At 44.1% G+C, this 288,358-nt stretch overlaps 3 protein-coding genes across 4 annotated transcripts in view; 1 reads left to right on the plus strand and 2 right to left on the minus strand.

Moving 5' to 3' along the window:
- Positions 1-345: 345 nt before the first annotated feature.
- On the minus strand, positions 346-128,429 carry LOC137521401 (ATPase family AAA domain-containing protein 3-A). 2 transcript variants are annotated; one of them, XM_068240586.1, is made up of 16 exons: positions 128,411-128,429; positions 120,870-120,946; positions 119,853-119,954; positions 117,903-117,962; positions 95,759-95,828; positions 92,336-92,501; positions 89,443-89,512; positions 61,789-61,944; positions 60,894-60,950; positions 59,655-59,780; positions 55,665-55,789; positions 53,887-53,938; positions 52,823-52,893; positions 49,599-49,766; positions 34,332-34,440; positions 346-939 (listed from the first exon to the last, which is right to left on the minus strand). In XM_068240586.1, exons 2-16 carry the CDS (start codon positions 120,912-120,914, stop codon positions 760-762), a joined length of 1,557 nt encoding a protein of 518 aa, XP_068096687.1. In that variant the 5' UTR covers positions 120,915-120,946; positions 128,411-128,429; the 3' UTR covers positions 346-759. The 2 variants fall into 2 exon arrangements, with proteins under 2 accessions (XP_068096687.1, XP_068096686.1); XM_068240585.1 differs by lacking the exon at positions 128,411-128,429 and adding an exon at positions 124,334-124,638.
- On the plus strand, positions 124,768-163,805 carry LOC137521402 (uncharacterized). Its single transcript, XM_068240588.1, has 5 exons — positions 124,768-124,877; positions 154,962-155,095; positions 156,383-157,217; positions 161,341-161,514; positions 163,309-163,805. Exons 1-5 carry the CDS (start codon positions 124,822-124,824, stop codon positions 163,475-163,477), a joined length of 1,368 nt encoding a protein of 455 aa, XP_068096689.1. The 5' UTR covers positions 124,768-124,821; the 3' UTR covers positions 163,478-163,805.
- A 13,426-nt stretch (positions 163,806-177,231) lies between these two features.
- VWA1 (von Willebrand factor A domain containing 1) overlaps positions 177,232-288,358 on the minus strand; it is a 137,619-nt gene continuing 26,492 nt past the window's right edge. Inside the window, exons 2-13 of the mRNA XM_068240589.1 lie at positions 235,645-236,211; positions 227,473-227,751; positions 225,662-225,937; positions 206,980-207,255; positions 204,395-204,670; positions 190,123-190,398; positions 187,050-187,325; positions 185,400-185,672; positions 183,824-184,099; positions 181,199-181,471; positions 180,066-180,335; positions 177,232-178,245 (exon numbers count right to left, since the gene is read on the minus strand). Coding sequence (XP_068096690.1) covers positions 178,193-178,245; positions 180,066-180,335; positions 181,199-181,471; positions 183,824-184,099; positions 185,400-185,672; positions 187,050-187,325; positions 190,123-190,398; positions 204,395-204,670; positions 206,980-207,255; positions 225,662-225,937; positions 227,473-227,751; positions 235,645-236,211 — 3,371 coding nt within the window. The 3' untranslated portion in view covers positions 177,232-178,192. The remainder of the gene's footprint in view (positions 178,246-180,065; positions 180,336-181,198; positions 181,472-183,823; positions 184,100-185,399; positions 185,673-187,049; positions 187,326-190,122; positions 190,399-204,394; positions 204,671-206,979; positions 207,256-225,661; positions 225,938-227,472; positions 227,752-235,644; positions 236,212-288,358) is intronic.

The raw sequence follows: 288,358 nt of genomic DNA on the forward strand, positions 1-288,358 counted from the left end.
ACATGCACCATTGGGGAGTTCACAAGGACAGGTTTGAGAAACACTGCTCTACAAGATCATGGCCAAGTTCCTCTTCAGGCACAAATGAACGGTCTCACCTGCGCAGTAAACTGGAACTGCTAGTACACGAGTGGCTCTGGCTTACTGCACAGGCGCAGTTGTACTTCTGCAGGACTCTGCAGGATCCAGAGGCTTTCCTCTTTTGAGGTAAATGTGTTTTTTGACCTGAGGTACACTTTAAGTTCCCCAATTTTACAAATGAGAGCAGTGTGTTTCCTGAGAGCGAGAGCAGTGCGTTTCCCAATTAGGGAAGGGAGGGTAAAATAAATCCATGTTAATAAGGACTGATACCACAAAACTGCATTTACTTCTTTCTTTATAGATGGACCTTAACAATCATGTCACTCTACTCATCTGATGAGAGACCTCCATTACAGCAGCATCATTCATATTTAAAACAATGCATTAAGATTTTGTAGCACATTTATCTGTCATGGGTACCTTAAAACAAAATATAAAAAGAGATGAGAGAGTTCATAAGGGAATGGATGGTGAAAAGGACACAGGGGTCTCCTGAGTCCAAGAGCTACATCAGTGTTTCATGCCGCCACCTGCTGCAGGGAGGCTGTCATTGCGTCACTCTGTCCTCACCAACAAAAAGGATGATGGTTGGTTTGTGTCGCCTGCAGCTATCGGCCAATCTCACTTGCTGACAAAATGTTGAGGCAGTTCAATGGTCACCAGTAATTTTCTGTGGCTTCAGACGGGGGTTCCCTCTAGTAGATGCTGTAGAGTGCTCTTGTTTGCTACTTTGTCCCCTTCCTTGCCCTCTGCCTTCAACCACTCCATCTTCTGGTTGTGCTGCCGGATGGCGTCTGCCACACGGGCATCGATCATAGCTTCTGTCAAAATGCCGTCTTCTGAGGCATAAGCTGCAGCCTGAGGCAGAAACAATAACAGTTGTAAGAAACGAAAGAAAACCACGCTAGATACAGCTCTAGTTTATTAAAGGTCACTGTATAGCAGTTGAAGGAAAGAAGAAAGTCAGGTGCCCATAGCAACAGAAAACTGGAAACAAAAAATTCTGTTCATCTGCACACCTTCCCTACACTAACATAACAACAAGATAGGGGAAAAAAAAAAAAGTTAATTTTTATATATACATACACATACATACATTTCTAAACATAAAGAAATAAAAGCAATAGGTTTTAATGTTTCCAGTGCCTTAATGCTCAACCTGAAATCATGGCAAAATAAAATTTACCTTTTTCCTTATCTGTAGCCCCCACCTACACAAACCATCCCTTCAGCTCAGTATCGACATGAAACCCCCATGAACCCTTTCCCCAAATATGCCTAGCCCTAATGCAACATGGGGGATTTTTCATATCCCAGATATTAAACACACCACCTCAGATGATAAGATATTCACACGCAACTGTGCATGATATTTGTACTATTCATTTTACACAGAGGTCAATAAATCAGTACCTCTATAAACACACACCGGAAAAAAACAAAAAAACTTCATTTGATGCCAAATCACGCAGAAATAGTGGAAATGTGGAATTAATGGCATATACCTTTCCTTTCTATAACCATGATTAATTGCATGAATTTTATGTGACATGAATAAACTGTGGCATTGCATAGATGAGGGAGAACATTTTTCAACAGTGTGACTAAAAGTCTTGCGTGGCAGCTCTCATTTACCTCATGTGACTGAGCAATGCGATCAATCTCTCAAGATATTAATCGCACGGTTGAGCTATTGCCCTTGTAGAATCATCAGACAGAAGCTAAGAGCTAACGTAAAGAGAAACCGTAACCAAGAAGTGAACTTCACCCCAATCAGTAGCCAATACTCCCTTTACCATGAGAAAGCTATTCCTTTTTTTCAAATGGATCAGGGGGCTCTGTATGGCTGATTTTATGGTGAAACCCCTCCCACAAATGATGTCAGCACCTCAACACTGTGGGAGCCTTGTTGCATTGTGGGAAATAACAGCTGTTAACAACTGACAAAAAAGCAAACAGCATCTCCTTTCAGTGACATCACCTGCCAGCAGTAAAACTGTCACCATGTAATAAATGTCATCAAATGTCAAAATGTAAATCAGGGAGAGGAAAGATTTTACAATGAGCAAACACTGACTAAATCATTTATACAGTGTTATTGTAAAAATTAAGCCTTTTTTTTTACTACATTATTTTAACTGGAGTTCCTCTTTAAAGGACAACTGAACTAAGAGAGATATGGAGGCTTCTATATTTATTTCCTTTTAAATAAGGCAAATTGCTTGATCCTCTGTGTCTAATACTTGCAGCCATAGACCCTGAACAAGCACGCAGATAAGATATTTTTTAAAGAAAATCTGACAAGGTAAGCTGCATGTTTGTTTCAGGCAACTGGTTTTGTTTAACCACTTCCCCACTTCGGGTTTTTTCTCTTTTGGACCAGAGCAATTTTCACCTTTTAGCGCTCCTCATTCATTCGTCAATAACTTTATTACTATTTTGCCACTAACTAGGCTTTCTTTGGGTAGTACATTTTACTAAGAATTATTTTATTCCAAATGTATTTTAACAGGAATAATAATAATAAAATTCTCAGTTTATGGCCATTATAGTTTCAAAATAAAATGTTACGGTTGATAAAACCCATACATTTGCCCATTTGTCCCGGTTATCACAATGTTTAAAATATGTCCCTAGTACAATATATAGCGACAATATTTTTTCTGGAAACAAAAGGTGCATTTTTTCAATTTTTGCGTCCTTTACTAATTACAAACCCTTACTTGCAAAAATAATAGTAATAAACCCTTATGACATACATATTAACCACTTCAGCCCACAGGTGTTTTCACCATCAGGACGAAGGCAATTTTCCCCTGTCAGCGCTCCTCCCATTCATCAGCCAATAACTTTATCACTACTCATCACACGTAAATGATCTCTACCTTGTTTTTTTGCCACCAATTAGGCTTTCTTTGGGTGGTACATTTTGCTAAGAATTATTTTATTCTAAATGCATTTTAACAGGAATAATAAGAAAAAAAATGGAAAAAAAATTTCTCAGTTTTCAGCCATTATAGTTTTAAAATAAAAACGTTCTACTGTGGATAAAATCCACACGTTTTATTTGCCCATTTGTCCCGGTTATTGCAACGTTTAAAATATTTCCCTAGTACAATGTATGGTGCAAATATTTTATTTAGAAATAAAGGTGCATTTTTTCAGTTTTGCGTCCCTCACTAATTACAAGCCCATGTAGGCTCAAGGTAATAAGGTGTATAGTAATATACCTTCATAACATACACATTTAAAAAGTTTAGTCCCTAAGGTAACTATGTTTTTTTTTAACATGTGTTTTTATGTTTTTAGTTAATGGGCAGGGTGGGAAGTAAATCAGCTTTTATTTAAAGGGGAACTGAAGTAAGAGGTATACTGGAGGCTGCCATATTTATTTCCTTTTAATCAATACCAGTTGCCTGGCAGCCCTGCTGATCCTCTGCCTCTAATACTATTAGCCATAGCCCCTGAACAATCATGCAGCAGATCAGGTGTTTCAGACTTTAAAGTCAGATCTGACAAGACTAGCTGCATGCTTGTTTCTGGTGTTATTCAGATACTACTGCAGAGAAATAGACCAGCAGGGCTGCCAGGTAACTGGAATTGATTAAAAGGAAATAAATATGGCAGCCTCCGTATACCTCTAACTTCAGTTCCCCTTTAATGTGAATTGTGTTTTTTTCCCCCCATTTGTACTTTTACTTTTTAGCCACTAAGTGGAGCTAAGCACTCTCCTGGAAGATACTAGGGAGTGGGAGATATTTTGTTTTACATTTTATGGTTCATGAATCAAATACCTCCTGATTGGAGCCATTTGATTCATTTGCAGGGAATCGTTTGCCTCGGGGAACACTGGTTCCTCTGCAGCAATCAATCCCCTGTAATAGAGGCAGGATAGGAGCCACCTACACGCAGATATGCATGCACAAGGGCAGCAACACTGCTGGACGGATATATTCGTCCACATTGCCTTTGAGTAGCGATTTTTGGACAAATATATCTGTCCAGATTGGCTTAAGTGGTTAATTTTGATCAAATTTTACTGCAGAAGAAAAGAAAACAAAAATGGAAAATTGATGCGTGTATGGCCAGTTTAACTACTGGTATTGATGTAGAATCTCTGGCCCTCTATCCACTCATACAGAGTAGTGATAAGTAGTGATAAAGTTATAGGCTAATGAATGGGAGGTGAAAATTGCTTGGATGCATAAAGTGAAAACGACTGAATGTGAAGTGGTTAATGGCCATAATTCCTTATCAGTGAACACTAAGCTATAGTCCAACCTGGTTCTAACCCAGACAGATGCTGTCAATTGCATACCTAAATATTAACTTTCAGACAGAAAGAAAAAAAATGAATGCAGCCTAGTTATTTGTATGCTTGGTACTGTACATTCACATGTCTATCTCATCACATTTTATGTCACCTTGTGTATACTTTAAGGCCTTACAGGGTCAAAATTATCTGCCTGTGATGGTAGGCTATGCTGGGTGATAACGGAGCTTAAAAATACAGTACTATAACTGCTTCTACCCAATCTTGCACACTAGGCAAAAAAGTGCCGTTATTTAGGTTCCAGGTACCTCTACTTAATTCTCCACAATATCCTGTTCCTGCGCTTTCTAAGCAGTGCTCCTCAGTCATTAGGAATTTCAGCACATTGCACAATAGGAAACCTTGTGGTATATAGTTTTTAAAGTACTCCTTTACACTGTGAAATCTCAAGCGTAAAACAGAACCCTCAGTGAAATGCAGGCGAGAGATTTATTACTACCTAATCAGTAACTCTTGGCACCACATTTGCAGAAATAACAATCGGAGCAAGCCGTAACTAAGAGGATCACTTCCACAAATTCCCCTTTACTTCATCATGTAAATTGCTGTGTCAGAAGCAGCTTCTGTGTCCGGACCTCACAGAATTCCCCGATAAATCCTCCTAGGTCATCCATCACTGTACAGCATAACACTGAGCCTGTTACAGGGACTGGGCCAAAGACTGCTCCTCTACATAGTCCATCGGCAAATATTTCCCCATTCAGTGTTATTAAAAAAGATCCTTTTTCATGTATCATTTAGCTATGAATTTGTAAAACTGAAGATATAGACTTTGCACTTCCTCACCATCATGGTAATCGCACACTGTTTGGTGTACACTACTGACGTCCCACAATTAATATCTTCCTCCAAAAACAAACATAGTAGAAATCCTCGTCACTCTTCTGATATAGCTGGATTAATCAAGTCAAGAAAAGTTTGGTTTGCACGCACACCTTCATTCCAGTGCAGGTATACGTTTATTGCATAAGTCCGCACATTTATTTGTCTGCACTTTCCTGAAGAATGGGACCCTCTGTGGCCCCGAAACAATTGTTAAGCTTGTGCTGACTTAGGCAATAAACGTATAACTGCACTGGAATGAAGGTATGCTTCAAACTTTGCTTGATATCGTTGTCAGTTGGGTGGTGTGGCTTAGCACCCAGGTTCAGCACCCGACACTTGGGTAAGGTGTGCCACTCCAGAACTCCCTGCGCATGGATTAATCAAGTGGTTGAAACAAGTTGTGGAAGTCCCAGCTAGCATTTTTATTTTTGGTAATCCTCTGGAATGGTTGTGTTTACACATGAACGTAGAAACAAATATGAGTCAGATATAAGGCTGCCAAAATCTTTGTAATCTACAGAGCTCACCTGCAGAGGATCGTTTCTTACGCCACATACACACATGCAATGATTGCTGGCTGAAATAGTCGGTAACGACCGTTTCAGCTGAAGATCGTTCAGTAAAAAAAAAAAAAAGTGTGTATACACAACTTGCCCCTTCCTGACTGAGGGAACCAGCTCTGCGGTGTGCCGATCATTGTCCCTCCGAGCCCCTCCACAGCGACAGAACATATCCCTAGCTTCAAGGCTAGGTATGCGCCTGTAAAGCATCATTCCCAAAATTGTCACCTGAGGGATCGTTTCCCAAAGGGTGACAATTATTGGATGTGTGTATGAAGCAATTCAAACATCAATAGGTGGCAGTCTGAAGGCTGACTCCACATTACAATGTGTATGTCATGGATGGTCAAATTGGATCTGATGGGACCATCCACATTATGACCCCCTTGCTCAAACCATTTTTTTCTACGGTGTCCATTGCAGCAAACATGTCATATATAGCATGCCATCTCTTACACGTCACAGTTATGTTCAAATCGTGCAGGACTAGACTGTGCCTTCTGTCACCTCAACTGAAACGATTGATGAACCAGACATGTCAGAACAGGTCCTATGCTTAACACAGGATTTGCAGACACGTCTGTTCTGTGAACTGAACAGATTTCAGCTCAAGTGTGAACCTAGCCTTAATCAGAAACCTGCAAAAGCCTAATTAGGTCAGTTCCCCAGATGCAGTTCCTCCTTCATATAAATGTAGGAATCCCAGCAGGAGCAACACAGACAGCTCAGCACAGCCAAAAGGACAGGAGAAAAAAACCCATGAGGCATACAGACTGCAATACAAATTAGCAAGACTTTGTTCTTTTTAAAGTGGTATATAGGGTTTTTAAACTACCGTATTTCAACGACTGCCCCAGCATACAATAATAGGAGTTACGTGAACTGTATTCGGTATTCTAAAGAGAAGAGTGACCCAAAGCCTCTCCCCACACATGTGGTTCTTCCTGGGCAGGTCTGAGGATGTGGCGGTAATTACATAAACTAATATGGCGATCTTAGGCAAAAACTATAGGGGCATTCCTCTGACCTGTTCAATTCAAAGAATATGTGAGCAGCAATCAGGGTCAGAGAACAAAAAAATTGACCGTTTGTACAGGTTTTTTTGTGGACAACAACTGCTGAATTTAACAAGAACAGCCTCCTTGTCACATTGAAAATAGTAATGCCCCATTTCTGTACTAGAAGGAGGACTTTTAGTTTTTGTTGGTGGTTAATGGAAAAAGATTTGTGCTCTCTAACAAAACCTATTATGTCCCAGTTTCTAGATCCTTGTGCCAGACTGCGTCTTTCTCCCTATACCCTCCTCCGAGTCCCCTGTGCAAGAGAGTGCAGCTGTCAGAGTGTGCGCGCATGCAGCTTCAGGACATAAATGATGGAGAAAAGAAGTGACGGGCCCTCCCAAGCTGAAAATAGGTGTTTGTATCTAATGCAGTGTATCAATGTGATGTGTGTCAATTTAGAGAGCAGTTCTCTCCTCACAACACTGCAGCAAGGCTGGAAGGGAGGGAAACTGCAATACAGAGAAGGTGTAAGCTTTCCTTTGTACAACACTGAGCAAACAAAAATGTGAGATAATGTACATCAATTAACTCAATGTTTATCAAAATTACTGACAAGTCGTTTCACTACAGTCATTACTGAATCCAGGTCCTTGGCAACAACTTACAGCTCACAAGGATTTCAAACCATCTCAAAGGGTCCTACCCAGTCAGAAGATAGTGGCATAGTTGGGCAGTGCAGAACAGGCTTCCAGCCTTCCATTGATTTGCACAGTTTTTTTTTTTAACTCCCAATGTGATGCACTTCCTATCTCTATATGTGCTCCTAGCAAGTGCGGAAATAGTTCTTCCTGTTCATGCAGATTAGATGATCACTTAGGAAGTACAGGAGCAGCTCAACCCTACCCCTTTGCAGGCTAGACATACCCCAATATTATTGAGCTGAACACTAAAGCTGGAAAAAAGATTTGTATTCTATACACTTGCACTAATGGTTAGCATGCATTGCATGGTTAGATCTATGTAGGTCTATGTGTACTCCATGATCCATCTTACAACACACACACACTATACCACACTTTTTTTTTTTTACGACATGCCCAATGGGCACCAATTCTAAGTACACTTGAATAGGACACATGCTCAAAGGAGCATGCCTATTCTTAGCACCCCCTCTCCCTTGGCGTTTACCAAAGCCACTCATTCCCTGCAATCACACTGCCGACAGAGTACACAGCAGGGCACCTTCTCCATGGATCAGTCCTAGCAGTAACCCACACCTCACCCAGTGTAGAGTACAACGGAGTGGGGTGGTGTGGAGAGTGTTCAGAATAGCTACTGCTCCTCATTCCACTTTGGGTCACCACTTTTTGGCTGCTGTCACATGTATGTTCTCCGTGTTCTGTCCTTATGTAATACTACAAGGGGGGTACCAGTGGTTACATGACAAGACCAAACTGGCAACAGGTTCAACCAGGACAAAAGGGGCAGTGAGGCCAACAGGAAATCTAGCTAGCTGGCAGAAAATGATGTGGGGAAGGAAAGGCCCCCCTCATATAAGAATTCTTTTGGGGCTTTGTTTATACTCCAATCAGTTTATATTCAAGTACTGTATATATGTTTTTTAAATACAGTCACATATTTTCTCAGGGTTTAAATAGTCTTAGAATCCAGGGTAAGAACTACAAAACAGAAAGCAAATACTTTAGAAACTGAAATGGATATAAACTTCAGATTTATAGGACTATATGCAAAGTCAAGTTAGTTAGTTTAAGTATGCCTATCAATTAAAATTTGAGGACAACTTATTTCCGTATCTGCTTCCTATCCCTTTGCAGAGTGCAAATACAGTGGTTCAAATTCTGTAAAATTCTATAAGCCCAAGTAATTTTCTTCACCACAGAACTGTGATCATGTGACCTGTGGTGGGCTTTTACTAAATGTGGCTAAACAGCTGTCAGTGGCATTTTGGCACACTGGGCAGTACTTTTGTGGTGGCGGCTCTGTGGATGATAATAGGCGAAGGTCTGATCTAATTCTGTGTGGAGGCAAAGTGGCAAATTATAGATGTGGTAAATCATCAGTATCTGAATAGTGTATGCCTACCTTTAGTGGTAGTATGGCCTAAAAGTGAGGACTCTGAAGGCAGATAAAAGTCATTTTTTGAATGATGCTTACAACCTCAGTTTAGTTCATTTTACTCAATCCCTAGAACTGTATCTCTGATCCCAAACACTTCCCTTGAATGCACACTGTTCGCTCCATTACCCAGATTAGGATATCGGTTTGGTGCCCTTTAATGCTGGAAGGGTTAATTGCTGTGGAGGGAATTGTGCAGCCGGTAAGAGTGAACACATGCCCCGGTTAATGAAGGTCCATTTCTATTCATGAACACCAGGCCAGTTGGAGTATTTACGTTCTGCAGCAATTTCAGTGTAAGCAGTTTTATCTGTGACTCTCGCAGCTGGCAGGTGAAAAGGCTCATCATCCCCTCAAACTGCTTTCTAGAGGGATTTTCCAGTGCAGCGGCTGTGTAATGTAGATTAACGGGAAAGTTCTCTCTCCTTTCATCCCCACTGAAGGTCATGAACAATGAGGAGATGTGGATGGAGGGCAGTCAGACACCTCATATGCCCATATACTGAGGCACATCTTAAAGGAAACTGCACAAAGTGTCACTGGGCAGGGCAACAAAAAGAGTATTCAAAATTTACAACTCTAAAATTTCAGACTGAAATTTTGATCCATCAAAAGTTAAATGCTACAAGAATTTTTTTTTTGATGCACCAGTACAGGCATTTTTTTTTTCACAAGACGCAGAGTAGGTGCGTTTTGTGAAAAACATGTAGGTGTATAGTGCTGCATGAGTCCAGTTACTAGTAACTTTAAGGCTAATTTTAGACCTGGTGCAGTGCGATTGTCCTGCCGAATGAGAGCCCAAGGCAGGACGATTGCACAGCAGCATTTCCCCTTGTGCCCATTACCCTGCAGCAGAGTGTGCTGACAGAGTAATATGCATAGTTAGACACCTCCCCCCCCCACCCCCAGTGACGTGCTCCTTGCTGGACAGGAAGTACGTCACGGATTTCGCTCCACTACTGCAACAACTGTTGCGGTGGCAGAGACACAAATGCAAATGCCTGCCCCACGGTACTGGTCAGCAACACTGCAGAGTCTGCCTCCCTCTGCATCAACAGGAGCACTTCCTACACATCACACCATGGGTAGTGTGGCCAGTCTTCCTGACAAACAGGGTTTTCAATCTGTACTACATTTAAAGCATACCTGAAATGAAACAAAAACACACTATAAATATGTAGCCTCAGTAGATGGAAGCCTCCGGATTCCCTGATAATTTTATACCCCTCTGTTCCTGCACTGTGACCCTTTGAAGATATTTGATAATATTGCCTGAAAATGGTGCTCACGCCCGCACTCCCCTTCATGCACAAGCGCGGCTGCACTGCACAGGTGCAAAGTATGGCCCGTGCAATAACCCTGAGATGCTTGTACATTGCTTTTTCCTCCATGCATGAGCGGCTTTGTTCTACTGCGTAGCTGCAAAGTGCAAACGCTACTGGAGCCTGAGCAGTGCGACTGTGTATAGAGTGGAATGTGGCAGCAAAGGAGAGGGTCTAGGAGGACCAGCCCCCAGGGGTGTCCCTCTACAGACGCATATAAATATATAGGATATTTAGCTTCGGATTCACTTTATATAAGCACCAGTGTTCTTTGAAAAGCATTGTTTTTCATAAATGCACTCTTAACCAGTTTTAATTACCACAATTCTAAGCTGCAAATTATTAGCCAATGCCTGCGTACACCAGGACAGGACAATCAGCAGGTCCTAGGTACATTATACACCTTAAAGCGGATCCGAGATGAAAAACTAACTATAAGGGCTCGTTTCCACTAGTGCGGTGCGGAATCGCCTGCATTCCACCGCGGACAAAATCGCATGCGGGTGCGATTCCGCATGCGTTTTTGCCGCGATTCCGCATAGGTAAGGCTGTATGCGATTTTAACCATGTCACTGCCTGAGTGGAATAACATTAATACCTATGCGAAATCGCATGCGATTTCGCGTCAAAAAACGCATGGTCACCCCGCATGCGATTTCCCTATTAGTTACATTAGCGGCGATTCGCGCACATTCCTTCTGCACGCGAAATCTGACGGCCCTGCCGTGCAGATTTCTGCCGCACCAAAAAACGCCGCCGCAGCCGCACAAGTGGAAACAGCCCCATCCACTTACATTACCTATGCGAATCCGCGTGCAGTGCCCGCATGCGGATTCGCTATAGTGGAAACAAGCCCTAACAAGTAACTTGTCTATATATCTTATCTAAAGTTTAGATGGTTTACACACCAAATCTAGCTGCATTCAGCTTCAATAGAATATGATTATTTCTTCCTGTGATACAATGACAGCAGCCATGTTGTTTGTAAACATTACACAGAGGCAGGCTTATCTGCATCTTGAGCACTCAGCCTGTGAAAAAAAAAAAAAAAAAAAAAAAAAAGAATCCCCTCCCCCCTCCGAAAACTCTGGCTAGTAATTCCTAACCCTCTTCCTGCCCAAACTGAGCTCCCGTGAGCCCTTGCTACAGTCTGAAAGTGCCTTGGCTCTCTGAAAACCTGTGGGCGTGGCTTGTTTAGTTTATAGGGAATTAGAGTACTAAAACAAAAGGAAAGGAACACAATTATGCAATGAGTAAAAGTTTATCTAGGATCCACTTTAAACTTTACATGTGGGGTCAAACTTTAAGACATGGTTCACATTTATCAAAAATCGCATGCGCATTGAGAAAACACATTTGCCACACACACAATGAAATTCAATGGAAATCCCCACTTCTATTTGAAAATTGCGTTCATTTTTCGGCTGTGTGAAAATAGTACTTCTTACAGCATAGATTCGCAAACTGCATGCAAATTCTCATTGACTTTCATTAGCTACTCTGAAAGAATGCACATGAAAAAATGCAAACTGTGTCCAGAAAATTTGCATGCAAAGAAATAAATAAAATGTATGCATTTCCACACTAATAAGTGTAAACCCTGTCCAAGAGTCTTTTCCACAGCTGCCAGTGAAATCCTATTCTCATTAACATCTATTTTCTACTGGCTTCTACAGTGGGCAAACTAAATGGCAAATGAATTTCTACAGATACGGTCATCTAACAACCAATTACATACGTGGGCAGATGATTAATTGGCAGCATAGCCTTACTCCTCATACAGACTGATTATAGCAACCAATTTCTAAAGCCCCAGTATACTATTGCCAGCCAAAACAATTGCTTGTAATGGTTTGAGACAACGGTTTGTCAGCAGCCTGTGGCAGTTCACGCACGGTCAGTTTAGCTGAGCTTTTATACAGTTCTATGGAGAGGGGGAGGCAGGAGAGAATTGCCCGAAATTAATGCCAACCTATCTATGCAATTATTTGTACAGTCATTTTTGCTTGCACTCCCACTTAGGCTTGGTTCACACATGAATCTGTATATTTCCATTCCAGTCCTGTCAGTTTTGCATCAGTTTTCTATCAGTTTCACCTGACAGGATTAGAACTGTAAGAGTGAACACAGTGTAGACTTTATTTGTGAACCTAGACCTACAAAAAATTGATAGGAATGGACAGCACAGGAATAGATGTACACCTTTTATGTGTAAACCAAACCATAGAAAACTCATACAAAACTGATGTATACTATCAAAATTGACAGGACTGGACTGGAATGAAACTGTACACATTTTATGTGTAAAGCCGAAAAACGTCTCACCCTGCTCCTGCAAAAGTTCCAGTGGCGTTAATATTCCCCCTCTAGGCTGCAGTGGACGCTGGGGGTAAGATGTAATTTGTCTGTCGGCTATCGCAGGAGGCAATATTACGCTGTTTTTATAGTAATTTGGGCTCAGTCTTTTGACAGCATCCAAATTACTGACTGAGCGCCGATGTTGCCGTAATTCACACTACGGCCTATAGCGGCAACTGGTGCACCCGAATCTCCTGCGCCATTTTTTGCCTGTCTCACCTCAAACTTCCTCCTACTTGAGAACTGCTCTACATGTTTAATTTGCGTATGCCTGTGACAAGGATTGAGAGTGTTCCGCCAAAAATACATTTGAACTGCCAACATCAAAGACATGACAAGCAGATCTCCCCAAGACAAGCAAATAACACCAATGGTAGGCAGATAATAATGACATGTACAGAACACCAAAGACAGGCAGAACCTCCAAATAACAATAAGGCAGCATGTTATCCACCAAATAAAGAGGTAGCATAAAGTCCCCCAAATAACAGGCATGGTCTCCAAAAAACAAATCATCCATATTCTTCAACATGACCTACTAGTCCCCGCCTCACCTGCTGTCCAATCACCGAGGGAGGACGTAGCATTATTAAAACAGGAGAGAAGGAGATGCGCTGGGTAACAAAGACTGGGGAACAGTGGCTAATTGATCTGCGCTGCAGCGCTGAATGTGTAAACAAATCCTCTGTATATTCCGTACCCTACTGATGGAAGCCCTGGCAGGAAAAGGGAGGGATCTTCAAGTAGGGGTTTCAGCACCACAGCTTGTCATTTTCACAGTGCTGTGTAATATGTTCTGCAGGATGTACAGATAAGTTAAAAATTCCAATCAGATAGGTAAGCGGTGCTGAGAAACAAAGTGGTGAGGAGGAGGGCGAGCAGGGCAGGCTGTCCGGAGTCGCAGCACTGCTGTATACAGATTGCTGGTATGGGGGAGGAGTGTAAACAACAAGTAGCCAGGGGTTTCTCAGATGTAATGGAAGCAAAACATGTTTGGCTCGTCTGACTGCGCTCTAATTCAATTATCGGAGTGCTTGCATTTTGCCAGTCTCAACGGCACGGCTATTAACAGGTTAATCACAATGTCCCTTTTTCACCAGTGCACTTCAGTTTCGGAACAATGGCAATGCTCTGCATGCTGCATTTTTTTGTCCAGTTGCGGTTGGCCTGTAATCATTTTTCAATATCAGATGAAAATTGCAGTTAAAAACCGTGCTGGTTTTAAATTGGCAAAATCGCGGTGGCATCACAGCGTGTTTCAGTGGAAACAGCCCTAATGCATTTACACTGGATCTTTGATCTGGATCAGGGCAGCGGTTTAGCATATTAATAAGTTCCCTTATCATATAGTACTCAACAAAAGTCTTTCAGATTAGTTCCGATTATTTGAATGACAATGTAAAAGCCTGGCTCTGCAGATTTACCAGCCCTTGTAAGTCAAAGCACAACAAACACTATACTGAAACTCATTAATTAAAAATTAGTTGCCAGTAAACATTTACAAACGATAGCAAGAAATGCTGAAGGCATCTATTAAATAGAGATAATTGCATGTTTTCATTTAACATTTAATGGAATCTGCAACACTGCTGGCAGCCATTAAAGCACTATTTCTGAATGTGTGAAAACATTTCTGTAGGTAGACCATGAACATGTATAGCAGACTCCAGTAACACACGCAAACAGTTCAAGCCAAGTTGAACGGATCAAACAGTCCTCAATACAAAGTTGTCTAGCCCCAGGCATGAAGCAATAAAAGTCAGACTCTAGCTTGGATTTCAGAGCTTCACCTACCCCATTCCCCACTTAATCTAATAAAAGGTATCTCAAATAGAAGCCTACTGTTTGGTGGGGCAATACAGCAGGGAAGGCAAAGTGCTATGCTGGATAAATTGCGTGCTTCCTTGAGGCTGGGTGCACACTTAGCAGAAACGCTAGTGTTGCGGAAAACGCTGCGTTTATGCCACTAATGGAAGTTATGAGCAGCAGGAAAAAAAGACTCCTATTAGACCTACTGGTAATGGAGTTTCTGATTGTCATCCGGGACAACCTGAGATCCGGTCCCGCCCCGGATCTGTGGAAACACGAATCCAAGAAGATTAAAAGCCCCCGCCCACCCTCCATCCTCAGTGCGTCTGAAAGTATATAAGACTAGAAACACCAAGATGAAGGAAGACATAAAACACCAAAAAAGGTGAATGTACTAGATCCCAGTGATCTTAACTGTAACAAGAAAGGTGCGCAGTCGAGATAGGGAAAGGGTTATAATGTTTGTCCCGGATGACAATCAGAAACTCCATTACCGGTAGGTCTAATAGGAGTCTTTCTCTAATTGTCATCCGGGACAACCTGAGAGATAAACAAGAAAGTCTTTATAGCAAAAAAAGACTAACCTAGGGAGGGACCACCGCCTGGAGCACCTTTCTGCCAAACGATTGATCTTGTTGAGACAGTACATCCACTCTGTAGTGCTTGATAAAAGTTGATGCACTTGCCCATGTTGCCGCTTGACAAATTTGTTGAATGGTGGCTCCTGCTCTTTCCGCCCAGGATGTAGATAGAGAACGGGTTGAATGAGCCTTAATATTAGGTGGTAAGGGACAATTACTACACTCATATGTTATAGATATGGTCTGTCTAATCCATCTAGCAATGGTCTGTCTGGATGCCTGCTGCCCCTTATTTTTCCAAACAGTGAAATTCTTCCTCCTTCTGTCCCGAAGGGTTGCCACAAAAGGAAGGAAGAATAATGTCCTGAGACCTATGAAACTCAGAGACTACCTTAGGTAGATAGGCCGGATCAGTCCTGAGCCTGACACTATCAGGGCAAATGATTAGAAAGGGATCTTTGATAGATAACGCCTGTAAATCACTTATACGTCTAGCCGATGTAATTGCGATCAAAAATGCTAATTTCAAGGTAAGGAATTTCATCTCAATCTCTTCAATGGGTTCAAAGGGTGCCTTTGTTAAACACTTGAGGACCAGGGATAAATCCCATTGTGGAAATACTTTCTGTCTTACTGGTGTAGACCTCTGTAGTGCTTTGAAGAAATTCTTTACCAACTCTTCCTGCGCTAGATGCCTATCTAATAGTATTGAAAGTGCTGAACATTGAACCTTAAGGGTACTAAGTGCCAACTTCATGTCTGCACCTTCCTGAAGAAACTCTAAAATTGAACTAGTCAAATTCTGATCTCTAGTTCTAGTTCCACACCAGGCTAGATAAACCTTCCAAACCTTTCGGTATATCTTCTGAGTTACTGGCTTTCTACATTTCATTACAGTATCAATTACCTTCTCCGAAAGGCCCTTATTCCTCAAGATTACCCTTTCTGGTTCCAGGCGGCCAGTCTGAATAACTGTGGCCTGAGGTGGATGAGAGGGCCCTGGATTAGCAGATCTGGCAGGAGAAAAGGCGGAGCCACTGCCCACCTCCGCAGGGTCGCATACCATGGTCGTTTCGGCCATAGTGGAGCTATCAGGATCATGTTCCCTCTCTCCCTTTGAAATTTCCCCAATACCTGAGGTAACAGTACTGTTGGAGGAAATGCATAGGAGAGGTTGAAGTCCCAAGGGAAGCTGAGGGCGTCCAACCCCAGAGATCTCTGGCACCTGTGCAGGGAGAAAAATTGGTCCGTCTTTGCATTCGTCGGGGATGCAAAGAGATCTACCTCTAGGATACCGAATTTGTTTATCACCATCTGAAAAACCTCCGGATGAAGTTCCCACTCTGACTGATTCACCTGATGACGACTTAAAAAATCTGCCTCTACATTGAGAGTCCCCTTTATGTGGATCGCCGACAAAGATAGAACCTGAGGTTCTATCCAGTCCAGAGTCTCTGAGCATAGGCGCCTGAGCTCGATTGATCTCGTGCCTCCTTGTTTTGCCAGATAAGCCACCGTCGTGATATTGTCGGAAAATACTAACACGTGCTTCCCTTCTATCAGGGATTGAAAAGATAGAAGTGCTTTCTGCACTGCCAGTAACTCTCTGAAGTTGGACGATTTCTTTGCAATTTGCTGCGTCCAATGCCCCTGAGCATGATGGCCCAACATCGTTGCGCCCCATCCCCAAGAGCTTGCATCTGTAAAGATCTTTATTGGTTCCTCCTGTCTCCAAAGACATCCTTTGGTTAGATTCTGAGAGTCCAACCACCAGACCAGACTGGACTTCACTACCTCTGGGATAGCTATCTGTGAGTCTAGGGAAAGTTTGGACCTGTCCCAATTTGCCAAAAGCAGAGACTGGAGATCTCTGCCGTGGTGTTGGGCCCAGGTGACCGCTGGAATGGATGCTGAGAACAATCCTAGAACTCGCATGATCTGGCGAAGAGAACTCTTTTGCTGTCTGCATAGCAGATCTACTTCCCCCTGGATCTTTGCAATCTTTTCGGGTGGTAAGTAGACCCTCCTTTCTATCGAATTTATCCTGTATCCTAAAAACACAATCTCCTGTGCTGGATTCAGGGCTGATTTCTTGTAATTTACTAACCATCCCACTTGGGATAGGAGGGAAATCACTGTATCTCTGTGAGCTCTGGCCAGAGCCTCTGTTTCTGCAAACAGGAGGAGATCGTCCAGGTATGGGACAATCGCTATTCCCTGTAGCCTGAAAATCTTCATAACCTCTGCTAATATTTTTGTAAATATTCGGGGTGCCGAGGCTATCCCAAAGGGAAGGGCCTGAAATTGGAAATGTCGAATCTGGTCCTGAGACCTGATTGCGAACCTCAAAAACCTCTGATGGCTGGAATAAATGGGAATGTGCAGATATGCGTCGGAAAGATCTATTGACACAAAATATTCCATGCCCTGTAATAGGGCCCTCACTGAATAAATGCTTTCCATCCTGAACTTCTTGTATGTCAGGAATGGGTTGAGAGATTTCAGATTCAGGATGAACCTGAATTCCCCATTTGCCTTCTTTACTAGAAAGACATGGGAGTAGTAACCCTGGAATAATCTCTCCTGGGGTACTGGAATTATAACTTTCTTCTCTAAAAGTTTCAAAATTTCCATCTCCAAACCCCTGGCCTTTTCTGGGTCCCTTGGAGTTGGATTCACAAATTTTCTTTGTGGAGGGGGGCTTGAAAACTGAAGACGATAACCCGTCTTGATTATCTGAAAAACAAAAGGATCGGGATTTAACTTTTCCCATTCGACTTGAAAATAAATTAGCCTCCCTCCAACTGGTAAATCGTCATTTACTCGGCTTGGGGGGCTCCGTCTTTCCGAGAGTGAACCCCCCTTTTCCTTTCCCTTTGGGAAAGGACCACTTCCTCTGCACATTCCTATTTTTTGGAAGTTTAGAGTCCTGTTTCTTGGGAACAAACGGTCTCTTTCCCTTGAAACTCTTCTTTTTGTTAGGAAACTGCTTCCCTTTTTCTGCTGAACGGGATAATACTTCTTCCAGACCAGATCCAAACAAGAGACTACCCTCAAATGGAATAGAACATAATCTGTTCTTTGAGGTCTGGTCCCCTTCCCAGGTCTTCAGCCACACTGCTCTCCTAGCCGAGTTAACGAGAGCCGTAGTGCGAGCTGATACCCGAATCAGTTCCGTAACCGCATCCGCTAAAAAAGCGACGGCTTTAAGGACGACCGGCAAGGACGCCGCATAATCCTTAATCGGAGCACCCTTAGAAATCTGATCAATAAGATTATCCATCCAAATTCTAAGGTTTCGGGAAATACAGGTGGCTGAAATACCTGGGATGAAACCAAAGGCAGCCGATTCCCAAGCTTTTTTGAGAAGCGCATCAATTTTCTTATCCATCACATCCTTGAGGACACCTGCGTCCTCAAAGGATAGATCCGAGTCCTTAGAATATTGGGACAGGGATGCGTCAAGTTTAGGACATTTAGTCCATCTGTCAATTTCTGACTGAGAAAAGGGATACTTTCTCTTTGCTGACTTGGGAACGAACAGCGGCCTCTCAGGATTTTGCCACTGGGAAGTAATAATATCCTGTAAAGTTTTGTGGATAGGAAAAACTCTGCCCGAGGACTGACCTAACCCAAGATACACCTGATCCTGGGGAGTAATTTCCGGAACTGATTCCTTTATCTGTTCCGTGGTATATACTGCCTTAAGTAACTCAGAAGATTCCTCGGGGGAAAACAAAAATCTAGGCGTTTTTACCCTATCATCCCCCTCTGAACCCCCCGACTGAGGCTGCTCTCCCTCCTCCTGGGATACTGACACCTCTTCCCCTTCTTCTTCTCCCTCCTCTTCCTCGTCAGCTCCAAAAATATCAGAAAAGGAGTGATGGGAAGGAGTGCCGGAAAAGGGTCCTGGCAGAGACTCCTTAATTGGCTGCACCAAGGACTCTTTAAATTTTTCTAATGTTTCCTGCATATTTTTGTTAACAGTATCCATAACTTCCTTTAGGATGTTGGGAGTCTGGGAGGCCACAATAGCATCTATGCAAGCCTGACATAAATTTCTTGGGGCTTCTAAGGCTATTTTACTATTACATAAGCTACATCTTTTCTATTTAGCTTGAGTGGATGTAGTAGTAGTAGTTTTAGGCTCAGATTTTGTCTGCAATAAAAACAACAAAGACAAAGTACTGAGATGCCATCCTATACATTACATTGTCAAATGTGGTAGTAGGAAAGATATCCTCCAACTGGAGGCTTACCCCACTGGACCCTGATGGCAGGACCTGCGAAGAGGATCTGGGAGCAGAACTCGCCGCTTCCGACTCACGCTGCTGCTGAGGCTGCTCTCCCCTCTGAGGCTGCGACATCTCACCGCTGCCGCCTGCAGGTCTGATCGGAGACGCCAGGACCACGCTGCCTCACTTCCTGGCTTTCTCCAATGTTCCTCCTCCACGCCCACGTCAGACGCCACGCGACGTCTGACCTCACTTCCGGCGTTCAATCAGCTCTCCGGATGCGCCTTGCAGAGCCGGCGTCTGATGGAGGAGGCACGGCGTAACGGCCATACACCACGCGGAAGCCGTACACCGCTCCAAGAGGTCTGTAGTCCGCGCTGCTGCTGAGGCCGCCTCTGCTCTGCCTGCTGCCGCTAAGGACCACACAAAAAAACCTCCAGCGTACTCAAGACTCACCCTCTGGTGAGTCCAGAAAACAAAAAAACGGGAGCTTTGCTTCTAAGGTGTTTCCGTGGCGGAAACACAGATGAACTGAGGATGGAGGGTGGGCGGGGGCTTTTAATCTTCTTGGATTCGTGTTTCCACAGATCCGGGGCGGGACCGGATCTCAGGTTGTCCCGGATGACAATTAGAGAAAAACGTGTTTTTGATGTGTGCGTTTTTAAAACGCTAGTTTTGTTGCATGATCTTCAAAAACGCAGTACAAATGCACATAATGAAAGTCAATGGAAATTCAGTGGTATGCGTTTTCCATGAGTTTTTGGTAAAAAAAAAATTGTTTCATGATATATTTCCGCTTCCTAGTCTACCTAGTGATTTGCATAAAATGCAAGAGTAAAATGCATGAAAAACGCATATGCATTTTGTATATGTGAACCGCAAACGCAGTAAAACTCACGCAAAACGCTTTAAAAATGCATCTGCAGTAAAACACGCAAACGCTGCAAAACCGCACAAAAACTAACAATGAAACATGACATAAAACGCAGCCTTTCATGTTATGTGTGCACCTACCTAAACGGAGAGGGATATGGATGTTTCCTTTTAAACAATTCCAGTTGTCTGGCTGTCCTGCTGATTTTTTTTTTTTGCTACATTAGTGACTGAATCACAGACCTGAAACAAGCATGCAGCTAATCCAGTCTGACTTCAGTCAGAGCACCTGATCTGCATGCTTGTTGAGGGTCTGTGGCTGAAAGTATTAGAGACAACGGAGCAGGAGGAGAGTCAGGCAACTGGTATTATTTTAAAAGGAAAAATCCATATCCTTCTCAGTTTAGGTTCCCTTTAAAGAGAGTCTGAAGCGAGAATAAATCTCGCTTCAGACCTCATATATAGCAGGGGCACGTGTGCCCCTGCTAAACCGCCGCTATCCCGCGGCTTAACGTGGGTCCCTGTCCCCCGAAATCCCCTCCGTAATGCGGGGGAGCGCTTCCTGGTTGGGGCAGGGCTAACCGCCGCAGACCTGCCCCACGCGCGTCTGTCAGCGCGCATCTCCGCCTCTCCCCCGCCCCTCTCAGTCTTCCTTCACTGAGAGGGGCGGGGGAGAGGCGGCGATGCGCGGCTGATAGACGCGAATGGAGGCAGGGCTGCAGCCGGTAGCCCTGCCTCCAGGCACGACCAAGCCTGCGACCAAGTGTCGCAGTGGGGGGTTTGGGGGTGAAGGGACCCCCGTTTAGCGGCGCGTATGCGGCGGTTTAGCAGGAGCACACGTGCCCCTGCTAACTATGAGCTCTGAAGCGAGATTTATTCGCGCTTCAGAGTCTCTTTAAGGCGCCCATACATTTAGCAATGTATGGGCAAATCGACCAAGAAACTCGATCGAATATGATCAGAGAGAGATCTGTTGGCTGCCCATACAATGCAGGCTAATTCCCGATCGATAACAGCATGAAATCTTCAGAGAATCAGGCTTGTGACACCACCTTGCCGCGTCCCACCAAACGTTACATGTGCCTACCAGTGATTGTGCATTAACATACTTTACCTGCCTGCTAAGTGCCTGCTCTACTTCTGCATTAGCAATTTGGCACCCCACGTGGATGCCAGTGTTACAGCATGTGGAGCACGCGTGTTATGTCACACACACGCAGTACGTGCTATACGTCGGTAGTCACGTGGGACCCTAATGTGGAAGTACAGCAGACACTCGACATACACAAGCAGGTGGCGTGACAGGAAAAGTATGTTAATACACAGGCACAGGGGGGCACAAAATATTTGGGAGGGACAGCGGGCAGGGGTTTCATCTCCTCTGTCGGGATATCGCACACCATTACAGCCATGCACCCAAATCACTTATGCACGAGAAGTGCGCCCTCTACATATCTCTCCAGCGGCTGCTGGAGAGATACACACAGAGTGCACTTCTCTTACGTCAGACAGGCTGCGACTGGCTGAAGTGACAGGACCCGGGACCGAAGAGGGAGAAGCCTGAGGACTGCGGGGTGGGAGCGATCCGTGCGCATGGGGCTGATGGAGGCCCCAGGTATGTATAAAACATTTAATTTAATCTAGCTCTGGTTTCCTTTAGGTCGGGTTTCCCCTGCTGCGAATCCCGGCCGATTCCCCGCCCACGAATTCGGATGGATTACAGCAGCCTACAGAAGTCTATGAGAGCCATCCGAATTCGTGGCCGAGAAAAAATCTGAGGCCCTGCAGCATAATTTCGTCCGTAGCTGTCCGAATCCCATAGCCGTGCATAGCGCGGCTAGACGGATCCGGCTGCGAGAGGCAGCAGTTGTGCCGGCATCGCGTCTCGCAAGACGCATGCCGCCACACAAATGGAAACGTAGCCTTAAGGTTGGATGCACATTTGTCTATCAGTTTTCTGCGTGTAGTTTTCAGCATGTTTTCTGACAGTGCTGCAGTGCTGTCAATTATTATTCTGCATGTGAAAAACGCATTCAAGTGTGTACTAGCCCATTGATTAACACCGCTGCCTAACCCTAAATGCCCCCTACCCCTCCCAATGCCTAGCCCCAACTGACCGCCCACCACAAAATCCACACCCAAGCCCTCCATCTACCAATGCCTGACACTAACCTATCCCCAGCCACAAAATCTACTGATAACACTAAACCCAACCTGTCCTCAACTCAAGCCCTCTCTCTACCGATGCCTAACTCTAACCGACCCCTGCCACAATTTCCCGCTTACCGATTTTACCAGGTGCCCAGATTACTTGCTTTGACAAACACCTATTAGGACAACCAGAATTCAGGCTATAAGCTGCCCTGACTCTACTAACCACAAGACAAGACAAATAACATTCACATCTCACTTTTCTCCTGGCAGACTCAAAAGCACCAGAGCTGCTGCCACTAGAGCATGCTCTATAGGCAGTAGCAGTGTTTGGGAGTATTGCCCAAGGTCTCCTCACTCAATAGTTGCTGGCTTACAGAACAGGGAGATTCAAACCCTGGTCTGCTGTGTCAGAGGCAGAGCCCTTAACCAGTACCCTAGCCAGCCACAGATTGAGAGTCCAAATAATTAGGACTGCTGCGGCAGAAAGATCACCTATTTTGTGTTTGATGACAAACTGACAGGTGCAGTGGTGGTTCTCAGTGGTGGGCACTAGAAGATAAATGCTGCTTCAGCCTGCAGAGTACTGCTAGAGTCTGCTGCTATAGACAGCTAGAGGCTATTTTGCAGGAGGCTTATTCATGAACTGGGAGAAACCAGAGTTCACACATGAGTTTCTGCAGTGACTTGCAAGGACAGGCAGTACAGCTAGAATAGCCTGGGTGACACAGGACTTCCAGCAGAGAGGCTGCACTCCTGATAACTGCAACTTACCTGGTTTTGGAAGGACACACTTAAACTATGCATACTTATGAATATCACTGGTGAAGGTTATTCACCACATTTGCTACATACATGTCAATGTCCTTGAGTTAAGTAGCATCAGCAGCGAAAGGGCAAAATCTAGGAACGTGGAAGTAAAACAAAAAAGAGCAGATGGAATACTGCTCACCCCCTGCCAGCAGCAAATGTGTTAACATTTACACTTGTGTATTTGTTTTAAGAGCTGCAGTGTCTGACAGCCTTACCACCAGAGCTTAATACCTATAAAGTGTTCATCCCTCACATGTCATCAGCAAACCCCTGCATCTTGCTGCTGAAGACTGCCATACTTTGCGCTTGGCTGCTTTTCTGAATGACTTTCTAAAAATAGCCAAGCTGCGGGGTCCCTGCCTGCCAGGGGAGGTAGTGGTGGTGGAAAGGAGGGGAGGGGATTGGAGGACAGGAAGGGGAATGAGGAATGAGAAAAAAAAAATAGATGACGGAGAAACAGAGAGAACGGCTGTCCCTGCTGAGAGCTGCTAGCGCACTAAAAACCAGCATCCCGCCTCATTCATATTCATGTTTCTTTACCTCCCCCTGCGGACACGTTAACCCATTTCCACAGACTTGGCTGACAAAGCAACTCTTTAGAGGAGCTAGAGGGCGAGATACCCTTTAACAAGGTTACCCTCCTGGTAGGGGCTGGGACAGGGCGGCTGGAGGTTATGGTGATGGAGTTCATGAATTTTACCAGGACAGGATTCAGTCCCTGTTGGGTACACAGGAAGCCGTGTTCCTCAATTTGTGATGTGCTACTAAATAATGCACCATTTAGTAGCAGAAATGGACAAACATTAATTCCAAAAGGCAACTCTGCTTCCCTGTACAATGTCTCAGAAGCCTGCCTTCCAGTCCTGTTTTAGGGTTCAAGGCTTCAGTTTTTAGCTTCACTAAATCCTAAGGACGTTGTTCATTTATTTTTCAAATGTGGGTGAGATGTGCATGATCAAAACAACATCTTTTAACCCTGGCATCACTGTAATGAAATTGGTGTCAGCACTCATTCAGAAAGACTGGAGACTGCTGTATTTATACTGGGCTGTTATGTGTGGTCAAGTCCCAGAAACACCCCTTGTGTGGTCAAGTAAAGTCCCAGACACACCCCTTGCAGTCTTTGTAAGCAGAAAATGAGTCTGATAATAGCACCATAACAACAACAAATACGGTAACATTTGTAAAGTGCTTTTCTCCTGCAGGACTCAAAGCACATAAGCATGGCTCAGACCAATAATTGGTTGATTGGTAAATTGTGGTACAGAGGAAAAAAATCTATAAGTCCAGAAATGCCAGGCTAAACAGTTGGCTTTTCAGTCTGCATCTGAATAACTCCAGGGAAGGGGCTGTCTTTACTGGGTGTGGTAGGGAGTTATAAAGGGTAGGCGCAGCATGACAGAAAGCTCTGGCCCCAAAGGTTTTGAGGTGCACTCTGGGAGTGACCAAATTTATGGAACCCGCTGATCTGAGGTTGTGAGATGTGTGGTGCAGCTTCAGCAAGTCCTTCATGTACCCAGGGCCCAAATTGTGTAGGGATTTGAATGTCAACAATCCAATCACTCCAATCCAATCTGCCTTAACATCCCTCACTAAACTACTGAGGGCACTGAAATGCAGATACACTCAATCATTTTTTTCCCCTTTATCTTAAAGGACAACTGACGTGAGAGGGATATTGAGGCTGCCATATTTATTTATTTTAAAACAATGCAAATTGCCTGGCTATCCTGCTGATCCTCTGCCTCTAATACCTCTATGCTAGGTACACACGATGCAATTTTCTGACAGATTTACCATCAGATTGATTGTTTCCAACATGTCTGATCTGATTTCCGTTCATAGAAGTGAACGGAAAATCGATTGAAAAATTGCGGAGAAGTCAGGTTGATACACAGCTGATAGTCCTACTGAATAGACTGCTAGAATTTGTAGTATGGCAAGAAAAAAGCAGTTAAGAAAAATGAGTGGCTATCATTACTTTAAGAAATGAAGGTCAGTCAGTCTGAAAAATTGGGAAAACTTTGAAAGTGTCCCCAAGTGCAGACTCAAAAACCATCAAACGCTACAAAGAAGCTGGCTCACATGCGGACCGCCCCAGGAAAGGAAGACCAAGAGTCACCTTTGCTGCGGAGGATAAGTTCATCAGAGTCACCAGCCTCAGAAATTGCAGGTTAACAGCAGCTCAGCTTAGAGACCAGGTCAATACCACTCAAGAGTTCTAGCAGCAGACACATCTCTAGAACAACTGTTAAGAGGAGACTGTGTGAATCAGGCCTTCATGGTAGAATATCTGCTAGGAAACCACTGCTAAGGACAGGCAACAAGCAGAAGAAACTTGTTTGGGCTAAAGAACACAAGGAATAGACATTAGACCAGTGGAAATATGTGCTTTGGTCTGATGAGTCCAAATTTGAGATTTTTGGTTCCAACCACCGTGTCTTTGTGCAACGCAGAAAAGGTGAACAGATGGTATCTACATGCCTGATTCCCACCGTGAAGCATGGAGGAGGTGTGATGATGTGGGGGTGCTTTGCTGGTGACACTGTTGACGATTTATTCGAAATTGAAGGCATACTGTTAACCAGCATGGCTACCACAGCATCTTGCAGCGGCATGCTATTCCATCCGGTTTGCGTTTAGTTGGACCATCATTTATTTTTCAACAGGACAATTACCCCAAACACACCTCCAGGCTGTGTAAGGGCTATTTGACCAGGAAGGAGAGTGATGGGGTTCTGCGCCAGATGACCTGGCCTCCACATTCACCAGACCTGAACCCAATCGAGATGGTTTGGGGTGAGCTGGACCGCAGAGTGAAGGCAAAAGGGCCAACAAGTGCTAAACATCTCTGGGAACTCCTTCAAGACTGTTGGAAGACCATTTCAGGTAACTACCTCTTGAAGCTCATCAAGAGAATGCGAAGAGTGTGCAAAGCAGTAATCAAAGCAAAAGGTGGCTACTTTGAAGAACCTAGAATATGACATATTTTCAGTTGTTGCACACTTTTTGGTTATGTACTACACTTCCACATGTGTTAATTCATAGTTTGGATGCCTTCAGTGTGAATCTACAATGTTCATAGTCATGAAAATAAAGAAAACTCTTTGAATGAGAAGGTTTCTCCAAACTTTTGGTCTGTACTGTATATATCACAATTTTGACAAACATAATTTTAGCCTTCTTATCTCGGTTTATGAGCAGAGATGAGGATAACCATCCTATGCAAGTTAATGACTAGCTGCTCCTAAACAGGCACTGCACTTACGACTTTAGAAAAAGACTGGGCTTAGTACTGATGCCAGATGGCGAGTAGTCATATGACCGCTACTTTAGGACCATGGAGATGTAGGCATGATTCCACAAGTCTGATGCCAGTTTTGGAATGGGTGATGGTATGCATGTAGAGTTATGGGGTTCTTCTGTCTAAAGTACTTCATTAAACTGAGACCATTCTGTTTTTGTGTGTGTGGCTAGACTAAAGTCCAACAGACTATAACAGATTGCTTTCAAAGTCCTGATAGAGGCTTTATCACTGTAGCTACATATGGTCCTATGAATACTGTCTGGATGAAAGAAGATGAGCTCCTCTCTGGCTAGTCATATTCTATTTGAATGTCGTATCACCTAGGAGTTTGCTTAAACCGTTATCTTATAAATAAGAATGCCTAAAAAAAAAAAGTAAATCATCACTATGGAATGGGACAGGAGACAGTGCAGCACCAAAAAGGTCTGACTCCCAGAACAAGGCTCAGCTGAAGTAGTGTTCGAGCAATTCTAAACAATAAATAAAAGGCATTTTTTCCTTTCCTTAGATACAGTGGAAAGCAGAAAACTCTAATCTTTGGTGCTCAATAAATGTGGGGAGTTACAAAATTTCTACAACCGATTTATGAAGAGAAACACTTACATAGCTAGATCTGAGGTTAAGCAGGTTATTAGAATACACAAGATACTGGGTGCATCAGGATGACTTATCTTTTCTTGCCTTTACAGGACCTCTCCTGTCCCTGCCCACTCTACCATTACAAACCTTATCCTGCTTATTTTCTGTTGCCCATTACTAACTGTGACTCTTTCCTTATTGTTACCTGCCCCACTGATACCATTTATTGGCTAACTTAGAGATAAATAAAAGGTGAGCGTTTGGCTAATAAGCCTTCGTCAGACTTGGTTCCTGCATATACTGACAATTTGTTTCCAAATGCCTAACCTTTCATCTCAGCCCAACACACATCCTTAAAACTAAACATAACCCATCTGCTGATGTATTAATAATCCTAGCACAACCCAACACATTATCCTACCCCAGCTGTAATTCTAACTAGAAATTTAAAGTGACCCCACAGCGAGTGGGATATGAAGGCAGCCATATTCATTTCCTTTTAATCCTTTAGCAGCTAATTTATTTAGTGGCTTGCAAGTGCCCCAGTCCAATTTCAGCACTTTTTTGTTTCTTATTTGTTACATTTCATTGCTACTAAATTAGTACAGCTATAATGTGTATTTATGGCTACTTCTCACTAAGGGGCAGTGTGAGACCACAACAGAGGACTTCTGCTTTCAGGTTCTATATTTTCTGCTAGCAGGGAGACATCATAGCATCCCAACAATTTACAGCACAACACATCAAAGGAGAGTATTCTTTTGAAGCTGCTAACAGGTTAAACAATGCCAACTTCCAGGCTGTCCTGCTGATCCTCTGCCTTCAATAAGTCAACCCACTGACCCAGAACAAGTATACAGGTCAGGTGCTCTGGCTAAAATTTGTTTCAAGTGTGTGATTCAAATGCTACTGAAGCTAAAAGAGAAATATGGAGGTTCCCATACCTTCCTCTAAGTGGTCACTTTAAATGACCCCCTCCCTCCATAACAGAGTGGGGTGGTCTAATAACTGCACTGGCAAAAAGCGCTTACCTTCATCCAAATCAATGAATAAGAATCTATTTTATATAGCAAGTGACACTTGATTGGCTATGCTGCACAACTTCTTCACCAGTGCAGTTAAGATGGTTCATGGGCATGTTTTTTAACTATGTATATAGCGGTCTGCCTACAGCTGGTCTTTAAAACCTTTTTAAAGCTTACTCTCCATAGCAACAGAAAACGTCAGAGCTTCCTCTCCCCTGACGTCCCATTACAAAGCCTTGTTCCGCTCTGCAGCTTCACCCCTGAACCGGACTGAGCACATCTGCTGCAGAGACCAAGATGGGATGAGAGAAAATGAAACATCTCCTCACATTCCAGCAAAGCCTGACAAGAGGAAAAGTAGCCTGTAGGGAAACAGTCAATGCAAACACATCCGTTCAATGCAGTAGCATGGAGGCCTCCTGCTCTCCGGCCCTCGCTAATGCAAATGGTTATCCACCCAGCAGAGATAATGGTTTTGAAACACTGCTCTGCAGTCATTTTCCCCAATTTGTCACACAAGCTGAGCCGCCTGAGCTCAATCGGGCGGCACGCGGTCGTTTTGCGCTCTCTCTCCCTTTTAATGCCATTATCCGGTTCGGTATTTTTCTACAAGGGACGGGTAAACATGCAGAAATAATGAGAAAAGCTGGGATGGATCCACAAATAGGTCCTAATTAGGGTGACATATGAGGAAATGGTACAGAATGTGGTGGTAAAGATAAACCTGAAAGCCAGATGCTCCTGCAGCATGCTGCTCTCCATTACTGGAATCAAGAGCTTAAAGCTTCCTTGCCTAAACATCCTTCACCAAATAGACAAAAGGTCTATTTTAAATAGTATTGGTACATACTAAAGATGTGATTCTTCTGTTAATGGCAAAACCAGTGCCCAGATAGCTGTAGGTGAATAATCTGTCATCATGTCATTCTGGGGATGCTGACCAATCAAATGCTGAACTACAGGTCCCATGCACACCCACTTAGTATTTGCATTATTACTAGACTGATCATATGACTTTCCTCAGACATGCATCAGGTACAGACACCCCCACACAGCAGGAGACTACTACCAGGTTTTCTTTAAAGGATATGTAAACTTATAAATGCTCAATCCTGACAAAATTAATTGTACTCCCAACCCAACCTGCAGCAGCAGTACCCCAATCAAACCTAAAATAACAGGGGCAGCTATAATGGCTTCCATATACTGTAGATGTCAACTTTATGCCCCCACCCACAAGTGCGACTATAATGTTCTTTCACCTCCTCTACAACAAGGTTTCTCAACTCAGTCCTCAAGTATCCCAGTAACAGTGCATGTTTTGTGGAAATCCACAGAGGTAGGTAATGATTTCTGCTCAGATACTAATTACCTCACCTGTGAACATTAGTGGTCTTCTCCAAATCAAGTACTGTTGGGGGGTACTTGAGGAGTGAGTTGAGAAACCCTGTTCTAGAACTGCTGCTGTTATAGTTCCTTTATAACATGTGCCACCCTTTAACTGGGTGCATTTATAATGTTCTACCTTTTACCTGAATCAGAATCAACTTCATGCACCAAGCATGGTTGGGTGATGCCCCAAATTGACACATCCAGGGAGCATACAGGTCACAAAAAGGTAAGACCGTACCAGGGCTGTGGAGTCAGAGTCTGAGGTTTCATAAACAGAGGAGTTGGGAGTCAGATGATTTTTGTACAGACGCCGCAGCCCTGGACAGTACACAAACAGCAAAAGTGGCAGTATAGGCAACTAGTCATTGTCTAAGCAGTATTATCAATAACCGCAGCCATGGATGCACACAGCAGCAGATTCAGCCTAAGGTGGAACAGGAGGGGAAGGGCGTGAAGATCGTTTATGCCCCCAGGAACAAGTGTCACCATTCTGCTCCAATACAATATGTACCACCATAATTTCCCACTAATGGAGTGGATAAAATTACTAACAAATGGCTCCATTACGCTCCTCACATAACAAAAATGTCACCATTATGTCCCCCACATAACAGGGGTCATGATGCCCCCATTGTGTGTCCCATATAACATCATAAGGGTACTTATAAACCCCCTATATAGCAAGAGCCACCATTATGGCTCCCACAAAACAAGGACCACAGTTTCCCCTACATAATAAGGGCCACCATTATGTTCCCACATAACAAGCGCCACCATAATTCACTCACATAAACAAAGGCCGGCATGATGTCTTTTCTGTGACAAAAAACGGTTATGTCCTCATGGCACAAATGTCATCAATAGGTTTCACATCTACCAAATTATACCTTATGTACCTAATATAAGTGTACAACCCTTCCAACATGTTAAAAGACCCCACTAGAAGAGGGACATTCATGACAGCCAAAATATTTGACTCCACCATGTAGAGTTGCAGCAGATAGTACTCTGGTCAACTGAGATCTGGTACATGAAAGTCAGCTCACATAGACGGAGCAGTGCTTTTCAGCACTGATAGATTTGGGCGCAGCCGGCGCCTCCATAGGCTACAATAGGAATCATTCCTATTGCAGCGCTCAGTGAGTAACATCGCCGAAGTTGCTTAAAAACATAATAATTCGGCCTCCAGCAATCGCTGGAAGCCGAATTATTTCATTCCCCCACTATCCATGTCGGCCTGGAGGGGGAATAGTAATTAAATCGGCCCGGACTTGTGCAGAAGCAGGATCAGCCATATACCGCTGTATCCTGCGCCCAAGTCTACCGGCGCCGATTTCAAATGTACTCCACATAGACCATGATGCTTTTGAGTTGCCCATCCGGCGTGGTTATGAATATCACAATTGCCAAGGCTCACTGGCTGATGCATGAAGACAGAGAGTTCACTTTACACTGCTTTCAGCTTTATTTAATATTTAGCACGGACTCACACGACCACAGATACAGAAAATGCATTGAGTATGTGCTAAATGGCTAACCAGAAATATACCAGAAGACCAGATGCAACCACGTGCTAAGGGGTGCAAAACCACTGTTTAAATGTAAGACAAGATATCCTCATTTTTAGACATTGACTGTTATTTGTGATTTATTTTGGATTTGTAGACATTTGCTAAAATAAAAAAAGTCAAGTTTGTGAAGATGCGCAGATATGGCACCTAAGAAATTCTGCAAACCCCCATTGGTGGGAAAGCTAATGCTTCTGCTGGTCTTTGATCCACATGCTATAATCCTACAGCCCTGGGTTAAAGGGAACCTGATGTAAGAGGGATACAGAGGCTGCCACCCTCATACCATTATAAACAATGGCAGTTGCCTGGTAACCATGCTGAGCTTTTTGCTTTAGTTGTTTTTGAGTCACACACCTGCAATAAGCATGTAGCCAGTGCAGTCACACCAAAGTTAAAGCATCTGAACTGTATGCTCATTCTGGGCCAGAGACAATGTATAAGAGGCAGAGTATCTTCACATAAATAAGGCAACTGAAATTATTTAATAAAGAATGAAGATGGCAGCCTCTATTTCTCACGTCAGCTTCCCTTTAAAGCAAACATGATGTGGGGAGGGGGAAGTTAGATATTTATCTTAGTAGTTGGAAGCCTCTGGATGGCCCAGATGGATCTTTCTGGATCTTTGCAGAGCCCACTGTTCCAGTGCTGGGTCCCCTTCAGCTTCTGACTGTGCTCCCAGCCATGTACGAGTGTATCTGGACTGGGCATGTGCGAGTAATGTCTACACATGCCCAGTAGAACAAAGCCACTCAAGCACAGCTTTTTTTTCTCTGTGCACAAGCTGCTTTGTTCTACTGGGCAAGTGTAGACATTATTCACACATGCCCTGCCCATGGTCGGGATAGTGTCCAGAGGAAGCCAAATCGACAAACTTTTAGCAAAAAAAGTATTTAATGGGAGCCTACACTGGAACTGTGGGCTGCAGGAGGATCCGGGAAGCCTTTGGACCATCTTTTGGACTTTTTTTTCTTATAACTCACTTCAGGTGTCCTTTTATTGCAAAATATAATTTAATAGTGACTAGTAAGCACATCCTGGCTTAATTTGCATGGAGCCATGAGGAAGAAAAGACCAGATTTGCTGAAGAAACAGTGTTTTCTCTTCCACGACAGCTTGTTGATGCTGATACGTTGCCAGCAGTGTCTGATGCTGCTGGGACTACACAGGAATCATCTTATATAAAACCCCTGCGTCCATGCGTCCCAGTGTGTGTGTGTGTGTGTGTGTGTGTGTGTGTGTGTGTGTGTGTGTGTGTGTGTGTGTGTGTGTGTGTGTGTGTGTGTGTGTGTGTGTGTGTGTGTATCCGTGCTTTGCGCAACTGTGCATGTGCAGGGACGCAGAGGGAGAGTGATCGTGGCTTGCAGGGGAGGACGGGGGCAGGCGCATGCGCCGCGACAGACCTAGAGCCCATTTTGAAACGGGCTTAGGTCAGCTAGTAACCTGGAGGGAAGGAAGAAGCCAGGAAGCAAGTGCAAGCACACAGACAACCTGCAGGCTTCCTTCTCTGGGTCACAGCGTGACTTTAGTTCAGAGTCTCCAGAACCAACTTTAATAGCGGCCAGCCCGGGAGCAGGATCGCTTACATAATGGGCCGGTGAGGGTCTCCTCTTTACCAAATAGCCGTGGGTATGCTTATATGTATACCCACAGCCTCTGCGCTCAGGGTCTCTAACTGCCAGAATAGTGTGCACAGGAGCAGGCAGCTTGCCTGTCATATTTGCATAGATCCTTTCCAGGGAGTGCTTTTAAAAACGTTGAGAATCCCCCACGAGGAGATGGACTAATTTAAAACATGACAGTAAGAGATTCCGATCTTTCAGACTATAATATCTATTGTAAACGATGGCTACACAGGTAAACACAGTAAAAAAACAAAACAAACAAACAAAAAAAAAAACAAGTATGTGTATGTGTACATATGGTTTTCAAAATTTACCATTTTCGCCATAGTACCCCTTTAAAACCTTACTTTGAGATAAAAAAAAACAAAACAAAAAAAGCATTCTACTTCATTATGGAATTTCTCCCAGACTGATCTGAAGAACGGTTTTGAGCGACTGGGGGTAAGTGGACAACCTGGCCTATGATATACAGCCCTGCTCACCCATTGCCTAATGCACCCTCTACAACAGGGTCAGGAACCTTTTTGGCAGAGAGAGCCAAAAACGCCACATATTTCAAAATGTAATTCCCTGAGAGCCATACATGTTTCAAACTAAATAAAAGTACAATTGGAGTGTCCGTTAGTTTTGGAGGGAGGGTGAGTAAGTTAGTAGTGCATGCTACAGCAGTAGCGTGCCTACTTTGAAAATTTTACTTGCGCTGCCACACTAAGCTGAGCTGCTTGATCAGTGTAGCTTAGTGAATCAACCTCTACTGATTTGTCAGAGAGGCAGATGCAGCCATCAAAACAGCTACATCAGGCTCCCGAGCCATAGGTTCCCTACCTCTGCTCTACAAGAACTCCAAACAGCATTTTGCCTTACATGAGTCCATGCCAATTATTGCCACTTTTGGAGTGCTGAAATAATTGTGGACGGCTCGCCTAGAATAATTTAAAATAGCTTCACCTTACTGTACCGAATTAACTATACAGTATATGTCTACTTCACCAATTACCCTGGACTTTTGTGCACACACAGTATCTGCCTTTGCATTTCCTTGAATGGTATAGTACAATCCCTGAATGGAAGGTGAAAGGCTATGCGACAACGCTGTGGCTGCTCATTACATTCTATTACAGAATTGGCTGACGTGTTGCTGCAACGTGATCTATATGTCTTCGGGTTTGGAAAGTTTTCATTGAGGCAAAATACCCAACAGAAATTAAATTTAAAAAACAAAACAAAAAAGAAAACATACAAATTTTCTGCAGGAGAAACCTAATTTCTTTTATGTTGTTTTTAATACATAGGAGGAGGAGGGGCATTCAGAACCATACATGCCCTTGTTTTTTAAACTTAACTATCATTCAATAGAGTAAACATATGTACCTATATGACTCTTCCTCACAGGGGAAAATACAAATCATTTTACTTAAAAATGAAGACATCCAGATTTCACATTTACTTCAAAACAGAAAGTTTGTTTCTGTACATTATGCTGGGGATACACGGTACGTTTCTGTACCGTGTATCGGCCAGCTGATAATATTCAGCTGGCCCGATCATGTCGCTCGACCCGCGCCCGCTCGATTACCGCCGGCGGACAATGGCAGGGAATCGAGCGGTGATAAGGAAGCGCGGCGGGGACGAGCGGCAATCGATCCGCGCGCACACAAGCGGGGATGCGCCGGCATCAAGCCGCTGGCTCGATCCGGCGCGCAAATGAGCCGTGTATGCACGGCATTACAGGCATAACAATCCATAAGATAACTTACCTGCCAGGCAACCCCTAGTTTGGAGATTTCTCTGCCCGACATGCCTTCGGTCAGTTTAGCCAACTCTGAGCATTTCTTTCCATAATCAAATTGGGCGACTTTCAATCTTCTAGAAAAAAAATAAATAAAAGACCAGATATTTACAATTCTCCAAAACATGTACACAAAGAACTGAGATTACTTAACTACCTGCGGACCGAGCGAGTACGAATCTACGTCGGGCAGGGGGCGCTGCGGTCCTGACCGGATGTAAACTCTACGTCCCATTGACCGCGCGCCCCAGCCCGTCCGCGTCGCTCGGTCCGCTCTGCCCCCGCCGCAATCAGCTGCCCTGCCGCCTCTATGACGACAGAGCACTGTGAGCCGGGCAGGAGCAGTTTTCATTGGCTCCTGGCCCTGTCATTCATGTAAGCCGTTCCCATTGGCTTACATGAAGTGACAGGGTCAGGAGCCAATGAAAGCGGCTCCTGACCGGCGCACAGTGCTCTGCTGTCATAGCGACGGCAGAGAGAGCAGCCTGCGGCGGGGACAGAGCAGCGTGTACGGCGGGAGCGACGGTAACTTGCGGCGGTTTGCTGGACCAGCACCCTCTGGTCCTTAAGGGGGCAGAGGGTGCTGGTCCAGAAAGGGTTAAAGGATACATCCAGGCTGAAAACAAAAAAAAACAAAATCCACTTATCTGGGGCTTCATCCACTCCCTGGTAGCCATCCTGTGCCCTCGCCGCAGCTCCGGTGGCTCCTGGTGTCCTGCGCTGCAGAAGCCGACCTCACTAGGTCGGCTTCTTGTGTGTTCCACCGCGTGGGTCACGTGGTCCGGCTGACATCAGGATTGTACTGAACATGCGCAGTAGTTCTGCGCAGTACAACGCTGATGACTTCGGCCGGACCACGTGACTTGCGCGGTGGAACGCAGAAGCCGACCAGGTCGGCTTCTGCAGCGCAGAACACCGGGAGCCACCGGAGCTGGGGCTAAGGCACAGGACGGCTGCCAGGTGCTGGAGGTTTTTTTTTTTTGAGCCTGGACCTTCCCTTTAACACAGGCCAAACATTGCATGAAGACTGCAGAACTAACATACAATGAAGAAACTCAAAGCTTTATTGATGCTACTTAATATACCACGGTTCTAAATATCATTGATGTTGACTTTTAGATATCTTGCAGAATGTCTAAAACCACCTAAGGCACACTTGTAGGGCAAAGCATGAGTGCCCTTTCCAGTCATGGTATTGGCACTAATGTCTTCCAGTCTCCCAAGCTTTGTGTGCCTTAGTGAGGTGCCAAGAGCAGAGCAGAAAGCAATAGGGTCAGTAGCTTTCTGCTTTAACATCTTGTGTCTGTGTAAATGTGACAACCTCTTCTCTTGTCCTACGGCTTTTGTAAACTCAGTTTGGAAAAAGTGGAAATTGTATTCTTTTTTCACCTAAATAAGAATAATCAAACAATTATCTATGCTAACAAATGAACTCTTTTTATGCATCTTCTCTTATCTTCAATAGAAAGATCTTTCTGGTTCTGCTCGTGTATGTAACTAAACTGCTTGTGAATATCTTCCCCATATGGGATTAGACTTCTGTATTGTAACGCGCTCCTCCAGGATCTACCACCAAGTTTGCTGACACCTCTCCAGAACTTTAACTCACATCTGCCTTCTTGTTCCTCAGATTCTGCTTCAGTGCATAAGCTGTCCTGGTGCCTTATTGAACTCGCGCCTGTGGCCTGACACATGCAAGGTATGCAACAAATTGTAACTGCACATGTGCAGAACGCTCCTGGCCAGGGGAGGAACATGGCCATGACAACACATGTGCCATAGCTGCGAACCAGCCAGGTCAGAGATTTTAATGAGTGGTCATCGCTGCACAGCACATGAGACCCAGGCCCATATGCAGTTTTCTCCTAGGTGATATTTTCACAACTTGCCATAAAATGCCTTTTAAGCCACCAGCAAGCAAGAAAATTCTCAAATTAAATGTGATAGTACTTATTCACCAACTTTGGGGTATTTTTTCTATTGTAAAATGCTAAAAAAGTTTGTTTAAAGAGAAGAGGAAAATTATCTCCTAGGAGAGAACTCAGGTGAAAAAAAAATGTATTGCATATGGGCCCCAGAAGACGAGGGCCCTCAAAAACTATGGGGGCTGGGAGAAGACCCAGGTAAGTAGAAATCAACTTTTTTTTTGTTTTTTAACTGGTTTAGGTATTCTTTAAGCTGTTTTGTAAACGCTGAGAATCTGAGACTCTAAATGACATTTTTTTTCTGCAGTCAAAACAGCATATGCATAACTCACTAATAACAGGTAATAAAACTTGTGTTTTCACCTAATTATGCTCTCAGATGGTAAATTCATAGTGACAAAGCTGTGATACCTGTCTTTATTGTATAACGGACATTTTGTTCTAAATTAGCTCCATTTGGTGATATATGAACAAAATGTGTTAGAAGAAGGCCACATGATGTGTACGTGTTCAGGGACACTTGTTACTCTTGAATATGTCATAATTGTAGATTTACCGTTATTTTGCAATGTCCTAGCTTCCTTGACTTTTAGTGGAAAAGGGGCCCCACAGACAGATTTAGACAAGTGATGTGTTGTCCAGACTGGACCACTTCCCCTTGTGACCTTAAACAGAAGGTTGAGTAAGAGAACAGTGGGTGGTGAAACTCATTATAATATGGGTGGAGAGTTCTAAGAATTAAATGTTAACTGCTTCATGTCTGCACTGATTATTGAACTGTGATTGGTTTTTGTAACACTGACAAATATCCTGGCCAGCCCCAGGGAGTGTATATTTTTGCATACTTGTAACCCTATAAAATCTGCTGTGTGCTAATGATCTGCAGCATTACTCTGATGATGCCTGTATCAACGGCCCTTGATGCATGAATAAATGTGTTGTCTATTTGACGAGGTGTGTCCGAGTCTTCCCTGTCCTTAAACATCTTGGACAGTTTTGGTGGAGAAACGCGGGCAATGAACGATTGACTTTGTGGCACACCTCTGGAGGGACCCTGGACATCTTGAGGAGCGGAACCTTGGAGAAACAGCCGTGGAGAGGTCCAGATATCAAATCCCTAAACAGCGCTGTACCAGGTGAGACTTGATCACCTACTTGATATTTGCACCTCCCTGCTGGTTGCAACCCTACTCCGCTCAGCAGGGTTTCCGTGAGGACCTCCCATGACAACGGTCTCCTGATATGTGGTATGTCATCTTCTATTTCTTACTCTGTACCCTGTATGCATACCGTCTTTTTCTTCTGATTAACTTGGTGCTTGAGATCTAACATATGTTATGTATGCCGTCTGTCTGCTGTGATTAACTTAGTGCATGGAATCTGACTTAGTTGCTATTGTATGGAGTATAGTGTTGTGTGAGTAACGAAAATTCATTTCAATAGTATATGATATGTGGATTCATGCTGAGTAATGTCATATTTCTGAAGAGAACATTCTATGTTGGTATCTTGAGTATTGGGGGTCGACAGAGGAGAGCCAATCTAGATTACAAACTCTGTGAGTCAGCATACTATTGTGTGCATAGCCCTGTGGTGCTGCAACATGCAGCTATTACACAGGATACACACTGTGGAGAAAGTTTTCAGAAGGAAACCACAGGTTGAAAAACTATAGACCGTGGTCATAAATCACAGACAGAGGGGAGATTCGCTTCCTTCAAAGCAGAGAACTTGTGGGCTGGCTCTCCCCTGAGACAACATAACTTTGGATGGGATACTTGTAGCAGGGAGATTGAACATGTGTTTAAACTGATGGTGATGTGTAATGGTGTTTTATTGGCTGCAAGGTACCTAATGTGTGCAGCTCAGAGATAACTGTATTTGACTAAGTGTTCTCTTATATGTGTAGGCAACTGTCTTCTCCTTCCCAACAAACACCAAGGTGGAATACACATTAAATTACATCACACTATGTAAGGTCTAGTGGGGCTCATCAGTGGGGCCTACTTAATTGGTGTGTGGAAAGGAGAAAACTAAACTTGCCTGAACTGTGCTGTTTTTGTACTAACCTCTACAGACACTTTAGAGTGTGCCCAGAGTGTCTCACGTCATTGGAAAAAGTACCCAGTATAGTTGAATATTTGATCAGGAGGAGAGTGACCTGCGGCATCCCCAATACCTCTCTAGACAGATGCAGGCCAATTGTAATAAGGCCCTATGTGCCACGCCTCCCAGGCAGCACTCAATTCCCCTTATAGTCAACACCCTGGGAGTGTGCAGAAGTGGGTCTTGAATACCAGCCAAAGCCTAAAATAGTCGCTCAGCATTATATTTTCTATCAAAAAATTAGTCGCCCCCTTAGGACCTCCCAATCCCTCAACTATTAGAGAGGGTGGGGCAGGGACTAGACAACTTAGATGACTCAGAAAATTCTGAGGATCTGGAATTAATTGTCCAATCCCTCAGAATTGTGGAGAGGTTGGATCCACTACCTGAGGGTTCTAAGTGTTCAGATAACTCTGATGGCTCACATATCTGAGACAGTATGGCCTGTGTACACCCCTGGATGAGTGAGAGAGTGACCGCATGCTCAAAAGGTCTTATCCTGATCAAATAAATATAAATTTCTCACAGTGTGCTGTTACTTGCCCTAAGAGGGATTGTGAGACACTGATTTATTGGCTCATTGCTACAGTTAGCAGTATAATCATTCTGATAGTCTAGTGGTGTTATATCTGGTGGAAGAATTTGTGTTGTCCTGATTTGGCTGATGAATATGAGACTCAAGCTGCCTTAAGAGGAGGTTTTGAGGTTTGGCTTTGAGGTTTGTCCACCTGGGGAGGAGCTTCCCGACCACGAGAGAGAAGTCTCCGCTCAGCCAGATCCAATTCATTGCCGATCAATAGATTACTGGATGTCACAGGGATTGTGATGCACACCAGACCATTGCCTGCTAGACACAACTGGGCGACCAGGTGAGCAGTACAGCCGAACTTAGGGTTTTGCTGTTCCCCAGGTCGCCCAAGCAGACAGGTGAGCCTTTGTGAAACCTCACTAGTACTGGTGTCTTGCGGGATAATCAGGCAGCAAGGTGGGAACTTTGTAAGCTCTCACTGGGGCTGGAGGGTCTAAGTGGGGCATTGCAGACTTTTGTGACTGTAGTCGGGACTTCACAGGGATTGTGATGCACACCGGACCACTGCCTGCTAGACATAATTGGGCGACCAGGTGAGCAGTATAGCCGAACTTAGGGTTTTGCTGTTCCCCAGGTCGCCCAAGCAGACAGGTGAGCCTTTGTGAAACCTCACTGGTACTGGTGTCTTGCAGGCTAACCAGGCAGCACAGTGAGAGCCTTATAAACTTCCACTGTGGCTGAAGGGGTCTAAGTGAGGCATCGCAAGCTATTGTGAAAGTCACTAGAAGATTGGCGGGATTGGCTGACCCTTGTGTCAATAAGTGTATTACACAGAAGCAACACAGAGAGTGTTGCTCGAGTTGCTCCCACTGGGAACCAGAGGATTGGCCACCTTTGGTGTGAGAATTGCGTGGAATTCAGGGTGAACACATGGTCTTTGTTCGGGACTTCACAGGGATTGTGATGCACACCGGACCACTGCCTGCTAGACATAATTGGGCGACCAGGTGAGCAGTACAGCCGAACTTGGGGTTTTGCTGTTCCCCGGGTCGCCCAAGCAGACAGGTGAGCCTTTGTGAAACCTCGCTGGTACTGGTGTCTTGCAGGCTAACCAGGCAGCACAGTGAGAGCTTTATAAGCTTCCACTGTGGCTGAAGGGGTCTAAGTGAGGCATCGCAGGCTATTGTGAAAGTCACTACTGGATGTCACAGGGATTGTGATGCACACCAGACCATTGCCTGCTAGACACAACTGGGCGACCAGGTGAGCAGTACAGCCGAACTTAGGGTTTTGCTGTTCCCCAGGTCACCCAAGCAGACAGGTGAGCCTTTGTGAAACCTCACTAGTACTGGTGTCTTGCAGGATAATCAGGCAGCAAGGTGGGAACTTTGTAAGCTCTCACTGGGGCTGGAGGGTCTAAGTGGGGCATTGCAGACTTTTGTGACTGTAGTACAAATATGGACTATGGGTTTCACGGTATTTGGAGGAGTGGGAGCGGTGGACGAACCATAAATTTGCTAAAAAGGGTACCTTTAAGCCAAAAATTTGGGAAAATCTGTGGGAAACACACAAAATGAGAATGAATCGTCCTAATGAAAGAAAGGCATGGAGTAGATGGATGAAGGAGTCCATCCAGAAATCAGAGGATGTGAACATATTGACAGTGACACAATCTGCAACTGTCACAGGTGAGATGAGACCTACAACTGCAAGCACTGAACAATTGTATGGGTCAGAGGATGAGCAAATAGAGGAGAAGGAGGTAATGGAGATGGGAGCATACCAAGCTTGGTCTGCAATCATGTCCAGGGAGCTGCATGAGTCATTTAATAGAACTGTGTCACAGGACGTGAGCAATAAAGCTGCTGCAGAACCTCTTACAAGAGGCAGTGCTGCAACACAGCCTCTCATTGACCTCACTGAAACAGAGGAAGTACAGTTTCACATAGATCAGAGGCAGAGACAGGATGTGCCAGAGTCAGCAAGCCTAGGAGCTCACAGGGGAAGAGGGGAGCTAGGGAAACTGCGTCATCCCACTATATATTCTCAGCTAACTACTGAAGTAAGGACGCCAACTACCCTAGCACAGTTAAGGGAAGAATCACCCCCTGCATACGGGACAGGGAGAGTGTCAGAATACACTCCCCTCAACTATGCTCTGAATACAAATGATGGGATGTACCCCCTCCAACCAATGATGACGGGCACACCTCACTGCTCCCCTTATGAAGTAATCCCTACTCATCTTAGTAATATAAGCAACTACGTAACACACTATATGCAGCCTTCCCCCTTCATGGATCACCCATTATTATCTCAAAGCTGAGTCAGAGAGAGCATTGAGGTTCGGTTTTGGTATCAGGGCATCAGGAGAGCAAACTCAGTGCCACTTCAGAGAAGAGCCCAATCAGTTAGACTCGGTCAGTTGCCATTCAATAGAGATTGTAGATGGTGGTGTCGAGGTTAGTCCATCGGGAGGGGACCCTCTATCAGACCAAGCCAGTGAAGGGTCCACTCAGCCAGATCTAAGTGTTTGTCACCCGCACAATTATTGCAGTTTGGATTTCACAGGGTTGGCAATGTTCACCAGACCAATGCCTACTGGGCAACAGTAAAGGATCGGGTGACCTGTTGGGCAGCAAGGACAAACATAACTGTTTGCCAGACCACGTGAGACAGTGTGATTATTGTGACTCCCTCTACTGTGTGCTGGAGTGAGCACAATATTGCTGAATAACAAACATAAAACCTTGCTGTTTGCCAGACCACGTGAGACAGTGTGACTATTGTGACTCCCTCTACTGTGTGCTGGAGTGAGCACAATGTTGCCAGACCACGTGAGACAGTGTGATTATTGTGACTCCCTCTACTGTGTGCTGGAGTGAGCACAATATTGCTGAATAACAAACATAAAACCTTGCTGTTTGCCAGACCACGTGAGACAGTGTGACTATTGTGACTCCCTCTACTGTGTGCTGGAGTGAGCACAATGTTGCCAGACCACGTGAGACAGTGTGATTATTGTGACTCCCTCTACTGTGTGCTGGAGTGAGCACAATATTGCTGAATAACAAACATAAAACCTTGCTGTTTGCCAGACCACGTGAGACAGTGTGACTATTGTGACTCCCTCTACTGTGTGCTGGAGTGAGCACAATGTTGCCAGACCACGTGAGACAGTGTGATTATTGTGACTCCCTCTACTGTGTGCTGGAGTGAGCACAATATTGCTGAATAACAAACATAAAACCTTGCTGTTTGCCAGACCACGTGAGACAGTGTGACTATTGTGACTCCCTCTACTATGTGCTGGAGTGAGCACAATATTGCCAGACCACGTGAGACAGTGTGATTATTGTGACTCCCTCTACTGTGTGCTGGAGTGAGCACAATATTGCTGAATAACAAACATAAAACCTTGCTGTTTGCCAGACCACGTGAGACAGTGTGACTATTGTGACTCCCTCTACTATGTGCTGGAGTGAGCACAATATTGCCAGACCACGTGAGACAGTATGATTATTGTGACTCCCTCTACTGTGTGCTGGAGTGAGCACAATATTGCTGAATAACAAACATAAAACCTTGCTGTTTGCCAGACCACGTGAGACAGTGTGACTATTGTGACTCCCTCTACTGTGTGCTGGAGTGAGCACAATGTTGCCAGACCACGTGAGACAGTGTGACTATTGTGACTCCCTCTACTATGTGCTGGAGTGAGCACAATAGTGCTGAATAACATCAGTAAAACCTTGCTGACCCTTGTGAAAATCAACAGAGGGGTGACGGGATTGGCTGACTCCAGTGTGCTTAGTGGTTCACACGGTAGCAACAGGGAGAGAACCTGTTGCTCAAGTTGCTCCCAGGCGAAACCAGAGATTGGCCATCTCTGGTGTGAGAATTGCTTGGAATTCAAGGGGAACACATAGTCCATATTATGGGGACAATTGCTCAGAAGCGAGCGTCAAATCGCGGTGAGCCGCAGCATTTGACGCCGCGAGAAGAGATGTGTAGCAGGTATGGACCGTGGGTCTCCCGATACTTGGAGGACTGGGAGCGATGGACTAACCAGAAATATGCCAGAAAGGGAACTTTTAAACCAAAGGTGTGGGAAAATTTGTGGGATGTCCACAGGGTAAGGATGACTCGCCCAAACGAGCGAGAAGCATGGAGTAGGTGGATGATGGAGGCGATTCGCCGATCCGAAGACGTCACCATCATGACAGTAAAACAATCAGGCACAGGAGGGTCACCACAGCTAGAAGATGAGGGGACTGAAGACACTGATGTGCTGGATATGGGAGCACACCAGGCTTGGACAGCACTTATGTCCGGGTCTTCTCGTAGGCAGACTGACAAGGCCGTGTCTCAGCATGTGAAACACAGAGCTGCTGCAGAAGCTCTTGATGACAGTGCTGACACATAGCCACCAGTTGATCTCACTAAGAAAGAGGAAGTACAGGCACACAGCGACAACAGACAGCTAACGCAGACCTCATTAGAGACAACACACAGTAGCAGTGACAGGCTGGCCCACATACAACCTGACAGGGAGAGAGATGACTCTACATCTGTATGCCAATCCTCGTTGTATTCAGGACTGACTAATGAGTTAAACAAACCCACAGCTCCTACACAGCTAAGGGAGGAAACACCAACAGCCAGCCATGCAGGGTAAGTGACACTAACCCTTTTAAAAATGACATAAGTCTCCTTAATCAACCACAGATACAGCAAACTTCAAGTAGGCCAAGGAGCAGTGTCAACCTGTCACGATCTCCTGCTGCTCCTAGTTGGGAAGAGGGTCCTCAGTCACCTGAGCTTTTATTCCCCGTTAGAGAGCAAGTGCTATCAGATAATCAGGGTAACCAGACAGGTACTGTTAGACACCATATACCCTGGACTCCCGCAGAAATGAAGGGACTCCTGAGTACCATACCCCATCCAAGAACTAACCCTGCCAAATTTGCAAAGGGAATAATAGATACACAGACGTGCTACAAGGCCACATGGGGAGACATGTTTCGACTTATCAAAAGGGTGTGTGGGGAGAGGGACCTGAAAGAAATAGTCAGCAAGACATTTATACCGAGGGATGTGTCACAGGACTCCAGTGAAAAGGGATATTTTTGGACAAACGCTTTGGCAAACCAACTCAAAATTGTCTATCCACCTAGACCTCGTAGGCGAGGTTTGAGGGTATGTTACAGATGTGGAAGCCCAGGGCATTTCATCAAACAGTGTAGCTACACACCTCAGTCTAACTATAAATCAACACAGACAGATAGGGACACGGAGGCTGAGTTATCTGACTCTTCATCTGACTCTCCAGCTGACTAATGTGATTAGCTTTCAAAGGCAGGGGTCCTCCCATGATGGAAGGGCCCTCAACAGGTGCTTGTCAGTTTCTATGTATGAACTTCCTAGACCTGAATTGAAGGGCTGGACCTCCAGCCTTTCACAGATATTTATACAGCTTCAGTTATGTCAGGAATAGAAAGGGTAAGGACAAACTATGCATTAAACATTAGAGATGTGTGTATAATCATTACATAACCCATGTATACAAATTGCATGGACAAGTTGTCTCCTCTATTTCAGGTTCTAAATTCGGTGACAACTGGAGGGGAAAGGTTCTCTGGATCCATGCATCTCATTGCAAAAGAATACAGGAAAATAATTAAGGCAACTATGCCAACAGGGGCATTTATGTTAGTCTGTATGTTATGTCGTTTGTCAAGTGAATCCACAGGGACTGATAGTTAGCATGTCCCAAATCACCATCAGGAACCTTGGGTTCCACCCAAATCTTATGAAATATGGGGAATAAAAACCAAAAGGATGGGATCCATCCCACCTTCACAGGATAGAGTATAAACATGGGAAATTAGTGCCAAGATACACTAAATGGCATATCCTAGATGAACTTTGTGGCATTGCAGAATGATTCCCCCTTTCCAGGAGTATCCAAAACAGAAGTTGCAGGGAAGACCTGAGATTATTTTCTTTTTGACATATGTCCACGACAAAAATATACTTGACTGTGAGGGACATGAGGACCCTGAAGTAGACATGTACCATGCTAGAAATTTTTTTTATTACAGACCCAAATGACATAGATGACGACTCGAGCCACTTGACAGTGAAGATCTGAGGGACTTATCCAATTTAAACAATAGAACCTCAGTTGACCCATTGCCAGTAAGAAGTGACAAAGGAAAATTATATCCTGAAGACCCGACAAGAGGAGGGTATGACGACTGGAACATTATGTACATGGTATATAATGTTGGAGAGACAGGACAGTATAGGAAAATATTCTATGACCAACCCAAACCGGTGCAAGGTACTTTGTTAAATAAGTGTCATAACCTAGCAGATGGGATTATGGAGTTCCGAGTACATTGGAACTGTAAACCCTCTGACATACTTGACTCAAGAAAGAATTATGGTTGGACTGAACTGAAGTGTAGTCAAACAAGTCGCCTAGTATGAAGACACTGAAAAAGTCAGACTTGGTGCCTATTTTAGCACCCTGGTATTGCATGTACAAACAGATGCGGAAAGTAAGTCATTTGAACACACCACACCTAAAGAAGGTATAACAGTACGTCAGTATATGGTCAGAATTATGAGAGAGGCCTGTACATCAGACATTGAAGGTCATTGTATTATTGACACAGCGTACTGGTCATCAAATCAGTATCTCTCCTTCAATGGACCAAACCCTTGGAGGTGGGATGTGCTGTGCAATGGGATAGATGCACCAAAGGTAAATGAATGGATGTATGGGATTCCCATGTCTGAGGGATTGAGGGGAGTGTATCATACCACGGACTGGAAAGATTCTCATGGATGGGGAGGGTCCAGTTCCTGGTATGAGCAACCTGTCGATAAATAAAAAGGGATGGTACACATGGGAAGGAAAAGATAAAGTATGTGTAACTGTAGTTCAAGTAGAATGGGAAAAGGATGTTGTGGTCCATGATAAGGTGAGTTCAGACACATGTGAGGTCCCAGCTGTTAAAGCGGCGGATCTAATTGTTCCCCAATTAGCCGCACCACGGGCAGTGTTGGTGGGTACTCAGTTTGTTCTGTACACATGGAGAGTAACCCTAACTGACTTTAGGGTGAGTGCATGAGACAGGAGGTGTGGTGGGTATGTCAAAAATCAGATATACATGCTGAAAGGGTGGTTGGAATCAGGATATAGCCACAATAAAGTAAAAAGGGATTTGATGGGTACAGCACTAGGGGCTGGGGGTCCCGGTTTGGGAGCTTTTTGAACACTATGGATTTAGAGGGGCTACAAAATAAACGTGGAGGGTTGGCTCAGCATGTAGGGGAGGGAGTGAAGACCCATTTTGATATAAATCATCTATTGGAGAATTTACAATATGACCACATTGATGCTACAGCATCACTGTCAGAAGTAATGAAGAAGAAGTTCAAGGGTTTAATTGCAGGTCTGTTTAAACATTCAGAAGACGTCCAGTTGGCATTATCATGTACGCAGGTTCAATCTGAACTTTCACAAGATTTAAAGCTAATGATAACCTCGCTGCACGCTGGCCATTTTCCTATAAATTTACGTAAACAGGCTGAAAGATCTGTCCTTGATTTTGCAAGACACATGAAAAATGGTGGCTTACTCAGTTCCATGGGTGTCAGAGCCTCACAGGCACTATTTCCTTCTTAGTGCCTGTTGCTGGCAAAGAATACCAAGCTTATGCAGTGGTAAATCTGGGTTCTATTCTATCTGAAGGTGCGGGTTTTGCACTCCTGGGTTAACCATGAAATTTAGTGCTGTATGAAGAAGGGAAGCCCAGATTAGTAGATACATATGGGCAGTGGAAAAAGGAAAATGTGCTCTTATGTCAAGGACAACAAAATAGGATTTTGAGACAGCAATGCTGGGACAAGGAAGGATAATGTTTGATGGACGCAACAAAAAAGGTGCCGAGCAGGATGAAATGTCTGGGACAGGGTTATTGGTGCTGGTATCAGATGGAGAATGTCACTTCTTATGCAGTGTACACATTGAATTGTACTCAAGGTAGAACACTGACCCGAGGGGTGTACTGCACCATTGGCCCAGTCCTAGGGATAGATCTGGCACAGCCAGAAGGGCGAACACCCATAACACCTGAAAAGAGACTCGACATCAAACCTGATACACCTGTCTATTTACAAAAAGATTCCTTTAGGGTGTGGAGCAGAATTGAAAGGGTGGTTATTGGATTTTGGGAAAAAGGATGAGATCATACAAACTCTCGGAGCTTCAGAAAGGCAAGCAACTGTGCTCCTGGAGCATAATCGTGAGAAACTGTTACAGGTCTCACATGCCCTTGAGCAAGATTCTAGTGTGTCCTGGTGGGAAAGCTTATTCGGGTATAGTCCAAAAGCAAGTGCCTTTCTGAATCTCATGCTCAACCCAGTAGTGGTACTAATAGCCCTTACCGTATTGTTTTACCCCACAGTTATTCATGTTTTGTAAAATGAAGAGGTTGAGCTCAAGGATAAATAAGAAACAAAAGAAAACTCGGGGATGTTTTAGTGGTGGTATCCCCGGATGACAAATATGGATAAGTGTTGTGTAATCATGGTAATTTTACCCCAATCCCTTGTAGTTAAATAGTGTGAATGGACACGAGTGACTGGAAATCGTAGGGTCCTCCAGCGATGGAGAAAACAAGTTAACATAGGTATGAATGAAACTGATAATTATACAGACTCTTCTTGAACCGGAAGCCAGCGGTCAGACTGCTGAGCTAGGGGCGGGAGGAGTCTGTTAGAAGTGAGAGGGTAGATTTATTAGGCATTGTAATCCCCTATGTGTTATTATTGAACAAATATGATATGGCTCTATTTAAAAAAAAAGAGTAAGGGGCCACAGACACCTGGGGCTTGGTACTGAGACTTTAAAAAAAAAAAAAAAAAAAACAAAAAAAAAAAAAACTTTTTCCTCTGTCCTGCAGACATGTTCTTGTGTTTTCCTTGTGCACCTGGGCAACAACCACATCAATCACCCTCTAGTTCTACCTTAAGATCTACCTCAGAAGACTTAAAGGGGTCCTGGCTTATCACCAAGAAGACACCTAAGAGACTTTTTGTCCATAAGTGTGGCACCTACCTCATGATTTCAACTCTACCTCATGTGTCATCATATAACCTGTTATTCTACAACCAGTGGCAAGAGGTCCCAAGGATGTGAGGAAAGAAACCCAGCTGGACAGGTGACAGCAGCTGAATCCTTGGTAAGACATCGCTCCACATCAAAAAGGAGCACTCTTCATCCTGGTATGACACTTTGCTTCAATGGAGAACCTCAAGGAACCTTTTCTGACTCACCTTGAGGAGAGACACAATAATGCTCTCCCAGGGTGCACCACCCAACTCAGAGTTTTGGCTAAGGGTGCGGCTCTGGGGAGGGAGAAGATACTACAATGCCATCCGGTGATATCAGCTGGGGCCCCCCACCAAAGGACCAAGGAAAAACTTTTGATATAAGTAGTTCACAGGGATGAACTAGAGGAGGGAGTGACAAAGCTGTGATACCTGTCTTTATTGTATAACGGACATTTTGTTCTAAATTAGCTCCATTTGGTGATATATGAACAAAATGTGTTAGAAGAAGGCCACATGATGTGTACGTGTTCAGGGACACTTGTTACTCTTGAATATGTCATAATTGTAGATTTACCGTTATTTTGCAATGTCCTAGCTTCCTTGACTTTTAGTGGAAAAGGGGCCCCACAGACAGATTTAGACAAGTGATGTGTTGTCCAGACTGGACCACTTCCCCTTGTGACCTTAAACAGAAGGTTGAGTAAGAGAACAGTGGGTGGTGAAACTCATTATAATATGGGTGGAGAGTTCTAAGAATTAAATGTTAACTGCTTCATGTCTGCACTGATTATTGAACTGTGATTGGTTTTTGTAACACTGACAAATATCCTGGCCAGCCCCAGGGAGTGTATATTTTTGCATACTTGTAACCCTATAAAATCTGCTGTGTGCTAATGATCTGCAGCATTACTCTGATGATGCCTGTATCAACGGCCCTTGATGCATGAATAAATGTGTTGTCTATTTGACGAGGTGTGTCCGAGTCTTCCCTGTCCTTAAACATCTTGGACAATATGAGCAGCCATTTTCTATTATTAGTAGCGGAAGTCTAAAATCTCAAGTTGTTGCAAGTTGTGTGTTAATTTTATGCCACTGTATGCAGAAAGGTGGACTAATTAAATGCATTAGGTGATGATTTTGATTTATCCAGTTCCATGCAGCCTATACTTGACTAGCATTCCTATTAAATTTGCATTATTTTGAAATCACTAACAACTCACTGGCCACTTTTAATATTAATAGTAAATGCAGTACTGTATTTGGGATGGCCATAGAGATGCAAATAACCCAGAGTTGATGCAGAATTATGCAAATTAATGCAGCATGAAAATGGACCAGAAGCATAAATGTGCACACACAATGTGCATAATCTGGCATCAACTCGTATTTGCCTCTTATTGATAATTTCTTTGTAGTATATTTATTTGCACAGTAGAAAATATTAATAGTGTAACTGTTTGCCTTGTGGTATGGTTCTGGCCTCTATATGGCTGCCTCCATTATTTGCATGCGAGCAATCAGTACAGTTACTGTGGTGAATACTTACTGCTTGCCTTCACTTGCTGGTTTCAGGACATACTTGTCGAAGTAAAGTCGGACCAGGCGCTCTCTCTCTTCCAGTCCAGGAAGGTCAAAGTTGACAATCTCATCTATCCGATCATTGATGGCCCAATCAAACTGTTCTGGCTGATTACTGGCCAACACCAACATAAACCTACAAGAGGGAACGCAGTCCTAGTTACAGATACACCTCAGTCCTCAGTTTGAAATGCAAGATACATTTCTAGATTTGTGTCTACGAAACAATAACAGTGCATTGTGTACAGGACTTTCTACAATTCTCATTTCTCTGCTTGTCCACTGAGCTCACTGCATTACCCAGAAGTCTGTAGGGTGCAGATGGTGCATTATCATGGTCTCCCCACTGTTCTGTGTTTTAATCCAGCAAGAATGGCAGCACTGATGACACCCCACATGCAGGCCTCCAACAGACATCGGACTAATCTGGCCAACTATCTGAAAACTATGGTGTCACTGGATGACCACCATGCTTCACTAAGGATGACTTGTTTTTTGCCCCAGTCTTAATGTCTGCTGAGACTTACACTTGGAAAAGAAAAATAAGGTCAAATTTGGACAGTTTACCTGGAGGATGCCAAGGGCCACAAAGGCAAACTACATTTCAAAAGAAAGCTCATACAGTTGTTTAAAATAAAAAGGAAAACACAAGCTGCTCAAATCAACTAATTAAGGGCTACAGGTTCTTGCTCCTGCTGTGATTGTGCTGGGGTATATTTCTACATTGGGTTTTTACATGACTAACCAGCTCCGCCCTGCAGCCAATCATTAGCTAGGTACCAGGTGGTCTCAGCAGCTGCTCGTTTCCTTATTCTAAAGGAGTTTCATATACAGTAGCTAAGAATGTAAGTGCTGTACACAAAATTATCACAAAACTAGAGTCCGTAAATTGCTATGACTTTTTAAGAGTGTTAAACAACTTCTTTAACTTCTTTAAGGGCCCGTTTCCACTAGCGCGGAAACCGGGCCGAATCCACAGAGTTTCCCCACAGGCAAAATCGCTTGGGGAAACTCTGCCATAGGAAACAATGGCGCCGCCGGCCGAATTGCTTGTCCTACCGATTTGGCCGACATTGCCATCAGTTTTCGCACGAAAGGCAGCGAATCCCATAGCTGTGCATGCCACGGCTTCTGGGATTCATCTGCATACCCGGACATGTCAGCGTGGCTAGTGGAAATGGGCCCTTAATGTTATTAAAGTAATGAAATCAATATTATTTTGGTGTGTGCAGTTAACCATGGACTGCTTGGTAACACAGCGACTCTCCTCCTCCATATGTCATCAGCTGTACAGAGCAGGAAGTAGTACAGCTCTTCCTACACACCTGGAGTAATCAGAAAACTGACCCATCCATCAGGTATATGCCGCCAACAATCCAGTAAAATATCTGTACTCATCTCTGAAGATAAACTCAAGGTAAAAAAATCTGAAGTTGGTAGCAAAAATATTTTGTGTATAGATCTGTACTAAGGGGATGTCGAAACAGTGGTTGTGAGCATCAGGTCTGTTCAGTGCAGGGCCAAGATTTATTATCAGAGATACTTACAGGCAAGTATTTCTACTATTGGAGGTTAGGAAGATTAGAGAAAAGAGAGGTGAATGTACTGGGTTATTGAATGTGTGCTGGGTAAAGACAGAGAGACTCATCAGGAAAGTAAACAAAGTAATAGTTATAGATTAGCTTTAAGGTTAGGATTTGGGTAAGGTGAAAGGTCAGAGTTTGGGTAAGGTGAAAGGTCAGAATTAGTGTTTCATCAGAGGATGTATTAAGCACAGGCAGGAGATTTAGTTTAGGGATATTATGGAAAGGGCAAGGGATCAGGTTATTGTTATGCTAATGCTGGGTTTGGGTTCAGAGAAGGTCAGGTGGAGGAATCTATAAAAACGTCCAGCATGTAAGTGATATAGCTTTGCTGTAAACTCTGGAGGCGGCACAGTTAATAACAATCAGCAATAGGTGGGGCCACTTAAGCAAAGCATGGAGAGTTCAGCTTTAAAGCACACAAACTTTAAATTTAGGCTCTCTAAGCCTTACAAATTAAAGTCTTAATACTAATAAATCAGGAAGGTGAAAGAAAAAGCCTCCATAGTAAGATTTTTTTTTTAATAGCTCTGACCTCCTGAGAAAAGAGTAACATTTTACAAGGACTATTTCAGATATGAAAACCAAAGAGAATTCATTCGATAATATTAAAAGCAAAAACCTCCTGCCGACTTCCACAGCCACTTTCCACTTATTGAATTACAGCGATATTGAATTATGACTGCCTGAATGGTAAATGAAGAGTAAAGTAAGGAGGGGCAGATTATTTCAAGCAACAAACTACATCCGATAGTCAACTTAAAACTTACTTAAGTAAAATTTTACTGAAGAACTTCTGTGGTCCTTTGCTTCTATGCAAATCGATCAGAAAAATGATTGGACATCAGATAGGACCTGTCGGAAATTATCTATTCGACCCATCTATCTGACGGGAAATTGCATGGTGTGTACCAGGCTTTAGATAGTGTCACCCCTCGCCCAAAAGCCATTTATTGTAAGACCAAGTGCTTAAAAAGTGAATAACTTACATTTTGCATTTGTAGCACAGCCACAAGACTGTCCCTGCAAAGTTATATAGTATGCCAGGCAAAGTTCCAAAACATGGCCAACCCCTTTCTCTGGCTCGCAGCCCTAGCTTAAGTGGCAGCTGGCCGCCAATTGGGAGGGCAGGAGGCAGCGTGGTGGCATCTCAGCCATGCCTCTCCTCCCCAGAATGCATCCCTCCCAGTAAAAATTAATCCATCAGTGTCGGTCAAGTAACTGCTGCAAATACATTAGTTCATGTATTTATTAACATTTAATCTTATGGTACTAAACAACTAGGAGATGAGGAGGGAGGCATATCTCTAATAATAATTCAGCATTAATCTGGAGCTTAAATATAACCTGCTGAAGAATTTGCATTCATTCATTTAAAATTAGCTATTTAAAATGTTCAGAATTGTAGTTGTAACCTCAGAATGACAATCAGTCTCAGACTGGAGCACAATGATTCAAACTACTCGATAACACAAAAATCACATGGCAATTCATAGCTGCTGGTGACGGTTTCTCCTATAAGGTAGCAGTGACTCAGGCATTGTCACCTCCATATTGCTCCACTGCCAAGCAGAGCTACAGACTGGCGCAGCACTATCTCATGACTCACTTGTGACTCTGCTCTCCGGTCCTGTATAGAAAGGCATTTAGCGTTGCTCTGAGATCTTCACTGATTTTCTCCTGGAAAGAAAGCAGAGGAGACAGCTGTCCAAACACATCCGTCTTTATTTAGTGGTGAATGTTGCAATTTGTTCATGTGAAAGGACCAGAGTACTGAGTAAAAACAGTAATAATTCTGTCCTGGGTGCCTAGTTTCATGATGGTGTCCTGCTGAGCTCTCTATTGTATGGGAGTTGGTCATTGATTTCTCAGTTTATTTTTACTTTGTGTGCGCTCATAGGGAACTTCACAGGGCAGATAGAATAGATCAAAGCACAAAGGCATTTAAAGCCCTACTCCAGGTACAATGGTTTTCCTACTGCTGTGTCAGCACTCCGTGGCAGAGCTGGTCTCTTTAGAAGATCTTGGATTATGTGATGACAAATAGTCATTTTTACAGAAGCCCAGATTTCCAGTGCTGTGCTCTGATTATGTTGGACAATTCTGTCTGTATTCTGTCTGCTTGCAGCCCAAACATCCATATAGTCTCCTACACATTTTTAATAAGCATTTTATCTGCAGAATCATCAATAATGAAGGTGTATGTGTGCATGTGAGGCACGCAAGCCTAGAGTGTGTGTGTGAGTGTACGGGAGGAGGGGAGTGTAACTGGATAATTAGGCCTCTGCTCGGAGTTGGTCTTTAAAGTTGCCCTGAGATATGCACTGAGGTGCAATTAATTCAGTCTTGAAGGCAAATTTGTTTTGCTGGAAAAAAATAAAATTGTATACTTCCTAAAGAGAGGCCAAACAAATGCATGTCCTGCTGCTTTTGATTGGCCTTATTGCGCACTGCATGCATGCCAGAATTATTTACATCTCACTGGGCATCTTTAATCAGCCACAATTAGTTGGCATTGTTTTCACCAAGTCAGGCCTGACCAACAGACTTGCATAAACACTGGGCAGCGCAGCAAAGCAGTTGTCAAAGGCTGCACAACGGAATGATCTGAAAACCTCACAGGACACCATCTACAGGGCAGAGACAGTCATACTAAATCATGTGACTACATACTGTTGCCCGTTTCCTTAGGAAAGCATCGGCTTCATCCACAAACAATAGAAGGCTGTGAAAAGAAACAACAGTCAGTCAGAGCAGCTTAACGGTTATGTTTCACAAAAGCAAAATTGAAAACTGCTAGAAACATGCACCAGTAATGCATTTATCTTTTATACAATGCAACATTATGACATTTAAATGTTTCATATCAATTTGCAGCATATGGACAAACTGTGCTTATTTTCCTAGCTTGGAATCTATTTAGTACAAAAAACAAAGGTATTTCCTTTGACCATATAGTCAGCTCTACCATTACACTGATAATGCTAAAAGGCTTCAATGACTTCATGCCATACTATGCCAGGATGCTTCCATGACAGCACATGGAGGACTGACTGCTGTCAAAGATGGCTCCTCCCAGACACTGCTGCTGTGATAGGTAAAAGGGTAAGAAATGTGAATGACAGGAGTACTATCCCCTCGTCCTTTTCTAGCTATAGAAACAAGGAAAAGTGAGTGAGTGATATATAAATTATATGCTGTTATGGCCCCTGCTGAGATTTGGAAACATCCTGGCAACCCCATTGTTCACTTATGGTTTCCCTTTACCAATGGCTTGTTACATTGTGTAAGTATGTATAATCAACGTTGGTACAATTATTTCTGACAGCTCCTTTTCTCCTCTCCAGTAGCTGCATCGCTGCCTATGCGTGGGTGTGACAGAAAATCTCACTTATTTGTGATCAGTTATCTTAGAATTATATTAGTTGTGGTAAATTATGTATTATTGTTTGGCCAAATCACCTTCCGCACCTCCATTTTACTTTACTGGAGGGCTGCAAAACGCAGGCTACTCACTCGAGTAATGGAAACCACATTGGTCAGGTTTAAATTAGTGGGCAGCAGCCGTGATTTTTTTTCAGCCCGATTGCAATAGTTGTGCATTTTTTGTGCACTCAGAGAGAACCTGAGGCGGAGGGGGGATTTAAAATAATTATACATACCTGGGGCTTCCTCCAGCCCCCCTCCAGGATGATCACTCCCTTGCCGTCCTCCTGTGCCACCTGGATCCTCCGCAATTCGCCCTACAAAGTCCTCTGCCCTGGGGCATACTGCGCATGCCACGCCCCCATCTCTCTCTCGTTGCCGGGAGCGTTCTGTGCCGGAAGACGGGAAAGCACGTGTGGCCAGACTGTGCCTGCGCCGACTAAAGGACTTTCAGGGCAGACTTATGGAGGATCCAGGCAGGAGGGATGCGAGGGAGCGATCGGCCTATAGGGGACTGAAGGAAGTCCCAGCCCCAGATAAGTATAACTTTTTTTTTATCTTAAATACCCCATCTCAGTTGCACTTTATTGCATAGCAACCAGGCAACTATACGATTTTTGCCGTGATTCGACAAGCCAAAACATTTTCTCTTTCCCAACGAAAATCACAAACGCACCGCAATACCATGCACTCACTGGATCACTGCAGAAAAGCAGTAGTGGAAATAAAGAAACGTGAACGCAGGGCAATTGCATTCCTTAGTGGAAAAGAGCCCTAAAAGTCCGCACTTGAAAAGATGAGCCTGGATTCTGTGTCTTACGTATGCATGTAATGTCACACACAGCCAAAGACAACAGTCAGTGGAAGGTGCGCATGGAGAGCTATGGGAATAATGACACGCTAGAATATTGGATTTAACATATCTATATAGTTCCACTTATACTTTAAAAAAGGTACAAAATACATAAAATAGGCAAGAACCAGAGCTGCATTTTAAATTCCAAACTGCTTTCTGTGTTACTTACCCACGCTTGCTGGTGTTTGCCCAGTCAAATACTTTATGCATCGCAGTAACTCCTTCTCGCCCCATGGGGGCAACATCACCACCAGTCATGATGGCGTAATCCATGCCAGAATGCATGGCTAATTTCTGCAAGAAAAAATAAATAAATAATACAGCTATAAATCTAAATGTAATTGCTCAAGTCACAGAAGGTAAAACCAACTTGTGACTTGTAATGCTCCATATACCGCGGACATCAGGCTTCTGATCTTCAAAGACATTCATTTCTCATTGGCGGCTCTATCAATGATCTTGTTAAACATACTCTAATGCCCACAAGGGAGCAGGGTAGTAAATCTCCCTTTTGGGAAGGGGGGCTCTCAATCCTATCAGGCGGAGTGCTGTGTGTGCACGTGTCACATAAATATAGTCCATCTCTCAATTAGAAAGACGACCACACTGGTTAGCAATATGGCTCAGCATTGTCAGCCCACAAATCAATAGGAGTGCTTTCTGCACTAGTCTGTAGAGTAAGCTGGTCAGTGCTCACATTACAGAGTGCATGAGCCCGACTGCCAAAACCCAGACAGCCAAATCAATCACCATTATTATTATTAAACTTCATTTAAATGCTAACATTTAATGCAGTGCTGTACAATATATAGGGGAGACATTCCAGCATTAAACAATGTTATACAGGAATATTATAGCATTCAACAATGGCACACTAAATAGTGATGTAACCATGTGGGGATAAGTATAGTAGATGGGCAAACTTCCATCAACAAATTTGTCTGGGATAAGCGCCCAGCCAGAATCAAGCATTCTCTACTTGCGCTAGACAAAACAGAAGGAGGCCTGGGTCTCCCAAACATCCACAAATACCACCAGGCGGCTGTTCTAAGTAGGCTACTAGATTGGTGCCACACTGAATCCCCTAAAAGATGGGTTCAGGCAGAACAGGCTTTCTCTGTTATTCCGCTAAACAAAATTCCTTGGCTCCCTCTAACATGCATGCCTGACCTTATAAAAGCAAACCCACTAATTCTAGCCACTCTAAAAACTTTTCATCAACTTACCATCAAAGGTAGCCTATCTACTGTCCCAGGACCCTTAACCCCAATAATTGATAATCCAGAATTCCCACCAGGTCTCGAGAAGTCCTTTTTGAAGGGACTGAAATCCAGTGATATTAGGCTCAGAGACGTGTCCAGGAGGGGCATTCCTACACCTATTCAGAACCTGACAATTTTTGAAGAAGGAAAGGCATGTCCCCAGTGGGCCTACCTACAACTTAAAAGCTTTATCAACTCTTCCTCAAAAAAATGCAACCTTTCGAGGAAACTGACCGATTTTGAAACTAAAGCTTCCTCTAACCTCCCTCATCGTCACTCTGTGTCATGGATGTACAAAGCGCTCCTATATTTAAAAACCCCTGATAGACTTCCTTACCAAGAAAAATGGGACCAAATTCTAGGGAAGAAACTCACAGAGGAACAGTGGGACCACATCCTGACAAACTCCCACAAAGGTTCAATCAATGTTAGTACCCAAGAACTAAATTACAAACTCATCTCCCACTAGTACAACACCCCTGCCAAACTCAAGAACATGGGCTTATCTGATAATGACAAGTGTTGGAGGTGTGGGAATGTGGGAGGGGACCTTATTCACATCTTCTGGACCTGCCCCAAACTTCGCAACTACTGGCAGCTGGTCCACTTATGGGCAAAGAAAATCTCCTCCATTGATATTCCTTTTACGCCTGAGACCTACCTACTTCATGAAATCCCCTTTTCCTTTAAATCCTACAAAAAATGTGTACTTATACATTTAATTAATGCAGCCAAAGCTACAATCCCTGGATTGTGGAAATCGGAGAATACCCCGTCCATCGCCCAATGGTGGGACAGAGTTAATCGTACAGCAGATATGGAGGAGATAGTTCTTACAGCCCAAGACAGAGTAGACACATACACTAGAACATGGGCATTGTGGTATGATTTTCGTGACTCGTCTGATTATAAGTCTGTGATGCAAAAGTCTTAAGCTAAACATGCTAATATTTGTCCATCAATACTCCTAAATAGGGGATAATACCCAGGACCTAAACATTTTAGCAAAAATTGTTAAAGCTTTGTCGTGTATTACCCTCCCTTTGACATCTTCTGACAAGTCTGTTATATTCTGAGTTGTAATAAGCCTCGGAACTATAGCTGAGTTATGTATAACTACATATATGCTCTGTTGGCTCTGTATGCTGCCTGTTTTACTTTTACTCAATAAAGCTTAAAAGTGAAAAAAGTATAGTAGATGGGTCACTGAGTCCATTTGGTGGCAGAGAAGAGCACACGGCGAGGACCAAACCAAGACACTCGGCCTCATTTGTAAACATGCTTTTGAAGTAGCCCTCTATGAGGTTTAGTTATACTTGGGAACTAAAATAAAATGAGATTTGTAATGTACAGCTTTTGAAAATGTGCAGCTCTTCAAATGTTATTACGGGTTTTTAAGGTTTTATTATATATTTACATATCACTGACATCTTTTACAGTGCTTTACAGAGTTCATTGCCCTGTCACTAACTGTCCCTCAGAGCAATTTGCAGCCTGATCCCTACCAGTCAGTCATTATCTTATGCGCCTCTTGAAGGTAGTTAAAGGCACATTTTTGGGGGGACTTCTTTAACCATGTGTGTGTTTTGGGGTTTGGGAGGCAACCCAGAGAAAACATACGCAAACACAGGGAAAACATACAAACAGCCGTTATTTCCCACAATGCAACAAAGTTCACAAAAAGGAAATCATCATGGCATCACACTGTGGGAGAAGTTTCTCCACAACAGCCACACAGACCCCCTGATGAGCTATTCGCTAAAAGGTAAAGATGTCTCATGAGAAAGGGGCATCAGGGCACGCTTTCACTACAAGCATGCAAACGTGCATGCTATTTTCTGGATGTGAATTTGCATGCGTAAGTGAATTCGCATGCATTCACATCTTTTTTTATCTCTATTGACATATGCAAAAATGCCCACATTACAGTGGAGACAGGCCCATTAAAATACATTACTAAATGTGCAGAATATGCCCATGGATTTGCATGTAGTGGAAACTGACCCTTACTGAGTGGGATGAAGTTCAATGCTTGGATAAAGTTCCTTCATAAGCACATCTAAACTGTAAATTCCAGCCTTGCTATGTTCTGCCTGCCCAACTGGAATTGCATGGGAATACAGCATACTCCCATTCAAATGATCAACACTGCTGAGAGAATTGGATGCTCATCTTTCCTTCTCCTCTTAAAGTGGACCCAAATTAAAAATACAAGATTTCAAAAATAAAATCTATTTTCTAAACTATAATAATAAATAGCAGCCTTTTTTTCAGCTGCATGATGATAAAATATTTTACATTTATTGGAGGATCCCCTCCCTTCCTTTCAAATTGCCGGGATTTTTCCGGCAAACTGGTGGAGTAGATGGTGTCTGGCAATGGGGGCTGCCCCCAGTATAATCCTAGCTATGAAAATAGAAGGGTGAAAAGCATGCACTGAAATGCTCATAGGCTTGAAGGGGTGTTTATTTATCTTTGTATGTGTCAGAGTGGTGCAACTAAATATTTTTAATTAAAAAAATGTTTGGTTTGGGTCCGCTTTAAGGGGAGGCAGAGCTTGATCAGCTTGATCTCACTACAGATTGCATCTGCTAAATGTCTGAATTTATGAGTGGACATGCACCTTACATGTAGTATTGTTACTACTTGGAACTAGGCTGCATTACTTTTCTTCCTTAATATGTGGGTTAAGTGTACGGGTCTTATGACGACAGTCTCTATGTAATGTGAAGGCAGCATAACTCTTGCCGCTACCCAGTTAGAGGCCCCAAAAGTGCCCAGGAAATGAAAAAGACCCCAAGCAGACAGAAGGAATTATATATAAAATACAAAATACATTTTTATTACAACATAGCTGCTACATGCTCACTGCACAGAACAGACAATAGATGTTGTACCTTGGCAAACAATGTCTTTCCAGTCCCAGGAGGACCATACATTAAAATATTCCTGTAGAGACCTTTGTTCTTCTTGGTATTTCTTGTGGCAATGGCAATATCTCGTACTCTTCCCTCCAGTTTTGGCTGAAACACATGGAGAGAACAGATCAGTTGGAACTTAAAGGGGATGAGGGCGCCCATCCAGATACAAGCCTCAAACTTTATTCCATCAAACCAGCAAATTACATACAAATTAAAATACTGCAAACCTATGGCACATAAGCTCACACAGATATGGATGAGGGAACAGCACAATGCAAAGAGGTCAACAACCCTTTCACATCATCTACTAACATTTCATCAGGTCTGCTTACACTAGAGAAGCATAGCAGGGTCAAACACAGACATAGCTGCTGATTTCAAGGAGACTGAGAAACTCAACAGCAAAATAAAATAACTTCTCTTGCAGTGCAAGAATGGCAGCAATTAAATACTCCGCTTGAAAATGGAATCTAAATATTAATCCCAGTCACCACTAACCGTGTCAGAATGGCTGCAGCTTACATTTTCGCAAGTGAAATTTGTATTTGTCTCCGCCCACTTTTTGGTTATGGGGATAAAACGTATCCTATATGTTATTCCAGGTAATGTACTGTGTGTGCCAAATTTCATTCAAACCCGCTGAGCCATTGTTGAGTGATTGAGTAACAGACATCCAAACGTTCACATTTATAATATTAGTAAGATGCCACCATTTTTTTTAGATCCTAAGACTTTATGTGAATTGTACACGAGCTCATGGATTAGGCATATAATAGCTCATATTTAGAAAGGTTTTATAACAGGCCCACGAAATATCGGTCATTGGTCCACAGCAGGGATGGTCAATGAGATTCACATCGTTCTGCGTTCAAACAGGATTATGAACATCCTGTATGCAAATTTATGCAGCTTGAAAAAAAATGGACCAATCAAAACCTGATAATATGAAATGTCATTGGTCCATTTCCAAACCATATAAATGCCCAGACAGAATGTGCATAATGCTGTATCAACTCAATTTGCCTCTCAATGACCACTCCTAGTCCTAAGCAATAATGTTTTATATAACCGGTATCTCAATAACATTGGAAAGGTGAGCTAAAAACTAATCTTTCACAAATAATCAGCGTTTCAGTAAGATGGGAGGTTGTTCTTTGGAAACTGCATAGTGATTACACAATGTGACCAGATTTGACACCTATGCTGGATACTTACACTTAGAACAACACCTTCTAAGGCATCCTGAACCTGGCTGAAAAGCCGCTTGCTGACCTAGTGAAGGAAATGAAGACAGTATTAGTATGTAAAGAATGTATACCTTATTTTTTTTTTTAGATCTACAATTCTGGATTATTTTAAATGAAATAACAATGGTATCAGTGTAGCTGGGGTTGAGACGATCCGCCCGGCAAATCTGTTGCGGTTTGAAGGTCGCCTGACTGTCGGCTGAGGCGGTCCTTATCGGCCGCCACAGCCAACAAAGCAGATCTCCATTAAATAGCCAGTCTGTAAAAAAAAGTTATAGTGACATGATCTACCTTGTCCCTCAAAGCCGTCCTGAGGACCCCAAATCACCCGTCTTTAGATGCACGGCCCTGCCTCCCCCTCTACCTAGAGAAAAAACGCCAAGATGTTTACTACAGTAAATATCTTGATGTTTTCCTTTGGTGAGGCAGAGCCACAGGCCAGAAGTTGGGCGATTCGGGGCGGGACAAGGCAGGGCAGGTGTGAGCCAAGCAGCATCTCTGTATGGGGCTCATTCATAACCTGTCACACAAAACTATCATTAAAGATCTCTTCAGGAGACAGAACCACAGCAGGTGTATTGCTATACACACAGATTTTCTGGCAGATTTACTGTCAGATTGATTATTTCCAACATGTTTGACCTGATTTTAGATCAATCTATTCACTTCTATGAAAAAGTCAATCAGAAAAGACGACAACAGGCTATCTAATGCTTCCAAAAAGGGATACATTGTGGTGTGGTTACTCCTTCAATGCATAACACTGTAAGACAAAGCTGTCAGTTATCCGCAGCAAGCTAGCTTGCAGAGGGATACTGTATTGCCGTGGGTAGCAGATGCAGTAAAACATATTTGTAAGGTACCTTAATGGGATGTTTAACGGCCTCCAGTGCTGTTATACGGGATGTGTCTCTGACCAAAGAGGGCTTTCCCAGACGAGCCTCGATATAGCGACCTGCCACACCAGTTGCATTCTTAGCGGAATAAACACCCACTGCAAGTAGGGTCAATCCTGAAGCCTGGAAAGAGAGAGTGCCATGTGTTGGGTTATACATATGATACATAAATATATCTAATTCAGATGAAAACAACAAGGTTGCCTACAGAAAATAATGAGAATGACATTACAGTAGAGTCTTGGTTATGCAGCACCGACGTGGTTTAGCCAATACCAGGTGTGTGCTTTCTGGTTGCTTGAGACTCGATGTTAAAAGTAGGTCTAGCTATATAGAGTACTATATCCCACTCTGTATACAGACCATGAACTCTGTATTAAATGTTAAAATACAGTAATTAAAAGTACCGTATATTAACCTTGGGGGAGCCATGGAACCCAGTCTTTAAAGAGACTCCGTAACAAAAAGTGCATCCTGTTTTTTATCATCCTACAAGTTCCAAAAGCTATTCTAATGTGTTCTGGCTTACTGCAGCACTTTCTACTATCACCATCTCTGTAATAAATCAATGTATCTTTCTCTTGTAAGACTTGTCAGCCTGTGTCTGGAAGGCTGCCAAGTTCTTCAGTGTTGTGGTTCTGCTATGAATTTCCCCGTCCAGGCCCCTCTATGCACACTGCCGGTGTATTGTTTAGATTAGAGCAGCTTCTCTCTTCTCTCTTATCTTTTACAAGCTGGATAAATCGTCCTCTGAGCTGGCTGGGCTTTCACATACTGAGGAATTAGAGACAAGGACAAAGCTGTTTGCAGGAGAAAAAAAGAGCAGCCTGAAACTTCAGTGCATGAGAACTGCAGGGAGAAAGAAACACACAAATGATCTCTTGAGATTCAAAAGGAAGGCTGTATACAGCCTGCTTGTGTATGGTTGTATTTTCTATGTGTGGACATACAGTACATCAACCTACTTCCTGTTTTGGTGGCCATTTTATTTGTTTATAAACAAACTTTTTAAAACTGTTTTTAACCACTTTTAATGCAGCGAGGAGCGGCGAAATTGTGACAGAGGGTAATAGGAGATGTCCCCTAACGCACTGGTATGTTTACTTTTGTGCGATTTTAACAATACAGATTCTCTTTAAGCACCGTATATCCTACAAACAGTGAATAAATTGGCCTTCCCCATTATGAGCACTGCCAGCGATTTGTGCTCTACTGTACCAACAAAAGATAACAGAAACAATGGTATAGCAATAAAGCAAGCAGAGTTTGTGACTTAAGGTAGCCATACACTGGTCGATTTGCCATCAGATTCGACCAACAGATAGATCCCTCTCTGATCGTCTGGCTACCTTTACTGCAAACAGATTGTGAACCGATTTCAGCCTGAAACCGTTTACAATCTGTGGTGGTGGTGCCGCCGCTCCCCGCATACATTACCTGCTCCGCCGGCGCGACTGTCCCCGGTCACCGCTGCTCCGTCTCCGCTCTGGTCTCCGTCATGCTTCACTTCTTCCTGCCCGGCAGGAAGTTTAAACAGTAGAGCGCCCTCTACTGTTCAAACTTCCTGCCGGGCAGAAGGAAGTGAAGCATGCCGGACCCGGAGACCAGAGCGGAGACGGAGCAGCGGTGACCGGGGGCAGTCGCGCCGGCGGAGCAGGTAATGTATTGCAGCTCTATTGCGTCGGTCGCCGGGCACTCGAACGCCGCTAGCGACGCGCTCCCTACCCGCGGGCGACCGACGGTAATTTTCCGCATGGAGCGATCGACGAGATCAGACGAAATAGATCGAAATTCAGCGTGTAGCGGGAACGATGTGACAGCAGATTCGATCCCAGTGATCGAATCTGCTGTCGATCAGCAGGGAATCGGCCTAGTGTATGGCCAGCTTTAACCACCCTGGCGTTCTGATTAAATCGCCAGGGTGGCTGCGGGAGGGTTTTTTTTAAATAAAAAAAAAACTATTTCATGCAGCCAACTGAAAGTTGGCTGCATGAAAGCCCACTAGAGGGCGCTCCGGAGGCGATCTTCCGATCGCCTCCGGCGCCCAGAATAAACAAGGAAGGCCGCAATGAGCGGCCTTCCTTGTTTCGCTTATATCGTCGCCATAGCGACGAGCGGAGTGACGTCATCGACGTCAGCCGACGTCCTGACGTCAGCCGCCTCCGATCCAGCCCTTAGCGCTGGCCGGAACTTTTTGTTCCGGCTACGCTGGGCTCAGGCGGCTAGGGGGGCCCTCTTTCGCCGCTGCTCGCGGCGAATCGCCGCAGAGCGGCGGCGATCAGGCAGCACACGCGGCTGGCAAAGTGCCGGCTGCGTGTGCTGCTTTTTATTTCGTTAAAATCGGCCCAGCAGGGCCTGAGCGGCAGCCGCTGGTGGTGTTGGACGAGCTGAGCTCGTCCAGACCGCTCAGCTGGTTAATTAATCTATGCCCCGGACTGGGACTCTCTGGCATTAGCTCTTTGTTGCCACAGTTGTAAAGAGAACCTACATATGCATTTTTTACAGCATTACTCATTACCAAAATGCTTCAGTCCTCCAGGTCACACCTCTGACAGTCCTCTGACAGCAAGTTTTGGTGCTTCGTATCTTGTAATTGTCCTATGTAATGCTAAGTACACATTATGAGATTTTCTGGCAGATTTACTGTCAGATTGATAATTTCCAACATGTCCAATCTGATTTCCGAAAAAAATGAACGGAAATGGATTGGAAAATGAATGGATATCGATTGGACATGTTAGAAACAATCGATCTGACAATCTGCCAGAAAAATCTCATAGTTTGTACCTAGCATAATCAATGCATGGCTCAGCGTAAAATTTACAATGAGGATTGTGGATTTTCAGCCAAGCCATTTAGAGGTCATGTACAATTTGATAAAAAAAAACTAACTAACAACATATGTACATTTGCATTGGGAATGTTCATTACATATTCATGAGAAGTGATCCTAGATTGCTTGCACACATAATGAAGTAAGATTAGATTTAAATAAATTCTTCTGCTATTCATCAGATACAAGTAGTTAAAGGTTAAGGTCATGGGCGTCTGCAGAAAATTTCCAGGGGGGGGGGGGGGGGGCAAAAAGTGGGGAGCAAAAAGCGGGGTGGCGCAAATCTGGGTTGGTGTAAATGGCTACGAAAAATGGGTGTAATCATGAACCAGAATGTGGGTGTGGTCATGGGTGGAGACAAGTTTACATGAACTAAGCAATGGTGGGACATTAGATTAGGACAGTGGTGGCGAACCTTTTGGAGGTCGAGTGTCCAAACTGCAAAGTCACTTTACTATCACAAAGTGCCAACAGCAATTTAAACTAAATACAAACGTTTTAACTCATACATGAACATTATGGAAAATTAAGTTGAAAATTAACTGTGAAGATAAACAATTTCATCCATCCTACTCCTGAAAAAATTATTCATTTTTTTTTAGAACCTCCCAGTTTCATTTTCGGTTTTGAAAAGCTGAAAAAGTAGGTTTAATGCTATTGTCTCATATGATGATGATTCAGCTTTTTCCATAGTCTCGCAGTTAGCAATCATGTGACCCCCAACAAGACAAATTCAGCAATCATGAGGCCCCCCCATCAAGACAAATTCAGCAATCATGAGGCCCCCAACATGACCAACTCAGCAATCATGAGGCCCCCAACAAGACAAATTCAGCAATCATGAGGCCCCCAACAAGACAAATTCAGCAATCATGAGGCCCCCAACAAGACAAATTCAGCAGTCATGAGGCACATAAATAGACAGCTTTTCACATAAATAGGCAGAATGCCCCCTTAATATGTAGACACCTTTCACCTGGCAGCAGTTCCCCAAAATACACTCAATCTGACAGCAGTGGTTCCCCAAAAATAGGTAGCCCCAGGTCTATAGGTGTTCCCAGAATAGGTGGCCAGCGGTATAGATGTCCCCAGAACTGGTAGCCAGGGGTAGAGATGTCCCCAGAACAGGTAGCCAGGGGTATATGTGCCCAGTATATGTAGTCAGGGGTATATGTGCCCAGTATATGTAGGCAGGGGTATATGTGCCCAGTATATGTAGGCAGGGGTATATGTGCCCAGTATATGTAGGCAGGGGTATATGTCCCCAGTATATGTAGGCAGGGGTATATGTCCCCAGTATATGTAGGCAGGGGTATATGTCCCAGTATATGTAGGCAGGGGGTATATGTCCCAGTATATGTAGCCAGGGGGTATATGTCCCAGTATATGTAGCCAGGGGTATATGTCCCCAGTATATGTAGGCAGGGGTATATGTCCCAGTATATGTAGGCAGGGGTATATGTCCCAGTATATGTAGGCAGGGTATATGTCCCAGTATATGTAGGCAGGGGGTATATGTCCCAGTATATGTAGCCAGGGGGATATGTCCCAGTATCTGTAGCCAGGGGTATATGTCCCAGTATATGTAGGCAGTGGGTATATGTCCCAGTATATGTAGGCAGGGGGTATATGTCCCAGTATATGTAGGCAGGGGGTATATGTCCCAGTATATGTAGGCAGGGGTAAATGTCCCAGTATATGTAGGCAGGGGGTATATGTCCCAGTATATGTAGGCAGGGGTATATGTCCCAGTATATGTAGGCAGGGGTATATTACCCAGTATATGTAGCCAGGGGTATATGTGCCCAGTATATGTAAGCAGGTGTATATGTCCCAGTATATGGGCAGCACGGTGGCGTAGTGGTTAGCTCTCTCGCCTTGCAGCACTGGTTCCCTGGTTCGAATCCCAGCCAGGGCACTATCTGCAAAGAGTTTGTATGTTCTCTCCGTGTCTGCGTGGGTTTCCTCCGGGCACTCCGGTTTCCTCCCACATTCCAAAAACATACGGACAAGTTAATTGGCTCCCCCTAAAATTGGCCCTAGACTACAGTACTTACACTACATAATATAGACATATGGCAATGGTAGGGATTAGATTGTGAGCTCCTTTGAGGGACAGTTAGTGACAAGATAGATATATATATATATATATATATATATATATATATATATATACATATACACTGTACAGCGCTGCGTAATATGTCGGCGCTATATAAATACTAAATAATAATAATAATAATATATGTAGGCAGGTGTATATGTCCCAGTATATGTAGCCAGGGGTATATGTCCCCAGTATATGTAGGCAGGGGTATATATGCCCAGTATATGTAGGCAGGGGTATATGTGCCCAGTATATGTAGCCAGGGGGATATGTCCCAGTATATGTAGGCAGGGGTATATGTCCCCAGAAAAAGTGGCCATGTGTGCCCCAGCAGGAGGGGAGCAGCGCAGAGAAGAGGGAGAGCTATGGGCACTCACCTTAGGCAGCTCTCCCTCCCTCTCTCGCTGTCCCCTCCGGAGTCCGGAATGAAGTGTGCAGCGGCTGGCAGCGGGCGGAACCTACCTCCTCTCGTCGCACGCGCCGGATGGATTAGCCGCTACTCTGGCCTGATCCAGACCAGAGTGCGGCACCAGAACTTCCGGCGCAGGAGCGAGACGAGTTAAGTTTCGCCCGCTGCACAGCACACTTCATTACGGAGGGGACAGTGAGGGAGAGAGAGCCCCCTAAGGTGAGGGAAGGGGGGGGGGGGGGGGAGACGTCCGCCCTTCCCCACTGTGCCCATAGCTCCCTCTCTTCTCTGCACTGCTTCCCTCCTTCTGGCTGCACGGGCACGCGGCCAGGGGGGGGGCAGCGGGCGGCCAGGCTCGGGCAGATGCCCGGTTTTGCCGTATGTGCGGACGCCCATGGTTAAGGTTTACAGCTGTGGTACTACATAAAACCTAATGCCCTCAGGCCTGACAGGACAAGGAGAGTAATGCTGGGAATACACCATACGTTTTTACCCTCGGTAGATAATTTCCATTTTTTGGCTTGATTTCTCATAGAAGGGAATGGAAAAAGATAAGAAAAACGAATCTAGCGCATAATCGAGAGGAAAAAATGATCGGGTGAAAAATTCACCGGAAAACCGTATTGTGTGTACCTAGCATGAAAAAAAGTCTACTCTCCACAATATCTTGTGCTCAATTTAACATGCGGCATTTTTAAATGTACGCTCATCAGCATATGTCTGCACCAGGATGATTATTTCGCTATTGGGTTTGAAGAAGAAACAGAGGATGGAAAGCAAACATTGGTTAGGGCTAGACACCGATTAGGAGTATTAGAGTTATGGAAAGTTGAGTTTCATTGCTTGGGTTAGAAGGTAAGGCCATCAGAATGGGGTAAGCAAAAAAGGGGAGGTTAAGATTTTTCATTAGGAAGGGGTGAGGGTTAAAAGCGAGTTTAGGAATAGGCATCAAGAAGGTGTTAACATTAAAGGGAACCCGACGTGAGTGCTATGGAGGTTTAAATATTTATTTCCTTTTAAACAATACCAGTTGCCTGGCAGTCTTGCTGATCCTTTGCCTTGAATACTTTTAGCCATAAACCTTGATCAAGCATGCAAACCAGATGTCTCTTGCAAAAATCTGACAAGATCAGCTGCATGCTTGTTTCAGGTCTCAAAAGCAGCTGAAGATCAAGTGAAAATACTTTCTGTGCTCCTGTCCCTATGGTTAGAAGATTACACAGTGAACAGAGGCGCCAGAAGGATAAATGCAAGCTTTCAAATTGTTAAAAAAAAATGCTTGGAAGGCAGTGGAGGACTTACCTCCTATAAGCAGACACTAGAAACTGTCAATTATTTGAACATGCAATTTATTGGCATACTTCCCTCCACCTATCGTGGTGTATGCCAGTAAATTGTATGTTCAAATAGCTGAAAGTTTCTAGTGTCTGCTTATACATAGGAGGTAAGTCCACCACTGCCTTCCAAGCATTTTTAAAGAATTTTAAAGATTGCTTTTACCCCTCGGACGCCTCGGTTCACTACGTAGTTCTGCATCCACCCGTGGTGGAGGGGGATTCCCCCCCTTTTTCCTCATCTACAGAGAGCGACTTCTTAATCCTGAGTGGGGACAGGACAATCTCCTCACCTGCCAACACAGTGGTTGCCAGGGTGGTTTGTGAGTATTAATACTTTTGTACTCTTCTACATTCCTGCTTTCCAGTACATACTACACTATACTGGGCTCTCGGTGTCTCTTTTTCTACTTGTTAGAAGATATTGCACTTGGCTTTATGTGCCGCACACGATACTATTCCAGCCAGGACAGAGAGCGGAAGATGTGACAAGATGGTTGCCAGACAGCATACTGTAAACCAGCATGACTGCACCAACCTAAATGAGCTTTAGGAAGTCTCAGTAGGAAGTGCAGGAACAAGATTGTTACAGGTTAAATTTAGACACCCATCATATCCGTAGCAAAGGAAGAGAGAAGCATTAGCCATTTCTCTCCTGGCAAGTAGCAATCATGCCATGCTCAAAGGAAAGTTCCCGTCAGCAGGGGAAATGACAGCTCCTATTAGGCAAGTGTCACTGCAGCCAAGTGAATGGATACATAACTTAGAAGATAAAAGCAGAGTTGTTCCCCGGGGAGGAAAGTAAATCACTTGCCATTGGCTTGATGTGAGGTCAGAATGGGCTGAAGACTACAGGGTGACAGGAGATCTGTACGAGTGACCTTTCCCAAGGCTGCTGTGATTCATTCACTAGAAGAGACTTTCATCTGTCAGAAGAAGTGGAGTCGCAAGCAATCCTGAAGATTGGGCTTTTACTATCAGCAAAGTCACACCAGAATCAATATGCATCGAGTGAGTCATTTTTACCACCCACTTGCGGTCCCTTGTTCGAGATGCGTCACTGACAGCGAGGTGACATCCCCAGATTACTGTAAATTTTTCTATGCATCCAGTGAAGAGCACAGTGGCCATAGGACCCTTACTGGCCGAAGCATTTTACAGAAAGGTTCTGGGGCTCATTCACACTATGTGCATTGATGTTAGTTATGAAAAGACAAATGTGTGATCCGTATAGTAACAGGAAAGTCCATTGTCTTTCAGGTTTTCGTTCACAGTACAGCTGTGCGTTCCTATGTGTTGCAATATAACGTGCCCAGGATCATTTTATTGCACTGCACATAGGATTTCCCATAGGATTATAACATGTTGTGGTTGCCAATATCAGTGTTATGACTTACCGCACCACACATGCTGTGCCTCAGAAATCACATTTGTGCACGTATTGAGTAGTGAGAATTGGCCCTTCGTGTATAATTAGGATAGCATTTTTATCATATTTGGCACAGTTTAAAAATGGTCTTACAGAAGAAAACTACAACTAGCAATTCCACTTCCACTCTTTTAACCATTTACCGCCATCCTAACGTATTAAAACGTCATGCTTACCGCTATTAACAGCAACATGACGTTTTAATACGTCGCGCATTCCCGCCGCTGCTACCGCCGTGTGTCCGCCGCTACCGCCGCCATTACCGTCGGGATCCCGTACTGGGCGATTGGGGAAGAGGACTGAACAGTCCTCTACCCAATCGCAGTGCCTGGAGTGAATGGACGTGACCGCGAACAGCGGCTACGTCCATTCACATAAACAGGAAATGTAACAGTTTAATAAAGTGTGTAAAAAAAAAAAAAAAAAAAAAAGTGAACACGTCCTATGAGTGTTCACCAGCGCCATCTTGTGGCCAAAAAGTATATTACACTTACAAAATACATACATTTTCAAGTATATACACATCATTAATAAAATTACACTTCCAACCCTCCCCCCCAAAAAAAAACACTTGTAAAAAAAAAAATCAGCTTAAAAAAAAAAAAATAAATAGTTGCCTTAGGGACTCAGCTTTTTTTATTCTATATTTTATGGGGGAAAATTAATTTTAATTTATTACATAGGGGCTTGTAATTATGGCCAGAACAAACAGAAAAATAACCACTTATATTTCAAAAGAATATACTGTCACCATACATTGTGGTAGGGACATAATCTAAACGGTTTAATTATCGGGACCACTGGGCAAATACAACGTGTTTGTTTTATCCACAGGAGAATGTTTAATTTTAAAACTATAAAGGCTGAACACTGAGAAATAATGATTTTTTTTCTTTTTTTTTCTGTTTTTCTCATTAAAATGCATTTAGAATAAAAAAATTCTTAGCAAAATGTACTATCCACAGAAAGCCTAATTGGTGGCGAAAAAAACGAGGTATAGATCATTTTCTTGTGATAAGTAGTAATAAAGTTATTAGGGAATAAAAGGGAGGAGCGCTGACAACTGAAAATTGCTCTGGTCCGTTAGGATAAAAACCCTTGGGGGTGAACTGGTTAAACCTCCTTTCCCCCCTTTGGAAGTGAAAAATGGCTTTAGGGATGGTCAATTACATGCCAATATAGAACTGCGGCAAATTTTATGCAGCGTGAAGAACAACCTACTGTGGTATTTCATGCCAGCACATAGCCATAGATTTTCCTCATCAGAGGGTCATGTGTTGGAGATGTGGACAGGAAAGTGGGGCAGTGTTGCATATGTGTTGGACCTGTCCCACAATTAAAGGTTCTGGATTTAAGTAATTACTTTTACCAAAAATTTGTTACAGGAAAACTTTGAGCTCACAGCACTATAAGCTACCTATATTTGCTGTGCAGATAAAGACAATTGCATAGGAAAAGCCGTAATTAAAGAAACAGTTAGCATTGTAGGGTTGCATTGTTATGAAATTCCACGGTATGATACCAGTCAAAAAAAACAACAACAAAAAAACATGGTATGACGGTATTATACAATTATTTGGACCTGCCCCCCCAAACCCCAGTAGTAGGTGGCCGCGGCATAGGTAGCCAGGGATAAGTGTAGCCAGTAGTAGGTGTCTGCAGCATAGGTAGGCAGGGATAGGTGTAGCCAGTAATAGGTGGCTGCAGCATAGGTAGCCAGGGATAGGTGTAGCCAGAATTAGGTGGCCACAGCATAGGTAGCCAGGGTAAGGTAAAGCCAGTATTAGGTGGCCGCAGCATAGGTAGCCATGGATAGGTGTAGCCAGAATTAGGTGGCCACAGCATAGGTAGCCAGGGTAAGGTAAAGCCAGTATTAGGTGGCCGCAGCATAGGTAGCCATGGATAGGTGTAGCCAGAATTAGGTGGCCGCAGCATAGGTAGCCACAATTAGGTGGCCGCAGCATAGGTAGCCAGGGACAGGTAAAGCCAGTATTAGGTGGCCACAGCATAGGTAGCCAGGGATAGGTATAGCCAGTATTAGGTGGCCGCAGCATAGGTAGTCAGGGATAGGTAAAGCCAGTATTAGGTGGCCGCAGCATAGGTAGCCAGGGATAGATATAGCCAGTATTAGGTGGCCGCAGCATAGGTAGCCATGGATAGGTGTAGCCAGAATTAGGTGGCCGCAGCATAGGTAGCCAGGGACAGGTAAAGCCAGTATTAGGTGGCCGCAGCATAGGTAGCCAGGGATAGGTATAGCCAGTATTAGGTGGCCGCAGAATAGGTAGCCAGGGTAAGGTAAAGCCAGTATTAGGTGGCCGCAGCATAGGTAGCCAGGGATAGGTGTAGCCAGAATTAGGTGGCCGCAGCATAGGTAGCCAGGGACAGGTAAAGCCAGTATTAGGTGGCCGCAGCATAGGTAGCCAGGGATAGGTATAGCCAGTATTAGGTGGCCGCAGCATAGGTAGCCAGGGATAGATATAGCCAGTATTAGGTGGCCGCAGCATAGGTAGCCATGGATAGGTGTAGCCAGAATTAGGTGGCCGCAGCATAGGTAGCCAGGGACAGGTAAAGCCAGTATTAGGTGGCCGCAGCATAGGTAGCCAGGGATAGGTATAGCCAGTATTAAGTGGTCGCAGAATAGGTAGCCAGGGTAAGGTAAAGCCAGTATTAGGTGGCCGCAGCATAGGTAGTCAGGGATACGTGTAGCCGGGGGGGGGGGGGGGGGAAATAAGTAAACACTCACTTGCCGGGCCCTGAATGCTGTACTGGCGTTATTCTACTTCCTGTTCTTGCATCATCTCCTTGTAATAGCGCTCAGGGGGTGCTGTTTCAAGGAAATGTAACGCAAGAACAGGAAGAACAATGAAGCCAGAACAGCATGCAGGACCCGGCAAGTGGGTATTTACTTATCCCTGCAGCTAAGTCGCCCCACCCCCTAAAAAACGGTAAACCGAGATTGTGCATGGTAGGATTACCATGCACAATGAAACCGCTGTATACCATCATAACGGTAGCCCGCGGCAACCCTAAATCATTGTAGCCAAAAGTATAATTAATAAGTGGAAAAATCTGAATCCTCCGGTTTTGAAATCATTTTTTAGTAGAATGGACTTGTTATGCGAAAGTGGAATGTATGAAAATGTTGAAATAAATGTGTTCACTGACCAGAGTAATGCCCAGTGTGGATACCCTAATTCTATCTATCGTTACCATTCTTTACTGTTTTACCTTGACAAAGGGGACCATACGGGGCCCCGAATCAAGTCGTCGGTATATGGAGTGGAATTGTGTCACATTGTTTGAATAAACCTGGACTTTGGTTCATTTGAGTGTGCGGACCTTCCCAATTTGTTTGCAGTATTCATTGGTCCAGCACCCCCACAGTGGTGTGAGATTCTCTTTTTTTTATTTTCTAATTCTATCTATAACATTTGGAAGCAGCTCACAAAAGACTGGCAGATGAGACATAAGTTGGATAGTATTGATAAGAAAACGGAATGGCTCTATCAGAGTGGGAGTAGGTTGCTGTGGGGATGTGCTTGAGGAGAGTTTGTGAGGTGACTGAGGGAAAGTTGTGGTTGGGCTGTAGTCAGTGAGATGTTGGTTAGATGGAGGTTGACTGGTTATGTTAATAGATAATATTGCAAAATAAATGTTCTAGATCTCTATGAGGAAGTGTGATTATTAAAGAGATTATCCAACAAACTAAATAGATTAAAAGATACCAGATGTCCAAAAAAACCTAATATGCAGTGGGTAGGGTAGTACAAGCTAATACTTACCACTCAGCCACTGTTCTGCTGTAATCCTTCCCGGTCTTCTTCACAAGTCAGACGACTCTCCAGACTTGTCTTCGCGACATACTGCGCCGCACATGCGCAGCATGTCCTTTCTGCTACCCTGTAGCCACGCTTGACAACGTAGCAAGCTGCTACGTCATTATACGTGGTCACGGGGAAGCAGAAAGGATATACACTACATGCACAACGCAGTATGTCCAGAAGACAAGTCAGGAGAGTCGTCTGCGGAGAAGACCGAGAAGGATTACAGGAGTATGGCGGCTGACTGAACGGAAGCTCCTACTACCCTACCCACTGTATATTAGGTATTTTGGACATCTGGTATCCTTTAACCACTTAAGCCAATCTGGACGGATATATTTGTCCAAAAATCGCAGCTCAAAGGCAATCTGGATGAATATATTCGCCCAGAAGTGTTGCTGCCCTTGTGCACACATATATGCGTGCAGGCGGCTCCTTCCCTGCCGCTATTACAGGGGATCAATTGCTGAGGAGGAACCAGTGTTCCCCAGAGGCAAACTACTCCCTGCAAATGAATCAAATGCCTCCAATCAGGAGGTATTTGATTCATGAAGATGAAATGTAAAACAAAAGATCTCCCACTCCCTGGTATCTCCCAGGAGAGTGCTTAGCGCCACCTACTTGGCCAAATAGTAAAATTAAAGTACAAATGGAAAAAAAACAAACAAAAAACACATTACCCCCTAAATAAAAACGGATCGACTCCCCACCCTGCCCATTAACTAAAAAAAATAAAAACATGTTAAAAAAAAAAAAATTGTTTAAAAAAAAAAATACATAAATAGTTACCTTCGGGACTAAACTTTTTAAATATGTATGTTGTGAAGGTATATTACTATACACCTTATTACCTTGAGCCTATATGTGCTTGTAATTCGTGATGGACGTAAAACTGAAAAAATGCACCTTTATTTCTAAATAAAATATTTGCGCCATACATAGTACTAGGGAAATATATTAAACGTTGCAATAACCGGGACAAATGGGCAAATAAAATGTGTGGATTTTATCCACAGTAGAACGTTTTATTTTAAAACTATACTGGCTGAAAACTGAGAAATAAAGATTTTTTTCCATTTTTTTCTTATTATTCCTGTTAAAATGCATTTCGAATAAAATAATTCTTAGCAAAATGTACCACCCAAAGAAAGCCTATATGGTGGCCAAAAAAACAAGGTAGAGATCATTTATGTGTGATGAGTAGTGATAAAGTTATTGGCAGATGAATGGGAGGAGCGCTGACAGGGGAAAATTGCCTTCGTCCTGAAGGTAAAAACACCTGCGGGCTGAAGTTGTTAAAGCGGATCCGAGATGAAAAACTAACTATAACAAGTAACTTGTCTATATATCTCATCTAAAGTTTAGATGGTTTACACAGCAAATCTATCTGCAAATAGTTTTAATAGAATATGATTATTTATTCCTGTGATACAATGACAGCAGCCATGTTGTTTGTAAACATTACACAGAGGCAGGCTTATCTGTATCTTGAGCCATCAGCCTAATCCCCTCTCCTCCTCCCTCCTCCCCTCTGCCTCTGAAATCAATGGCTAGTAACACCTCCCCCTCCTTCTGCCCAGAATGAGCTCCCATGAGCCCTTGCGACTGCCAAGGCTCTCTGAAAACCTGTGGGCGTGGCTTTTTTAGTTTATAGGAAGAGTATTAAAACAAAAACAAAAAAAGTATTTGGCTTGAGGGATGCCCTATAAACAATAGGAAAGGAACACATTTATGCAATGTGTAAAAGTTCACCTCGGATCCACTTTAAGTAATATGGATTTGTTATTTGATAAAAGTCGAAAAAACCTAAGGTGCTTCATGTGGTAATGATATACCTGAGTGAACAGATCAAGTGAAAGAGACAGATCCAAGAAAAGGCCAAATGGCTCCATAGCTCTTTTTTTCAAGATCTTTTCTCAAGTTGCACAGAATACAGGAGTTCACCTTTTTTGTAATCTTTTATAGGTTACTCAAAAACAACTATTCAAAGTGTCATCTAAATTAGAACTTTTAAAACCTGTGTGAGCAGTTCACCGAGATCACTGAAGTCAAAGAGCATTTTCATTTTTATTCTAATACAGTTCAAACATCAAATTGGACATGAACAATAGTTGCAATTCATGGGTTTGAGTTCCTTCCAGATTTATAAAACCCAAAAGTTTTAATATCCCTCAAATCCAGTCAGTAGCCAGATGTCCAACTCATACTATTTTGCATGTGTCTGAGGGTTTTTCGGGACCAGTTGCAGGTGAATGAGGAGGCGACTGAGGACGACGAGGGAACGATCAGGCTGGATGGGGCTGGAGGATGCCCCAAGTATGTATCATTTTTTTACTTCATCCCACCTCAGGTACACTTTAAAGACAAAGGAATAGCTGGATTGTTGTGTAATAAATTGCAGGACAATAAAATGGCCAACATACAAGAACTAGGGGACACCTTACTTAAACCATGCTGGATATCTCCTTAAAGATAGTTTCTGCTTTAACTGGTATGAAATAAAAAATAACACCAGATACAGTATATGCATCCCACTAAATAACAACAATTCCATACTATGCACATTGTGTTGCAATACCATTGCCGTTAAATTGCAGTGTGCGCTAGACATGCAGTGTGTGAATACAGTGTAGCATACGATACAATGGAAGTATGCTTCACTGCCACTGTAAACATGCATGTTGTTACTTAAATGTACCTGACGGGATCAGCTTCACTGCATGTGAGCGTATCATAGGAATCTCATTGTCTCGGGCTGTGATGCGATTATATGGTTTGTTGCAGATTCAATGTGAAAGGACCCTTAAAAAAAAATCCTACTGAAACTCCGTAAAAATACATGCAGAAATGGAGCAATTTATTAATATTGAGAACGAATTATCGACTAAAGATCAGCATGCACCACTCAGATCAGAAGAATAGCAATCATAAGGACTTAAGGTATGGAAGTTGAATACTATAATGAAGTCACAGTAACTGCAAATGTAGGCCATGCCACCTGCATCGTTTCCAAGGTTCAGGTTTGACTACAAAATACCTTTAAGTCTGGTCTGCATGGTTTCTCAGCTTGATTATTGCATCTTCTGTCACTTTGGAGGTTAAATAAATCCTCTTCTGTGCCTTTCTCAAAACGAAATGACTTTTCAGACCTTGTTAGAGTCTCATTAGCACGGTGATGAAAGACCACAGGTAGAGTAATTCTCCTCATTAGCCACAGCTCAGTAGCCCTGTGGTTTTGTCTACAGATTGCTCTGCTGGGGTACAGCACACAAGACAACCCAGAGGATCATACTCTCCAAGCATCAGTGTAGTCAAATGCCCAAAAATGTACACACAGCATCCTAAATAAAGGGGTGAAGATCCATCTGTATTTTTATTAGTGAATCCCAATATTCTGTGAAGGTGGCCACACTCTATCCACTGATTATCCGATAATCTCAGCTAACAGCAATCCTTTGCCCAAATTCAGTAAATACTGTGCCATTTTCAGGGTTAACTAGATTGGGACTGCAACTGAAAGCAAAAAGTTCTCAATCACAATAGCAGAATGCCAAGTGGGGATTTGAAAATTCCTGCCTTCTATACTTTGATTGGAGAGCATAGAACAGACTGATACACAGGTCTGGTCTGCATTGTGACATAATGAGATAAACATGGGTAGATATATAATACTAAAGGCCCGTACACACAGCTGATTGATGTCGTCCAATGGGGATCAAGACTCTATCCCTTGGGCGAGATCGCTGGGCAGAGGCTGCACAGCTGATGACGCGTTCTGTTGCTATGCAGGGAGCCGAGGGCTGATACATCATGTGATGGGCGGGGCGAGCGACACCAACAAAAAGGTATCAGCCATCGCCAGAGCAAGCTGACCTGCTTGGCAGACCGGCAATTGGGGGGGGGGGGGGGTTATGGCAGCTGAATAAAGTAGATTGTACATCACACCAGGGCTGTGGAGTCGGAGATGGAGTCGGAGGTTTCATAAACGGAGGAGTCGGAATCGGGAGTTGGATAATTTTTGTACTAAATCTACAGCCCTGGTAAGTAGTAGACTAAGGAGTTAGAGAGATTCGGGGTACCTGGAGTCGGAGGTTTCATAAACTGAGGAGTCAGAGCTGGATGATTTTTGTACCGACTCCACAGCCCTGCATCACACTGACATGACTACTAAGTACACATCTGAGTTAAAATTCAAATAACTAAAAGTTAAAAGAGGAATACGAAACTGCAGGGAGGTTCTCTTAAGCTATTGTAACACATAACTATCTCATACATCTATTTGCTCTAAAGAAGAACTACAGTAGAGTAATGTAAAGAAAGCAGCATGGCTATTTGAGTGCAGTCCTTCTCAGTGTATAATCACCATACAGCCAATCACCATGCTACTCCCATCCTTGCATGTCATGCGACATCCACAGTTGCTTAGTGATATGCTGCATGGCACTACACTAAAGAGGAATATTGAAAATCTGTCCCGTGGCCAAAAGTAAGTCATGTATAACACTCCTCTGCATCTTAAGTACAGGAGCAGGGCCCCCTAGTCCCCTGCACTATTGTTCCACATCTGCTTTACTGTTATAAAAAAGACTTTAAAGGAAATCAGAGACCTCCGTATAGAACTATTCAATCCTTCCCCGGGCTTCCGCCAGACCCATAAACACGTCTGAGTCTCTTGCCGTCCTCCCGCGGTCTGCTGTTCAGCCGCAATCAGTCCCAGTAACTGGCTCAGTTGGGGTCTTCTGAGTATGCGCGAACTCATGACTGACGCGACTGAGCCAGTTACCGGGGCTGATTGCGGCTTAACAGAGGCAAGCGGGAGGACGGCGAGGGACTCAGATTGATCCTTATGGGGCTGGAGGAACCCCCAGGTAAGCATCAAATCTTTGTATACAGAGTTCTCTGGTACACTTTAACATCACAAAAACCAAGTCTCTTTAAGGTGGCCACACAACATTTTTTTAATATCTTTATTTATACCATTACATTTTTTTTTTACAAAATCAGTCCTTAAAGGAATACTTGAGGGAAAAAAAAAAAATGACATTTACTCACCCGGGGCATCCCTCAGCCCCCTGAAGCTGGATGGTGCCCTCGCAGCCCCGCTCCGATCGTCCTGTCCCCGCCGGCGGCTACTTCCGGGTTCATCGACAGCCGCCGACAGGCTGGGAACACGGCTGATTTTCCGCGTTCCCACTCGCTATATGCCCCTAGTGGAGAGCCCACGCAGCACAGATCAGGCAAATCACCCCTGGTCGGCAAGTGGTTAAGAATCTTATATACCCTTGACAACATCCCCTTATTTTCTCCCACAACATACAATTTTGTATATATCTTTCCAATTCTAAATTGCAATCCATTTTTCTGATGGATTGTAACATTTCAAAAATCTAACCAGTGTACCACACATGTTAAATTTTTCCCCCAATTATGAAAGAAATGATTGAAAATGCACAAAAAAATTGCTTGGTTCTGTACATCGAGAAATTGTCAATTGACCCTACACCATTCCAATCTCATATAAATTGATCAGAAAACTGCAACAATCCCGATCCTCTTTTGTTGAATAAAAATGGGAAATTCGATCAGATTTCATCAAACTAATGAAAAAGAAGCTTTCAATTTTTCTGCACAACCGATCATTTTTACTGAACTGCCAAAAAAAATTGTATAGTGTGTGGCCACCTTTATATGGTGACAAATAAAATCTAACATCCCTGACCTGACCGTGAAATGGAGCATGGGCTTCCTACCATCTATGTTCAGCTCCCCAGCTGGGCACTGGTGCTGGTAGGAGGTAAAGTTTACACATACATGTTCCATCCTTGCTTGCCATAAACCTTTTTGTATTCGGACTGTGACCTTCACATAGCCTATCCCAATGACTGCTCATGCACAGATGCAGAAGGTGGGGTGGAAATAAACCAGCAGCCCAGCAATCATGGCCATCGCTCTGACAAGAAGCACAAAATTATGTCAAGATGTGTCAGGAATGAAAGTGCTATTACTGGTACCTCAGGGAGGGTACAGTGAAGCAGACAAACAATGAAAAGTATGCTTCGCTTTTACTGTTAAAGGGAACCTAAACTGGGAAGGATATGGATTTTTCCTTTTAAAATAATACCAGTTGCCTGGCAATCCTGCTGATCCTGTCACTCTAATACTTTTAGCCATAGCCCCTCAACACGCATGCAGATCAGGTGCTCTGACTGAAGTCAGACTGGTTTAGCTGCATGCTTGTTACAGGTGTATGATTCATCCACTACTGCAGACACAGAGATCAGCAGGACTGGCAGGCAACTGGTATTTTTTAAAAAGAAACATCCATATACCTCTCAGTTTAGGTTCCCTTTAACATGCAGGTTTACTGGTATGATGCCCCAATCCGTTATACCCTCACACACCCGGCCTGCGAATGTTGCATAGGTGGTGCATTGCAGAGTGGTAAGCCCCGTTACAAAGCTGTCATTACACCGCAATGCACCACTGTCAACATGGTCTCAGGGTTGACAGCTCAGAGTCTTCTGAAAACCCTAATCTCCTTGCAACATTGTACTAAATGTAGAGCAATGATGATTTATTGCAGGACTATATACCCCAGTATGCAGCTTAGCCTGCTGTGTGTGTGTGTGTGTGGGGGGGGGGGGGGGGTGGGGGGGGGGCGGGGACAGAAAACCTCTAACCTTTGACCTTCGACATGCTGAATAACCTTATGTGACAGGCTTGAAACACAAAGTGCCAAGTCAGTGCCAGAAACACAAAGGGGACATGTGTGCGCTGGCAAGACAAGAACCAATTTCCTCCCCTTTGCTTCAATGAAAAGAATTTCTACTTCGATCGCTGGCATTTTGCTTCGTCAAGCCATTTCTTTTTCAAGCTTGCGTGTTGAAGCCGGGGGAGGGGGGGGAGTGATGCTTTTATGCTGCATCTGACATCTGTGCATGCATTAGGAAACAGACAATTACTGGCTCATCAAATCGAAGTTTACGTCCTCGTAGCTTCAGAAGGTTCTCCATTAACGGAATGAGCTGCAGGAGAACTGCGGGGAATTAAAGTCACTTTTCAAATTCAAAGTCCGGACTTGATTCGTGACTGAGATCTATAGTGTTTTGTTGTAATTCAGAAGTGACAGGTGATAAGGATCAAAGCAAGCAGCAAAGTCCCTGCCACAGCAAAACTGGTCCCCTGAGCTTTATTAGTTACTGTTCATTAGGCCCAGCTACTTCTGCAGAGAATCCATTACATATGGCTGGCAGTTCCTGTAATGCTTTGATAAAAAGCAGAGAACTAAATTAAAAGTGCAACTGGAGTCAAAATGCTTTTTAGCTTGTGGCTCGAGTTTCAAAGGGTTAGACTCCCTTGTCAGGTCCTTACTGCCATCTGCGTATACGTTGGAAAGATTTGCTCTTACTTATTATGGAACAGAAAGGCAGAAGATATCTCCACAACCTGGAGTCCATTCTACAGGCAAAAATATTTTACCTCCTATTCTCTTCTCCATTTTGTCAGTAATCAAAGTGTTAGGATTTTAATACCTTTAATTATGTGACACATACTGTGGTTTATTCACATGGTAATGTGATTCACCATGTACTGTACAGCCAAGCTCCAAGCCCTAGGGTACACATCCCATCAAATGCATATCCTAGAGTAGACTGCTGGGGGAGGGAGAGGTTTGATGGGAGGGACCATAACAGCAATCCTGCCTCTTCCTGTTTGAAAGTTTCAATTTAGCCAAAAGTCATTTTCCAAGAAGTGATAACACACAGAAGTATGTGGATGCAGCATGAAGATACCTTGGTGCTTACCTTAGGTTACTTTGCCTCAGGTCAGGTATCCTATAAGAAAAGCAGTGGGGACAGAATCTAGACTGTAGCCTGATATACGATAGCAACTTAAATACAGGTACTTGACACCTTTTCAAAATTAATGTTAAATGACTGTATGGGGTGTGGGGAAAGAGGGCAGTAAAACATTTAGCCCGGTGATTTTTTCCTCCCCTTCTGTTGTAATAGGAAATACTAGAACATCTCCACAATAAAAACTTCTGCACCTGGATTGATCCCCATAATGCTACAGGGAAGGAGTACATCTTGGATAACTTGAATGTTAGAAATTGTTGGAAAATCCAGAAATTAAAAAAGGAGGAACAACCAGCAGTCATAATACAAAATAAAAAAGGTTGCAATTTTAATTTACTAAAGTATTTCCTACTACGGGACCATTTTACTCCGAATATGTTTAATAGCTTTGTATTACAATTTAAATATAAGATGTGTCAAAGGGTGTTTTAATCTGCTATCCTACATACAGCTTTACAGGAGATCCTGCTGTGAGGAAAACGTGTTGACTGCTGTACCTCTGAGGACAGTCACATTATTAGGAAGGGTGTGGAAACCTCAGGAAACACAACGGGATCCATTACTCATTTTCAGAAATGACATGGCAGACAGATTAGGAGAATGTACAAATTCCATGCATTGGCCTGCCTGGTCACCACTATTGTCAGGCTTACTGTGCGCAACTTTCCCCTCATCTGGTACCCTCTCCATGCTCTGGTGACTGAAAGATTCACACTGTTTTATAGGTTTTTAAAATTATATATTCAAATAGCTATGCTGCAGTAGAAAGAGCAACGGGAAGGTTAAGGTGATGAGAGTATGGTATTGCTAATGTTTTGCAGGTACACATAACCCCAAGCTGACACCATTTCTGCCCACTACATCATACCTCCCAACATTTTGAGATGAGAAAGAGGGGCACTTAGGCCACGCCCCTGCCACACCCCTGATCATGCTCCTGTCACAACCCTAGTCACGCATACCATAAAGATTTCATAAGCAAAATATGTTGTTTTATAATTCAAACCACACTGGTCCTTTCCATCCTGTTCATTTTCCATCATATTAACATTTTAAAATGAGTAATATATCAATTTAAAGGATGGGAATAAAAAACTTAGAGTCAAACACATTTTTTTGTAAATATATATATTTACATAGAAAGAGGGACACAGTCCTGAAAGAGGGACAAATGAGGAGGAAAGAGGGGCAGGGCTCCCAAAGTCACAATCTGGTCAGGACAGATCATTGTCAGGGAGCTATATATGGCTCATGATACAGCTGGGATAGGCAAGGAAACAAGGCTGTTAATAACCCTTTACCTCCATTTGCACTTGCTTTGCACTCTTGAGTAAGCTTTAATTTTCTATGCATGAAACTAACAGATTAGGAGCTTGTAAATACAATATTGTCAGTCCAGAAACAGAGTTTAGAACTGTTTAACTGGCAAGCATTATAAAAACACATTACACACTCAAAGGGTTCCATGACAAGTCCTGAATGTGGCACAATTTCACCCAAATTAGGAAAAGCCCATCGGACCAGATTCAGGTAGCAATTAAACCAGGATACATAAGACAGCTGCTCCACAATAAACTCAAATTGAACGTCATAGGCACCATGTTTACCAGCAGTCACTAGCTGCAGAGAAAATCCACCTGCAAAAACACCCCAAGCTTAACTCAGCAGCACCATCAAGTGCTGGATATACAAACCTAAAGCAGCATCAAATCTACTACAAACAGTACTCCTGGAAGCAGACTTATCACAACTGTAAACTGTGTCAGCTGGCTGCCTCGGAAGAGCAGCTAATTTGTTAACACAGGACGTTAACCCCCTGTCTGCTTCCAGGAGTAAGATTTGTATCAGCTGTAACAAAGAAATGTTTTTCTTTAAAGATGATTCTGCTATTGCTTATGGTTTAGTGCAGAGAGGAAGTTTCGGAGTTCAGTTCCACTTTAAAAGAGGATCCTGCATACTCCACAGATAAACAGTTTGCATTTTTTGGGGGTGTTTAAATCTAATAACCCTGTCACCAAAGGTTTGTCTGTTCTTCAGAGCAGAATGCCAGACTCTTTACTGCACTCTACAGTGGCCTGCTGTCTAGAGCACGTCCCACTCATTGGGCTACTCCCCCAGAAGTCAATACAGGAGGAAGGGTTAAGCTGGCCATACACTGGCCCGATTTGCCGCCGTTTCGACAGCAGATTCGATCACTGGGATCGAATCTGCTGCCAATCGTTCGCGCTACACGCGAATTTCGATCCATTTCGTCCGATCCCGTCGATCGCTCCGTGCGGAAAATTACCGTCGATCGCCCGCGGGTAGGGAGCGCGTCGCTAGCGGCGTTCGAGTGCCCGACGACCGACGCAAAAAAGCGGCAATACATTACCTGCTCCGCCGGTGTGACTACCCTGGTCACCGCTGCTCCGTCTCCGCGCTGGTCTCCGGCAAGCTTCAGTTCCTCCTGCCCGGCAGGAAGTTTAAACAGTAGAGGGCGCTCTACTGTTTAAACTTCCTGCCGGGCAGGAAGAAGTAAAGCATGCTGGACCTGGAGACCAGAGCGGAGACGGAGCAGCGGTGACCGGGGGCAGTCGCACCAGAGGAGCAGGTAATGTATGCGGGCGGGGGGAGCGGCGGCAGCACCACCACAACAGATTGTGAACGGTTTCAGGCTGAAATTGGTTCACAATCTGTTTGCAGTAAAGGTAGCCATACGATCCCTCTCTGATCAGATTCGATCCCTCTCTGATCAGGATCTATCTGTTGGTCGAATCTGATGGCAAATCGACCAGTGTATGGCTACCTTTATGTTACCAAACAATGCAGGCACTGATAAGACACCGCACTTAAGGTGGCCATACACTGGTCAATTTGCCATCAGATTCGACCAACAGATAGATCCCTCTCTGGTCGAATCTGATCAGAGAGGGATCATATGGCTGCCTTTACTGCAAACAGATTGTGAACTGATTTCAGCCTGTAACCGTTCACAATCTGTGGTGGTGCTGCCGCCGCTCCCCCTGTCCACATACATTACCTGCTCCGGCCGGCGCAACTCCAGTCCCCAGGTCTCCGCTGTCTTCTCCGCTCTGGTCTGGTCTCCGGGTCCGGCATGCTTCACTTCTTCCTGCCCGTCAGGAAGTTTAAACAGTAGAGCGCCCTCTACTGTTTAAACTTCCTGCCGGGCTAGAAGAAGTGAAGCATGCCGGACCCGGAGACCAGACCAGAGACGGAGCAGCGGTGACCGGGGTGAGTCGCGCTGGCGGAGCAGGTAATGTATTGCCACTCTATTGCGTCAGTCGTCGGGCACTCGAACGTCGCTACCCGCGGGCGATCGACGGTAATTTCCCGCACGGAGCGATCGACGGGATCGATCTATTTCGGGACGAAATAGATCGAAATTTAGCGTGAACGATGTGACAGCAGATTCGATCCCAGTGATCGAATCTGCTGTCGATCGGCGGGGAATCGGCCTAGTGTATGGCCAGCTTTAGCCTCGAAGCTATAAATGTAAAAATGGCAATTTCAAGATTTTTTGTTAATCTGCTTTGTGAACGTTAGGTGAAAAGGAAAAAGGAAACTTAAAGGGATAAAAAAAAGATTTATACTCCCACACCGCCGTCCTCCGCTGTCTGCAGCTTCAGGAACCGGGTCTCGTGCGTAGACTGGAGCCAACTGACGGCAGTGACGGGACCAGATTCCCGATGCTGCAGACAGCGGAGGACGGCGGCGTGGGAGCTATCCGAGCGGATGGAGCTGGAGGAAGCCCCAGGTATGTGCAAATCCTTTTTAATCGTTCAGCTCTCGTACACTTTAAAATTATGGATGGTGGCTTTAAAAACCTGAAATTAACAAACAAAAACCAACTACACAAAAGTGTACATGCTAATGTGTGCAAACCAGGTGGGTACACGCACTGGTCAAAAAACTAGAAACAAAAAACAAAGTCACTACCAGTGTATGCTGTTCAACCACCTGATATTTATTAAGGATCAAAAATTCTTTCACCTTGGTTAATCATAATAAGGTCTATAAGGAAGTATTACATATTGCACACAATTGTAATGCACAATTCTCATTATGCGGGGTGTTCCCCAAATATGTCTCAACAGAAAGTCTCAGACGACCGTACACAGACCAGATTGTAACAAAATTAACCACATCACTCCCACACATGGGGAGAGGCGGACACGGACACCTACAATGCCAAGAGATTAAAGCATCTAATATGCCAATTGCCTGTCCAAATTGTCCGCATCACCCCATGTGCCGACAGTACGGTGGTCAACAGCAGTACGTCCTGAGGAAGTCCCTGGGCGGGGCGAAACGCGTCGACGTAGGCCTGCGTCACGCGCTGAGATGTGCCTCTCCGCCCCCCTCTGCCCTCCCGCCGGATCGGAGCACGGTGCCCGAAGCTATGGCGCATACCTCCAAAGATTGGACTCCCGCTTGGATGTGATGACACAAGTCTAAGGCCCTGAGTTTGATACTCCCGCAGATACACATCACGGACACTGCGGTTAACTGGGCAGGCTGGAATAGTCTATGCGGACATTGCATTTCGTATCAATGGAGGAGGTGGTAACTATGAGAGATAGTGTATATGGCACTAATATCCACAGAGTTCATATGTACATTCATCTATGGTGGAGCACTGTATGCATTGAAACTTTGACGGTGTGATATATGGCTTGGCTGGAATAGTGAACTGTCTTGCCAGTATGGGCCTACAAATTTATATTGCAGCAAGTTGGCTAGGTGCACCAGCCTTACACGGTCCGAAGGACTCTTGAAAAAATACAGCGATCATTCATGATGATCTTTTTGATGTTGAACTCTGTTTCATACAATTGAATTTTGGATGCAGGACCTTCTATGGAATTTTTTTTCCTATATGCCATTATAGACTGTGTTCTCATCATTTTTCATGCCATTGTCTGAGGGTGACGACCCATTCAATTCAATTCAATTCAGTACTTCTATGAGATTACTCGTATGCAGGGCATGATGCTGTGATTGTGGGGGGGCATAAGGGGGCGTGGGGTGGCACATTTTTTATTGCTGTTGACCACCGTACTGTCGGCACATGGGGTGATGCGGACAATTTGGACAGGCAATTGGCATATTAGATGCTTTAATCTCTTGGCATTGTAGGTGTCCGTGTCCGCCTCTCCCCATGTGTGGGAGTGATGTGGTTAATTTTGTTACAATCTGGTCTGTGTACGGTCGTCTGAGACTTTCTGTTGAGACATACCGGTATTTGGGGAACACCCCGCATAATGAGAATTGTGCATTACAATTGTGTGCAATATGTAATACTTCCTTATAGACCTTATTATGATTAACCAAGGTGAAAGAATTTTTGATCCTTAATAAATATCAGGTGGTTGAACAGCATATACTGGTAGTGCCTTTGTTTTTTGTTTCTGAAATTAACAAATACTGTTTTGCGTGATAGAAAATTTTTTCTATCACACAAAACATTTCACAATCTCACACAAACTCAAAAGTAAACTTTCAGTAGGCGTGAATACAGCACTTTACATTTTTTTTTTTAATTTGATTAGTTTCAGTTTCAAGCTGCATACAATATACTGTATTTTTTGGACTATAAGGCCCGGTTTACATTAGCATTTGCCAACGGAACCAGCCGTACGGTTCCGTGGTCAGTTCCACTGAGCGGACTAAAAAATGCTGCAGGACCCAATTTTCCAGACTGTTTCACTCAGTGGAACGGAAAAGTAAGGTTTTGCAGCATATAGGAGCCAATGAAAATGGATGTTTTACAGCACACTGGCTGTAAAACGGACAGTTTTCAATGGATCCAGCTGGCCTGATCCATAAGTCCGGTTCCGTAAAAAAACGCTAATGTGAACTGGGCCTAAGACTCACTTTTTCTCGCCTAAAAGTGGGGAAAAAAAAGTAACTGCGTCTTATAGTACAAATGTAGGGAATTCCCGACTTGTGAATGCCTGCCAATATAAACCTCCAACCGCTGTTGGGGATTCTGTGTACTGTGCCCACGCAGAGGAGGACACAGGGGGACAAACGGAGGACACAAAAACGGCATAGAGGAGGACACAAGGGGACACAAAGGACGGCACAAGGAGGACAGAGGCGGATACAGGAGGGACACAAGAGGTACAAGGGGGGCATAATCCACAAGATGTCCCTTCACCATTGAGCCACCAGGTTTAATATATAAATATGATTTTCATCTAATTTGATTATGATAATCGAATCGGATGGTCGATCGGCTGCCAAGTCGCCTGATGCTATAATGATTCCTGAGCAAACCCAGACTGAATGCTCAGTTGGGGATTTTATCACGGCTCATAAGAAGCAGGTTGAACAGCGGAGAATGAAACAGAGAGCAGGGTAGGTGTTTTCTCTAATGTTCCCACTGATATATATGGTAAAATACTTTGTCTCTGGTTCACTTTAAGGGTTTGTCACAAATGGAAACAAATGCATGCCCTCCTATCAAGTAAATCATCTACCATTCCCCAAAATAAAAACATTTGTGTCCGGGTTGTCTAGTGCATACATGCAATGGAGAAACTCAGATAAATTAATATGGGATGTGTGGATAGAAAAGCATAGGCCTCAACACAGTGATGTCCAAAATTCGGCCCATGAGCCATCTGCGGCCCGCCGATCCCTTTCTTGTGGCCTGACATTTTTTTGATAGCATGTGGCCCCCTCGGCCGCCTGAAATAAATCCATCCCTTCCTGCAGTAGCCCTGCCCCCTCATGTTACCGCTGGGGTTGATGGATGAGGATCATAAGCCCAGCCAAGTGCAAGCCCAGACGTAAGGGCTAGGAGTGACTGATTGAGAAAAGTGACGGCACTGGAGTAGGTATGCTTGTATGTACTGGTGTGTGTGTTGTGTGTGTGTTGTGTGGTGTGTGTGTTGTGTGTGTTGTGTGTGTGTGTGTGTGGTGTGTGTGGTGTGTGTGGTGTGTGTGTGTGTGTGGTGTGTGTGTGTGTGTGTGTGTGTGTGTGTGTGTGTGTGTGTGTGTTGTGTGTGGTGTGTGTGTGTGGTGTGTGTGTGTGGTGTGTGTGTGTGTGTGTGTGTGGTGTGTGTGGTGTGTGTGTGTGTGTGTGTGTGTGTGTGGTGTGTGTGGTGTGTGTGTGTGGTGTGTGTGTGTGTGGTGTGTGTGTGTGTGTGTGTGTGTGTGTGTGTGGTTGTGTGTGGTGTGTGTGTGTGGTGTGTGTGTGTGGTGTGTGGTGTGTGGTGTGTGTTGTGTGTGTGTGTGTGTGGTGTGTGTGTGTGGTGTGTGTGTGGTGTGTGTGTGTGTGGTGTGTGTGTGTGTGGTGTGTGTGTGTGTGGTGTGTGTGTGTGGTGTGTGTGTGTGTGTGTGTGTGTGGTGTGTGTGGTGTGTGTGTGTGTGTGTGTGTGTGTGTGTGTGTGTGTGTGTGTGTGTGTGTGTGTGTGTGTGTGTGTGTGTGTGTGTGTGTGTGTGTGTGTGTGTGTGTGTGGTGTGTGTGTGTGTGTGTGTGTGTGGTGTGTGTGTGTGTGGTGTGTGTGTGTGTGTGTGTGTGGTGTGTGTGTACACTATTCAACATCCAAAAACAGCATGCAAGTCAGAATTCTTAACACCTCATAAACCATCACAAAATTTAGTGGTGTACTTATGAGGCTGGGCTGCTCTTGGCCTCATTACATCCAAGTGTAGGACTAAGTGCAAGGAGGTAGAGACCCACCAGATCCACGCTGCTTTGCACTCCCGCAATCACCAACGTCCATCCGATCCCCCCAAGCCAATCAGGCTACAGCCATTTCTCATGCTGTAATATACAAACATCAGGATCACTTCAATGTAACAGATAACCGAATACTTACAGTTGCTGTTACTTTGTCCCAATCTGATACGAAAGCCCTGAAACCCTCTCCAAACACAGTGCCTGCAGTCCTAGAACAGAAGAGAGAATACATCAGTATGACACACACTGGGGCACATTTATCAAAACCAGTGCAAGGATAATCGAAACAAATCTGGTGCAAAACAGGTGCAGAAATGAAGCAGTTGCTCAGAGTGACAAATCAGAATCCTCGATTTTGGCCTCTGCTCCATTTTGCACCAGTTCTGCTCCGGTTTTCCTTGCAACAGTTCCCAAAGGTTTCCCCACACCACTAAGTTCAGTCACGTCACTAACAGCAGTGCTGTCTTTTCCATTCCTGTGCCATCTATAGATATCTCTTCTGTGTCCATCTGACCCTGTACTTTGCTTTGCCCACTGCCACACCCACCCATTCCCTTCTTTCCCATCATTTCACTATCCAGCTTATAAGGTGCATGATCACGATGGAATGTCCTCTCACTGAACACAATTGGGGGAAGCCTCGGGACTCCTACGTCTCAGGAGGAACCTTCAGCCCACACTCTGTTCCCTTAGAACTCACTTGCTTTGAAAAGGAGGAGACACATGGAGACTGCTATATTTATTTCCTTTTAATAAATACCAGTTGGCTGGCAGTCCTGCTGATCTTTCTGGTCAGTAATGTCAAAATCACACATCTGAAACAAGCATGCAGCTTTTTTATTTATTATTATTATTATTATTATTATGTATTTATAGAGCGATGACATCTTCTGCAGCTCGGTACAGAGTAGGGTTGCAACGGTATGAAATTCCACGGTATGATAAACGTCAAAAAAATACCACGGTACAACGGTATTATACAATTAATTGGACCCCCCCAGTAGTAGGTGGCCGCAGCATAGGTAGCCAGGGATAGGTGTAGGCAGGATAGGTGGCCGCAGCATAGGCAGCCAGGGATAGGTGTAGGCAGGATAGGTGGCCGCAGCATAGGTAGCCAGGGATAGGTGTAGGCAGGATAGGTGGCCGCAGCATAGGGGTAGCCAGGGATAGGTGTAGGTAGGATAGACAAGACAAGACAAATAACATTTATATTGCGCTTTTCTCCTTGCGGACTCAAAGTGCCACCGCAGCATAAGTAGCCTGAACTAGGTGTAGGCAGGATAGGTGGCCGCAGCATAGGTAGCCAGGGATAGGTGTAGGCAGGATAGGTGGCCGCAAGCATAAATAGCCAGAGCTAGGTGTAGGCAGGATAAGTGGCCACAGCATAGGTAGCCAGGGATAGGTGTAGGCAGGATAGGTGGCCACAGCATAGGTAGCCAGGGATAGGTGTAGGCAGGATAGGTGGCCGCAAGCATAAATAGCCAAAGCTAGGTGTAGGCAGGATAGGTGGCCGCAGCATAGGTAGCCAGGGATAGGTGTAGGCAGGACAGGTGACCACAGCATAAGTAGCCAGAACTAGGTGTAGGCAGGATAAGTGGCCACAGCATAGGTAGCCAGGGATAGGTGTAGGCAGGATAGGTGGACGCAGCATAGGTAGCCAGGGATAGGTGTAGGCAGGATAGGTGGACGAAGCATAGGTAGACAGGAATAGGTGTGGGCAGGATAGGTGGCCGCAGCATAGGCAGCCAGGGATAGGTGGCTGCAGCACAGGTAGCCAGAGCTAGGTGTAGCCAGTATTAGGTGGCCACAGCATAGGTAGCCAGAGCTAGGTGTAGGCAGGATAGGTGGCCACAGCATAGGTAGCCAGGGATAGGCATAGGCAGGATAGGTGGCTGCAGCATAGGTAGCCAGGGATGGATGTAGGTGCCCGCAGTATGGGGGGGGGGGGGGGTGCAGCAGCAGGGGTTACAAATATTTGCCGGGCCAGTCCTCACGCGTGTTTTGGCTTCATTCTACTTCCTATTCTTACTTCCATCTCCTTGTAGTAGTGCCCAGGGGGCGCTGCTTCAGGAAAAATGTGAGGCAAGAACAGGAGGTAGAATGAAGCCAGTACAACACGAGGGCCCAGCAAGGGAATATTTCTTTCACCGCTGCAGTTAGTGCGTTCGCGGCTGCGTCGCATCCCCGCCACTACGTCGCCCCACCCCCGAAAATCTGTAAACCGTGATTGTGCATGGTAGGATTACCATGCACAATCAAACCACGGTATACAGTCATACCGCTATACCGCGGCAACCCTAGTACAGAGTATATGGTCTTTTCCCTCAGAGGGGCTCACAATCTAATCCCTACCATAGTCATATATCTATGTATGTATCGTACTTTAGGAGAAAAGCCAATAAAATTATCTGTATGCTTTTGGGATGTGGGAGGAAACCGGAGAGCCCGGAGGAAACCCACACAAAAAGAGGGAGAGCATACAAACTCTGTGCAGAGAGCCTGGAGGAAACCCACACAGACACGGGAGAGCATACAAACTGTGCAGAGAGTGCCCTGGCTGGGATTAGAACCTGGACCCAGTACTGCAAGGCGAGAGCGCTAACCACCATGCCACCTTGCTGCCAGAGTCAGCCAGGCAATGTGCATGGTTTAAAAGGAAATAAATATGTCAGGCTCCTTATGTCTCTCACCTTGGGTTCCCTTTAAAATCTGTCACTGAGAACACAGAAAAAATTGTGTGAAATGGTTGATACAACTTATCTTGCCACAGAATGTTCCATTCATGCACTCACATCATCATTCATACACTAGCAACAACACACTTCACATGCAATGTTGTAAGGCAATGGCACACTACTTCTTCTCATACAGCAGAACTTCACAGGCGAATTCCCTAATAATGTGAAACCCCATAATTCAGTATGTGGAAATGTGTGAAGGGACACCAGCATCAACCACTTATCTAGAATTCTTAATATCCCTAAAACTGAACATGGGTGATTAGTTCAGCCACTGAAGTGAGCTCAACATACTTAATGGATTCCAGAACGGTTTGGCGGTGTTCTGCAGCTTTTAGGCGAATCTGTTCCCGGATGATGTCAGCATTTTCACGTTCCACCTTGGCACGAGCTCGCGCTTCAGCCTCAATTCGAAGCATTTCATTCTTATGCCGCAACTCCATCTCATGCTCCACCGTCGCTGAATGGGAAGAGTACAAGAAGAATGAAGAGAAGGCAGCTATTTTACTGGCAGTCAGTGAGAATAGATAGTACAAAATTAGGCCTCTTACACATGTAAGACTGAACTACTCGTTTGTCGTGCAGCGCTTAACGCCCAGCCGATGCACGGCAGAAATTGACAGGTGGTGAATTCACCACATACAGCCTCCTGATGGGGATGAATGCCCCATCCAGGTTGAATGGGACACCCTGGAACCGATTTTCCAAGGTTCTCTTGGACTGGAGATCTTTGTAGAGTGCAATTTTCAAGTATAATGGTCAGGTCACACTAGGTCCGCTGCTAGACCATTCTCTTGAGCAGGCAGCAGAATGTAGAACAGACTCATGCTTATGTACGGGTCTTTTCATACCGAAACAGTGATAATGGGCTCATAGCATGCCTGTTAATTTAGGTGCTGCCATAGCCCACAATGTAATTACTTACTATGGCGGCACCAGAAGGGTAATTTGGGCTCCTAATTTTAGTTGGGTGGAGCAGAATGCAAACACAGACACAGCGGCTTGGGCACGGGAGTTTGACTATAAAGGCCAAACTGCAGTGGTTGGGACAGATGGCTCTGATGACAGCGGAAGCAGATATCAGCTGTCAGTGCAGAGGATGTTGTATGGAGAAGGAGAGCCAGGTTCCAGGAATTTGCCCTGAGCAGGATTGTGATTTATACGCCACTGGCAATCACCACAGCGGATTCTGTTTCTGTACATCTCTTCCCTCGCTACAGGGGACTCATTCGGTCTTATGTCTGTGCTTAGTGACATGGGCATTAAAGTTCGGCTATTATTGCTGAACTTGAGGGGGGAAGGGGGGGGGGTGCAGCAATGGACAGGGCAGCATCAATGGGAGCTGGGAGTGTTGGTGGGATTGTGCACTAGGTGTAGCGGTTATAGGTGATGGGGATCATAATTTGCTTTAAGATATTCAGCTGCAATAAAGTGGGAAGTAAGGAGTGTTACAGGGGGTGGGACTTTAGGCCCCGTTTTATCGTAGGTAAGGTGGGCTCATGCTAGGGCATAAATGGGGAGCTAGAAGAAGGTGGGGGAGGTTAGTGTCAGGTGTAGATATGGGAGGCTTAAGCCCTCTCCACGACTAACTTAGGGTACGTACAGACATACGATAACGATCGTTCGTTCTGAACGACGAACGATGTTTAAGGAGGTATCGGCCGATGATCGTTTGAAGAAAGGCTACTTTGAACATCGTTCGTGTACGAACGATCTTGGAACGAGCGTTGCGTGCGCAACATGATGTATAAACTGATTTCAAACACAAGTGTAAAAAAGAAGAACTGTTTGAGCATGTGCAAAGCTTTGAGAACGAACGATCAACGACCGATCGTTGTACAGACATTACTTTTTGAACGATGGTCGTTAGAAAAGATCTGGCAGAATGGATCGTTCTTTACCAACGACATCTCGTTGGTCGGTCGTTTTAATGATCGTTTGTGCACTTTTTACGAACGATCGTCGGGCAATGCCGTCGGTAACGATCGTTTCAAACGACTATAGTCGCATGTCTGTACGCACCCTTAGTGTGAAAATTAGGTTACAGTGAGGGATAATGGTAAAATTACCTATATTTGAATATGCCCATTTTAGACTGTCTGGAATTAACTATGTTATTTCATTTGCCTCTGAGGAAGTGGCTTTTTGCTACAAAACACTTGTCAGGCCATTATTTGGAGTGCTGCATGTGAAACTGCAAGTGGTTTCCTTCATCTATATGAACTTGAAGAATTTGTAAAGAATAAAAGTGATGCTTTTTGAACAAACTGCGCCATTTGAAACCCTAATTTGAAATCATGATATATTGCATATTGTAAATATGGCGAGGACCATATCCTATATTTTGTAATTTTATAGGAAAGGTCATGCTTCCACTCTGCAGACCGGAATGGGTACAGCACATCTAGTACATTATCCTCTTTGGCATAGTATTTGCAGCCTGCACCTTGGTCTTATTAGACCACTCAAACGTTTCTGTGAAATTAATGAGGATGCGGCTTGTAAAGCAGTGCCATGTCTGCACACAGTAAAATTTGTATTTTAAATTATTTCAGGTTAACAGATAAGTGACCCCACAAATTTAACTTCACCTAGCCTTCGGCTTCATTAAAGCAAAGGTATCAAGTAAAGTGTGATTCACTGACATATGAGGATTAGGCTTGAATTTATTAAAAGATGAGCCTTAAGCAGCAGAGACAGTTCCTGCTGTATTTGTACAGGGTGGGAGGAGGCCTAATATGTTGGTATACGTGTAAAAATGGTGAGAAACAGTCTAACTTTAGATTGGAGGTTTAAGAAAGGTTTATTTGACACCAAACAAGGACTATGCATTTCGCGGGATACATTCCTGCTTCTTCAGGTCAATAATAGACAGCGTCTGTTCTGTGATCAGCACGGTAATCTGAGTCTGAGGTAAAACGGTTCCTTACTGTTTGTACAATCACGTATACAAACATTTTGGGGAGCCTCCTCCCACCCAGTATAGTTTTCCCTCCACTTCTAGGGGTACTCCATGTGATATTGCACCCAGTGGTCCTTTTAGGTTTTGTTTGGATTGCGACTCACCAGACCTAGAAAAAGTCATCAAATCTGCATGGAAACATAATTCTCCACATGCCCAATATTGTGGTATAGCAACCTACACTTGTAGGTAGTAATTATTTCATATGCATATCCCACTACCTGGGGATAGTACACTATTGGTGCTCCTGGTGCTTTCTGTTTTTTCTTTTCTCCCTGGTTCCTGGAGTTCAACATCCGAAGTTCATCCACCGGACGCTCTACACTGCTGTATTTAGTAGCCAGATCACAGTAACTGGAGCCATGCCCTCTCCATTGCCATGCTACAGCTGCTGCCATCAGGCTTCTATAGGTGAAAGATTGGATGCAGCAGTACACATAAGGGCTACCTTACAGCTTCACTTTTCACAAGGCATGTACACCAACAGAGAATAGTAAGCCTCTACTAGTGGGCACAGATTCAGATTTGACACTACAGGTACAAGTGACCACAATAATTTTTTTGATGTTCATGTTTTTCTACATAAGTCCTGCCTCTAAATATTGTTAACTGCAGGAGGACAGTGCAAGCTTTCACTATAGCCAGGCTGCAGGAGGGATGAAGAACCCATTGGGGCGCATTTACTTATCCATAAAAATCCAAGTGCACTGTAACTGACAAGATAAAACAAAAACACAGACCACATTTCTAGTTACCTCGTCGCATTGACTCTTGCTTCTGAACAGACTCCTCTTGTTTCCGCAAATTTTCCTCATTTAGTTGTTGCTATGATTAGAAGAAAGACTACAGATTAAGTCAAGTCAGAAATTTGAAATTCCTGAACATGGCAAAGAGCTGCAGACAGAAATCATATATGCCAGGCAAAACGTCTTCACCTCCAATATCCAAAATGTTAACCTGATGACCAGGTAAACCTGCTGCATATTCATTAACAGAATGGTTCTTGCTTGTTTCTTTGTTTGCATTTCACAGGGCATTATTTTAAAGGATACATGAACTGACATGACAATGTAAAGATGGGCACACATAGTACTAGTACTACTAAAAGCTGTCTACATTCACTCCTTTTTTTCTATTGCAAAAACTTAAAAAAAAAAAAAAAAAAATAGACCGACATTAGCTGTGCAGCAGCCAATAACACTTGTATTGGACTGAAAAAACATTCCATGTAAAAAAGGATGAATCTGAAAAGTTCAAAAAGTAATTATTTCTCTGTGGGAGCTAAACAAACCATTTTTTTTGTCACACTGACATGGCTGCTATGTCTACTTCTGACTAGCTTCAGATTAGCTTTTCAGCATTAAGCAATTGAAAATAAAAAATACGAGACCCAATGATAGTTCTAATTATCATTACTATTTATATACACTACAACGGACCTCCACCGAGATTGACTGCTTTGACTAGTCTCTGTCAAGAATCTTGTGTATGTACATGTGCCCCATGTCCATGATCCAGGAGCTGAGTGCATGGTTTTCCTCCTTACACCAACCATCAAAAGCGGTTCCATTGTGTGTAGTACTGTCGCCCGTCTTCCCCTCCCCTAGCAACAGAACATATTCCGCTAGAGCTGAAACATGAGTCAGTATGTGCACGGTCCCCCGCAAGGTAGCCAACAGGATGAACCTTGACGGGTGGCACATACTGAAGGTGGTGCATACGCATCCTATAGCTGGACAGACATGTGACATGGAGAGAAACATGGGTAAATATTGTACTAGTCCTACTAATAATTTGATCTGAAGTGCCTTTTGATGTTTTATACATTCCAAGGGTTAAAAAATATTTCCAGTATCTATGCAAATAATGTAGTTAAAAGGCATTCAAGGCAAACTTTTTTAGCTGGTTATGCAAAGAATACTAATAGCAGCTGTGCTAGAAAAGTTGTAAGCTGATAATTTCTTTTTGATGGGAGTTGAATGAAGCAGGATTCTACTTCACACTGACATGGCTGCTGTTTAGAGATCAGTCTCAGAAACTAAGCCCTAAACCTGAAAATAAAAATATGAGATTTCAGTGAAGTCCTGTTTACCAAGATACTACACATACAATTATCTCAAAAGTTTAATTTCAGTTCATGTTAGCTTTAACCTCTTGAGCCCCAGAGGTTTACACCCTCTAATGACCAGGCCATTTTTTACAATGATAGAACTTCATAACTTTAACGGTTTATTGCTTTGTCTTACAATTTAGCACCCAAATGAATTTTACCTCATTTTCTTCTCACAAATAGAGCTTTCTTTTGGTGGTATTTGATCGATGCTGCCATTTTAAGTTTTTTTTTTTTTTTTTTTTTAATTTCCACCCCCCCAATTGGCCCTAGACTAAGAAACATACACAACACTATACATATAGACATATACCTATGGGGATTAGATTGTGAGCCGCTCCAAGGGACAGTTAAGTGACGAGACTATACTCTGTACAGTGCTGGCTAAGATGTCAGCGCTATATAAATACTTTTAATTATATAAATAAGATAAACAGCTTGCCAACACCGATCGCTAGAGCGAGCTCCCATCAAATCTCGTTCTTCGGGTGATGAGGCATAAATGCTTCGTGGAAGAAAGAGAGAGCCGCGGTCCCGCCTCCATTCTACGGGAAGTGGTTAAGACGAGAGGGTCACGGACAGGAAGAGAGGAAATGCTGCTCCCTTAAAGGGAACCTAAACTGAGAAGGATATGGATTTTTCCTTTTAAAATAATACATGTTGCCTGACTCTCCTTCTGATCCTGTGCCTCTTATAGTTTTAGCCACAGCCCCTGAACAAGCATGCAGATCAGGTGCTCTGACTGAAGTCTGACTGGATTAGCTGCATGCTTGTTCAGAGGGGTGATTCAGCCACTACTGCAGCAAAAGAGATCATCAGGACTGCCAAGCAACTGGTATTGTTTAAAAGGAAACATCCATATCCCTCTCAGTTTAGGTTCCCTTTAAGGTGGGCATATATCAGGCGTCAGATCGACCATCCGATTCAATTATTATAATCAGATGAAATTTGGTGCTGCCAAGTGCATGCCCGATCCACAATGCAACCAATTTCGGATCAAAATTGGTCACACTAATCGGTCGAAAATGCTGCAAGATGTCGAGCCGACTTGCTTGATCGGGCGGTGGTAACGGCAAGAAATATCGGGACAACTGACGAAACCACTGGCGCTGTGTGTGTGTGTGTGTATATGCACCCGTATATACTCAAATACAAGTCGACCCTGTGTATAAGTCAACTCCAATAGTCAACCCTATTAAGCTGGAATTTTTTATTGACTGAAGTCTACCCAGCAAAGTAAATAGTTGCACTTGGAGCCCAGGAGGGGTTAATGACTGCAGTGCATACAGTATTGCAGCCATTAACGTCTCCCGTCCCTTAAGTGCAGCCAATACCTCCAACAGGCCCCCAAGTGCTGCAATTATTCACTACCGTTTATGCAGCCCAGTATTTCCCCCCGCCCCCTTTCTTAAATTGTGGCCAGGACTTTCAGACCTGTGTTTTCTTGGCATTTCCTTTCCTCAAAGTGTCACTTACCACAGGGTATGGGAATGTTACTCAGTGTGCTCAGTGTTGCCCGTGACTCGTGTATAAGTCGATCCCTATACTTTTTTGAAGTGAATCAGACCTAAATCTCTAGACTTATACTCGAGTATGTATGTATGTATGTATGTATGTATGTATATCTATCCAGTGTTCTCCCCAGGGCTGTTTAAGTGGGCGGGCCGCCCGGCTGTTTTGAAGCACCGCCCAGGTGCTGGATCGCTTGTCCTGTGCTCATATTTGTACCAGGAAAACGTACAAATTAACATCCTGGCCGTGGGACTTATCACCGATGTAGTTCCCATTCCGCCCACTGGGTGGTGTGTTGTACAAGAGCCACCAATCCTGCCGCCCTATCTTTTGTATGCGCTGTTGGTGAGGGATCTCGGGAGTTGTAGACTCTTCTCTGTTCTCACTAATGCAGAGCTGAGTCTGGGAACTACATCTCCCGGCATACTCTGCGCTGTGAACTCTTTCTTCCCTAGGCGGCAGCTTCAAGTTTCTCTCTTCTCTCTCTCTCTGCACCTCCCCCCCCTCCTCCCGAGAAGTCCTGCATCTTCATAACAAACAACTATGGCTAGTTCTGGAGGAGGTGAGGAAGGGAGCACAGCAACAGGAGTCTTGCAGCTACATTTACTAACTCAGAGCTGGAAACTTTGCCGTGCGGCTTCTTGCTGGACCCCCGTTGCCCTGTCCAGCGAGGTGAGTGTCTGCATGTTGTATTACAGGAGAGTGATCAGTATAATCTGTAAACTGCAGCAGTTCAGTTTGCCTGTGCTGGGAACAGGCTGCAGGGAGGTAACAAAGTTGATTACTGCTGGTCATTATAGAAGCATATGTTGTGGGTGCTAGGTCACTTCTGCTGGTCATTATACAGGCATTTGTTAAGGGTGATATGTGTGAGTACTGCTGGTCATTTCACATGCATGTGCTGGGGCTTAGACAGTTGTTGGAGGTAACTGTTGCTGTATTTATCTGATAGTCATAATGGCTGCATTAGGTAATTGGGGGTGGTTGTTGCAGCATTTGGCATTGCAAAATGGTATGCTAATAAATAGAATCATGCAGTTTCTGCATATTTATCATTCTATCCACCCATGTGATGTTATGGCCACACTCATTTTTCACCACACAAAACTATTCCCTGCCCCCCCCCCCCCCCCTCCTTATGAAATCCAACCCCACACGGCTACTTTTTCATACTACCCGGCTGAGAAAAAATTCTGGGGAGAACACTGTCTATCGTATATGCGTAATGTATATGCGCATCTATACCTTACCTGTCCTGTGTCCCGGTATCTGTCCATCCACTGCCTCTCTTCTATTAGCCACATACACACTGGCGGCATATAAAACGCCGAAACACGCACCACGCCAGCAGAGTGTATGCGGCTAATTTAATAAGGCAGTACACGCACGGACACTGCGAAACAGGACAGGTAATGTATAAATACCCATTACAGCATATATACATTACATACATACACACAGAAGTGAGGCGGTGGACGCGGCAGGCTCGGACGATTCCCGAGAGATTTCATGCTGAAATTGATCAGGAATTGGCCTGCGGTTTATGGGCAACTGACCGATCTATATCTAATCTATATCTAATCAGATTAGACTTTCAAATCATCGCTAGATGTATGGACACCTTTACCGTGCAATCAGCAGGCTGGTGACCAGCCAAGGAAAAGTTGAAATAAAGTTCCATTTTGTTGAAGAAACAGTCCTCTCTATATGTACACATTCAAAAGGGTTAGGCAATTATTTCAGCTTCTATTATATTTGCATATACACATTTTAACGAGGGTTCTATACAGAAAGGGATGGGCTCTCTGTACTTCAGCAGTTCTAAGGCATGGTTCCGGTTTGCGCATGCCTTTCGCTTTAAAATTTGCATTCATATGTACATTTTTAAATGCTCTGGAAACACATGTAAAAATTCACACGGACACAAATTTTAATGTGAAAAAACGAATGCCAAAAACTGAACAGTGGAGATATTGTGGCCTAACAGAAAGGGAAAATTAAATTAACTTTTTTTTACATGATTTTGGGTTTCAAACTCTTATTATACTCAAAATGTTTACTAGACCCTTGCTTTACACGGTTTGGTAAGATACAGACAAAAATTTCATGAAAATTTCACCACTTTTAGAACAAACATTTCGAAGATTTTGAACGCCAGGGAGGTTAAATGCCTACTGTGGTCTGTTGCAAAAATATTTACAGAAGGTTTAGAAAGTCTACACTGGCAGAAAATTGAAAAGTTTGGGATGAATATAAAACATGTAAAAAAATGGTTGAAATATAGCACCAATATAGACTTTTTACAATTATTTCGGTAAGTTGAAAGTAAAATTAAAAAACAGGACAAACATCACTCAACTTTGCTATGCTGTCTAGTAGGGGTACCTGAATCTCAAAGCTTAATAGCAAATCTTATGGAGACAAGACAGTACATATAACTGTTCAGTAAAATAGCTTGAATTTTTTATTCAAATTTTAAAATTGCACTTCTGAGAAATCATTAGAAGAATGTTTACATATACACGTCTATAAATAATTAAAAAAAATCCATAAAAAGTAGCCACACTTTAACTATACTGCTTCATTAAAATGTGTGATCACTGGATTCCCAGAATTCCCATTATACAGTATATCTCAGTAACTTACTGTGACAGAAAAGCAGTTATGGTATGAGATAAAACTGGAAAAAACATGGCTTGAATGAAAGGGCTAGCCAGCAGAAAACACAAGTATGCGCTGTGCGTAGACAGTAGTAATGTCTGTATATGCAGTGCTGCTGTAATCTGCAAAAAGATGTATACTGCCCCTTAGTGGATGGTGAAAGAACAAACTCTAAAACGTTCCCATTCACCTATATCATTTTTACATCAACCAATGGATGCTCTGAATATCCCTGCAAACACATAAAAGGCGAAAAAGAGGAAAAAACAAATAGGTGTAGCAAATGAAGAACCAGAAAGCCCGTCATTTTAAACAGATCCGGGGTAAAAAAAACAAAACAAAAAAAACACTTAAAATGCTATTGGTGCCTGTGGCAATAACTCTAATTTTTCTTATTGATAGGTGTCAAATATAATACGTACATGAGAGAACTCAGATGGCGGGTGCTGTTCTCTAAATTCGAGGAACATGCTCCTGAAGCCCATGTGGGCAAATCCATACTTTATGGCATATGCCGATTTACTTTGGAAGTTATTACGGCATTTGCTGCCTAGGTGCCTCCTGAGTGGCTGAATAGTGTAATGGCTAAGGGCTCTAGCTGACACAGGAGACCTGGGTTCGAATCACTTCCTGTTCAGTAAGTCAGCACCTATTCAATAAGGAGTCCTTGGACTAGACTCCATAACACTGCCATTGCCTACTGAGCACACCCTTGTGGCTGCAACTCAAATGCAGACCAGCGAAACATGTAGATGCTGCCGTCCTCACATGAGATGCCAGCACGCCAACTGGCGCCCACAAAGCTTTTCCCAAGACCAGTTTTCACCACCAGTTGCGGTTACCATCCGACCCGTCCTGCCACCGGCCTGTCTCCTAGTGTCACCAGCACATGTTGGTATACAACGCGACACACTGATCTCCCTATGCTGGCTTCCGCAGTGTTCACTACCTGGTTGCAGTGCACCGCTGGTTTCATATCCATCTGCTGGGTTTACCCACTGTGTGCCTGCCAAATTGGCCATGATCATGGAGCTTGCTCACAGCTCTTCAGCCCTGTATGGACCTCTTGCTGCGGACCACACCAGAGTGGTTAGACTGTTATTGTGACTTCCACATGGTGTGCAGTGTCTTGACTGCTTTTTGGAACCACTTTCCTGTTGCTGGCTTGTCTGCACCTTTCATACTGCAGCTGTCCGAGACGGACTGCGCTCTGACTACATTGTCATAGGCATGAAGCATTATTATGTGCAGTTTGCCTCGGCCCTCATTTAACACCTACAGCTTTGTGGGCGGATGGTCATCTCATACCATTTTAACTAATATGGTTTTATTTAGACTTTAGATATAATAAAGCAACGTTTGTTACATTTGATACAGTAGCTAGAAAAGTATGTGAACCCTATGGAATTATAAGGATTTCTGCACAAATTGGTGATAAAATGTGATCTGATCTTCATCTAAGTCACAACAATAGACACTCACAGTCTGCTTAAAGGGAAGGTTCAGGGAGGCGTTTAAGAAAAATAAAAATACTAATCCACTTACCTGGGGCTTCCTCCAGCCCATGGCAGGCAGGACGTGCCCTCGACGCCACTCCAGAGGCTCCCACTCTTCTCCGGTGGCTCACCCGACCTGGACCGGCCGGCTTCCTGGTCGGGCTCTTGTGCGCTCCAATGTGCATCTCACGCGGGTGCGCTGAAGTCATTGGACGTCCTCCAGGCTGTACTGCGCAGGCACAGTAGTTCTGCGCCTGTGCAGTACAGTCCAAAGGACGTCCGATGAAGTCAGCACGGCCGCGTGAGACGCATGGTGGAGCGCAGAAGAGCCCGACCAGGAACCCGGCCTGGCCAGGTCGGGTGAGCCACCAGAGAAGACCCGGAGCGGCGTCAAGGGCACGTCCTGCCTGCCACGGGCTGGAGGAAGCCCCAGGTACGTGGATTAGTATTTTTTTTTTTTAAACACCTCCCTGAACCTTCCCTTTAAATACCACACAATTAAATGTTTCCATGTTTTCGTGAACAGACGATGTAAACATTCACAGTGCAGGTGAAAAAAGTATGTGAACCCTTGAATTTAATAAATGGTTGAACCTTCTTTGGCAGCAATAACTTCAAACGTTTCCTGTAGTCGCAGATCAGACGTGCACAACGGTCAGGAGTAATTCAGCAGTGGCTTCCTCTGTGGTATCCTGCCATGAACTCCATTCTTGTTTAGCGTTTTATGTATCATACATTTGCTAACATGGATGTTAGCATATGCCAGAGACTTTTGTAAGTATTTATCTGACAGTCTAGGATTCTTCTTTACCTCATTAAGCATTCTGCACTGTGCTCTTGCAGTCATCTTTGTAGGACGGCCACTCCTAGGGAGAGTAGCAGCAGTGCTGAACTTTCTCCATTTATAGACAATTTGTCTTACCATGGACTGATGAACTGCAAGGCTTTTGCATATACTTTTATAACCCTTTCCAGCTTTATGCTAGTCTACAATTCTTAATTGTAGGTCTTCTGAGAGCTCTTTTGTGCGAGGGATCATTGTGCGAGGCACATCAGGCAATGCTCCTTGGTAAAAGCAAACCCAAAACTGGTGTGTGTTTTGTATAGGGCAGTACTTACCTGGGGCTTCTTCCAGCTCACTGTAGGCGGCAAGGTCTTCCTGGCTCCTCTCCTTGTTCCTCCGCCGGGCTCTGTTACCGGCGACACCCGGGCCGGGTGTCGGGCTGGCTCTTCCTGGTTAATGACGCATGGCTTCATCACACCGGCCGCTTCGCGTCATCACGGCAGCCGGCGTGACAGGTCTGTGCATGCGCAGGTTTTCCGCGCATACGCAGACCTGTCACGCCGGTCGCTGTGATGACTCAAAGCGCCCGGTGTGATGACTCCATGTGTCATTAACCAGGAGGAGCCGGCCCGACACCCGGCCCGGGTGATGCCAGTAACGGGGGCCGGTGTAGGCACAAGGAGAGGACGCCAGGGGACCTTGCCGCCTGCAGTGAGCTGGAAGAAGCCCCAGGTAAGTACTTTTTTTTTATTTCAGGCACTGCTATGGGTCCCTTTAAACTAATTCCACACACATAATTAAATGTTTCCATGTTTTTATTGAACACACCATGTAAACATTCACAGTGCGGGTGGAAAAAGTATGTGAACCCCTGGAGTTATGTGTCAGCCAGCTGGAGTCCAATCATGGAGATGAGAATAGAGGTGTTGGTTACAGCTGCCCTATACAAAACACACACCAGTTTTGAGTTTGCTTTTACCAAGAAGCATTGCCTGATGTGCCTTGCACAATGATCCCTCGCACGAAAGAGCTCTCAGAAGACCTATGATTAAGAGTTGTAGACTAGCATAAAGCTGGAAAGTGTTATAAAAGTATATGCAAAAGCCTTGCAGTTCATCAGTCCACGGTAAGACAAATTGTCTATAAATAGAGAAAGTTTAGTGCTGCTGCTACTCTCCCTAGGAGTGGCCGTCCTACAAAGATGACTGCAAGAGTACAGTGCAAAATGCTTAATGAGGTAAAGAAGAGTCCTAGAGTGTCAGATAAATACTTACAAAAGTCTCTGGCATATGCTAAAATCCATGTTAGCAAATGTATGATACATAAAACACTAAACAAGAATGAAGTTCATGGCAGGATACCACAGAGGAAGCCACTGCTTAATTACTCCTGACCATTGTGCACGTCTGATCTGCAACTACAGGAAACGTTTGAAGTTATTGCTGCCAAAGAAGGTTAAACCATTTATTAAATTCAAGGGTTCACACACTTTTTCCACCTGCACTGTGAATGTTTACATCGTGTGTTCACGAAAACATGGAAACATTTAATTATTTGTGTGGTATTAGTTTAAAGGGAAGGTTCAAGGAGGTGTTTAAAAAAATAAAAATACTAATCCACTTACCTGGGGCTTCCTCCAGCCTGCGGCAGGCAAGATGTGCCCTCGACGCCGCTCCCGAGGCTCCCGGTCTTCTCCGGTGCTCCACCGTGCGTCTCACGCGGCCATGCTGACGTCATCGGACGTCCTACGGACTGTACTGCGCAGGCGCAGAACTACTGTGCCTGCGCAGTACAGCCTGGAGGACGTCCAATGACTTCAGCGCACCCGCGTGAGATGCACGTTGGAGCGCATAAGAGCCTGACTGTGATTGTCTATTATGTGATTTAGCTGAAGTTAAGATCACATTTTATCACCAATTTGTGCAGAAATTCATACAATTCCAAAGGGTTCACATACTTTTTCTTGCTACTGTTGAGTGGTAATCAGTTTCCATTATTAAGATGCTCCACGGTGGGTAATTGCACAGACTATAAATCTTTCATTAGGCCCACTCTTATAACTGACTACCAGTGGCAACATACACTACTCGCTTATCACATAGTGGAGGCGAACTTATTGTTAACCCAAACAGACCAAATTATAGGTCCATAAAAGTAGGAAAATGTCATTCACCCCCCCTCCCCCATGTACAGCATATACAACTATCCAGATCACATACTGTAGTGATGCTTTTTATTTGAACCACTTCAGTCTTAAAGGGAACCAGAGAGGATGCAATATACATACCTGGGGCTTCCTCCAGCCCCATACGCACGGATCGCTCCCACGCCGCAGTCCTCCTCTGCCTGGAACCGCCGCCACCGGGTCCCGTCATTGCCGCGAGTCGGCAAGTCGGCCGGCGGACGCGGCCAATTCTCCGCATCACCGGGTTCTCTCCCCATACTGATACGCATGTGGCCGCTAACTGCGCAGCCGCATGCGTACATGTATGGAGGGAGCCTCTGTGATGCGGACAATTGGCCGCGTCCGCCGGAAGTGACGGGCCCGGTACCGGCGGATCCAGGAAGCTGAGGACGGCGGCGTGGGAGCGATTCAGGCTTATGGGGCTGGAAGAAGCCCCAGGTATGTATAAAATCTTTTTCTTTTTCCACCCCCCGTTCCTCTCTGGTTCCCTTTAAGAGCTGTTGACACCTTATGCATCCAAACAATTGTCACATGTCAGTACTTCTCCCATTCATTCACTAATAACTGCTTATCAGACCTAAATGAGCTATATCTTGGGGTGAGAAATATTTTTCTATATGCATTTTAATGTGAAAAATTAGCAGGAAAACATTTTAAAAAAACCTCTCCATTTCCTTCCACTAGAGTTCTAAAATAAAAACCACACATTTTACTTGCCCATTTGTCCTGGTTATCCCAACATTTAAATTATGTCCCTAGCTCACTGTATAGGAATAACATTTGTAAAAAGGTATATTTTTCTATGTTGTGTTTTCTCACTGTACCCTAGCAATAATTGCAAGCCCTTATTTGCAAAAAATAACAGTAATATACCCCCATGGCAACCAGATTTAAAAAAAATCGCCCGATAAAATAAAAGGCATCGGGACCGCCCACTATAGAAAGTTCGGTAATAGTGGTATCTTTGGTGCAAGCTATTTTTAGATTTATAGCAGCAGTTTCTATAGTGAGCGGTCTCGTAGGGCACTATTTTATCGGGCAACTCCGGCACCCAAAATCACTGTTAATTTACATGACACCTCACAGCAGATCCTGCCCCTCAGAACACAGATCTAAAGTAACGCAGAACTGCTGTGACAGAGGCAAAGTTAGGGTGTAAAATACCTGTGTTTCCTGCAGACAATTTTTTGCATTAAGAAGAAAAAAGGTTCCGCATTTTGCATTCTTTGCACCATGTCTCAGGCACGTCATCCACCATAGACTGCCGTCACCTACTAGCAGTCTATGGAAATTTTACGCGCATTGCGATTTTATGCAGTGGGGAATCAGTTTTTGTTATGCGCGCAGATTGCGGACGGAAAACAAATGCATGCATTGCCATTGAAAAGCATTGTGAGCTTTCGCATGGCGTGAAATCATACACCCTTTTCAAAAAAGCTTTATGGGACTTCCGGTTCCGGCGCCCGCATGGTAACAGCGCGAGGCTAGAGCTCCGGCGAGCTGTTCCGCAGTTTGGCCCGATATATCAGCCACAGCCCGCCACTAGTCCCCGCAACATCGGCAGGACGTCGGGGAGACTCTCCGCAGCAGCCCGGCATAGCGCATGGAGCGCTACCTCACACGCCTGGAGCAGAGACAACGGAAGGAAACAGGAGGAGAGACCCCCAAGATGGCGGGCGGGAAATCAGCGCGCAAGGCTAGCAGACAGGCCATAGAGGAGGACACGCAGAGACATCAATCCAGCTCTGAAGGGGAATCGGACAAGGACTCACTCTGTGAAGGTACGCAGAAATCACACCTACGTATTAATTACAAGAGACTGGCAGAGGAGGTGGGGAAGGCCTTGGCTCCGGATTTGCAGACAATGATCCAAGAGACCATAAAAAAGTCTTTACAAGGGATCAAGCAAGACATACAAAGCCAGGCTAAGAGGGTAAAGGAGACGGAGACCAGAATTAGTAACTGCGAGGACGACCTGCGTGCTGCTAACACTAAGATAGAATCCCTGACTAAGGACAATGCAACTGCTCATGCCAGAATAGAAGATCTGGAAAACCGTTCCAGACGGAACAATATCAGGGTGGTCGGCCTCCCGGAAGAAATTTCCGCAGAGGAACTGTTCGACATATGCGCCAAGGAAATACCAGAGGCCTTAGGCCTCGAATCCCCTCTGAAGGTTGAACGAGCGCATAGGGTAGGCCCGGCAAACAGCAAACGGCAGCGAGATACCCCCCGCATGGTACTAGTCAGGTACCTAGACTTCGCAGACAAATCACGCCTAATGGCGACGTACCGAGGCCAACTGCACCAACTTGAGCTCCGCAATACCTCCATACGGCTCTTTAACGACTATTCAGCCGAGGTCTCCAAGAAGCGACAAGCCTTTGTGCCCACGTGCAATACTCTGGCCAGTAAAGGCATCAAGTTTATGCTACTTTATTTATCCAGCAACTCTGCGCCTCACCGATCACGATGGTAAACAACAAACCTTCACCTCACCAGAGGAAGTCAAGCAATTCTTGCAGGACTCCCAAGATTCTTCAAGATCGCCCAGATCCTCATACTCTTCACGGAATTCTCCACACAGAAATCCGTCCCTAAACGGAGAGCCCCCTTCATGAATAACTCACAAGATAATTGTTCTCTCTGTTTGTCTTTCTCTTGTCTGCTTTCAACGCTTTGCAACAGACAAGGGCTGAACTGTGGAAGGTGCTGATGCGGAGCGGTGTGGGAGAACACCATCGGGGAAGAAGTGAAGTGCTCTTACGGGAAAGGTTTCTTTTTCTCCACTAAATATATGGTAACACTTTTGTTTTGGGTTTTCCTCAACTTTGAGGAATATGTTTAGGGAGGCTGGGGGGGGGGGGGAGGGGTGGAGGGGAGGGAAGCGGGGAGGGGGGGTCACACTGTACCATTTAGCTTGGGTTCAATATGTTATGCCTGTACAAAAGATGACTACTGTTTCCCACTGCCACTTAGGTCGCCTCCTACTATGCACATAGTCTCCTGGAATGTTAAAGGCCTGCAATCTGCAGGCAAAAGATCACGAATTATAAGCCATTTAAAGAAATTGTCCCCCGATATATGTCTCCTCCAGGAGACGCATCTAGAATCACATCACTTTAATTACATGAAAAAGAAATGGATCGGTGAAGTATATGGGGCTTCGGCGGTTCATAAAAAGGCGGGTGTCCTAATTCTTATCAACAAAAACGCGCAACTTTCAGTACTCTCACATGAGGCAGACCCGAATGGCAGATGGTTACATATAACTGTAAAACAAGCCACAGAAACATTCAACATTTGGAATGTATATGGCCCTAATGAAAACAACCAATCCTTTTTTGACTCACTGCTTTCCAGACTCTCAAAAATAGCATCACCTAACCTAATAGTGGGGGGAGATATGAATTCGGTAGCTTCCCCACAGGAAGATAGATCTAAAATAGATACCCAAATACGATCTCATGATAGGAGACTTGTCGCACTCATGGAAGCCACCAACTTGATAGATCCCTGGCGCTTCCTAAATCCTGCTTCAAGGGAATACACCTACTATTCATATAGACATAAATCACACTCTCGTATAGATATGTTCCTCCTCCGAAATGCACTTATGGGGAGACTCCGAGAAGCTACAATTAATGACATGGTCATCTCTGATCATGCCCCAATCTCACTTAATTTACTAGATTCTATCCCCAGAGGAAATAAATTCATATGGCGTTTTCCATCGCAACTGTATGGAGATGAAAGCTTTGCTGGCAAACTACAGAACTGGTGGCTTGAGTATTCCTGCGACAATTCTTCTCATACCGAGAACCCTATCCTATTCTGGGAGGCTTCAAAAGCTGTCTTAAGGGGTAAAATTATGGGATTTTTTAAAAAAAAAAAAAGAAGATGCAAACAAACAATATGAAGCAGCAGTAAAAGCGGTCAGGGAAGCATACAATCGATATCGAGCTACCCCAACAGACTCAACTAGAAGAGATTGGATTAAAAGCAAATTAAACAGTGACACATGGTTCAGAGTAAGAGAAGAAGCCCATAGGCCGTACATTAAGCTTAAATACTACAAGCATGGGGAAAAAATTGGTAGGATGTTAGCCTCCATAGCCACACGAACACTCTCAAACAGAAAACCAATCCTAGTCAAAGATGAGAAGGGGGCTCTGGCACATCACCCTACTAACGTATGTGATATATTTGCAAATTATTACCAAACTCTATATTCCACTAAATCACCCTCTAAAGAGGATATAAAGGCCTGTTTAGAACAAATTAAACTTAAGTGTTTGACGGAGGAGGAGAGGTCAGATTTAAATGCGGAAATAACTCCGGCGGAGGTAAAGGCTGCAATCACGGGTCTGGGTCTGGATAAGGCTCTGGGCCCTGATGGACTTTCCTCGGAATATTACAAAATCCTTAGAGAAGAAATATCCACGATACTCGCCCAAATGTTCAATAAAATTATGCACACAGGCACTTACCCTACCACAGGACACTTAGCACATATTAAGTTGATCCCAAAAGAAGGGAGAGATTCTGAACATGTAAGCTCTTACAGACCTATTTCTCTCATCGATACAGACATGAAACTACTTTCTAAAATCCTGGCAAGCAGGCTGGCTCTTACTATGCCAAGACTGATTCATCCCAATCAAGTAGGCTTCACGAGACAGAGAGCAGCAGTCTCAAATATCCGCAAAGTGATTGCAGTCTTGGAACAGGTACGGGCATATCCAACAACCCATAAATCAGCGGCAGTGTTGAGTGTTGATGCTGAAAAAGCATTTGATCAGGTGGAGTGGGACTGGCTGTTTGAGGTGCTTGCTAAACAGGGGTTTGGTGGCCATTTCGTTAATGCCTTAAAAGCCATGTATTCTAACCCGAAAGCCCAAATAGCACTACCAGGATTTCTTTCCAAATACATCCCATTGAGGAGAGGTACGAGACAGGGCTGCCCCCTGTCCCCCCTCCTCTTTAACTTGGCACTAGAGCCACTAGCTCTATTATTAAGGAAAAATCTGGGAGGTATCGCAATAGGCAGTGAGCTTGTCCAGCAGGCACTCTTCGCAGACGACATTTTACTTTTTCTATCTGATCCTGTGACCCAAGTTCCGGTAGCTCTTCAGACAATCAGAGAAGTGGGTGCACTCTCCGGCTTTGTGATAAACCCAGACAAAAGCGAATTGATGCCCCTGTCGACAAAGGCAGACATCTCCTCTTGGTCATCACTGGGTGTTAAACTTAAAACAAATGCTATTAGATACTTGGGGGTTAACATATCTAGAGATCCTACACAAATCTACAACCTTAACTTTACCCCACTAATACGGAGCATAAAATCCCAGCTAGAATCCTGGCAGAATCTTCCCTTAGGTTTTGCAGGACGCATTGCTCTTGTCAAAATGATATCCATGGGCAGGCTATTATATCCTTTGCAGACGATCCCACTGCTCCTGAAGCACAAAGATGTATCGGCGCTCAACACTGCCTGGTCCAAATTTATATGGCGCTCAAAGAAACCAAGGATATCCAGACTCAAATTATCGTTACCAAAAAATTTAGGAGGTTTAAATCTTCCTTCCATTAGGGAATACAATCTGGCCTCTCTTCTCCGTCACTCACATGATTGGGTTACTGCTAACGAGCATTATTCAAATACTAAGCTAGAACAAGAACAAGTATCTCCATGGTCCCTCACGGGACTCCTCCATGCTCAGCTACGAAATATCCCACTTAGACTAAAACATAACATCCTTTATAGGGATACCATAGCAGCCTGGAAGGCAGTGAGGAAAAAATGTGATCTCCCGTGGCAATTTTCTAAATATCTACCTATTTGGGGAAACCCCAACTTTCCTTGTAGTATCCAACAGCAGGCTTTTGCCAATTGGGACCAAAAAGGGTTGAACTGTCTGGGTAACATGTTTGATCTACGAGAGGGTAGATGGCTAACATTTCGGGAGCTTAGGCAGAAATACAACCTCTCCCCAGGAGACTTCCTCTCTTACTCCCAAATGAACTCACTAGTTGATCAAAATCTACACCACCATAAAGCAATAATGACTCCAACAAAATTTGATAACATATTAAAACCCACATTGAGAGATAGGTCCCTATCAGATTTCTATCTAGCTATTCGAGGTCTGAGTGATCAAAAGATAGCGGATATGGCAATGATCAAATGGGAAAGTCTTCTGATGGAAGAAGGTGTGGGCAAAATGATCATAGAGGGTAATCTAGTGGTCAGACAGGTTATTAAAGATGAAAAATGGAGATCCTCCCATCTGCTAATGATACATAGAGGAAAATATGCCTTTAACATCAAATATAAGAAACCCCCTCCACACTACAATCCGTGGTGTCCTAAATGTAGGGCTAAAAATGCAGACCTCCTCCACTGTATGTGGGATTGTCATAAAATTCAGATCTTCTGGGACAAGGTTCTCAGATATGCCAATAAGCTTTGCAACAAAAAGGTGCCCAAATTGAAAATTCTTATGTTATTCAACTATTTTAAACGGTCTGATGATGACAACCGACAGGTTCCGTCATCTTTGTTCCATATAATTTTGATTGCAGCTAGGAGAGCTATCTTGTGCAAGTGGCTTGATGCTGCCACACCAGATATATCATTAGTGCGGCAGGAACTTTTATATATTTTCAACATGGAGAGACTGGACACCCTACAGGCCAAGGAACGGAAAGCTGGGTCTTTCTTTAAAGTATGGAGGAACTTTATTCTACACCAATTTACAGCTCAACAAGTGAAAGCATTGATGGGAGACTTTGTTCTTACTTCCTGGTACTGCCTGGAGGACATTGGAGATACACTTGGGAGACTCAAAGTCTAATAAATGGTGAATATCTATTTAATCAACATGGCACAGTGTGAACGGGTGGGGGGAGGAGGGGGGGGGTGCAAGGGATTTCACCGTAGGGGGGGGGGGGGGGGTTAGGTGGGGATATAACTTGTGTGTGACAATTATTTTTGACAGTCATTATTTTATATTTTGTTCCTTTTGCCTGATTGTCATACACTGAAAAATTTTTCAAATAAAAATTGTTTAAAAAAAAAAAAAAAAAAAGCTTTATTATTTACCTAACATTGTTACTTGCTACTGCCTGCAAAAGCCATCATTCAAGTATAAGCTAGGTACCCATGTGAAAATGGATTTGGGATCAGTGGCGACAAGCAATCGTTCCCTGATCCACGGTAGTGAAGATGGTAAAGAACAATCATATAAACGATCGCTGTAAAATTATTATGATGGGCAATGGGAATCTGAGTGATCAGTCGCTAACTAATTCTTGTTAAACTATATTACCGGGTACATGATAATCGCAAAAAAAAAAAATTAATTAAAAATTGCAAACATTGCATCGTGGGTACGGACCTTCTTGCACATGGATTGGTCCAGGGACCCCATTATCCCTTGCACCAATCATTGCTGCCGGGGACGACAAACCCTTTTATAAAAAAAATGTTTCACTTTTTTTTTTTTTACATAGTTACATAGTTATTTTGGCTGAAAAAAGACATACGTCCATCGAGTTCAACCAGTACAAAGTACAACTCCAGCCCGTCCCCCACATACCCCTGTTGATCCAGAGGAAGGCGAAAAAAAACCCTACCAGGCTTGGTCCAATTAGCCCCAAATGGGAAAAATTCCTTCCTGACTCCAGATGGCAATCAGATAAAATCCCTGGATCAACATCATTAGGCATAACCTAGTAATTGTAGCCATGGATGTCTTTCAACGCAAGGAAAGCATCTAAGCCCCCTTTAAATGCAGGTATAGAGTTTGCCATAACGACTTCCTGTGACAATGCATTCCACATCTTAACCACTCTTACTGTAAAGAACCCTTTCCTAAATAAATGGCTAAAACGTTTTTCCTCCATGCGCAGCTCATGTCCTCTAGTCCTTTGAGAAGGCCTAGGGACAAAAAGCTCATCCGCCAAGCTATTATATTGCCCTCTAATGTATTTATACATGTTAATTAGATCTCCTCTAAGGCGTCTTTTCTCTAGACTAAATAAACCGAGTTTATCTAACCTTTCTTGGTAAGCGAGACCTTCCATCCCACATATCAATTTTGTAGCTCGTCTCTGCACCTGCTCTAAAACTGCAATATCTTTTTTGTAATGTGGTGCCCAGAACTGAATTCCATATTCCAAATGTGGCCTTACTAGAGAGTTAAACAGGGGCAATATTATGCTAGCATCTCGAGTTTTTATTTCCCTTTTAATGCATCCCAAAATTTTGTTCGCTTTAGCTGCAGCGGCTTGGCATTGAGTACGATTATTTAACTTGTTGTCGATGAGTACTCCTAAGTCCTTCTCCAAGTTTGATGTTCCCAACTGTATCCCATTTATTTTATATGGTGCTAGACCATTGGTACGACCAAAATGCATGACTTTACATTTGTCAACATTGAATTTCATCTGCCATGTATGTGCCCATATAGCCATCCTATCCAGATCCTGTTGCAATATGACACTATCTTCCTGAGAGTTGATGATTCTGCACAATTTTGTATCATCTGCAAAAATAGCAACATTGCTCACTACTGCATCTACTAGGTCATTAATAAATAAATTGAAGAGCACTGGACCCAGTACAGACCCCTGTGGGACCCCACTGCTAACAGTCTCCCATTTTGAGTACGATCCATTGACCACAACTCTTTGTTTTCTTTCCATTAGCCAGTTCCCTATCCATGCACACAAACTCTTCCCCAGTCCTTGCATCCTCAACTTTTGCACCAGACTTCTGTGGGGAACAGTGTCGAAGGCCTTTGCAAAGTCCAAGTATATCACATCTACAGCATTCCCAATATCCATATTAGCATTCACTACCTCATAAAAGCTGAGCATGTTAGTCAAACAGGACCTGTCTTTAGTAAACCCATGTTGATGCTGAGAAATAAGATTATTTTCTACTATGAAGTCATGTATAGTATCTCTTAGTAACCCCTCAAATAGTTTGCATACAACTGATGTTAAGCTTACAGGTCTATAATTTCCTGGATCAGATTTTTTGCCCTTCTTAAATAATGGGAAAATAGTGGGCTGTACGCCAATCCACTGGGACTCTGCCAGTTGCAAGAGAGTCACAAAAAATAAGATAAAGGGGCTTAGCTATAACTGAACTTAATTCTCTTAGGACCCGAGGATGCATGCCATCCGGGCCAGGTGCCTTGTCTATTTTTAATTTATTTAGTCTTGCCTTTACTTCTTCCTGCGTTAAGTATTTAATATTACAGTTAGAAGATTGAGACTCTTCTGCCTCTGTAATTTGCAACAGTGCTGTTTCCTTTGTGAAGACAGAAGCAAAGAAAGCATTTAATAACTCTGCCTTACCTTGGTCGTCCACCATTGAGTTCCCACCCTCATCCTTTAGGATTCCTATACAGTCAACCTTTCTTTTTTTAGAGTTGATGTACTTGTAAAACTTTTTTGGGTTAGATTTGATATCCCTAGCGATTTGATTTTCAGCTTCGATCTTTGCCAGCCTAATTTCTTTTTTACAATTTTTATTGCACTCCTTATAATTGCTTAGTGCAGCCTCAGTCCCCTCCTGTTTTAGGACCTTATAGGCATTCTTTTTCCTCTTCATTTTATCCCTAACCTTTCTATTCATCCATAGAGGCCTTTTTTTATTCCTAGACATTTTGTTTCCATATGGGATATACATACTACAATATTGATTGAGAATACGTTTAAAAGCTTGCCATTTCCCTTCAGTGTCGTCCCCTTGTAGTACATTATCCCAGTTCACCAAACTTAGTGCCTGCCTAATTTGATTGAACTTTGCTTTTCTAAAATTCATAGTTTTAGTGGTCCCGCTGCCCCGTGGCCTATCAGTCACCAGATCAAACGTTATCATGTTGTGATCACTATTTCCCAAATGTTCTTGAACCTGAACATTTGATACATTATCTGGTCTATTAGAAATGATCAGATCCAGTAACGCATTCCCCCTAGTTGGTTCCGTTACCATTTGAGTCAAGTAATTGTCCTGTAGTGCTGCAAGAAATCTGCTGCTTTTACCAGAATGGGTAGCCTCAATACCCCAGTCAATGTCTGGAAAGTTGAAGTCGCCCATAATTATGACCTCGTTTTTACTTGCAGCTTTTTCAATCTGCTGTAGTAATCGCAGTTCTGCAGCTTCATTAATAAGAGGTGGTCTGTAGCATACCCCAATAAGCAATTGGCAACTTTTATTTCCACCATGAATATTTACCCAAACGGACTCCACATCTTCGCAATCTTCCTCCATCTCATCGTTGAGGACAGCTGTAAAAGAATTCTTAACAAAGAGACAAACCCCTTCACCTTTTTTCCCTGTTCTATCCCTCCTAAACACATTGTATCCTTTTAAATTAGCTATCCAGTCATGGCTTTCATCCATCCATGTCTCGGTTATTCCCACAATGTCATAGCCTTTGTCATTCAGAATTAACTCTAGTTCGTCTATTTTATTTGCAAGGCTCCGAGCATTGGTTACCATGCACTTTATATTTTTACCAACACATTTACCAATTTTGTTTACACGAAATGGGCTACTTGAAGTTTTACCAACCTCCTTAATCTTTACACTGTCTCCACCCCCCTCTCCACCCCCCATAATGTTAGGCTCCCACTGTCTTTTTACCTTATCTTGTCTACATATTGAGACTTTATCCTCCCGCCTCCCCCCAGATCCTAGATATATATTTTTTATTAATGCTCACTATTACTATGTGTAATAATGATCATTGAAGGACTGGGAGGACACTGATTGGGCAAAGGATTACATGATCCCTTGGGCAAATCAGTGGTGCAGTATGGGCTTTATGCGCAAACTTCCTGTGCACATTTAAGAATGATTGCTGTTACCAATCGTTAACCCGCAGACACAGAACATTTATTTTGTGCTTTTCTCCTGGTGGACTGCTGCAGCCACTAGTAGGCAGAAGCAATGTTGGGGAATCTTTCCCAAGGTCTTCTTGCTAAATAGGTGCTGGCTTACTGAACAGGATTCAAACTCTAGTCTCCTGTTTTAGAGAGAGGCAGAGCCCTAAGGGCCCGTTTCCACTATTGTGAATTTGCATGCATTTTTCGCATGCAAATTCGCATAGCAATACAAGTGAATGGGACCGTTTCCACTTGTCAAGATTCCTTTGCGTTTCTGTGCAGAAAAAATTAGCATGGCAGAGCCATCAGAATTCGCATATCGCATACCACTATGCGAATCGCATACAATGTATTTAATAGGAAATTCGCATGGGGTTTGGGTATGCGAATTCGCATAGAAACAATGGAAAAGCACACCAGCACTGCCATGGTTAAATTCGCATAAATCGTCATCCATGCGAATTCAAAATTCGCATAGACCCGCATGCGAAATTCGCATCTGCATGCGAATTTTTACCGCGGCGATTCGCACCGCACAAGTGGAAATGCAGCCTTAACCAGTACACTAATCAGCCACACGGACCCTTCCACTGATTGGTGCACAATAGTCAGCGGGGGTATGAGTGACCGCCTTTTTGTAGTAGGAGATACGTGCATTCAGCTTAAGTGGTTAACAGTGCCAAGAATTTTCAATAGTTTGCCAGTATTGTCCGAAAATCAAATCAAGCCGTGCAGGTCTAGAAGCAGCTAGAGGTAGACAGATGCTACTGGTGCCAAGATCTGTGGACAGTGTGGATGTAAAGAGAGAGGGTAAGTGGTGAAATATGCCATGCCCACTTCTTAGAAGACCCTGCAGGGGGTTGAAGCACTGCAATAATACAACATTCATCGGGGACCAGGCATGATTGTGCTTCTGCACTAGCAAATTCATTTCATTGTTCTCCCGATGAATATCATTGATATCGATTTATTTATTTTGTTATGTTGGGGGGAGTTTTTGTTGGCGTAGGGTATGAGGGTTCTGGCCATCTGCTTTACAGCAAACTTTGATAGCGGACTCATGAGAGAGAAACATGGTGCTGCTGCTGCAGGTAAGAGAACAATCACTTGAGAAGCCAATGGAAACACAGAGGGGAATGGATGTCTGTGTAATACAGATTCTCACAATACTTGAACCATGTGGAAATGATTTGTAAAGGAAAAGATAGGTTTTAAAGGAAAAAAAAACGAAACAAAAACTTACTTGTTGCCGTAACTGGTCCTCATACCGCTGCCTTGCCAGTTTATCTTGGTACTGTGCTCTCTAGAAAAGAGTAGAAACCATGAAAAAGGTGTGAAAGGAGATTTGGAAATATGGTCTTAATGGACAATGCGCTTCTCTAAAATATTGAAACCGATATGGATATTTCATGTAACATTACTTGCAGTTATGATAGAAGTAGCATTTAGCAATAGTTATGCATAATTTCTACCATATCTTGGATATTTTTGGTTAGCCATGTAACCTATTACCTTACTGTATGATATATAATACAGCACAAGCATCAATATCCATTTTATAATATGCCTTGCTGTTTCTCATTATTGTAATTTTTTTCATTGATAATCATTAGTATAGCACTGTTTATATGGTCTTCTAAAAAAAATTGAGTAAAAAAACAAAACAACAACATATTGAAACATAAAAATATTGAAATTCCAATTAATGTGAACCTGCAAGCATAAAGATAGACAACATTGCTTATTTTCAGCAGGCATCATAAGGCTGGGGTTAGGCTATGCCAAAGCAGTACTGTATCTGTATTGATCAGTTGTGTTGTACTGCCCCAGGGTCCATTACAGAGAACACTATGTTATTCATCAAATAAATGGCAACACAATCCAATGTCCAGGAATCTATGCAGTCAGAATTTTCCACAGTGGACAGTGTGAACTGGCCCACAGAATATCGCATTAGTCCTTGACCCATCTGTTTGAAGTCTGCCGTCTAATCCATCAAAAGCGGATAATGTTAGTTCAGATCACAGAGAAGGCGTTGGTACTACAGCTTGCCCCAGGAGCCGAGGGAAGTGGCTGTTTGGAGCGTACAAGCCCGTGGATCGCCGGCGATCAGCAAAGCGATGCTACAATGTATCCCTAAGGATACATTCATCACACTGCAGCGGTTGCAATTTCGATTAATCGCAAACGCGCTGCATGCAGCATTTCAGGAGCGATTCTCGTTCTATTGAACCGAAATCACAAGTGCAAATTGTGCTGAATCGCGAGATTTTGCCCACAAATCACGAAGCTGAACACGATTGCGGGAAAAGCGCCAAAAGTGAACCGGCCCAAATCGATTTATTAAAAGTTACGTTTTAAGACAGCTCTGTGGAAAGGGTATAAAACAGTTTTGTTTTTTTCTTCATACAAAACGACAGATAGGTCCTCTGGCTACTAATCTATCACATGTTAAAGAATTAGATTTATGCTCCAAGCACACCTGAACTGAGAAGGATACAAAGGCTGTCATATTTATTTCCTTTAGCATTATTATGTAGTATTTATATAGCGTCTAGATCTTCTGCAGCGCTGTACAGAGTATACTGTCTTATCACTAACTGTCCCTCAGAGGGGATCACATTCAAACCCCTACAACAGTCATTTGTCTATGTATGGTGTAGTGCATGTATCATAGTCTAGGGCCAATTTAGGGGTAAGCCAATTAATTTATCTGTATGTTTCTGGGATGTGGAAGGAAAGCCACGCAGACACGGGGAGCACATACAAGCTCTGTGCAGATAGTGCCCTGGCTGGGATACAAAGCAGGGACCCATCACTGCAAGGCCAGAGTGCTAACTGCTATACCACCGTGTTGCACAATTTCCTTTTAAACAATGCCATTTGCCTGGTTGTCCTGCAGATCCTCTGCCTGTAATACTTGTAGCCATAGACCCTGAACAAGCATGCAGCAGATCAGATATTTCTGACTCAAGTCAGTACTGAATTTGCCAGGTGTTTCAGACGTGCGATTTAGGCACTACTGCAGGCAAAGAGATCAGCAAGATTGCCCGTCAACTGGTATTATTTAAACCCCTTATAGGAAGATGTATTGCCTGAATAGGTGGTTACCTGCCAGGTATATACTATAGTCTCATCTTCCTATCAGAAGTGAGACTAATAATTAATGCATTCAGCTATGGAACCAACTTACAGCTTGATTCTGTTTAGTCTCCTCATTTAACGTTTTCCTCCGCTCATCTCCTTGTATTCGAATCTGTTCATTCTTCAGCTGTTCTACAGCAGCTTCATACTCCTAAATGTGCACATAAGGATTATGTAAGAGTTTTATAGTGCAGAACACAGACAAGACAAAACAACTAAAAATAAAACTCACTGAAATCAAAATGTGAACAGTGCAATACATCTGTTATGCAAGTAGAGCAAGTATTTATCTACTAATATGTGTTTTTTTTTCTAAGATAGTATGGCTAACAGCTCCTCTTTAAATCCTCTGCCATTAGGGAATAGTAATGTAACAAAGGGTTGTACAAGGTCTGAAATGAATCTTTAGGCAAGTGGTATCTAAGAGAAAAAAAACGTAATTCAACACAAAGCCCCCTGCTTCCATAGCTCCACAATCCAGTATTGATGCTCACATGTCCATTGCTGATGCTTTTAGAGCTGGGCTGGGGTCATCATGGACACTGTGATTGGCTTGCAGCTACACATACCAATATGCAACAGGCTGTGGTGTACTGCAGTCTCATACCTTTTACTCATGGGTATTTTGCAATTTATAATAGGGTGGCTCATCTGTAGGACAGGACCAGAAAAGCTAGCCTTATTCTCCACATGCATTAATGAGCCTTGGGAGCCCTTGGCCAGAAATGGTTATTTGGTTGTCTTTCCTTGGAACCCTTACGCAACATACTAACTACTGCCTGTCAGAAACAGGACGCATGCACTGACAGTTGTCTTGCCACAATTTGGCCCTTGTCAGATCCTAATGCTCATCTTTTCTTCCTCCAACGCATCACCTTCACCTGTTCACTTGCTGTATAAAACATCCACTCCTTCAACAGATACTAAAAGGCAATCAATGTTGTTCACCTGTCAGTTGTTTGAATGCTGTGACTAATCGTTGTACATTTTTGATGTTGAGCAATATCTTTCTAAAAATTGCAAAACCTGTACCTGCCTTCCCACCAACAACACTGCGCTAGTATACCTTGATTTTAGACTGCTGTTCCAGATGTAGTGTCTCTTCCTGCATTTTAGCGAGATTAAGCGCTTCTTTGGCATGGCCTAGAAAAAAAAAAAGAAATTTAAATTCCACAAGATAGGAAATCTCAATGCTTAATAATTAGGCTGAGCCTCATTTGATTCACAATATATCCACTAGCAGTGGTCTCTGTGCTGACAGCCAAGCACAGAAAATGTGACTGGACATTGAGGTTGGAGTTGGTGGCAGATATAGGGCAGTAAATATAACCAGGCGAGAGAGGAGGAAAAAGCTTAAATATAGAAAATGCACAATCAGTGCCATCAAAAAGTTGCCAACAAAAATATATGCAGTATTATAGTGAAGTATCTGCAGTTTGCCTTAAGCAATTGTAATACAGTACATTGCAGTCAGGAAAGATAAACCCAAATTACATCCATCATACCCAGCTACTTTAGAAGTGCTCTTACAGTTTAAAACTGGTACACAGGAAAATAATAAAAAATATAAGGAAACTGAGCATTTGTCTCCACAACCAATGACATTTTATTTTTGAAATAGGAGTATGGCATTGTTATATTTTGATACGTACAGCAGCTCCACTTTTGCTTGTGATTTCAAAACTCAGTCCTGACCTCACTAATTATGTGACCCATTGCTCGTACAAATAGATCCCAGACTGGAACGAATGATGCAACAGAGAGTAAACACACCTCAGAGAAATCTAAAGGACCATACAGGGGACAATTCCATCCAGAGGCATTTTAGAAAATGACATTGCACAAAACAGAACATCATCATTTATAAAGTCTGTATAAAATACCTAATAACTTAAGGGCATCTAAACTAAAAAGAAGAACGTTAGGAAACAAATATATGGACTATTTTTTTGTGTCCACAAACCTAACAAGGTGGCTAAATGTGCAACATGATTTGATCTCTGAGGACATCTATAGCTTCAGCAATACTACTAAACTGAATACTTGAGATAAAAGGAAGATCAGATACACAAAGATAGCGCTAATGCAAACTATATTTTGGAGAGGCAAATAATGGGTACTAATCTATTTTAGGGGACCTAGCAGAAAATCTCATAGGGATATTCCAATAACGTGATTGGGTGGACAGCACGCTCTCTAACCGCTAGGTTTCAGATAGGTTGTAGTAAACCAGGCCCACACTATTCAGCCAATCAACGCTTCATACAGTAGAGGATGCTGTGGATGGAGAACTATGAGGTTTCCTGCTGGGTCCCATAAACTATCTAGACTAGCACTAAATAATGATCCAGCACCTGATGTACATGGCCAACTATTTTCACACACATTTGCAAAAGGGTCTCAATCTAAATAAAGAAATTCAAATTGTTATCTCAAACCTGCAGGTAAAACACTGAAATGCTTAACGTAAAATGGCCAAATGTTGTTCGTTTACCAAAAGGTTAACTTTAAAGTGGCCTTGAACTAGAAAAATTAAACCAAGATGGCCCTAGGAAGACACCATTAGATGCTAACAGTCACATTATGTTACCTATTTTACTGAAAGACACCATCATATAAAGGGTATGTGCGCAAAACAACTACGGGGACATTAATACACATAATTGTTAGTGACAATACCTTATGTTTAAACTGGAAAAAGGTTAAGATAACTGCAGAAAGGTTAAAATCAAGGAAGGGTTAGCTTCCTTCCTAATAGAAGAGCGTTAATCACTTGTAAGTGATAAATTACACGAACAACATATTTTGTGCGTCACAGTCAGCTTCTTCAGGTATAGTAAGTTATCCAAGTGGTATTCCAAACCCCTGTAAAGGGGATCAGATCTAATATCTCACATACTATACAGTAAATTACAGAACTTCATTTGTTAGCATGACTGTTAACAGGGATGGAGGCGCTTGGCTTGTCCATAAACCTGATCTAGTTTTTTTATGCTCCTACTATTTTCCTGATAAAGAAAGACTGGACCTGCAAAATGCATTGCACTTCCAAATAAATTATTGTTGATCAAATAGAGAGTTTGTGTCTACTGAATGGGGAGGTAAGTCCAACACTATCTCCTCTTTTTAATCGGCTTTTAACGCATTTTATCCTGTTATTGGTGCCTTTGTTCCTGATTTCAGTCTATTGTCAAGTTCATCATTGGGGGAGGGGTGTAACCCCTTTCCTGTCTACAGAGAGCAACTTTTTAACCGGAGTCTGTTCAGGTTTGTTCTCCCCACCTGCCTATACAGTGGTTACTTTTCTGGTAACCAACGCTTGTGAGCATATATACAGACTGTTAATTATACTGTACCTTGTCTTAACATACTACACTATTGGGCTCTTAGTTTCTTTTTGTGTCTCCTTCTACAATATTGGCAGGGATGCCTTTGTTCTTTCTTTATCTGTTCCACCAGACAAGAATTCTAGCAACCATTATTTCTCTGAATACAGCTTCTGATCTGTCAGTTACTGCAGTGAAGCAAAGGGGGACCCAGCAGGAAACCTCATAAGGAACAGTTCTCTAATCACAGCACCCTCTACAGCAGTGTTTCTCAACATTTTATTGGTATGTACCCCTTTTAAAACCCTGTACTTACCAAGTACCCCCTAGCATAGTAAACATTATCGCAAGTACCCCTTGACAAATATATATTTAAGCATAGTACATTATAATTGGTTCTAAACAATTTCCAAGCATTTACTATTGCTTTTAATTAGCTACAATACTAATTTGGTGTTGTTTAAATAAGATTTATCATTTTCTAAGGCTCTAAATTTGTTATTCTTGGATAGGTATATCAAGCCCGAGTACCCCCTGGAACCATCAGAAGTACCCCCTGGGGTACGCGTACCACACGTTGAGAACCTATGCTCTACAGCAGGAAGCCTTGTGATTGGCCAAATAATGCGGGCATAGTGTACTACAACCCATCTGAAACCTAAAAGTTCAAGAGGGTGCCATACACCCAAACACGTTAGCAGAATTTACCTATGAGGTTTCCTGCTAGACCCCCTAAAGTAGATTAGCGCCACCTAAAATATCCATGCAAAGTATATTCACTCATTTTAGCCTTACACAACACATAGATTTATGAGATTGGACAATAAAAGATTGTATCCTTGGGGCACATCTTAACAGCAGAACGATATTGATCAAGTGGAAGAGATCCAGCTTAAAGTTGGATCTATCTACATCAGTAGCCCTGCTAACAGACGTGCTTCTTCCAGATACTGAAAAGTTGAATTTCTGTTCATTTTTTACGCAATGCATAAGCAATTACGCTGCTGTAACACTATTACCATTGTGTATGGATAAAATAATGTCACTATTTTTTAGAGTGGTCCTTTATGACTGAAGCACACAAAAGTAGCAGCAGCCCATGTATGTGGGTAACTGTGGAGGCGCAAGTGCCAGGTAGCTCTACTATACAGAAGATGCGACCACTGTGGGGTGCACATGAGCAGTGACCTCTGTGCACACTCACGTGATTGGTCCAGCTCTCTGGCAGCCTTAGCTGCTCTTTCCAGGCCGGTGGGGTCAAAGTTGCTCCATTTGTCCTTGGGTTTGTTCTTGTCTCCGTCCCCATCACCCCCGGGCGGCGGCGGTGGAACCGGTAGCCCGGGCACCTGTGGGGGCACTTGCTGCCCTTTATTGTAGCCGAATAACCAAGACATGACAGCAGGGAATGTGCCCAGCGCACTCCGCTCACTTCTCTCCTCTCACTGACACACGTGTCACACCGCACATGCGCACTGCCTGCCTGACAAGGTCACTTTCCGTACAAGCTGCAATACGGGTGACGTCACAGCCTCAGACTAAACGCGATTGGTCTACACTTAACCGGCTTTCTAGTTCCTGCGGACGGTGGCCTTAAAGGTACATACAGTCAGCGAGGCGACATTCTGACTTCCGTATAGTAACGTCTTGTTTGAGCCCTCCCCCTAGCAACAGGAGAGAGACAGATAAACCACCATGGCTGACAGAGCGGAGGAAGCGTTCGTCTTGCACGGGAGGAAGGCGGCGCTCAGGTGCGGTGTTCGGGGATGCATGCATGGGGGATTGATAGAGGAAGGCACATTGCAGAAGCTCTGAAAAAGCGATGCATCAGCCGCTTCCATTGTGAAAAATATTCTGATCATATAGTACACCTGAGAGCTGGAGCACTATATGCTTGCATCACATTACAAGTATCAGCTTGCCTGTCACAAGGAATAAGTGCCCTGTGTTCAAACATGTTGGCAATTGTAGTTTCTATCTGGCTGTTATGCTGACATTTGTGGTCTCTGATTGACAATTTGCTGTGACTTGCAGTCCCCGACTGACATATATGTTCACAGTAGCAGTCACTGGCTGGCTGACACGCCTGGACTGGTGGCCCTTGGCTTGCCGACACACCACGACAGTCCCCGACTGTCCGACACTCGGCGACTTGCAGTCCGTCGCTGTCCGACACGCCTGGACTGGTAACACTTGGCTGGCTGACACACTTGGCCCCTGGCTGCGTGACACGCCTGGGCTGGCGGCCGCTGGCTGCCTGACAAGCCTGGGCTGGCGGCCGCTGGCTGGCTGACGCGCCTGGGCTGGCGGCCGCTGGCTGGCTGACGCGCCTGGGCTGGCGGCCGCTGGCTGGCTGACGCGCCTGGGCTGGCGGCCGCTGGCTGGCTGACGCGCCTGGGCTGGCGGCCGCTGGCTGGCTGACGCGCCTGGGCTGGCGGCCGCTGGCTGGCTGACGCGCCTGGGCTGGCGGCCGCTGGCTGGCTGACGCGCCTGGGCTGGCGGCCGCTGGCTGACGCGCCTGGGCTGGCGGCCGCTGGCTGACGCGCCTGGGCTGGCTGGCTGACGCGCCTGGGCTGGCGGCCCCTGGCTGCTTGACGCTCCTGGGCTGGCGGCCCCTGGCTAGCCAAGTTACTGGTACTTGTGAAACCTGACTGGCCTCCACGCAGGAACTTGTGGTCCCTGGATGACTGACATGCTGGGAGCAGTCTGATTTGTTAACACAGGTACATAGAAGATTGACTGCAGGCAGCACACTTATTAGAATCCCTGTGTTCAAACATGTTGGCAATTGTAGTTTCTATCTGGCTGTTATGTTGGCATTTGTGGTCTCTGATTGACAATTTGCTGTGACTTACAGTCCCTGACTGTCCGACACTCGGCGACTTGCAGTCCGTCGCTGTCCGACACGCCTGGACTGGTCACACTTGGCTGGCTGACACACTTGGCCCCTGGCTGCGTGACACGCCTGGGCTGGCGACCGCTGGCTGGCTGACGCGCCTGGGCTGGCGACCGCTGGCTGGCTGACGCGCCTGGGCTGGCGACCGCTGGCTGGCTGACGCGCCTGGGCTGGCGGCCGCTGGCTGGCTGACGCGCCTGGGCTGGCGACCGCTGGCTGGCTGACGCGCCTGGGCTGGCGACCGCTGGCTGGCTGACGCGCCTGGGCTGGCGGCCGCTGGCTGGCTGACGCGCCTGGGCTGGCGGCCGCTGGCTGGCTGACGCGCCTGGGCTGGCGGCCGCTGGCTGGCTGACGCGCCTGGGCTGGCGGCCGCTGGCTGGCTGACGCGCCTGGGCTCGCGGCCGCTGGCTGGCGGCCGCTGGCTGGCTGACGCGCCTGGGCTGGCGGCCGCTGGCTGGCTGACGCGCCTGGGCTGGCGGCCGCTGGCTGGCTGACGCGCCTGGGCTGGCGGCCGCTGGCTGGCTGACGCGCCTGGGCTGGCGGCCGCTGGCTGGCTGACGCGCCTGGGCTGGCGGCCGCTGGCTGACGCGCCTGGGCTGGCGGCTGCGCCTGGGCTGGCGGCTGCGCCTGGGATGGCGGCCGCGCCTGGGCTGGCTGACGCGCCTGGGCTGGCGGCCGCTGGCTGACGCGCCTGGGCTGGCTGGCTGCCTGACGCGCCTGGGCTGGCGGCCCCTGGCTGCCTGACGCGCCTGGGCTGGCGGCCCCTGGCTGCCTGACGCGCCTGGGCTGGCGGCCCCTGGCTAGCCAAGTTACTGGTACTTGTGACACCTGACTGGCCTCCACGCAGGAACTTGTGGTCCCTGGATGACTGACATGCTGGGAGCAGTCTGATTTGTTAACACAGGTACATAGAAGATTGACTGCAGGCAGCACACTTATTAGAATCACGTTTTGCTGCATAGAGAAAAACACATGTAAAATCTCATATAATGTAAGTCTTTTTGCCGCACAAATTGTGCATTAGCAGTTTATCCTGAATAGTTAGTCTGGTCTATGCTCAAGTCTTTTACACTTGATAAATAAGCCCAACTGTGTTAATAAAGCTCAGTGTTCTCCCCAGGCTCTTTTAGCTGGGTGCTTCACCCGGCTAATTTTGGTGACCACCCGGCTATCGGCTTATCACCTCAATTGCCTCCTATGCTGTAGGGAGAGTTGCGCAGAGAAGCGCCGGCCCTGCATTCTGCTATCGTGCCCCACACAGCAACTTTTTCTTGCCTCCTGGCTGGAAGAAATTTCTGGGGAGAACACTGAAGCTACATACACACTTTGGATTTTCCTCAGCCAAAACAATTGTTTCAGGATGAAACGTAAAATGTCTATAGGGGTCCTCCAGTTTCTCCTGTGTATGTGTGTGTGTGTGTGTGTGTGTATATATATATGCGCAACAACCCAGTGAGTCAGCTTATATTACTGTATAACATTTCTTTTTTATGAGGTGCAGCCCTTATTCTCAGCAAATCATGTTCCATATTTTCTGCAACCTTCAGTGTCTAAATAATGTGCACTCTAGATTTGAAGCCACTGTCAGAATCAGATTTTTGTACTTCACTTTGTGAATCACCTTAAGTAGAAGTTTGTATGCCTATCATTCAGTGATATTGCTGTCCACCATATACACCTCTATTGTAAGGTACTGAAATAGTTCACACCCAAGTGCATGCATTGTACAGTGTCACGCTAAAGGTAAACAAAACACCCATTGGATCAACCCTTTTATTTCTGCCTATTCATAGGCAATCAGTAAACAGACAACACCCACTTGTCCCACATCTCTGAGCTGGAAACCGTGTTCTATTGAAAACTATTTAAAAGACTTCACTTGTAATGATATATCTTTTTAGATCTCTATAGCCCTGCACACACTTGGTGGTGCATCAAAATATACAACCTATCCTGAACTTGTAAATTTGCCCCTTTGTGTGGGGCATGTAGTGCATTGTAATACTTTGTTCCAGTTAACATTTTGCACTTCCCATTCCATGGACAGAACCTGCTAAGCATCAGTAGTTTTAGCAACAGCCAAAACATTTTCAGAAAATGTGTCCAGGGCCATGTCTGAATTAAAGTAAACCTGAAGTGACAATAAACTGAAGTAGATCATCAAATGTATGTATAGTCTTAATCCTATGGAGGACTTTCCTGGAATCTTGCAGTCTTATTCTGTGTTCAAAAGATAAAAATCTAAGTTCACAGTTTGATTGTCACAGCTGAATGACAACAGTTTCTTTTTAACCTGTTGCTTCATAGTGAACGCATTAAAACAATGTTTGCAGCTGTTAAAAGGACCACTACGGTGGAAAAAAAAAGTTAAAATCTCTCAGAATCTACATGTTTTGGACTAGTCCATCCCCTCATGGGGAATTATCTTGGTTTTCCAAAGCATTTCCTGAACGGCAGTTGCTAAGTCTAACTGCCAAAATAGTGAATAGGGAGGCTGGCTGGTATCTTACTATTTTGGCAGTCAGACTTAAGGGGCCCATACACTCAGCCGATTTTTGGCCGATCGGTCGATTGCAAATCGATTGACCAATCGACCGATTTGTGGCTGATTTTGATCGATTTCAATCGATCTGGCAGGCTGGAAAATCTAGGTCAAACTGTTGAGATTGCTTATCATTTTGCATTGGCCTTAATAGAAATCTGATGGCAAAAAAAATGCCATCAGATCGATTTTCAATAGATTTCAAACTGAAATCTGTTGGAAATCAGTTCCTAATAAAAAAAAATTCCTAAACACATCAGATCAGAAATCTATCTGATGATCTATCTGTTGCTAATGTAACGAGTGTATGGCCACCTTTAGCATCTACCGTTCAGGAAATGCTTTGGAGATCAAAGAAAACCCTGAGAAATCCCCCATGAACAGATGGACTAGTCGAAAACCTGTTGGTTCTGTCAGATTTTAACTGCTTACATATTTTGCTTTACTGCAAAGAGGGCATTTTAAATGTTGTGATCAGGGCTGTGGAGTCGGAGTCGTGGAGTCAGAGTCGTGGAGTCGGGCAATTTTGGGTGCCTGGAGTCGGAGTCGGGAAAAAATGCTCCGACTCCGACTCCTAATGAATTTGTAACTGTAATTAAAATAGAAAATATGATAAAATGTTCTATTTCTCAGATAATAGTCATTAAAAATAATGTATATATACAGTATATATACAGTAATAGCTGTGCTTAGTCCACAAAAATGAAATAAACCAATCAAAATTAGTTACTTGTGCTGCTTCAATAAAGCAGTCCCCGTATTTTTAAGGTCAGATATACATATCTGATTGTGACTGTATATATGATGTGTACACAGGAATCTCTTATATATACTAAATAACATCTATGCTGTAAGAATAAAACCTGATGTGTAGCTGTGTCACTAATAGAGATGGTCAACGAGATGGAAATAATTCTGCATTGATGCTGATTTATGCAAATGTATGCACTCCCTTTGCTGATGAAATCAAATAATTTGATATGTTGTTAAAATTTGGTGACTACAAATCAGTGGTGCTCAGCAGAGCTCGAATATTCGAGTAGCTCGAATATTCGAGCTCTTTTTCAGCTATTCGAGCTCGGTATTCGAGCTCCGAATAGCTGGAGCTATTCGAATGGGCTATCCGAGTACACTCGAATAGCCCATTCACTATTCGAGCTATTCGAGCAACCCGGCGCTATTCGAGCTCGGTACCGAGCTCGAATAGCGTCATAGCCCAGATTGATGTCCTTAGAGCCAATCAGAGGGCTCCCAGGCCCTCTGACGGCAGCCAATCACAGAGGGGGACCCTGGCCAGCCCCTACCCTATAAATAGCGGCCGCCATGTTCCGTTTCTCCATGCTTGCCTGAGACTTGTACAGAGAGAGAGTTGCTCCTTTGTGCTTTGGCTTAGCAAGTGCTCTATTGTGATCATTTACCTAGCGTTTTTGCTCACCTACACCTGCCATATACACCTATATTGTTGTTAGTTAGATAGACATTGTATTTTAGTTAGTAGCTTGTGTGTTACATTAGAGACAGGCAGCTGCTGCAAGCTTACAGGTTTAGGCCTCAGGGGGGCCTTGCCTCTGTGGGCAGCTGTCCTCTGTTTATTTCTCTCATCTATACCAGTATTTCTGCTGTCCTTTACTAATAGTATTGTAGTTATACTGTACTAGGAGTAGGACACTCACTGACTGTCACTGTTTATAGGCTACTAGCTAGCTCCTGCGTGTGTGCACTCACTCACTCACTGTCTGTGTGTACACACACTCTATTTCCTTCTGATTACTGATAGATTATTGTTAGTTAGTTGTACTTACTTACTACTTACTCTTACTGTACCCGTAGGGACACTCACTGTCACTGTTCATATAGGCTACTAGCTCCTGCGTGTGCGCACTGCACTCACTGTCTGAGTGTACACACACCCACACTCCATTTCCTTCTGATCGCTGATTGATTATTGTAATTAGTTAGTTGTACTTACTGTTACTACTTACTCTTACTGTACTAGGAGTCTAGGACACTCAGTCACTGTCCATAGGCTACTAGCTCCTGCGTGCGGTCACTCACTGTCTGAGTGTACACACACCACCCACACTCTATTTCCTTCTGATCGCTGATTGATTATTGTAATTAGTTAGTTCTACTTACTGTTACTACTTACTCTTACTGTACTAGGAGTCTAGGACACTCAGTCACTGTGTTCATAGGCTACTAGCTCCTGCGTGCGTGCACTCACTGTCTGAGTGTACACACACCCACACTCCATTTCCTTCTGATCGCTGATTGATTATTGTAATTAGTTAGTTCTACTTACTGTTACTACTTACTCTTACTGTACTAGGAGTCTAGGACACTCAGTCACTGTGTTCATAGGCTACTAGCTCCTGCGTGCGTGCACTCACTGTCTGAGTGTACACACACCCACACTCCATTTCCTTCTGATCGCTGATTGATTATTGTAATTAGTTAGTTCTACTTACTGTTACTACTTACTCTTACTGTACTAGGAGTCTAGGACACTCAGTCACTGTGTTCATAGGCTACTAGCTCCTGCGTGCGTGCACTCACTGTCTGAGTGTACACACACCCACACTCCATTTCCTTCTGATCGCTGATTGATTATTGTAATTAGTTAGTTCTACTTACTGTTACTACTTACTCTTACTGTACTAGGAGTCTAAGACACTCAGTCACTGTGTTCATAGGCTACTAGCTCCTGCGTGCGTGCACTCACTGTCTGAGTGTACACACACCCACACTCCATTTCCTTCTGATCGCTGATTGATTATCGTAATTAGTTAGTTCTACTTACTGTTACTACTTACTCTTACTGTACTAGGAGTCTAGGACACTCAGTCACTGTCCATAGGCTACTAGCTCCTGCGTGCGTGCACTCACTGTCTGAGTGTACACACACCCACACTCCATTTCCTTCTGATCGCTGATTGATTATTGTAATTAGTTAGTTCTACTTACTGTTACTACTTACTCTTACTGTACTAGGAGTCTAGGACACTCAGTCACTGTGTTCATAGGCTACTAGCTCCTGCGTGCGTGCACTCACTGTCTGAGTGTACACACACCCACACTCCATTTCCTTCTGATCGCTGATTGATTATTGTAATCAGGGCTGTGGAGTCGGAGTCGGAGTCGTGGAGTCGGAGTCGTGGAGTCGGGCAATTTTGGGTGCCTGGAGTCGGAGTCGGGGAAAGATGCACCGACTCCGACTCCGACTCCTAATGAATTTGTAACTGTAATTAAAATAGAAAATATGATAAAATGTTTTATTTCTCAGATAAAAGTCATTAAAAATAATGTATATATACAGTAATAGCTGTGCTTAGTCTACAAAAATGAAATAAACCAATCAAAATTAGTTACTTGTGCTGCTTCAATAAAGCAGTCCCCGTATTTTTAAAGTCAGATATACATATCTGATTGTGACTGTATATATGATGTGTACACAGGAATCTCTTATATATACTAAATAACATCTATGCTGTAAGAATAAAGCCTGATGTGTAGCTGTGTCACTAATAGAGATGGTCAACGAGATGGAAATAAATCTGCATTGATGCTGATTTATGCAAATGTATGCACTCCCTTTGCTGATGAAATCAAATAATTCGATATGTTATTAAAATTTGGTTTGGTGACTACAAATTAAAGGGAAACTGAGACGGATGAAAAGTAAAGTTTTATACATACCTGGGGCTTCCTCCAGCCCCCTTCAGGCTAATCAGTCCCTCACTGTCTTCCACCACCCGGATCTTCTGCTATGAGTCCTGGTAATTCAGCCAGTCAGCGCTGTCCGGCCGCATGCCGCTCCCACAGCCAGGAACATTCTGTACCTGCGCAATAGTGCTGCACAGGTGTAGTATGCTCCTGGCGGCGGAGTGTGTGCATGCGCACTACGCCTCACTGGCTCAAGTACCTGGACTCATAGCAGAAGATCCAGGTGGTGGAGGAGGACAACGAGGGACTGATTATCCTGAAGGCGGCTGGAGGAAGCCCCAGGTATGTATAAAACTTTAATTTCATCTGTCTCAGGTTTACTTTGTTACACAGTAGTACTATACTCTACATATGCACTCCCCACAGAGCTGCAGGGAATCCACTGAGAATGCTGTGCACATTGAACACAGAGGTGTTGTCTGTTTACAATCTCCTCATTCCCCTGCAGAGTACCTGCACATCATTCTTACATGTACCCACACTTACATTGCCTAGGACCTGATGGATGTTCTTTGTTCCGGTTTGTACCTTTTACAAGTACTCTTACCAAGGACTAGTTTTAGTCTAAAGGGAATAAATATAGTAGTCTACATATCCTTCTCACTTCAGTTGTCTTGTAAAATTCCTAAGCGTTGGCAGTTAAGAGACGAATTTCATGTTACATACTTTTAATCAACAAAATTGTAATATGCAAATTAGAGGAGTCGGAGTCGTGGAGTCGGAGTCGGAGTCGGAGGAATCCTAAACTGAGGAGTCGGAGTCGGAGTCGGTGGATTTTTGGACCGACTCCACAGCCCTGATTGTAATTAGTTAGTTCTACTTACTGTTACTACTTACTCTTACTGTACTAGGAGTCTAGGACACTCAGTCACTGTGTTCATAGGCTACTAGCTCCTGCGTGCGGTCACTCACTGTCTGAGTGTACACACACCCACACTCCATTTCCTTCTGATCGCTGATTGATTATTGTAATTAGTTAGTTCTACTTACTGTTACTACTTACTCTTACTGTACTAGGAGTCTAGGACACTCAGTCACTGTGTTCATAGGCTACTAGCTCCTGCGTGCGTGCACTCACTGTCTGAGTGTACACACACCCACACTCCATTTCCTTCTGATCGCTGATTGATTATTGTAATTAGTTAGTTCTACTTACTGTTACTACTTACTCTTACTGTACTAGGAGTCTAGGACACTCAGTCACTGTGTTCATAGGCTACTAGCTCCTGCGTGCGTGCACTCACTGTCTGAGTGTACACACACCCACACTCCATTTCCTTCTGATCGCTGATTGATTATTGTAATTAGTTAGTTCTACTTACTGTTACTACTTACTCTTACTGTACTAGGAGTCTAGGACACTCAGTCACTGTGTTCATAGGCTACTAGCTCCTGCGTGCGTGCACTCACTGTCTGAGTGTACACACACTAAATTTACTTGTGATTACTACTGATTATTGTAACTGCTAGTTGTACTTCCTGACTGTTACTACTTACTTACTGTACTAGGGGACACTCACTCAGTCACCTCACCAACCAACCCACTCCATTAAAGTACCCCACTTTTTACCCGCCCTTTTACAAAACTTTTGTCTATACGCCCAAAACATTTAAGATGTCTGGAAGTGGCAGCCAGCGCGGTTTGGGCAAGGGGAAGGGCAGCAAGGGAATCAGGAGGAGAGGGAGCAGCATTGTGGCAAGCCGCGGCCGCGGGCGCGCCACCATGCACAGTTCCGCAGCAGCAGCAGCAGCGTCAGTGGCTAACATTCCTCCCATAGCCACTGGCCGTGGACGCCTTGGGCGCCGCCCAGCAGGAGCATCTGCAACTCACGCTGCAGAGACACAGCAGCAGCAGCGTGTAGCACCTGCTCCCATTTTCCTCCAGCCGGGTCGGAAACGTCCCATTGAGGAAAAGGATGCAGACACTGTGGTGCAACTCATGACGGAGGATGAGCAGCCCGCCATCAGCTCTGCATCCGAGGCCTCCACCCTCACCACCACCACCACCCCTGTTCGCAGCAGCCGCCCAGCAGGGTCTGGGGAGGAGGCCAGTTCACCGTCAGTCGCCGACCTGTCATTCAGCAGTCTTTTGACCCCAGGCATCATGAGTAAATTGTCTGCTGTTGTTGGCGATCTTGAGGAGGAGATGCTGATGGGCACTTTGGGGGATGAGGGATTGGACAGCAAGACTGTGGCGACAGTCAAGCAGCCCATCCATGCATCAGGAGAGGAGTTTGGGGGGTCCTCATCCCAGCAGGACATGTTTCAGGAGGGGGAGGATGATGATGACCCGGTGACAGACAGAGACTGGGTGCCACCACCTCCAGGGGATGTCGTCCTCAGCAGCTCTGAGGAGGAGGAGGAGGATGCGCTTGTGGGCCTTGCAAGGAGGCGCATCATTGCAAGCATTGGCAGCGTCCCACAGCCTGCTGGTGTCTCAGGCTCAGCAGCAGCAGCAGCAGCATCAGCCAGTACCACCCCCAGCCGCACCCAAGCCCCCCCCCCAACCACCACAGGGAGACAGGCAGCAGCGCTTCCATGCCGTAGGGGGAAGTTTCTGTCACCAATCTGGCGGTTTTTCACCATGCCCACTGTGTACAGCAAGTACGCCACTTGCAACCACTGTCAGCGGAAGTTGAGCAGAGGTGCAGACCCCTTAAAGTTCAGCACCAGCTCGCTCATCAACCACCTTGCGGCTAAACATTTCCACCAGCATGAGGAGTTCCAGAGGCTGAAGGCATCTGCTGCTGGCAGTGGCACCACACCCATCACTGCACAGCCTTCAGCAGCAGCAGCAGCAGCAGCCACCCGCCCTCCTGCTCCTCCAGCAGCACCAGCAGGAGTGCGGAAACGCACTGCTCCTCCCCCCTCTGCAACTCCTGCCGCCGACACTGAGGCCTGTTCTGGCAGCCAGTCCTCAGTGGCCTCCTCTGCTGTGTCTGCTGATTCCCGTGTCAGCAAAAGGCCACGCCAGAGCCTTTTGAGCGAGTCCTTCCAGGGGGTGGTTAGGGCTCTGCCTCCCAGCAGCCGTCGCGTGCGGCAGCTGAACGGCTTGCTGGCACGGGCCATGTGCTCCCAACTCCTGCCGTACACGCTCGTGCAGGAGGGGAGCGACATTCGTGCGCTGCTTGCTTGCGCAGCCCCAGACTGGCAGCTCCCCAGCAGACACTTCTTTGCCCGCAAGGCCATTCCTGCACTGCACCGCTTTGTGATGGCCAATGTGGAGCGAGGGCTGGAGCACGCGGTTGGTGAAAGGGTCCACGTCACCATGGACTCCTGGAGCAGCCGCTTCGGGACAGGCCGCTACCTGTCCTTCACTGTCCACTGGGTCAGCTTGGTGGAAGGGGGTGAGGATGGGAGAGCAGCAGCGGGCACAGCAGCAGCAGCAACACAGTGGGTGGTGCCACCCCGCAGGCTCAGGGGAACTGCAGCAGGTTCCTCCGATCCTCTGCCATCCTCCGGCACACCTGGCCAAACCCCCCGCCTCAGCAGCAGCGTGAAGGCCCGCCACTGCCAAGCGCTGCTGCACTTGGTCAGCCTTGGGAAGACCAAGCTGACGGCAACCCATGTGTTGGCCAAACTCCAGGAGCAGGAGAGGATTTGGCTGACCCCCAGAGGCCTCAGAGTCGGAGAGGTGGTGGCCGACAATGGGGCCAATCTGGTTGCCGCAATAGACGGGAAACCTGACCCACATCCCCTGTCTTGCCCACGTGCTGAACCTGGTGGTGCAGAAGTTCCTGCGCACCTACCAGGGGATGGGCGAACTTCTGGAAACGGCAAGGAATGTTGTGCGTCACTTCCGGCGCTCGGCTGCAGCCTGTGCGAGCCTGGAAGACGTGCAAAAGGAGCTGGATCTGCCACGCCATCGGCTGATCCTTGACGTTCCGACTCGCTGGAACTCCACCCTGGCGATGTTGGAGCGTCTGGTTGAACAGAGGCGCGCTGTCAAACAGTACCTTGCCCTGGCCACTGTTTCCGCAGCTCAGAGAAGGGACAAGACCAGCAACATCCCGTCCATCGTCCCCGATGATGACTGGAGGCACATGCAGCAGGTGTGCTTAGTGCTGGCTCCCTTCCTGCAGGCCACAAACATGGTGAGCAGGGACCATGCTATGGTCTGCGAGTGGGTGCCCCTGGTTTCTCTGCTGAACAGGGCCCTCGATGCTTTGCTGGAACAGGGAGCGGCAGCCTTGGACCAGCAGGAGCGGCAACCAGCTGCGCAGTCCACCTCTGAGGGGGAGGAGGAGGAGGACTTGGTGGAGGTCCCTGACCTGGCTGCTGATGAGGGGGATCAGCACAGCGCAGCTGAGTTGGTGCGGGGGTGGAGAGAGGATGAGGCGGCAGAGGAGGAGGATGAGGACAGCACTGACGTCGATGTGCCAGCAGACGTGGCCCGCCTCTTCCCAATGGCAGCGCACATGCTGATGTGCCTGCGCAGGGACCCCAGGGTGATCCAGATGAAGCAGAGGGAGGACATCTGGATCAGCATGATGTTGGACCCACGCCTCAAGGGGAAGTTGAGCCAGTTCCTGCCGCCTGCAGGAGGAGACCCAGCGCAACAAATAAGGAGCTTGCAGCAGGCCCTTGTTGAGCGCTTGGAGGAAGCCTTCCCCCAGCCTTCCACCCCCACTGTCCAGCAGCCAGCACAGAGGCAGCAGCAGGTGCCTGCATCCAGCAGCAGCAAGCGCCCCACAGACCTGCTGTCTCTCAGCCACGAGCTCTACAGGACTGTAGAGGCTCCGGCAGCAGTGACTAGAGAGGAGATGCATGCAGCAGCATCCTCCTCCGGTCACAGCCAGCGCCTGACCCGCATGGTGGCTGACTACATGGGGTCGTACAGCGGGCTTGACAGCGATGCCCCTGTTGATCCCATGGAGTATTGGGTCAAGCGCATGGAGATCTGGAGCGAGCTGGCGCAGTACGCCCTGGAAGTGCTGTCCTGCCCCCCTTCCAGCGTGCTGTCCGAGCGCTGCTTCAGTGCAGCTGGTGGCGTGGTCACCGAGAAACGCTCACGTCTGTCTCACAAGTCTGTGGACAGACTGACGTTTCTCAAGATGAACCAGGCGTGGGTGGAAGGCGAGTTCCTGGCCCCTGTTGTCGGCGAGAGGGGGACATGAACTGGCTGCCGGAACCATCGTTAATGTGCCTTACCACCCTTTACCACCTCCTGGCTCCTGCTCACTAAGCCAGCCTGGTTCACTTTGACTATTACGTCGCCTGCAGCCACACATTTTACACCTACAGTGGGCTGCTGTGTACTGCCCTTCTGCTGTCTGTCTGTGTTTCCCACTGCCAGGGTACACAGAATTACCTTCTTCTGCTGCCACTCTGCCACCAGCTATTACGTCAAACAATAGCTATATTGGTTGCAAAACCAAAAACCAAAAAACCATAAAAAAAAAGGTTTAATTTTTCTGAGGTGCCCGGGTTGAAAACTGTGTTGTCCCAGTTGTGTATTGGACACAATGTGGGCTGCACGACCGCTGTCTGGGACCTCCTGTTGTGTTTATTTACAGCCCTGGTATCACCGCTAGGTACCAGGGCTATTATGTCACGGCGAGCTGCCTGCCTCATTGACTGCCTGCTGCCACACACTCATCCTCCTCCTCCTGCTGCTGAATTTACCTCCTGCTGTCTTTGTGTTTCCACTGCCAGGGAGCACATGGAGGAGGAGGAGGAGGAGGAGGAGGAGGAGGAGGAGGAGGAGGAGGAGGAGGAGGACTGAACAAAATTAAGGACACAACTTCTCTTTCCACATTTTTTTTTTTTAAAGGAACATCCCCACATAATCACTTGCTGTTGTTACTTGGAAAAAAAGAGGTTTCTTGCATCATTCACCCTCAAAACAAGTGTTGGAAGCTATTTAAGGCCAATTCGAATAGTCAGCTCGAATAGTTAGCTCGAATACCGACTCGAATAGTGAGCTCGAAGTCCGAGGTCGAATCGAATAGTAAAAATTATTCGACTCGAATATTCGACTGACCTCGAATAATTTACTATTCGAATTCGACCAAACTCGAATTTTAAAAAGGGGTATTTGAGCATCACTACTACAAATTAAAGGGTAACTGAGACGGATGAAAAGTAAAGTTTTATACATACCTGGGGCTTCCTCCAGCCCCCTTCAGGCTAATCAGTCCCTCGCTGTCCTCCACCACCCGGATCTTCTGCTATGAGTCCTGGTAATTCAGCCAGTCAGCGCTGTCCGGCCGCATGCCGCTCCCACAGCCAGGAACATTCTGCACCTGCGCAATAGTGCTGCACAGGTGTAGTATGCTCCTGGCGGCGGAGTGTGTGCATGCGCACTACGCCTGACTGGCTCAAGTACCTGGACTCATAGCAGAAGATCCAGGTGGCGGAGGAGGACAACGAGGGACTGATTATCCTGAAGGCGGCTGGAGGAAGCCCCAGGTATGTATAAAACTTTAATTTCATCTGTCTCAGGTTTACTTTGTTACACAGTAGTACTATACTCTACATATGCAATCCCCACAGAGCTGCAGGGAATCCACTGAAAATGCTGTGCACATTGAACACAGAGGTGTTGTCTGTTTACAATCTCCTCATTCCCCTGCAGAGTACCTGCACATCATTCTTACATGTACCCACACTTACATTGCCTAGGGCCTGATAGATGTTCTTTGTTCCGGTTTGTACCTTTTACAAGTACTCTTACCAAGGACTAGTTTTAGTCTAAAGGGAATAAATATAGTAGTCTCCATATCCTTCTCACTTCAGTTGTCTTGTAAAATTCCTAAGCGTTGGCAGTTAAGAGACGAATTTCATGTTACATACTTTTAATCAACAAAATTGTAATATGCAAATTAGAGGAGTCGGAGTCGTGGAGTCGGAGTCGGTGGAATCCTAAACTGAGGAGTCGGAGTCGGAGTTGGAGTCGGTGGATTTTTGGACCGACTCCACAGCCCTGGTTGTGATAGTCGTGACGAATGGATAAATAAATTGTGTGGATTTAATCTACAATAGAATTGTTTATTGTAAAACTATAGTGGATGGAAATTGAGAAATAGTGTATTTTTCATGTTGTCCTTGTTTTTCCCTGTAAAATGCATAGAAAATTAAGTAATTACTGAGAACAAATATCACCCCCCCCCCCCCAAAGCATAATTTGTGGTTAGTAAAACAAAACGAGAGAGAGATCATTTAGGTGAGATAAGCGCTGAAAGATGAAAATTGTTGTTGAAGGGAAGGGTAAACAGCTCGTGGAGTGCAGTGGTTAATGTTTCACAGCTCCTATTTTAAGCTATAGACCTTTTTAAAAAAATAAATAAAAAAATAGTTCCCTACTTTTCTTTGTCATGCAAGAGTTTTATGGTCTGTAATTATCAGTGAGGTTGCACTAAAAGTATATGTCAAATGCGACAGCAGGAAAAATGTTATTTACAGCCCTGGATTCTTAACAATGGGGAAAAAAATAACACAGCCCAGTGTTCTCCCCAGAATTTTTTTTCCAGCCGGGTGGCATGAAATAGTAGCTGGGTGGCATGAAAAGGTAGCCGGGTGGGGCAAGACGAGAGAATGCAGGGCCGGTGCTTCTGTGAGCAACTCTGCTTACAGCATAGGAGGAGGTGAGCCAATTACAGCCGGGTGCTCACCAAAACTAGCCGGGTGGAGCACCCGGCTAAAAGAGCCTGGGGAGAACACTGCAGCCTAGTGCTATGAAGGCTTAATGCCATGTCACTTCCCATACTTTTTCTTTTTTTTTTAAACAGATTCTGAAATATTATATTTTTTCTGATTTTCTCCTGTACAGGTGGATAATGCAATACCATTTGCTACTATACAAAGTTCAATCAGTGCAATATTGCTGGCTTATTGGTGGAAGGAAAGCCATCTCGCACAAAAAGTACACCATACATTTCTTTCCCTTAGAACAGTGTTTCTCAACCTGGGGTCCGCAGACCCCTTGGGATACATCAGCACCTGTCAGGGAGTCCCCCAAGGGCCGCAGAAAAAAATGGGGGATCTTGTTCCCAGGAGAGAAGTGGCAGGCTGTGCCCATTGAAAAGGGGTGCAGTGACTTACACAGCCCTGTTCCCGTGTGGACTCCTCTCGCCAGGCTCTCCTCCTCTCTCAGCGCTCTAGTCTTCTGGCCGCATCCTTTCTCCGTGGGTACCCGGCGGTGCCTCTCATGACGTCAGAGGTGCCGCCTGAAGTAACCACATCGGGAGGACGCGGCCAGGTGGTGAGAAGACTAGAGCGCTGCGAGAGGAGTCCATACAGGAACTGGGCTATGTAAGACTATACAGGTGCACCACCTGGCTATCTATACTGGAGTACCTATAGCTCGCTATCTACTCTGGGGCACCACCTGGCTATCTACACTGAAGCACATAGCGCTCGCTACCTACACTGGGGCACCCACCACCTCTACCTGGCTATTTATACTGGAGCACCTATAGCTCGCTACCTACACTGGGGCACCACCTAGCTATCTATACTGGAGAACCTATAGCTCACTGGGGAACCACCTAGCTCTCTATCCTGAGGACCTATAGCTTGCTAACTACACTGGGGAACCACCTGTACTTGGCTATCTATACTGCAGCACCTATAGGTCGCTACCCACACTGGGGGCACCTGTACCTCTTTAACCTATACTGGGGGCACCTATGGCTGGATACCTATACTGGGTTCACCTATGCCTTACTACCTATATTGGGGGACCTATACCTGGCCAGGACAGGGGGACAAGAGGTAACTTGGGGGACAAAAGACATGGGGAACAAAGGGGGAGAAAAGAGGCAGAAGGGAAACAGAGGTGACACATAGCGGGACAAAAGAGGCACAGAGAGAACAGAGGGGGACAAAAGAGAATGGATTCAGGTTAAGAATAGACACAGTCCCTATCTCATTTGTTAAAAGGGGACTAACTGTGTTTTGCTATTTTGCTCCACCCACATTATGTCATGGCCACGCCCAATTTTTCTTTTCTTTGGTAGGGGGGTACATTTGCGTAGGTAGAGGTGACCCACAAAGGGATACATGTGCTGAAAAGGTTGAGAACAACTGCCTTAGAAGGTTCTATGCTCCTAGAGAGATTTCCAAACTACTCTCTGTGGTTAGAGAATACAGTAAGTACTTTTAGGGAGACCAATTAACCCAGAGCCTCTGTGATTCTGCCCTTCTCCTCTTCCATCGGCTCTATAAACTGGCTTCTATCTTTAGTATTTAATGATATTTGGAATCTCGGTACATCTAATCTCCAGATTTAGAGGGGTGCATCCATCAATCTAGTGCCTGTGCTGTGGCATCCACCAGTGAGAGGGAAATGTTCAGAGAGTCCATCTTGCCAATATACTAGAGTGTCTAGTTGCTAATTACGACTACTGGCTCGTGCCTACCTGACTGACAGAATACAGGAGACAACACTGCCTAATGAAACTGAAAGGGATTTCTGGAATTTACTGTAATTACTATACTGTAGATTAAGCATTCCTGTTTCCTGGTTGGATGATTAGAGGACCAGGACACTGTGTCTAATCTGACCCTCCAAATTCCTTTTTTTGGTAAGTGATTAGATTGAGGTTTTTCATATTTATTCTACATCCCTAAAACTAAGTACACGCTTGAGATAAAAGTCTGTGGAAAAGGAAAGATCACAGACCAATTTTACCCCCTTCCATGTAGTATGAGAGCCATACCTACACAGTTTATTCTATTAAAGAGACTCTGAAGCGACTTTAAAAACAGATTTTTACCTTATATTCTACATGGGCATGTTTGCCCCAGCTAAAACGCCGCTCTCCCGCGGCAGAACGAGAGGTCTTTACCCCCCAAATCCCCCTTCTGTAAAATCTACGACCAGCTTGGTCGTAAATTTTACTCTTCCTGGAGGCGGAGCTTTCGGTTGTAGCTCTGCCTCCATGCACGTCTATCAGCGGCGGATCTCCACCTCTTCCCTGCCCCTCTCAGTGAAGGAAGACTGAAAGGGGCGGGGGAGAGGCGGCGATGTGCGCTGACAGACGCGTGTGAGGCAGGGCTGCAGCCATTAGCCCTGCCTCAACAGGAAGCGATCCCTGTACACCACGGAGGGGTTTAGGGGGGTAAACACCCCTCGTTCTGCCGCGGGGGTGCGGCGTTTTAGCAGGGGCAAACATGCCCATGTAGAATATAAGGTAAAAAGCTGTTTTTAAAGTCACTTCAGACTCTCTTTAAGCTGAACTCCCCATCAGATAAAATCTTTGCAAGATGCTGTACACAAAGATGCTGTACACATGCAAAAGATCAGTCTCTGCAAAATGCATTCATAGTCTATATCTGCAGATCTCATACAAACCTTGTTTAATGGACATTCATCTGCAGATCAGACAATCATCACGCAGATCTGAAAATCCATCCTGGTGGATCTGATCTGCAGATGAATGTCAATTAAACAAGGTGTGTACGAGATCTGCAGATATAGACTATGAATGCATTTTGCAGGAGTTGATCTTTTGCAGATACTGATCTTTTGCATGTGTACAGCATCTTTAGAAAGATCAGTCTTTCAAACTTCCATGACAAACCTATGCAACAGTTTGCAAATACAGTGGCTTGCAAAAGTATTCGGCCCCCTTGAAGTTTTCCACATTTTGTCACATTACTGCCACAAACATGAATCAATTTTATTGGAATTCCACGTGAAAGACCAATACAAAGTGGTGTACACTGGAGAAGTGGAACGAAAATCATACATGATTCCAAACATTTTTTACAAATAAGTAACTGCAAAGTGGGGTGTGCATAATTATTCAGCCCCCTTTGGTCTGGGTACAGTCATTTGCCCATAGACATTGCCTGATGAGTGCTAATGACTAAATAGAGTGCACCTGTGTGTAATCTAATGTCAGTACAAATACAGCTGCTCTGTGACTGCCTCAGAGGTTGTCTAAGAGAATATTGGGAGCAACAACACCATGACGTCCAAAGAATACACCAGGCAGGTCAGGGATAAAGTTATTGAGACATTTAAAGCAACCTTAGGCTACAAAAAGATTTCCAAAGCCTTGAACTTCCCACGAAGCACTGTTCAAGCGATCATTCAGAAATGGAAGGAGTATGGCACAACTGTAAACCTACCAAGACAAGGCCATCCACCTAAACTCACAGGCCGAACAAGGAGAACACTAATCAGAAATGCAGTCAAGAGGCCCATGGTGACTCTGGACGAGCTGCAGAGATCTACAGCTCAGGTGGGGGAATCTGTCCATAAGACAACTATTAGTCGTGTACTGCACAAAGTTGGCCTTTATGGAAGAGTGGCAAGAAGAAAGCCATTGTTAACAGAAAAGCATAAGAAGTCCCATTTGCAGTTTGCCACAAGCCTAGTTGTGGACACAGCAAACATGTAGAAGAAGGTGCTTTAGTCAGATGAGACCAAAATGGAACTTTTTGGCCAAAATGCAAAACGCTATGTGTAGCGGAAGACTAACACTGCACATCACTCTGAACACACCATCCCCACTGTCAAATATGGTGGTGGCAGCATCATGCTCTGGGGTTGCATCTCTTCAGCAGGGACAGGGAAGCTGGTCAAAGTTGATGGGAAGATGGATGGAGCCAAATACAGGGCAATCTTGGAAGAAAACCTCTTGGAGTCTGCAAAAGACTTGAGACTGGGGCGGAGGTTCTCCCTCCAGCAGGACAACAACCCTAAACCTAAAGCCAGGGCAACAATGGCATGGTTTAAAACAAAACATATCCATGTGTTAGAATGGCCCAGTCAAAGTCCAGATCTAAATCCAATCGAGAATCTGTGGCAAGATCTGAAAACTGCTGTTCACAAACGCTGTCCATCTAATTTGACTGAGTTGGAGCTGTTTTGCAAAGAAGAATGGGCAAGGATTTCAGTCTCTAGATGTGCAAAGCTGGTAGAGACATACCCTAAAGCCCCATCTACACAATACGATTCGATTACGATTCTATTTACGATCCGATTAATTCCAACATGTCCGATCAGGATTCTATTCGATTCAATTCGATTTGCCATTGCAAAACAATGGCAAATCGAATTGAATCGAATCGAATCCTGATCGGACATGTTGGATTTAATCGGATCGTAAATAGAATCGTAATCGAATCCCTAAAAGACTGGCAGCTGTAATTGCAGCAAAAGGTGGTTCTACAAAGTATTGACTCAGGGGGCTGAATAATTACGCACATCTCACTTTGCAGTTATTTGTCTTTCAGCACCACAGAACTACTACCTTGTTCCCGTTTAATCTGCTGCACACGCCTTTACATTGCCTAGTACCGCAACACATTCCCAATGTTCAACCAGCCTCTTGCAGACCCACCACTAACCACTACTACATCCCCAACACACTCCCAATGTTCGCCTCTTGTTGCAGCTCCTGTACTGGTCACCCTGGCACTCTCCCAACATCCACTGCTATATACCTGGCTCCCCGCTACAGCTGTGCCAACCTGCTAGGACTTTCAGTGCCACTCTTTGCTGCTACATATTGTATTGTAAAATAGAAGCCCTGGCAAAACAAAAGGCTTCCTTGTTAAAGCTCCTGCCAGGGCTCCTATTGGTCCACTAAATGAGAATCTATGCAGAATCGCTAAAGAGTATTCTCAATTGTCAGGGAGCCCCTGCAGCAGCTTTAATGAAAATATTTACAGCTTTACAGTGAAAATAACATAATGGAAAAAAAGTGCTTAATTTTTTTTAAAATATTTATAAATTATTTAGTCAGTGTTTGTCCATTGTAAAATCTTTCCTCTCCCTGATTTACATTCTGATATTTATCACATGGCGATATCTTTCCTGCTGGCACGTGATGTCTGTGGAAGGAGATGCTGCTTTTTTTGGCAGTTGGAAACGGCTGTTATTTCCCACAGTGCAACAGGGCTCCCACAGTTTGTCAGTACTTTGGTGCTGCTTAAAAGAGGCTCCCAGATGCCATTAGAAGCCAGCAGCAGATGGGCAATTAAGTACCTGCTCTGAGCTGGTCCTCTCCCTGTGCCCTTGGTCCAACTCTGACCCTGTTGAAATTCTTCACCTTTGGTAAACTTTGGAAGCAAGGAAATGAGCAGCGCTACTTAAAAACAGACTAGTGCCTACCTGCAAAAGAGTGCGAGCCCCACATGTGGGGTCGAATACACACCGAGCATACACATGACCTGTCTACCACTAGAGGAGGATGTTGGTTTCCATTAACAGCTTGCATGCAACCTATTAAGTACTCGTCCCTCCCACTGCGAAGAAGTCAATCCTCCATGGGAGGGGCCTAACACTAACTAAATCCTAACCTATGTATATGCATAGCCTGGGTGCGGCTAATCAATTAATTAGCCGCACCCAGGCTATGCATATACATAGGTTAGGATTTAGTTAGTGTTAGGCCCCTCCCATGGAGGATTGACTTCTTCGACAGGTCATATGTATGCTCGGTGTGTATTCGACCCCACAAGTGGGGCTTGCACTCTTTTGCAGGTAGGCACTAGTCTGTTTTTAAGTAGCGCTGCTCATTTCCTTGCTATGTACTAATGTAATTCGTTTTTGGTCAGCTGCTCCCACTTAACCACCCTGGCGTTCTGATTAAATCGCCAGGGTGGCTGCGGGAGGGTTTTTTTTAAATAAAAAAAAAACTATTTCATGCAGCCAACTGAAAGTTGGCTGCATGAAAGCCCACTAGAGGGCGCTCCGGAGGCGATCTTCCGATCGCCTCCGGCACCCAGAATAAACAAGGAAGGCCGCAATGAGCGGCCTTCCTTGTTTTGCTTATATCGTCGCCATAGCGACGAGCGGAGTGACGTCATCGACGTCAGCCGACGTCCTGACGTCAGCCGCCTCCGATCCAGCCCTTAGCGCTGGCCGGAACTTTTTGTTCCGGCTGCGCAGGGCTCAGGCGGCTAGGGGGGCCCTCTTTCGCCGCTGCTCGCGGCGAATCGCCGCAGAGCGGCGGCGATCAGGCAGCACACGCGGCTGGCAAAGTGCCGGCTGCGTGTGCTGCTTTTTATTTCATCAAAATCGGCCCAGCAGGGCCTGAGCGGCAGCCGCTGGCGGTGTTGGACGAGCTGAGCTCGTCCAGACCGCTCAGCTGGTTAACAGCCATGCTTTTGGTGTATATGCAGAGCTTCTGTTTGGGTTCAAGGTGCATTTGTAGTTCCTGGGGGGGCTCAGCGCATCTCTGATGGAGGCCATTCGGAGGCGGCCTGGTGTTGCGCTGATCCACCTTTTGCAAAACTTTGGAAGCACCTGTGTCCCCGAGTTTTGCCAAAGACTGGCAGCACCGTACCCTGCATGCACGGTACAGGGCTGCCCATCTTTGGAAGCACTCAGGGACATGAGTGTTTCCAAAGCATTCCAAAAACTTCTGAAGGCGTAATCAACCAGATGGTTGAATAATTTCAATGCGGGGGGGGGGGGGGGGGGGTGGGGGAGAAGGGAATACAGTGGTAGACCGAGGGCACAGAGAGTGGACTGGGAATGTTCTATAGGATCCAGAGCCTTCCCCTTCTATAGGCAAGTATCTAACTTTTCCCAGAACGTCATTTCGGACAGCACCCCTGGATGAGACTTGTCTCCCTCCCCACTGTGGACAGGAAACTGTTAAAAGAAGAATTTGCATAAGCAATAGGCAGCCACATATAAGATACTACACCTGCCACAGTACCTCAGTTTAGTTTCCTGTCCCGGACGGGATGCATGGGAGAGGTCTCCAGGAGTGCCATCCATGTCAGGCGGCAGGGGCAGCGTTTTCCAGGGCTCCAAGCAGCACTGTTCAGTGAACAGTCGGAGCCCTGCAGCGTGGAGGAGGCTTCTCCATTGGAGGCAGCAACTTTATGCGCGCAGGTGCGTGCATTGGAGAGAGTTCACTTCCGGTTGAACCGGAGGTAGTCACGCGCTGGCGTCCCGCGTGATCTGAAGTCTGAGCCGGGCGGCAGGGCCCGCGGCGGTGATTAGGAATCGGCATACAGCTGATTCCTTAAGGTAAGAAGCTGATTAAGCATATGCTTAGCCGGCAGGGGCCGCATGCATAATTGGATCAGCTGCATCAAATCAGCAGCACAGGTATAAGTTTGTAGAGTCCATGATGCACTCTGGTTTGTGGCTGAGATCATGGAGGACGCCTCTGGGTCAGCTCCTGCACAATCTGCTGAATCTGCCCAGGATCCCTCTCTGGCAAGTAGATGTGATTATGTTTCTTCTGCTTGGCTGGATGTATGTTATGTATAGAGGGATTTGTCTAATGGCTGGCTATCGTTTATTATGTTTTATACCCCAAAAGACATAAGACTGAGAAGGTTGAAAAGTCTGAAAAATCTTCTACTCAGTCCAGTCAGCATGGATTGGCAACTCTGAATGGAAATTGTGCCAGTATTGTACAGAGAAGGTCCACAGCAATAGGAAATTAAAGATTCTGCTATTGCTTCTACCGCCTCAGCTGCTTCAGATGGGCCTGGGACTAGTACTGCTATGGCTTATCTACCTGTTATAGCTAATCCATCATCTCCTATGTTGTCTGCACCTCTAACTATGCCTCCTGCTTCCAAGAGACATAGGCCTCTATTTATTGAGCATTCCTGCATGCGGTAATGCTCAAAACAGCTGACTTTACCCACCATTTAGTAAAGTGTGCATTCATAAAACCTGTGTCCGCATGAAAATTTATAATTCCTGAGCAGGTGCCAGAAATTAACACCTTGTGCGGAGATTATCACAACACAGGTCACTGAAGGTTAATTCATAAAAATTAAAGCAGGCAAATGTGAGCAGAGAAACCCTGGCTGTTTAGAGAAGGCGATAAGCCAGCCATAACAGGCAAGCTAATGGAGAGACAGACCTCCCAGGCAGCTGCAGTGAGAGCAGAACAAACTGCATCCTGGAATACCCAGGCTGTGTTTTTAACCCCTTGGGTACCTGTTTTCAGATAAATTTCACATCAGAAAGCCTGCATGTGTAACATTCTTGAAGTTCTTCTAAGCTGCAGCAATTAAATAGATTGTTTAAAAGAACTAGACAGATTCAGGGCAAGGAGAGGCAATTTAAACAAAAATGCACATGTAAAGGAATGCTGGGGCTGCCTCCTTTATAGTAACTCTCTCTGCACAGAGAAAATGTATCAAACTAGGAGGAAGATTTGAGTAAAACTGACTAAGGGCCTTTTTTTCATTACTCTGCGAGTTACGATTTGATTCTGATCACGAGGTACGTTAAACTAATGGAAACTGCAGCAGCAATTTCCATTAGTGCAATCTGATTGCGATGCGATTTGGACAAAGCACAATCGTCATCCTCCTGCATTGTATGCAATTGAGCTGTACTATAAGTATAGTAGCGCAATCGCATAGTGGAAATTGAAGTGCGATTGGGATCGCAAATGCGGTTGCGATCGCATTTCATAGTAGAAAAGAGCTCTAACCGCAATGTTTTTTTCCTGAATTAATGAAAGACTTACTAATAGGTATTAAGTCTGAGCAGAAATCTTTGACACCTTTGGATCAAATGTATGAGAGTTTGGCGGATCCTCATTCTCGGCTTATTCCAGTCCATTCTACTCTTAAGATTAGGATTAAGGAGTGGGATAATCTAGGAAAAGTTTTGGTTTTTTTTTTTTTGGCCCAGATCATTATCTAAATGTTGTTTTTCTCCTGAAGATCAGGGTTTTGGGGAACCCCGCCTAAATTAGATCCATATTTTTCAAGGGTATCAAACAAAACTGACCTACTTTTTTGAGGATTTCTGGGAAATTTTGAATGATTTCCCTAAAGTTTGGAATGCTTTCAATTATCTAGTGGACGCTTCAGATGATACGGTTAAACTTATGGCCAGAACTACGGCATTAGTTAATTCAGCCAGAAGAGGTGTATGGGTAAAAACTTGGAATGATGACAATTCTTCAAAATCAAGTTATGTGGTGTACCTTGTGAAGGGGGTCTGCTGTTTGAGTCAGTTAGACAACCCTCTAGACAGAACGGCAGACACACATTAAAAAGAAAAAAAAAAAAGTATTCCTGTTAAAGGAATTCTATCGATTCACATATTTTCAATTGACACAGGAATTGTTTGGGAAGTGTTGCTAAGTACTGGTGTATACATTTTAGTAGCAACCTCTTTGTTTACTGTTATCAAAATGCTTTCAAACTTTACTGACAAAACTGACTCTGAGCCATGAGGAGAGGGGAAATTCCCCTCACACTTGATCAGATAACTCTGTGTAACTGTGTGTGACAGAGAGAACAGCTGCAGCTTCTGTGTCCTGTTTCGGACTGAAGTGTCTGTAGAGAGCAGAGGAAATGTAACTAATTGTTACAGCTTTTCATACTGTTTTTTGCTTTCAGAGTTTGTTTGATATTTGCTTTCTGTAGTCCGATATGCAACTCTGGCTGTGCATTGAAGTAGACACCCCTTCTGCAATTGATTTGTCCCAATATAGCTAATCCTACCCTCAGTAAATTACAGCTTTTGCCTCTGATATTTAACATGAAAAGTAGGAAAATGTTTACACAGCAACTTAGACATTATTTGTACATTGTCATTTTAGAACACTTGGGTATCGATAGTATTCCTTTAAGAAAGGACCTTTTCAAAGTAAACGGTCCTTTCGTCCCTCCTTCTAAGAATAAGTCAGATCCCTAGTCCTCTAAGGGCAGGAGATGGGCTCTCTACAAGTCACAGAAGCCTAAGGGCCTGTTCAGACTGCACACGTTTCCAGCTGCGTTTTGGAAACGCGTGCAGAAGGCCAACACGCACGACATCAGACAGTGCATAGAGTGCACTGTCTGATGTTCACACTGCATGCGTTCCGAACGCATGCTGCACGCAGATTTAGCAAAACCGCGCGGCTGTCCCATTTACTTTTCAGTGATGGGATCAGCCACGCAACGCATGCAAACGCGGATGGCGTGCGTTCGTACGCGTTGCGTTCCGCATGCGTGGCCGTCCGCGTTTGTAATGTGAACCGGCCCTAAGTCCAACTTCACTTTTACCAAGAAGTCGGATAAGCAATGACTCTAGTATTCCAGTGAGATGGAGAATTGCAAATTTCAAAACATGGCAACTACAGTGCACAAAATATTGGTTATTTAGGCTTCTTTCACAGTGGGACGTTACAGGCGCAGGTTAGAGCAGCTTGTAACGCAGCCCAGCTCACAGTAATGAAAAATCAATGGGCTGTTCACAGTGCCCACGTTGTGTTACACTCTAACGCTGGACGTTTAAAGAAAGTGCATCATGCTGTGCGTTATACACGGTTTTAGCCGCATTAGACTGTTTGCATATGCTCAATAATGTGTGTTTTTTGTTTTTTCTTGCAGGAGAGGAGGGGAGAGTCCGCTGTTGTGGCCAGCCACATGACTAATTAATATGCACTGCAGTGTTAACTTCCTGGAGCGGCCGCTTATTGGCTGGCAGGACCACGTGATGCGGAGTTTTCCGATCACGTGCTCTCCACAGTCTTTTGCCGCATGCGCCGTTTTCGTCCGATAGTAAGCGTCAAAAAGTACGCCTCACAGACCCATCAGGAGACGCATAACGTGGCTCTAAATAGCATCCAACTTCAAAGCTCACATGCGTTGCCTTGGGGGCACGTTATGTGACCTTAGCGTCGCATCTAACGCAACGTCTTAGTGGGAAAGAGCCTTTAAGGTGTTTTTTGTTGGAGGGATACAGAATAGAGTTCAGCCAGCCTCCTTTTAAGAGCTTTTGCATTACTCCCCGTTTGCAGGACCAAATAAAGTTTTCAGCCCTACAATCGAAAGTCCTTTCCCTGTTTAGAAAAAAAGGGTAATTCGAGAAGTACCGAAATGTCAGAGGACAGGGATTCTATTGCCCTGTGTTTTGTCTAGTAAAGGAGCTACAGGGAAATTATCAGTTCATACTAAATTTAAAGAGTCTAAACCAGAAGGTAAAATACAGAAAATTCAGGATGGATTTGATCTATTATTCATCTCTTACAGAAGGACGATTTCCTAGCCTTTCTAGACTGAAAAGATGCGTATCTTCAATTACCGATACATCTGACTTCTCAATAATGCTTAAGGTTTGCCATCCAGATGGAGGAAGAGGTAAGAATGTATCAGTTTAATGCTTTGCCCTTCGGATTATCCTCAGCTCCAGGGTTGTTTATGAAGGTAATGTCTGGGGTTCTAGCTACACTTAGACAGAGAAAGGTTAACATTTTGGGTTACCTTGATTTTCTGTTTTGGGGGACATCTCCCAATTCGGTAAGAGATCAGATTGTTACGACAATAGTCTTACTACAAGATCTAGGTTGGATCATTAATTGGGAGAAATCTTCCTTAATTAAATCCTACACAGATTATACATTTGTTTGGGCTATTTCATTAGCATATCAGACACAGGGGGAGCAATTCAATTCTATCATGGCTCATTCCACAAGAGGAATTTCGACTTCTTGGGCAGAGAGGGCAGGGGCCTCTATAGATCAGATTTGCAGAGCTGCGACCTGGTCAAGTCACAATAAGTTTGTAAAGCACTATCGCCTTAATGTATCTGTCTCTGCAGGTTTATCCTTCAGAAGGAAAGTTTTGCAAGCTGTGGTCCCACCCTAAGGTTTTAACTCTTGTATATCGTCTCATCCAGGGGTGCTGTCCGAAATGACGTTCTGGGAAAGACCACTTTACTTACGGTAAAGTCTTTTCCAGTAGTCATGAGGACAGCACCCCTGCAACCCGCCCTTATTTGGGTAGGAAAGAGAAATAAGTTTGTGTAAGCATCATTAAATGTCCGTGTCATCTTTTTATTAACTGAGGTACTGTGGCAGGTGTAGTATCTTATATGTGGCTGCCTATTGCTTATGCAAATTCTTCTTTTAACAGTTTCCTGTCCACAGTGGGGAGGGAGACAAGTCTCATCCAGGGGTGCTGTCCTCATGACTACTGGAAAAGACTTTACCGTAAGTAAAGTGGTCTTTTTGCAGGGGGTGGCTACAGGGGTCGTAGGTGGAGTTCCTGTTTCAGCAGCCCCAATGTTTTTGCAACCTCTGTATCCCCTAATTCATAATATCTCACCCACAGTTGGTGATCACTTCCTGCATCTCTACTGGACACAGTCGGGTAGGAGGTTTAGGGATCAATCTGCCTAGCAATAGGAGCTGCATCTTGCATTGCATCAGTTTCACAATAGGTGCTGCACTGTGCACTAAGGTTGATGAAGCTCTGTAGCACATTTTTAGAAAAATCACAAAGGGATGTTAGTTTCCTTTAGAGGATTTTTTTTCTTAATATCTGTAAGCTGAGTACACCTCTCTTATCACTTTTGACAGCGACTCAAGCAACAAATCCTTCATTTCTGCTGGGAGAGAAATCTGCAGTAATCTTCAGCAGCTTGTCCAGTTAGGCCTCCCCCTTTATGTTTGGATATCCCACAGCTGCTCTCATTACCATGCTGACAGCGTATGCTGTGGAAAAGAGGATTTCACTGTAGGGCAACTTGCTGTCATGGCAACTGCTCCAACAGACCCACATACTCTTAATAACCATGCAAGAATCAGTAGACTGCAATTATTACAAGGACGAGTTTCGAAAGATGATTACACTGAAGTGTTTTCCAACCTGTGGGCTGAATTTTAAAACACAGATGCCCTGAGACTAAAGTGGAACTCTGAGGAAAATAGCCCAACGGATAGATGAAATACATACACAGCACTGGAAAAATGTTCTATGTGTCTCTGCATCAGTGCTCAGTGGTAGTGAGCCACAGCATCTGCTGAAATACCTAATTACCTACAGTAGTGTTTTTTGTGGACATGCTAACCCTAAGTCAGCCTTATTGGCATCAAAAAGCTGCTATACATATTGTGCATTGGTTCACAGCTTTTATAAGCACTTTCAGATCTCCAAACCTTTGCCAGCTTATCAAGTATTCGATTGTGGTCATTCTAGCTGCCCATTTCCTAAACCACTGCTCTGTCCAACCTGCTTTTGTGATCTCTGATTCACATTCCTGACCCAGTTTGTTGACTTGTTGTCGGAGTCTCTCTTCTATTCCATGCTATACAACCTGTTACCTCCTGACTGCATGCCTCTAGTTTCTTAGTATCTTGCTTAGACTGCTCTCCCCATGTTGCGGAGTGCTTGCTTTGTCCTGACTGCTCCTGCTAGTTTTGAATAAAAATGAAAACCTGAATCATATTACTGTTCATTTTTTTTTGGTGTATTCCAATTTCTTTTACAAAACTCACATTTAAAGCACAAATCAAAAACCTGTCATATTCCACCACCTGTACAACGGAGACACCTGTTCTCCAACCTACTCAAAGCTGCTACTAAACCGTAGGAACTCCTCTGCATAGTTCCTTCTCCAAACTTAGTTGCTACTGCGATGTCACCAACCCTACCATCTCTACTGCCAATAAGGATTCTCCACAGTGTCCTTTTAAGGACTATTCTTAATTGTAATTTATGGCTCCATGTGGTAGATCTAAGACAGTTATTTGTGATTGTATTGGAGGACAATCTAGCATCAGTTGTCCCACAACATCATTATTGCCTTGAGCTAGTTTGATTTGGTGTGCACTTAATCCACACATGTATGTTTGGTATCTCTCTTGTTATAGAGCTCCCTCACTGCCAGATTCTCACTGGAAAGTGGAAGACCCATTGTATAGGTCGCATTTTGATCTGATGTCCTACTAACTATAATATAATGCTTCCTGCGTTAGGATTGAATGAAGAAGAAGAATTTCTAGATCTTTTTATGTTTTCTTTTTGGGCTGTAATTTTGAGGACTGTATTGTCTGTCTTAAACTGAAGAAGTAAAACTACATTGTTTTATCACTTCAGCTCTTTCTGCTGCATTTTATATTTGATATTGACCCATCCTTGCCTGTTTGTCTTTTTGTGTATATGGAGAGAGGCTGTTGAAGCTGTTATTGTTTATGTATTACAATGCAGTGAGCTATCTGCTGCACTGGATCATGAACAACTTCCTTAAAGCGGATCCGAGATGAAAAACTAAATATAACAAGTGACTTGTCTATATATCTTATCTAAAGTTTAGATCGTTTACACAGCAAATCTATCTTCAAACAGCTTCAACAGTATATTAATATTTTTTCCTGTGATACAATGGGAGCAGACATGTTTTCTGCTTGTCACTATTACACAATTACACACACAGGCAAGCTTATCTGTATCTAGGCATGCTAATCTGCATATTCTGTGAAAACTCCACTCTTATCTCCTCCATTACACAGGCAACTGATCTGTATCTGCATTGCAGCTCTCAGATTGTGAAAACTCTGCCTCTGAAATCTATAGCTAGTAACACCTTTTTCACCTGCCCAGACTGAAATCCCACAATCCTTTGCAAGCGCCAAGGCACTCTGGAGAAGCTGTGGGTGTGGTTTGTTTAGTTTATAGGAAATTAGGGTATTAAAACAAAACAAGTATTTGGCTTGAGGAATGCCCTATAAACTATATGTAAGGAACACAATTATGCAAGGAGTAAAAGTTCATCTCAGATCCACTTTAACTCCCAGTGTGTCTGTACATCGATGCCTTTATACTGCCTTCAGGTAGTCCTGATAGTTGTTTTTTCCTGTGCTTTATGTAGAAGCGCTTCTTTGTGGCTCAGGACATAACCACATGCATTATACAAAAGCTTATGGTTGTGCTTGTAGCTGCTATAGCGCCCTTTTCTAAACAAGTTAAAAATAAAACCAAGTTGTTAACATGCAGTATTTTTTTTTTTTATTTCAGAGAGAAGCCGCACGATATCCTGACCAATACACAGAAGACCACAAGTAGCCATAATCTTAGTTTTCCAGGGACTTCAAGCCACCGTAGATTGCACTTTGACTATGGTGGAAAGTCTGTTCCAAATGAAGTGAATGGTAAGTGGTCTCCGATCACATCAGTACATTTATAAAGATGTGCACATTTATTAAAAACTATAGAATTTATGGTAGTGGAGGGGGGGGGGGGGGGGGGAAGCCTCTAGAGTGTAGAAGGTCCAAATGCTACCGTTAACCTCCCATTTCCCTCCTGTGCTGCATTGGGACCTTCTAAACAATCTTCAACATTCTTCCCTCCATGTATGAGCGGGCCACACTGCGCAGGAGCAAAGTACAGCCTACTCAGTAGCACGGGGCCGCTCTTGCATGGCTTCTTCCCTTCATGTATGAGCGGGCCACACTGCGCAGGAGCAAAGTACAGCCTACTCAGTAGCATGGGGCCGCTCTTGCATGGCTTCTTCCCTTCATGTATGAGCGGGCCACACTGCGCAGGAGCAAAGTACAGCCTACTCAGTAGCACGGGGCCGCTCTTGCATGGCTTCTTCCCTTCATGCATGAGCGGGGCCACACTGCGCAGGAGCAAAGTACAGCCTACTCAGTAGCACAGAGCCGCTCTTGCATGGCTTCTTCCCTTCATGTATGAGCGGGACCACACTGCGCAGGAGCAAAGTACAGCCTGCTCAGTAGCATGGAGCCACTTGTGCACGGCTTCTTCCCTCCATGTATGAGCGAGCGGGGCCACACTGCGCAGGAGCAAAGTACAGCCTGCTCAGCAGCATAGTGCCGCTCATGCACAGCTTTTCTTCTCATGAGTGGCTCGGTGTCGCTCACATTAGGACCACCAGATATTTGTACTTTCATGGGAAACTGTGAGTGTAGCACTCTGTGTCTCACACACTGATTTAACAGAATGGAGTCCTGGTAACTCTTTTTCAAGAAATGATCTTATTTGTCACTGGACCAGTTAGTAGAGGTACACAGTTTGGAAATATTTATTCAGGAGGTAGGTGATCAAACATATTTTTGCAGAATCTGCCTCTGTGAATATTGTATTTTGCCACTAGAATAATGGTAATTACAGTGGTGGTGGATAACCGACATCTCTGTGCCCATACATTGTCTGCTGTGTACCTTGTATACGTGCATGTGACTGTATATACCATTGTCTATTCCTGTGTGTGGGGGGAGGAGATAAGGGCTAGGGCATCTTCTACTATTCCTACTGCTGGGAGCCCCATCCATTTGCTTTGGGACCCATAATTTGTAGTTATGTTTGATTCTAAGTGACTCATAGCAGTCATTCAGGTTCTTAGTGTTTTTTTACTGTTAAAACAAATATAACTTTCCCTTCCTTGGCTCCAACTTTCTCATTGATTTGTGTTTTAGGTAATAAATTGTCGCAATATGGTGAGAATATTAGCATTGATGACCTTGAGAATAATTTGAGGAAACTCAAAGTTCAAGTGGATAGCCTAGCCTCAAGTCTAAACTTGGAAGCAAAGTCTGAATATACAAGCATGAGTGAATGGCCAAAATCAAATAGTAGTCCATTATTTGGAGCCTCTACCAAGCGAGACCAAGACTCCGCCCGAAGCTCTGATTGGTGTTTGAGGTCAAACCATGTAACCAAGCCAAATGGAAGTTTTAATGCAACAGAGAGCTCAGGATTACCAACCTTTTCAAAATCATCAGTTGTTCGTCCAAGCAGCACTACAGGCAGCATGTTTACAGAAATGGAATTTTCTTCCATGTCTCCATCATATATGGCTTATGGAGAACCCATCCCGGTGAAGCTTGGAGCACCTCATGTTGTTGGTGTAAGATCTCTGTTACCTCCTAAGATCCCTGTTCGCTCACGATCTCCTGACAGGAGCAGACCTTCAGTAGTCCGAGGAAGATCACAGTCACTTGATCGTTCCCACTCTTTTTCTCCTGCTGCCAAGAAAAGCAGACATCTTGGATCACGCTCTCAATCTCCAAAACCTGTCTGGAGACCAAACTCTGCAAAAGCCAATGCTTGCAGCCAGCCCGCACCAAGACTAAAACATAACGTAAAGACATCATCTTCCAACAGGCAATCACGCTCACGGTTTTATAGGCCAGGCTCTTTGGTGACAAGATCTTATACTCCTCCGAGGAAGACAAAAAGTTATTCATGGACCCCTTATAGCATCCCTTCACCTGCTATATCAGCACCCACCGCAGAAGAAATCAGTGAAAGGTAAACTACTACTTCAAGTGTAATTTTTCTGACAGCATGCACTATAAACATTTGTCGATTGTTTTATTGTTGTCACTTGCCCTCTTTTGCTTGAAAGAAATTCCTATTAGCTGGGAATCTATTAGGAATTTTGATGGAAGCCTTTACTAAATACAGTTTTACCTTCTTAAAACAGAAAGCAAATTGTACCATATTTTGAATAACCGTTTCAGTGGGAAGAAAATATAGAAAACCCTACATGCCTTGCACCAGTGTTTTTTTGCTTATGCTTTCCATCTTATACTATTACTCAGCTTACATCATTGCTGTCATTCCAGGCAAACTGTTATATATGCAGACAATATACATTCTGGATTTTAGTTTAAAGGTAAAGCTGTTGGCTAGTTATGTGTTAGCTAGCTCTTTGACGTTTACTGACAGATGATGGAATTTACTGGTATGTTTAGGTATCTTCATTATGCATGACAGATTCTTTAAAATATTATTGCTAGATGGTGGCAGGCATCCCTGTGGACGTTGTGCGCACCATCTCACCACACACATCTCGCTCAACCAACAAGCCCTTTGGTCAATTACAGTGAGGCTACAAAGGAGGAGGGGGATGTAGGACAGTCAGACACAGTGATGTGGCCAATCAGAGTGGGGCAGGGAAGGAGAGGCAATATGCGTGACGGAAGGACATGCATATAAAGAGCGAATGACTCGGAAATTATTATTATTATTATTGATTATTATTATGAATTTATATAAAGCTGGTATTTCTGCAGAACTTTATAGTGTCCATAGACATGTCACTAACTGTGCTCCAAAAGAGCACAGAATGGGCTTGACTCACAAAGCAGTGCTAACTGTTAGCATGCTTGTGAAAAGCCCCTTATCACGCCTAAACAAACTTTGCGCGCGCTAATTAGCGCTCGAGCGCAAAGTATCGTGCGCAAAGCCAGGTGCATGCGAAACGGCGCACCAAATGCACCCTAAACGTCGAATGGGTGCGACGTTTAGAGCGCATCCATTACACCCTTATAGGCGCATTGGGTGCGCCGTTTACGTCGCATCCGGGGCAACGTTTCAATATACTTGCGCAAGATCTGATTTTACTTGGTGCGTGCTAACTACTTGGCACCCTAGTTAGCACGCCCAAAGCCTTTAGGTGTGCTAAATAGGTTAGCACCAGTTAGTGAATCAGGCCCAATGTAATCCCTACTATAGTCACAGTATAATGTTTTCATCATAGTCTAAAGGTGGCCATACATCTAGTGATTTTGCGGCCAATTGACCATCCAATTTGATAATTATTTTCAAATCTGATATAAATCGGTGCCGCAACAAGCATGCCGGATTAACGTTTCGACCAAATTCAGATTATCAAATGTATTGCTCGAGTTAGCTGAAAAATGTCATGCCAATTTGGTCAAACAAGTGCGCAGCGTTAACAGAGTGTGATATTGGGACGAGCAAATGCTCAGCTGCTGTTAATTGTTAGTGTTCTCTAGTGGATGGTACTAGATGGTACTAAACCAGTTCATCAACCAGATTGTGGGGGAAACATGTCATCATCGACATGGGCGACACTACTGTAGTTGCTTATGTAAACTGCTAAGGAAGTACGAAATCTGAGTTTTCTACGAAAGTCCTGTCCTTTTCCTTTTTTGTTCCTCTGTTCATTCTTATTTTCAGAAGTTTCAGCAGGACAGAGTGAGGCTTATACCATTCTGGTCCAAAAGGTTGTGTTTTCCACTGTTGAGACTTGTGCCCTCTGCTTCAGAAGCAGGATCTACTGCTCAAAAACCAGTTCTGTATCGATACACATGTATTCTCTACGTATTGCCATGGGTGTTATATAGTACTCCTCAAACAAAAGAGATTTCTCAAACAACGTATCCAGATTTTTAATTGCCATCAGTAACTAGGAATAAATATGCAAAGATCTAGTGTAAAGCATAGCGGAGATGCCGCCGCAACAGGGAGCAGAATGGCGGCTATCTCCGCGTCTCAGCCGGCGGTTTCCGCCGCGCGGGTACATGATGGAGTTGTACCTGGGACTATGGTGAATGCGGGGGAGGCCGCCGCAGCGCCGAGTGGCATGGCGGCTGTCCCCGCGTCTCAGCCAGCGGCCTCCGCTGCGCTGTTACATGATGGAACTTTGCCTGGTCCCTCAGTCGCACATAGACTGAGGTCTACGCGCGCACGCGTGCGCGCACAGACAGGATCTTTATGCAAGCAGAAGGGGAGTCAGCTGATCAGCCGGTCAGCTGACTCCAACACTGATCCTGATTGGCTGAGTGACTGGGGCGGCGCTAAGGAGCGCTCCCAGTATATATAGGACATGCCTGTCAGTTGTTCCTTGTCTGCTGTTGCATATGCTACGTGTTAGCACTCAGACCCTTAGTCAGATCCGAAAGTGTGCTAGAACCAGCAGGAGCTGGGTATCCACACTTTTCTGTTAATAGCTTAAAGTACTAATCGAATTGTATTATTTGTTATGACCTTCTGCTAGCCTTGACTACTCTTCTGTCTTTTGATTCTGTGCCTTTGCCTATCTGATCTAGTTTCCGATTTAGCTTATACCTCACTCTGATTCAGTCTTCTGCCTTTGTACTGTATTTGTCCGTGTGTTGCCGAACCTGCTTGTCTGACTCTTCTGCCCTCACCAGTGAGCTTAGTTCGGGTGAGGGATTCTCAGTTTAGTATCACCTGCTCCTCAGGTTGATAGCTGCAGTATAGTCTTAATCACCTGCTCCTCAGGTTGATAGCTGCAGTATAGTCTGAATCACCTGCTCCTCAGGTAGATAGCTGCAATACAGTCTTAATCACCTGCTCCTCAGGTGACTAGCTACTACGGTACTGTCTGGATCTCCTGCCCCTCAGGTGATCACCTGCTGCAGTACAGTCTGAATCACTCCCTCCACGAGTGATCAGTATACATTGTCTTACTGTGCATCACCCGCCCCTCGGGTGAACTTATCACTAACTTATCTGTGTCTCCAACCTGCTGGAGTACTGATTACTGTGTTCTTTAGAGATACCTCCTTCTACCAGCTCCTCTGGGATAGTGGGTATCTCTATCTATATTTACTGTTGCACCAAACACTTATCTTTACACCTGGTTGTCCTGTGTCTTGCTATACTTGTATTATTGGTGATTCTGCAGATCACCACATAATCAGGTATAACATCTGTATTATTGGTGATACTGCACATCACCAATAATCAGAAAATCTGTTCTTGCTGACACCAATCGTTACATCTAGAAGTTTTTTTTTGCTTTTGGTGTTGCCTTGAGTCAAAAGATTTAAAGGGCTATATTTCTGGACTTTCTTCAGGCAGGCTTGGGCCCAAGAAAAATTATTTTAAATGTACACTTTATTTAACCTAAGCATTGTTGTAGACAAGAAATGGGCACAGAATTCTTTACAGTGGAAAGTTGCCTGAAATCTATAAAACAAAAAAAAAGTAATATCCCGCCATGGGATTTACATTTAGTTTTTAAAGCTTTAGAGGCCAAACCTTTGGAACTTCTATCAGAAGAGAGTAGGAAATGCAGGCTCTATTAATTCAAGATCACTGTCGACTGTCTGTCCTTCTATAGAACACAGAAAATGTATCTGCCCTCATTTTTTTTTTTTTTTACTTAAGAATCCCATAAATGAGAGTTCTACAATGTTTTTTTTTTTTTTTTACAACTTTTGGAAAAGTGTTCACAGACTATTGAATCAACGAGAAAGTCATTCTGGTTCTCTATTTGTTGCAACCTTGTAACAGGCATTGTTAGGTACCTCCGTGAAGCAGCACTAGCCTAAAGCTTCAAGGTCTACAGCCCCATCTGCTAGATGGCACTCTACTGGAGCAATGTCTTCATCCTGGACATAGTGGATGGTTGCCACCAAACGATTGAGCTTTTGGCCACAAGTTATTGCAAGCTGTAATTCTTCTGTTATGTATTCAAGTATCCTATTTATCCTCTCAGGTGTGCTGTACTGGAGATAATCTAGGAAAGTATTTTAGGACCAAATATTCTATATCCCACACTGTGTTTTATTTAGTGACCTCTTTTTATAGTTACAGAAGAGGCTAGTGGATGTCATCCTTATATTCCAAGTTTAACTTGGTCTTTTTGTGTTAGGTTCCTGAAGACCTTGGCTGGAAGAGATGCAGTTATATCTGTAGTAGAAGCATCCCCCTATCAACAAGAGTTGACTAGATTACGACTGGAGCGCCTTCGCGTTGAAGAGGAGTTACTAATGGAGATTAAAAGACAGCAAGAGCTGGAACGTACCCGAGGACCCAAGCCTAAATGGTGAGATTCCATACCTGTGATGTCTTTTATTCTTGTTATAATATGGACAAACCTCCACATAAAATACTGAAGCCCTCTGGTAAGTTTTCTCGGGAGGGAATGTGTGTTTTTGTATTTCTCAGGTGGAAGAATGAGGATGTGATACTCGCTGTCTTGGTGTTAGCTTTCCATCAAGCCTCACCCCCAGATTACACACAAAGCCTTTGTTTTACAATGCATCTTCTCCAGTGGATAGATATGAAGTCGATAGACTTTTGTAAGTAACCTATCGCATGTAAGCGCCCCACCACCAGCCTCAAAATTTTGTTCAAGTTCAGCCTCATGCAGCTGGTGTTCGTCCAGTTTTGTTCCTCCAGGCAGATGTTGATGAGTTCTTTAGACATTGCATAAAGGACAGATACAATTATGTATCCTCTGAATAGCAATTATAACCTACTATAACCAGGTTCTGTGTTACTCTTCCCACTGGTAAAACGTAAACCGCAAAGAGGTAGAGGTGACAAAACTGAACCTTGTGAATCTCCATAAGCTAGAGACTAGATTGGAAAGGTGGAACTTGACAGAGGAAGAATTAAGAACAAATGAGAGCAGTACCTGGGTGCACCACAGCAGTCTTGTAATCACTGAATTAATATTCCATGATCCACACATTGGAATTTACACGACACTCTAGTGGAATGAAGACTGAGCATTTGCGCTAATTGCTTGCTAATTAGTAGGTCATTCCCTACCTGAGTTTGTGCTGTGTCTTTTCTTGAATTATAGACTGAAAAGCATCATATAGGTTGTCATCTGTTAATCTGGCTTCAAGCTGGTTGGCAATTGCCCTTTCAGTAAAGTTTGACCAGATTGTGTGTTTGATTCTTTCCTTTGTATCTTTGTCGGTGTGCCAGAAAAAGTTGCCAGTAGTTGAATGGGTCAATTTTTAGCAGTTGCTGATTTTTGTGAGATGTAGTCTTATTCCCCCCCCCCCCCCCCCCCTTGCACTGGCATCCTGTTATTGCTTGAGATGCTCTTTCTAGCTTGTGTCCTTTTTCAATTCCTTTAAAATGTTGTTAAACATTACTGTGTTGGGAGTGTGGAAAACAGTTTTAACCTATCAGTATGTTTTGGGGTTATGGAGGAACCCATTGTATGGAGGAAACCCTTACAAATAGACTGAGAACATGCAGATAGTGTCCCGGCCAGGAATTGGTCTAGGAACTCTAGTTCTGCAAGCCGATTGCTAACCACTATGCTGTCCATTAAATGCAGTTGAAGGTGGGCTGCATTTACACTGTTGGTGCTGGTGGTTGGCATGAGAAAATTCTGTGCTATTCAAGCTTCTTACAAGTGCCACTCCCAAACTGCTCCATTTTCAGAGGAACAGGTTATAATCCCACCACTGTTGGCACCCAAAGCACCCTATTCTGTTCTGAGGGAAGAGGGGACATAGTGCTGGAAATTTAAAAGGCTCATTACTTCTGTTTGTTTTTCAACTCGGCAAGGCAGATTTGTCATGGCTGCTGTTTAGAATTCAGTCTTAAAATGAAGCCCTTAAACTGTATATAAAAATATAAGCTCAGTTATGCTCCATTTACTTTTAGTAAAACACATACAATTAATCATCACATAAGTTTTGTTTTCATTTTATTAAGATGTCTGGTTTGCCCCCTCGATATGAGCTATTTTCATTGTTACCTTACTGAATATTACATATAGAAAGCTGGATCTTTGTATACTTATTTTCCTTTTATCCATGCAAATTTATAAGTGGAACAAATAAAAGAAATTAATGTTCTGCACGTTGTGTAGGTATGAGATGAAGAACCCCCAGTTCCATTATGAAGCACGCAAGAACAATGAACTGCTGAAGAGCAGCAGCAAGGATTACCAGTCCATCTACAACTACCGTCAGGATCTCTCTGCTGCTTCCAGGGATTTTCCGGACCACTTAAAGATTACACATTTGGAGCCTGTGTAAATGGGTGAGACTTCATTTCTTCTGGTTTTGTAGAATGGAGAACAGTCAAAAAGGAATTGTACAACTTTTAAACGATTTAAAATGGAGATAGTTGTGTGATGTAAATGAGCTGAACGGATTGTTCTACTGAAGCTTCTACGTGAAGTGTCTGGAGATGTCTCCGATATACTGAAGATTCTGGGACAGAGTGGAAATTGCTGGGTAATGATTATCTCAGGGTTGCTTGCATGTAGACAATGTCTGGGGGTGGTAAGCACAAATCGCTTTTTCAGGAGTTATTACTTCGAGCTGCAGTTGGTGCAAACAAAATAAAAATAGACATCCCAGGTTTATGTATGTTGGACTACACTTCTATAACGTTATAGAGAACGCAAGCTTTGGCTTGGCAGAAACGCTTACCTAAGGAGAAGGAAGCTTCTGGATCCTAAGGAGGCTTTCCATGGCATCCTCTGGTACTCCGCCACTGCCTGGGACCGTCTAACTAATCTGGGCCATGGTCCTCTTCTATCACAAGCAAGGCCGTGGCTGGGCAATAGCATGGAGCCATCTTACTGCGCAGGTGCGGTCTTACTCGCGTAGGCGGCTATGCTTGAAGAGGACCATGGCCCCGATTAGATTACCAACAAGGCCTTGTCGGTAATCTTTGGAGGCACTGCAAGCGGCAATGGGGGACTGGAGGATGCAGTGGGAAGCCTCATTAGTATCCAGAAGATTCCCTCTTCTTGGGTAAGTTAGTGATTTTTGTACCCAAGCTTTGCCTCGGGTACACTTTTAAGTGCCGTATGTCAAGGCCATTCTCCACACATAGGGCAATATGCTAAGTTTAGTGGTAAAAGTCAAGCAATAGCTATCTATAAGTAAACTGTCTCTTCATTATAGACTATAGAACTATTCCATTTTGAAATTGGGATGTTCCTTTGAGAAGTAATAACCCATTTCTGACAAACTAAATACATGCCATGCTTGCTCTATAACTTTCATTTGCCAGTTATACACTAAAGGCAAACCAATCAAAATAATCAAAGCATAATGGGCAGGAATAAAGACTGCTACATGCTTTTAACAGGAGATAGTTTACATTACAACCAAATTCCCTGTAACTAACTTGCCAAAGGCAGCCAGGGATCCTTGTATGCAATCTGAATCAGAATAATCATTCTTCATTCAACCACAAATCTAAGCTGAATAGATGTACTAATTTATATACGTTGCAAATAAACATTTTAGGGATTTTAAACAAGTATTTAAAGAGACGCAGATCATGAATTGGAGACCAAGTCAGTCCATCCATCCACCTTCTGCCCACTCTATTTGCACACATAGGGCCTGATTGAATTCACTTTTTCTCTTAAGTTTTCTCCAAGATTATATTTTGACCTTATAAATAAAATGCCTAAGCCACCAGCAAGAAAATAATAATTTTGATTGTACTTTTTCACCTACTTTTTGGTACTTTTCAATTGCAGAGTACTGAAATGCTATCTTAAACAGAAGATAATAAAAAAATGATCTCGTAGAAGAGAAAAAGTGAATTGGATCAGATTGTGGGCAATTAATTAGTATAAATGTTAGTAATCAAAAAGAACAAGAGGTTGATGTTATAAATACAGTAGAACCTCTAGATTCAAGAGTACCTCCTTGAGTCCTAATCTAATGGGCCTCCCTTAAGGCTCCTTTCACAGTGAGACGTTACAGGCGCACGTTAGAGCCGCCTTGTAACGCAGCCCACCGCACAGCAATGAAAAATCAATGGGCTGTTCACAGTGCCCACGTTGCGTTACATTGTAACGCAGCACGTTTAAAGAAAGTGCTGCATGCTGTACATTCTAGCGGCTTTAGCCGCGTTAGGCTGTTTGCACATGCTCAGTGATGTGTATTTTTTTTTTAACTTTGGGTGTAGGAGTGGAGGTGGGGAGAGTCCGCTATTGCGGCCAGCCACATGGCTAATAAATATGCACTGCATGCAGTGTTTACTTCCTGGAGCGGGCGCTTATTGGCTGACGGGACCACGTGATGCGGAGTGTCCCGCTCACGTGGTCTCCGCCGGCGCATGCGTCAAAAAGTACGCATCATGGACACATCAAGAGCCGCTTAACGCGGCTCTATGTAGCGTCCTCCAAAACCATCACCAGGCGTTGCGTTAGTGGCACGTTATGCGACCTTAAAGGAGTTATTTCGCGAAAAAAGTAGGCAGTTAAAAAGATGGACTGGCCCAAAACCTGACTTCTGTCACATTTTTTAATGGGGATTCTCAGGGCTTTCTTTGTTTTCAACAGCATTTCCTGAACAACAGTTGCAAAATTTAACTGACATAATAGTGTGCAAGTGATTAGGGAGGCCAGCTGGTATCTTGCTATTTTGGCAGTTAAACTGTTGTTCAGGAAATGCTGTTGAAAACAAAGAAAGCCCTGAGAATCCCCCTTAAAAAGATGGACTGGCCCAAAACCTGTCGTCTGTCACATTTTTTAACTGCCTACTTTTTTCGCGAAAGAACCCCTTTAAGGTTGCATCTAACGCAATGTCTTGGTGTGAAAGTAGCCTAAAGGGTGAGAGGAATATGGAGGTATATTTATTTCCATTTAACGAGAACCTGTACTGAGTAAAAATATTTAAACTAAACACATGAGGTAACTTCAAATGAATATTACATAGTTACCTTGCCATCAGTTCCTCTCAGAAGCTCAACATTTTCTTCTGACAATAATCCCGTCCTGTTCTGACAATATTTTGTCAGATCTGAAATATATCAGTTGCTGTCAGTAAAATATCAGTTGCTGTCAGTTATAGCTGAGAGGAAAACTGCTGTACCAGGTAATGTCCATGTTTCCCTATGGCTCAAGTGGGCGATGTTACAGTTTAACTGTGTGCTGACCAGGAAGCTGTTATGGGTAATGGCCATTTTCAAAATGGAGGACAGAAAATTCCCTTGATCACAGTGAACAAACAGGACGTAGGACAGGAGAAAGACACTGAGGAGTAGACTACATGGAAGGTAAGTATGACTTGTGTATGGTTATTTTGACTTTTAATGTTCAGTTCAGGTTTTCTTTAAACAATGCACATTGCCTGGCTTTCCTGCTGATCCACTACCTCTAATACTTTTAGCCATAGAACAAGCTAGCAGATCGGGTGTTCCTGACAAAACTCTGACAAGATTAGCTGCATACTTGTTTCAGGTGTGTTATTCAGACACTACAGATGCCAGAAATATCGGCAGGATGCCAGGCAACTGGTATTGTTTAAAAGGAAATAAATATGTCAGCCTCTCTCACCTCGGGTTCCCTTTAAAAAAAAAAAAAAAAATTATGTGACCAATGTATTTACAGTTTGTCACAGGTGAATTATCACTGGATAAAGGAACATCTCTGTTCTGAAATGCTGTGGCTCTGTAATCCATCTATTAACCACCTTAGCGGTATGGACGAGCTCAGCTCGTCCATTACCGCCAGAGGGTGCCGCTCAGGCCCTGCTGGGCCGATTTACATGAAATAAAGAGCAGCACACGCAGCCGGCACTTTGCCAGCCGCGTGTGCTGCCCGATCGCCGCCGCTCTGCGGCGATCCGCCGCGAGCAGCGGCGAAAGAGGGTCCCCCCAGCCGCCTGAGCCCTGCGCAGCCGGAACAAATAGTTCCGGCCAGCGCTAAGGGCTGGATCGGAGGCGGCAGACGTCAGGACGTCGGCTGACGTCCATGACGTCACTCCGCTCGTCGCTATGGCGACGATCTAAGCAAAACAAGGAAGGCCGCTCATTGCGGCCTTCCTTGTTTATTCTGGGCGCCGGAGGCGATCAGAAGAACGCCTCCGGAGCGCCATCTAGTGGGCTTTCATGCAGCCAACTTTCAGTTGGCTGCATGAAATATTTTTTTTTTTATTTAAAAAAAACCCTCATGCAGCTGCCCTGGCGATCTTAATAGAACGTGCCATAGTAAAAGAACATTTTTTTACTAGCAGAAGATGCTGGTCTTCTACTATGAAACCGATTAGAACAAGTAAGGGAGCACAACGGGTTGCTAGGTGACAGATATAGAAACACTTCTACAGTCATATATTCAGATATTACCAAGAGTTAGAGGCACAATCAAAATACTCATACTCAGTCCCTGTCCATTTTATTTCCACCCAGAAATTGTGTTGAATGCAGAACCTTAAATGGCCTTTTGATGGAAGAGACTCGCCCCCTAGGCCTCCAGCATAGCCTGTTGAGAAATGTAGTTGATAGGGTAGGTCAGGAGTTGTTCACACCAAGCAAACTCGCTGTGGACAGACAGCATTTGAACCATCCCTCTGCATATGCCATAATGTTTATTTTGATAAAGGGGGGAAAAAAATTGTCATACTGACCAATTTCAGCTATTACTATTTTTTTTTCTTCTTTACTTACTTTTAAACCCAGGAACTGGCAGTAGTAATATTTTGCATAAACTTGCCACTTCAAGTTAGCAATGCCTGTTACAATGTCCTTCAGAGTTAGCAGCCTGAGGATGATAATGTTATCTCCTGTAAGCACCTGACTAGGCTGTCAGTGGCCAGGCTTGCTGAGGTAGAGCTGAGGGATTCTCAAGGCTTTTTGCTTCTGAGTGGGGGAGGGACAAAAGTAAACTGGTTGTTATTCTGGCCCAGTTACATGTGTTCTCACGAGGTACCTGCTCTCCTATTCACATGTGGCAGAGCAGGATGTGGACTGGCATCACAATGCTGGGCACAGGAAATCTCAACTTTTCGCTTCTATAAAAATCGGGTTATTTAGGGCACTGTCTTTTAATTAAAGTACATTTTCACATTCAACTTACTGAAACCTGGGATACCCTAACACAGGCTTTCTCAACTAGCGTTCCCTGGAACCCCAGGGTTCCTTGAGGACTCTGCAGGGGTTCTTTGGCTTTTTCCCCCATCGTGTAAGAAGTATAGTAGAGCACATTTTAATAGGGGGGTACGGTAAAAAGAAGCACTAAATTAGGGTAAGAATAATAATGAGCACAGTATAATGAGTGTCAGTATAATAGGAGGTAGTGAGATTAACAGCCTCACCTACTTTGAAAGACCATGCCTCCTGCTAAATAAATGCAGGGGTTCCTCGCGATCAAAAAATTATTTGCAAGGGTTCCATGAGATCCAAAAGTTATTTGCAGGGTTCCTCCAGGGTAAAAAGGTTGAGAAAGGCTGCCCTAACAAGTCAGTTGCATATTTATAGGACAGTCACTTTTACTTTGCCTTCTTATTGGCTCATAATTGTCACGTGTGCACCTGCTGATGAATAGTGTGACATAAGAGGAGGCCTACAGATCTGCACATTGTCAGTCTTTTTATTTAGGAGTTCTCATGATCTTAGATATGCCAGGTCCCTTTATGTTTAGCGGTGACAGGTTTACTGTAGGCTGCAGTGCTAATATTGACACTGATTTTGACTGGACAGCTTGGGCAGTTTATGGAATGCAACATAAATCTGAATAACACTGGTCCCTTTTATTTCATGTTTATTTATGTGCATTATCAGTGTACTTGCTAACTTGATTTGTGAGTGTCTTAATATATTCACATGTAAAAATAAATTAATGAATTTGAACAACCTAAATTATTTGTCCTCTTTTGTTTGGAGATGGAGACGAAGAGCTAAGATCACTGTTGCTAATGAATATACAGTGTGTTTTTCATATCTGTTTATTATTGGGATTAGTAACAAAAAGTTATTTTAAAGTGGACTAGAACTCATGCACAGGACACAAGGAGAACTGAGAGAAATGCACCCTGTATGTATTTAGAGAGTTTAGCATAGTGGTGGCTGCTAATTGGTGGCTGCTGCTGGCACAGTGGTGGCTGCTAATTGGTGGCTGCTGCCGGCACAGTGGTGGCTGCTAATTGGTGGCTGCTGCTGGCATAGTGGTGGCTGCTGCCGGCATAGTAATGGCTGTTAATTGGTGGCTGCTGCTGGCATATTGGTGGCTGCTGCTGGCATAGTGGTGGCTGCTAATTGGTGGCTGCTGCTGGCACAGTGGTGGCTGCTACTGGCATAGTGGTGGCTGCTGCTGGCATAATGGTGGCTGCTAATTGGTGGCTGCTGCCGGCATAGTGATGGCTGCTAATTGGTGGCTGTTGCTGGCATAGTGGTGGCTGCTAATTGGTGGCTGCTGCTGGCCCAGTGGTGGCTGCTAATTGGTGGCTGCTGCTGGCATAATGGTGGCTGCTAATTGGTGGCTGCTGCCGGCATAGTGATGGCTGCTAATTGGTGGCTGTTGCTGGCATAGTGGTGGCTGCTAATTGGTGGCTGCTGCTGGCATAGTGGTGGTTGCTAATTGGCGTAGAGGTAGCTGCTGTTAAAATGCTGCCTGCCCCTGTTCCTTTACTTACCAGATCTGCCTGAAGTCTTCCCCTCTGCTCTTCCTCCTCCGTCTCATCTTCCTGCCTATGGCCATTTTCTGTTGTCCCATAGCAGTTACTGTAGGGCTACAAAAAAGAGTCCAGAGTCTGGGAATGTGGACCATATTTTTGTAGTTCTATAGTAATTTACTATTGGCCTATGCTAGGACTGCAGATCGGCAACACGTATCCGGAGATGCCACGACATCTAGATGTGTTGGGGCACACGGGTTGGTAATCACTGCTCTTGAGTGTTCTTCGCCGAGGCGTCCAGTTGTGGCTGTCTTAGCAGAAAATCCAGCATTCGTGCAAAGGTCCACTTTAGTTACCCAGCATGATTAATCTATAGTTGATAGTTGATGGCCAAGTTCATTGCTCCTTTTACTCACAGAATTTGTTCAATTATGTGATGTGCACCCCCCCCCCCCCCCATTTCTCCCATAGAGACAGAAGAGGTTGCTCAGCTGTTGGCCACGTCACTGATTGTACGGCGCATGTGGCGGCATGGTGAATGCGTGCAGCATGTACGACATCCAGAGACATGGCAATCGCACTCCTGCTTCACGCAGCTTAGGGCAAACCACCAGCTAGTTCATAGTATTTCATGTTTCTATTTAAATCTTCCTCTTTCTACATGGGCTGGCACAACTGCATCTCACTCTGGCCCATTATCACTTGGTACCTGAAGAAAGCATATTTGGATAAAGGAAGACACTGGAGCTAAGAGGGTCCGTTCCGAATTGCCACAGATGCCAGTATATGGTGCTGAAGGGATAGTTACACCCCTTCTGGTGATCCTACAGACAATCAGAGAAGGGATGGTCAATGAAATGCACAATTAAGCAAATTTATGCTTGAAAATCCAGCAACTAAATAAGGCTCAGCAAGGCCAGATTTATACTTTTTATGCACCTAGGCCAAATGTATTGTGACTCTCATTCAATGTGCATCCATGTACTGCAGCCCCTCTCTTTCTTGAACAGCTCACATGGACATCAGCTTCCCTTTATTCTGTGTTGCTCCCCATTTTCAGCCTCCTCTTTCATATGTAGCAACCTCTCTTTCATGTTCAGGTGCCCCGTCGTGCTGCAGCCGCCCAAGGCCCGGGCCTTTGTGGGCTTTCTGGAAATCCGGCCCTGAAGCCCAAGTGAGCTGCAATGTGAACCCTTTTCAAGCTGCATACATTTGCCTTAATTTTCAGAATTCAACATGATCTCTGAATTATTTACCTCCCTCGAGAAAACTACACGGCATTCAGCAAAAGTCATATTCTCTTTATTTTAACATCATGTAATTAATTTGCTGAGTTGCAGTAAAGCTGCACCACAATATCATTGCTCACCATAAACAAAACAGTGACAGGTCAATGTTAAATGAACAGTGTTTACCTCTGCTGGCAGATTACAACATGTTTCCATGTGTGGTGATAGAATGATGTAAATATAAGTGATAGAGACAGCAAGACATGCATGGCCAAAAGAAGACAAATTATTACTGTTTATTTCGCCTTTGAAACAATTAAATCACCCAAAGTATTATTATTCCAGCCAAGTAGGTGCAGTGACAGTGACCCCCCAAGTAGGTGCAGTGACAGTGACCGCCCCCATAGCTGTTATCTGCAGTATTGTCCGAAGCAGTGGAAAGCACAGGTGAGTTCTTGGCTGAGAGTTCCTTTTTTTTTTATTATTGTACTTTTAAAGAGTATATTGTTTAAAGTGGATCCGAGATAAACTTTTACTCATTGCATAATTGTGTTCCTTTCATATAGTTTATAGGGCATTCCTCAAGCTAAATACTTTTTTGTTTTGTTTTAATACTCTAATTCCCTATAAACTAAACAAGCCTCGCCCACAGCTTTTCCAGAGAGCCTTGGCACTCTCAGCCTTAGTAGCAAAGGCTTATGGGAGCTCAGTCTGGGTAGGAGGAGGAGGAGGGTACTAGCCAGAGATTTCAGAGGCAGAGGGGAGGAGGGAGTGGGAGAGGGGAGATACCGACCAGCTTGCCTGTGTGTAATGTGACAAACAGAACATGGCTGCCCTCATTGTATCACAGGAATAAGTAATCATAAACTGCTGAAGCTATTTGCAGCTAGATTTGCGGAGTAAACGATCTAAACTTTAAATACGATATATAGTCAAGTTACTTGTTATAGTTAGTTTTTCATCTTGGATCCGTTTTAAAGAGTATAAATAGTATATTGTTATCTCTATCTCCCTCAGAGGGGCTCACAATCTAATCCCTCCATTAGTATAGCCCCAGTTTTAGGGGGAACTTATCTGTATGTGTTTGAAAATATGAGAGTTTTCTCTTTCAGCAAGGCGCCCACCAGTGCTTTCCATTGTCTCTGATGATGGCCAGGAGCTGTGAATGCAATTGCATACATTTATAACGTACAGATTTCCCTTCCCTTTGAGACATTTACTACATGCTTGTAATTATTATTTGTTTGTATGTTCAATAAAGGAAAACCCCTCACCTGTTCGAGGAGCTAATAGAAAAGAAAATCATAAACATTTGTGTTGTTACTCCCATTCATGCCTTATTTCTGTCTCTCCTCCTCACACATTTAGTACATGGGCTACAGTGGAGACACACAGGTTCACTTTACTGAGCATATTAGTATTGCCAGTTCACACTGTATATTTTGTGTGGGGATTGTTCTGGACAGGACAGTGAAAAACAGTTTTTTCTTACACCTAATACAGAACTATGGCAAATTAATAATACTGATATTTGTAACCTAAAGGTCCTTCTGGCAGAAACGATCCCAATATAATTAGTATTGGCAAATTAGTACCTCCCTGAGAAACCTCAGAAAGAAGCTGCCATTCTCTGAGAGCTGAGCTGCCTGTTCATCCAAAGTTAGTGACCTCATCAGTGGTGTAGCTAAAGGAGCTTTGGGCCCCAGTGCAAGTTTTACATTGGGCCCCCAAGCATTCTACACATAACCATTCATATGGCACAACAAAACCTGCCAAGGGCATCCACAGTATGAGAGGTGTAAGCAGAGGAGGGGAACAGTTTGTAAATGATTACCACTATTCATAGCATCTATATAGGTAGAAGTGATCATTAACAGCATAGCACCATTGAAGAGCTAATACTGGAGTTGCAGGAGGGCCCCCCCTGGTCTAAGGGCACCAGTGCAGTCGCAACCTCTGCATCCCCTATTCCTATATCATATAAAACCTGAATAATGCTGTTTCACCGTCCCAGAATCAGCTGGCAGGCTGACGTCAAGCAATGAAAGCTTCTTTCCAGGGTGTCACACAAAGGGATGATCAATGAGATGCAAGTCAATTTCTCCTAGCATTCAAATTTATATGTCAATATTATGCAACTTGTGCTTGGACTAATACTTTTTGACAGGAAGTAATTCTGACTGGTCCAATTTTAAGCTGCATATAATATACATTGAAAATTAAATGCAAGGTGAAATGTCTTGCAACTCATTGATCATCCCTAGTCACACAGCTCTATTCCTATATGTCCAGCACTGGGAAATACAGTAAATGTACCTTCGTTCTGGATAGTGGCAGATGGTGGGATGGGTTTTTAATCTGTTTTTCCTTTTAATTTCCTTTTTTTTTTTTACCTATGGAGACTATTGCTAAACCATATGCTAAAACTCAGGGAGCTTACAAAATAATTACACAGAAACATGAATCTCCATTTATCCTACCATAGATATACAAAATAAATAGTTAAACAAGATTTTACAGTAGCAACCATTCTGGAGTACCAACCTCTTATATGCTGGAATATATATACAGTATATATATTTGGTTATATATTTGTTTTTGACATCAAACTTTTTTTTTATATACATATAAAAAAAGAAAAAACAAACCTGATCACATAAAGCTCAGCCCTAATTATAAAAATTAAGTGTGTTCTTCAAGAAAAACTCCATTTAGCACCATATCATGGTGCAGGAAAAGAAGAGTATGGATACAATCATCATATTCACCTTTTAGAAGAGGCAGTCGCTGAATACTTAAAGAGACACTGAAGCGGAAAAAATGTTATGATCTCATAATTTGGTTATGTAGTAGGGGTAATTACTAGAACATTGGTAGCAAAAAAAATATTCTCATTTTTATTTTCAGTTGTACAGCTTTTTTTTTTTTATAACATTGCATCATTATCTAATATTTGTAGTTTACACATTATTCAGCATTCTAAATGTTTTTATAGAACAGGCAGTGAACTTTTGAACTGTCCTGAACTGTTCTCTGCAAAAGAAAAACACAATACAGTTGAGATAACCTAATCAGAAGTCAGAGCTCTCTGCGACTTTCAAAGTCATGGAGCTCAATGGCAATTTGCATAGATAACTGGAGTTTCTTAACTCTTCCTGTACTGGAAACAAATATTAGACATATTTCTCTGCTCCTAATGCTTCATTTCTTAGCTATACTACACAACTAATTCATTATATCATATTTTTTTTCTTTTGCTTCAGTGTCTCTTTAAAGCTGGAATCGCTGCATACTGGTTTACTTTAGGATTTCTATACATTTTAATGATTTTTATTTCCCTAAAGATTATCATGCTGTGGCTAATCTTTTAGAGTAAAGAGGAAGTTCTGAGTTTAGTTCCACCTTAATAGACTGACTCATTGCAAATGGAAACAGGCAAACTGGAAGTGTGGCAATCCAGTGATTGCCTACTTTAGGATAAGCATTATACCAAAACTCTCCTCCACCCTATTTGCAGAAAGCTATGTAATTACTCCTTTTTTTTATTAGTAATGGATATATTGAATTTATGTTTTTTGTCATATAAGATGATATAGTACGACAACAAAGCCCAACTGTTCACATAAATCTACAGCACAGAGCTTTATCTATATTTCTCATCCGTACTTCTGCTAATGCTACACTAGTTATAACAGTACACTAAGAACAGCTTATTAGATACTGGTCACAGTTCTTTCAGAAGATGTCAGAAGATGATTTTGAATACTATGAACTGGTATAAATAGTAAAATTGGCCAGTGAAAATTGGATGTGTGTATGCACCCTTAGCAGAGCAAGATGCTTGGAAGCAGATGAGGATTTATGCTGCAGCTGTATATAAAAGAGCTCTAATGTCTCATTTTTTCTTATTGTATTATTCTTAGTATATTTATTTCTGTACAACTCTTATTATTACATTTCTTATTTAAAGGGAATCTGTTTTGATACTTAATTATTAAAAAGAAATCCCATTAAAATTCTAGGAGCTAAAGACCCCATTCAAAAGTCCCTGTAATTCCCAGAAGTGTCACTTGTGGAAACTGCCAGAGGGCATGTGTGTTTTAGGGTGCGTATACACATCCAATCTTAATTGTCCAATTTTACTATTTCCAAGTAGTATGAGGGCCAACACAATTTGAATATCATGCACAGATTGCGTAGGTAAGTCTCATACTACATGGAGGTGGTAAAATTACCCCATAATTGGCCAGTCAGTAATAGATGTGCATTCTATGCTATAGTTACACAACACACACACACTCACTCACTCACACTCTCTCTCTCTCTCTCTCTCTCTCTCTCTCTCTCTCTCTCTGTCATGCAGCACCGATGGGGATTGGCTGATGCCGGATAAGTGTGCTCTCTGGTTGCTTGAGACTCAATGTTAAACATAAGTCTAGCTAATATACAGTTGTGTTCTAAATTATTCAACCCCCACTGAAATTGAGTGTTTTGGCCAGTTTGACATTGATTTTTATCATTTCAGTCATCTTGTTTACAATTAAATCAAAGAGGCACTTGTAAGTCAGACAAATATAACATAACATTTATAATGAAATAACCACAAATGTCTTTTCTGTGCTCACATCATTATCAGTTTTATTCAACCCCCAAGTGAAATCATTCTTAGTACTTTAGTACAACATCCTTTTCCAGTTATAACAGCTTTTAAACGTGAAGCATATCTTGACACGTGTCTTGCAGCAATCTATGGGTATCTTAGCCCATTCTTCATGGGCAAAAGCCTCCAGTTCAGTCACATTCTTAGGCTTGCGTGCTGCAACTGCTTTCTTTAAGTCCCACCAGAGGTTCTCAGTCGGATTTAGGTCTGGTGACTGCGATGGGCACTCCAAAATGTTCCAGCCTTTAATCTGAAACCATGCTCTAGTGGACTTGGAGGTATGCTTGGGATCATTGTCCTGTTGAAAGGTCCAATGTCTCCCAAGCCTCAGGTTTGTGACGGACTGCATCACATTTTCATCCAATATCTCCTGGTGCTGAAGATAATTCATGGTACCTTGCACACACTGAAGCTTCCCTGTACTTGCAGAAGTAAAACAGCCCCAAAGCATGATTGACCCCCCGTCATGCTTCACAGTAGGCAAGGTGTTCTTTTTTTCATAGGCCTTGTTCTTCCTCCTTCAAACATAGCGTTGATCCATGGGCCCAAACAGTTCTAATTTTGTTTCATCAGTCCACAGAACACAATCCCAAAACTTTTGTGGTAGTGTTCTGTGGGCTGATGAAACAAAATTAGAACTGTTTGGGCCCATGGATTAACGCTATGTTTGACACTTGTGTCAAGCTATGCTTCATGTTTAAAAGCTGTTATAACTGGAAAAAGATGTTGTACTAAGAATGAATGTCACTTGGGGGTTGAATAAAACTGATAATGACGTGAGCACAGAAAAGACATTTGTGGTTATTTCATTATAAATGTTATGTTATATTTGTCTGACTTACAAGTGCCTCTTTGATTTAATTGTAAAAAGATGACTGAAATAATCAATGTCAAACTGGCCTAAACACTCAATTTCAGTGGGGGTTGAATAATTTTGAACACAACTGTAGTACTATATTCCACTCTATATACATGGATCAGATAAAAATGGCGCACAACGCCTTTGTATGAGAATGGCGCCGCATTAAATTGCACTATAAAACAATATTGAGTGTTTTAAAGATTTAACAACGCACTGACTAAAACAACGTAGGGTGCAGTTAAATAATGACGCACAGTGGGACACTGGTGTTAGGCAGCAGGGGCAGAGAGAGTAGGATTAGGTAGAGTGAGTATTCAGTGTGTGCATAGGCATTGATACATTACCTTGTCCCAGCCAGCGATCGCTCCTTCACTTCCTCAGCTAGTTTGCAGTGGGCCAATCACCTTGTGGCATCTAGCCAATCACCTTGTGGCTTCAGTCCCCGCATGGTGATTGGCTGGCTGCAGGACTCCTGCAAACTAACTAGGAAGTGAAGGAGCGATCGCCGGGACAAGGTAATCTTTGCTAGATGCCGGTAATGACATCTATTTTGTATGGTTATTTAACATTTTAGGACGTTTTTAAAACGTTAACCTTAGTAGTAAGATGTCATTTTCTGCATTGTGTATATCAATGATAAATAGCGTTTTGGAATAGAATACAATAAGACGATAAATAGTGTTTTATAATACATTTATCGGTGGAACAGTGCGACATTTTTTAACCCACGCCATTTTTCACTGTACGCCTATATACACACCATGAACTCTGATTTCAATGTTAAAATACAGTAATTGGAAGTATATTAAGCTTGGGGGAATGGAACCCAGTCTTTAAGCACAGCAGAGCCAACAAACAGCCTAACGGCCTGAGCCCACTGATGCAGTTGTGTCCGCTTTTCAGTTACACATCAATGTTAGAGATTGTTGACCTTCACCAATGTGAGTACTGCCGGCAATTAGTACTGGTTGGTTAAGACTGCTGGTTAGTTGAGTTCCGGATAACCGGGACTCTACAGTACATGACAAAATACAGTATATCCTATATTATATGGCTCCTCTATCTAACACTGTACAATATACAGACTGAATTGTACATGCACCGTGATCTTGGCTTGTATCCTTAAAAGTCAAAGCTAATGCTAATGTTCCTGACGTTATTTTGTAACAGAATGCCTCCTTAGTGGCTGCTATTTACATGAAACATAACATTAATTGTGACACTTGCTGAAGGATCACAGGTTACATGAATCTTGGTGCTGCTTTGAAGGACCAGTTTAGTCAGACATGTTTCTCTGCCTCGCTTTCAAATAAAATGTTCATTCTGCTTTCCCTTATTAATCTTCACCCTTACACACATTTACTTTCTTGCAAGTGTCCCAAAGAATAAATTGTTGTTAGAAGCAGTTTCATAGTGGTTATAGAAGAACACAGGTTTACAGTGGTCATGTGTATGTCATTAACCAGAGGGATGCAAGTCTGTGTGTAACATAATAATCTCCTCCCTGAAGAAGGCTTGCTTACTCTTCCTCTTCTATATCCAGATCTGCTTGGTAGACATACAGTAGGTTCTCTTGTGCAGCGGAGCATTCTGCAGTCAGCAGGGACTTCCAGGAGGTCCATCATAAAAGCCACCAACTATGCTCTTTTCAGTGGACTTTGACGCCTTGAGTAGCTATTCGCAGGGGATCCTGGAAAATTATAGATATCTCATTGTTAGATATATTGGTTGAATTGCATTGAATTTGTATGCAGTGAGGCCTTATTCACATTGCGTTCGGCTCGCGTGTCTGTCCGCAGTGGACTTTTGTTTCCCACGTTTTTTGTTGATTTTCTGTGCGTTCGCTCGTTTTTTTGTGCGTTTTTGTAAGTGCTTTTGCAGAGCACTTCCGTCTTTTGTTCCGGAAAAGATACAATGTATTTTCTTTTTTAACGCTCACGCAATCACTTGCCAAAGCGATTTTGTGAGCGGTTTGCGATTTTTTTTTTTTTATATACCTTCCATTGAGACAAATCACCTCAACAATGGCCCAAGCACTGTTTTTCGAAGCGGATCGCAAACGAACCGCTCTGATATCAACTCTCTCATAGAGAATCATTGCACAAGCGCTTTCAGGGCTATTTTGAAAAAAATGTTTTTACAAAAACACCTATAATGTGAACAAACATTAACATACTCTTATCAAACAACACTGCTGCATTACTTTACTTTATTATGAGGTGATATGACAAACTTATGTTGGACCAGGGCTTTCGTAGATTTAACATGAACCCTAATGCTTCCTGGAACAGGAAACAAACTTCCAGCGTCCCCACTAGACAATATAAGATACCTGCTGGTCTTGGATTTTTTTACTTACTTCTTGTCATTACTGTACAAAAATTAGGTAAATTCTACAAGATGTGTATCCAAACTTCATAAAATCTCTCAAAAAATAGCCTTAGTCCATACATGTCAAACTGGCCTGAGGGCCAAATCTGTCCCTCAGAACCATTAAATTTAGCCCACAAGTCTTTTCCCCACTTTGCATTATGCTTGGCTACTTTTCCCCACTTTGCTTGGCTTTAAATGATTGGGGTATAGAGGGTGAAGGAAAGGGAGAAATCTGCCAGGCTTACAGGCTCCTAGTGGACAATTTGGATGATGGAGGCGCTGGACATAGCCAAAGCACTGGGGGTGGTGTAAAGACCAATAGCAGCAGAGATTGCAGCACAGACGGCCGCAGCAGGGGTAAGTTATTGAGTGCAAGTGTTAGCCGTAGGTGGAGGGGTTAGCATTAGGAGTAGGAAGGAGCAGGTTAGTGTTAAGAGTAGGTAGTGATAGGTTATAGTTAGGAGTAGATAGACTAGTGGAGGGTTAGTGTAAGAGAAAGGTTAGAAAAAGCGATAGTAGAATATTGGTAAAATTACAGATATTCTACTATTGATATTAGGCGGTGTTCAGTGGCCCTTGGGCCAGAGGGGCCCTCCCTCAACTGCAATATTAGCTCTCTATTGGTCCTGTGCTCATAATAATAACTTCTATAGATACTTTGAATAGTGGTAATCATTAACAAACTGCTCCCCATCCTCTTCTTGCACCTCTGACTCTGTAGTTGCCAACTTGCCATGAGCACGTTTTGGTGCACTGTATCAATTGTTATGTATGGAGTGCTTGGGGGCCCCAATTAAAACTTGCATCAGAGACCAGAGCTCCTTAGCTACGCCACTGGCTGTGTTTACACACTGAATCAACTGCTGTCAGATACAGTATAACGCAAGAGAAAACTGATAAGGATATTTCTGTGTTTCCCTATTACATAGATGTAAACTGACCCATAGGTAAATGGGGAAAATTCCTTCTCATTAATTATTCCTTGTGTTATTGCTGAGAGGAACTGATTTATTGTAACCCCAGCCTAATCCAGTGACCAATAGTAGGATATTGGCAATGTTGTGGTTCACCCAGCGGCTTCACCCAGTGCCCAAAAGTGCAGATGCTCTTTTTTCGTGTATGCCTTTTATCACTTACCTAGATGCATCTGGACCTTTTTGCACAGGTTTTTCCCAGCACCGCCTTTATACACTGGCTTGACACAGATCTTGTTGGTGCCCCCTTCGGGAAGGTCTGTGAGGTGTACACTATGGATCTCAGGAGCCACACTGATCACAGAGGAATGTCCAGCTTGTCTCCGACACCTTACTTGGTATCCTTGTACATCTCCATCTGCTGATCCCCATACGGCCTTCAGGTTGTTGGATTGCAGGTCCTCAATGCGCAGGTATTTCACTTTGGAACCACCTATCAAAAGAATACTTTATTATAGATAACAGAAAATATCAAACCTAAATACCCATGTTCTGGGATCACATGAGCATAACGAATCTCAGAGCAATTATGGAATGACAGTAGTGCTCTGCTGTTGTGTCTTCTATTGAAGGGTGGTGTAAACCAGACAGTATTGCCTTAGGCAAAAGCAGGAATTCATTCACCTAAACTTCCTGGAAAGTATTTATGGACTCTACAAACTTTAAGAGCTTTCTGATTCTTTACTAGTCAGGTGCCCATTTACCCATCCAGCAGATACTAAAGTATATTTTATATCTAAATTTAACAAGATGTACCCCTTTGCTATGTATTAGTTACTTAGCTGGATTTAGTTTCTAGACACAGCCTACAGTGTAATGTGGATGCCTCAGTTCTTAGTTGGCTGCATCATGTTTGCATATCGTATATTCCATTGTGTTGCGTAAGACTTTTTAGATCTTGTATTTAGGCATACCTCCCAACTTTTTCAGATGAGAAAGAGGGACACTTAAGCCATGCCCACGTCACACCCCTAGTCACACATACCATAAAGATTTAATAGGAAAAATATGTTGTTTTATAATTCAAACCACACTGGTCCTTTCTATCCTGTGTTAATTTCCTTCATATTAACATTTTAAAATTAGTAATATATCAATTTAAAGGATGGGAAAAAAGTTTAGAGTCAAACAAACACATTTTTTGTAGAGAAATATATATATTTACACAGAAAGAGGGGCAAAGTCCTGAAAGAGGGACAAATGAGGAGGAAAGAGGGACAGGGCTCTCAAAGAGGGACTGTCCCTCCAAAAGAGGCCCACACACATTAATTTCCACTTTCCTTTGCATATACTTACTTAATTCCGTGCATGCTATGGCTGACAATGCCTTCTCGCCTCCCGATTTGAATACGGCAGACACTGTGACCAAGTACGTGGTATTGGGATTCAGGCCTTCTAGAACTGTGCTATTGAACCTGGAGTCCACCTGGACAGTCTGTACAGCATTGCTGGCTAACAGTCCATATTGGATTTCATATCCAATGACACTATCAAGGTGAGGACCCCAGCTGACCCGGAAACTGTGCGGAGTGGGATCAGATATCAGAATCTGAGCTAGCCCAACTTGTTCTGGAAAAAAAGTAAAAAATAAATGTGGAGCACATCCTTTCTTTACAGCTGAGTGCTGTCTATTGTTTTAGCTAATTCTGTTATAATATGTTCAGAAGAGAACAGCTGAACTGAAATTTATAATTACACAGTCAAATATTACAAATAAATTGCCTCCTAAAAACATTTGCAGCCAATGGGGACAAGTCTTGTGATACTGATGGGAACCTGGCAAAAGAATAATCAGCTGATGGGCTCCCCAGTGGATTGAAACAGAGCAATGGGCATCCTCCCTCACCAGGGAGGATGAGGATTTTGGTTTTGGTCCATTAAGAGGTGAACCAATGAGAAATCTACCCGTTCAATCAAATGAGGAGCCCCAGTGGTTTATGCTTCTGCCATAGCTTCCATTCTTGTATCGGTGAACCTAATCGCTGGTGGCCATTGAGACGATGATAGAAGGAGGCAGAAGGTGCATGTTATCTGTGCTGAATTAAAGGAACACTATCAATTAAAACAATTTTTTTAATACTCTATATTAGGGAACACATTAAAGAGACTCTGAAGCGAGTCTTAAATCATGTTATTAATGTAAAGCACTATAGATAATGCTAAACCTGCGGAATATGTTGGTGCTATATAAATAAAAAAAAAATAATAATAAACCACCGCATCCCCGTGGCAAAACAAGGGGTTTATACTCCCCTAATCCCCTCTGCAAAAAACACGACTTTCTTGGTCATGGATTTTGCTGCTCATGGAGGCAGAGCTTTGAGCTGCAGCTCTGCCTCCATGCGCGCCAATTGCTGCACAGATCTCCACCTCTCCCCCGCCCCTCTCTGTGAAGGCAGATGGAGAGGGGCGGGGAGAGGCAGCGATCAGCGGGGATTGACATCCTAAGAGGCAGAGCTACAGCACTAAGCTCTGCCTCATCAGGAAGCGCTCCCCCGAGTTTGCAGAGCGGAATTGGGGGGTATAAACCCCTCGTTTTGCCGTGGGGATGCGGCGGTTTAGCACTATCTATAGTGCTTTACAGTAATGACATGCTTTAAGACTAATGCTAAGGGCACTTTATTTATTAATCCAGTTCTCTCTCCCTCTCTCCCTGCTTTAAAATCATCCTTCATTCCTCACACTGCTGACAAATATACTTCACTGTGTCACAGCATGCAGGAGAGTCTGAGGAGGAGACTGATCTGAAGAGGTAACAGGTAGAATGTTGCTGTAATATAAATAGCAGTCAGGGAGATATGTGTATACCACTCCTGACTGCATCTACTTGTGATGTTACACTCCTGGCTGCATATACTTGCTAGGCTGACGTGCTGTCCATGAGAAGTGAAGACAATAAACACACATTGCTGAAATCTTATCCCCTTACCACCATTGGAATAAGATTATTTCAGCAAGGTGATTAATAAACTATACACTGATGAGTTGATAGCAGCCCCCTGTGCAGGAACATTGTCTAGTCCTGCAGAGCCCATCATTTTTTGTACCTGGCACTGAAGACGGGATGACGGCATGCGCAGTAGAGCCCGGAGGACGTCCGATGACGTCAGAGCGCCGGCGTGGGACGCAGAAGTTCCGGGCCTTGGAGCGCAGAAGAGCCCGGCCTGGCCAGGTCGGGCGCTCCACCGGAGACCACCGGGAGCCTGCGGAGCGGCGGCGAGGGCACCTCCTGCCTGCCACGGGCTGGAGGAAGCCCCAGGTAAGTGGAAATTGATTTTGATTTTTTACCCACCCTCCCTGAACCTTCCCTTTAAAACAATTGTTTTAATCGATAGTGTTCCTTTAGCAACATTGACCTCTCCTCCTTTTTAGTCACCTCTTTCATTCTCAAATAAAATATTTCTCTTGTGTCTCCCCACTCCTATGGAGCTTCATTCCACATTGTGTTCGCCACTCACCTATACTGACTATATTAGTATGGAACCTAAGAAACTTTCCTCTTCAGGCAAACATATAATCTTACCTAGCCACCAATCCACCTCCTTGTACACAGCTCCCCCTTCCTGTCTTTCTACTCCTAAGCCCACTTGGACAGGGTCCTTTTCCCTTATGTGTTATTACTGCTGTGTTACCTGTTTCATATTTCCAACTTCATGTCTGATGCTTTCTAACCTGTCCAACTGTTATTTATCTGTAACCTGTTGCCTTTGTAACTGTCTGTACTGTTTATTCTCTATTGTAAACTGCCACGGAAGATGCTGGAGCCATATAAATATACCCTGTCCGAAAAAATGTGTTCAAGGCAGGACTTTGCAGTCCATTTTCAAGCTCCATATATTTACACAATCCTGTATCAACTTGGAATTATTTACACCTCTTTGGCCCCCTCTAGTTACTAATGTTCACATTGGGCTGGGTTACCTGTTAGAGTTGAGATCTGGATGGACTGCGCAGGGACATACTCCACATTGGATTCAGAATACAAGGTGGCATGGAATTTGGTGTCTGGAGCTAAATTGCCGATCAGTACACTTGTCTCATCACTGGATAAAAACATCTTCATTTTTTTCTGCGGATCTGACACGAGACTGCACTCCAGCACATAAAATCCTCTGTCTGTGGGTAGCCTGGACCAGGTGAGACGGAAGCTGGATGTTGATATGTCCCAAGCATGAAGACTTCTTATCTGATGCAGTACTGTGAATGTGATGAATCAGAATTAGAATCGTTTTTTTCGCCAAGCATGCCAAGAATTAGGTGGGGCATATATAGCTCAGTGGAGGGTAGAGATAGATGGGTAGGCACCCAGTATACAGTATACAAGAGCAGAAAAAGCAGCAACTCAAGGAAAGATCTAGAAGTAATCATAGCTCATATAGTATTTATAGCTCATGCTGCTAACATTGGACGAACTACACGCTGCAATGTAATCATATCAGCAGGTTTTATTAAGCTGACAGTCCTGACAGATTAAACTACTCTATTTCCTCATGAGGGATTTTCAGGATCTTTTCTTTCCAAAAAATAAATGTGCATATGAGCCCATGGGCCATATCCAATTCACTTTTTCACCCGAGTTTTCTCCTAGGAGATATTTTTTTCATATTCTATTTAAAATAACTTTCCTGCACTTTTCAAATAAAAAAAGTACCACAAAATAAATGAAAATGTACTATCAAAAATATTTTGAGTATCTTCTTGCTTTTTGGTGGCTTAAAAGGCATTTTATTGACAAATTGAAAAATATCACCCAGGTGAAAACTTAGGAGAAAGAGTAATTGCATATGGGCCCATATGTAAATAGAAATCACAATGCGGGAATTTTCGGCAACCATGGATGAATTGGTCGCAAACCACTGTGGAATTGCCTTGCATGGATGAAGATATCAGACAGTGCAGTCTATGTACGTCTGATGTCCCTGTGGATCTCATTGCACCACATTGCTGAACATGTGTCTGAAATCGTGCAAGTGCGGAAGTGGCCTACACGGTACTTCCTTATGCAAGAATCCTCATTCTGGAGACCTGTTTGTGTTCCATTATGTGATCTACCTAATCAGCTTTGAATCTTGATCCGTTCCTTTTAATGTCGCGTAGCATAGTAAAATGGTGGCATTTAGCATCAATGGTTCCAGCAGCCAATAAGGTAACAGGTTTTGATCAGAGTCAGCACATGGATTTGAATCACTGTTTGGTTTAGAGGTTACAATTACCCTATACATGAATGGTAAGGTTAAGTTAAGCATGGGGATTATTTTTACTGTTAATTCTACACACTGTATACGGATTTGTTTATGAGTTAAGGCTAGTGTGAAGGATAGTATTTGGCTTAGGACTCATATGCCCCCTTTCCCATTATCTTTGGAGATTGAAAACATCATCAGTTTTGACGACTGAAAACCTCATTCACTCTACTGGCTATGAAGCAGTGTAAATTGCTCCAGTGATGAGATAAAATAATGCAAAATTCTCATTAGTACACAAGTTACTGGTTTACCTGGGAGTGTGGTGACCTGTATAGTTTGTGATTGGATAACTGGCTCTCTGGATTCAGGGATGAAGGTCACCTGGTAAGTGGTGTTTGGCATTAAGCTGCTGAAAACAACACTGGTAAGATCTCTGTAAATTTTCTGACTTTTTTTCCCTAGATCCATTAATGGTGCATATTCTATCACATAGCTTCCCGTATCTCCAGATAATCTTGACCAGGCCAGCTGAAAACTTGTAGAGGTTTTATCTTTGATATGGAGGTTTCTTGCTAGTTTCATATCTGCAACCAATAAAAAGAGTCAAGGCTCAATGTAGGCAAAGTAATTCTAACAAATGTCCTCTTCACACTTGGTATGCTGCCCTGCATCACACTTGGTATGCTGCCCTGCATCACACTTGGTATGCTGCCGTGCATTTTGATGGGTCATGCAGCAGACTAAAAACAGACGAGTTGATGATTGCATGTTTTCTCTTGGCCAAGTTCAAAAGTTTCTGGTTTAAACCGTCAGCCTGGTCGCTCAACAGGGTGAACAAACAGCAGGCCCAGCCCTAGTCAACGTGCTCTAAACTGGTTTACAGTTGAATGCAGCAGCAAAAGAAGAAAATCGTATGGCACTCCTAACTGTGAGAATCAAATACACATAAACAAGTTTGTGCAATGTATTACTGTCAACCAAGTTAATATCATGGTACTTATGTGATGTGGCTGGGTGCCCGGGATATGACAGTGGCCGCCATTGTTGCACGAAAGGTCTTTTAATGTCAATATTTTTTCAAAACATAGTAACATCATATATAAGGGCTGGTTCACATGGGTGGAAAAAGTGTGGTTTTTGTTGGGCGACAAAAGCGTTATTTGAAAGGGATCTATCCCCGTTTCATTCAAATGAATGGAAGTGTTTTTTAAACGACAGTAGCAGCTTTTGGCATCATTTGCGCAAACACCACATTAGATCGTCTCGAACGCTACATGTAGCGTTACTAGCGTCTACTGGGAGCTGCATTCGCCGAACAAAGGTAACCAATACGAACTGATGTCAAATGCTTTTCTGTAGCAGAAAAACGTTTAGCATCTGCAAAACATACCGCCACCAAACGTCCTGCAGAAGCCTGTGTGAACGAGCGCTAATACACAGGGGCCCATATGCAATTCCCTTTTTCTCCTCAGCTTTCTCCTAGGAGATACTTTTTCATCTTCAATTTAAAATAACTTTGTAGCACTTTGCAATGGAAGAAGTACCAAAAGGAAGGTGAAAAAGTATAATTTTATATACATGTTGTGAAAATCTCACCTAGGAGAAAACTCAGGTGAAAAAGTGAATTGCATACAGCCCAGTATATTTCCATAACTGAAATAAGACAAGACAAGACAAGACAAATAACATTTATATTGCGCTTTTCTCCTTGCGGACTCAAAGCGCCAGAGCTGCAGCCACTAGGGCGCGCTCTATTGGCAGTAGCAGTGTAAGGGAGACTTGCCAAAGGTCTCCTACTGAATTAGTGCTGGCTTACTGAACAGGCAGAGCCGAGATTCGAACCCTGGTCTCCTGTGTCAGAGGCAGAGCCCTTAACCATTACACCATCAGCCAACTGATAAATAAACCAAGCCAACTGTAAATAAAGCACGAAAGCCTCAAATCTATCTAGCCAAGCTTACCTGGAAGAGTGGAGACATTGATTGTTACATCTTTGACATCTGGTGCATTGGATTCTGGGATAAGTGTGACTTGGTATGTAGTATCTGGAGTTAAACCACTAATCAGAAAGCTACCCTCATCTCCTAACAAAGTCTTTTGTAACTTTCCATGTAGATGTGGCAGTGGTCCATACTCCAAGATATAACGTCCTGAATCGCCAGGCAGCCTTGACCAGGCTATTAGAAAGCTGGTTGATGCTATATCCAATATTTGCAAATTTCTTTCCTGAACTGGATCTATAAAAAGAGTGAAGGAGGAACTTATGACTAGTTGCATTTGATGGACAGATGCCTTTTTTTCAACCAAACAAATTATGGAACGGTATTAAGAGGTATTTTTGCAATGTTTACAGCTTTTACAAAATCACAAATAGCGTGCCGTAATTTATTTTATTTTCATTTTATATCAACTAACTGACATCTTTCTTGCTGTACAGATCCTAAACACAATCTAATAGAAATAATAATCAGAGTGCTCAAATATTCTTTGTATGAATAACATTTCTGCAGTTAAAAAAACTTGTTTAGAAATGTGGCTGTCCGGACAAGAAGTCACAGATTGTGTCGGTGTAGCAGATGACAATGTCATTGACAGCCACCTATAACTGTTCATTTACCTCTGCCAGCTCTTTTAGTCTTGATGATGTCGCCTTCATTTTTTTCATCATTTTCCTCTACCACCCATCCACCTGGCTCTGTCTTCTTTGATTTACTCTGTACACACTCCTCCACCCAGGCCCCTGCACTGACTGAAATGTTCAACCTTTCCCCCTCCACTGGTGTTTTTTCCCTCAGCCTACTATCGCTTCACTAACCACTCTCTAGTAACAAGCTACTGTTCTTTTCTTGTAGTTGTGATCATCTTGTTTACAAAAGTTTAAAGAGAATCTGTACTCTAAAATTCTTACAATAAAAAGCATACCATTCTATTCATTATGTTCTCCTGGGCCCCTCTGTGCTTTTTCTGCCACTCCCTACTGTGATCCTGGATTGTAATTGCCAGTTTTAGGCAGTGTTTACAAACAAAAGACATGGCTGCTAACTAGAGTGTGATAGGCTGACAGGAGCTCAGTCTTTGACTCACACAGAGCCTGCAGGGGGTGTGGAGAGGGTGTGTATAGCTTCTATCCTATCACAAGCAGAGGAGCACATTCTTGCCTGTGTGCCTGAGCCGACAAAGCCGTCAGAGGAAAGAAGATTCGATTATATAACAGATAATACAGCCACTGTGCAACTAAGAAAGGCTGCAGTAAGACAGACCACATTAAAACAGGTATAGGAACTTATAGGATAGAAGAAATAAGGCTGAACATTTTGTTACGGAGTCTCTTTAATATCATTTCTCTCTACTCATCCCTTTTAAATCTGGTTTTCAACTCATATGCTCTAGTAATGATCCAGAAATTGTACTTGCCTTCGAAAATCATTTAGTAATAAGGTTGGGATTTTCACATTTTTCTAAAATTTTAGTGCTAAATAAATGATTTTTCGCATTATTGTGTTTTTTTTTCAGAAAAAAATAATGAGTTTTCAGGAATTTATGCCATATTGCAAAAATACAATGTACCCCCAAGTTAACTTATCCACTTCTGACATTGTCTTCCCCTGTCCAGAACAAAGTCTCATGCTGCCTGTCAACATATCATTGTGGATAGCTAATAAATACCAGAAACTCAGCTTGGGTAAAACCTCGTACACACATATAAGGACTGTCAACTGGTAGGGATCGGGCTCTTTTTTTCTTAGTTGACAGTATGGGTCCTGATGCTGTATAGATGTGTTAGTAGCCTACAGGCTAGCAACACATCTGTTGCTATGGAGCACTTCTGGTGCAAAATGGAGCAGCTTCACGTGGGTGGGGTGAGTAGATAGAACAGTGTAATCAGGGGGCTGCTCAGATGTGGGATGCCGGTATCATCGGGTAGCCACTGTACACATGCTAGATTTTCAGCTGAGATAGTCTTTATCAGCCACCCCGGCCGAGTTTAATCTAGCTTGTGTATGTAGCAGAAAAGTGAACGTATCTTTCCAGCCTCACCTTCCAGACTTCCAACCAGTCCGGTAATTTCCCACAAGCACGCTGTTTTGGTGTAACCTTTGACTCTGCACTCTCATTTATTCCTTATATCCAGAAAACCTCTAGGATGTGCTACTCTCTAATGCAGAAAATTAACAAACGACACCCCTTCCTAACCCCCATGACCAACAGTCTTCTTGTACATAACATGTGTCTTGCTAGTATAACATGCATTATGCAAATAGCAATTTGTGCAACATCTGTTACCTTGCTTGGGAAAATGCCGGCCCCTTGTTTACTGCTCCTCTCTGTCAGTCTCTCTGCAGATCACTACAGTGGCTTCTACTTCACCTCTGAATCAAATACAAGCTGCTGTGTTTTGCTTTTAAATCATTCTGGTACTCATGGCCCACTTACATTTCTAACTTTGTACACAAATACCCTCCTAACCACCCTGTCTATTTACCTTCCAATCACTTCCTTGTTAATAATCTTTTCCCATGCATGGCTCCAAGACTTCTGCAGGGCTGCCTTCACCCTATACCTCCCTTGTAGCCATACTTTACTCAATTTTCCATCAAGCAATTAAGCGATCAACTTAATTGGGCAATCAACTACAGTGTGGTTAATCGAAAGTCGATTGACTACTGATCCACACACTAAAAGCAAGACCCTATGCGATTCTTCTTCAATAATCAATCTGAATGATGCTGTGTCTTCGTACTCTGAAACTAAAAATCAATTCTGTGTCAATCAAAATCATGTGAACAGTAACCGATTCCGTTACAATCGACCGATCGCTTCCTATCTCCTAGCTACAACCACAATTAGCATATTCCTTATAACTCTCCAGAAACTACTGTCTCTGATGATAACTTTCAGGGCATAGAGGAAAACATTAAATAATACAGCAGAAGGTTCTTCTTCAGTGGCCTTAAAACAATCTTGCTTTAGAAACCCCACCATGTACCACCCACACTCTGAATACTTACACAAAGTATACTACAGAAAACGTACCTACTTTAGTGGACACAATGATGGCATCAGGTTGAAGATGTTGGATGCTGTACTTCGGGTAGAGTGTGATTCGATAGGTAGTATTTGAGAGAAGACCAGTGACCTCAACACTAGTATCATCTCCATACAAAATCTTTTGTTGTGTCAACCTGGTGTCAGAAATGGGTGAATACTCCATAACATAGAGACCTTCATCTTCAGGCAGCCTAGTCCAGATCACACGTAAGCTAGTAGCAGTTATGTCAACAGCCTGAAGGTTTCTTGTCTTGGTAAATCCTGTGAGGGAAGGCCAACATCGTTATAGAGGTAACACATGGGTTAACTGTAGATCATATCTAGTAACTAGCACTTCCAACGAAGTACTGTGAGAGGACTGCTTCTACTCCAATAACTGGTGTGGCTTGGAAGTTGTAAATTTAGGAATTAACATCTTCTTTTCAACAACAGAAGTGCTTTGCCTTGTAGTATGTCTTATAAAGTGTACCCAAGGCGATATATGACATGATGAGATAAACATGTGTATGTACAGGACAAATTGTATTAATAATCAGGCTGTTTTACTTGATTTAATTTGTTGCCTGAAAGAGTTAATTTCTAGGCATGGAAGTGACAGCTTCTGTCATGTCGGTAACTTGTTGGGAATATAGCGAACATCACTGATAAGCAAATTACAGCCATAAAAGTTTTCCCGGCAGAATACAACTTCTGAGGGCAGGCAGAGATAAAATACATGAACTATTGACCTTTTTCTAACTCTGGGACACTTAATATTCTGCCACTGATTAGAGACAGTAAAACATTCAACTTACTATGTAAATGTTTAAATATAAAAGAAACACTGGGATATAAAAGATACACTGGGATACTTAAAAAAAAGTCATTTTAAGGAGTAGGAGGACAAATATAATTGTTTATGTCATCAGTTTATTGTCACCTCGGGTTCACTTAAAAGGAATTTATCTGAAACATCTTACCTGCTAAGTGTTTTTAATTGTGCATAGCCCGGAAACAGCCAGAATAACCAACTCTGTGCTCTCATTCTCATTTTCTCTGCAGGTGAGAAACACAGCCCGAACAAATGCCCTCCCCCAGTCTGTGATCTGGGCTGTGCGGAAGAGCAGAACACTAATGAGACATTGTTCTGTTTTTGTTTTCCAGTACTTTCCTGTATTGGAACATATGCTGTCTGGGGATGGTCAACTGGATACAAATAATTCCAACTTGATGAAGGATTGTTTGAATTTTGTATGCAAATTTATGCAGCTTGAAAATTGACCCCACCAAGGTGTAATCTGCTTGGTCCATTTTCATGCTGCATAAATGTGCATGCAGAATGTGCATAATCCTGCGTCAAATCAGAATTATTTACATCTCATTGAACATCTCTAATGCTATCAGCCTGACAGAACTGTGCAAAGAAGTGCAGGTTAATTTCCTCACTGCACAGCACTGTCCCTTCCAGTGTCGGACTGGGAGGTGGAAAAACTGAGGAAGTCCACCTGCTGGCCAAGCAGCAGAAACCCTGTGTTATCACTCCCAATAGAAACTTGCAGTAAGTCTTCATTGTGAGCTGCAACACCTGACTGCTGCTTGGCCAGCAAGGGGATTTTCTCAGCTTTTCCAGCTCCCAGTCAAACACTGCTCCCAGTCTAAGGCCCAGTACACACCAGAAACCTCTAGCAGATCTGCTAAATGCTAGCGGTTTTTGAAGCAGATTTCAGAGCGATTCTAGTGCTAGGCATATTTGGAGAGGTTTTCTAAACATGCCTAGCGTTTTTTGGAGCGTGTTTGTGTAGCACATTTTAAATATTGTTACAGTAAAGCTGTTACTAAACAGCCTCTGTAACAAAAACGCCTAGAAAACCGCTCTGATCTAGAGTTTTCAGAGCGGTTTTCCACTTTCCTATACTTTAACAATGAGGCAGAAACGCCTCAGAAATCTAAAAAATGCTGCAGCCCTCGAGTTTGCGTTTGTGGAAAAAAACGACTTGCTCTGGTGTGCACAATCCCATTCACTTTCATTAGCCAAGCGGTTTTCCCCCTGAAAGCGTTTTAAAAAACGCTCCAGGAGGAGCGCATGCGCGCAGCGAACTGAGATGGCCGCTTGATCTCAGCGCTGCGTGGTACAGGGAAGATCTTCGCCTGACACTGCCGCATCCCACACGCTGACTCCCCGCCATCGACATTAGCACAAAGGGGAAAGCTTCCTGCACCTCCGGAGCTATGGCGCAGAGCACCAGAAACAAAACCGGGCCCAAAGGACAGCAGAACAAGGTTGCGGGAGAGGGTCCCAAGATGGCGCCCGCTTCCTCCCCGGAGCATGACGCCGATGCCAATCCTGAAGACGGGGCAGATTGCAACTCGCAGACTCTATTCCTAGATAACCCAACCTCACCTGCCGAGCAGATCACCCTCGAGGAGCTGAGATCCATCATCCGTGAAGAGGTGACGGGCGCCACAAAGCAACTCGGATGTGAGTTATTGAAAGAGATCAGGCTACTAGGCCAGAGAGTCGCCGCTACGGAGAACCGGCTAGACAAGGTTACAACTGTGCTGGAAGGGCACGAAGATGAAATCTGTACTCTGCGGTCTGAGGTACGTGGCTGGCAAGATAAATGGGAGGATTGGGAGAATAGATCACGTAGAGAAAACATCAGGATCCGGGGTATTCCGGAATCCCTGCAAGACCTTCAGGGGTTTGTTACTGCACTCTTTCAGGAGCTCCTCCCTAACATCCCCATAGAACAACTGGAAATGGACCGTGTCCACAGAGCACTCTCGCGCCCTACCCCTAACGGCCCACCAAGGGACATTATATTGAAACTGCACCATTATCTCACCAAGGAGAAGCTTATGCAGGCTGCCAGAGTTAAGCCCGAACTATCCTTCCAAAGCTATTCTTATCAACTATACGCAGATCTCGCACCAACTACCCTGATAAAACGAAGGGAAATGCGCCCATACTTGAAAATCCTCAAAAATAAGGAAGTTCGCGATCACTGGGGCTTTCCCTTCCAGCTTGTTTTTACGTGGCAAGACACACAACAAGTAGTCCGCAGCTTGGATGAGATTCGCGACTGTTTCCGCTTACTTGGCCTCCCCCTCCCGCCACCAGAAGCTAAAGAAAAGGGTGCAAATTCCCCAGAACATACCACAGGCCAGAGCCCAGCCAAATCTGCCTCACCTAAAGAACAACGCACCCATGCGAACCGCGCACAAATCTTGCAGCAACTCTCTCAGGAAGTATTCCAGAAGGTGTCTTGAGCTTAGTCTTTGAAACCCCGGAGGAATTTGTCAATTCATAACTTTCGCCTAAAGGAATACACTATCTCTCTGGATGTTGTTAAATAGGCGAACTGACGCCCTCTGAGGCGTCCCACAGTTGTTTTGCCCCCTGACCTCTCAGTTAACATTTTATACCCTGCTGTTTCGTTCTAATAGGATACTTCACCTTTATGCCCCAGTTACGAATAGAAGACACAACACATCACAACGCCTGTGTAATCTGCTCGCAGGATCCGCAACAGTGATACCAGTTTTAAGGTGTCGTTCCCTGCTACCGAAGCTACACGTTAGCCGCTCTGAACCCCTGCAATAACACGCAGGCATGACGATGTGCCACTCTTCGTTTGAATACTGTGTCCATCTTTCGCAGATACAGAAGAAACGCCTTTTATGGCTTTTATTACTGTCTAGCACTGCTGCTGCGAGGATAGTGTGGTATGGTAACCACAGCAGAGCTTAAAATTGTTCTGCCCTAAACTGTTCAGCTCATCTTGACTCACTATATATTCTCCTGTTAATGCTACCTATATAACTGCTATATGGAGTTATTTAAACGCCTCTCCTTTTGCCCTTACCTTTTCCCTCCCCCCCCCCTCCTTCCTCCCCTCCCCTACACCCCTTCCCCCAATCAGTTGGTTTATGTGTTCTGATTCCTTATCGGCAGCCATTATATATAACGGTCAATTATATGCTTTCCTGGGGCAACATTTGATATCCTGACGGTACATTGCTGGTGTGGCCTCGCGGGGGCATTTATGCTGCTCAATTTTGGGCTGGTGCCGTCGCCCCCTAGGGGTCATATAGGAGCACTAGTATCCGTGCTAATCTTGTCTCATGTGAGGCCCTCTGTATGCAACCAGCTTGATGCAATTTGGCACTTTTGGTCTATGTTACATAATATCAGCACTACTTCTCACAAGGGCAGTACGGCAGCCTAATTAAACTGCCTAAACCATCTAGTCTTCCTTCTCCCCCCCCCTCCCCCAGCCATTATATAAGCAGATATGGCAGTGTCCACAAATTCTTAAGTAGTAATTAGCCTTCCCCCTCCACCATGTGCCCCACTTTGCACCCAATGGGCACCATATATTTGATGCCCCGTGGGAGCAAACTGATGCTTTTATGCATCCCTACTTGCATACAGAGGACTCCCTCTTCTAAGGTTGTCCCCTTCTTCCTCTTCCTTTGTCTTTACCCTCTTCTTTCTTCTTTTCTCTTCTTGGTCACAACTGGCTTGCTTGGCGATAACCACGCCAGGGGTAATGTGGACTGTAGTCTGCAATCATTCTGTAGCTCTCCCCCTGCTGCTGGGTCATGGCAGTAAATATAGTCTCCTTGAACGTTCAAGGGTTTAACTCTCCGAATAAGCGATCCAAGGCCTTCTCCCTTTTCCGTGCTAAGCACGCAGATATTATTTGCCTCCAGGAGACGCACTTCCAGGTATCATATACCCCCAAATATTTGCATAATACATTCCCACAATTTTACAAAGCTAACGCTGTTACTAAACAGAGGGGAATCCTCATCGCACTCAGACGCTCACTTAATTTTGTGTGCCATAAAGAAATAAAAGATGCTAGTGGAAGGTACCTCATACTCTTGGGTACAATTCAGGACAATGAGGTTACCATCGCATCCTACTACGCCCCTAATACAAACCAACTTCCCTTCTTAAGGAATTTTATTGAGGTACTGTCTAGCCACACTAAAGGTACTGTTATTATAGCAGGCGACTCTAACCTGTGTCTCCGCCCACACCTAGATAAAGATAACCCAGCCCATGCTTCACCCTCCACGGCAGACGTACGTAACGCCAAACAGTTCGAATCTCTGCTACGGTCGGCCCATTTCGCTGATTGCTGGAGAGAAAAACTTCCCAGCAAGAAGGAATACACCTTCTACTCCCACGCACATAACTCGCAGTCCCGCATCGATCACTGCTTTATTGGTTTATCTCTGCTCCCCTCTCTGCTGGCAGCTAAGATTGTTCCTGTTCCACGGTCTGACCATAATGCAGTCTTTATTACTCTCTCCTCAATTATCTCCAGGCAGCCAGAGTTTCGATGGAAACTCAATCAATCTCTCTTGTCTGATCCTACTGTTGTTACGACTCTAGAGAGTCACTTAAAGGAGTACTTCTCTCTTAACTCTGGCACAACGGAGGTATCAGACTATACTGCCTGGGAGGCACACAAAGCAGTTATGCGTGGTCACCTCATAGGTATAGCTTCAAGCAAAAAGAAGAAAAAGAGACTAGAGCAGCTGACCCTGGAACAGGCATACACCGAGGCAGTAGATCTTTACAATAAAGACCCCTCTCCCAAAAATAAGCAGGCCCGTTTTAGGGCAGAGGAAGCCCTTAACCTCTTTCTCTCCAGCGCAGCCGAAAAACAAATTAGGTGGAGTAAACATAAATTTTATGTTAACTGCAATAAGCCTACTACTATGCTTGCTCGTACGCTACGTCACCTTGATCCCCAGTTTAAGGCCCTCAAACTACACACAGGTAATAACAACTACACCTGTAATCCTGTTAAGATCACCGAAATTTTATAAACAACCACCTGCGGACAACAGAATCCTGCTAGACAACATATTGAGCTCACAACAAAATTAAAATACAGCGCTCCCACTAATTGATATAAAACTATGATCTGAATCACCAATCTATTAACGTCCACTAGGTGTCAGTATATCACTTGTAGGCTATAATGCACACTACAACATACATGAATCCTTCAACAAATGCTTTAAAAAGTGATAATACAATCCGCAGGCTAAAAATCAATTCTGTTTCAATCGTTCATGAGGCTTGCGCTTCTGTTCAGAAATGAGTAAATTTCCACAAAAGTTCAACATAGGTTATTCAGCAGCGCTTCCTTATATTCCTCCACCAGATATCAGTCACCCATCAGGAGTGCGACTCACCTATTTTGTATGCTACGATCACAGTAGCACATAGGCTTGTGGGGCATTAAATAGGTTCCCCTCACCTTCCACGACACATCTCAGACCAAATAAGCAGGGAAAACAGCGATATTTCAGACTCTGAGTTCATAGAGCATTCCTCTCACACCTTAAAACATGAAGCAAAGGCTCCTCATTGCGCAGTATAGTTAAAAGTTAAAAACACTTTATTTAAAATTGCACTCACGTGGTATTTGCAGTGTATATCAGCTTTTGGAATTGTTACAGCGGGTTCCACCCCGCGCGGTCTCCCGGGCTGACCGCCGCGTTGATTCCCCCTTGCTGTACGGTATCACCGGCTGCACTGCCCTTGTTCCGGCGTGTCCACTGTGTCGGCAAGACTCCTCCCTACCAGTTTCGTCATAAAGTATGACTCATTCAGGGGATGGAGTTTGCCGATCCAGTGTAGTTTTTAAAGGAGATTGACTCCGCCCCCCAGGTTTTCCCCCATACGCCGCCTAAGTCCCCATTCAAAAACTCTGTGAATTTCTTACATATTCCGAAAAGGGCCTGATAGAGGACAGGAAATATAGGTTTGAGAAGGATAGTGAGGCCTTCACAAAAAGGATAGCATACAGATGTCAGAGCAAAAAGGTGAAAGAGGTCACTATACAGGAGCCACAAGATAACATTGAAGAGAGGCCAATAAACAGATATATACCACCAAGGACACCTCAGCAATATCACCCTAGAAGGGGCTATGGGAATGGACCCAGATTTAACAATTATACCCCTAGAAAACCTAGAACACCGCCATATTATAGGCCCAATAGAGAATATAATTAATATCAGGGACCAAGGTATGGGCCACCGCAACAGCCCCGATACAATGTACCCACGCATGGACCACCTCAGCAACCATGCTACAACATCCCAACACATAATAGATATGACCCTATTAGAAATGAGCAACTATACCGGCCTTTTTTAGAGGAGGTATGGAAGGACAACAATTCACCACAAGAATGGAGGAGGAGGGACTACATTGGGGAGGGGGCGGCAGGGGGAGGGGACGAAACTCCAATCAGAGACAAAAAGAGAGGAGTAGAAGAGGAGTACGAGGAGGTAGGAAATTACAAGAGAAGAAGGTTCTAAAAGGTAAAGGAATATACAATCTTAGTGGGGTCCAGCTAGACAGAAAGGAACTTGCACTACTGGACAAAGGATTGAAGTATGCCCCTAAACATGCCATGAACAAGTTTGACACTTATGTTGACTTACAGAAATATGTGAGAAAACTCAACATTAAGAAATATTTCGCACAGAAGGAGGGCCCTAATAGTAGAATCAACCCTATAAGCCCCTACCAACACACACATTTGAGAAATGCTTCCACCTTTAATCCTCAAGTAAACAGCAACCCCATTGATACCTTTAAAAAGATCATGGAGAAAGAGATTAGAAATATACCTGAGGGTAAACGTAATTTTGAACAAAGAACAGCAAGAGATATTTTGGAAAAGAAAAACCTAGTGATAAGGCCAGCTGATAAGGGGGGAGGGGTGGTAGTGCTTAATAAACAACAGTATGGGGAGGAATTAGATAGACTTGTGAATGACCCTCAGACTTACCTGACCTTGAAAGGAAATCCTACAAATGTATATATGGGGGAACTGAGAGTTCTCATGAAAGAGGGACTAGATAGGGGGATCGTGAATGATAGTGAATTCATGTACTTGATACCATCAGCCCCCCAGGTCCCTATTATATATCAAGTTCCGAAAGTGCATAAAAATAGGGACAATCCCCCTGGACGCCCCATAATCAGCGGAATTGGTTCCGTGACGCATAGGCTGGGTGAGTATCTTAATCATTTCTTGCAACCTATGGTGCATAAACTACCATGCGTGGTGAAGGACACCAAGGATATGCTGGGGAAAGTGGAAAAAATGGTAGTGGGAGAGGAGACGGTCCTTGTTGTGGCGGACGTGTCCTCTCTCTACACCAACATTCCTCACCAAATGGCCCTTGAAGCAGTAGATTACTACATGAGGAAGGAAGATGGGATGCCAGGGGAACAGGTTGATTTTTTGATAAAAGTATTGGAATTTGCACTTAAAAGGAACTATTTTTGGCACAAAGGGTGTTATTATTTGCAGATAAGGGGGTGTGCCATGGGGGCGGGGTTTGCCCCGGCCCTGGCAAACTTATTCATGTCCAGATGGGAAGAGGGTATTATATACCAATACAAGGGGGAGTTGTTTAGTAACTGGCTAAGGTATATAGATGACCTGTTCCTCCTATGGGAGGGAGGACAGGATAAGCTATTAGGATTTTTTGAAACTATCAATAATAACACATGGAATATACAATTAAATATGGAAAGTAGCACGGTGGAAATTAACTATTTGGATCTTAAAATTATTAAAAGTGGGAACAAGCTAATTACTAAAAGTCACTTTAAGGAAACAGATCGTAACTGCTATATACCAACCAACAGTGAACATCACCCTAACTGGATAAGGGGGGTCCCCAAGGGTCAAATGGTGAGGATGAGGAGGAACTGTACTAAATTGGAGGATTATGTGGAACAATCTCAGATATTAATAGAACGTTTTGAGGAAAAAGGGTACCAGGGGGATGATCTATACAGAACCATGATGCAGGTGGGCAAGACAGAAAGGAACAGATATTTACAAAATAGAGATAGGGATGAGGGAATGGCGACCCTAGATAGGTTGCCTTTCATTACTGGGTACAATTATCAAAGAAAAGAACTGGAAAAAGCTTTTGAGAAGAATTGGGGAATACTACTTGAGGATAGAACCCTGGTGAAAATATTACCAGAGAAACCTACCTTCATATATAGGAAGGCCCCAAACCTGAAGAACCTGTTGGTACCATCATGTGTAAACCCCCCTAACCCCCAAGGGTCCATCTTTTGGCAGGCACCTGGGTTTCATCCGTGTAGGGGGTGTTTTGCATGTAGGGAGGCCAAGGCTAGGAAAACTGAGAAGATAAAATCTTTCCATAATGGCAATGAGTTTAGGATAAGGCAGTGCATCACGTGCCACACTAAGGGGGTAGTTTATCTATTATGGTGCCCGTGTGGCATGCAATATATTGGCAGAACAAAAAGGAAGTTGACAGAAAGAGTGCATGAACATATAAATAATATAAAAAATGCAGTAAGAGGGCATAGTGTCTCTGAACATTTCAGGAGAAAGCATGCATGTGATCCATTACACTTAGGTTTCTGTGCCATAGAGAAAGTTGATATCCCATGGAGAGGGGGAAATAAAATCAGGATACTCTCTAGGAAGGAAACTCAATGGATATTTAAAATGGAGACAATGTCCCCGAAAGGTATGAACATAGAGGTGGACATAAACTGTTTCATAGATAATGGCTAACTTGTGTGGGAATAACTGATTGTTGCAGCAAGATGCTGCAATCTGTGTTAAATATATACGTATGCTTGCTGGCATTGTTCTATATGTATTCTAATATGCACTTGCCTGCATGAAGGGATGTGTAAACCAGACCTGGGATGCTTTTTGCAGTGCCTAATGCATAGAATTATATTTGCTTGTGTGGGGGTATATACCTTTAACATAGCTTGACTAATAGTGGTTGGGTGCTAAGTGGTGGGGGTTTTGCTAAATACTAATTCAAAAATAACATTATTCAGGAGTAATAGGGTGCTGTATTCGCAACTAGGGTCTGGATAGGCTGATATGTTAAAAGAAACTAACAGTGATGATAAGATTGGATGTTAAGAACATTGAATGTAACTCTGCGCAGCCTCCTGGGCTCCAATATGGCCGCTTCCTTGAATGGGGACTTCCCCCGTATGGGGGAAAACCTGGGGGGCGGAGTCAATCTCCTTTAAAAACTACACTGGATCGGCAAACTCCATCCCCTGAATGAGTCATACTTTATGACGAAACTGGTAGGGAGGAGTCTTGCCGACACAGTGGACACGCCGGAACAAGGGCAGTGCAGCCGGTGATACCGTACAGCAAGGGGGAATCAACGCGGCGGTCAGCCCGGGAGACCGCGCGGGGTGGAACCCGCTGTAACAATTCCAAAAGCTGATATACACTGCAAATACCACGTGAGTGCAATTTTAAATAAAGTGTTTTTAACTTTTAACTATACTGCGCAATGAGGAGCCTTTGCTTCATGTTTTAAGGTGTGAGAGGAATGCTCTATGAACTCAGAGTCTGAAATATCGCTGTTTTCCCTGCTTATTTGGTCTGAGATGTGTCGTGGAAGGTGAGGGGAACCTATTTAATGCCCCACAAGCCTATGTGCTACTGTGATCGTAGCATACAAAATAGGTGAGTCGCACTCCTGATGGGTGACTGATATCTGGTGGAGGAATATAAGGAAGCGCTGCTGAATAACCTATGTTGAACATATTGAGCTCCCTCCCTCTGCCCCCTGTCTCTGAGCCTGTCCGCCAAAAGTTAGACCGTATTATCTCGGAAGAGGAGGTCCTCCTCTCCATCAAGTCCCTTAAAGTCAATAAGGCTCCTGGCCCTGATGGGTTTGCAGCTTTATATTTTAAGAAATTTGCCACAATACTCGCACCCCCCTTGGTAAAAGCCTTCAACAGTATTCTGGAGGGAAGCTGGCCTGGACCTGATTCCCTACTAGCTGGTATTAGCATGATTCCTAAGCCTAGCACTAATCCAACTGTCTGGTCCAATTACAGGCCGATCTCTTTACTTAACGTTGATATAAAACTACTGGCCAAAATATTGGCGACTAGGCTGAATGATGAAATCAATACCCTGGTTGGGCTAGACCAGGTTGGGTTTGTGCCAGGCCGCCAAGCGGGAGACAGTATAAGAAGGGTCCTACATTTGATCTCCTCCGCGTCCCACGCAGGTACCCCCATGATGCTGTTATCGCTTGATATACAGAAGGCATTTGACACAGTATCATGGGGCTACCTATTTGCCTTGCTTCAGACTTGGGGATTTGGACCTAACGTCCTATCCTGGATTAGAGCCTTATATCACTCCCCTATGGCATTTGTCCAGTACAATGGCTACAGGTCTCCTGTGTTTCCTATACAGAGGGGCACCCGTCAGGGGTGCCCCCTCTCACCCCTGTTATTCACTTTGGTCATGGAACCCCTGGCAATCATGATTAATCGGCACGGGGGGGGGGGGGGGGGGTTAGGGGTGGGCGGGATATCCCTAGCTGGGTAACATCACAAACTTTGCTTATACGCGGATGATGTGATTCTTACTCTCACAGATCCCTCTGTTTCACTAGCTAACCTATCTGATATACTGCTCGACTTTGAAGATATCTCCGGGTTAAAAATCAACAACTCCAAGTCTAAAGCTCTCAATATCTCCCTCCCCCCAGAAGTTGTATTTAATCTGAAATCCTCCTATGAATTTGCCTGGGAACCACAGAAACTAAAATACCTGGGAGTTAATCTCACTAGTAGCTATAGAGATATGTTCAGCGCTAACTACCCCAAGTTACTCCAGGAAATCACACAGCTCCTTGAATGTTGGAAACGCTATGCCATTTCCTGGTTAGGCCGCATTGCCGCCATCAAAATGGTGATCCTACCCAAACTATTATATGTGTTTAGAGTACTCCCGGTACAGGTCCCTCCCTCTTTCCTCAAAAAAATCCAAACACACCTATTCGCATTCATATGGAAGGGATCTGGCCCCAGAATAGCGAGAACGACACTGTATAAACTGCGCGCGGATGGAGGTCTAGGAGTCCCAAACATTGCTACATACTACATGGCCGCTCAGGTAGCTCAGTTGACGGCCTGGTTCGTCACGTCTCAACCCCCCCTCTGGTGCAGCATTGAGAGTGCGATATGCCACCCTGTTGCTCTCCGCAATCTTCTTTGGCTAGAAAGACAACAAAGTAATAAAATAAAGAACCCAATTGTTTCTCACTCCCTAAAAATATGGAACCAAATTAAAGAAAAGGGCAGCCTTATTTCTCCTCACTTACCTCCCCTCTCCTTTCTAGGCCACCCTTCCTTTCTCCCAGGATTATATAATCAAACAGCCTTCAGTTGGTGGCAACAGAACAACCTTGTTACAATTTACAGCCTGGTCACTGACAGCTCGGTCAAAACATTTGCCTCACTGAAGGAACATAGGCAGATTCCCGATACTGAACTCTTCCGATACCTTCAAATCTCTCATTTTATAAACAGTATACTCAACCGCCGGACATCTTTACTGACCAGATCTTACTTTGAACATGTATGTTTCACTGACCCTATGTCCCCAGGCCTAATCTCGATGATTTACAGATGTGTGGTCTCCCCGTCCCCCTTGCCAAAACCACAATATATGCTAAAATGGGAGCAGGAACTGGGCACGTCCATTGAGGTTGAGGACCTGAATGACATCTGGAAGCTTACCCCCAGGTGCTCTATTAGTGCGTCCTTGGTGGAAACGCAATACAAGGTTCTTCTTAGATGGTATCTGACGCCAGACCGTCTAACTAAATTTAAGCCAGGTGTCTCGGGCCTCTGCTTCCGGGGTTGTGGCCAACCGGGAACATACTTACACACTTGGTGGCAATGCCCTAAGGTACGCAAATTTTGGATCAGGGTCTACCAGGTGATTTACACTATATTTAAAACACAGGTACCCAAATTGCCGCAGATAGCCCTTCTTGGTATGAAACCCCAGGAACTCACCATTCCCCAATATAAACTACTGCAACATATCTTATTAGCAGCTAAAAGGGTAATAGCGCGCTCCTGGAAAGCCCCCATGCTATCATTTGATATTTTTAAGTCCAATTTAAGCTTCGCCTTATGCTTCGATAGGATGAGGGCTATATTGGATGACTCCCTGCCTAAATTTGAAAAGGTTTGGAAGCCCTATTTCCTAAATTACTCCCACTGGATCCCACAAAATGTCACTGAAGTCTAACCAGAGGCAGATATCACGCGCCTCCCCCAATATTTTAGACCCCCAGGCGAATTCTTCCCCTTCATGCTCAACAGCAGGCTGGTTGTGACCCTCTCTTTTCTTCTTCCTTCCTCCTATTAGCCTTCTCTCTTTTTTCTGATCTTTACCCTCTTACTTTCGTTCCACCTGTCTCCTCAATATACTCTTCCTGTGTCTTCCATCTCCCCTTTCCCTTTTGTTTGTCTTATTTTCTTCCCTCCCTCCTCCCCAACCCTCTCCCGCCCTCAGGCTTTAGTAGCCCTGAGAGCTGGCCCGCAACTTCTGCAGCTGGGCCTCTATAAAATGTATTATAGCTATAGGCTTGGGCTATGTAGGCTGTTGGTATTTGATGCCTTGTTGCTGCCAACGGCCGCTAGTCATTATGTGTAATGTACCCGCCTAGGCGGTAACCGCTGTGCCTGATACCCCCCTTTTTCTTTCTAGCCACCCCTGGAGATATATCTAGCCGTACAATGCATCTTTATGGCTGTTATGTATACCTTATATCTTGTTTTGCATATCTCCTGTTACTTGTTTTGATAAAGTTGAAAACAATAAAAACTTTTTGAAAGTTAAAAAACGCTCCAGAACCGCTCTGGCGTGCACCAGCCCTAAGTGCAGCATGTGCAAGGCATGTGTTATCACTAAGAGTAAACCTATAATGTATATATTATATATAAATATATGTGCAACTGCTGCTGAATCACAATTACAGCATATTTATGAGACCCCAAACAATAAAGGTGATGTGCCTGGCGGTGTTCTGTAATGATGGACATACACTTGTAATTGGAATCGATTTAGAGAGAAACAAATTATTACCACACACAGCATTTCCATTTTAAAAATCAATCAAATCATTTCGATGCTATGGGCTGCCGATCTACTGCGGCTCCTGTCCCATTCCCAATCAACCCAGATATGTCACCTGTCCATACTTTTGATTGATTTTTGGGTCACAATTGATTGAAAGTCAATTGACCAGACAAGCAGGAAAGTCGATACGTGTATGGGCACCTTACGTTCTATAACACAACTACTTGAAAAATCTGTCCATTTCTGTTGTAGAAGATGTATAAAGTATGTACACAATCTGATTTAGTCAGCAAGTAGGTGCATCTCACCTGAGGGAGGGATGGAAACCTGGATAGTCTGGGTTTGGTTAGTCTGCATGGTGGACATGGGGGTAAATGTGACCTTGTAGGAAGTGTTTGGAGTTAAGTCTGTGATAACAGCACTGGTCTCTCGAAACAGCAACATGTGTGGCTTCACCCCCATCTCAGAAGCTGCTGAATAGTGTACAGTATAAGTCCCCGTGTCTCCTGGCAGTGCGGACCAGGTCAGGTGAAAACCTGTTGGTGTTACATTCATCACCTTCAAATGTCTTGATTGGATAAAATCTGTAAGAAAGAGGTGAAGTCATAAACATGTAAAGCGAGTCAGTGGTGTTTATTGTAATTAGAAGGTAATAAAACAAGAAAAAAAAATGAAAAACAGCTTCATAGATACAGGATAGGAAGTACAAAATAAAGACACACTTGTACACACAAAACTGATGCCGCAAGACAAAACTAGCAGTCAGAGGATCCAATCTCCACAAATGGTAGAAAACAATATCCAATAACTCCTTATTGCTTGGCACAATTATCTGACTACCTGCAGCAACCATATGTACAAGAATACAACAGACCACCATACAAACATTTAGGGCTGGTTCACACTTAGGCGATTCTTCTTTGCTGATCGCCGGCGGTCAGCAAAGCGCTGCTAGAATATATCCCTATGGATACATTCCCACTGCAGCGGTTGCGATTTCGATTAATCGCAAACATGCTGCATGCAGCGTTTTGGGGGGTTTGCTCAGTGATTCCTGTTCTATTGTACAGGAATCACAAGCGCAAATCGCGCAGAATTGTGAGATTTTAGTTACAATCGCGGAGCCGAACGTGATTGCGGGCCAGCGGCGCTCCAAGCGACGAGTGTGAACTAGCCCTAAGATGGCATCAGATGCTGGTTGCAAAGGGTTTCAAACATTTATTTAAACACAATCATAATTCCAGCAAGCAATAAAACCTACACTAGGACTCCTATACATTAAACTACATAAATAAAAAAAAAACACTTCCACAGTGCTTTCTGCAAAATTACCCACTCTTCAGCTCAACCCAGGATTCATCATTCCGGCATTGTCAACAATCAAATACAAAAATATGTATTTAACGAGGAACTACAGCCTAAACAAACATACTGTCATTAAGTTACATTAGTTATGTTAATTAAAATAGATAGGTAATATAATCTCTTACCCACCCTGTTTTAAAAGAACAGACAAATGTTTGATTTCATGATGGCAGCAATCTTTTTGGTTGAAAGGAGGTGACAGGGAGCATGAGACACAGTTCCAACTGTCCTGTGTCCTGAGCACATCTCCCAGTTGCTAGGCAACATGAATAACAACATAGGAAATCCCATCATGCTCTGCACAGCATCAGGGAAAAAAAGCCTGGGGTTTTTTTCTTTGATGGGTGGAGCTTAGCTAAAAATGCAGCTTAAAATGATGCTTTGGTAAGAAAAACAAAGTTCTGATGCCGTGAAACTGTTAAAGAAACACCAGGCCTTTTCAGTGCTGCTGAGCGATTTTTAGTCTGGAGGTTCACTTTAAAGCAGTACTGAACTTTGGTTCAGATGGCCACTACAGCACTGGTGCCAGAGGAATTCAAATGTATATGTTACAAACATATACTTAACTGAGTAAACTCTCTTTTCTTTGAGGTTCTGCATCGTTAGTTTCTTCCTTTGGTGGCTGAGTAAGTGGACTGCTCCATGCCTTCCCTCATGCCCAGACCACCCACATGATCACCCATTGTGCCTTCCCTCTCCTCCACCCTGCACCAGAAAGTTGGAGAGGGGGTTGTCCCCACAAGCAGTATATGTTTTTCCACTTCCCATACCTGAACACACAATGAAGTCTTACAATATGCACTGTACAGACAAGCAACAGGACAACAGAGGGCTCCACTAAATATTTGGAAAGGCCACAGAGACTGCAACATAGACTTACTGCCAAATGGAACTCGTGCATGCCAAGTGTAATTAAGTGTTTGTGCCCATCATCTTTCCATCAAGCACAGATACTTACTTTCACTGGGGGCTTCTCTATGGTGCAATACCTTTAATTCAGTTTGCAAATTGCAAAAGAAATGCAGGTACAAGATCGCATACATTTGCAAATGTATCTCACATGGCCAAATGTTCCCCTCCTTAGACGTTGACCATGGCCAGCGGGGAACATCAACAAGGCTACGTGGTTGGTCTGGAGTCCAGGCAAGCACTGTGTGTTGGGTGATTATGACGATACGTTTTGACACACCAGTGTGTCTTTGTCAAGTCAAGCTTGCAAATTTTTGCGATCTTATACGTGTATTTATTTTGTTTTTTTATCACAGGTATCATTTTTTGGAGAGTGGCAAACCTGGAAAAACAGTGGGGATGGACATATGCTCCATTCACTTCTGGTTCCTCTCTGGCAGCCAAGGTCTGTGAGTCCTCCAATTTATTATCTTTTATGCAAACTTCCTGAATTACTGCACTATATTGGGCTTGATAAAGATCGCTAAATGAACCAGATTTACAAATGAGTAGTTACTACAGGAGAAGTTATGACACTGGATATGTACACATTTTAACTTTATATAAACCTGAACTGTACCTGGGAGGGTGGAGATCTGGAGGGTCTGGGACTGCATATTCTCCAGACTGGATTCTGGGGTGAATGTCATCAGGTAGGTGGTATTTGGTGACACACCACTTATCACCACACTGGTCTGATCACCATACAAAGTCTTCCGTTGCTTTCTTCTTGGATCAGACAAAGGTGCATAATCCACAAAGTAACGGCCGGCATCACCAAACAACCTGGACCAAGTTACTTTGAAAGTTGTTGATGTTATATTCTGAACCTGCAGATTTCTAGCACGGATGAGATCTGAAAGGCAGTAAGGGACACATTACAACAACAATTGGCCAGACCATTTCTATTTTCATGCAGTGCTTGTAAGTAGTGTTGGGCGAACATCTAGATGTTCGGGTTCGGGCCGAACAGGCCGAACATGGCCGCGATGTTCGGGTGTTCGACCCGAACTCCGAACATAATGGAAGTCAATGGGGACCCGAACTTTTGTGGTTTGTAAAGCCTCCTTACATGCTACATACCCCAAATTTGCAGGGTATGTGCACCTTGGGAGTGGGTACAAGAGGAAAAAAAAATTAGCAAAAAGAGCTTATAGTTTTTGAGAAAATCGATTTTAAAGTTTCAAAGGGAAAACTGTCTTTTAAATGCGGGAAATGTCTGTTTTCTTTGCACAGGTAACATGTTTTTTGTCGGCATGCAGTCATAAATGTAATACATATAAGAGGTTCCAGGAAAAGGGACCGGTAACGCTAACCCAGCAGCAGCACACGTGATGGAACAGGAGGAGGGTGGCGCAGGAGGAGAAGAAGGCCACGCTTTGTGAGACACAACAACCCCGGCCTTGCATGAGGGCAAGAAGCGTGCGGATAGCAGGCTTTGTACCGCCATGCAGTCATAAATGTAATAAAGATAAGTGGTTCAATAAACAGGGACCACGCGGCAACGCTAACCCAGCAGCAGCAGACGTGATGGAACAGGAGCAGGCGCAGGAGGAGAAGGCCACGCTTTGTGAGACACAACAACCCAGGCCTTGCATGAGGGCAAGAAGCGTGCGGATAGCAGGCTTTGTACGGCCATGCAGTCATAAATGTAATAAAGATAAGTGGTTCAATAAACAGGGACCACGCGGCAACGCTAACCCAGCAGCAGCAGACGTGATGGAACAGGAGGAGGCGCAGGAGGAGAAGGCCACGCTTTGTGAGACACAACAACCCAGGCCTTGCATGAGGGCAAGAAGCGTGCGGATAGCATGCTTTGTACCGCCATGCAGTCATAAATGTAATAAAGATAAGTGGTTCAATAAACAGGGACCACGCGGCAACGCTAACCCAGCAGCAGCAGACGTGATGGAACAGGAGCAGGCGCAGGAGGAGAAGGCCACGCTTTGTGAGACACAACAACCCAGGCCTTGCATGTGGACAAAAAGCGTGCGGATATAGCAGCAATGCTTTTTGCCGCCATGCAGTCATAAATGTAATACAGATGAGAGGTTCAATAAACAGGGCCCGGAAACGCAACACCATCCCAGATGTTCATTGGTCATGTTACTTGGTTGGGGTCCTGGAGTGTTGCGTAGTCATTTCCAATCCAGGATTGATTCATTTTAATTTGAGTCAGACGGTCTGCATTGTCTGTAGAGAGGCGGATACGCCGATCTGTGACGATGCCTCCGGCAGCACTGAAACAGCGTTCCGACATAACGCTGGCTGCCGGGCAAGCCAGCACCTCTATTGCGTACATTGCCAGTTCGTGCCAGGTGTCTAGCTTCGATACCCAATAGTTGAAGGGTGCAGATGGATGGTTCGACACAGCTACGCCATCTGACATGTAGTCCTTGACCATCTTCTCCAGGCGATCGGTGTTGGAGGTGGATCTGCACGCTTGCTGTTCAGTGGGCTGCGGCTGCATGGGTGTCAGAAAATTTTCCCACTCCAAGGACACTGCCGATACCATTCCCTTTTGGGTACTAGCTGCGGCTTGCGTTGTTTGCTGCCCTCCTGGTCGTCCTGGGTTTGCGGAAGTCAGTCTGTCTGCGTACAACTGGCTAGAGGAGGGGGAGGATGTCAATCTCCTCTCTAAAGTCTCCACAAGGGCCTGCTGGTATTCTTCCATTTTGACCTGTCTGACTCTTTCTTCAAGCAGTTTTGGAACATTGTGTTTGTACCGTGGATCCAGAAGGGTATAAACCCAGTAATTGGTGTTGTCCAGAATGCGCACAATGCGTGGGTCACGTTCAATGCAGTCTAGCATGAATTGAGCCATGTGTGCCAGAGTCCTACCAGAATCCTCATCATCCTCTTGTGAGCGTTGTGATAGTTGTTGTGATGCATCATAGTCGTCACCTTCCTCCTGGTCTGCTTCTGCTGACCATTCGCGTTGAATTGTGGAAGTCCAACGTGCACCGCTCTGGCCCTCGTCAGTGGTGGCATGAAATTCCTGCTCCAACTCCAGCTGTTCCTCCTCCTCTTCTTCGTCATAGCTGCTGGGGCCAGCGTTCCCTGAGGCGGATGGCCTGATGTTGGTACCATCACGCTGATCGTTTTCTCCTTCAGATTCCCCCAGTTGCATCATGACAGCTGTTTCCTTGATTTTTAACATCGACCTCTTCAGTAAACACAGCAGTGGTATGGTAATGCTGACTGAAGAGTTGTCACTGCTCACAAGCAACGTGGATTGCTCAAAATTTTGGAGGACTTGGCAGAGGTCCAACATGTTGGCCCAATCGGATCCACAGAAGCTTGGCAGCTGGCCGGATGCGCCTCGGTACTGCGCCGTCATGTACTGGACCACTGCACTCTTCTGCTCGCAAAAGCGGGCTAGCATGTGCAGCGTAGAATTCCAGCGCGTAGGGACATCACACAGCAAGCGATGGTGGGGGAGATTGAAGCGCTCCTGCATCTTGGCGAGTGCCCCCGAAGCAGTACTGGAATTTCTACAATGTTTGGACACTCGACGCACCTTCAACAGCAGATCGGGCACGCCTGGGTATGTCCTCAGGAACCGCTGAACTACTAGGTTCATCACGTGCGCCAGGCAAGGGATGTGTGTCAGCTTAGCCAACCTTAAAGCGCGAATGAGATTACTCCCATTATCACACACAACCATGCCCGGTTTCAGGTCCAGCGGTGCCAGCCACAAATCCGTCTGTTCCTTTATTCCCCTCCAAATTTCCTCCCCTGTGTGCTGCTTATCCCCAAGGCAGATTAGCTTCAGCAACGCTTGCTGACGCATGCCAACAGCTGTGCTGCACTGCTTCCACGATCCTACTGCTGCTGGGTTAGCGTTTCCGGATGAGGTACAGCTTTGAGATGCGTTGGAGGAGAAGGAGTCAGAGAGGTAGGTGCTGCTGTTATCCAGTGGGAGGGACGGCGGTGCAGCTGTTTGTGGCGTGGGCAACACCCGTGCCGTAGCAGGTGAGGAATCGCTGCCAGGCTCCACAAGGTTCACCCAGTGCGCGGTAAGGGAGATGTATCTACCCTGGCCGAACGCACTCGTCCAGGTGTCAGTGGTGAGGTGAACCTTGCAGGCAACGGCATTCTTCAAGCTTCGGGTTATTTTGCTGACCACGTGCTCATGCAACTCAGGCACTGCAGAGCGTGCAAAGTGGTAGCGGCTGGGAACCACGTAACGTGGGATGGCCACTGACATCATGCCCTTGAAGCTGTTTGTCTCCACCAATCGATATGGCAGCATTTCGCAGGCCAGAAGCTTGGCTATGCTGGCTGTTACTGCCACGGCCCGGGGGTCATTTGCTGGCAATTTCCTCTTGCGCTCAAACATCTCCGACACAGACAACTGAACCGTAGCGCTGCACACGGAAGGGCTGTTGGTTGTTGTGTTTGATGAACACTGGGAGACCTCAAGAGCACTACTCCGGAAAGTGACAGTGTCAGCGTCGTCTGATGTTTGTGAATGTTGTGAACCACGCAATGGCTGGGCTACTGCTGCTGCTGAGGCGGGTCTGGTGAACCCAAGGGAGGCAGTGTTGTTTCTGGTACCCTGTCCTGACGCGTTTGCCCAAAGAGTGGGATGTTTGGATAGCATGTGACGGCTCATGCTGGTGGTGGAGAGGTTGTTAATATTTTTCCCCCTGCTCAGGCGGGTCTTGCACACCTTGCAAATCGCCATGGTAACATCCTCAGTGCAGTCTTCAAAGAAAGCCCAGACTTTGGAGCACCTGCCTCCTTGCTGGCGATTTCTGTTTGCTCCTCTTTTGCCTCTCACTTGAACTTCCACGCTTGTGGTGCCTGAAATTGCGCGCCGCCTACCTTGTGGCACAAGGCGAACTCGTGCAGCAGTGTGTTCTTCAACAGACTCATCTGTGCTGCTGCTACGACGGCGATGTTCTCGTTCACAAACAAAATCTGGGTCTCTGTCCACATTGTCCATACCCTCCTCTTCCATCTCCTCAAACTCGTCATATGTCATTGTGGGCCACCGCCGTGGAGTAGAGCTCCCCACAACAACCTCTGCGCAGCACACTCCAACGTCGTCTTCCAGATCTTGTCGGCCGACCTCCTGCAATTGCAACCCCTCCTGCCCAAATTGCTCTGGGATTTGGGTTTCCGAGTCCTCTTCGGACTCGCCTCGTATTTCAGTGCGCGGTACATTTCCCACAGTTAACGGTTGTGAATCCAGGCACAACATTTCTGGCTGTTCCTCCATTGACCTTTGAAAGGTGGAAGTTTGTTGGGCTGGGAATAGCTCCTGCGAATACCCCATTGTGTCCTGAGGTAATTCATCGGACTGGTTATCTGGCAGTTGTGTGCGTGGTGTCGCTGCCGGTTGTGTCAGCTTTGTGCCCACTGGCTCCTTGTAACTGGCTGAGGACTCGGACCTCGTGCGTGATGTGCTGGTGCTGCTTAACCCACTGCTGGACGCTTGAGAGGTCATCCAAGTAATTATCTGGTCCTGTTCTTTTGGATTTGTGAGGGTTGTTGTCCTGGACAACATGGGTGGTATTGAGTGGGTTTTCTTGGGTGCTCCCCTGTGGCCTGTACGTGAACCGTCAGGGGAAACACCTCTTCCCTTGCCCCTCCCTCTTTCACCGGATTTCTTCCTCATTTCACTTATCCTTACAGTACACGCTGACTGGCAGCAGTACAGTGGCAGTACAGAAATGCTATACAGTACCACTATTCCCAGCAGCGACACAGAGCACAATGCTATACAGTGACGGGTGAGCGGTGTACCACTATTCCCAGCAGACACAGAACAGTGAACAGAATGCTATATAGTGTGGCTGAGCGAGCGGTGTACCACTATTCCCAGCAGACACAGAACAGTGAACAGAATGCTATATAGTGTGGCTGAACGAGCGGTGTACTACTGTTCCCAGCAGACACAGAACAGTACACAGAATGCTATATAGTGTGGCTGAGCGAGCGGTGTACCACTATTCCCAGCAGACACAGAACAGTGAACAGAATGCTATATAGTGTGGCTGAACGAGCGGTGTACTACTGTTCCCAGCAGACACAGAACAGTACACAGAATGCTATATAGTGTGGCTGAACGAGCGGTGTACTACTGTTCCCAGCAGACACAGAACAGTGAACAGAATGCTATATAGTGTGGCTGAGCGAGCGGTGTACCACTATTCCCAGCAGACACAGAACAGTGAACAGAATGCTATATAGTGTGGCTGAACGAGCGGTGTACTACTGTTCCCAGCAGACACAGAACAGTACACAGAATGCTATATAGTGTGGCTGAACGAGCGGTGTACTACTGTTCCCAGCAGACACAGAACAGTACACAGAATGCTATATAGTGTGGCTGAACGAGCGGTGTACCACTGTTCCCAGCAGACACAGAACAGTGAACAGAATGCTATATAGTGTGGCTGAGCGAGCGGTGTACCACTATTCCCAGCAGACACAGAACAGTGAACAGAATGCTATATAGTGTGGCTGAGCGAGCGGTGTACCACTATTCCCAGCAGACACAGAACAGTGAACAGAATGCTATATAGTGTGGATGAGCGAGCGGTGTACCACTATTCCCAGCAGACACAGAACAGTAAACAGAATGCTATATAGTGTGGCTGAGCGAGCGGTGTACCACTATTCCCAGCAGACACAGAACAGTGAACAGAATGCTATATAGTGTGGCTGAGCGAGCGGTGTACCACTATTCCCAGCAGACACAGAACAGTGAACAGAATGCTATATAGTGTGGCTGAGCGAGCGGTGTACCACTATTCCCAGCAGACACAGAACAGTGAACAGAATGCTATATAGTGTGGCTGAGCGAGCGGTGTACCACTATTCCCAGCAGACACAGAACAGTGAACAGAATGCTATATAGTGTGGCTGAGCGAGCGGTGTACCACTATTCCCAGCAGACACAGAACAGTGAACAGAATGCTATATAGTGTGGATGAGCGAGCGGTGTACCACTATTCCCAGCAGACACAGAACAGTAAACAGAATGCTATATAGTGTGGCTGAGCGAGCGGTGTACCACTATTCCCAGCAGACACAGAACAGTGAACAGAATGCTATATAGTGTGGCTGAGCGAGCGGTGTACCACTATTCCCAGCAGACACAGAACAGTGAACAGAATGCTATATAGTGTGGCTGAGCGAGCGGTGTACTACTGTTCCCAGCAGACACAGAACAGTACACAGAATGCTATATAGTGTGGCTGAACGAGCGGTGTACTACTGTTCCCAGCAGACACAGAACAGTACACAGAATGCTATATAGTGTGGCTGAACGAGCGGTGTACCACTATTCCAAGCAGACACAGAACAGTGAACAGAATGCTATATAGTGTGGCTGAGCGAGCGGTGTACCACTATTCCCAGCAGACACAGAGTGGCAGTAAACAGAATGCTATATAGTGTGGCTGAGCGAGGTACACAGAGTGGCAGTAAACAGAATGCTATATAGTGTGGCTGTGCAAGCGGTGTACTACTATTCCCAGCAGACACAGAGTGGCAGTAAACAGAATGCTATATAGTGTGGCTGAGCGAGGTACACAGAGTGGCAGTAAACAGAATGCTGAGCGAGCGGTGTACTACTATTCCCAGCAGCGACACACAATGACTGGGGGGGACCCTGGCTAGCGTGGCTGGAGCGCGAACTACCCTGCCTGCCTACCCAAAGCTAAACCCACAGACAAATGGCGGAGATATGACGTGGTTCGGGTATTTATTTACCCGAACCACGTGACAGTTCGGCCAATCAGAGCGCGTTCGGGTCCGAACCACGTGACCCGTTCGGCCAATCACAGCGCTAGCCGAACGTTCGGGGAACGTTCGGCCATGCGCTCTTAGTTCGGCCATATGGCCGAACGGTTTGGCCGAGCACCGTCAGGTGTTCGGCCGAACTCGAACATCACCCGAACAGGGTGATGTTCTGCAGAACCCGAACAGTGGCGAACACTGTTCGCCCAACACTACTTGTAAGTAATCCTTTGATGTTCTTGTGTGAAAACAATAACACAATAACACAAATAAACTGTTCATTATACAGTATGCCTTGAGGACCCTTTCAGACTGGTGCAGTGCATTGCAGCAAATTTCCTCACTGCTACTGCAGCCTAATGATAGTCTATGGAGAAGTTCATACTTCCCACGTTATGGTACGCTGCGCCGTAGGTGTCCGATTTAACGCTGGTGCATACCTACGTTACCGCGTGGCTCCTGCGGCGATCTGTGTCGGCCCAGAAGTCATGTTAGTCTTTGGCGATGGCGTTGGTGTTGCAGAAATTAGGCAGGCAAAGATTGAAGCTGAAAAACAAATCGCTAAGGATATCAAATCTAACCCAAAAAAGTTTTACAAGTACATTAACTCTAAAAAAAGAAAGGTTGACTGTATAGTACTCCTAAAGGATGAGGATGGGAACTCAATGGTGGATGACCAAGGTAAGGCAGAGTTATTAAATGCTTTCTTTGCTTCTGTCTTCACAAAAGAAACAGCACTGTTGCAAACTACAGAGGCGGAAGAGTCTCAATCTTCTAACTGTAATATTAAATACTTAACGCAGGAAGAAGTGAAGGCAAGACTAAATAAATTAAAAATAGACAAGGCACCTGGCCCGGATGGCATGCATCCTCGGGTCCTAAGGGAATTAAGTTCAGTTATAGATAAACCCCTTTATCTTATCTTTTGTTTTTCAAAATCTTTATTATTGTTGACAGATATATAAATACATGAACAGTGCATCAAGAAAGAGTTGTTACATCAAATCATATAAACAAGTATACGGTAAGACATGTTCTTGCATCAATTGTTATACATACGGGGTGTCAACGAAGTTTTTTGTTTTTTGAAACAATGAAAAGTAACCATAAACAAATTCCGAACTATGGGTCTCAGAGTTTGCAATAGACTATATTGTCAACATTAGTAAGATGGTACATTTGTTGGTCGACATATAGCCATCTGGGCCAATTAGTACTCTATTCATTTTCTAGTGCTTGTTTGAACTCATCTGAATATCTGTATACTGACCAAATCCTCCATATATCAGAGAATTTTTCTGATCTGCCTTGCATAGCAAAGACTGTGCTTTCTAAGTCATATGTGAGATCCATTTCTTTTACTACCTCTGCTAATGTAGGTATTTTCTTAGTACCCCAGGCTCTAACCAATATCACCTTTGCAGTGTTTAAGATATGTCTGACCACCGAGCCCTTGAAAGACTTCATGCTCCAGTCATTGCAGTATAGTAAGTAGAATTGGGGGGAGAAAGGAGTTTCCCTATTGGTCATTTCTTTAAGGATCTTTTCTATTTTGTGCCAGAAGGGCGTTATTAGTGGGCACGTCCAGAATATGTGTGTCATGGAGCCTTGATCTTGCTCACATCTCCAGCAGTGTGGGTTTCTATTTGGATATATTTTTGCTAATTTAAGTGGTGTATAATACCATCTTGTTAGTACTTTGTAGTTGATTTCTTGAATACGGGAAGCTATAGATGTTTTGTGTGCGTATATACACATGGATGTTTTTTGTTTTCTGCTAAAAGAAACACCTAGTTCGTTTTCCCAAATTGTAAAATATGGGACATTATCCATGTCTTGGTCTAATAATAAGGCATAAATTATAGATAGAGTCTTACGTAGAGGCTCGGTAGTCTGACATAGTTTCTCAAATTCAGTGCTTTCTCTGACAAGTGTAGGCTGTATGCCCATAGATTGTAGAAAGTGTCTGATCTGGGTGAGTCCCCACCAGTCTAGACCAGTGTTGTTATGCCTGCGTTTTAATTCCTCCAGTGGTATCCACTCTCTGTTATTACAGAGGTCTTTTGTTGTAGTTGGTCCGTTCAGCTTCCATTGTCTTAAATAACCATTTGTACATCCCGGGGCAAATTCTGGGTTATCCCACAGAGGTGTCAAAGGGGTAGGCCATGGGGACATATCAGGCATGTGGCGTATTTTAGACATCACCCTTAACGTGTTATGTACCAAATCAGAGATTGTCCATTCTCTCTTACTCTGTATAGATGACCAGGGCAGATGTGTCAACGGATGTTTTGTAAGTATTTGTTCGATCCCTACCCATTGCTTACTATTTCCATGTCTGTGCCAATCTATAAGTCTCGTTAGGACTGCAGCATAGTAATATTTTCTCACCTCTGGAACTGCTAATCCTCCTGTTTGTTTAGACCGGAATAAAATCTGACGTTTAATCCTAGGCGGTTTTCCTTTCCAGATATAGTGGTTAAACACCATCTGGGTTTTCTGTAAAAATGCGTTGGAGATCTGTATCGGGAGAGTCTGGAACAGGTAGAGGAGTCGCGGCATGACATCCATTTTTATGATTGATATACGTCCAAGCCAGGAAAACTGTGGCTTGTCCCACTTTCTAAGGTCTAATGATAGGGCGTCTAACATTTGGGGGTAATTGGCGGAAAAAATATCTTTAACATTTGGGGTAATTTTGACCCCCAGATATGTGATGAAACGATCGCCCCATTTAAACGGGAAATTTAACTTTAGTGATTTCTCTAAATCTGGTGAAAGTGTGACATTAAGGGCCTCGCATTTGTCCATATTAACTTTAAATAGGGAAAGTTCGCCAAATTTGCGGAACTCAGAGATCAGATTAGGGAGAGAGATGACTGGATTAGCTATATAAAATAGTAAATCATCGGCATAAGCCGCTATCTTGGTGTCTCGCTCTCCAATCGGGAGTCCCTGGATGTCTACGTTATCCCTAATATGGCATAAGAGGGGTTCCAAGGAAAGGGCAAACATTAATGGGGAGAACGGGCACCCTTGTCGTGTCCCATTAGTAATTGGGAAGGAATTTGATAAGGTGCCATTAACTTTAATGCGTGCAGAGGGTTTAGAGTATAATGCGTTTATGCAGCTTAGCATTCTATTTCCCAGGCCTATATGTTTCATTACCTCTGACATCCACATCCAGTCTACCCGGTCGAAGGCCTTCTCCGCATCAGTGGAAAGTAGCATGAGCGGAATTGCCCTCGACCGGGCAGACTGTATCACATTTAGTGTTTTAAGCGTGTTGTCTCTTCCCTCTCTTCCCGGTATGAATCCCACCTGGTCCCATTGCACTAAGTAACCCATATGTTCAGCAAGTCTGTTGGCCAGTATTTTTGAAAAAATCTTTAGGTCCAAGTTCAATAGAGAAATTGGCCTATAACTTGGGCACGATGTTGGGTCCTTACCTGATTTGTGGATAACTGAGATATGTGATTGTAAGTCCTGTGGGGGGATCGTTTCAGCACTGTCCGGGTCCGCTATGGAGTTAAAAGCTTTACACAGATGTGTAATTAGGGTAGATCTGAAGTGTTTATAATATTCTATAGGCAGACCATCCGGTCCCGGTGCCTTTCCTGATTTGATAGAGGATATAACTTGTGCTATTTCGTCCTCAGTAATTTCTTCCTCCATTATTTTTGCCATATCTTGTGTCAATGAGGGCATTTTAGATTCTATTAGGTATTGTTTCATCTTATTTTTGATATGTCTCTCTCTACCCCCTCCAGACTCCCCCAGCAGATTATAAAGATTATAGTAGAATTCCCTAAATGTGTGTGCAATGGACTCATTGCGAATGTGTTTTTTCGATTTAGCATCTATGATCTGTGGGACATAGTTTCTTTGTTGTTGAATTCTGAGTGCTCGGGCCAGGAGTTTCCCCGGTTTATTTCCGTTCAAATAGAACGCATTCTGGCATCTATGTGCTGTTCTCAGTGTTTTTGCTCTCATGATTCTTTTAACTGCTTCTCTAGCCTCTGTCAGTTGCGTTAGGTCTTGTGGCCTTAGCGATCTTTTATGTCTTTGCTCAAGGGTCTGTATCACATTGGTCAGGTCAAGTAGTTCTTTTTCACGCTGTTTTTTAAGCTTTGAGCCCAGTTGGATCAGGTACCCCCTTATAACACACTTATGTGCTTCCCAGACCGTTGAGCAAGGCACTTCATCGGTGGCATTGAGCTGAAAATAAGTTTGTAGTTCTTTCTCGATTGAATCAGCCGTTTCCCTATCTGCAAGCATAGAGGTGTTGAATCTCCAGTCAAATGGTTTCCCCCTGCCATGTCCACCACATAGCTCAATAGATACCGGGGCATGATCAGAATATGATATCACACCAATATCTGCCTTTAATGTGTCAGACATTAAATTGTGAGATACTAGAATATAATCAATTCTCGTGTATATTGTATGAAGTGAGGAGTAAAAGGTGTAGTCCCTCGACTGGATATTCAACATTCTCCACGTGTCCACAAGTTGTCTGTCCTGTAATGCCCTCCTGATTCTATTAATTTTATGGAATGAGATGGAGGATTTCCCATGGGAAGTATCTAAACTTGGGTTTAGTGCAATGTTGAGATCACCGCCTATGATCACACTCCCTTCTCTGAAGGAGTCCAGGGCTTCTAGGAATTTTAATATAAAGGGCACTTGATTTAAGTTGGGGGCATAAACCGAGCAGATTGTATGTTTATGTTCATTGATTGTCCCTTTTAGCAATATGTATCTACCCTGGTCATCTGTCAAAGTCTCCACATTAGTAATTGGCAAGCGTTTATCTAATATAATTGCTACACCCTTAGATTTAGAAAGTGGGGAGTTGCTAGTGTGTACTGTCTGGTAGTGCTTGTTTGTAATCCGTGGGGTAAGATCTCCTTTAAAGTGCGTCTCTTGAACCAGTATAATGTTGGCTTTCTGGATCCACATGTCGTGTAGCAATGCTGTACGTTTTTCTGGTATGTTTAGCCCTTTGGCGTTAATCGACACTATTTTTAATTGTGTCATGTTGGTATGTATCGTCTAATTTTTGATGTGTGAACTCTAGTAGACCCAAAAACTATAACCAAACTAAAAACAATAAACTTCCATGATAACATAAAACAAGTTTTCATCACTTTGTGATTAATAGCCTTAACGGCTGCCCTATTTGGGAGAGAAGAAGTCATGACCGTCTCTGTCATGAGAACAGCTCCTCACTCACAATTATCTGAATGTAATTTACATGTTCCTGAAATAGGAACATATTTTGTGAAAATCAGCTTAAGTGTAAATTTGTCCACTTCTGTGTTCTGTGCGACTTTTAATCTTATATCTAATTGCTATACTATATGTCTTGGTATACTTGGCCAGAGTAGGAGGTGGTGCCCCCCGCGATCTCTAAGTGAGCCTGTTTTATCTTTTGGGGTATGAGCGTGGGGCTGTATCTATAGGGTGTCCTGTCATAGTCTGCGTTGTCTAGAGTGAGCTTTATCGAGGGGAGAAAAGATATATATTGGTGTGCTGGGGAGTTGATATCAAGTCTACTGATTAGTGTAATGGAAGCTTTCAGTGTTTACTAATGGATTAGGCACATATATGTATGTCTTCTTCTGTTTTTACGCTATTGAGCTACATTTGACCTATCCTACAACTTTGATGCTATTAACCCCTTGCGTTATGTTGTAATAATCTGTGCCCCTCATGTATCCATATGTGTTCTTATATAGCTTCCTGTTCTTTTAAGGGGGGTCATTATCAAGTTATCTTATCAGCTTAAACTAGTGTAGATGTTATATATATCTTTAAGCATCGGGCTAATTGCAGTAGTAGAATCTAGATATACATATCATTTCAAGCTTATCATGTAAACTACAACCCTCACATCACATGTTTAGGCACATTCACATTGTATTCTTATACGGATATGCAATTTAAAAAAAATAGCAGAACATATTTCTACGACCCTCTATTTAACTGAGGTATTTCAGCAGGGAAGTGCAAAAGTAAAGGCGTCCCCTAGCGGGGTTAGTTCACCAACACAATATATCTTCTGCAACCTATGGGAGTTTGAGTGTGTGACCAGTATATGCCGTCCGAGGTCTGTTCAGGGTACCATGTGCTCTTGACTCATGTATTAGGAAAATATATCCTAATGTAGTGCAGCGACATGAGTCCTCTATGCGGAAGCTTCTCCTTTGTGTGCTCCATATGAATAAAGCACCTCCTCTTGGTAGCGTTTATGTCTCTTCATTAATGATAGTGAACCGTTTCCAACTAACCCCCTCCCCACCTATTCTACGTTCCCCCTTCCAAAACCGACTAGCTTATGGTCCTGAAAGAATAGTTATGTCCTATTTTCTACCCGCTATTTTCCGTGTTTATACAGATGGTGCGTCACAAATCTCCGTAAGTAAGTTGGGAAAAAGGGAAAGTACAGCTCACGCCCGCGTGTACCCCAAGACACATAAAGATGATCCCCACTTATCTGGTGTAGAAGCTCAGGGAGCGAGTCGTCATCTACATTCAGCCAACTGGGTTGTTCCGTTGTTTCTGACGACGGAGTCGTTGTGGTAGGCCTGTGAAGATCTGCTCCGGGTTCCATTCCGGCACTTCAACCACTAACAGGTCCAGGGATTTGAATAGTTCCGGCAAGTCTGCTGGTGTGCGCAGGGTGTATGACTTATCATTTCTTGTGATCTGTACTTGAAATGGGAATCCCCACCTGTAGCTTGCGCCTTGTTCTTGAAGCGATTTTAGCAGTGGTTGGAGGGCTCTACGTTGTGCTAGCGTGCTGGGTGCCAAATCCTGAAAAAAGGTGAGCTGCGCTCCTTCATGCGATATTTCGACCCTCTGTCTGACCGCTTGCATGATGTTTTCTTTAAGAGCAAAATAATGGATCCTGCATATCACGTCGCGTGGCGGTTCGTTATCTGCCGGCATGGGGCGTAGTGCTCTGTGGATCCTGTCGACTTCAATATCCGTGTCATCTGGATTTCTCAGTAGGCCATTAAAGATAGTTGTAATCGTAGGTAGCAGTTGTTTGGTAGATACGGATTCGGGTAAACCTCTAATCCGTATGTTGTTCCTACGGCTGCGATTCTGTAGGTCCTCCATGCCATTTCTGAGGGTAGTGTTCAGTGTTAGTTGTTTCTGATGGTCCGCTTTTAGCTTCGCCAGCTCGGTTTGCATATTTTCAATGGTAGCCTCTACTCTGGAGATGCGGTCGGAGTTTTCTGTGACTACCGCACTTAGCTCCTGTAGGTCTGCTCTCGTGGTAGTGGTGATTTTATCTGCTAGCTCTGCCAGGTCATTCTTATTCGGAAGGCTATGGAGAAAGTCCCATATTTCGTTGAGGGAGCGGGTAGTCGCTTCACTGCTATCTTCCTTAGACTTGGCGCCTCGTGGTGTCGCGGCCTCCGCCATCTTAAGCTGTTCCGTCGCTGATCTGGTGCACAGGAACTTTGTGACAGTTTGCTGGGTCGAGTTCCCCTTCTTCTGCGGTTTAGAGGTGGTATGTTTCTTCTTGGGGTCTCCGGGCATACTTTTGTGATAGAAGTGGAAAAAGAAAAGCTGTTTTTAAGGCTGATTACGGTGCTTTGAGTGAGGAGCTCTGTTCACACGCGTCCTTACACCGCCATGGCAAGCTCCGCCCCTTATCTTATCTTTTGTGACTCTCTTGCAACTGGCAGAGTCCCAGTGGATTGGCGTACAGCCCACGTTTTCCCATTATTTAAGAAGGGCAAAAAATCTGATCCGGGAAATTATAGACCTGTAAGTTTAACATCAGTTGTATGCAAACTATTTGAGGGGTTACTAAGAGATACTATACATGACTTCATAGTAGAAAATAATCTTATTTCTCAGCATCAACATGGGTTTACTAAAGACAGGTCCTGTTTGACTAACATGCTCAGCTTTTATGAGGTAGTGAATGCTAATATGGATATTGGGAATGCTGTAGATGTGATATACTTGGACTTTGCAAAGGCCTTCGACACTGTTCCCCACAAAAGTCTGGTGCAAAAGTTGAGGAAGCAAGGACTGGGGAAGAGTCTGTGTTCATGGATAGGGAACTGGCTAATGGACAGAAAACAAAGAGTTGTGGTCAATGGATCATACTCAAAATGGGAGACTGTTAGCAGTGGGGTCCCACAGGGGTCTGTTCTGGGTCCAGTGCTCTTCAATTTATTTATTAATGACCTAGTAGATGCAGTAGTGAGCAATGTTGCTATTTTTGCAGATGATACAAAATTGTGCAGAATCATTAACTCTCAGGAAGATAGTGTCATATTGCAACAGGATCTGGATAGGATCTGGATACATGGCAGATGAAATTCAATGTTGACAAATGTAAGGTCATGCATTTTGGACGTACTAATGGTCTAGCACCATACAAAATAAATGGGATACAGTTGGGGACATCAAACTTGGAGAAGGACTTAGGAGTACTCATTGACAACAAGTTAAATAATCGTACTCAATGCCAAGCAGCTGCAGCTAAAGCTAACAAAATTTTGGGATGCATTAAAAGGGAAATAAAAACTCGAGATGCTAGCATAATATTGCCCCTGTTTAACTCTCTAGTAAGGCCACATCTGGAATATGGAATTCAGTTCTGGGCACCACATTACAAAAAAGATATTGCAGTTTTAGAGCAGGTGCAGAGACGAGCAACAAAATTGATGTGTGGGATGGAAGGTCTCACTTATCAAGAAAGGTTAGATAAACTGGGTTTATTTAGTCTAGAGAAAAGACGCCTTAGAGGGGATCTAATTAACATGTATAAATACATCAGAGGGCAATATAATACCTTGGCGGATGAGCTTTTTGTCCCTAGGCCTTCTCAAAGGACTAGAGGACATGATCTGCGCATGGAGGAAAAACGTTTTAGCCATTTATTTAGGAAAGGGTTCTTTACAGTAAGAGTGATTAAGATGTGGAATGCATTGCCACAGGAAGTCGTTATGGCAAACTCTATACCTGCATTTAAAGGGGGCTTAGATGCTTTCCTTGCGTTGAAAGACATCCATGGCTACAATTACTAGGTAATGCCTAATGATGTTGATCCAGGGATTTTATCTGATTGCCGTCTGGAGTCGGGAAGGAATTTTTCCCTTTAGGGGCTAATTGGACCATGCCTTGTAAGGGTTTTTTCGCCTTCCTCTGGATCAACAGGGATATGTGAGGGAGCAGGCTGGTGTTGTACTTTATACTGGTTGAACTCGATGGACGTATGTCTTTTTTCAACCAAAATAACTATGTAACTATGTAACATCATGACACGCATGCACGGAAGCGTATTTTTACAATACACTTCCGTGCACTTCCACATACCCAAAGCAGGAAGTGACTGCAAGCGCACGTCGCTTCCTGCTTGGCCGAATGCCAGTTAAGGAACACTGTGCACTAACGTGCCCTTGATGAGTCAATTGACGAAACTAGTTGGGCGGAGCCTGGGGAGCCGGTGAGATGCTGGCCGAGCTCGTGGATTATGATTATTACATGCGCATTTTATCTACAAATTATGTGAGTGCACTACTTTTTATATCTATTTTCATAAAACGGAATTACGCTATGCTACATCCTGTTTGAGTCATAGGTCTATCACATACGGAGTGACAACATTGAGATACAAACAAGCTGATTTGCTGGTCTGTGCTGGGTCAGCCCAGAGATCTGGTGAGAGGCTAAAGTTCTTATCTGGTGGAGCCTGGAGGCACGCTGGGTGTTACAGTGTGAGATCAGATGCACTGGTCTTATTGCGGTATTGGATTTGTATGCAGTATTACACTATTGCTGTGTCTCTTTCCTTTGTATGAACGGAGTCCCGGTGGAGCTAAAGGGCGATAGCTGGCAAGACCAAATACGTGTTTGCTGATCTAATTGGTCGGCCAACATTTCTGGTGAGCGTATAACAGTACCTTTGTATGAAGTGTGAAGATTAAGAGACTATTTTACTTTCAAGAACCAATAGGAGTTGTTTGGACTGAATATTGTGCAGTGTGGAACTGTTCATTATACTGTGGACTCCTGGGATAATCTTATTGTGCAGAGTGGGGTCTTTACCCCTGCAATCTAAAGCATATTGTTACATTAGGAAAGTGGGGAATGTTCTATTTACCTTGTTGAGCGCTTTACTTTGTATAGAGATAGTTTAACTGTGTAGCACGCACATTAATGGTAGGTAGCGATCCAAGGGTGTTTTTATTGGTTTAATTGATCCTTGTTTTCTCCCGTTAACAACCTAGAACTCATTTCCCCTGTTGGTGGGGCGAGGAGCGCATGGAACATTGTTTTTCAGATTGTGCACTAACGTAGTGTTCCCTGAAAGCCTGTTTTTGGCGGTATGATGCGGTGCGGTGGCTGCGATGCACCGCATCGCTAACGCCAAATTATGGTGTGAAACCAGCCTGACTAAAATGATTTGTTACAGTTCTTTTGTCTTGTTAGTACTATATCTATAGTACATGCTGTCACGGAAGAGCCGCGAGAAAAGAAAACGCCACCGCAATCGGTTTGCTGCACCAATTGTCATTGACGTGCCAGATCAAAATCTTACTGTATGTAGGTACAGCAGACTGTGAGCCTGGGGTCTCTGGCTTTCACAGCTGCTAGCAGAACTCTTTTCATGAAGTATGTTTGTTGACCAGTGAAGTAAATGTTTGTGTAATTAACTCACCCAGAAGGTTAAACGCACCCTGTCCAGCCCCTGGTCTGAACCTGAGATCCCACCTCAAAACTAGCTTCAATAAAACCAAGCTTCAGGCAGAGAGGAGGAGTCCTCCAAATTCCATCTTCACGAAGGCATGCTGTTGCTCTGAGGACCGAGCAGCGGCCATATGTGTTTGAACTTTGCTCCGGAAACAAAGAAACTTCATGTGTTTTCCCAGAAAGGACATATTTTCACCTGACCTTAAGTATACATATTTTCTTCCCTTTTTATTTTTATACTGTGCTACTATTGTCTCCATAATTGTTGATTTTAATGTTTTTCTGTATATATTAATTATTTATAATGCATTCATAATAAAAGACTTCTAAAAGTTATTTATTTGTTCAGCTACCCCTACTATTCAGCCACACACAGAAAGAATTCTAGCTTCTGAAGATCGCTACTGAGAATTGTTGTTATTAGTCCGAACAGGGTGTGTTTTAACGGTTCTATTTGCAGGTATTAGTATCAGGCAGATTAGGTCTTCTCTTCCCATCAAAAAGAGATGGTGGCAGCCTAGTATTTTGTGTTTAATAGATCACACGCCTCCCTCTGGTCTGTCTGCTGCCAAAATTCCAGCGGTTTCAGCTCATCGATTGCGTCCTCGAGATTGGATGGTCTGTGTGCTGAAACCGATTGGAAGGCATTGTACGGTCCGGCCACTATGGGGCATGTGGCACATGCCACCTTTATTATAAAGTGCACTGTGTATGAAGTAGATATCTACCGGTAGTGGGTCTACAAGTTACATTTCTACACAGGAAAATAACTCATGGCTCACCTGGAAGGGTGGACACTTGGATAGTCTCAGGCTGTACAGACTGGTCTGTGGTATCAGAGATGAGAGTGATTTGGTAGGTTGTGTTTGATGGTAAGTTAGTGAGCACTGCACTGGTCTCGCCTCCATAGAAGGCCATCTGTGACCTGCTTCTTGGATTTGATACAGGTGAATACTCCAGCACATAACTCCCTGTGTCTCCAGACAACCTCGACCATGTCAGACGAATTCCTGTAGTGGTGATGTTACCAGCTTCTAATTTCCTTTCTTCTTTTACTTCTACAATTAGATAATGTGAAAGTGATTACAGTACTGCCCAGCCAACACACAGGGCAAAAATCAAATTGGTGCATAGCTCCCTCCAGATCTGGGTGACCTCTTTAGGTCCTTTTTAGATTTCCTGATTTATTGAGCTTAGGCAGAGCTTCATGCCATGCTTGCTACCTCACCTTGGCTGCATGGACCACTTGTTGGATACTTAGAATGGTAACCACACCCATGAGATTGTTTACATGCTTTTACACATCGAACATGTCGTACGTAAGTATATTTTGGGGCCTTGTTGCCATATTAAATTACTGGTTTACACTTTGCAAGACATTTGATTGCCTAAACACCTTACACAGTGTGTGTTTTTGGCACTAAGGTGTGTTGTGAAGGTGATACTCGCCATGAAAGTTTCTTTTATGTTCCGCTAAGGATTAGCTGGTGTAGGATAAAAGACATACAGAAGGATCTGTGTCTATTCAGTGGTGCAGCTGTCTTAATAATTAAAGAGCTCTAGGCTCACTGCGGTCACATCACAGTGAGCCGGGTGCTCTAATGGCAAGTTCAGAAGCCGCACGGGACACTAGAGGATGCCCGCAGCGAGAACAGGTAAGCTATACATGCTGAAGCACGTTCCACAACTAGAAGTGTGTGAGTGTGTGTTTTAACAGCCACCAGGGGGAGGGCAGGGGGGTTTGGATCCCAGGAGGGGTCCCATGTTAACTTAATTTAATTTCATGGGGGAGCGTGGGTTATTGCATAACCCCGGCTCAAACTGACAATGTTTTAATCAGGAACACTGTCACCAGTGTGCTCCTGTGGACAGTAATTTGAAGGACCACTATCGCAAAAAAAGTAGGCAGTTGAAATCTGACAGGACCGACAGGTTTTGGGCAAGTCCATCTCCTCATGGGGGATTCTCATGGTTTTCTTTGTTTTCAACAGCATTTCTTAAACAGCAGTTTCCTACTCACTTGCACACTATTTTGTCAGTTAGACTTTGCAACTGCTGTTCAGGAAATGATGTTAAAAACAAAGAAAACCCTGAGAATCCCCCTTGAGGAGAACCTGTCGGTTCTGTCAGATTTTAAGATTACTGCTCCTTCACTACAGAGCTACTGTTATCAACAGCATGCCAGCAAGGGCCTTTTTCCACTCCACTGCGATTCAGCAAAATCGCAAAACGCTAGCGACTTTTAAATCGCTAGGGTTGCTACTTTAACAAAGGAATCGCGGTAGGTATTTTCCACTACCACGATTCAATTTTTTTACAAAGCGCAATCAATTTCTGGAGCGATTTTGTGCATTGACTATGTAAAATCGCAACCGCTTAACTAAGTTAATGAAAAATCGCAATTGCTGGCGTTTAGCGATTGTGATTGCGATTGCTAGTGGAAAAGGGCCCTTTAGAGAGTTTCAAAAAACATGACTACAGTAGAAAGAGACTTTACAAACAGATAAACAAAAACAGCAGAACCAGTTATGGATACATGTTAAGTCCACATTTGGCTTTTTCCGGAAACATCTATGATATTTTTTTCACTTGCCTTGGAGAGTGGAGACTTGGATGAGCTGAGGCTTGATGTATTCCAGATTGGTTTCGGGGAGTAGTGTGACCTGATAGGTGGTGTTTGGGGTTAGTCCATTAACCACTAAACTCGTTTGATCTCCAGGTAATAACTCTTGCACCTTCTCCCTTGGACCACCAATTGGGACATATTCCACCATATAATGCCCGGTGTCTCTGGACAGCAATCTTGGCCAGACCAACCGAAAACCATTAGTTGTTACATCCACTGCATGAAGTCGTTTTGCTTGGATGAGCTCTATAAAGTTAACAAAAAAGTGCCACAATTTTGTACAATATTCAGAATGTTTTTTAATTTACTGTTTCTTTCTGTGTAATACTTCAAATACTTATAAATGAGAAAACAAGTGAAAAATTATGAAGTTGCATTACCAAAAAATGTCCGCTAGATGTCAGCATTGATTTACTTCTGAATTCATACCTAGCTTCATATCAGCCAAAAGACACAGCAGCAAAGATAAGACTTTTACATGATTAAACTGAGTAGTAAATTAGCCAAGGTTTTTTTTCCTTGTGAATAGTCTTGCAAATTTAAATCTTTTGTTTATGATGCTGCTCTGTGCATAGTCTAACTATTAATGTACTTCTTTTTATTTAGGCCTATTATTATGATTAAACAATTTGGGCTGATAATGAGCCAGGACACCTAAAGCCTAGTTGAAGGGTGGAGACATAAGGAGTTGCTTTTAAGAGACACTGAAGCGAGAAAAAAAAATATGATATAATGATTTGTATGTAGTACAGCTAAGAAAAAAAACATTAGCAGCAGAGACTCAAGTCTAATATTGTTTTCAGTAAAGGAAGATTTAAGAAACTCCAGTTGTTATCTATGCAAATTAGCCATTGAATCCCATGACTTTCAAAGTCGCAGTTAACTCTGATAGACACTTGAGATAATAAGCTTTAAAATGTATCTTTTTTCCTCTGCAGGGAAGATTGTACAAAGCAGGCTAGTGAATTTCTGAATCCATTTAGAATGCTGAGTAGTGTCTAAACTGCAAATATTAGAGAATGATGCAATATTATAAAAACACTATATAACTGAAAATAAAAATATTACAATATTTTCTTTGCTACTAAAATTCTAGTAATTATCCGTATTACACAACCAACTCATTATATCATAATTTTTTTTTCCGCTTCAGTGTCTCTTTAAGGCTCAAGCTGTAAAAGACTTTTTCTATGTATCTTAAAGGACAACTGTGATGGAAGGGATATGGAGGCTGCCATATTTATTTCCTTTTAAACAATACCAGCCCTGCTAATCCTATTACAGTAGCGTCTGAATAATACCAGAAACAAGCATGCGGCTAATCTTGTCAGATCTGACAATAACGTCAGAAACACCTGCTGTGCTGCATGCTTGTTCAGAGTCTATGGCTAAAAGTATTAGAGGCAGGGTCCCTGCACTGGATTGGAGGGCTGCAGGAAGATCCGTGAAGCCTCTGAACCATCCAAAGGCTTCCCACAACTGAGGTAAGTAGAAAACTTTTTTTTCCCAGTTCATGTGTGCTTTAATCTGTGTCTGAAAATTTAATTTATGGTGGCACTGAATTGAGCTTAGAAAAAAAATCAAGTTGTGCACGTAAGCATATTTACATATTAAAGCACACTTGACCCAAGACAAATCTACCTAAGGCAACCACCGAGGTGTGCGTTGTCTTTTACTCTCTTTGTTCCCTGAAATCACTCCATGAAGAATTCCCTCCTCCTCCATTCCACTTACTGGAGGGAATGCATAAAACATATGTATTTTGTAAGCACATGATGGCATACAGATTTCACCTTGGTGGCAGTTACAGGTGAGGTGAGGGGTCCATGCAGATTTTGCACACTACGACATGCTTTTTCAAAACCACCTTTGTCTTCAACCCCCATACATTCTATCTTTTTTATTCTTTATTCGTTAAATACTGTTGACCCACCATGGGAATGATAAGTCACATCTTTTAAGATAATAATGATAATAATAATAATAATAATAATAATAATAATAATAATAATATCAAGGCATATAGAGAAAGCTGTATTGCTAGATACTTGTGCTGCTTTTTCTGGCCACTAGAGGGAGCAGAGGCCGTTATGTCCTTTCACAAATAAAAAAGTTCTCAAGAAGCCACTTTAGTGCATGTCAGGAATGGGTTGGCTGGGAGTACAATCTGCTGGAACATTTTAATATGTTATTATATTTTGAATGGATAATTTTAATTTATTCCTGCTGGAAAATAATAATGACATCATATGCAGGCATCTATAGTAACAGCTGACATTCACTCCACATCTTATGTTGGAATCCAGGTAAAATCAAGCAAGAATAACCCTTGGTCCTTGCCCTGCTTAGTGTTTCCATAACAACCTTTCTTTTGTCAGTAGACCACTGTGTGTATGGTGTGTCTGGTGGGGGGAGAGGAGAGGGCCTCTTTATCACCAAACTCAACTGGTAAATGACATAGCACTGTATTTACACCTTCCAAGAAGGGAGGCGTGTACCCAGGTGCAAGGAAGAAATAGCAAAATCAATTAACCCTTTGCAAACTCTCGTACAGATCAGCCATCCAGGAACCACTATTATCCCTATCAGTTAAAAGCATAAGTCATAGTTTGCAACAAAAAATGGAATCACTCTGTATAGTCACATACGTCATACAGAGGTTCCCCTGAATTAGTATATGTCCTACCTCTGGCTTTATAACATGCAAGCAAGCATACAGTGCATAAACCTATGAAAAAGATTAGGAGCACATATCACAATGTCTTCTTTTGGGACAGATAGTGCTTCATGGTAACATCTATTCGGGGAGAAAGAAGGTGTGTTCTGGTGCTTGGGGGCTTTAAGGGCTTGCTTCTCCCCCCATCCTCCGCGATGTTATATTTACCAAGTCCATGCTGTATCGGGTCTCCTCCTCCTCCAGGCATCCACGCCCTGTATGCTGCCATCCTGATGCTGGGTACACACTATGAGATTTTCTAGCCAATTTACTGTCAGATAGATTATTTCCAACATGTTCGATTTGCTTTCTGATCCATTTCCGAGCAGTTTCCGATCCATTTCCTATTAAAGTTAACGGAAATCGATCGGAAAATGTTCGGAAATCGATCGGAAAGCAAATTGAACTTGTTGGAAATAATCGATCTGACAGTAAATGGACCATAAAATCTCATAGTGTGTACCCAGCATAAGGCTCCTGATACATGTCATGTCATCAGGAACCTCATGGTGGCAGTACAGAATGCAAGGCTCCCGGGAGAAACAGGAGTCCAGATGAAATGCAGACTAGGCAAATATAATGCCTAGTACACACCATACAATGTTCTGTAAAAAAAAAATTCTGTTAGATTTTCTGTAATTAGATTATTTTCTGTAACGTACTGGTAGAGACTGGTCATTATCTCTGGTGCATTGTCTTCTGGTTATCTTCTGCTGAGTAGAGCAATGCTTAACCTCCCTGGCGGTAAGCCCGAGCTGAGCTCGGGCTATGCCGCGCAGGGGGAGATCTCAGCCCTTGGTGGGGCGATTTTCATTTTGTAAATTGCTGTGCGCGCAGCCAGCACTTTGCTAGCCGCGCGCACAGCTTGATTGCCGCCGCTCTGCGGCGATCGGCCGCACGCAGCGGCTGAAGAGGCCCCCCCCCCCGCCAGAGCCCTGCGCTGCCCGGATCAATGAGTTCCGGGCAGCGCTATGGGCTGGATCGTGTGTCCCTGATGTCAGGACGTCGGCTGACGTCCATGACGTCATCCCGATCGTCGCCATGGCGACAGGAGAAGCCAAACAGGGGAACGCGTTATATACGCGTTCCCCTGTTTGCTATAGATGCCGGCGACGATCGGACTAGAGGGCCACATGCGCCCTCTAGTGGTGTTTCATGTAGCTACCACTCTGGTAGCTTTACATGAAACATTGAAAAAAAAATAAAAAAAAATTGGAATTCTGCAATTTTTGCAGAAAAAATTAACCGCCAAGGAGGTTAATTGCTAGGCAGATAAATGGTTAGATAATTTCCAACATGTTGAAAATTATCGATCTGGCAGGTAAATCTTACAGAGAATCTTACAGAAAATTGTATGGTGTGTACTAGGCATTAGAGAATCCTGATATGAGTGAAGCAATCGGATGTAGTGAGAAAATCACATGAGCTAGTTACATTTCTGCATTTAGGCCTATCATACTGAAAGCATGCGAAGGAGAGTTGAGATTGTTGCTGAAGTTAGACATAAGGCTTTACAAGTGACCATGACTAGCATATCACAGGTGTAGATATGACTGATTGTATTGTATTTCATGGCAGTCTGGCTGGGTTCCCCTGTCAGCCTGCAAATAGAGCCTGTAAATAGCTCGTACTTGTTATGTCATGGATATGCAAACAGCAGTCAGTACTACAAAACTCCCAGCCGTATCCAGTAACCAAAGGCGGGTCACTGCCGTACTCCGCTCTAAAGATAAATATTTTACTACGTCACAGCAGCTGATACAGTCAGCAGAAAGTATAAATAGCTTGGTGGGAAGGAGGACAGTTATGAAAATAAACACTGCAGAAAATATAAAAGCATTCACTAAACAGAAATATTCTACACAGCCCTGCAATGTGCATGGACGATGCGCAAAGTGCAAGAAACGATAACAACCAATTAGATTTCAAAGTGGTAATGTCAGACTGGAAAGAAATGAATTCCTATTGGTTGTTATAGGCTGTTACAGTCTGGACACTACTCCCTTTATTGACGTGTGTATTCGACAAGATTTTCCCATCTATCTACTATAAAAAATTCAGCAGCAATGCTTGTGAATCCTCAAAGAACTGCAGTGAAAATAACATCATTAATTAAATTGCTTTTTTTTTTTTTTTTTTTTTACAATATTTCAATATTAATTAGTAAATTATTTAATTAGTGTTTGCCCATTGTAAAATCCTTCCTCTCTCTTTGTAATGCCTGGCAGATCTCCTGCTCTGAGCTCAGCCCACGTCTTCACCTACAGATAAGTCCCCGCTTGAACAGGACACTGAATATGTCTCCTGACTTTGGTTACCCCCAGGTCTTATCATGCAAGGTATAGTGGCTGAGGCCGAGAAAGCCAGAGTACCACCAGAGCAAACAAAACTATGCAGCCGGGTGGTATTAGGTAGTAGAGCGGAATGCTTTGTGGAGTAAGTTACACAGATCACACCAGGAGCTATGAACAAGGGCGCAAGATTGCTCAGAGTGACCGCAGCTCTGAGCTTCCGAGAACCACCACAATAAACAAAACACAATGGTTGCTCAGTGCGACCGCAGCACTGAGCATCTGATGTCCACAACAGTGAGTAACAAAGACAGGCAACAGACAGACAGATGGAAAGTTTGCCAGCTTCCCATACCCATCACAATTAACAAGATGCAATGGTTGCTTAGTGCGACCGCAGCACTGAGCATCTGATGTCCACCACACTGAGTAACAAGGACAGACAACAGACAGACAGACCGAATGCTTGCCAATCTAATTGCTGCCCCAGCGATAGCAAACATCCACACTGACACGGATAAGAAAAACAAGTAGGAGCGCAACTAATAGCAACCGCTGCTATAGTCACGTCCACAGGAACAGGACAAGCAAGAATCCTACCAGTCACCAACATGGTAAAGGCAGTCTCCAAACTGTCAGGATAGGAAAAGACTTCACTGTATCCCCGCGGGTGCAGTGAACGTCCAAGCAGGCAAGGCAAGGTAATGCAATACAATATTCAAACTTTACACAAGGAACCCAGCAATCAACTATGGCAAAGCTGAACACTATGACAGGCAAGGTGTGAAAGAAGAAACAGGCTTTTCTATGGACATCAGCCAATGAGAGCAGACATGCAAATTCCCAAACAGCTGAATTGTAATCACGCAATCCTGTGTTAGGCTGATTGAAGGCTGCAAGCTGGCTGTGAATGGAAAGGACTCTCATTACAAATGCATGCCAGATTATACAACAACATGCATGTAGGAAATCCAGAGCTGTCTGGCTGCAGTTCAACTGCAGCAAGCCATAGGTAGATTCATGACAACATCCTGAACTACTCTGAACTGCAGAGTGATTGCAGATGGCAATGAGACTTATTGTGAATGCACACAAAACTAAGGAGCCAAATGCAAGCAGGGAAATCAAAACTGATTGGTTGCAGCTCCACTGCAACCGACAGGACATGCTACTACAGGAGGCATCCTTACACTCTTATTTACATTCTGAAATATATTACAAGTGGCAACATCTTTAGTCCTGTCAGGTGATCTCTGCAGACTATTTGTTCACTGAGAGTTCTGAAGCCAGTACAAAATATACTGTACCCAGTCTTCTAGAAGGCTCTGGGTGGGTGGGGGGGGGGGGGGATTTCACATAGCTAAATGGCCTATGCTAAGCATTACTGGTAGGGCGGGGCTACATTCAATATACAGCAAAATAGAGATATAGGATGTTTCAGTGGGTATGCTGAATACGTTACTATATTCTACTATATGACTCTACAGTGCATCTTCTGCAAATGGAAAAGATGTACTGTACTGTACTGTTTGCTAACTGCCATATGGCTGCATAGACCCCAGCAGATAGATGGAATCTGAGATGAAGGTTAAGGGGTAACCCCACTGATGCATAAAAAATGATTTGACCTTTACCAATGCTACAACGCCATTTTGGAATTTATTATTTAAATGATCTTTCCATTCAGGCAGGCGGTACCTGGTATATAACATTATGGTACTGTACATCGTTGAAATTAAGATTTCTATGACAACGGCGTGTGGTTTGTTGTACAGGACTTCCCAGAATTATCATGTCCGTTTGAATCATTTGTCAAAGGCATAACTAGAAGTCTGCAGATATAAAAGAGGTAAACTTTCTAGCATTCTAGTCTATCTAGGTTGCTTCTTGCATGAAGAGCTGTCTATGACTCTATGTGACGCTGAGACCACAGCACACCTGGGGGAAGTCCTTCACTATGAGGAAGATGAGAACATATCTGAGGGTAAAGGGTTGGGGAGTTTGCACATTCTATAATATGCTGCCCCTTTGTCAATGCGATAAGCAGACGTTTTATCTACAGACAAAGTCGCTATGAAAATTCACCCCGTTGAGGAGATTTGCCCACCTCTTGTCAGGGCAGAAAGCAAGGGAAATGTTTCCAGGGGTACACAGCTCTAATGCATATTTTTACATTAAAGGAATATTTAAGTAAAAAAAAAATTATTTTAACTTACCTGGGGCTTCTTGCAGCCCCCTGGAGTCGATCTGTGCCCACGACATCCTTCTGATCCCTTCCGGCCGCAGTGGTGACCGCCACCTAGCTGGCCTATTTCCACCAGTCATCCACTACTGCACATGTGCGTCCTCAACAGCACACACCCTGATCCCGCTCCCATAGCCGGGAGGGTTCTGCACATGGGCAGTATGTGGAAACTGCTACTGCGCATGTGCAGAGCGCTCCCGACTGCAGGAGCGCAATCAGGGTACAGTTGGCTCAGGGCCGCGCACTAGCGGGCGACTGGTGGTGATGGGCCAGCTATGCGGGGGTCGCTGCTGGGGCCCAAGGGGATCAGGAGGACGTAGTGGGCACAGGTCGACTCTAGGGGGCTCAAGAAGCCCCAGGTAAGTTAAAAACATTTTTGTTAGACTTTAATATTAAGGTATATAGATATATATGAGATATATAGACAAGTTACTTGTTATAGTTAGTTTTTCATCTCGGATCCGCTTTAAGCAAATCTTTTATTTTCTGGAATTGAGTACTATAAATATAAGAAAGTAGATTTAATGAGTCATCTGACAGTTGGACAACATGGTCCTTGTTTATTGGAGCTGACATTTATTGCCTCTACCTGTCTGTAAGCGCTTTGAGTCCTATGGGAGAAAAGCGCTATAGAAATGTTATTGTATATTGTATTATATTATTGTATTGTATGCTGCATGTCTTTGGCCTGATGACCAAAATACAACTTTCCTTCACTCCTACTCTGATAAATCTGTGAAGGCAGATACAGCACGTCGAAAATGTGCCATTAGTTTCAGCTTCTTCAGCTTTTGTTTTGTAAGCCTGACTCTGAAATGCATTCATTTAGAAGAACTAAATGTTATTGTATTGTATTATTATTATTATTATTAGAACTATCCACCTACCAATTATAGAGTCCCGGAGCTCCTTTGTGATGATACCAAGGTCATCCTTATCTACAAACTTTAGGTATTTCTCATCAGGCTGACTTGCTGCTGCGGAGAGTTCCTGGAAATTCCCTCGTCCTGTTGTAGAAATAATAAATACATAAACTCCCATGTTCTTGAGAAGCTGCATTGGCCCGGAGATGTCATCTGTGGACAAACCATCCGTCACCCACACCAGGACTTTGGGGACATCAGCCCTAGAGCCAAACTTCTCAGAGTAAAGCTGCTCTTTCACATAACGAAGAGCTTTCCCTGTATTGGTGTCTCCCATGCGTTGCTGCATCTTCTGGATGGCCTTCTGAATGTCCTGGCTGGAAGTATATTGGCTAAGGGGGAACTCCAGAGAGGGATTAGTACTGATCTGCACAACGCTGGCTTGGACATCCTGTGGGCCAAATTTGAATGGACGTATGAGGTCCCCAATAAACTCCTTGACGTTGGCAAACTCATCGTAAGTGACACTCCCTGAGCTGTCCAGTAAGAAGAGCAGGTCACCTTCTGAATCTGGAATAAAGTTGGCTTGGTCTGTAGAAAAGAGAAAAAAAAAGTCTGATTTGTAAAGAGCTATTTCATCAAATCATTTATTGTCAACATAAATCTGCAGATAGCTTCCTAATTACAGTAACACTTACTTTTGTAATTAATAGTACATCAGTGTAAAGCCACATGCACTACACAGATGTGGTAAATGACTGATGTCTACCTGAGCAAGATTGCAGCAAAGATCTGATGACATTTTCCTCTGCAAGCTTTGTATTGCTTACTTGCAGTACAAAGCTATGGAGTCTCAATGTTGTGCTGCCCCTCCCTGTGTCCCCCCTTCCCCCCTCCACCTTTCCCCTTTCCCCCTGTGCTCCAGCCTGCTCGATCTTCCACAGAACAGCCTTTGCTGATCAACGTTTGACTAAGAAAACAATTGAACATCAATCAAATGTGCTTCCTTTTTTTTTTTTTTTTTTACATAAAATTGTATTAGATTTGAGGTTTATATACAATTTAATGTCTAATCTATTAAATATGTCTTAAAGTGTATGCCTTATATGTCTACATAATTTGGCCATCAGAAATCTTGGACTAAAACTGGACGTAGTAAATAAATGATAAGCTACCGGATATTGATCAGTTACCACTATGTCACTGAGCCCCATAAGGGTTCGTACACATGTCCAGCAAAGTGCAAGACCAACTCCAGAATATGACCGACCCCACGACAAACTGTTTACACGACTTGCATTTTCCACGCACCAACCAACTAAACAACTAATTTGCATAGTGCGCTCACAAGGGAAATTATGGACTGCACAATATGGCCGCATTAAAAAAAAGCGCAAATCGCTCAAACGATTTTTACACACATGGCCAACTGCACAAAATCAACCCAACAGTAGTGTGAGTTGAACCGCCGGATGGATAAGTCAAGTCACCTGTTATCAGTTGCTTGTCTAGTCACTTGCCACATGTACACAGGCCTGATTGTCGACCAACAGACCAAAATCAAACAACAAGCGGGCAGGTTTGTTGGACGTGTGTACGAGCTTTAAGATATTAGATCAAATCTAGGCAGAGAATCTTAAGATAGGAGAAAAGAGGGGGATATAAGGTGTTAAGGAGATGATTCACAAAGGCTACTTATTTTTCACCTTAACTGTAAGGAGTGCTAATGCATGATATAAACAAATGAAGAGAGATAATTCTTGAGTTAAATAGATAGGGAGAGCTAAACCATGAGTTATGTCAAATAAGGAGAGCTAAACCATGAGTTATGTCAAATAAGGAGAGCTAAACCATGAGTTAAGTTAGAAAAAGAGAGGTAAATCATGAGTTATGTCAAATAAAGAGAACTATACCATGAGTTACGTTAGATAAAGAGAGGTACATCATGAGTTAAGCCATTTAAGGAAAGATAAATTGCGAGTTAATAAATAAGGTGAGATAATTTAACAAAAAAGCTTTGTGAATCAGGCCCAATGTTTGGTACACGATTCCAATTTTGATGGGCTAATGATTAGCACATTTTTACACTTCTGTATATTATGAGATTGGTGATGTTGAGACCACCTACACAGTCTGTTTGTAGTATTCAAAATCTGTAGGCCCTCATACTACATGAAGGAGGTAAAATTAGTCAGCCATTGGCCAATCATAATTGAAAGTGTGTACCAGGCTTTAGTCTTTAATTGGATACTGGAGTTGCAGTTTGACAATTGGTTAGGTCAGGACAATCTGTCAATCAGCAAAACATAAAAAATCCTGAATTAGAACATAATAAAGTGCTTTAGGCTTAGAAATTCAACTTTAATTGTATAACCAGAAGGTTCCATTTAAAGCTTAAATGATTAACATTATTTGTTCAAAAACTCTGCTAATGTACTAAATGTAATATGCTCAGGAAGCAGTAAATCATGTTAGTAAGCTAATCCCAGTTTTTATTAAATAATCTGCAGCAAATGAAAAAAGGAATCTGTTGATTGCTTAACTTCCAAGTTCTAAATATTTTCTGATGTAGCATAAAAGAAAGAGCGCCTGTCTACAGAAACTGTGTCCGCACACGTGTGTAAAATGTGGCCACGTGGGCGGCTCTTGACAGACTACATTAGAAAGGGAATCTCAAGACAGGTGCCTGAGCTCATCCTGTAAGAATCCCATAATAATATGACATAAATCCAAAATAACTCTGCTTTGACCCCTAGAATATATGATCTATATAACTAAACACCCATTAGACAGGACCATGGTGGTGGTGGTGGGGGGGGGGGGGGATTTTTACTCGGTAACTTGTAAGAGAAGACAGAGTAGTTTAGATCCGTTCATAGTCCTTTCCTACAGAAAACCCCTTTGTGTAGGCAATATTAAATTACACAAATTACACACTTAAAGGAAACAGAATGCAACATTAGCACCAATTCATACACATTAATTTTTTTAAAGACTCCGCTAAGCTCTAACTGCATCTAACCTGCAACCCAGTGATCTGAGACATGCAGGGAAATTTATAGCAGCAACAAATCTCTAGCTGCACAGGGCCGTTTATAGGCATAGGAAATCTAGGCCATTGCCAAAGACTTGAGAAAAATGAAAAGAATAATGCCACAGTATTCTGTTTGAAATTATACACTGCTGACACTGTGAAGGATTGTGATGACTCTGTGGTCCAATATAGTGCTAAAAGTTAGCAAGGCACAGAAAGTTATAATAGCCAGATAGAGCCCCCTCCTTCTCCCCGGTGAACCTTACAGACAGTGATTCCGTTCACCATATCAGTGTAGCCAACATGACTTTTCCCCACCCATAGTAAAAGTCGCCACCATGTCCTCCAAATAAAGCCATGCTTCCCCTGCATTGCCATGTACCCTGCTCCCCCCCCCCCCCCAAGTAATACAGCCACCCCATGGTCCTGCTCTACACCTATATATCCCCCACAGTAATGAAAATGTGTGCTGTGGTGCCGGGATCACCATAGCAGCTATAGCAGCTGCTATGCAGCCCATAGCCAAGGGGGGCCCAGAGACAATGGCCAGCGGTGATAATGGGGTCCTCAGTGGGCCCCCTGAGGTGCAGAGTAATGCAGAGCAAAGGAGAAACGTTATCTATATTTGGGGCTGCCTAATATTGGGAGACCCTCTGGCTAGCTATACTGGGTGGGCTATCTAGTACTGGAAGCCCATCTGACTACCCATACTAGGGTCTACCTAATACTGTGACCACTACTGGCTACCTATACTGGGGGGCTATCTATTTCTGGAGACTTCTCTGACTTCCCATACTGGGGGGCTACCTAATAATGGGTGTACATCTGGCTACCTTTAGTGGGGAGCCCTTCTGGCTAGTTATAATGGGGGACTACCTAATACTAGGGGTACGTCTGGCTACCAATGCTGGAGGGTTGCCTAATCCTGGGTGGGCATCTCAGGCTACCTAAGGGCTGGTTCAGACGGACGCTTGCAGAGCGTTTGCAGCCAGCGTTCGGGGCTTGGTGTTAAACGCTCCCATTCAAGTGAATGAAAGCATTTGTACCAAGCTTTCATGCGCGTTTACACAAACGCGGCGTTTGGGTCCCGATTTTCCCTGGCGTTCAAGGAGCCACTGGAAGCTACATGTAGCTTCCAGGAGCGGTTAATCGTGAAGGCTAATGTCCCCCTAGGGGAAGAAAAAATGCGACCGCATCCAAACGCAACACGAACGCTGCTGAAAGCCCACAAACACGACACCTCCAAATGTCCATCTGAACCAGCCCTTAAACTGGTGTGTGTGTGTGTGTGGGGGGGGGGGGGGGGGGGGGAAGGAGAAGGGCAAAAAAAGGTACCTTATAAATTTTTTTTGTTTGGGGCCTCAACCAAAATTTTGCTACGGGGCCCTATGGTTTCTAGCTACGTCCCCTGAATGTGTGCTTGAAGTTGGGCTAAGGGGTTTCAAATAAACCAGTCAGGGTAGAAATCTGAGTGCTACCAGTGCTTATTTGTATTTAAAAGCTTTGGGGCAGCTATGTCTTCCCTTGTGTCTCATCTTGGAGATTTAGAGAGCAAGCATGTCACCAGTCACTGTGCCTTACAAGCATACTTATTTCAGGTAAGTGATTCTGTCAGTAGTGAATCAAGTCCTCTTTAAAAGCAAGTCAGCAAAAACAAGTACCTATACTTCTATAATTACAGGTTCCCTTTAAGCCAGCAAACTATGCAGAAAACTTTCCTTTCTTTTGTATTTCACACCTCAGGGATAATTAACATAAGTTTTTTTTACAATAATGACAATGAGTATGGGAAGGAATTTAGAGCAAATGCAATTAAATGCAAAATATTGTGTATACAACCAATTCTTTCCATACCAGGACACCTAATAGCTTACTAGATGGTGCAATTATTCACAAACCACTCTAGCAGAAAGATGCAGTTGAAGGGGAATGGTAATGTATTTGCAATAAGCGAGTGTTCTAACATATGAAGACTATTTCTTGGATTTGGTGAAATGAACAACAGCTTGTGCACGGGATCTGTTTATTAACAAGGGTGCCACTATCATGGCTTACTACGGTTTTAAGTGGCCCCGACCTCTAGCACAGGACAGAGGGAAAACAGAGAATAATGCAGCCTGTATATATTTAGTGAGTTTAGCCTGTCTAATTCCCCTCATTTGTGACTAAACACAAGTTGTCATTTGATCCCTCGCTGTCAGCTGTCTGCCACGACAGAGAGTTAATTGGTAAAGACAGGATATTAACAATATGTCTGCTTCCATGAAAGCAGGAAGTAGATACACTGCAGATTTATTGCAGGATTTGTATAAGCCTGTTTTTCTTTAAAGGTTATTATGTTGTTGTGCATCTTTTAAAGCAGAGAGGAAGATCTGAGTTCAGGTCCCCCTTTTATTTTTTCTATACAGTGATTTACCGCACTAGTCAGTAAAATTTCAAACATCTGAAAGGGTCATTGTCACTTTCCATACATGGTAGGCTATAATGTGTATTCAGAAGATTGTACCTTAGCACTTGTTGATAAAACTTACTTTTAGGAACATTATATTGTACATTGTGTGCATTTTCCCACTGACAGTCATTAGCTACTGTGGAATAACGTGCATGTTTAAATGCTTACAAACATCCAGAGCCCAAAGCAATGTTATCAATCAGGGTTAGGAAGGATGAGCCTATAGAGTATTGTAGAGAACCGTTGCTGATAGTTTTTGTGAACCACGCATGTGCAGAATGCTCTCAGTGCGATCGAGGCAGCGCTTACGCAGTTGCTACAACTCGCGTTCGGGTCGCACATCTATTGGAGCTGCCAGTGGGAGAATGGAGAGGACTCAGAGGACGCCTAGGAACCTCATGGACTACCGGCAGCTGGAAGAAGCCCCAGGTAAAGACTGCAGATTTCAGCTCAGTTCAGGTTCCCTTTAATAGTTTGGAGAAAATTATAAATCAGGAGTTCCCTGCTGCATGACAGCCTCCTGGTGGCCAACTATCAAAAATATCTGACCTCGAGCTCGAATACTTCTTTCCCTAACTGTAGGCACTGTATATTGTGCTGGGCTAAATGTTATGTTCATTCTGTATTTCTATCTTTCTTATTTTCAAATCTTATTACTAAAAGAAGAGAGTAGTGACAATGGAAAGTACCAGAATTATCATAAAAATGAATATATTTATTTTGCTCATAAATTATTTATATCATGCATAACTGGATTTCAGCTTTCCCCTACAGAAAGCCTAAAGATGGTTATACATCAGACGACTTGGCGGCCAATCGACCATCCAATTTGATTACTATAATCGGAATTGGATGAAAATCAGTGCTGCCAAGTGCATGCCTGATCAACAATGCGACCAATTTCAGGCCAAAATTGGTCACATTAGTCGATTGGACATGCTGCAAAATTTAGAGCTGACTTGCTCGATCGTGTGCGCAGCGGCAGCGTCATGCTATATTGGGATGAGTGTCGACACCCCTGACGCTGTCCCCCATGTGTAATTTGACCCCTCCCCCGCGCTATATACATTAACCCTCCTGGCGGTCTATTAAAAACCGCCAGGGGGCAGCGCTGGCGTTTTGTTTTTTTTTAAATCATGTAGCGAGCCTAGGGCTAGCTACATGATAGCCGCTGCTCAGCGGCATCCCCCAGCCCCTCTGATCGCCTCCGGCGATAGGCGATCAGGAAATCCCGTTCAAAAAACGGGATTTCCTGGAGGGCTTCCCCCGTCGCCATGGCGATGGGGCGGGATGACGTCACCGATGTCATGGACGTCGTGACGTCTAAGGGAGACCTGATCCACCCCTTAGCGCTGCCTGGCGCTGATAGGCCAGGCAGCGCAGGGGTCTAGGGGGGGGGGGCTCTGCGGCGGCGCGGATAGCGGCGAATCGGCGCAGGGCGGCAGCGATCGGTGTGCTGACGCAGCTAGCAAAGTGCTAGCTGCGTTCAGCAAAAAAAAAATTATGCAGATCGGCCCAGCAGGGCCTGAGAAAACCTCCCGCGCGGCTTACCCCGAACTACGTTCGGGGTTACCGCCAGGAAGGTTAACTGTCCGTGGCCGCCGCTTGTCCTGTGCTTGCTTCAGGCGCACTCCTTGCTCCATACATGCGCCCTATGTGATTTCTGCAGTAACGGGGCGCATGTATGACGTCACATGTCACAAACACGCCCATGTTACTAGGCAACCACGTGGGGCTGGAGCAAGCGGAGGACAAAGCTGCGGCCACGGACTGGTAATGTATAAAGCACAGGGGGCGGAGGGGGTTGGTGACAACCATTAGGGGGGATGGTGAGGCAGCACACAAGGCCGATTCCGGATCAATTTCAGCATTATATTAATAGGGAATGGGCCTGCGGGGTATGGGCAACCAACAGATCTCTCTTTAATTAGAGATGTCTCTTGGTCGAATCTGCCCATCATCGCTAGATGTATGGCTACCTTAAGTGTCATTTCTGTGACTAGAAGTCCACTGGTGCTAGCTGTCAGAGGAGGGAGGGGCAGAACTGGCAAGATCTGGTTGTGTATAAACAATGGAAGCTGCTGCAGGGTCATTTCCAGAAGCAAATTCAACAATGCAGTAACTGTCTGCAACACTGCATGATTGATGAGGAAGAGATTTTAACCACATTTTCAGAATGTTTTCCATCATTGAAGCTGCACTTCACTGTAAGGTGTTGTATAATATGCTGACACTTTATAAAGAACTAGTGACTGCGGCCAGTGCGCGCACGCACCCGTCCGCCCCCTGGCTGTCCTGTTCCGTCCAAAGGGTGTCCCTGCGGCACATGCGTAGTAGCGCAAACGCAGGGAAACACACACAAGGACACACACGGACGCAGAGACAAAGGGGTTTTATTATGTAGGATAATAACATGTACATATACTATCTGAACAGAAAGCATAGTATAACGTATACACACAATCATATACATTTACTGTAGTGGAGCAACAGGTGAAGGCGTTGCCAGGCGGGTGAATATAAGTCTGACACACCCAGGATCTCTGGCAATATCAAACACATCCTGACACAGAAGGGAAAATAACACGGCCTGAGGAGAGCTGTGGAAATGCCAGCCTAACAGATATGCAGATGTGCCATTACTCCTGACTGATTCATTGTCTGCTAATCACCTCGCCTAAGATTACATAGCTGTAGCTTGGGTTACCTTGTAAAACCAGACAGGCGCGGCTGACATTCCAAGTCTTGTCAAATATGGCCAGCCTGTTTCTGCTGTTCCCATTTATTGTACAGCTACAGGAAACTGAACATGCTGTAGCATATTTAAGTGCACCTGTCATGTGCATGGAGCCACTTTATTTCTGTAAAGTTTATTGACATTCCGTTATGGTGCCAACTAACAGTACAACTTTCAATGCCCCCCTCCCAATGTGCTCCATGCCACTTTCCATCTTCTGATACTTCCTCCTTCAGAGTGGAAGTTCTGGTTTTGAAGGTGGAAATGTAAAAAAATGGAACGCGGCATGGAGCGCATCAGGAGAAAGGCGGCAGCTTAGGTGAGTTAAGTTACCTCATGACAGTCCAAATCATCTGCTGCAATTAGCTTGTTGCAATCGTAATGATCCATTGCTAAAGAGCACCTTACTTATTGGACTTCACAGAGGAGAATTAGTGGTACTTGTGAGGAGCGCAGCAGTTTAAATAGAGTTAGATTTAAGTTTTTGGAGAATGTGATTACCGGTAGTTATACCTGATTCAGTTTGTTTTTTAGGAAAGGGGTAAGGTAATGATTTAACCAGCTCAGTGACTCTGGTTTTACATTTTTTTCCTTGTATATCTTCCAATTGGTAGCATGATAAATTGCAGGCCGATTCCTGCTAAATTTCAGCATGAAATCTTTCAGAAATTGGCTTAGTAAAACTGCCTCACCCCCCCTGGTGCTGTCCCCCCTAGTGTAACGTGCCCCCCGGTGCCCCCTGCAGCATACTTTACTTGTCGGTGTTCCCCAGTGGCTCCGTTCTCCGTCCACATACATGTGCCCCAAGTGGTTGCCAGAGTATATGTGAGTGCTTGTGTGACATAACACATGCACCCACGTATACGCCGGAAACCATGTGGGGCATTTGTATGTGGACGGAGCACGGAGCCAGCGGCAGACACAATAGGTAAAGTATGCTGCAGGGGGCACATATTACCCTAGGGAGGACAGCACCAGGGGTTTCATCATTGTCCTGGTATTGCACACTGTTACCGCTGTGCACCCGATTAAGCATGTCGGCGAACATCTTGAAGCAGGTCCAATTGATACATGCAGCCAATTTCGGCCCGAAATTGGTTGCACCACTGATCGGATGTGCTCTTGGCGGCACCGATTTTCATAAAAACCAAATTGAATGGTTGTTCAGCCGCCAAGTCGCCTGATTTATGGCCAGCTTTAGGCTGTGTACAGGCATCTTCCTCTGTTTCCGGTGACATTATTAATAATAGTTACTGTATGTTGGCTGAAAAACAACAGCAAAGGTAAACTTATTTAGGCCTGTCTTTTATGACAACCAAAAACTTAAACAAGATTTGACAGCTTTCTAACGCCAGCCAAGACCTGTATTCCTTATCTAGTGAAAACCTTCCTGAGAATATGATATTCTTCTAAGATAAGACTTTCAGATAGTTTCAATACTGAAAATGAGATACAGTTTTAGCCAAGGGTGTAATTTTACCAGAATAGCATTAATAGCATTTCTGATATGTATTTACCATGTACATTCAAATATAAATATAGTCTGTTTTCTTCCCTCGAAATGTAATTTTTATATAAAATCTGGTTTATATTCTTGCCAGTTTATAGAGTGTACAGCGGAGGATGCTGGTTCATGCTGCCAGTGAAGAATGCCACCTATTGATCCTACCACCACTATGTACCCAGTAAAGAAGAGTCCACATCTGGACTGTGCTGGAAGGAGAATGGTATAGTTACATTTCCTCCTTCCAGCCATTGGACCACCTCAGTTCAGCAACTGCATCCAGCCACTACCCTTCAGCCTTGTTCTGGGTTCTGCTCTCTGATACTGGAATTCATAATCAGTTTTGGTGAGTTAGTGGCGTTAAGGTTAGAGTGTTAAAAAGTTAGGGTATGTTAAGTTATAAGTCGTAATACAGACAAAGGTCAGCTGAGGATAAATCGAAATGAACTGCAAATTATAGAAGATACTGGCTCATGATCTGGATGACAGCAGGAAACCACCAAACCTGCTGTTTCGGTTTAGTGAGCGGAATCTGTCATTGCCATTCAACAGATAAGGTCCAGTTGAGATGCCTTAGGAGAAGACCAAGGTGATATGAACTGAGTAGAGTCCACCACTGCCTGCCAATGTTCCATAATGTGCCTTTATCCCTCTCGAGGGCGATCTTGCTCTTTACGGCCCCTCTGGAGTAGCACAAGCCCCCGGATTCTGGACTGGCAACACTGAAATTGGAGAATTTCAGCAGTGATATCAATCCAAGAAGGAAACAATGTTTCTTTCTGAGGAAAATACACAAACATTTATCATTCTTCATACGCCGTATGTGTTTCCATTTTGTAAATATCACATTGTTTATTTCAAATTATACACTTGTCTGTTTGAAAAGGTCAGAATAACAGGCATTTGTGTATTTGTTCATTATTCTCTGCCTGCCTGATAGCCGGCATACAGCCTAGTGACATTATTTGTGCAAGAAACCTGGGACTGAGCATGCTTATTAAAGGAGACCTGAGGTGTGAGGGGTATGGGATATAATACATTCCAGATTTATATAAAAAGTAAGGATTTCCCTGTGTGTATATGTACATGAGACGGAAAACACAAATGCTTAAAGTGAACCAAAGACGAAGCACCCTCATGTCCCTCATGCATTTACCATATATATTAGTGGGAAAATTAGAGAAAACAACTACCCTGCACTCTGCTTCATCCTTCACTGTTCAGCTTGGTTCTTACCAGCCCTGATAAAATCTCAGACTGAGCATTCAGTCTGGCTTTGCTCAGGAATCATTACAGATGAGTCTGTCTTCTCTGATGTCTTTTCAGGCCCAAGCCTGCCCCCTTCTGGCTCTGCTATAATGACTCACCTATAATGATTCTTGAGCAAAGCCAGACTGAATGCTCAGTCGGGGATTTTATCAGGGCTGATAAGAAGCAGGCTGAGCAGTGAAGAATGAAACAGAGAGCAGGGGAGGTGTTTTCTCTAATGTTCCCACTGATATATACGGTAAAATACATGAGGGTGTTTCATCTCTGGTTCACTTTAAGGTGCCCAAACACTGGTCGATTTCAGCCATCGATTGATTTGACCGAATCAATAGATCGAAAATTGAAGGCCGATCGATCGGCCAACCGATCAATTTGCGGCCGATTTCGATCAATTTGATCTATCTGACAGGATGGCCTATAGAGTTGCATTAGATCCAATGGTGCAGTAATGCATTTAGATCGATTTTCAATAGATTTCCAATAATTTAATTCTGAAATCTTTTCCTAGTGTGTGGCACACATTAGATAGATTCCTGTCATATTTGACCTGACAGGCATCTGACAGAAATCTATCTGATGGTCGAATCTGCTGCAAATCTATTAGTGTATGGCAACCTTTACTTTTCATGAAAACCACTAGATATGTCCGAGGCAAGCAGTGAAGCCTTTTACCAACATTTGAAGAAATCCAGTCCAGGTGCATTGAATCACATATGGTATCCATGAAATTTACCACAGCCACAAACTGGCAGGTCAATTTTACGTAGCAAAAATGTTTATATTAGATGTACCAAAATCGGCGTAACACACAACTCATGGGGTCCCCCTGCAAAAGGGCCCCCTGGAATCCAAATTCCTCCCCTCCATACCCAATCAGCTCCCGCGTATGGTGTGGAGTAATATATAACTGCTTCCAGTGCTGCCAGTCTCCTCCATATTGGAAGCTGGCGAAAGCAGCAGAGAGTGTGCGGCTGTGATGTATGGAAGAGACCTCTGGCTCTGAAGCAGGTAAATATCACACCACTCCCTGTACTACGCTGTATGTGGGTGGGGAGGGAAAGGGAGTGCAGGCCCCCAAAGCCTCCCACCCCCCGCCAGATCTCAGAGGTCACAGTAAAATGCACTTTTTTTTCCCTTTGTAGCAGTATTTACAATAGGTATTAATCTGACAGTTGTTTTGTCCTAGTTCAACTTCCCATGGGGATGCTCAGAGAATCTTTAAGGCCGGCTGTGACCCATTAGCAGTGGTTTAGCAGTATGTGGCGATCAGCATAGCGATACGTCAGTGGAGCCCTATGGGGGTGGTCCCACTGCAGCGCTTGCACTTGGAGATCGGGCTGCAGCAATTTTGGAGCGATTCCAAACAAAGACCATCCTGGTCCTTCCTTGCTTGTCTTTAGCTCACCCTTGATCCATCCATCGTGGATCCATCTGCTGGCCCGACTGGACCCCAGGCCCTACTCTTTTATTTGGACTCTTAACCAGGGGCATAACTAGAAATCACTGGGCCCCCTGCAAAACTTTGGATGGGCCCCCCTCGCTTTCTGCATAGGTGAGCTGAGAACATTCAATGTTATTCAATTGGCTAGTGCACACTTGAATGTGTTTTCCTTATGCAGATAAAAACAGACAGCAGTGAAGCGCTGGGAGCATTTTCTCTATCAATTACATTAGCTTCTGTGATAAAACATGCTTGTTTTAACACCTACAAACACACATAGGGCTTGATTCACAAAGCGGTGCTCACCTACTTAGCACATCTAAAGTCTTTAGACGCGCTAACCAGGGTGCTAAGTAGGTTAGCACCAGATTTCTCAATCAGATCACGCGCTAACTTTGCGCGCGCAAAGTTTTATGCGCGCAAAGTTTTATGCGCGCTAAGTCCCATAGACTTTAATGGGCACTTTGCGCGGAGCGCCCTGCGCTCTGTGCAGTACGCGCATAAAGTTTTACGCGCATAAAGTTTTGCGCGCGTAAAGTTTTATGCGCGAAAAGCTTGTTTAGACGTGCTAAGGGGGTTTTCACAGGCGTGCTAACAGTTAGCACCGCTTTGTGAATAAGGCCCATAGTCTGCAGAACATGCATACATGAAAATGCACACAGAAAACTGACAGACGAGTGTGTTCCCAGCCGCAGCTTCTTATTACTCAGTGGCGTCCCTTTAATAGGGCGCAGGGGGGCGTACCGCACCGGGTGACATCAGGCGAGTCAGCTGAGGGGGGGTGTCAAAAACCGTCAGCCTGTTCCCGGGGAACTGATTGTCCTGCCCTAGACAAAGAGCAGGAGAATTTAGCCAATAGAAACAGCGCTTGCTTCCCTCTAGCCAATGCTGTGCTGCTGTTTCCAGCCTATCACACTGGAGGGAGGAGCAACACCCTGCGTTGAAGAGAAGTGTGTAGAACAGTGTAGCCAGGTGAATCGCTGTCTGGACCTGCTATGCCTGCTGATCCTCTGTGTGCCCTTAATGATTTCTGTGCCTGCTCATCACTGACTGCACATGCTGCCCAGTGTTCATACTGTGGAGCAGACCTCTGTGCTGCGTGGGGTGAGAAGCAGTCACTGGAGGAAGAAGGCAGCGTGCAGTGACAGCCCGTTATGTGACAGACAGGGAGAGAGAGAGCATACTTGCAGACTTGGTTGCCAAGTCAGGTAAATAAAGCTAAGTACCCACGGGGGTACAATTGTAGCTGTCGCCGCACACGGGAGCGTGTGCGCGACAGTTCGGCGGCAGTTCGGCGACAGCTCGTCGCCAAATCCCTCTGCATCCACACGGCAGCAGAGGGATTAGCGATGCGGCGGAAGCTGTCGCCGAGTTTCCTTCCCCCCGCCGGAAGCTCCGTGTGGTGTGTGTGGGTAGCTGTCGCTAGCCCGCATACACATGCGGGGCTAGCGACAGTTCCGGCGAGGTTGCGGCGACGACTGTAGCCGGCGATTGAACAGTTCAATCGCCTGGCAACAGCTCCGACGGGCGACGGTTCGGGGCGCGCGCATCATACACACGGGGGAACTGTCGCCGCAACACGCGCGTGCCACGCGGTTGCGGCGACGGCCGTCCCCCGTGAGTATGGGCCTTAAGAGTTCTGTATGCTCTTAATTGTTTTATTACAGCGTCTGCTCTGATGGAATGTGTGGAATTTGCAGTGATGTCCATGACAGGCTTCCCAGCAGCGGGCTCTTCCACATAGAGTTTTGACACAGAGAGTTGATTTGGGGGGAAGCACTGGCAGGCTTGTCATATACTATATACTCTGCAGCATTGTGCCTGGTATAGTATTATATTGGCCCTATAGTATATAAAAGCATAACACTCTCTAGCAGAGCCGGATTAAGGCTAAATGGGGCCCTAAGCAAAGTAACTGATTTGGGCCCCCCATCATGTCGTAATAGAATCAGACGATCCAGCTGCACAGCAACATGACGCACACACCGGGGCAGCCGAGCTACTGGTTGCTATGGGCAACAGCCCGCTTTCCTCTGTGGGTGCACAATGCAGGGAATAGCAGCGGCAAAATGCAGAGTGAGAGATGAATGGCTGGGACATTTGCACTTAGGGGCTGGGGCACCCCTGTGAAGAGGGCGCCAGATATCACAGCAGCAGCACTTTCCCCCTGCATCTCTAGCCTGGCAATAGCAGAAAGCTCTGGACACCGCCAACCCGGAAGTCGTTCCCCAGACAGAATTACATAACCACCCCCACCACCGAACAACCGATTTCCTCCCAAACTACACAGCCACCATGCAGCCTCAATCCCAGTGAATACGATAGTCCAGCAGAGAAGGCAGCCGCAGCGGGGGACAGCACCAGATGACTAACATTCACCTATTGCGATCCAAGCAATAGAGGTCCCGTCATCTGGAGCCCATCTGTCTCCTCTAGAGTGCTGCCACTCTGTTACTACTACTATTACTACTTCCTACTTCCTGTCTGATCTGAGAATCAGGAAGTTCAGAGCGAGTGGCTGCACTGTAGAAGAGACAGATAGATTTCAGGGATCTCTATCGCTTGGATCATGGATAGGTGAGTGAGCGTTTGCCATCTGCTGCTATCATTCTTGCTGCAGCTGTGGTTCTCTGTGGAAAGGGAGGGCAGAGTGGGCAGCGGCAGAGCGCACAGTAGCAGGAGGGGGACCTAGGAGGAGAGCCTGGCTCTGAAGACAATCAGCAGCGCACGGCATCATTTGACAAGACAAATAACAATTATATCTTGCTTTTCTCCTGGCGGACTCAAAGCGCCAGAACTGCAGCCACTAGGACTTGCCCTAGAGGCAGTAGCAGTGTTATAGAGACTTGCCTAAGGTCTCCTACTGAATAGGTGCTGGCTTACTGAACAGGCAGAGCCAAGATTCGAACCCTGGCCTCCTGTGTCAGAAGCAGAGCCCTTAAAGGGACTCTGAGCAGTGCCTGTGGGTATGCCTTTAAGCATACCCACAACTAATTAATTACATCCTCACACCTACCAGCATGATGTTTGTAATTATATCCCCCTGAGTTCCTTATATTTCATTGCATTGTGCTGAATCGAGCTGCCGACTTTGGAGAAAAGTCGTCCTGGGCCGCGATTTCGATCGCGAAAATAGCGAAAACTAAAAGGCATAGGGTGGCCGTTTATATATCATTGGAAAGAGGAGAAAGAGAGCTTTAAAATGATATGCATCTTTCCATAGTTACTGCACTGCCCAGAGTCCCTTTAACCATTATACCATCCAGCCACCGCTGACAGGATGGCGAGGGCTGGTTTATGTGCTGATGGGGCCCCTTTGACTCTGAATGGGGCCCCAAGCAACTGCTTTTGTTGCCTGGTTGGTAATCCGGCCCTGCTCTCTAGCCTTCTTTGCTCTCAGTCCACTCTCTGACTTTTTCTACTTTACCTCTTGCTCTCTTTTCACACTCTCTTGTGTTCCCTCCACATTTTGTCCCTCGCTAACCTTCTCTTATTATTATTTAGTATTTATGTAGCGCCAACATCTTCTGCAGCGCTGTACAGCATATATTGTTTTGTCACTTACCTGTCCCTCAGAGGTGCTCACAATCTAATGTCTATGTATGTATCATGTAGTGTATGTATCGTAGCCTAGGACCATTTTTTTTTCAGGGGGGAATCCAATTAACTCATCCGTATGTTTTTGGGATATGGGAGGAAACCAGAGTGCCTGTAAGAAAACCCATGCAGACACGGGTAGAACATACAAACTCCATGCAGATAGTGCCCTAGCTGAGATTAGACCCGGGGACCCAACCCCTGCTGTCCTCCTTTCTTGCTATTCTCAACCTCTTCCTCTAGCTCCCTGTGTCCACCCTCTAAAACGTTCTATCTACTCTTGGACTTTTTGCTCACCATTTCTCTTTCTCTCACTCTATACGCTCAGCGCTGCATAATATGTTGGCGCTTTATAAATACAATAAAATAAATATATGTTTATGTCTACCAGCCCTTATCTTGTGCCAAACTTCTCTCTCTGAATGTATTAATTATTATGTACTTATGTAGCACTGACATCTTCTGCAGCACATTACAGAGTACATAGTCATGTCACTGACTGTCCTCAGAGGAGCTCACAATCTAATCCTACCATAGTCATAGTCTAATGTCCTACCATATTATTATTATGTATTTATATAGCACTGGCATCTTCTGCAGCACTTTACAGAGTACATAGTCATGTCACTGACTGTCCTCAGAGGAGCTCACACTCTAATCCTACCATAGGCATAGTCTAATGTCCTACCATATTATTATTATGTATTTATATAGCACTGACATCTTCTGCAGCACATTACAGAGTACATAGTCATGTCACTGACTGTACTCAGGGGAGCTCACAGTCTAATCCTACCATAGTCATAGTCTAATGTCCTACCATATTATTATTATGTATTTATATAGCACTGACATCTTCTGCAGCACTTTACAGAGTACATAGTCATGTCACTGACTGTCCTCACAATCTAATCCCTACAATAGGCGCAGTCTAATGTCCCACCCTTTTATGTATTTCTATAGCTATGGCAGCTTCTGCAGCATTTTACAGTGTTCTGATGCTTAAGGTTGGGTATGTGTGCTCCACCTCCGAGTCATGGGCTGGGTAGGCCCTAGACTGAAATTTCTCTGGTGGGCCCCAAGGGTCCCAGTCCGACCCTGCCGTCTATTATCATGCACGGACTGCGCTCAATTGCAGCCTCTTTCTGTCTAGGCACACCTCCTCCCTCCTGCAATAGGCTTGCTGCATCTGCGCTGCCTAACTCGTCTCGGACAGAGACACAGCCCCGCCTCTGCACGTCATGTGATGTCGGGACTTCCGTTTAAATTCCAGCTGCTTCCAGTCCCTTGTTGCATGCTGGGAGGGCTGCCGGAGCGGAAGTAACGTGCGCGGCAGAGGCGGTGGGGCAACTATATTGCCTACACTGGGGCAACTATATTAGCTATACTGGTGGCAACTCTACTAGCTATACTGGGGGCAACTCTACTAGCTATACTGGGGGCAACTCTACTAGCTATACTGGGGGCAACTCTACTAGCTATACTGGGGGCAACTCTACTAGGGCAACTATACTAGCTACACTGGGGGCAACTATACTAGCTACACTGGGGGCAACTATACTAGCTACACGGGGGGCAACTATATTACCTACACTGAGGGCAACTATAGTAGCTATATTGGGGGCAACTATACTAGCTATACTGGGGCAGTGGCGGCGCCAGGGGGGTGCTTTAGGTGCTGAAGCACCCCCTAAAATTGTCCAAGCACCCCGCAGCGTGATCTGACGTCAGTTCACTGACAGCAGCAGCACGCAGCTCCGACAGCGGCAGAGCAGGGCTACAGTAAAATGGCGTCTGAAGCCCTGCTCTGGAGACTTTGAGTCTGCAGTGCAGGGCTTCGGGCGCCATTTTACCGCAGCCCTGCTCTCAGCGCGGGAGTATCCGTTGCTGGCTGGCTGGCTGCAGAGGATTGTGGGAGCTGCACGCCGGACGGAGGCCGGGACAGGAGGTCTGCTGCTGCTTCAGGTGAGTAAATGTTTTTTCTTATTTATATTAGCAGGTGTATCGACTGTTCTGGCCAGGTCTGCCACATGATTGCATGTATTTTCTGGTCAAATCTTCCACATGATTGCCTGTATTTTCTGTCCAGGTCTGCTACATGATTGCATGTATTTTCTGGTCAAATCTGCTGACATGATTGCATGTATTTTCTGGTCAAATCTTCCACATGATTGCATGTATTTTCTGGTCAAGTCTGCCGACATGATTGCATTTGTTTTCTAGGCAAATCTGCCAACATGATTGAATGTATTTTCTGGGCAAATCTGCTGACATGATTGAAGTGTTTTCTGGCCAGGTCTGCCACATGATTGCATGTATTTTCTGGTCAAATCTTCCACATGATTGCATGTATTTTTGGGGCAAATCTGCCGACATGATTGCATGTATTTTCTGGGCAAATCTGACGACATGATTGAACGTAATTTCTGGGCAAATCTGCTCACATTCCGTGTATTTTCTTGAGAAAACCTGCACAATTATGTGAATTTTCTGGGGAAAGGCTCACCAAAACTTGGGCCCACTGTCTTTGCGTTGCACTTTTAAAGGGAACCCGAGGTGAGAATAATATTGAGGCTGCCATATTTATCTCTTTTTAAGCAATACCAGTTTCCTGGCTGCCATGCTGGTCCTCTGCCTTTAGTTCTTTCAACCATAGACCCTGAACAAGCATGCAGCAGGTCAGGGGTTTCTGACAATATTGTCAGAACTGACAAGATTAGCTGCATGCTTGTTTCTGGTGTAATTCAGTTCACTACTGCAGCCAAATAGATCAGCAGGGCTGCCTATTGTTTAAAAGGAAATAAATATGGCAGCCTCCATATCACTCTCATCCCGGGTTCACTTTAAATTACAGTTAGCTCCGCCCTCATCCGGTCATGGCCGCACCCATTTTTTATTAGCTACCTATACTGAGGCCAACTTTGGGGGGGGGGGGGGGAGCCTACACCTGGCATGCCACAGTCGCTTTTTTTATGGCGGGGGTGTCTTTTAATACCCAGCACCAGGTGTCAAATGCCCTAGGTACGCCACTGTTATTACTCACTCTGTCCTCCTCGATGGAGCAGAACTGCCTCCGCAGACTTCTCTGGCAGCATCATACAGTACACCTTACTTGGGGAGGGGTAGAGAAGCTGGGGGCAGAGCGCTGCTATACATAACACCCTGCTGCACACTAAATAGGGACTGTCTACAAAACTTTGTATGATTCCTTATCAGTGGCTGAGCAGATGCCATCAAAAGAACAACTGTGCAGACAGTAGAAAGCATTTTCTCTCTGCACCCTTAGTTGTCAGTCTCTTTCCACGGCCCCCCTGCAGCTCACTGAATAGGGACTGTCTACAAATCTTTGTCTACAAAACTTTGTATGATTCCTTACCAGTGGCTGAGCAGATGCAGTTATTAGAACAATTGTGCAGAGAGCAGAAAGCTTTTTCTCTCTGTGCCCTTAGTTGTCAGTCTCTCAGCACAGGGAAAATAAACTTCTCCCCTATGGGCCCCTAGGGGCTTCTTCTCCTCCCATGGACCCCTGCGGCTGTATGCCTTGCATCCCCGATTGTTATGCCACTGCTCTTAACAAAGAACGTTCTCTCAACTTCTTGGACTTACATTTCCAATGGGCATGATAATTCCATAAGACAGCTCAGACTTTTTCCACTTTATTTCCTGAAGATTTTACTATACAATCTCAGTTTGTCTTTTAAACTGCAATTCAATGCAATATATAGCAATGCATTACATGTAAAAGGGCCTTTAGAATTGCATCATCGCTGGCACTTTGCAATCCATGGCAAACCACCTCCAGTGGGTCCCAGCCTTACTCTTTTCAAAAGCACTCACTAGAAGGGACCTATACAAAAAAAGGAGCCAACCTGTCTATTCACATGCACACTGTTATAGCAATTGGGCTGTACCACTGCCACTGCCATCCAGGGAGTGCTTATCACTTGGACTGTACCACTGCCATCCAGGGAGTGCTTATCAAAATAAAGGGATTTCTGTGAAAACTCAAAGGAAGAGTTGGAAAGAGAGTCCAAAACCTTTTAGAACTATTAGATTAATACTACCTACTGTAAGCGTTGCGGTAGGAAAAAAGTAAGTTATAGTGCCTTTTACTCTAGGACCAATGTACATCTTATATGTATGTGTTGCGATAGTAGATCTTTCATTTACAAGGAGTTCTTTAAAGCAAGCCTGATGCAAAAAAAACTTATGAGATAATGAATTTTATGTGCAGTACAGCTAAGAAATAGAACATTAGTAGCAAAGAAAAGAGTCTCCTATTGTTTTCTAGTACAGGAAGAGTTAAAACACCTGAGTTGTTATCCAGGCAAAAGATCGTCTCTGAGCTCTTTGACCCGCTGGGTCGAATACAGAACTGTTTTCTGAAGCACTTAAACAGCCAAGAAACAGTGAGAGACAGCTCGAGATAAGGTTTTACTGCAAAAAAAGTTCAAAGGGTCATTATTTCTGCTTTGTTTTATAGCTTAAAAGGCAGAGTGTGGTTTTTAAAACTGCAAATATGACTGAATGATGCAATGTTATAAAAAAAAGCTATATACCTAAAAAAATAGAAATATGAGACTCTTTTCTTTGCTACTAATGTTCTATTCGTTATCCGTACTACACATACAACTCATTATATCATCAGGTTTTTTCCGCTTTAGGTTTGCTTTAAGGCGGTATTGTCACCATAAAAATCAAATTTCAACAGCAACTGGTCTGAGTGTATTAAGTAATAAAGATGCTAATCCTGCATTCAAAACTTGCAAAACTTTTTCTGCTGTTATGGTTTGTAGTTATCACATACTTTAGGAGCACTGGCCCTAGTGCCAAACAGTGCCAAAGAGTTGAATGCTGGGAGTTCTTTTTATCTATAATATATTCCTCCTCTTACATTCCCCTGCCTAGCTGCTTGTCAGAAACACCCTATGATGACTTGTGTTTACAAGCAAGGCTGAGGTGACTCAAAATGTGTGTAAATAAGAAAAAGACAGTTGTTAGTATACACCTCAGTGGGAGTGTCTGAAGACTCTGGGAGGAGGGCAGCTAATGAATACACAATGAGCAAGAGAAGGGAGGGGGGAAAACAAGAGTCAGGGAGGATATGATGTCAGCATTAGATTGGCAAGAAGGCCACTGCCTAGAATAGGATTTTCTGCTTTTCCTTTATAAAATTCACAGGAATAATTACGTGGATAGCAAAATACATCTGTTATGTAAGTAGAAGTAGTATTTATCTACATATATATGTGTTTTTTTATTTCTAGGTTAGCATGGGTGTCGCTTGTTCTTTAAAGGCAAAAGATAGTCACGCTAAATCCAGCTTTCATTTCACTTTCTAGGAGGTTTCTTGATTAATCAGAACTACTCAGGGTGGCATTTCTGAAAGCAGTCCAAGTTCACCACATTTTGTAGAAGTGCCCAGCGCTTCCTCACACTATTGTATAGAACTGACCTGAAGAAGATTATTTCTTGAGTTTAACCATTCTCATTCAGCCATGATACGCCCTGGACTGCCGTAATCAGGGCCGCGCCGAGGCATAGGCTGGAGAGGCTCCAGCCTCAGGGCGCAGTGTAGGAGGGGGCGCACAATTCATTCAGCTGTCATTCCTAATTGTGTATGAAGCAGAAAGAAATAAGAAAAGGGGATACATAGCAGTGACTGCAAGCCAGATAACTAGAGATTAAGGTGTTGGGGAGGTTGTGGGCCCTGTGGCCCTCTTAGTCTAATCGCAATCAGTGTGTGACAGCTAGGGTGGGAGGGATAGGGGGGCGCATTTTGGTGTCTCAGCCTTGGGTGCTGGAGGACCTTGTCCCTGCTCAGGCCGTAATCATACTCATTATATACGGTTTGCATCTATTGCTCCGTCATCCTTTCTTAGAAATCAGTTCCGCACAATTTTCCAATTTCCTAGAAGGGAAAATCACCGATATAATAGACCCAGCGGTGGTGTGAGATTTATTCTGCAAACAGCCCACTTACTGCTTCCTAGAAGAAATATTCTCTCTTATCATTCCGGCCATTGCTCAGCAGAGGAGACGCGGGCATCTATCAAAGGCTCTCCTCTCTGATTGTACAATATTGGAACATCTTTCATTGCGTTCTAACCACACTCAATAGCAAATTCTGCAACACATCCAATAGGCCTCTATCTGCTCCAATTCACCCGCTATTTGAGTCAATAGATTAGACTAATGACTGTCCATGGTGAGGCAGACAAAAAGCCCAGAGATGGAGTGCAAATAATCGAACGTATGCAGTTATCATGCTAGGACTCATAAATCAGGATTATGACACTGCTTAATGTAATGTTAAGGGAACGCAAGAAAAAAACATCTTCAGCAAAAAATTCAATAAATGTGACTAACAGAATTTCTGTAGCTGATGTGATTGTAGGCTAGCTGCACTAGCCACATAAATAAAAAAAAATTATATGATACTTGTTTATGATGGCTAACAATATTATACACCCTATATATACCTCCTTGAGGGACCAGCTTTGTCACACAGTGTGCTCGGAGATACAAGAAGGCCATTTAAAAATCTCCAAATGATATAAAGCAGGAGTGATGCTGCTTTTTTTTACTAACATACCCACATTATGCTGGCCCCAGCTAGAGATGGCCCGAACGGTTCGACCGCGAACCGATTAACGCGAACTTCGATGATTCGCATTTCCAGTGAACCGTGAACTATATGCAAGTTCGACCCGTCCCCTATACTACATCATTAGGGTCAACTTTGACCCTCTGCATCACAGTCAGCAGACACAGGGTAGCCAATCAGGCTACACTCCCTCCTGGAGCCCCCCCCCCCTCCCATATAAAAGGCAGGCAGCGTCAGCCTTTTCACTCACTCGTGTGGCAGCAGTAATTAGAGAAGGGAGAGAACCTGCTGTAGACATAGGGAAAGCTTAGTTAGGCTCTTGTTAGCTTGCTCCTTGCTGATACTTATTGTTAAAAAGCACCCCTCATCCTTAACAGCTCTTTTAAAAAGCTAATGTTGTTCTTGTGATCTATTTTTTTGTTTTTTTTGTGTGTGTGTCCCACAGACACTTGTGTTGCATATACAGCCCTGTCAGTCAGTCGCAGCTGGCCCTTGGCCCCTTAGTAATTCCTACTGTGCCACTGCCAGGCCCAGCACATTCAGTGACTACCTGTGTGTGTGACAGCTGCACATTTGTAATACCAATCACTGCATACCTACCTGTTCAGTGCACCTACCTACGTGAGCGTACGCATGGTTATATACCACCATTCACTGCACCTGTTCACGGTACCTGTGTGTGTGACAGCTGCACTTTGTATTGATATCAGTCACTGCACCTGTGTGACTGCACATTGTATTAGTCAAGTCAGTGCATACCTTTCACTTCATCCCCCCCAATATGGGCAAAAGAGGCAGAGGCAGGCCACCCGGCAGGTCTGTTCGAGGTCGTGCTGTCATGATTTCATGCAGCCCTGGACCAAAGTACAGTGTTCAGAAAGCGCGTGCCATCAACCCCCAAGATTGTCAGGACGTAGTTGACTATTTAACACAGAACACCTCAGCTTCCGCACGGAAGCGTGATATCTCTTCCTCCTCCTGCTCTGATTCTGGCACCCCACTTAACACTCTGTCGGCCACCACCACCAAAGTGCCATCACCCCAGGGCTCAGCGGTGTGGACATTTTTTTGTGTGTCTGCCTCAGATGAGAGCAATGCCATCTGTACTCTCTGCCACCAAAGATTGAGCCATGGAAAGACCAAGACCCGCGCAGGGACAACTTCCTTACGAAGGCACATGATGACAAAGCAATAGAGGAGATGAACAGGGGGACAGTTCAGAGGGGGAGTCAGAGAGGAGGAGACGAGTTCCTGAAGAAAGCAGGGGGAGCTTGTCGTCAGAAACAGCTAGTGGCAGTGTCCGGCGCCATGTATCGCCACCTATGGACAGCCAGCCAACATGCCCTTCAATATCAGCTGCTGAGGCCACCATAGTGCCTACATCCCAGGGTGGCTCAGTGGTGTGGACATTTTTTAGTGTGTATGCCAAAGATCCGAGCAATGCCATCTGTACTCTCTGCCACCAAAAATTGAGCCGTGGAAAGGCCAACACCCACGTAGGGACAACTGCCTTACGAAGGCACATGCAGAAAAGGCATAAACTGCATTGGGAAGACCACCTGATGAAAAGCAGCACACAAAATCAAAGCTATACACCGCAGTGGAAGATACCAGGCCGCAATTATTTCTCAAAAAAGGTGATACCCAAACTGTACCGTGATGTTGAAAGGTAAGTGGTGTCATCTCTAGCACACAGCATTGGGTCAAGGGTCCATCTGACCACGTGGTCTGCAAAGCACGGTCAGGCCTGCCCGAAGACTAAGTCAGTCCCCACACACAGCATCTCTTCCTGCCTGCCCCAAGACTAAGTCAGTCCCCACATAGCATCTCTGCCTGCAGGCCACTTGACTGCCTTCTCCGCCACCACCAACATGGTGCAGGACTCCAGGCGGAATCCTGAATTTTTAAAATTAGGCAAGCATGTACACGCACCAGAAACATTATTATAGCGGCCGTTGCTAGCAGCGGCCGCTATAATAATGTTTCTGGTGCGTGTACATGCCTGCCTAATTTTTCTGGCTGCACTGCAGCTGCAACAACAAAACAAAACAAATGGCATGTACATGTGTCAATTCCCCTGCGTGATCGTTACCTTACCGCAGTGAAGGGGCTTGTGTATCACAATGAAGCAATGACCGCCGGCTATATGAGTGTCTCGGGGGGTGGGGGGTGGGAGGGGATTTGCACATCCAAGATAATAAGGTTGTTGCTTCATTGTGGACAGACCAACTTTGATCAGCTGGACGGTCACTGTTGTTCTGTCATTGAGCTACCTCAGCTCAGAGACTATATGGGCTTGAAAACCGCTATCGTCTGTCAGTGTGAAGCAGTACACTAATTACACTACCTCATTGATGTATACACATGCAAGATGTTTTAAAGCACTTTAGGCCTCCAATTTAGCATGCAATGTGATTTCTGCCCTTAAAATGCTGCTGTGCGTCAAATCCGGATTTTTCCCCGGGACTTTTGGCGTGTATTCCACTTTGCCATGCAAAAACTCACCTTTTCCATCACTTTTGTGGCCAGCATAAATGTTTGTCGTTTTTAAAGTTCACCTCCCCATTGAAGTCTATTCACGGGAACCAAACTTTTGCGGAAGTTCGCGTTCGCGGTTAACGAACCGAAAATCGGAGGTTTGAGCCATCTCTAGCCCCAGCACGTATGTGTGTTCATGCGTGCGTGTGTGTGTGAGCGTGCATTTGGGCTGACATTACAGAGTTCCTGAAGGAGAGAGGTGCTAGATTAAAAATTAAAAAATTATATATACAAATTATATATACACCTTTTTCTATTTATATTATTATTAACGTGTATGTGATTTTACGGCTAGTTATTCTATTACAAATATATACATTATTCTATTCATGTTATTTATAGTGAAGTATTTTAAGGATTAAATACATTATTGTTTATATGTGTGTAAGGGTGTTTGTGCAGTGGGGATGGTTAGGGTTAGGCACCACCAGGGGGATGGTTAGAGTTAGGCACCACCAGGGGGATGGTTAGGCACCACCAGGGAGGTCTTAGGATTAGGCACCACCAGGGGGGTGGTTAGGGTTAGGCACCACCAGGGGGGTGGTTAGGGTTAGGCACCACCAGGGGGGGGGGGCACCACCAGGGGGTGGTTAGGGTTAGGCACCACCAGGGGGGGCACCACCAGGGGGGTGGTTAGGGTTAGGCACCACCGGGGGTAGTTAGGGTTAGGCACCACCAGGGGGATCTTAGGGTTAGGTACCACCAGGGGGGTGGTTAGGGTTAGGCACCACCAGGGGGGTTTTAGGATTAGGCACCACCAGGGGGGGTCTAGGGGTTAGGTATAGGGAGAGATCTGTGTGAGCCTACAGTTAGGTATAATAGCAGTAAAATACCTGTAAAATCTACCATTGTATTACTATGCTTAATATAAATGTAAATATCGTTTTTTGTTTAATTTCTGAACTCGTTTGTTTTTATAGACGGTATTTTGCAGTTTCATTTCCATTTATTCAACCTATTTAGCACTACTTTTTCGTTTATAAGCTATAAACAAAATATATTGTTTTACATTACAATTTATAATTTCGGCTATATCCCGCGCCCTTATTTCCAGGCGCCCTTTTTTGATGCACACAAGGTTGCAGTGACTCTTTCCTCTTTAGATTGTCATCCATCTTTGCCTACTATCATACTGCATCTTCCTTTAACGTTTAACAAGTCACTATGGCCTCAATTCACTAAGCTTTATCAAACACTTTATCGAACGTTTGATCATTTACCTCATGGGTAAAATCTAATTTTGAATTCGCTAAGGTGTTATAGACTTAGTAAATGTTTTATCGATAAAATGTTCAATAAATCTATAACACCTTAGTGAGATCAAAATAAAATTTTACCCATGAGGTAAATTATCAAACGTTTGATAAAGTGTTTAATAAAGCTTAGTGAATTGAGTCATATGTCTTTTTGTACTGTGTGAGGCGGCTGTGTTTTCCTTTAATATGTCACTGATCTGCCTACCCTGCATCTAACATGTTGACTGTCACGTCGTTTTCCTTTATTGTAAAATTGCTCACTCTTTAGGTGCCCATTAACGGTACAATTTTTCACTAAATGCGATCTTTTGATGTGATTTGAATGATCGTAATATATTGGAAGGCAATTATCGATTGTTCACATTTACTGAACAATTCTTTCTTCAAATTCGATCATAAAATCGAACTTTCAGATTGATTTTGTCCTATCTAGCAATTGACTAAATAAACGTTCCTTATCGATTGCCTTCATAAATGGTGAATTCTGTATACAATTCGATTGTAAAAAATCGAATCAAAAGATCGCATTTGGTGAAAAAAATTGTACCGTTAATAGGCACCTTTAACACGACTGCAGTCCATCAATTTTTTTTCTATACATGTTAGAGAAGCAAGGAAAGGAAATCCCAGAAAAATATTGGTGTTGAGAGCTGAGCAGGAACATGTTTATGTGTGCTAAGGATCATACCACATTTTCACATCTGTCCCTTGGATGTGCTGTTGGCATCTATACAGAAGAAGAGGAACAATCAGCTTCCTCCGTCTATTACAGAGGGGTGCCACAGCCTTGTTCCTGCCAGCAGTTCTGTAGTCTGTACGTGTTTTGGGAAGGGGGTGTGGAAGGCATGTTGTCTTACTGTAAACAGTATTGGGACAGAGGTTCATCCTGGGCATTCATCCTCCACATCAGTGACACTGATTGCCTTGCCTGCTAAATACCTGTACATACTACAGGAGGATATACCCAGCCTAGAAGTTCCTATGTCAGTACTTTCATGAGGGGCAAAAGGCAACGCAACTACCTTGGTATTGAGATTTATGAGGTGCTTTCCTATATCTACCACGGTTACTCTCCATCACCTTACTAGCCTCACCCCCCTCCTTCCCCCACCATCACCACCATACATTTTCCTATCTAGCGTACCCAACTTTTTAACCATTTTTGAACACAGTGCCTAACCTTTACCCATTCCATACTAGTTATTTAATACTGTCCCAACATTTAGTTTAAGCCTAAGGCAATCCATCATCTTTGAAACGTGCTTCAGACTTAACTGTTTCCTAATTTAGCCCTCTACAAGCCTGTCACTTATCCCAGCCTTAATAACCTAATAGCCTGAACAAAGATTTCTTAACCTACCCCGATTTTCCTAACAGCATCAATGCTGCCTAGAGCTAGCCTATTAGGTGGGCAAATTAACCAGTACCTTCCCTAATTGTCCTGTTGAAGAATTCTATGGTTGTGGTACCCTGTTATAAATGTTATCCCTGCTGTAAAGGTTATAATCTGCTAAACATACAATACTCATGAAAGAGTAGAGATTGACACCAACACTAGTGAGGGCCCAGCCTTGGAGAGCTCATGGAGAAGCACATGATCAGTTTGATCAGCTGCTAGATTTGTAAGGCTCTGATTTGCTGGTCATGATCATGTGTTAAACCAGATAGTCATCACAATCAGAGGCTTACAAATCTATCAGCTGATCAAACAGATCATGTGTTTCTCCATGAGTTCTCCAAGGCTGGGCCATCTCTAACCAACATCAGAAAGTTGCCATTTTTGTCTACAAGCACCATAATTAATGTGTTAGTATCTATTGGCAGTGTAAGGGAAGGTACAATGAGCAGTACTTCCCTTAGGGTTAAACAATACTCGGTAGCAAAGGTGAACAATACTGAGGCGAAAGGTGAGATTGATAACGAGTTAAGTAGAGCAGAGCAGGAAGTTAGAATTAGGGAAAATGCCAGAGATAAGAATATTGATATGGTAGGTTGGAAGGTTAGGACAATGCTATTTCAGGTGTTATTTGGTCCCCACCAAGTTAATATTTTCAACACACCATTAAATTATTGACTGCTTCCAATGGTTAGTAGTGTTTGCGACCAACTCCACAAATAGATGGATTTTCAACCAAGCACCACATTGCCCAGCTACATGGGGACAGGATTCAGATTTGGCTGCCCTAATAATAATCCTCAGTCTCACAGACTTTGTCTTATAACTGAATACTTGTGTCTGCTGCCTCACTAACAGCAACAAGGCACCCTCAAGGGATTCCTTAATGACCTAGATAAACAATGTTTTTGTGAATCTTTCCAAGCTGCCCTTATTTACTGGTCGATGACCTAAATTCTCCAAAGAAAACTAAAGACTTAAAAAAAAAGTGTTCGAAATGCTACAATAGAACTTGGCAGTTGTCATCAGTAAATCTCAGCTCAGCTCTGTTGGAAGTGTTTCTCTGTACATTGCAGACAAAAGAACCCCATCTAGTACTGTCAGGAGGATGGAGACAATATCACCAATCTGATCACATGATCGGTGGTGGCTAATATTTACCAAACACCACATCAGAAGTGAAGGGTTAACCACTAGAAGGGAGGATTAAAATGATGGAGAAGATCTATAAACTGAAATAGTCTAGACTCAAATAAAAAAAGGACCTTTGTCCTGATATATGTCTATGCACACATAGGTGTAAACATGAAGATTAAAATTCTACAATGAAGACACACAGGCTTCACTTAGCAAGCAGAACAAAGTGCAGTGACGGATTGTCACAAGTGAGTATCACTCCATCGCATATTGCTTAAAGGGACTCCGAGCAGTGCAGAAACTATGGAAAGATGCATATCATTTTAAAGCTCTATTCTGTTTCCAATGATACATAAACCACCGCCCTACACCTTTTAGTTTTCGCTATTTTCGCGATTGAAATTGCCGTGGCCGCGATTTTTCAATCACGAAAATAGAGAAAACCAAAAGGCGTAGGGCGATGATTTAGGTGTCGCCAGAAAGAGGAGAAAGAGAGCTTTAAAATGATATCCATCTTTCCATAGTTACATTGTATTACACAGGGCGACTTTTTCTGCTGAATGGAGCTGCTGACTTTGAGAAAAAGTCGCCCTGTGTAATACAATGTAACTATGGAAAGATGGATATCATTTTAAAGCTCTCTTTCTCCTCTTTCTGGCGACACCTAAATCATCGCCCTACGCCTTTTCGTTTTCTCTATTTTCGCGATTGAAATTGCCGTGACCGCAATTTCAATCGCGAAAATAGCGAAAACTAAAGGGCGTAGGGCGGCGGTTTATATATCATTGGAAAGAGGAGAAAGAGAGCTTTAAAATGATATGCATCTTCCCATAGTTTCTGGACTGCTCGGAGTCCCTTTAACCACTTCAGGACCACAGGCTTACACCCCCCTATTGACCAGGCCATTTTTCACAATTTAGTGCTGTGCAGCTTTGACAGCTTGCTGCACAACCATACAAATAATTAGCACACAAATGAGTCTTACCTCCTTTTCTGGTCCATAACAGGACATTCTTTTGGAGGTCTCTGATAGCTCATGCGACGTTTAGTTTTTTTTTTAATTCAATAAAAATGACCTTTAAAAAAAACCCTATTTATTTTACCCCTCCCCCCCCCCCATATTGTTCCTAGATGGTGATTGGTGCACAGTCCTATGCCTGCAAGGCATAGGACTGTGGCAGGGATTAGTTTGTACAGCCATCAGTGGGACAGTGACGTGACAAGGCTGTCACTTGTACATCTGTCTACGATGTATTGCTCCCTCATAGCTCTGATCAGAAACCTGCCCGCCGCGATTGCGGAGCTGGCATGCATACCCCTGCGGCCGCTTCTCTCCCCCTGCAGGGACAGGTGCTTGAGCGAGTGATTGTTCCCTGCAAATCTCATGCATCGCGAGATGACGCAATCCTGCGTTCGGTGGTCCTGGGGGAGCCACTCTGTGGCTTCAATTCTGAGTGAGGTAGTGGCAGAGTGGTTAAACGACCACTATGCCTATGGGAGGGGTTAAGGGTTAGGCGACACCAGGGAGGTTAAGAGTTAGGTATCAGTAGAGGAAGTGTTAAGTATCGGTAGAGGTAGGGCTAAGCATTATGTATCAGTAGAGGTAGGGTTAAAGGTTAGGCATGGGTAGAGGGAGGCTTAAGTATCCATAGAGGGAGGGCTAAGGGTTAGGAATCGGTAGAGGGAGGGCTCTGTGTGAGAGTAGGGTTAAGTTTTACTATCGGAATTAAGTAATAGAATATTGGTAATTTTACTGATATTCTACTGGCAGCAATCCCCTGTGCCCTGTTTTCCATGCGCCTTTATTACATGGATGCAGCTAGGGGGGAGGGGCTCTCCTGTACTCAATGCAGAGTGGCAGTGGACAGTTATACATTACCTTCTTCTGGGGAAGGGAAGGTCCCCCTCGTTTCTCTTCAGTGTACAAGCATGAACAGCCAATCATCATGCAGCTATGGAGATGCCTGGAGATATTTAAGTAAGTCAGACTCCTTGTGTCCCCTGAAATTAGCCTTGTTTTTTCCTGTTGAGGGTAGAGATTGCCATTGAACAGGCTATCGCTTGAGGCTGCATGGGTGGAATATTAAGTTATTTGAGAATTGCTTTGCTTGCTCATAGACTTCATGCAGATGAGTTGGTTTCTGAACTTCATAATTCTCACCCAGATAGACCAGTTCTGGCGTGTTCAGAGTCCACGCCTCAGGGGGGGGGGTAATGTCAGTAATCCTGCGCTTACCAGCTCAGTTGCTGTTTCCTCCGCTGGTAGCGCATCTGGGGCTTCTGGTGCGGCCGGCCGCAGTGACAGGAATGATGTCAGCAGCGTGCCTGCGGGGATCCGGTCGCATGATGCTCTGACTGAAAATGAGGGCGGACGCATGCGCTGGCATGCCGCTCCTCTTATGCTCTAAGGGAGCGGGTCAGCTGACCAGCTGTCAGCTGACAGGCAGGACTCCACCTCTGGTTCCTGATTGGCCAAGCGGCTTGGGGGCGTGTTTTCCTGCTTACCCGGGCTATTTAAGCTATGTTCTGACACTTGCTCACTGTCTGCTCTAGCTAACACTTCGCAGTGAAGGCTTCAGACCTTAGTCAGTTCCTTGTGTGACTTGAACCGGCAGGACCCCGGGGATTCCACACTAGCTAGCCTATTATTATAATTACTGATTGATATACTGTGTTTGACATCTGCTTGTTTCTCTGACTACTCCTTGCCTATTGATTCCGTACCTTTGCCAATCTGATCTGTTGCCGACCTCTGCCTGAACACTCACTTAGCTCTTGCCTGCCGATTCTGTACCTTGGCACATCTGATTGTTGCCGACCTCTGCCTGTTTACTACTTTGTATTTGCCTGCCGATTTTGTACCGTATCTGTCAGATCTGTTACCGACCCTGATTGCCTGACCATTCTTATTATCTGTACTCAGTGTTAGTGCTGCCTTCTACTGACACTGTCTGTAGACAATTCCCGTTGAGGGAACGTCTGATATAGTCTGTCTGCTAGTGCTCACACACTAGCAGATCGTTACAATTACTCAAGCAAGACAGTTATTTTGCAGGACTGGGTATGGATATATCAGGCAGGATCACTTACACCCAGGTGGTCAGCTTACAAAGCTATTGCGATAATTGTCAAATTAAGTTTTTTTTTTATTTTACAAAAAGTAATTTGCTAATTCATTCTTTTCAGGGCTAAATATAGCTGTTTTCACTTTCTAGCAAACAAGATTTTATTTGGGTGGAATCAACTTCGCAACATAGAAAACGTCCACTATGTCATGTCTATTTCTGTACAGAAAAACTGTATACATGTGCTAGCAATCAGCAGCTCATACAATTTATATGCTGCACAATGACATTTTAATGCAGCTACACAATAGAGAATTTCCTAGAATGGAGTTATTGGAAAGATGGAAGTACAGTGGCCTAAATCTTGACAAGGTTTTTCCTGAAATGAAAGCTTTGCACATGCAGGGTTGTGATGTCACAGCACCAGCAGGCTAAAGATGAATATTTTACAGTAAATTAGACATTACGCCATTTGGGATTTGTTCCCATTCACAAATAGTTTTCTTTACAACCTAACTCTCTCACTGCAGGAGTCTTACTGAGGTGGGAAAGTAATATACCAAGCTTTCCAGATCTACAACACTGGAGCCAAATAAGCCACACCCACAACAAAGGAACTCTTAAAGTGGATCCGAGATGAATTTTTACTCATTGCATAATTGTGTCCCTTTCCTATAGTTTTTAGGGCATTCCTCTAGCCAAATACTTTTTTTTTTGTTTTAATACTTTAATTCCCTATAAACTAAACAAGCCTCGCCTACAGCCCTCAGAGTGCCAAGGCACTTTCAGACAATAGCAAGGGCTTACAGGAGCTCAGTCTGGGCAGGAGGAGGGGGAGGTGTTACTAGCCATTGATTTCAAAGGCAGAGGGGAGGAGGGAGAAGGAGAGGGGACTGAATTTACACACAAGAAAGCTAATACCATCTCCAGCTCTTAGCATGTGACAATATGACAAAAAGAACATGGCTGCTCTCCTTGTATCACAGGAATAAATAATCATACACTTTTTAAACTTTTACAGCTAGATATGCTGTGTAAACTATTTAAGCTTTAGATAAGATAAATAGACAAGTTACTTGTTATAGTTAGGGTTTCATCTCGGATCCGCTTTAAAGGATACCCGAGGCATTCTTACTTACCTGGGGCTTTTGTCAGCCCCTGCAGGCTTACAAGGTTGAAAAAGAGGACTAGGAGGACAGCAAAAGGACCTACAAGCCTACGGGGGTTGGAAGAAGCCCCAGGTAAGTAAAAGAACATGATTGAAGTTTGACTTGAGTATCTTTTAAAGAGAATCTGTATTGTTAAAATCGCACAAAAGTAAACATACCAGTGCGTTAGGGGACATCTCCTATTACCCTCTGTCACAATTTCGCCGCTCCTCGCCGCATTAAAAGTGGTTAAAAACAGTTTTAAAAAGTTTGTTTATAAACAAACAAAATGGCCACCAAAACAGGAAGTAGGTTGATGTACAGTATGTCCACACATAGAAAATACATCCATACATAAGCAGGCTGTATACATCCTTCCTTTTGTATCTCAAGAGATCATTATACACAGGCAGTGTGCATAGAGGGGCCAGGAGGGGGGAGATGCATCACAGAACCACAACACTGAAGAACTTGGCAGCCTTCCAGACACAGGCTGACAAGTCTGACAAGAGAGAGATAATTTGATTTATTACAGAGATGGTGATAGTAGAACGTGCTGCAGTAAGCCAGAACACATTAGAATAGCTTTTGGAACTTGTAGGATGATAAAAAACAGGATGCAATTTTTGTTACGGAGTCTCTTTAAGCCTCCTACAGTGAGGGAAAGAAATATCTGATCCCCTGCTGAGACAGAATAACAACAAAGAAGCCTCAAAAACCCAGAGCCATAAAGTCAAAGCTTGATGTGAAATTGTAATGAGTGAAATAAGTATTTGATTCTCTATAAAAAGATGACTTAGTATTTGGTGGCAACGCCTATGTTGGCAATCACAGAGGTCAGACGTTCTTGTAGTTGGCCAACAGGTTTGCGCACATCTCAGGAGGGATTTTTGGTCGCCCCTCTTTGCAGATCCTCTCAAACTCAGTAAGGTTTTGAGCCAGATGTTTGCCAACTTGAACCTTCAGCTCCCTCCACAGATTTATTGGATAAAGATCTGGAGACTGGCTAGGCCACTCCAACACCTTCATGTGCTTCATCTTCAGTCACTCCTTTGTTGCCTTGGCTGTGTGTTTTGGGACATTGTCATGCTGGAATACCCATCCATGACCCATTTTTAATGCCATGGAAGAAGAAAGGAGGTGATCACCCAAAATGTTAAGGTCCCCAGTGAAGGTGTCCTATACCCTTAGCAGAAAAACACCTCAAAGCATAATGTGTTCACCTGCATGTTTGATGGTGGGGATGGTGTTCTTGGGGTCATAGGCAGCATTCCTCCTCATACAAACATGGCGAGTTGAGTTAATGTCAAAGAACTCATTCACATCGGCAGGTTAGCAGTGCGGTGCAACGGATCTGTTGCCATCAGCTATGGATGCAGTGCAGTGCAACATAATGTGTGTGTTAACAACAGTAGCAGTGAAGCATTCTTTGTATGTACTGTATTATTTTATTTATTGATTGGATTTATAAAATATGCCTCACTGTCGCATAACATGCAATTCAACTTTTCCACCCCATTGCGTTGCAATCCTGTTTTTCCAGGGATCGCAATGCTCTCCAGTATGAAAGTAGGCTAAAAGGTAGTGGTGGTTAATGAGATGCAAATAACTCTGAGCTGATGCAGGATTATGCAAATTTTATATATCAAATACATGGAGCTTGAAAATAGATTTTAAAAATTCTGGAAATTGATTGGTACATTTTAGGTTGATTTACCTCATCAACGTTAACAGCTTCTTTATCTTTTAAATCAACAGATCACCTTTAGGGTCCTTTTACACTTGGTGTGGTGTGATTTATAACAATTACACCACACCAAAGCTGAAAAGTTGCACCATGCGTTATAGCCATGGTGCGACCTAAAGGGAAAAAAAGCACTTCCGGTGCTCATCCGGGATTACCTCAGAAGTCCTACCGGTAATGCACTGCAGCTTCTGGGTTATGTGAAAAACTTCATTCACAGTGCGTTGTATCTCAGGCAGTGTGTCATGTTACACTGACTGTAATGGCTGTGGTAAAAGAGAGTAGCACAACGCAATGCAGTAAGTCTAATGCTGGGCATACACGGCTCGATTTTGCCACTTGGTCTTCCTGTTGCCACTTGGATCGATTCCCCGCTCGATTCCGCAGGCGATTCTCTTATCTTCTGCTCCTTTTTCTTTTCTTTTTCCATTGTCCTCAATGCAGAATCGAGCGGCGAAACGATCGGGCGGAGATTGCACATGTCAGAAATTATCTATCGAGCCATCTAAAAGGCTCAGAATCGAGCCGTGTATTTCCAGCATAAAACGGCTCCCAAACAGAACAGCGATAATCATTTTGCAAATAATTTTCCTAACGTTCTTATCTTTGCCCAAAAGAAAGAGCCAAAAAGCAGATTAAACAAAGGCTTCCACATATATGCCCTGTATGTTTCACTGCTGAGATATGGTGCAGCTCGGGCTTCGTTCTGAGTGTCTGAGACTCTCCGATAAAACAAATCAGAATGGTTCTAGCTGGCGGGTTATTCATCCTGATAGAGCAGCTGCTGACAATACAGGGAAGACGGAATGCTGTAAGCTGAAGATTGATTGCTGACCAGAGTTCTGTAACGGCTGTAAATCAGGCCGTTGCTCCACAGTGGATAAGTTACAGTACACCTGACAGGGGATTCTGCATGGCAGTGAGGAAATATCAGTCTTTCTGGGTCACTGCCGTACTGGTCTTTACACCAGCTAAGGCTGCTTATCTTTTAAAGCACACCAGTACATTGGCAATAAATATAATGTTTTGAAGGATGATAATGGATATACTGTATCTCGTTTGCTTCTGTGACTAAAGATGATTATTGTCTTAGATTTAATATTCACAGGGAAAATCTGGAGGCACAGCTGATCTGGCACACTTAAAATTATATCCGAACGATATAATGTTGGTTCATCAATCATCTCTTTCCTCCATAGAAACCACTGGCCTGGTCACACTGTCGCCACAGTTTTCTCACCACTGTTGGGCGAGGTTCACAGTTGGCCAAGATCACCCATGTTTTTCTCCGCAACAAGAGCGTGAACTAAGGCAAATCGATGCACATCCATTGTAAATCAGTGGGTGGTTCACAGCAGTACACACTACGTGCATTTTTCCTTCGCATTGCATGTGCGACTAATTTCTGCAGTTTTGTGGACCCCACATACATTCTCTCTCTAAATATATTATATATATATATATATATATATATATATATATATATATATATATATATATATATTTAACATTGTGCCGCTGTAGCTGATCGCAATTGTATTTTTGAATACGAATCCCGTAGTCTCTGAGAAACCGTGTGCGATTTCTACACATAGAAGTGTGAACTTAGACTTAGGCTCCCTGTTTTCACACTAAAGGTGACCATACACTGGTCTATTTTTCTCATCAATAGGCGGCCAATTCAATTATTTCATCGAATCTGTTAGAAATTGATGCAGCACAGGATTTAGTCCGAAATCAATCCATTCGTGTTGGATAGAAGATTTTGCTCGATTGCCAGCAGGTGGGAGGCTAGTGGCACTCAATTTCACGTAGAGCAACATGCAGTGTATGCAGCGAAGCTTACACTTACCTGACGGATGCTCCTCCCTGTCTCTTCTCTCTTTGAGGTGTCTGACTGTGTCACATCAAAAACACTAGAGGCCTCTTGAGGACAGATTAAGGTATGTGCCACGGTGCCCCTAGTGTTTGGAACCTCTAGCATTTGTCATAGGACACAGGGTAGCCAGGAGAGAAGAGACAGGGAGGAGCGCCCAACAGTGGAGAGAAAACACACGGACAGTGTTCACTAATGTGCAGCGTGCTATTGTCCAAAAAGCAGGTCCAGACTTATATAATAACAGGCCCATTGCAGACTAGCCACTACCCTGGTGTGAGCAAGCAGATCAGTCATAGACAATCAGATGTAATTAGCAGTGCAAACAACACAGGAACACAAAAATGGGCTTGGCCTGCACTCGGCTAAGATGATCCGATCATCCCACACAGAGATCTCTGGGCAACGCATAACACACTCCACATACTGTTACCAGATTGGGACTTGATCCCTTAAACATGCCAATTCAAGGTCTATATAGACATGTTTCTATGGAGCGGGATGAGGGACAAAGCTGCAGTACATGACAAGTGTCTTCAAGTGGGCAGGCTGAATAAAGGAATAATGGACTTGGCACACTGGATCTCTCAGCAACACATCAGGCCCCCTCATCCAGCTTGTGTAGGAGGATTAAGACAACCATACTCCATCAGTTTTCAGGCTATAAAAAAAATACATTGCATGGAACATTACAGAAAGGTAGTGCTATGCCACACAGATCTCAAGTTGCTGCTATTCTTTAGGCATCATTCACACTGAATGACCACCCATCCTACTCTCCAGACTTGGCTCCCAGGGACTCCTACCTATTCTATAGATTGAAACAACATCCGCATCTACAGGGAAAGAGATTTGACATTGATTTCACTGTGATAGATGATGTAGAGGCACAGTGACATGTTTCTGTACAGGAATAGACCAGTTGAAACACAAATTGGATACACGCTTTAGAATTCCAGGGGACTACATAGAAAAATATCTTTTGCTTGGTTCTAATCCTGTATTTGTCAGGGTCAAGGCATGCTGAAGCATCCTCCTATTTGAACACCTGCATACCTCTGTCCCCCGCACAAGGGAAACAATGTGTAAGAAAATGAATAAAGTTCATGTACATTTTAACCCAGAAATAAGGATCATGTGACCTCTATCCAGCTTTCCAAAGCGTGTGAGTGTTCTCAGTGATGTAGTTCCAGATGCGGGATGATCTCCTCCTCAGATTTGAGTGATGATGGCAATTAACTTAATGTGTTTTTTTACATGGGTCAAAAATGTTAAGGTATCTTCTCATCATGTTAATGCAATGCTAAGGGCCGTCGATCTGCACAAGCCAAGCAATATATTCTGTCTGGTACAATTGATCAATTCAATTAATTTTGACCCAAAAAAATTGATCTGATAATCGATCAGGCCATGCTGGGGCAGCGATTTCTAGCAGATATGACTGGAAAAATCATCCAGTGTATAGCCACCTTAAATTGGAATGGAACTCTCGCACAGCACACAATGAAAATTCTTTATTCCAGATAACACTGCTGCCAGGGGTTCTCTCCACCATACAGTAGACACTGAGGCTTAACCCTTTCAGTGCACTCTACAAAGTGAAACCAAGTTCGAAACGTTCGGGTTTTGTTTTAGGATTTCCATAAATTGTAATTTTTGTACACAAAAGTTATCCTGCTATGGCTAATCTTTTAGAACGGAGATGAGATTCTGAGTTTAGCTTAAAGATTCAATGCCACATACATATTTCAAACAGATGTTACCAATTATCTAATTTATAGTTGGACTGTACTGTATATTTGTAAAGGGATCCCTCAAGCTATTCTCCCAACAGCGCTCAAAAAAAGATGAAAAAGAGTGGACAGATTGAATTGGATTGGCCCTGCAATGAAGATGCCTCCTTGCTCATTACCCTTATCTTTACGGTAGCAAACTTGGCATACGTGGTCCCTATTATATTGGAATTAAGGGTGCTCACTGTTTGATGTGTCCTATGTTCAGTTAGAGCTAAAGCAGTAGGTTGACCTATGATCTTGAAATCTGAAATGCTAACATTTGTAGAGCACTTTTCTCCTGACAGACTCAAAGAACTGCAGTCACTTAGGGAACACTCAGTAGCAGGCCACCCTGGAGCACTATGGAGTCTTACACAAGGACTCCTTGTCCTTATTGGCTGTGTCCTGACTTTAGCGGCAACCAGCCAGCAGTGTATGGAAAAACAGGTGTTGATCTGCAGTTGACAGGCTGAGTATATAAGTGCTTACTGGCCAGCCATCTGCAAAGGTATTGGAATTATTTGGCAATCTTTAGACAATGGAGAGGAGAATATTAACATATAAACAGAGTGAGGACAAGGATACTATAAAACTAGGTATGGAAGTTAAGGATGTGTTTTAGAAATCAGGGGATCCACTACCAGGTTCCTAGAATTTAATCTCTCACCGCAAAATACCCTGCTGAGATCATCACGTCCAACAGCCTTCACATACCAATACCCGATTTTAGTGATATAGACAGCATTTGAAGTATTCTAAATGTGCAGGTTAGCCTCATTTGTTCCTCTTCGAAAGTCTTTCTATTGGTCCATTAATGTAATAAGTACCTTCCTTAACAAAAATGGAAGCTCCCTGAACCAGTGATGATTTTGACATACAGTTTCCACTGAAATTTATCTCCAGCTATGTATTTTTTATCATGTACTCAATCTAGGATTTGGGCAAGTTTGCTTTGGACCTCAAAATATATAGAATAGCTGCAAGATAAATTGCATGTATTCCATGGTTGGTTTTCACTATTCCTGCACTGTTTCTTCCTCATTTGCAGCAGCCTCATATCAGGTCAATATTTATTACCCAACCCGTGTGTATTAGTCATCATAGGATGTGACACTTTTATAGTAATACAGCTTTCATCATTTTTTGGTATACAGGATCTTCGAACAAAAGGGTAAAGAAGCAAGGCTTACCAGATTCCAACAACCCACATTATAAGGTTGTAAACGAGTTTGATAGGTGGTCCGCAGAACTTTCAAATGGTGTCGTTTCACCAGCGATGTTGCACACTACAGATTCCTCCGGAATATAGTAGATATCCTGAGATCGCAGAGACTCACCAAAGGGGAGTCCAGTAGGATAGTGACATGAAAAAGATATACGGCACATCTAAGTGTAAACCGTCTTTATTACATAACAAGTAAAACAATTAAAAACAAAGATAAAGGAAAACTCACATACGGGGCCCGTGCACTGGGAACCCCGAAAAAGTAGCGCGCATAAAATGGTCAATAGAAGACCTCAAATAAAATGGTGCCGCCTGTCGCCTTCCCGACCGGTTTCGCAATCGTGCGTCATCAGGGGAGAAAGGCGACCAGGCGGCCAGCACCAACTTTATAACATTTTTGAATTAAAAAGTGGGAGTGGTTAGGCTCCACCTTATTCAGACTACACTAGTCAAAGGCAGAAAGCATCAAACATGAAATAAAACATTGTGACAAATTGCATTGTGTCAGAGAGACAGTAGCAAAAGATCTCTCAGATAGTGTGAATAAAAAGAGGTGAATGCAATATTACCTGCATATTCAATTCGTAGTAGGCTAGTTAAGGCTAAATTAAAAGCTAGATTGATTACTCTGCCCTAGGGCATATCTTTCCTATGTAGAAGCTTCTTTCTAGATGAAAAGCAGGCACTTCCTGTACCAGAAGTAGTCACTGTGACTACTTCTGGTACAGGAAGTGCCTGCTTTTCATCTAGAAAGAAGCTTCTACATAGGAAAGATATGCCCTAGGGCAGAGTAATCAATCTAGCTTTTAATTTAGCCTTAACTAGCCTACTACGAATTGAATATGCAGGTAATATTGCATTCACCTCTTTTTATTCACACTATCTGAGAGATCTTTTGCTACTGTCTCTCTGACACAATGCAATTTGTCACAATGTTTTATTTCATGTTTGATGCTTTCTGCCTTTGACTAGTGTAGTCTGAATAAGGTGGAGCCTAACCACTCCCACTTTTTAATTCAAAAATGTTATAAAGTTGGTGCTGGCCGCCTGGTCGCCTTTCTCCCCTGATGACGCAAGATTGCGAAACCGGTCGGGAAGGCGACAGGCGGCACCATTTTATTTGAGGTCTTCTATTGACCATTTTATGCGAGCTACTTTTTCGGGGTTCCCAGTGCACGGGCCCCGTATGTGAGTTTTCCTTTATCTTTGTTTTTAATTGTTTTACTTGTTATGTAATAAAGACGGTTTACACTTAGATGTGCCGTATATCTTTTTCATGTCACTATCCTACTGGACTCCCCTTTGGTGAGTCTCTGCGATCTCAGGATATCTACTATATTCCGGAGGAATCTGTAGTGTGCAACATCGCTGGTGAAACGACACCATTTGAAAGTTCTGCGGACCACCTATCAAACTCGTTTACAACCTTATAATGTGGGTTGTTGGAATCTGGTAAGCCTTGCTTCTTTACCCTTTTGTTCGAAGATCCTGTATACCAAAAAATGATGAAAGCTGTATTACTATAGACCTGCGCTGACTTTATATATTCATTGCTTGTGTGGACTTTTGGACATTGTCCTTCTCGGCTGCGGTCGCCTTCTGCCTTGGCGCTGACACTTGTTTTTTATTTTTAGGATGTGACACTTTGATGGAGATGCATCTAATATTAACCTCAGGTTATTGTCAAGTACATAAAACCGAAAAAATTCGTCATCACTTAAAGGATATGCAAAAATGAAAAAGCAATCTTTATTAGGGATCTTGTAAGAAAGTGAGTTTGCACAGTGGGAGACATGGCAGCGCTTTCAAACAACCTCATACCTGAATGATTTAACTGCAATGGTGAGCAGAGCTCCAGAAACTGGACTAAATTACACACCCAGCATACACTGCAGGCAAAGAGAGGGAGGGGGAATTAGTGATTAAGCTGCATCGGTGGGCAGAGCTTCAGAAGCTGGACTATATTACACACCCTGCACACCCTGCATCACTATAGACCAAGGGGGGGGTGTTAGCTTCAGTGATAATTAGTGCACAAATTATGACCTAATAGACTTCCCCACGGCAGCTTCTGGAGCTCTGCCCACCGATGCAGCTTAATCACTAATTCCCCCTCCCTCTCTTTGCCTGCAGTGTATGCTGGGTGTGTAATTTAGTCCAGTTTGTGGAGCTCTGCTCACCATTGCAGTTAAATCATTCAGGTATGAGGTTGTTTGAAAGCGCTGCCATGTCTCCCACTGTGCAAACTTAAATGTAAGTATACTAGTGGCTAGCTGCCTTCACTGTTTTAAATTCACTCTCAAATTTTTAGATTAGAGTTAGCACATAATTTTGCATCTGTTTTGCATTAGAGGCATGTATTCAGCCCTAGGGGGCTCTGCATTGCCGCTGATGGCTTACAATTCAGGTGCATCCTTGAGCGCTTATCATTTGTCTGTTTTGCTTGTCTTATGAAATGTGTATACCAGGGGTCTCAAACTCAATTTACCCGGGGGCCGCAGGAGGCAAAGTCAGGATGAGGCTGGGCCGCATAAGGGAGTTCACGTGTCCCCGCCGCAAAACGAGGGCTGCAGAGCCCCCAAATCGCCCCGGGGGCAATCCGCCAGCATTTCCTGGAAGGGGCAGAGCTTTCAGCTTCAGCTCTGCCCCTCCTGACGTCAATCACGGCGGATCGCCGCCTCTGCCCGCCCCTCTCACTCTTCCTTCACAGAGAGGGGTGGGGGAGAGGCGGCGATCCATTCGGCGATTGACGTCAGGAGGGGCAGAGCTACAGCTGGAAGCTCTGCCCCTCAGCGCAGTCGTGGATGTTTGCGCGGGGGATTTGGGGGTCTGCAGCCCTTGTTTAGCGGCGGGGATGCGGCGGATTACTTGGGAGCACTGAAGCGAACTATAAGGTAAAATGGGCAAATATAGTTCGCTTCCGTGTCTCTTTTGCTTTTGCCGGCAGGCAGGGCCGGTTTAAGCAACAATGGGGCCCCAGAGCAAAATAAACCTGCCCTCCCCCCCCCCCAACAGATACCCTGGAACAAAAATCGGCATTAAGGGACCTTTTTTGCAGCTGGTATAGTCAGGGTGTGAAGCCCCAATCGGTCGGAGCTCCACATTCTGGCTACCCCAGCCTGCATGGGGGACAAGGAGTTAAAAAGCTTCAGGAGGGGGGACCCCACATAATTTTAAAAAAAAAAAATTCCCACACTCTAAACATATAAAAAAAAATTGGGAAAATAGGAAAAAATGCCAGGAATCTTCATACAGCCATATTGCGGCTGTATAGCGATCCCTGGCCAAAGCGCTGCGGCTGCGTATGGACCCCCTGGAAACTCTGTCAGGAAATGTATTGCTCTTTCTTTTGATACATGTAAAATTACACTACCGTTAGGCTTGCTACTAAAAGTGACATTTACCGCATTTAAAAGTATACTATTTTCCTTCGAAACTTTAAAATCGATTTTCTCAAAAACTATAAGGTCTTTTTGAAAAATTGTTTTTTCCTCTTATTCCTAATGATCTCCTTAACATATCCTGCAAATTTAGGGTTTCTAGCATTTAAGGTGGATTTGCTATTAACCATTAAAGTCGGCGGGTTTTTAAATGTGTATTTTTTTCCTTTGCAACTTTAAAATCGATTTTCTCAAAAACTATAAGGCCGATTTGAAAAATTTTTTTTTCCTCTTGTAGCCACTGGGGGGCCCTACAAGCTCTGGGGCCCTGGGGCCACAAAATATTGTATCGCGGGCCGCAAATGGCCCGCGGGCCGCGAGTTTGAGACCCCTGGTGTATACCATTTATGAATAGCAGCACGAGGAATTATGTTTTTATTGCTAGGTTAGAGGTAGGTCTTCCCCAAGGGGGTACGTCACCGCCGTGGGGAAGTCTATTAGGTCATAATTTGTGCACTAATTATCACTGAAGCTAACACCCCCCCTTGGTCTATAGTGATGCAGGGTGTGTAATATAGTCCAGCTTCTGGAGCTCTGCCCACCGATGCAGCTTAATCACTAATTCCCCCTCCCTCTCTTTGCCTGCAGTGTATGCTGGGTGTGTAATTTAGTCCAGTTTCTGGAGCTCTGCTCACCATTGCAGTTAAATCATTCAGGTATGAGGTTGTTTGAAAGCGCTGCCATGTCTCCCACTGTGCAAACTTAAATGTAAGTATACTAGTGGCTAGCTGCCTTCACTGTTTTAAATTCACTCTCAAATTTTTAGATTAGAGTTAGCACATAATTTTGCATCTGTTTTGCATTAGAGGCATGTATTCAGCCCTAGGGGGCTCTGCATTGCCGCTGATGGCTTACAATTCAGGTGCATCCTTGAGCGCTTATCATTTGTCTGTTTTGCTTGTAAGAAAGTGAGTCAAAATATAAAACCATTTAAAAGACACCAGTGGAGCGCTCCACTCCATACCTCACACAAATATGACACACACAATCACCCTGAACCGGTACCGGCAACCACACAAAACTCCGGCGTCTTTGTGGTGACAGGGGGAAGGTAGCACATAAGCTATGATGCGGCTGCAGTATAGGAGCTTACTGACCATCAGAATACAGTGGTTAATCTCACCAACCCAAAGGGCGTTGAGTGGATATTCACTGCAGTTGTAATCTTCGCCTGTAGACACAGGCACATCTGCTGCCCAAAACTCACCCGCCTGGTTAGATGCCTCAGTATAAACGTTGCTTCTCCCAACTTGTGTTGTATCCAGAAGCCGTTGGCGTGCACGCTATCCACTGCGATGGAGGGTCACCTGACCGCAGTTACAGAGCGCTTCACAGGACCTCACGGGGTGTAGCCCTGCCCACCGACGCGTTGCGCCCGCCCTCCGTGAGCTTCAGCTGGGTGTGCTTGCGGGGGTGTTGATGTCACTTGGACAACCCGGAAGTGGGGCAGAGTTTACTGTACGATCTCCCCAAGACCTATTCTCTATCAGCCTGCCCCATTGGCTCATCCAACCACAATGCTCATGGACCTTTGAGCTCCGTCCCTCACTGTTTAACCCCTGTAAACAGGGCAACGCACCATCAGACTTAATATAGTCCATACACAGAGGATGTTTCATCATTCAATACACAACAATCACCTCGCTTCAAGCAGGTTGTATTTAGGTGAGGACCTTAAGTGAAGGCTGTCTGAATCCTGAAAGCACCAGGAAAGTAGGCACACATTTATTTATTTTTTAGGCATCAGCCACCAAAGGAAGGCTTCACATATTTAAAGCGGAATGCCACGTGATTTACAAAAATGGAGCAAAGTCCAAATCGCTATTTAGGCCCAAGGGTTCCAGGGAATTTAAAGTATAGATTCATTTCGTTTCCCTCTGCAGGAGTGCCTTCTCCCTGTCACCACCCTTCCCCCAGTCTGGAAGTCTATAAATTCCTCTGAACTTCAATCCAGCAGGGGTACCCCCATGTGCCTCCCCAAAGTGTTCTGCCACTCCACTCCTGTATTCCCCATTTTTCTGAATCCCAGCACGAATGTCACTCAAATGTTCACCAATGCGCTTTTTAAGGGCTCTGGCTGTCATCCCCATATATGTCTTTGGACACGGGCAGATAAGTTTATACACTGTCCACTCAGAGTTACAGTTTATTAAACTTCTGATCTGCCATTCTTTGTCCCCTGCAGAATTGGTGAAACATTTTGACACCACAGCCAACTCACATACAGAACACCTTCCACACCTAAACATACCGCACGGTGGCTTTCGTCCTAACCACATAGAGCTATTACTTGGCGGAACCTGGGAGTGCACTAGCATATCCCGGAGGCTTGGGGCCCTGCGTGCAACCATCATGGGTCTCTAACTCCAACTCTAACTACAACTATAGTTGTAATTTTAGGGTCCGTCATTAAGACTGACCAATGTCGGGTGAGTACTTCCCTAATTTTTGACCATTGGGAATTAAATGGGCTAATGAATCGCAGCATATCTCCCCTTTTAGGCTTCTTAGGTCTAGCCCCCGAAAGATCACGGCGTAGGACATCAACAGCCTTTTGGTAACTGGAGCACAATGTCTCGTGCCTATAACCACGCTGTCGGAATCGGCCGTACATCTCGTGCACCTCAGATTCAAAATCGGTCTCACGCGAGCAGTTGCGACGAATTCGCATAAACTGGCCCGTTGGGATCCCATTTTTTAGACTATAGGGGTGATGACTGATGGTGTGGAGGAGGGTATTCCCGGCAGTGGGCTTGCGGAAGGTCATGGTCAACAGGCTTCCTCCCTCCATCCACACCCACAAATCCAGGAAAGAAATACCCTCATTGCTTGAAACATAAATTAAAAGTATATTGCATTGATTGCAATTCAGGATTGTTATGAATTCCCCCAAGGCCTTTTCACTACCCCTCCACACCACCAGCACATTATCCATGTATCTGAGCCAGACCTGGACATGCTTTTCAAACATATCCATGGGGTACACATCGCTGCGCTCCCACATACCTAAATGTAGGCAGGCATAGGCAGGTGCGCAGGCAGCTCCCATGGACGTGCCCCGCACCTGCCTATAGTAAAAACCTCCGAACGCGAAACAATTGTGCTCCAGAATAAATCTCATCGCCGTACTGACAAACTGACTGACCAACGCCCCAATACCCACCTCATGGGGGATCGACGTGTGGAGACTCTCCACGTCGATCCCCACTAAGATTTCACCTGGCTCAATGATAACATTGTCAAGGTTTCGCAATACGTCACTAGTATCAAGAACAAACAACGGTAACGAGGCCACGATATCACGCAACTTGGCATCGACCCATTTACCCAATCTTTCTGTTGGACTCTCAATGGCACTAACGATAGGTCTGCCTGGTGCGTGATTTACATTTTTGTGGATCTTTGGGATCAGGTAAAGTATAGGGGTGCAAAAAGTACATACCCTCAAATACTCCCTCTCATCACGATTTAAAACCACCTCTTCACCTGCCTCATCGACCAAACTGTTAACACTCGCGACGATCCTTTCAAAACGATTTGAGCGCAACCATACAAAAGTATTCTCATCCATCAATTGTCGATTTGCCTCCTCAAAATAGGCTTCCTTGGTCCATAGGACCACATTTCCCCCCTTGTCACCCGACCGAATCACTATTCCCTCTGCCTCTTCTACCGCACAGTCTGCATGGTTCAAAGTGAAACTCAATCTGTATACAAATAGGGCCTGATCCACTTACATAGAGTAAATAACAAGCAAAGGTCACGCTTCAGAAGCTTTGCAATTTTAAGAATGCTGCATCCCTCTGCAAGATATCTTACTATTTTTGACTTTTCTGAGCCTGTCAAGTCCTTCTTTTGACCCATTTTGCCAAAGGAAAGGAAGTTGCCTAATAATTATGCACACCTGATATAGGGTGTTGATGTCATTAGACCACACCCCTTCTCATTACAGAGATGCACATCACCTAATATGCTTAATTGGTAGTAGGCTTTTGAGCATATACAGCTTGGAGTAAGACAACATGCATAAAGAGGATGATGTGGTCAAAATACTAATTTGCCTAATAATTCTGCAGCGAGAGCAATTGCCATATGTATGGGGGACTTTGCTCATGCTAACTACCTGAACCCTAAGGGCCCTTTGAGGCCCCGTTCACACCTAGAATCGCAAAAAAATCGTTTTGTGGGAGTGATTTTTCTGCGTTAAATGCAAAAAAATAACTGGATGAAGTAGCGTTTTGGGAGCGATCGCGATTAGTGGTTCTATACACGCTAATCGCGATCACTACTGAATTGCTGTGCATCGCTGGTCCCAGAGGAGTGGACACCACAAGGAGGACTGGAATGCAATTGGTGGACTGAAAAAAAGAGAACCTCATAGGATAAATCGAGAAGAGAAAATTCAATACTTGGAGACACTTCCACCAGTTTTTGGTGAGAAAGGAGTTGTTTTATAAGCATTCAGACAATTAAATGTTGTCATATTATACTGTATTTTCTATACATTTTGTAAGGGTGTGATTTTGTATTTTAACTTTTTTTTAAATGTTTTCAATGTACTGTTATTTCTATATTCCTGGCACATCCAGGCATGTGAAATAACAACAACTGAAATGATAGAAAATTCACTTCACACCACCCCTACTGATGTCTACATACAGCCCTCTGACCCCATCTATCACTGAACAATGTTTAATCTATGTGCTCTCCAGCATCTGTAAACCTCTTCCAATACACATTTCATATGACGCTCCCTAGAATGCAAGGAAGTCGTCTAAGTTTAAGTTACAAAGGTTGACTTCGTACTGGGACTTCCTTGAAGTTCTCTGTTGGCTCAAGAAAGCATGCCAGTGCGTCATCACTGCAACACAGCCTTTAGAACTTCATCTGTGTCATTCATGTCATTTGTACCACTCGCCCACTTCCTCCTCCCCACTAAATCTGACTGGAAACATGGTTGTTATGGCCATGGGCCTCAGCTTCATTTTCGCAAAGCAGAGTTCTTGGTATTCAGTAAGGGGTTTTGGAAGGAGCAGTCGCAACAACAATTGGAACCAAAGTGTTAGGTTTATTGGGGGAAGAGACAGGAGATATAAAAAAATGTTAAAACCATTAGTTAAGAAAATGCCATTTTCAGAATTTGCAGGAAGCAATACGGCAGCAACTTTAAGAGCGAGACAGCACATTGTGCAGCTCTGGCCACCAAGGTGAGATGCCACTCTTCCCTATTAAAACAATGTTATTTAGGTATGTCCATCGAGGAAGAGATGAATTTACTGTAAGTGAATGAAGTTAAGTTCAAGTTTGCTTTACTGATTTGTTTAGTAATTTCAGAAAATAGTGAAAACCACAATCCAACTCCTGTATATAGTCTTCCCAGTGATGTCAGACATGAACACTTGGTCCAGCCAATCAGCATTTACTATACTGCCAAGAGAAATGGGTGAGGGGCTCTAATTCTGCAGAGTAAGGAAATAGCAACAGGCTGAAAAGAATCCATTACAGCCAACTGGTATTCAGCCAGCCATTGTCTGTTGCCGCCTCCATATTACCACCTTATCCTCTACGACTGTGCCCCCTCCAAGTAAGCATGCCCCACAATGTACCTCCATATCAATCCTTCCCCCAGTAACTGTGCAGCTTCCAAGCCACAATGCCCCCCCCCCTTTCCCATACATGTCTGGACTCTGTGGCAACCTTCCACCTCTCTATGACAGTATAGCCACCACAATGCTCTATTGCCACCCCCTATATTGCAGGACAGAGCAGTGGTGAGCAGTGGAGAAGTGTATTACCTTCTCCAGTGTTGGGTACATATCATCCACCTCTTCTCTGCAGACACCAATCTCAAACACCACTACTGTCCAATCTTCTTGAATGATGCATGGCTTAAAGCAGCATGTGAGAAGGCCAGTATGGAGATGAGCAAGACCAGCAGTTTTAGGGAAGAGTAAAATGGTTCTGACCCAACGTGGGGGACATAATACACTGCTGCATTGCCAATCTCTGTGCTACTATGCAATGGGCAAGAGCAACAGTCACTACTAGGAGAAGATAGCTGGGGGGACCCTATATTGGAGTCAAGGGTCTCCTCAGGCATTGGGCACCTGGCAGCTGTTGCTCCTTAGTGGTTATGCCAGTGATAAGAACTATACTGCTCTTAGTTTAGATTGCTGTTCTCTACCAGGAGGCTCAAGGCTCAGCAATTCAGTAACCAAATCAGCAAACATTTCAGTACAAGGGGTTTTTATTTTTTATATTTTGGTGCTATCATCCTTTATATTACTTCATACTTTTGTTTAAATGCAATAATATTTGTGTCCGTGAGCAGTTTTAATTATCACAATATACTAGGTGCTTTAAGGGTCAGGGAAATTAATCAATGTTATATGTGTGTAAGTACAGTTAGGGTTTATGGTCAGGCTAAACAGCATTAAGTTGAAGTTCAGAGTTAAGGAGTTGCTTTGCCACATGCCAAGCAAGGGTGTGACTAATTCGTTTTTCAGATGGGATAACAGTGTGCCAACATATCACATGTGGTTTAGGCATCAGTGCCTTGTTCATTTTGGCATTGAAGGTGTACTTGCATACCAGCTAGCAGACAAGTATTTCTAGTGCTGAAACTGCTCTGCCCAAAACAATAGTACCATTTGTTAAAGGAATGTGTATACGTGTTTGTGTATATAGGTGAGCATATAAATATGTACATGTGCCACCACCAGCGGTTGCACCTGTGTGCATCTGAACCATCCACCCCAAACCATGATGCCCCATGTGGGGCCGGTGTGACGCTCAGTGATATGAATGGGCAAGTGGCGTTCCCTGGGTCCTCGCCACACAAGTCCACAGCTGTCTTTCCTCCACAGTCAGTGGTTAATTTCATCCATAGCAAACATTATGTTTAAAGAGAATCTGTAAGAAAAAAAAGAGTCCCTGGGGGGTACTTATACCTCCGTCCCTGCGCTGGCAGCCCCTGACACTGCGCACCTGCACAGTAGAGCAAAGCCGATCAGGCTCGGCTATGTACGCCTAAGCCCAAAGGAAAGCCGCTACTGCACCTACACGAGGCTCACACAGAATTGTTATGATCCCAGAGCCCAGCACTGCCCACAACCTTTTTGGCGTATTTTCAGCAGCTGACAGCGCTGGGACGGAGGAGGACGGGGGAAGCTTCATTAGGATCCAAAGGCTTTCCCCTCCTGAGGTAAGTAGCCCATAGGGGCCCTTTTCTTCCTTACAAATTCTCTTTAATTTCACTAGTTTGTCCCCCCTCCTTGCAATCTCAAGAATGGTTATGTGGTCCTTGGCAGGGACGTAGCAATAGGGGGTGCAGCAGTAGCAACCGCATCGGACCCTTGGGCCAGAGGGGCCCTGAAGTGCCCTCCCTCAACTACAGTACTAGCTCTCTATTGGTCCTGTGCTCATAATAATCACTTCTATAGATACTTTGAATTGTGGCAATCATTAACAAACTGTTCCCCATCCCCTTCTTGCACCTCTGACACTGTAGTTGCCATTGGCAGGTTTTGGTGCACCATATCAATTGTTGTGTATAGAGTGCTTGGGGGGCCCCATTGTAAAACTTGCATCGGGGCCCACAGCTCCTTAGCTACGCCACTGGTCCTTAAGCTAAAAAGTTTGAGCACCCCTGGTATACAGCCTTCTCGCTCCTCCATCTGGCTCATCATTCCTCTACAGCTTACCGGTAAACCTGTTCCTGCTAGGTCGAACAGCTCTTCAGATTTACTCATGTTCCCGAGTATTTCAGAGGATGAGCAAAGTAGCAAAGCACCTATCCATGGAGCTACTCCGGGACATGAGTAGTTCCAAAGAGCTGTTCAAGCAAACAGATTTATTGTTTACAGCAGAAGAAAGACAGGTTGGACAGAGAAATGGGAAAACTCTATCCAGAGCCCTCCTTCTTCTTTAGTACGCATCAAAACCCAAAGTGAATTTCTTACTTCCGGTTTGCTTTAAAGCTGAATACTTACAAATACCTTCTGTTCATAGGCAATTCATATATTCATCATTGGCTTTTTTAGTAAGATGGCTTTTTGGTCCCATATACTGTAGTATCCTAGTGGTTTGGAGTCACCATGAGCTATCTGGATACTCGGTAACACTGAAGTGGTTAAAGCATCAGTTGGATTGCTGTGCTCCAAATGACTAGGCTCAGCTGCCAATCAGAATACATCTCTCCCCAATCTGAGTGGTCACTACTGGGTTGCTGTGCTTTGCCTGTCACCATTCTTTACACAGCTGTATTGAAGAAACCCAACAATGGTTTCTATTTAGTGATCACTCCCCAGCCGCATTTTAGAACAATATTCTGCTTTATGAGTAGAGCAGATTTCTATAAACTACATGAACAATGAGCAGATGAATGGCAGGCAAAGGCTGTCAGGGGAACATTCAGCCGCCACTCGCTGTAAGAAAGCGGAGCGCCGTAATCCCGAATTCTAATGAACCTCTATGTGAAAGCATCTGGCCCGCACTGCATAGCAGAAAATGCCAGCAACATTTTCCATTACAAATGAAAAGTACCCTTCAGTCAGTGCTGGAGCTGGCAGGCCCAGAATACAATGCACCGTTGTGATGGAGATGGCACAATGACTGGTGGGGTAACCCCTGCACTGCCAGTATCACAATATAGAACATCATACCCTGTCAAGCTGCAAGTGGAAAACTGTATTAAAGCAAAAGGAGACACAAAAGTTAGATGATTAGTTAAAGCACAGTTTTAGGCAAAGGTATAAATGATAGCCAACAGCTAAGGAAACAAAATGTTCCAATGTTACATATTTTGTGCCAATCATGTTTTAATTTTTTTTTGATCATAGACACTCAGAAAAAAACAACTTATAAGCAGCAGGGGCAGCCATACTATCCCAGGAAAAAAACACATATCAAAGTAGTTAAATACTTGTTCTACTTACATAACATATGCATTGTACTGTCCATGTTTTGATTTTGGTGAATTTTATATAGTAAATAAAGAGAAAACTGTCCCAGGCATGTTCCACCTTTACTGCTTCTGACTGAAGCCAATCCTGATGTAATTTCCTTACTATTTTTTTTTTCACTTAGAAAATGCACTGTCATATCTAGTTTGCTTTGTACACACATAGGAGCTCAGCATAGATTGTATTTCAGCAGCTTCTGCAGGGGGGTGAGGTGTATTTCTCTTCTCAGCTTATTGTCACACTGTACTGCCCTCAGCCAATCAGTGAGGAGCAGGAATGTGGGAGGGGAGATAACAAGCTTCCCTATCCCCGGCAATATACCGTACCAGAATAGAGCCAGGCTGACTGAGATAAGAGTCATTACAACAGAAACATTTATGATTATACTGGAATGCTTGCAAAGCAGACTGCATGTAGACTACATAATAAACACAGGGCAGTGGGTACATGGACATTGATTTTATGGCTGACAATCCCGCTTTACTGAGCTGGTATTGTTTAAATGGAAAGAAGTATGGCAGCCTTTATATGTCT

This window comes from Hyperolius riggenbachi, chromosome 6, assembly GCF_040937935.1.
Source record: "Hyperolius riggenbachi isolate aHypRig1 chromosome 6, aHypRig1.pri, whole genome shotgun sequence".
NCBI lineage: Eukaryota > Metazoa > Chordata > Amphibia > Anura > Hyperoliidae > Hyperolius > Hyperolius riggenbachi.

What these genes read in the sequence shown, in the direction of transcription:
- LOC137521401 (XM_068240585.1), bottom strand. Translation starts at nt 124,523, where the DNA reads ATGTCTTGGTTATTCGGCTACAATAAAGGGCAGCAAGTGCCCCCACAG. An exon ending in TAGAAGGTGTTGTTCTAAGT is followed by an intron (nt 59,781 to 60,893) that starts GTAAGTATCCAG and finishes CATGTGTTTCAG; the next exon opens with CCAAAACTGGAGGGAAGAGT. An exon ending in ACCGGAGAGCAGAGTCACAA is followed by an intron (nt 49,767 to 52,822) that starts GTGAGTCATGAG and finishes TCCCTCTTGTAG; the next exon opens with GTTTATGTTGGTGTTGGCCA.
- LOC137521402 (XM_068240588.1), top strand. Translation starts at nt 124,822, where the DNA reads ATGGCTGACAGAGCGGAGGAAGCGTTCGTCTTGCACGGGAGGAAGGCG. An exon ending in GCAGAAGAAATCAGTGAAAG is followed by an intron (nt 157,218 to 161,340) that starts GTAAACTACTAC and finishes TTTTTGTGTTAG; the next exon opens with GTTCCTGAAGACCTTGGCTG. An exon ending in CGAGGACCCAAGCCTAAATG is followed by an intron (nt 161,515 to 163,308) that starts GTGAGATTCCAT and finishes CACGTTGTGTAG; the next exon opens with GTATGAGATGAAGAACCCCC.